The 284006-nt window shown below is 43.4% G+C and overlaps 7 protein-coding genes and 1 long non-coding RNA gene across 15 annotated transcripts; 5 read left to right on the top strand and 3 right to left on the bottom strand.

The window, feature by feature from the left end:
* The first annotated feature begins 40158 nt into the window (after nucleotides 1-40158).
* WFDC1 (WAP four-disulfide core domain 1) lies at nucleotides 40159-52820 on the top strand. The gene is made up of 7 exons (XM_048958987.1): nucleotides 40159-40666; nucleotides 46103-46298; nucleotides 46763-46846; nucleotides 48646-48786; nucleotides 49170-49211; nucleotides 49662-49736; nucleotides 50663-52820. The coding sequence occupies exons 1-6, from the start codon at nucleotides 40520-40522 to the stop codon at nucleotides 49718-49720; spliced, it is 669 nt and encodes a 222-aa protein (XP_048814944.1). The 5' UTR covers nucleotides 40159-40519; the 3' UTR covers nucleotides 49721-49736; nucleotides 50663-52820.
* A 3257-nt stretch (nucleotides 52821-56077) lies between these two features.
* Nucleotides 56078-78392, top strand: ATP2C2 (ATPase secretory pathway Ca2+ transporting 2). Of its 4 annotated transcripts, none has more exons than XM_048958974.1 (27): nucleotides 56079-56888; nucleotides 60086-60193; nucleotides 60681-60797; nucleotides 62441-62530; nucleotides 62606-62641; nucleotides 62723-62784; nucleotides 63329-63437; nucleotides 63516-63665; nucleotides 63768-63836; nucleotides 64263-64338; nucleotides 64564-64630; nucleotides 65857-65981; nucleotides 68137-68234; nucleotides 68860-68961; nucleotides 69802-69891; nucleotides 70850-70951; nucleotides 71536-71692; nucleotides 73047-73217; nucleotides 73751-73848; nucleotides 73933-73983; nucleotides 74312-74478; nucleotides 75151-75219; nucleotides 75292-75408; nucleotides 75961-76108; nucleotides 76699-76794; nucleotides 77100-77241; nucleotides 77921-78392. In XM_048958974.1, exons 1-27 carry the CDS (start codon nucleotides 56790-56792, stop codon nucleotides 78031-78033), a joined length of 2829 nt encoding a protein of 942 aa, XP_048814931.1. In that variant the 5' UTR covers nucleotides 56079-56789; the 3' UTR covers nucleotides 78034-78392. The 4 variants fall into 4 exon arrangements, with proteins under 4 accessions (XP_048814934.1, XP_048814931.1, XP_048814933.1 ...); XM_048958975.1 differs by lacking the exon at nucleotides 56079-56888 and adding an exon at nucleotides 56905-59713; XM_048958977.1 differs by lacking the exon at nucleotides 75292-75408 and having other exon boundaries at nucleotides 56078-56888.
* MEAK7 (MTOR associated protein, eak-7 homolog) lies at nucleotides 78370-90097 on the bottom strand. 2 transcript variants are annotated; one of them, XM_048958985.1, is made up of 8 exons: nucleotides 89668-90097; nucleotides 88286-88462; nucleotides 85739-85969; nucleotides 84983-85127; nucleotides 83946-84383; nucleotides 83356-83474; nucleotides 82032-82211; nucleotides 78370-80793 (listed from the first exon to the last, which is right to left on the bottom strand). In XM_048958985.1, the coding sequence occupies exons 2-8, from the start codon at nucleotides 88451-88453 to the stop codon at nucleotides 80668-80670; spliced, it is 1407 nt and encodes a 468-aa protein (XP_048814942.1). In that variant the 5' UTR covers nucleotides 88454-88462; nucleotides 89668-90097; the 3' UTR covers nucleotides 78370-80667. The 2 variants fall into 2 exon arrangements, with proteins under 2 accessions (XP_048814942.1, XP_048814943.1); XM_048958986.1 differs by lacking the exon at nucleotides 89668-90097 and adding an exon at nucleotides 89502-89582 and having other exon boundaries at nucleotides 78371-80793.
* Nucleotides 90098-132087: 41990 nt separating this feature from the next.
* Nucleotides 132088-150239, bottom strand: COTL1 (coactosin like F-actin binding protein 1). The gene is made up of 4 exons (XM_048958988.1): nucleotides 150130-150239; nucleotides 149868-149950; nucleotides 141008-141165; nucleotides 132088-133447 (listed from the first exon to the last, which is right to left on the bottom strand). Exons 1-4 carry the CDS (start codon nucleotides 150204-150206, stop codon nucleotides 133337-133339), a joined length of 429 nt encoding a protein of 142 aa, XP_048814945.1. The 5' UTR covers nucleotides 150207-150239; the 3' UTR covers nucleotides 132088-133336.
* Nucleotides 150240-150437: 198 nt separating this feature from the next.
* On the top strand, nucleotides 150438-167870 carry KLHL36 (kelch like family member 36). 4 transcript variants are annotated; one of them, XM_048958982.1, is made up of 5 exons: nucleotides 150438-150667; nucleotides 152971-153049; nucleotides 157167-158240; nucleotides 159061-159218; nucleotides 164222-167864. In XM_048958982.1, exons 1-5 carry the CDS (start codon nucleotides 150438-150440, stop codon nucleotides 164775-164777), a joined length of 2097 nt encoding a protein of 698 aa, XP_048814939.1. In that variant the 3' UTR covers nucleotides 164778-167864. The 4 variants fall into 4 exon arrangements, with proteins under 4 accessions (XP_048814939.1, XP_048814937.1, XP_048814936.1 ...); XM_048958980.1 differs by having other exon boundaries at nucleotides 152968-153049; XM_048958979.1 differs by lacking the exon at nucleotides 150438-150667 and adding an exon at nucleotides 150674-152506 and having other exon boundaries at nucleotides 164222-167870.
* Nucleotides 165829-172064, bottom strand: LOC125699449 (uncharacterized). The gene is made up of 4 exons (XR_007379563.1): nucleotides 171022-172064; nucleotides 169175-169307; nucleotides 168697-168790; nucleotides 165829-165939 (listed from the first exon to the last, which is right to left on the bottom strand). It is a non-coding gene; the product is annotated as an uncharacterized LOC125699449 (long non-coding RNA).
* Nucleotides 172065-172130: 66 nt separating this feature from the next.
* Nucleotides 172131-216802, top strand: USP10 (ubiquitin specific peptidase 10). The gene is made up of 14 exons (XM_048958978.1): nucleotides 172131-172270; nucleotides 188478-188546; nucleotides 191090-191135; nucleotides 195092-196117; nucleotides 200373-200464; nucleotides 200828-200937; nucleotides 201371-201426; nucleotides 202833-202936; nucleotides 203637-203736; nucleotides 204728-204908; nucleotides 208819-208984; nucleotides 212119-212263; nucleotides 213218-213283; nucleotides 215656-216802. The coding sequence occupies exons 1-14, from the start codon at nucleotides 172250-172252 to the stop codon at nucleotides 215841-215843; spliced, it is 2370 nt and encodes a 789-aa protein (XP_048814935.1). The 5' UTR covers nucleotides 172131-172249; the 3' UTR covers nucleotides 215844-216802.
* Nucleotides 216803-221463: 4661 nt separating this feature from the next.
* CRISPLD2 (cysteine rich secretory protein LCCL domain containing 2) lies at nucleotides 221464-249917 on the top strand. Its single transcript, XM_048958984.1, has 15 exons — nucleotides 221464-221896; nucleotides 225868-226190; nucleotides 231243-231361; nucleotides 233059-233191; nucleotides 233300-233415; nucleotides 234956-235056; nucleotides 236202-236360; nucleotides 237292-237352; nucleotides 237956-238022; nucleotides 238916-239046; nucleotides 239189-239232; nucleotides 239899-239971; nucleotides 240357-240432; nucleotides 244342-244475; nucleotides 246557-249917. The coding sequence occupies exons 2-15, from the start codon at nucleotides 225948-225950 to the stop codon at nucleotides 246609-246611; spliced, it is 1512 nt and encodes a 503-aa protein (XP_048814941.1). The 5' UTR covers nucleotides 221464-221896; nucleotides 225868-225947; the 3' UTR covers nucleotides 246612-249917.
* Nucleotides 249918-284006: the final 34089 nt, after the last annotated feature.

The following is a 284006-nucleotide window of genomic DNA, read 5'->3' as shown; positions in this document are numbered from 1 at the left end:
ATTTGCTAATGGTTTTACATTTTAACTTCATCCTTTAATAATAAATTTCACTGACAATTCTTTGCTGTTCTGAGGCTTTGTCCTATTAAATTCACAACATGGCTCTCTCCTAGGGTGTCCTCACAGTTCAAGCAGCTGTAGCTATGCAGTCAGAAGCTACTCTCCTTAATAGCAGATTCCAAAGTTTTCAGAATATTTTATTAACATTTTCATCTCATGAGATTTCTAATTCTAATGGTAAGTTATGCACAAAATTGGTTGTATAAGTGTTTTGATGTCATATGCCTGATACGTGGAAGTTGGAGTGGATTTGCTGTAAAAGGAGAACTTCCAGCTGGAGATGCATTATGGAGATAGGGATATTCCCATATCCCCGTATTCCCATTACATTCAGGTTCTTAAAAATCAATTTTTAATTATTGATCCCAGGCATGCACACAATACAGACTGCTGGTTTACTAATGGCTGGTTTAGAGTTATTTTCAGCATAGTGAAGCAACTGTGACCATCTCACCCAACCTCAGCACTCTGCCTGCTGCTGAATTCGAGGCTGTCCTTCACCATGCCCTTCACAAGGCAAGGCCCTGGGGGACATGTTACAATGCCAGCAGATGTTTTCCTTCTTTTCTCCAGGTGCTCTTGGCTGCACTGAAGTTTGTTTAGTCTGTCTTGAAGACAAAAATAGAATCTATTCATCATTCGTATTTTATTAAGAGTTGTATTATTATGAATGAGGACTCTGAAAGTACTATCTCATTACTGTCTCATTTAAGATACTGTATTCATGGAAAAAACCTCAACATTCCAACTGTCTTATTATTTTCAAGACATTAGTCATTAAAAATCCCAAAGTAGGTTACTGTTATTATTATGTTTCATTCTTTGTATATGTATAGAGCTGCATGACAGATGGACAGTTTTGTGTTGGCAAGTCTTGGTTTTGCTTGCTTACTGGAATGGTTTTCCTTTGACACTAAATGCAGGAAAATCTCTCTTCCCAAAGGCTGTTTTTCCTCCTTTTAGTATACAGTCCTGCTCGTGTCACATGTCTTATTAATGGTGTAATCAAACAGCAGTGGTTTGACTGAGCTAATTTCTCTCATAAGCAGTGAAAGTTCATCATTAAAACTAGTGACTAAGTCAAGGAGATAACTGTTACAGGAGAAGGAGGTTACGGCTGTCATCAGAGAGCCCATCTCTTCTTTGGTATCATGTTTGGTTTGAAATCAGCCTGATAGATGTGGTTTGCCAACAGCTACCTTGCCCTCCTGCCTTGGATCCCTGCTGCCCGTCCTTGCCTGCTAAGAACACCGAAACCCGAGGCTGGGCTTCCTTACGCCTTGTCAGCACCACATCAAAAGGTGTCGGTCACATCCATTTGGTTTGCAGGACAGTAGCACTGTTTTTTGGTTGCAGTCACAAAATATATCCAAAGAAAACATGTGAAGAAGCAATTAGTTAAGAAGAAAAGTGTTTTTCCTGAATTGGCAAGGACACACCTTCAGTGAAGCGCTTGAAGTTCCGTACAAAATTATACCTGAACTTGACTAATTTAAACACACCATGGCTTGCTGTGCTAATATTAATTTCTCATTCAGTAATTATCTTATGAAACAGGCAGATTAAGCAGTCATATGGCCACACAGATGCTGAGCACTGTCGTGTGGGTGACATTGGCAGATTGTGCTCATATTAAACATTTTGTCTTAGGGAAGGTGAGGAAAGAGAGTGGTGTAATAAGGTTTCTCACCCCATATGTTTTCCTGTGTTAAGTATCTGCAGGGCAGAGTATAGAAAGGTTTTGGAAACTGTTTAGAAAGCTCTGTGTAAGCTTTCTAAACTGGCTGTGTAAAAGCAGATTATCTCTGATAGCAAAGGAAGGAAAGATAGGTTGCTGTCTAGGAATGATATTTTTCCAACCTCAAGTGCTTGGTCATGGGTTCAAGACCAGAATTACAGTCCTAAAAACCCACACTGAGTTTCCATCCCCATTTGGAAGTAGCTGCTTTCTGTGGTTACTTGAACTCTTAAAGCTTCTGGGGAGTCCAGTGAGTCTCTGCACATTTTATATCTTTCGTAATGTTGTACAAATTTTTACACCAAACATTTCATAAAATACATGATTAAAAAAAAAAAAGTAAATATTTATATTTAAAAGCTTGACATGAAAATTTGAAGAACTTCAAATTCTGAAAATGAAATTATGTCTGAAATTTCACAGCTCGGGGCATTTTACTCCCTCTGAGTTCCAGTTCTGAGAATATTTCAAAATGATTCTAGAAAATGTTGAACTCTTGACTCTTCCCTAAGAACTCTGCATTCCTGATGCTGATCACTGTGTAATGCATAATAATACATTTTGGTACTGCAGTAAAGTGAGTTGTTGCAGCTGTTCCAACGTGAACAAAACCCTGAAGATCTAAAGAACTAGAAGTACCTCACGTGTGCCAGGATTACAGAATAGAAAGTAGGAGAAAGAACTAGAGAACAAAATATTATAATCAAAGGCCAAGTGTTGGAGCAAGGCCTTTCAAACTACGTAGTAATTCAGCATCATTCACACATATGGAAATGAAAGAAATGCTTCATTCAGGCTGCCAAGGTTAAACTTGTTTGGCTTTTTTGTTGGCTTCTGTCTTTGTGTGTTTAGAGTTGGATAAATGGGATCAGTCTCACTTTAGTCATATATCTGGAAGGTGTTTCCTCGTGGGTTTTTTTCATACTCAACATATGTATGTCAACTTTTTTTCATTGATTTGTGAGCTATTCTGGTTTTTTGGAAATCATAAAGGCTACCCAGTAAAAATCATGTGTGAGACGAGATCTGGGTGCCTCAGTTAGTGAGTATCTAACGAGAGGAGATCGTTTGGGTCTCAATCAAGATTCCAAAAGAACCTTCCCATGCCTGGTGGGAGAGGAGCAGCTCCTTTTGCAGAGCTTCTCACCGGTTGGAACCCTGCAAGTACTATGAAGCCTGCTCTGCAGCCTGCTATGGGGACACGTCAGCTACAAGTGCTTGACTTAAAAACTGCCATCACGGAGAGCTTACTATAGCTGGGTTCTCCAGTATTATCTGCTTTTGCCTTATACTTCTGTCTCCCATTTCCACTTTCCATGAATAAGATGTTTAAAGAAAAGGGAAAGTGGTCTGACTTGAGGATCTGTGGCTTTATATTTCCATTATATCTGCCCTGCAGTAACACTGAAATGTGACTGTGAGTTTTACTAATGCCTTCCACCCCCAGCTTGGTTATTCCAAGAAAGAAAAGCATGTGCTGCTGATGAAGTGTGGCAGCCCTGTGGCAAATGGCTTTGAAGCATGAAGAGCTCTAGAATCAAACTGGGTCTAGAATTTATATCTAACCCTCAAGGTCTGTAAAATGAGCTGACCCTGACCTGCAGTTCTCTGTGAGCCACTTCACAGTGAGAAAGTCATTTATCATTGCTATGCCTTTGTAATATATTCATCTCTGTTTCATATGGAATGTTTTATCACCGTTGTTATTCCTTGAAAACTCACCCTTGTTTTCTGAATGCACAGGTGTTTTTGTTTAGCTTTTTACATACATTACAACTCTTTTTTTGTCCTTTTTTTTTTTTTTTTTTGTGAATGTGGAAGTATCCAGGCCAGCAGGGTGGAAGAATTTAAATATTTAGTATCATGAATATTTATTATCTTCAGGATTATATTTGAGTCTGAAAAGAATGAGAAGGAACATGTTCTTCTGCCCATCTCTCAGGCTGTCATGAGCCTGAGTCCAACAGCTACAGCAAAATGATCACAATATTTTAGTGATTTTATTATTAGGTGGTATTTGCAGGGAATTCTAACCAGTGTCTAACTTTATGTGACAGTGTACAAGTCCCATAGGTCAGATTGTTAAGAAAATGTTATTTTTAAAGCATAATCTCAGTAAAGCCAATGAGAAACTTTGACTGCAGGACCTCTTAGAAACTGCAGAGGACAAGAAGAAACCTTGAGTGCACCAGCAGGTCCCTACAGCTGCTCTGGCACAGCCGGTCTCTGCAGGGCACTAAGCTGTATTCAGGTTACTTGCTCAAGTGACCCACGCTGGTTGTGGAGCTGATCTCTGGATTGGGTTTCTGGATACCTGGCACTGGCAGCATAGTGCTCATTAAGTAAAAAGAACCTAATACTTGCCTTTCAGTGTGTCTGATGTTCTTCTCCCAGTTCTCTGCCATAATTAAATATAAAAGCATTTGTTTCAGTGACCAGGAATAATGAAGGTGCTGGGCATTCATTTGCCATTCAATATTTTAACAGGCAGTGCTTTTCCTGCACTGCATACTCATGTGAGTATGGCTTTCTCTAAGAAGCCTAATTGCATCTGATACACGATGACTCCACTCTTGGCTACCCGAGGCACGCAGTCCTTTCAGTGTGGGTTTGCTCAGTGGTCAGCTTTCCCACCACAACAATTCTCCCACTGCAACCTGTTCTATCTATTAATGCACTAAGAGTAAATAATGACATTGTAAATAAAAAAGAAGCAGGTAGATCAAGAGTACATTATGTGCTCTAGTGATGGGCTCCAAATTAATATATATAAAAGGTTTCATTTTTTAAATCCCTTTTTGGATATCCTTGTAAAATACGTGATACAATAGAGCAAAATGAAATGTCTGGATTATAATTTCAGCATAATGTGAGCAGCTCAGAGAGAACAAGGGGATACATTCTGAAACACCAGCAGTCTGACAAGTACCCACTTCCAGCTCCATGCTGGTAAAATGCACACCTGCTGCACAAAAATGTGCACGTACATCATTTCAGGAATCGTCCAGCTGTACTTAACACAGAGCAATAACATACAGGGTGGGAAAGAACTTCTAGGGGTCACATAATCCTGATCCCCAAGCAGGCATAATGACTTCTGTGCCATTTCTAACAGATATCTTCCTAAGCCGATCTCCTTGACATCCACCTCTCTCCTTTGCCATAGTGGCAAACTCAGACCTTCCCTGCTGATCCACTCCAATGCAATAGGGCAGTTGTTGGCTTTTTTCTTATTTTCAAACTCCCTCTGCATTTCAAGCCCATTCTTTCTTGTCTATCACCAGTGGATATGCAAAGAGGAAAGCAGTCAGCAAAATCATCTCCTGTAGTTTAAGGCTGCTATAACTTCTTTCAGTGTCTGGACTACGCATTCCCAGATCCTGTCTTTCCTTGTAAGTGATGTTTTCCAGACCTTCTGACAGCTTTATTGCCCTCCTCTTATGTCAGGAGATAGGCCATAATATTCTTCACAGCCCCAGGCTACAGTGTTTGTGTTTTTGTTTTTCAAAGGTAGCAGAATATCTCAGGCTGTAAAGATGGGAACCTGTGCTGTTGTGTGGGCCGTAACCAGCAGAGCTGAGCTTTATCCTGCACTTCTGGAAAAAGATAGAAATTTTGTTACCAGCTTAGGAAAGGATCGAACCCTTGAGGATGTTTGCATAGTGTTTGCAGTGATTCATACAACACAGCAACATGCTGTCTGCAAAGCAGAGGCTGGCTTGCATCATGCATTACTGCAGATAGCAATAGGTGAAATGATCTTTGTACGTGGAATTCTGGCAAGAAAACACTTGGACTATGTATGATCTCTATAACAATAACAAGTCTTGTAATGAATGTATCTGATAGCACTCAAAGGGGAACTCTTACTTCTCACTTTCCTGACCTTGGATGCATTAACCTGCATATTGTTGTCCAGCATAACATACAGAAGGCAGCATAAAGCACCATTCATTCATTTCATATGTCACCACAACATCAGTGTGGGCAGTGGAGCGAGATTTAGAGTCAAACTTTCTGGAAATATAGCAGAGAAACCTAACTTCTAACTAAAGCTTTTGGTTTGACGTGTCCATTTAAGTGAATATGGATTAAAACCAGCAGAAGACTTCAGAAATTCAAAACCAGATTTCATGTAAATAATTGTGCATCAGTGCACTTTAACACACATTTTAGTCCTGTCGGATTGTTAAAGGAAGTTGACCTAACAGCAAACTACATTCACTACATTGGTTGTTTTGTCATGGAGCAGAATATGTCCACTCACTCGTGTTGTTAAGAATGCCCTTCAATATTAAGTTAAAAATATGTCTGTTTTATAATCTATCTAGACTTTCATCCTTCTGTTGTCTGCTGCGTCGTGACAGTTTTCACTTCTTGCTGAGATTTCATCTCCAATTTAGGTATGAGCATACGTGGAAACCAGAAATAGCCCAAATGTCTTCCAGCAAATTGTCAGTCACCTGATAAAGCTAATAAAAAGCCCCAAACCTCCCTTCTCCTGTGTTGCAGTTTCCATCTCAAACGTCAGAAGAATGTACATCCAAGGCAGCAGGATTGGCCATCTGTTCTGCTTCACGGTGCTAGTACTTGGGAGTACTGAATTACTCAGATGCTCTAATTATTAGAGACATCTGGGGCTGGTGGTCATCTATTCAACAAAAAATGCAAATGAACTGAAAAAAATAAAAAAGAAGCTGTGCTGACTGCCCTTATCATGGGATTGTGAGGAACTGTGGGAGCAGTGTTTGCTGTTATCGTCTGCCTGCCTGCTGATGCGATAAACGGAGCAGCCACTGTGCTATTCTTTGGTATAAAGAACGATGTCTCCTTTGTTACAAAGGAGAACAAATGCAGTTCAGTAGATCAGTTTTGGCCTGTAGTCTGCCTCAAGGCGCCTTCTGATCATTTCAAAAAATTAAACATGAAATTTGATTTTAGGGCAGAGAAGCAGGGGACGACATTGAGATGAGCAGGTCTTACTTGTTTGTTTTCTTAACAAGGCCACGAAGCACACAGTGAAGCAGCAGAAGGCCATCGAAAGACATATGAGTGCACAAAGTTAGTGAAATCAAACTGGATGTTCTAAGTCCTACGCAGGGAAATGGGTCACATTGTCAAGGCCTTCATAATGAGAATACTGTAAGTATAGCTTAGCATTGTAGAATTTGAGATGATGTTCTGGCACTGGACAACACTTGATTTTGAAAGTAGAACAAACATTACCAATGTAAGGAACAAGTACATTTCTTCAGTATTGAAACCATTGAAAGTTGTTGCCAGTTCCCTCTTCAGTGCTTGAAACAGTGATCAAAATCATATGCAGTTAATTTTCCTTTTAATGCAGAACTTCTTTCACTGTGATTATAGGCAAGTAGAAAGGGAATTCTGCTGGAGAAATTTGGAGATCTTAAAATTCAATCTTGCTGGGGAATATCCCTCTGACAGCTCTGGTATAGGAGTGTGGTTGTTCATGTGCTGCAATTTAAGTCAGCTATTCAAACCAATCAGCCGGATTTCATATGATTGGAGCAGCTACTTTGCACAGCATTGCCATCAAATCACAAATTAAGCCTCCTAAATTATTACTGCTTCACAATAAATAAATAAATAAATAAATAAAATAAAAGAAGAAGAAGAAATTTAACTTGTACCTCCTGTTTGGTTCTGAAAAGCATACTTAGGCTACTCTTAAAATCTTTCCATTGCAACCACAAAGTTTTCATGTTGATTTTTTATTTTTCTTTTTAATTTCTATATAATCTAAAGCTCTTGGAACCACCAGCTTCCTGGACATGGAACTTCATGATAGACAGGAAAGCACCAAAAAGTATAAAATAAAGTTGCAGAGACTCATTTGATCTTCTGAGTTGGTGCTGTGAAACCTTGAAGCATAGATTCTGTACAGTGCTGTTGCAGTGAAAATGCTGCTTGCAGTTCACACCCATGGAGCTGTCGATTTTTGGCTTCTTTATATAGCAGCAATGGCTTTAGCTGAAACGTTTTCCCACAAAGCTGCCTCGTGTGGAAAGAATTTGAACACCTAGGCAGTAACCTGGAAGTCCTCAAGATGTTGGATTTTATGTTTCTTCAATTATATTTCTGCTTACAGTGCAACTTGTGAACCTCAGACACATGACATCAGCCTTTATGAAAAGCATGGCTGGTGGGGTCGGCTGAAATAATTCGCACCCAATCTTTTTTCTGAATATTATTGCTCCAGGTTTAAATATTAAATTCTGTCAAGTAATATGGGCTGTCTGTATCTGCAGGAGAAATACTGCTTTTATTCCTAATAGTGCACTCTTGAAGTGACTCATCACTTGCTTTATTTAAGGTCTGTGCTTGTTCCTATATATACTAAACATTCAGTAGTGTTTTCTGGGCTTATTGAAGCAAAGTTGTTAAATATGGGCTTACTGTTCACTGTGTGAGTTGTTCCTTGGGCTTCATATGTACTGCATGTCCTTAATATCATCACTTGCTCCCACACTTTGCTGGATGCAGGCTGAGGCTGTCTGTGCCTCTGTGGATGGAACCCTGAGTGAGCAAGCCTCAGATGGCAATTTATGCCAAAATACATGGGTTTATTATTCAACATCTCAGCTGGCTACTTAATTTGTAACCACTTTTGGCTGGAAAACTCACTGTTAATGCAATCAGCCGCCTGCTTTCTGTCAGGCCTGAGGCATTTATTTTCATTACTGGGTTGACTCAAACAAACGAGAGGACAGGTGTTGGATTTGACATCCTTGGAGATCTGTATGTCCATTTGGTGTGTCAGCTGGAATAAATCATTTCTCCTTTGTGGAAATGGAGCTTGATACCTTCTTCAGGAGGTGTATGAGCAGGATACTCAATAGGTGCAAATTGCTGGTCCAAAGACCACCAGATACAAGTTGAAAAGATCTAAAGGAGCAAGGAGTGTGGGTGACACTGAAATTAATTGGAAGTATACAGACCATATAGAGGGCAGAAAATGAAAGGAATCTGAGGAAGTAAGTGCAAGAGAAGGAGAAAATCACACATGTAAGAGAAAAACGAAAGTAAAGAACAATTAACATTAAATATATCAGAGCAAAGCAGCAACCTTTCTGCTACATCTCCATAGGAAGAACATCATCTCCATTCTATCAAGTAAGGTAGTGCTGATCAAGAAATGGAAAACAAGACAAGGAGACAAAACCTGGTGAAATACTTGTGATTTCTTGGTTGAAAAAAAGCAATTCTGAGCCAATATGTTAAATAACCCAATTTAAAATCATTTTAAAAATTAGCTTGGATAGAAACAAGGCAGAATTTTGAAACATATAAATCATTGTTGTCTTGCTTTCTATGTTAGTAAGACAAAGTAGAGCGGAGCAGAACAGCAGAGTCCTGTCCTCATGGCTTCCTCAGCACAAAGGGAGACGAGGTTTGGTACCAGTGTGCTGGCCTTGCCTATCCTATGGATGTGCTAATTCACGTGCTGTAACATATGTAATCAGACCTTGTTTTAGAAGAATCAGCCTCCAGAAAAAAAACTAGCAAGAAAAATGCCCTCCTTCCTCAACTGATCCCATTTAGCTACCAAAGAAATATGTTAGGAGAGAGAAAACACAGATGAAACACTTCTCTGTTGCACACAAAATCTTTCTGCAAGACCAGTGCCAATGTTGCATTTCCTTTTTCTCTCAGCACAAATACTGAAGAAGATTAGACCCGAGTTGGACAAGGCAGGCATTGTATAAGTACAGGGATCAAGCCATTCTGTGCCACAGTTCACTGCGTTATTGCTATTTGTTGACATGTTCTGTGTAATTTAAGAAGCCAACGTGGTTTTTCTGGCAGTAAAGTCAAGCGGGTGTCTGGGCTTTTCTGTCCTGCACTTGATTATTTCTTCTCTCTCCTCACTAAGAGTCCAGTCTGCCACTGGGTTATGTAAATTTTGTTAGCAGAGAGATTTTAAGACTGGAACAGCCATGTGCACTGACTGAGAAGTGTCTGCTGATAATATGTTCTGCACAACACAGCCAACTCGCTCATTCCTTTCTCTCTTTTCCAATTACACATTTTTTTTGTTTTTAAGCTGTATTGATAAAACCTTCTTAGTAGACAATTTGCCAAGCAGTCTTTTCGGTTTTCATTGTTTTTTTATAGGCTAATAACTACAATTACTGTCTGAGGTCTCTCACTGGCAAAAGTTCTTGGGCAGTGGGAATGCTGGGATCCAGAACCGAATATCGGAGGTTGGACTTGGTTGGCTGGGGCAGAGGCTGTTTTATAAGCCCACAAGTGACCTGCAGTGCTGCTTGCTGCTCTCACCCATGAGTTTCACTGGGGTTGGAGGACAACTGGGGGAGTCGGGAAATATTGTTTATTCTCTGAATCCACAATATTTATAAAAGCACAGCTGGAAGCAACCAGGAAAGCTGCTGATGAATCTCCTGTAGTTTATTTTGTTTCACAGTAGAAAAAAAATCGGAGATGACATGAATGTACCCATATGTGCAATCACCGGGCTTGCTTTTACTTTTGTCTCATTGTACACATTCACAGTCAGACTTCTATCCCCCTCTCAGCTTCCCCCAGATGCCAGCCATATAGCCATGACCCTCTGGAGGAGGGGGTGAGCAAACAGCACATTTGCTTGTGGGATGACTCCACAGCCAGAGCTTCTCCAAGCACATTCATGTATTTGTGTGGGGCGCATGGGTGCTTTGATCTACCTTTGGTGTGACATCTTCCTCTGAGCTCTGACCTCAGTCATGCTCTGCTCCAGTGTCATTCTAAAGGTTTTGTTCTTCTTGGAGGTTGTTAGTAAAGGCTGGATGGAAGGGATGGGGACTTCAGCAACGTGGTGCTTCTCCAATGCAATATACCCAGAAGTTTAGCAAAGCCAACCATGAAGCAACAGATGTGTATGGCTATCTCTCCTTTTAAATCAGATTACAATGATGTAGTGTTTGAATCCATTAGGGATGGAGAGACAACCAAGAACAAAGCACACAGAGCAATCTGATTGCATTCAGCTGCGTAACTGATTTGTGGAACTGGTACAAACACGCCATGATTTGAAGTGCTCTGTAATCACTGAAACATAATAATGACAAATCTGAACTTCCAGCTAGGACAACAGATGGTACGAAAAATGTCTCAGTTATCTATGGAAGGGATGAAGCACTGGTCTCAAAGATCAAAGATGGAAGGTCAGTCTCCAGTTCTGCCAGTAACCTCTGTATTATCTCTGCACAAATCCTATAGTTCTATAGTCCTATATATAAAATATATATATATATAGTCCTATATATAAAAAACTATGGGAGTTTTTTACTACTCAGAGTCAAAATGAAAAATAAAATAAAATTAGTTGGAACCAAATGAAATATGGAAGAGGTATTTGAATCACTTAATGAAGTATTGTTGTGAAGAGATGTTACATTTAGAGGATTTTCAGGTTTCCTAGGAAACATATATTTGCAATCACCCATCCTGCCCATGTCCCCCTGTGGGCTGACTGAGCCCCTGCCTGAGCTGCTCACATTGCACTGCAGCTCTGGCTGGGAAGGGCACACATCAAACATCTGCAGGCTGTGTTAGGGGCTGCCATCAGAAACGTGCAGGTCATGACAGAAACACTTGGTAGGACAGAATGGGAGGGAAGGGAAGTTGTGAGGGAAAGGTGCTGTGTTCAAGAAATCACACATTTTTGTTTTCTGTTACAAACATTCAACCCAGATCCGTGCATTTCAGGAAGGCTTTCGCTTGCAAAACCCTCTGATTTCTGGACATTTGGCTGTCTAGTGAATGGGTGTTTGAAATAAATATTTCCTTTCATATAAGCAGTAAGGAAAAGCCCTCCTCCCCCCCTTTATTTTTTAAGATTGAGATTATAGGGGGGAAAAAAAGAAAATCCAAAGTACAGTCAAAGTGGGGACAGTTTTTGTAAGTTTTCACAAATTAAAATACCATCACATTATTTTCCTTGATTAATCAATGAGGAAATATTTAATATTTGTAAGATTTCTGGGTAGAAACATGTGTGTACTCCATCAAATGGGTAACATGGCCATCTGCCCCCACTGCTCACACATGGCCATGGCATGGGGTCCTCCCTGCTTTGTGCTTGAGGGGATTGTTTTAATTGGAGCACCATAAGACATTCAGGTAACTGAGCCCTACAGAATCATTCATTCTGAAAGGACTGGTAACCCTGACCAAGAAATCTGATTTCTCTTCCCTGCAGATTTCCCAAGGGTGGTTGGATTGTCCTGGCACACAACAGGAAACCTTTCCAAAATCTCACAGTTCTTCAGATAACAGGAAACATCTTCCCACCCACTTCTTGTCACAACAGAGGTATTTCATGTGGCACTTGAAAAACATTGACAGATTTCTTCCCCCAGTTGAAGGAAAGCAGTGTGAGTTCCTATAAATCAAAGAAAACTGATATTCTGGCAGGTGACATTAATCTCCATGTGTGTGTATCTTTCAAAATGCAGCTGTCATCGGATGCAATGCACTGCACGTCGTAACCCTAAGAGTTACAGAGGGTGTAGGCTGGGATTATTTTTAGGGCTTTTCTTTTTTTCAAAGAAAAATTGATTCTAGTGATAAGTGAGACGTGTTACTATTTGAGATTTAATTGCAACAATTACTGAAGCACAGAAGGCTTTAAATGAGAAGCCTAGTTATCTGAGTCCAGCATGTTTGCTGTGTGCATAAATGGATAAACATCAGTGTACAGCTCTTGTGGCCTGAATTTAGAAAACACTCGATTGTGGTGATAAATCAGAAAGGTCCCCTTGGTTATGTAAGAGCAAGAGGGAAGCATCTCACTGAATAATCCTGACGGATTATACGGTCCCAGTGAAAGTCCAGTATTAGCCAGCAGCCAATAGCTTCACATCTGGAGTCAGGAGCTGAAAGTCAGACAGTGGGTGGTACTCATTAAAAAATAGATCTGCTGAACAGTTAAGACGATTATTGGTCCTGATTTGCAGGATTAGACACAGGGAGCAGTCTGTCAGGCTGTTTCTTCACTTGGCTGCACAAAAGGCTTCTCTGGGGCTCGGGCAGCAAACGATTCTCTGAGCAGATTGCTCCCTAAGGAGGCAAGGGGAGATGCCTTCCCTCTGCTCGTCTGCCTTTGTGCTGCCTTGTGCTGTTTGAAGCTAGCGCTGAGCACATAATCGCTCCTGCAGAGATTTACGGGGCTTAAACACTGTAGATGTAACTTATTAACGTGATCTCCCTGCCTGATGCTGTGAAATCTTTGCAGCTGGGATTTCTAATGGGTTTATTGGAACTGCAGGTGTGACAGGAGATTTACAGGTTTGATTCTTTGGCTGCGAGGGTAACCAAGTGAGAGAACAGTCTGTGCACGTGGCACGGCCGAGAGTAGTCAGCAGGAGAGCCCAAAGTAGTGGCTAAAATGCCACAGTCTGGATGGGGATCTCTTGTTTACATGATCCTGTTCCTTCTTTCCACACAGTTGCACAAGTGCTCGATTTTACAAGAAGATGCTTGGCAAATGTTGTTAGGGGAAGAATCTGTTTCCACTCAGGAACAGAAAATTACGCAAATGATGCATTTTATGTGTCTAAATACACAGGTTGAATAACCACAGGTGTTTATCTCTTGACAGTCTATCTTCATTTGTTAGAACAAATGATTTACCATAATAAGCACATTCAGAAAAACTACAGCATACTCTCTCTACACCATTCATCCAAGAAGTTATTTCAGGTCGTTTGTCCAGATCTTCCTCACCTCAAGTAGGCAGAAGGAAATACCTGACTCCTGCTGTACGTGTTAATTGAAAGCAAACAAATTAATACGCCATTGACTCAACCTGAAGCCTTTACAGGCAGCAGCCCTTCCTAAGCCTAATGGCTGCATTTGGAGACCATCTCACTCTGTGCTTCCCTTGTAAATAAGAAGATACAATGGATCTGTGGGAATTAAGTTCTTAGGAGGCAGTGATGTCATCTTTGCAGATTCAGGGCACTATTCTCTTGCTTTCTGGAATCATTTTATAGTTATGTAATATTCCTCAATCCACATTCTGGATCAGCTTTGTTCCATCAGGCTTTTCCCATTACTCTAATAACTTCTGTCTGCAGCTTCACAAGTTTATTTGAAATATGCACATGGATTTAAAAAAAAAAAAAACAAAAAGCCAGGCAAGTGGAATCTTCTAAACCATGATCATTGCTCACATGGATATAAATAATAGGGTCTGTTTAACTGAGGGCAGCTTATTTCTTATCTGCAGAAATGTTAATGCCCTGCCTGTTATCTAATTCAACATAATGTAAAGGGATTTAGTGGAGATTAAGAGAGAAAGTGGAAGAAGGTTTTCTATTCTTCTGGGCCATGTTTGTGCTCCCAGGAGTTTTGCCATCAGGAGAGCGGAGAGGTCCCAAAACGTCCCATTGCTATCTAGAAATTCCAAGTGTTTGAGGAAGCTTGTGTACCATAATGCCCATTTCTACTTAGAGCATGAAATTCTGGTACAGCGATTGCTCAGCTGCTCATCAGAACGCAAAGCCTCACCTTGTTTTCTGAAAGTTGCATATTTCCAGGAGCATTTTGGAGGAGTGAAGCGAGTCCCTTCATTGCAAAATTGATAGGTACTTCCCAGGCAGAGGAAGGGTTATGCAAGGGTAACAGCTCTTCTGTGGTTTTAATCAGATTTCAGGTGATGCCAATAACAGGCTCATGTAAATTGTATGGGAGCCTGATTGCATTAAATAGCCTACACAGCAATCGAAGTTCCTTCAGCATCTCTGACAGTATCTCATGTTGCATGGATAATGCAAGATCTATTTTTTTTCCAGTGGGTGTGACATTGGTAGTTATGCACAAGCTGTACCTTGACAAGGATGAAATTATGATACCTCCAGGGCAGAATGAGGGCCTACGCTTTGCACTGGGCTACTGATAACACCTGATCTTACAGTTACGCTGAGTATCGTCGCTCCTTTTGTTGTTAAGTGACCAAGAGCAGGTTAGAAACTCGATATTTCTTCTGAGCTGCATAATGAAACAATGCCACCTTTCCACACTCCCACAGAAGCAGCAAAGGCCATTTGAAGAGCAGTCTGTGCATATCCCTGTTCACTGCAGGTGAGTTGGACTAGATGACCTTTAATGGTCCTTTCCAACTCTAAGGATTCTATGATTCAGGTGTGGGTTGCATCCGAGGAAGGCCCTTCTGTGTCCTTTGGATGTGTGTCTGTCCTTCCCATGGCTGCAGCACACTTCTGGCCATAGTCTCCTGTCTCTATGATTTGTGCCCTGGGACAGCAAACATTTGCTGCTGGGAAACAGGTTGTGGCTAAAGCCATGCAGATCACCAGATTTTACAGCCCACTTTTTAATTGCTTATTATTCTGTGTGAATGAAGTAATCCTCGGGGAAGGGAGATAAAAAATGGTTGTGGATAACTACACTGTGCATTTGTTTGCGTCCATAAATGGAAACTATTGTATTTTGTGAAAGTGAAGGTTGAAGCCATTCTCTGGTCAGCTTAATCCAGACAGTGATCCCATAATCCATGTTAAATTTACTGGCTTCCCCTTCTAATCAGGTTGGAGTCGGCGTGATTTCTTCCAAAAGGTAATGAAAGCCACTGAGCCTTTACTCAGGAAAGCAAATGGAAATGAAATCCACATTTCCAGCCACTATTGCAGCTAGTGCCTGACTTTGGTTTATGTTGCAGAATTATGCTGAGCTCAGCTTCCAGTCTTTAGTTTCATTCTGACCTGGAATGTTGAAGGAATAAGAACAAGTAAATGCTTGCTTAGGAAATCAAACAAAAAGCTTCCTATGGAATGCCAAAATATAAAACCTCCTGTTTTGCTTTCAAGAAATATGAAATTACATTCCTGATTTCTTCCTCTGGTCAGCAGCCCATTTTCCCTACTCTCTGAACAAGGGCAACTTTCTTCTTGTGCATCTTCCATCATCATCTTTGGTACCAGCAGTGTCACCCTGTTGTAGTGTATTCCTCCCCATGTGTGGACGTCACTGCATGGATTGCAAAGCCATTGGGTGGATTCTTCCCAGAACCCATTTTCTGGAACAAGCACTGCTGGTCGCTCCGATACAACGTCCAGTTCTGGGTGTTTGTACTTTCTTACTGCTGCTCAGTGTCATAAAATAAATGAAATGCTCTCCTCTATTCAGTTCCTAATTCCTGGATGTTTTCAGGGAGAGATCTGTCAGACTCAGTCATTCGGATGGGAATTAAATGTTGTAGTAGTTGAATGTAGAGCTTAACCAGGCTCACTATTAGGCATGATCAGGACTAAGGCAGCAAGGCATCATGGTGGGGCATGGCATTGCAAGGCTTGTGTCACCACGTGGGCTTCTGCAGATCCTGCAGCAGAACCAAAGCCCCTTCACTTCTGGCATGCTGAAGGGCGCTCATTTCCCAGGAGCACAGCCTTGAGCTGAGGACACTGGCAAGAAAAATGCCTGTGTTCTTTAACCTGATGGAGGAAAAAGGGTGTTTTTTCCTCTAACTGCCTCTTCACTTTCTTTTCCATCTGAAGGCATCTCCTGGCATGACTTGTTGTTAATATGTAATTTGTAAAGCACCATAAGTAAAGTAATCAGAATTTCATCAAAACTGAAAGGAGAACCCTCAGTCAGGCCTCCACCTCCGCAGTCTGCAGCAGGTTTCTGCAGCACCCCCATCCTTTGGTCATTCCTGACTGGATTATGCATGGAGACGCTGAGTTTAATTGTGTTATTCCTGGCAAAGAAGGGGAAAAAAAGCAGAGGAAAACTAGTTCTAACAATCCAATTTGTGAATTATAGCTGTACACTCTAATCACGGTTCTCTTTCACCAGATGTGGAGGATTTTAAAAGTACCTCATTACTGACCTCTAATTAAATCTAATGTGAAAGAAATGTTGGATGAAAAGCTGCCAGCATTGAGCTTTCTGGCAAAACTCCCACTGACTTCAGTGGAACTCTGATTTTGCCTTTGGCGTTTGGGACTCTTCGGGGTACAATCAATATAATTATTTATTATCTGATAGCTCTGGGGATCTGAGGTTATTTGTACGTGGTGCTGACACTGCGGGCTGAGCCCCTTGGGATGAAACAGCCAGGTGAGGTGAAGAAGCAGGGAGTAGGAGCAGAGCTGGGGACTGACAGAGTGAGTCACAATAGGGAGTAGTTAATTAGAAAACACAACACAGTGCTTTCCTTTGCCTGTGGGCAGTTGGGCTGTTCCTGGGGAGAGCCTGCCCTCTTTGAAGACAGAGGTTTTTAGGAATATGTGCTTGTGTTTAGTGAGAAGAAGGGATGTGTTGCAACTTCTGTTGCTTAGGGGAGGGAAAAGCTGATGGGACAAAGTCCCTTCACAGGGAGATGGGGAGACCCAAGTTTTAGAGGATTTCTTTCTCAGGCTTCAATGCATGTTGTAAGGGCTTTACACCACATGAGCTGGCTGCCTTGGACATGGCTTCCCAGGCCTTGCACTGGAGTTGTCCATGTAGGTGTTATCTGTGTGTGCAGATGCTACACCAGGAGTGAGGGCTCACACAAGAGTGATCTGCAGTGACATCCTTAACATACAAGAAAGGAGTAAAGGATGTGGAGCCAGGCTTGGGGCCATGCCTGTATGAATTGATGCAGGCAATATATGCCAAAATCTATGATCAGTGATATTTACAACGGTATCCTGACTTGACTGCAACTTTGCTAATCTCTTCCTATGACTCATTTAAATTCTTCACCATATTGTTTTCCTCTTCCTGCAGCACTCCTTGATCTATGTAGTTCAATTAGAAGGCAGCATGAGGGCAGTATCTGCAAGAAGTTGTTTATTTCCACACTCCATTGCGGAGCTCTCTGAACACTCAGCATATGAAAAAACTCATCATTTTCTTCTTTTTATTTCTCTCTCCACTAAGCTGCTAAAACTTCTCTTCAAAAGTGCACTGTGGATCAAAGATGTGTGCCTCAATAAATGCCTGCCTGCTACAAAAGGAGTTTTCCGTGAGTGACGTGTCAGGCTAACATGGCAGATACAGGTGTTGGATTTGGTTTGTTTCTTTTCCACTTTGCTCATTGTAGCTCTGCAGCAATGGAGATTTTTCTAGCTGTGTTTTGCCTTTCACTCCATCAGCACTTCTGGACTAGACTTCTTGTTTTGTCTGTGAGGTTAATTGAAGATGAACAAAGGTTATAATCAGGTGCTTTTCGTAGCACCGCAGTGTGATTGGCGTTTGTGTTTGTTTTGGTTTGGTTTTTATGTGTTGCTTTTATTTTTTGTATAAAGGTTTGAACATATCCCTACCAGCTGTTCCCACGTTGTGTTTGGAGGACAGGTCTCCTAGCTAGCTGTGTAGAGCAGTGAGGGAGCCTGGGGAAACCAAAGAGGAGGTGTCTGCAAAGCAGATTTGCTGGGCTAGGATGAACTTTAAGAATATTCTTGGGAAGCCCCCACCATTTCCAGCAAGCTTGTAAGAGGGTATTTCCTTGGTGATGGTGGAGGTCTCACAGTAGTAGGTCTGCCTGAGACTCAGCAAATATTTTGTTCCATATGAGATCTGCTGAAATGCTTCCCCTGTGCTTAGTGTACTTTTTTTCTTTGAAGTCATGATTTTAATATAGCTGAGTGCTTTTTCACATCATCATGTAAAGGGATATGTGTGCCCTTATCCTGTAGAGCTTCGTATGGCTAATGACAAACATGTTCAGTAACTTTCTTCCATTTTTGCCTACTGTTTTCATCTAGGAAGAAAGATTGCCTTACATGACAGTGTCTGAAGTGCTCAACTGTGGAACATCTCTGCATGAACATCAGAGGAACAGTTCCCTCATTTCAGCTGCAGTCTGGCAGCTTTGAGGACAGGTAATGGCTGCTGTGGAAATTTATCCTAAGAACTTTTTCATGATATTGTGTTAATGCAGTAGCAGCATCTGCTACAGCTGTACTGTTTCTAGCTGTCAATGAAACATGGATAGAGTTTCTTTTAAGGTAGGAGAGGCCATACAAGTTTCTGGGAGAAAGTCCTTCATCTTAAGCAGTTCAGCCAATGTTAAGAGGCCTTTTAGTATCTGTGTAGTGTCTTCTATTCTCAGATGGATATTTAGTAGAGAAAAAAGGCAGTACATCAGTGTCAGGTTATCCATGTAGAAGAATAAATGTGGGATAAAGATTTTAAAGTCCCACAGCCTTTATTCTATGCCATTTTCTTGTGTAGAACGTGTGGTTTATGCCTCTGGAGACAAATCTGAATCAGAAATTGTCAATGGAATGTGAAAGTGAGTGGAAAGTCTTTATCTCACATTAATCAATGCTGTAAAAGGTAGAAAAATAGGTGGTATCCCAGGCAACTCATAATACCTACACTAGCAAGTAGTATAGCAAACCAGGAACCAGCTAGACACCCAGATGCTGCTGAGGTCCCAGTCTCCATTTTGTGGGAGGTTCTGTATCAATCATCACTTGCCCTCCTGAACCTCAGCCTGCATATGCAGATGTTTTCATGAATCATTACATGGGCAGCAAAGTCTAGGCATCTTCTTCCTGCTGTTAAGAAAGCATTATATGCATGAACACTGCAGTGTCTTCATTTTAGAAAAAGAAAACAACTCTTCTTTTTTTTTAATCTGAACAATTGGATTCTTAAGAAATTACTAAAACATTCTTAATTATGTAGCCCAAAGCATCTCCCAGTGATACTGTAACATGGCTCCAAATCCCCAAGCTAATCTCAGTTTGCTGCACCAAGCTACGCTTTTAAAAGGTGGAGGATCCTTGTATTCTAGAGCAAGGCTGTTTCTATTGTGACATCTTCTGTGCAATAAAAACACTCATCCTTTCAAGTTAGATCAACAGTTGTAGCAAAATGGCTAAAAGAATTGCAGTCAGATTCTCAATTGGCTTTTAAAGAAGAGAAAATGGTATGACATTTGAAGATGACAATAGCATCACTAAAATAAATTAAATGAATCTTATCTATTTTTCTGAGTGGCTTTTAGAGTTTTTAGAATGCTTTTTGGATTGTTACTGCTGAGTACTATTAACAAAGTATTTCTGTGTAACTCTTCTTTCACAATATTTGATATGACTGAAGTAATGGAAGAATCAATTGTATCTGGAAATGGAAGAAATGAAGCATCAGAAAAGGCAAGATGCTATCAGATAGGAAAGTAAACATCTTCCTGAAATTAGAAAATGTGTGTCTGCAGTTTTCAATATCAAACAAGCAGTAATGCTGTTCGGGTTTACAGCAGGTTTATCCGTAGCTGCTAAGCTGCAAAGAGCTTATGCAAATAGATTTAATTTCCAAACACAATCAGACCTCACTCAGAAATAGTGCTTGTCTCTATATTCATCCCAAGTGGCAGATATCTCCAGAAAGTTTCAGCTCTGACTTCTCAATCGCCACTGCAGAAGTTTCCACACAACGTGCCATGCAGAGTTAAAGACCTGCAAGCCAGGGGCAGTGCAGAAACAGCGGGCTGTTCTGGGGCAGAGCCTGGCCCCACTGTGATGCTGCCATCCAATGCAGTGTGTCTCACCATGTAGTAAAGTGCGTGGATCTGTCACTTGGGAAGCCTGGAGCAGTAATCAGTAATGTAAGAGAAACATCTAAATATTTAAATCCTGATGTCTTCTAAGATTAAGATGCCATGGGCCTGGCTGGAGGCTTGGTTCAAATGGCTGCCACTAGAAGAAAAAGGCATGAAACTAAAACATTGTCCATTTGAAAGATATAGTAAGTTTGTATTCCTCCCCCCCCTACCCCCCCTTCCTTATATCTTGCTAAGTAATTGCAAAACCTGTCAGCACAGATGATGTTTACAGAGCAGCTAGAAGCAGAGACTGTGGCCAGCTGTACATACTTGCACTAGCATAGGGGTGAATTAAGTGTCCCAGAAAAGCACATCTATGAGAACTGTCCTACAAACCTACATCACAGTGTTTGTGGCATGAGGTCACCTCCCTCCGTTTTCCCTGAATGAAGTCCTACTGAAGGACAAATTCCAGCCCTTATGGCCAAGGCACAAGAGCCCCAAAGAGAGCCTGTCTGTGGAATGGCTGCATTTCCCTGAGCTCAGTTTGATCCTTCCATGAGGAATTACAGGACCTTATTGGCTGCATCTGTCAAAATAATTACACCTCTCAGTGATTTTTATCTCTTTATTCCCTGTTCTAAGTACATTCATTAATTAAATGGCTATGTTTATTTCAACATGGCCCTGAACTGATATGAGCAGTACATCATACTTGTTATCCTCTGACCATATCGCTCTGAACTCACACAAATTAAAAGGCTTTCTGTGTGCTCGTCCTCTATCCTTGTGCCTTTTTTATTTCTTTCCTTGTTATGGAGAAAATCTGTCTGAAAGGTCAGATGTTGCCTGTTGAGCTGTAGGTGACAGGAAAGCAGATGCCCACCAGAGTTTTGCATGGCTTCAGTTTCCCTTTTTAATCCAAGGGGCTCTGATTCCTGTTCCTTCTCTTCTTGGCTAGTACTGACCACAGGTGAGGCACCAAAAGCAGTGGTAGGATTGGTTGGTGGATGGGTCAGCAATGATTTGGGTGGCGTGCCAGTTTCCAGTTTTCCTTCCCAAACTGTGGTGGTGGAACCACGAAACCAGGAGCCCTGTTGATCTGGTCAGAGCTTTGCTTGCACTGTGTGCATGCACACCCTGCCTATGGGAATAGGCAGATTAATAAAACTGAAATCATGTGCGAAGAAGCACTAATTGAAGGATATTTCAGTGCAGTGGTTTTAATGGTTTCCCATTTCCTGCTTGGGAAATGTGTAACTAATTAAGTCTGTTACGTTCATTTAACTCAAACAATAAAAAGTGCTTCATGTCATCAGAGCTATTTACTAAACACATGTTTTCCTGGTAGAGGGAGTGGAGAGTCTGTAAAGGAAACATCCACAATGTCTTAAATGAGGGTTCAACACAAAATTACAGCAACAAAACCTCTGCAAATCTCAGCATAAGCCGTCTCAGTTGGTACTCTGAAAATTACAGCGGATTTGAGGATGAAATGGGGATTGTCCTATTAAACACTCGGAGCAGAAAGGTCTTACACAGCTCTGTAAAGCAGCCTTGGCTGTGGGTGCATCACCCCTCCCTGAGATAAGCACTGCTTTGAAGCCCTTCTGCGGTCAGAACAGATCTCAGAATAAATCTTAGCTGTGCCAGAGAGCATCCAAGTCTTAGATCTCATTTTGTTTTGCACAAACAAATGCTTCTGTGCCCCTTGTTGCCTTTTAGTACCACAGATAATGCCAGTATCTCACTGCCATGAGGAAACTGTTGTGACTTCGCAGAAAGAGGCAGCTGTTTTCCTTGGAGTCAGCGGAAAGCCAGCATTTGCCCTTAAGACAGCCCCTGCCTTTGTACTACACTGAGGAATTTGCCTGTTGTCTCCTCGCATTGCACAGCAAGTGTGCCGAGGGTTTGACACCTGCATTGCTCTGCTGGCCCACATCACATACCTCCCAGCAAATCTTGTCATGGCTAGTCATGCAAAGCAGGGCGACCCGAGCACGGGCTGTGCTCAGCCTGCCCATTCAGCTTCGGTGCTGATTTCTGTCTGGTTTCCCAGCACAATCTGTTGTGTCTAATTGGAGATTATTCCAAGTGTCACAACAGAGACCAAATCTGACAGTTCAGCTGAGCACCGAAGTAATGAGTTAAATAATGCACCTTGGAAAAGTTAATCCTTAGCAGTAGATTAGACATCTCTTGTTTTCCAGGTCAAAGCAGAGCTACATGTAAACTTTTAGAGGTTTTCAAGAATTTGGGGGGTAGGGACAGGCAGCGGACAGAGCAGTTATTTGTTGAAGTGATGCAACCTCGTGGCATATGATAGATTTGCTCCTACTGTGGAAGATGCAACAAAAATTGGATTTTATTTCCCTTCTCCCAGGTCTTGTCCCAGTAGATGACAGCCAGACAGAGAAATAAAACAAAGTACCGTATTGAAGGGATATTAAATCCTGCTGCCAACAGTTCACTTCATTTTTCTCGTTATTGATTGCTGTCAGGGACCTGTCTGGGGAAGAATACAGATTCCTGGTTTATGACAGCTCACAAAAAATACCAAATCCTCAGATTCTTGCTCTGAGCACATTTCTGTCCTGCCACTTACATTCTCCCGCAGACGCTATTACTTTATTTCCCAGACCCAGCAATCCAGGCAGGCACAAGGCTGTCTCCTGTCTCCTCTGGGACAAGCGGGCAGGCTGATGGAAGGGTCTGGCTGATGGAGCTGTGCTGTCCCAGTTTACACTACTGAGAGGACACCACTGGGACTCCTTCATGCAAGGGGCCATGCAGTATGCCACATGCCTACATGCAGAGATAATCCAAACAAACCACAAGCTTCAAAGCCAGCTCTTTTCCTTACTCTTTGATTTCAGCAGTGACCTCAGAGAGCTATACAACTTGTCACCTAGTTCCCTAAGCAAATGCCATATGTGCCATACAGATGATATGAAGACAAAAGCCACCCTCTTCCATCTGGAATCACTTCTTCATAATCACTTCTCCCAGGAGGCTGAAGGAATCCATTTTTCCAAGGAGGTTAAAGAAGTAGGCAGCAAATGCTCATGGCAGGAGTTACAGCAGCTCTCTGTGGGCCGTGTGAGGCAATCACAAGACAGCAACAAAATTCCTGCGCTCCCCACTCTTGCTGCTAGCCAGCAGCCAAGCCTCTCTACAAAATGTAGGCAATCTTGTGGAGATTGAGATCCCGATCCTTGTTTTGTTGCATTTGTTCCATTTTTCCCCTGTTTCACATGTGGAAGTACACGCTAGCCCAGTGTATATAACTCTTTCTTTGATCTGTGCACCAGAAAATCTGTATCAAGTCAGCCGCACATTTCTAAGGAGATTAAATTGGCCCTTGTGTTCATCTGAAGCCTGGCAGATTTCCTTTCTGTGTTTTGTGGTCCAGGATCTCAAACCAGGAGCACCCTACAGTCCTGTAATTTTAAGCACATGGGCAATTTTTAGTGGCAGCCCTCTTTCCGTGAGATTTACCCACTTGAAGTTAAGTGTGTGCCTGAAGCCTTCTGCAAACACTGCTCTGCTTTTACACATGTAAGCAAACGTCACCTGAAGATTGCTGAAACACTCAGTGCACATAGTTTGATTTTTTCCTTTGGGCTGCTCTCAAAATGTGGGAAATATGTGTAGCACTTCACAGGAACAGGTGGTGGCCCTGTGGTGTTCGTGTGTGATGGAGATGCAAGGACCTAAGACAGGATGTTGGTTCAAAAGGCAAAGAAAGAACAGAGCTAAGAGGTCTTGAGAATGTTGTAACACTTACTTTGTGGCATAGTATTTGCCCGTGTAGCAAGGAAAAGGACTGCTGAGACCACATCACATTATTGTCCAGTGGTCAGCACGTAAGAATGTGATAGTTCAAAGTTTTTCATGACTGCAGAACAAATCTGCCATGCCAGGTTAAACTGATGCCTTGATAGTTTTGTGAAAACTCTGGGTTGCTATATTTAGGCAAATATGTGCTGCAAACCCTGCTCAAGTGTCATTCACAGCTGGTGTCGGTAGCCAGACACAGAAGGGAAGAAAGGTATTCTTCTGGATTGTGCCTGTCCTCTCTCATTGGTGGAAATGTGCCCATTTGGGTGCAGATGGTAAATGTCAAGGTAGGATAGGAGAATGGAGTAGATAGAATTATGAAAGGAGTGGCAACAAGAGGAACCTGTCAACTTTTCCCCTCCTTTTAGTCTGCTTTATGGCTTTTAGGGGACATGAAACATGTTTTCAATATGTATTTCTGTCAATAGCTTGTGTAGTTATTTATGGTTTCTGATGAGAATCTAAGTCACTGATAGCTTTGATTTGCATATGTATTAATTTTTTGAAGGAAAAAAAGAGGGTAATTTCTTGTGTGAATCTGAAATCTATTGCAAGTGCCCCAGTTCTGGAGTCGGAGGTGTTTGGTGGAAGATTTTATCTGAAAATATGAATTATTCCTTCTAGTGTTTTTAACCTGGCAGAAAGGGGAGGGGAAGGGGCAAAATGAAATGAAAAGCAACAACTGTCTGCATTCGAATAGGACTGAGGAAAATCAAAACTGATGGGGAAGAGTGGCTGATTGGTGTCTGGGGGATCTGCAGCCTGGGAAATCAGAGGGTGAACCTGAAGGGGGCATCTTCAATTGTGTCCCAAGACTGAGGGGATATAGGAATCTCTTTACTAACATAAAGTGAGGAATGAGCAGGAATTTTATATCATTTTGATGATACTGATAAAGCCATTTTGACTTCTTGCACCAGTGGCTTTAATTGCTAAATTCAGCCCAGAGGGCCTAAATAATCCAGTGCCTTCAGCATCGATCTCCAAAACCCAGGTCTCACCTCCCCTTCATCTCCTGTGTCTGCCCTTCCGTATTTATTCACTGCATAGAAGCAAACAGCACTGTGGAGCTGAGGAATTCAGGAGATTTGTGCTTGCTGCCGTCAAGACTGCCTTTGGTATTTAATCTTCAGCCCATAAAAGTTGCAAACTATGCTGCTAAAATATGCTCACAGAAGCTGAACTGATTGAGCCATTGCTGCTGTGCCGAGCTGGGAAGGAAGAGAGGCAAGTTACCATGGCTTGTTAGCCCTTCCTCACCACCAGCCTTTGCTTTGATGTTTCAGATGGCCTTACCATAGATCAACAGTTACAGCCCTCAGTCGTTTATTCAGTGAGCTGATGTTTGTAAATAAAGAGGAGATTTTAATCCACCCTAGCAAACGGCCAGTTTGAAAAGAAGGAATTGATTTACACTTGATCCTGCCTCTGTTCTTGCACATTTGGGCAGCTCTTGGGCTGCCCTGCTCAGCAAATCGGCGTTCTGACTTTGCTGTCCAAGAGGAACGACGCCAGTGCTGGCTGCTGAGCCCATATTAAAAAAATAACCATCATTTTAAGCAGTGGTTATTCCATTACTGCAGTAAAAGAGATTGTGGCCACTTAAAGGCCCATGATAGAGTCTGTAATATAACTAGATGATCCTGAAAAAGCAATTCTGGAATTCAATCACTCGGAGCAATGCACACGCGCTTCCTGAAGGCAATCCATCCCTGTGTCATGGGAAGCCCATTGTTCTCCAGCCCCCAGGGTCTCTTCTCCTGCAGCCTACAAAGGGCTCTGTTGTCAGGACCAACAAATCCATTTCCCCGGTTTAGCTGAAGATACAAAAACAATGCCTGGGCTGTCCAAACAATTTGTCCTTTCTGATGCGCTTTGCTTTTCTCTTTCTAGGTTTCCTTGTTTCCCTATTTTGGAGGTGGCTGACATACAGCTGATAGCATTTTGTGGTTAGGCTCTGCTGGCCTTTAACCTGTGTAAAGCTGTAGGTCAGGCACAGTCATTGTGTGCTGGGAAAGGGAAACTGAAGGGCAGTGCTCAGATCCTTTGCTCCATGTCTCATATAGCATTGATAAAAAGCTTTAAAAACATGTCAGCCAGCATCCAAGACCTGCCTTCGGTGGCCCTAATGTAGAATTTGGCACTTTGTTGCCCTGTGTGTTACAGAATACTGTACACATATGTATGCCATGAGATTTGGTTTGTAAACACTGGTCCAGGAGTCAGCACTCATTCCTTATTTCTACCAAGGATGTCCTGTTTTGTAACCAGAAAATTAAATTACCACCTCTGCTTAGCTTTAGTACTTTCCACCTTCTGGCTGGGAAATTTAATTATCCAGGTTGGTTTTCTTTTTCTACTGTGTGATAATACACAAGTAATCTGTGTTAAAATATAGATGCTGTCTTTCCACCACATAAAATTCCACCTGATTCTTGCCTGTCTGACCCTATGGAGTTACCAAAAGTGAACTGAAGCCAATATCTGTCTTCAGGGGAAAGGCTCCAGGGCTCAGACAACCTGAGGGAAGCAAAATGAAGCATCTGACTCAAAGAAGCTGCTGTTACCTAATGATTCTCGAGTGCTTCGATGCACTCTTTCTGAAGGAAAAGCTTTCCTTGGGAATTGCACCTCCCTGCAGCAGTGCAGACCCCAGCAGGTGCCCTCCACCAACATGCACGGCCGCAGCGGTCAGGAGAGATTAACAGCATTTCCCCACAGCTGCCCAGTGGAATCAATGCTTGCTAATCTGTAGAAAATTACACTAACAAGCTCCAGGCCTGAGCTGCAGGAGCTCGGCGCACCAGTCTCTGAAATCACACACAGGCCATTAATGCATCAAGGCTTTAATGAACCAGAAAATCTCTCCTAAGCAGAGGCCAGAAGGATGTTTTAAGGTTCCTGCCTCTCCTGAGCCGGCTTTAGGACACAAGGTCAAATAAAAAGGCAAAAATGGTACTCCTGGGACTGATCTCGTCTGGGAAGCAGCCCCTGGTCCTGAGGTGTTCCAGCTTTGACGTGTTCAAGGAGATGCTCAGCAGCTCTTCAGAAGTGCTGAACTAGAAACCCTCATTTGGCTGCTCAGGGGCAGCTGCTGATGGCTGTGCAGTGGGCGCTGGGTGTAAATCTCTGTTCTTTCAAACCACCAGGCAAAACTAGAATCACAGAATCATAGAATGGCCTGGGTGGAAAGGACCTCAGAGCTCGTCTAGTTTCAACTCCCCTGCCATGGGCAGGGTTGCCAACCACCAGACCAGGCTGCCAAGAGCCACGTCCAGCCTTGAAGGTGTAGCTGGCCAGAAAAAAAAATACTGGAGGCTAGAAGTTTTGAAAATAAGTGAAATCCGGCTATAGTCTATGATTAATTAAACAACAACAACAAAAAACAAAAACAAAAAAAAGAACAAAACTTTATATATTTTGTTCCTAAAAGTCATAAAATCTACTTATTTCCTGAGCAATGTTCTAATGTGCTTTATGCTAAGATATGCTAAGATACATTGCCTGTTTTCCTATTAGGCAGTCTGCAAGATTCCCTAATCTCTAAAAGGAACAAATATCTGTTTCTTATGTGGTCTGTGTCTGATTTAAGGTAATTATATCCCTATTATACTCCTACACAACTTATCTGAGAGAAAATAACACCGATTTCTTTTTTTCTCGGAAGATATTTTAACTTGTATCCAAGAGGAATGCACACTGGCTCTTTCTTTAAATGGAACAGCCTGTGAATGCTTGTCCCCGACCTGGAGAAGAGCTGGAGGAGCTCTTTGCAGCAGACCAGGTGCCAACATCTCTGCAGGATCAGCACCAAGGGGCTCCTGCCTTTGGAGCTCCATCCATCTGCACCTGCCAGCAATCAGAGCAGTGCAGGGCTGTGAAGGTAGAAGTAAGGAAGCTGTTTTCTCTAGGGAGAGGAGAGAAGAATGCAGAGACACAGTCTTGAATATAATGGCATCACCCTTTAGAGGCAGGGGAGGTGTTTTCTCTCACTCCCACATGTTTCCAAACACTTTTTTTCCAGTCCTCAGCATCTGTTGGCACTGACACTGAGTGTCCTGTCAGATTTTTGCAGAGCATCAGTAGGCAGATTACTGTGTTTCCTCATCGAGAAAGCCACGAGAATCTGCGTCTTTATTTGTCGTCCTTACATCTGCAATGATTTGAAATAATAATATCAGATCTCCCAGTTTGGTTGCTGTTGTTGTTGTTGTTTGAGTGACATATTTGACTTTGGGATCCCGAGGGAGCAGCTCCTCCCACCAAAAGACAGGCAGAATCTCCACTGCCCAGGGAGGGAATCTCAGTTCTCTTTCTCTTCTCAGATGTAGGGCTTTTCTTCATATCTGTCAGCAGCCATTGTTTCCATTCTGTGAACCCCATCACTAAAAGGGCTCAAACAAAGCAACTTTCCAAATCAGACATGAACCAGACGTGCATCCTCAGGATTCCTGTTTTCCAGAGCTTCTTAACCTCTGACCTCACCTCTCTGAATTTAATAAGGAACCCTTTGCCATTTTTATTTCATATTGCTGGTACTGACATGAGGAAAGAGTAAGTCTTAACTGAAATCTGCTGCAGAACCAGCATTTTTTTTTAATGAAGCCTTTGAGCTATTGGAATGTTTCCTTGCATAAAAACCTCAATGAAGACTGTGTCTGAAGCCAATATTTGCTCCCCTGCAGAGTGTGAAACCCACAGATTTCAGCACAGATGCTGGAAACTCCAAGCCATGAAAATCAATAGCAGTTTCATTTGTGGTGGGAACAAAATACGTCCTAAAATACAGTGGTACCAGAGCAGTTTGCCCAGCTGAGGATCTGCCACTAATTGGGAAAATTAAATCAGAAAGGACATAACTTGAAACCTTGACACTTGAAAAAATGAATTAGAAACAGTTTTAGATTTTTCTCTCATTGTTGTCAGTTTTCTAACTTCACTCTCCCCCATTCCTATTTTACAGGGCTGGGGTTTCTCTCCTATTTGCTGTTTTCTGTAGCATGTATCCAGGCAGCAGGGAAAGTTGATCATAAATGAGAATCAATCCCAAAATATTCCCCGTGCACGAAGTTGAAGGCCAAGCACAGAGAGCTGAATGTGGAGCCCTCAGATAATCTTTGGAGTCTGTGAACTAGAATTTGATTCCTATTGCACTGCAAACCCTTATTCCTATCCTGGGTGGGAAGGGAGTGGGATTGTATTACATTTCAGTGCCCTGAACCAAAGAAGCCCTAAGAGTCTGTAAACAAAACCTTTTGCTCATCCCTACATCTTGGAAACACTCATCTGCTGTCAACACTGGTCTCCTGTCAACCATCACTGCTCCTCTAGGCTTCCAGTGTTTCCTTTCTACCAGCCCTGCTTCCCAAAGGGGGTCAAAACTTACAGCCTGGGGAACAGAGATTCCAAGATTAATTCCAAGCTTTTGGGTGGGGACCGTCCTTGTGCTGATTCAATACAGTAGCTGGAGGAAAAAAGCCTTGCTCTGCAGTGAGACCTCCCAGTATTACCCTCCTACTTGCAATGTCAGCGGGTGAAACTTTCTCAAACAAACAAGTTTTGGGGTGCACCTTGGCACTGCCATCCAGCAGTTCTCCAGGGACAGGCTGACTATAACTCAAAGACCATCTGCTTTGGTTTGAACTGCTTACATGGGTGTTTTTCTTTGCCTCTTTCTGGACCTAGTCATAAAACCCTCTCAGTTTCTCTCCTTAAATAGGAGTTCTGTCCCTTGCAAGGAATTGCTGCAGACTCCAGGGTTTGCCCTCATCTCCTGACCTCGGGCTCCTTCTGAGTCCCTGCACAGTGGGAGGGAGGCAGTGAGCACCATAGAAGGGCAAACAACAGCAACCCTGGGGCCAATCTCTCCCCACTTCACCCATGGAGAGGCTCCAGCTGGCTCCAGTGGGAGCTGGATCCATCCCATAGCGGGCAGGGTAACGGTCTAGCCATTTAGCCTGGCATTTGTTAGACCAGAGTAACGGCAGAAGTGCAGACATTACTCATGCCCCAAGATATGCAGGGCTATGGCCAAGATTTCTTATGGATCTGCAGCTCGGTGAGGCTTGCTGGAACCCTTTCCTTGTCTCATTGGTTTTGCCAGTAACCCCTCAGCTTCAGGGCTCTGCCTCGGGTCTGAGCAGCAAGTCCTGCTTTGCATGGTGCCCACAGGCAGCTAGTTTTCAGAGCCATGATTCAAAAATACACTGCTCATGTTTCAAAGAATCCAGAATTTATTTTATACTTCTTTCTATACTACTTTATACTCTCCACTGAGCATGGAAATTTAAACTACTTGAGGCTAATATTTAACAAAGAGAAGGTGAAACTGTCTCTTGAAACTGGTCAGCAAACTCAACCTCTCAATGGCAGTAGGGCTGGAATTCAATAATCTTTATGGTCCTTTCCAACCTAAGCCATTCTATGATTCTGCAATTCTGTGATTATTTGAAATTCCCAGTCCAAGTGAAGAGAACTGGAATTGACAGGATTCTTTTTATTATTTTTTTATTTTTCCTGAAAACTAGAAAACTGATGAAATATGTTGGCATTCAGGTCTGTGATGTGCAGAGTGAGGATTGCTATCTAAAGTACACATTTTCAGGTGGCCAATTTGTAAGGAGTGACAACTCTGTGATTCTGTGAACTTAAAACAATTACTTTCCTTTTTTGGAGTGGTAAAGCTATTATCTATTCCTGTGTTGAACATGCTTTCTCCATGTTTCCAGAGGCTGCTTTCTTTAATGAATCATTGCTCCAATGGATGCATTGTGCCTAATGTGTTTACTTACGCATTCCTGAGACTTTGCATTTGTCCCAGCAGCCAGCTTGGAAATTGCTGGCTGAGACTCTCACCAATCTTGCAAAAATTCACTTGAAGGAAGTTGTTTGTATTCCCAGTTAGTATCTGTTGTAATCTCTTAGGAGATAATCGCTTTCAGATCAATCAGGATAACAGCGTGTTACACGTAACCATAAACCTATGCATAGAGGAAGGAGAGCAGCATGTTTTCTTCCAAACAGGGGAAGACTGAAGGAGCTTGGCTGCTGTGCCAGGTCATGTGTGACCTGTGTGGAAGTTATGGCATTTCTGACCCAAATTCCAATGTTTTCTCATGAGTGTAATGGTGCCACTCTATAGCATAGACTGCAGGAGTGGATAATTAGTCTTCACTCTCTCTTAATTTGAATAACTTCCTTCTATTGATTCAAAGTTTCAATCTGTTTTCATTAATAGACCTTTGAAGACGGTGAGTGCTTTGTAATAATTCACAGTTATTGTATATGAGCTGATTATTGAGGTATTTAGGTTAATAACAGCAGTATAAAAAACTGCCTGTATGGGAATTCAAGACCACAGCTCCAAATGAGACCTATTCTCAAGCAACAAATCCTAGGCTGCTAGTTGGGAAGATCCAGCTCGAGGCACATTTTAGAGTTTGCTTTGTCAGTGTTTACGCAGAGAATCATGACTGCAGAGAAGGGAAGATGATATTTAAGGTCCCTTCCAACCCAAACCATTATGTGATTCTGTGTTTTAGAGAGTCAGAGACCTTCTGTGGAGTTTGTAGGAGCAGGACTAACCACTCATCCAGCTGGTAACTGTCCAATAAAGAGCCATGCAGAGGATGCAAATTGCTTCACAGAATAATAGAGTGTCCTAAATTGGAAGAGACCCGTGAGGATCCTTGGGTCCATCCCATGGACTCCACCCTTGGAGCCTTATGTTCAAATGCTTCAATTTGCAAAGGCTGCTTTGGACTCTGACCCCAGCCAGGAAAAGAGCTAAAGGAATGAGAACCTAGATGAAGCTAGACAGGATTTCTACAAAGCTAATTTGGTAACTGCAATTTCATCCCTCGAGACAAAGAGAGGAGGCTTCAAATTTGAGGGAGACGTATCCGGAGATGAGGAGACACAACCAACACTTCCGCTATTACATTTCAATAAAGAGTCTGGAAAAGTTCAACTGTAAATGCCATCACTTTTCAGTCACAGTCTGAAACAGCTGGTTAAGTCTGCACAGAACAGTAAATCTGCCCTGCTGCAAACAGCATGTCCTGGCTTTCTTTGGCAGAAGCACTGAGTTAATTGAGACAGAAAGTTTGTAATAACTGTAGGTTCTGCTGAACTGAGGCCCCAGATGAAACACACTGTACAGCATTTATCTCCATTACCTGTCATGAGAAGGATCTTTGCTCTACATACACATGCATACACATGAAACTTGAATATGGGGCTTGCAAGATTCATTGCTCCCCAAAATCTCTGGGCAACTCATTGCTCCAGCACTGACTTTTGACAGTGCTGTGCATCCTCCTTGCAAAGTATCTATAGCTGCTCCTGGAGCTATGGGAGGTGGCCTTCAGCCATCAGCTGAAGACCGAAGGACTTTGTGGGATAAGGAAAGCTTTAAATTTTCTTCTCCAAGCTACTGAGTCTTTACCTACTCTCAATGCATAAACTTCAGTTTGCATCACTCCTTTGACATAAAGAGGAAAAAACAGTACGGTGGAAGCGGCTTTCACTCTAGGTAGGAAAGATGAAGTTCAGAGCACCAGGATGTATGTGGACAGTAAAGGAGTTGGGATTTAACCACGCTAGAAGTGATGATTAAATTAATCCGGCATTCTCCTTTTCTCAGCTCTTTAAGGGATTTATATCAGGAAAGTAACAAAGGAATGCCACAGTCTGCCAATAATGTAATTAAGGAGGCAAGTCTCATCTGAGCTTTCTCATGCCAAAGAACTTGTTGAATGTAAGTTGGGAAAAAAGCTCAAGTCTTCAAAGAAAAGATAGGGATACTGTGAAAAAGTTATTGAATTTTTAACTGCTTGCTTCCTCCATTCTCCATAACACTCTCAGACCAAAGAAAATGCAAATGATAAAATAATTCAGCTTGTTTGAGAAGACTGAGCAAAACAAAAAGTGATTTAATGGGGCTGGATACACTCAAGAACAGCTTAATGGCTTTGGAAGACAGGTAGACTTGGAAGCGGATCTGGGCTCATTTCCAGTCAACTGCAAATATTTGTCCCATGCTTTGGAAAGGTGCTAAAAGAATGGTCCAGATAAACCAGATGTTCTTCTTTGGTTTGTGCCCTTCTGGAGTTGTCCTGATAATTATTTGGAGAGTCTTGTCTTTTCCTCTCTTTTGCCTGAGGTACAGCATTTTCCCTTGCTCCCTGTTTCAAGGCCTGACACTGGAAACTTCAGCTAAAAAGAGAGATCAGTGAGAAACCTTGACCTTTGTAATGCCTGAACGGTGCTGGGGCTCCAGTGACCCCAAGTGAAGACAAGTCTGACAGCCTAATGCAGGGGCAGCCCCTCACTTTGACACCTGTGTCACACCATTCAGTGTAGACTGGTAAAACATTTGTGATTCCACAGACAAAATCCACCAAAGTCACAAAGTCACCAAAGCACAAAGTCCACCAAAGCACTTCTGTGCTTAATGGTCTCTAAGATACCTGGAGCACATTCTTCTTCTCCTCCTAATTAGATACCTATTCACAGAGGGCTTAAGCTGCCATGTCTGGAGCTAGCCTGGATAAAAAATATGAGGACTTGCTTGGTAGAAATTATTTCCATTGGAACACGTCCAGAACTGCTGCAGATTGGAAATCTCTGAAAAATGAACCCTAAGGAAGCCAAAACTGTGCCGAGGGGGAAAAACATGAGTTTAAATCTAAACTCAAACTCTGGCAAGCTGCGTACCTGCTTTGCAAATATGAAGTAGCCTGCAGCAGAAGGATCTATCATGTACCAAGAGACTGTAGATAAATAGATGTGATGATGTTGCTGCATTACTTTGGGGGAGTGGAGGAGAGCAGGCTGGGAGTTATGAGCAAACCAAAAACATGTTGGAGATGGAATTCTATTTTTAAATTTATGTATAATTCCATTATTATATAGCACATGTAATTATATAACATATAACATCTAACTAGAACATTGAATGAAAACTGAACAAAACATTTCCAGCGTATTGAATTCACGTGGTGGATGGCTACAGCAGCTGCCTTATATAAGAGAGCTGGGAGTGAACTCTCATGGGAGTTAGAGATGTGGCCATCCTCACGCCTTCCAAGTAATGACAGAACCCAGGTCTCTACAGTCAGGTTGTTAGCACTGCTTCTATTCTCTGCCTGGTGCTAATTGGGTGTTTAGAGTTTTTTGCTTTGTGCTTAGCTAACAATTTCCAGATTGTTTTGCTACAGAAATAGAGACACCCACTGCCAAAGTATCCGTGCAATATTCAAAACATTGACTTTGTAAGCGAGATGTCACCATTTCTCATGCTGCTGCTCTCCTTAGTATAAACACCACTCATCCTTCTCTGCTCTCTGTCTCTGCCCTGCCCAAATAGTTTACTGCAGCTGCACTAGAGCAGAGCCTGGAAGCACAGTGAGAGCACAGCACCGGCTGACTGCAGCCGAGGCACAGTGTATCTGAAGTACCTTCATGTTCCCCCTTTATGTCAGGAATGGGAAACACCATAATAGGCAACATCTGTGGAAAATGCAAGTTGCTGTCATCCTAAAAATGAGCGGCTCACTGGAGGACAATGACTTTCTCATTAAAGAGATTCTATTCAGATGAAAAGTTTTGTGCTGAGATAAAAGATGGAAAATCTTGTATCTCTCCCCATCTGCTGAGCTATTCGGAAGGAATTCAGCTGGAATACTAAACCTTTCTGTTCAGGTCCATCACTCAGAGACCTCACACAGAGACCAGAGGGGAAGAAGCCCCTTCTATTATACTTCTTCCCACACCTTCAAAAAATTAAGCTATCTGACTGCTAAAAAAGTGCCTTGCTTTGCAAGGAAATGATATAAGCCAAGATGCAAGCTATGAGATACCTCCTGTTAATTAGAGGCATGTAGATCAAAACAAGGACACTCTCTGATGTTTCCTGGGTTTTTCCTGCCACACCAAAGCTTGTAGGAGCTTCCTGACTGCCCAGAAGGCTTTTGGAGAAGGCTGATCCCCAGGCATTTGAGGGCATGTGTGGGTGGCAGAGAGCAGTTCGTGGAACTTTCTCACAGGAAGGTTTTGCTTTGCAGTGCTAGTTTTTTGTCACTCGATTTCTGACTTTGGGATGGCACCTAATTTTATTCACAGCCCAAGCCAAGAGGGGATTCAAAACATTGCCTAGGGAGAGCACAGGGATGGGATGCAGAGTCTGATCTCTGTGCAGGCATCAGGAGCTGGTAGTGAATGAGATCCAGCCCACTTAGCACAGCTGTTGGACAGGAGAAAGCCTGCAAGTGCCCTCAGACCAGGTGGATGATGGAAACATGTGTGCTGCATTCCAGGCAATCTGCTGAAGGACATGAAAGGGAATGCTCCCAGATAAGTTCAGTCTGCAGTGGTTCAAAACACAGTTGTTCATCTTCAGCCAGCTTTAGATAAGGCCTTTATCAGGAGGTCAAAGGCAAGTGGGATTTTCTATAACTTATTTAACCCTTCTCCTTGGAAGAGAAGATAAGAAAAACTGTCTGCCTTCTCATAGCAAACTCCTTAAGAGCAATGGAATAATACATCAAATGTGACTCTCAGACTCCCAGATCCTTGGATCTCATGTAAGAAATTTGAAAGCAATGTTACCAGCTTCAAGTCTTAGTGTCCCTGTATGGCTGTAGAGCTGCAGCAATGCTCCCTGAGCACAGAGGTTGTGTGGTGATGGAAGCACAGCCTGAGGTGCACGCCACCATTAGCTATTCTGGAGAGATTTGGTGCACCCCCAGAGCTGACATAATGAGACAGAGCTTTTTCAGAGCTCTCGAGTCACTTGCATTGTGGTTGTTCATGGAAAATCATTTGCTGCCTTTGCCAAAGTGCTCATTGCCTCTGAGCAGCTACAGTGGGGTACAAGGGAGTTCACCTATGATGGTGTGTGGGAAGCTGAGGTTAAAGATTTCCTCTGCAAGCACCACGATGGTGTATAAATGACATCTGCCTGGTTCAGTGTTTGCAGGTGCCACTGACAGGCACGCTGTGTATTAAGTTGCTATTTCTGGATGTAGGCAGGGCACTTTTGTAATGGGAAACTATCTATCTCAGGGTTACAGGCAGGCGAATTTCAGACTTGCAGAGATGCAGCCCCCAAACCAAACTGGCCTGAGCAAGCCATCAGGGGTCAGTGCAGGGAATCAGACACCTCCAGCCATCAAATAACCCCTGCTTCAGTGTCTCGTGTAAGATCCCTATTTTCCCAATGGTGCATGTCTCTTAGCTGGGTTTATGTGTGCTCCCCACAATTGCATGGTCCCTGGCTCTGACTTACGCCTTACCGTGGTCCAAGCAAGATATCATGTCCCCCATGGTCTTCCTGATTTGAATCCCTAGAGTGCAGATCTGATGTTTTAAGCAGCCAGGGTTCAGCCTTTCTGCTCCTCGGGACCCCAGCCTAGCTGCTACACAGAGCACAGCACAGGGCTGTGAATTCGTTGTCAAATCCCTCCGAACCCACAGAGAGACATTAACGCTCCACATCTTTCATTTCAGGATGCAATCTGTCCTCCTGGAGCATTTTGCTGAGATTTCCAGTCCGTGACTCAGCTGCTGTGGACTAGAACTATGGTTCAGAGTTCTACCCAGGGGGAACTCTTCGGACTCAGCAGAGCTTTCCCCTGGCACACAGCACTGCAGAGGCTGGCAGCCTTCTCCCAGCAAGGTACCTTTCCCCTTCATAATGAATGCCATGTTTGGATTATATGTTTTAAGACTTCCTGCTAATTTAGTTAGTGGGACGTAGTATTCAGGAGAGTGCTTCTCTAATAACATTCATCTGCTTAATTTATGTCTCATACGCAATAAAACTAGTTAAAAGCAGAAACACTTTTTATTGTTCCTTATAGGCCTTTCCAAATGGACTGAGGCCACATAACATTGACCTTTTTGTGAGGACTTTAGGCAAGATGCTTAAGGAGAATCACCTGCCTGTGTTCTGTATTGCTTTGATCTTGTATTTCATCCTGTGAATTCCTGTGGGACCTCACTGGTAGCACACATCTGGCACAGACACAATGGCCAGCTCTTCCTGCTCACAGAAGGAGCAAACCCACACTGAAAACCCAGATTTGGTGTTTTCCTGTAGAGCTGGCCCTAAAATAACCCTCTGGGTGAGGGGCAGCAGCATCTCCAGTGTTACCTCTCAGGGACATTGTAATCTTCTCACGGCTATGCCCATCCAAACACTTGGGTGTGCACCTGCAGGGGTCTGCAGTCTGGTTTTGAAGGGCATGGGGAGAGGCAGAGCATGCTGAGCTTCCCTTTGCACGGGACCTGTTAATATCAACAGCCTCGAGCCTGATTAACCGCTAGGAGAGCATTGCCCTGTGCTTTTGGCAGCAGGACTGGTGCAAGGATGGTGAGGAAGCAGCAGGCCTGTAAAATCCACAGATAAAGAACTGCAGCAGCGCCTGGCATGAAGGTATGGTGATTGTGTCATGCTGAAATGAGTCACCCTGTGCTGCCGGAGCTGTGTGCTTTGAGGAAACTCTCTTTGACATAATTGTTCCTTAAAAGTCAGATCTTTCTTCTGGGAAAGGGGAAGTCTCAGCTTGGGCTGACCTGCCTTGCTTTTTGGCTGGACAAAGGCATTTTTCCTGGCTGTACAAACACCCCGTGACTTTTCAGAACCTCCCAGAGAACATTTTTAAAAACCATTATTAATTCATTCCAATCAGGCAGCAGAAGTGATTCCAGAAGAGCCTTTATTCTCCCAGCTGGATAAAACACCAGCCCTTCAACACGCATTCATCTCCCTCAGCTCCTCCTTGCTGTAACATATGATGCTGAAGGTTTCTCAGGTCCTGGGGAGACGCTCAAGTCTCAGCCATGTTCCCACATCATCATCTGACTGCAGTTCATGTGACTGCAGAATCTTCCCCATTGAAGCCTTTTGTGGAATGGAGATTTGCACAGATCCGTACGTGGAAGATGACCCTTTTCTTAGTGATGAATGAGGCTATCTCATTTAACATCCTTGGAGACAGCGGGAATTCTGTGTGAGGAACTACACCACAAATCTTGAAGCAGAGATAACTTGGCAATGTATGTGTGTTCCCTGGACAGGTATAAGAATAAATGGTTTTATGATAAATAGCACAGCTGGGCACTCTGGAAACTTGCACTAGTACAAAATGTGCTTTCCGCTGGGCTCCCACCAAGTTTGCACCTTGTCAGTCAGGCTGGTGGGGAGCATAGATTTTCATTTTAACACCTTCACTGAGCTAATTGCTCAGCACTAATACACTACCAAAGCACTGATATACTACCCTATTCACCTTTATACTTATCTCTTTTATTCCAGCTGACAGGACTTGGGAAGAATGCCTTGCCAGGGACCACCAAGGAGAAAAATTTCCAAAAGCCAAGAAATATATTCTGTCCAACTTTTCCAGCTAAAGCAGTTTTTCTTAATGCTATAAAAAAATGAAATCTCTTGCCCATTTTCCAAGACAGGATTGGGGTAGAAATGTGTGAGGAGTGGAAATGGGTGGTGTGAAGAATTCTCTATCAGATGTGAGGGTTGAACATTGAAGCACAAGGCTTCAGCTCAGCCTGCACTGTTTGTAACCCTTGGGATTCTGGCCACAAAGATAGGAAGTTTATTTTCAGCCAATCCTTTACCTATGCCTCAGTTTCCCCAGCTGGTAGTTGGAATAATCCAATCCAGGCATTGTGTGTGGTGCCTTGGGAGGTAAAGATGAAAAGTGTAATGTGTGGGAGACATACATACCACAACACTAGCTTTGATTTCATATGAAGATCATGACTATCTGCTGGAATATGTTCTTTCAAGGAGAATCCACACTTCTTCAGCATACATACATACTGTAACTGATAGACAGTACTTTCTCCTGCCTAAATGGCAAAACTTCATATCAGCCAAAATTAGGGCCAGTAAATGTTGTCTGTAGTAGCTATTAATCTTTGGAATTAGTTGTTCCAAGTCCAGATTGCAAGTCTATGAAATGAACAACAATGAAATTAGGGAGATTTATTGTGAGCAGCTATTTCACACTGGTTTAGGTTTCAGCAAGAGATCAGACAAGTGAAATAGCACAAAGACTAAAATTAAGTAGCAATACTGTAAGAAAAAGCCTTGTTTATTCTTCTGACCTAGCTATGTCATTTGTCTCTTTACAACTCGGCAGTCAGAATGCTGGTGGGAGCTCCTGGTTGTGCTCGAAAGGTGCTTTGTCAAGCTGCAGATATTAACATTGCAGGGAACAAGGGAGATTTGTTTTTAAGAAGAATTGGTGGCATCCTGTTGCATGAGACAAAGCCCTCTGAGCGATAACAAATAAAGCCACAAATAGAAGACTGATGGTACCGATATATTCCTCTGTGGATATACTGAGCGTGCCTTTCAGTAACTCAGCACAACTCCTGATTTCAGCTGACGTTTATGTATGTGCTTCTATCTATGCACCAGGTACCCTGCTCTCCTGCTCTTTGGCACCTACCTTTGTCCCTGCCCCGTGCGTGATGCATTCAGCCTGATCCCTTAGGGTTATCCCTTTGGACACCCAGGCACCTCAGTGTCCATATACGTGTCTCACACCACACAACCAGGCTGGCTGTCCCTCCCATGGTCAGGCATGGGCTGACTCATGGCCCCTTCCTCACTTTCCATGCGGTCATTTCTGAAGCGCCTTCCTTCCCAGTTCCCCACCCGTGCACATGGATTTATTTTTACCCATTGACCGCATCTTCCTCTTCTTCAAAATCATTTGCAGAAAGCTAACGTCAACTTGGTTTAATTAAAGCCTCTGCATGTTTATCATGTCTTTAAGTCATTTCCTTCAAGCAGTCTTCATACGAAGTTCTCACTTTGTCAAAACACGATCCAAAACCACAGCTTGGGGCACAGTGGGAAGCGCACAAAGGGAGAGCTGAGTAGTGGGGAAGTTTGGGTGAGCTGTTTGCTGTGAGCCCACCCCTCCAAGACCTTTATTTCCCCCTGCGGCAGCTGTCATCTGATCCCACGCTTTGGCTTTGAATGGGACTCTCTGAGGATGCCAGATGTTGGGAACAAAGGTCTAAAAATAATCTTTCCAAGTAATCTTCCCATCTATCATTCAAGGAGAGCGTGTGCTTTGTGTGAACATGTGAGCCGAGAACCTGATCTAACTTTGTGGAAAGAAGTTCAACAGCAGCTCCTGGCTTCTGCTTGCAGGCTCCTTTTTTTCCCCCCTTTCCCTTCCCAGAAGCCGTGCAGCACAGAGCTCTCCAGCCAGCAGCCCTCACGCTCCCTCCCTCTCTCTCCCTCCCTCCTTGCCAGCACTGAATCGCCCGGATCCTGGGAAGCCAAGCTCCCTGCTTGATCTCTCATTGGGAAAATGGATTCCAGGATGCTGTCAGACCTGCATTTCTGCAAAAAGATCTTCGCTGTGGCTTTGTGTGTCTTAGTTCTGCTGGCAGACTCAGGCTGTGCAAGGAATCTCTGGAAACGAGCTCTGCATCTGAAAATGACAGAGAAATACGATGTGAGTAGGCTGCGGTGGGGCGGTTTGGGGGGCTGGGTGTGCTCACCGTGAGATGGAATTTTGCTTTACGTATGTGTTTTAGAATAAGGAGAGTTTGAATCCACACCCCAACTCTTTTATAAAAGGGCTGCATGAAGTTTCCCAAGCTGTACGAAACTTTTGCCACCTAGCTGCTGTGATAGGAAACTTGTGCAGCGTGCCGAAAACACATCGGTGCTGCAGTCATTGCTGCTTTTCCTAGAAACATCATAGGGCAGCAAGGGAAGGAATGGGGAATGCAAAATCGATGTATTTGGGAACAGATTTAGTGCAAAAAGAATAATGTCATTATCTCCAGAAGGGTTCCCTGCCCTGTTCTTCCACTGCTTTTTGGGTTAACTTTGGGGAAATATCTTCAACTGGAGCACTTCAGTGACTGCCCAGTATGTCAGAGGAGAGCAAGAGCCCTGTGTTATTCACCAGTAGGGGACTGAGCACAACCACCTCTTCCAAATCTGCCATGGAGTGATAGCACTGGAATTGAAACTGGAGCAGCAACAAGTTACTGAGAATAGAGGAGAAAAGTGTGCTGAGTGTCACTGTGCTGTGACTGGGCCAAACGACTGCGAGAGATGGCCGTGGAGGAAAGGAGAAAAGAAATAAGATGACTTGCTATCTGACTTTCAGGACCTGTTGCTTAAAAAGAAAAAAAAAAAAGAAAAGAAAAAGTAATTTGAAAATCCAACTTACTCCCTTAAGAGCCAACGCTGACCCAAAGCTCCTGCTACTCAAATGGCATGGGGACATGTCTCAGGCTGTCTGTGTTCTCTCAGTTAATTGCATTTTACAGCCATTGCATGTGCATAAACGGCTCCTTGTGTCACGGGAGGTTCCTCCACCTGCCTTCTGCAGCCACGCACAGCAGCTTTGCGTTTTGAGTGGATGTTTTTTGGCCCATTTCATCTGGAGCGATATATCTGGGAATAAGTACCGTTAGTCTGTGTGACTGCTGCCTCAGAAGTGTGACGTACATCATCTGCCCACGTTGGGTGACATGAAATATGGCCCTTTCCTCAAAACTTTACAGGAAAATTGTGCTAATGTTTTAAAAGGTACCCCATTATTTTCCAGCCAGAACTTTGTTTCGCTGCAGCCTCCCTTGGGTTGGAGTGTCTGCTCTGCAGTTTATTCGGAAAATGATGAAGTGAAAAGCTGTGTTTCATCCATAATTGCTCATTGGAAAGCATATTTATTAGTATGTTCCTCTGTCGTATTTCAACGTGAAGCTCAAATTCAGTAGGATCACAATGTCAGTGACCCAGAGAAACAGGACAGGAGCAGAACACGTATTTACATGTTGATCTTCAGATAATGTGCTGTGCAGAGGCACACAGTCCGCTCCCCTGAGGATATATCCTCCTCTTTCAATCCGTGCTTCTTCAAAGGGCTGTTTTTTCTGGCAGCCATGAATCCAGGTGCTACTGATCTGGCAAGCTTGCTAGAATGGCTCGTATTGACAAAAACGTTTTATCTAGGGAAAACAGCAAATGCCTTTCTGTTTCCTTCTCCTCTTTTGTAAGGAGGAAGGCTGTCCTCCCTCCATCCTTCTCTTCGCGAGAGCCTTTTTTGGCAGCCCCCGTGCATCAGAGAGGCTTTCTTTTCTACCAAATGCTCTCTGTTCCCTACAGTTAGGACAGCAGAGGCTGCGGGTGAAACAGCTGATGGTGAGTCAGTGTAGGGGGATAACAAATGGAGACACCCAGAGGGAGATGGGCAAGGGCTGAAAGGGAGAAAGGGGGAGGTGAGAGGAAGTGGTGTTTGAATCCACATGGTTTAGAGGGCATGGTGGTGATGGGTTTGTAGTTGAGCTTGATGACCTTAGTTGTTTTTTCCAACCTTAATAATTCTGATTCCATGAAAACATCCAAGTCCACAGCAGAAGGAATGTGTTCACTGAACCAGTGGCTGCAGAACAACGAGCAGGTGTTGTGGTCAGGAACTGCCTTGGAGTTGTTTGTTATGGGCTCTGAGGAAGGGTTTACTTGGTGACAAGGAGTTGGGTGGGAATGGAGACAGGGAAAAGAGAGGGAATGCAGTGAGAAGGAAAAATGGCAGTCAGAGTGCGATGGAGGAGTTGGGCTTCCAGCTTTTAGCAAACTTGTCTATTTTACAGCCAGAGAGACCTCACTAAGCACAGTGATTTGCAGCTGGGGTTCTGCAACTCCCTGCACAGTCGGGGGAATGCTCCTGGAAGGCAGAGAAGGGAACTAGCTGGGAATGGGCTTTACTTTGTTATCAAGACACCCACATGTCTATTGAGAAAACCTGGGACAGTCTTGAATTTATTCCAGTGTCAGCTACATCAAACATTTTAGGAAAAAATCCCCCTTTGCAAGCCTTCTTGTACAGATTTCCAGTAATGAAAGATTCCTTGCAGCTGCTGTAACGTTCCTCCAACAATTTACTTACCCTCCAGCTAGCCATCATACATCTGCATGGAGATAGGCTCTTTGTCTACCAGCTTAGCTTACTTATCCTGTGCCTAGGAGTAATGTGTGAGCAGAGAACTTGGCTTTGACACAAGCCCAGCACCGAGTTTCAGGTGCACATAACAGAAGAGATGCGGGATTTTTTGGAGGCAGGCTGCATCTCACAGTCACTATTAAAAATACAGGTTGAAAGTGAGTGGTTGCATTCAGATTTTTCCTGATCGTGTATGCTGACTTCCAGCATTCTTAGCTGAACCCTGAACTTTCCTCCTTACCTTCTGTCTGTACAGCTCTAATGCAGATCTTCCCATAAAAATGATTTAATGGGAAGCATTAATGGGGAACACCATAGGAAACAATTTGCCTCCTGAATGGAAAAATATTCCTTAAGGGAGAAATTCTGACAGTTGTCACAATCTGTAAAAATGATAAATCCAAGCTGTGCTCCAAGCAAACCCAAGGTCTTAGGAGAGCTTTTAAAGGAGACCTTGCAGCCCCTACCTGGAGCCGTGTGCAGCCAGCTGTTTTGTGAATGAGGGAGTCCTGTTTCCCACTGAGAGTTCAGCAGGCATAAACTGATGGCAATAGTTTCATTAGACCAAGTCCACGAAAATAATTTATTGGCCATGAGTTTTAGAAAGAGGGGGATTAAGAGCAGTAGCACATCAGAGGAAATGGGCAACAAGGTCAGAAGTGCAGAGGAATTTGGCTGAAACTTTTGCATTGTTCCCCAATGGAAATCTCATTCATTAAGCTGACTATTCATTGTGATTTTGGCTTCTTGGTTTCTGAATCATCTGTAAAGCCACTGCCGTAATGCTGGGTTTTTTCCTTCCATGTATCCATTATTTCCCAGTTTTATTTCGATAGCTGCCTCTGAGCCTGCAGCTGACATTTCAGTAATAAAGTGGTAAGCTGTGACCTTTTGGGATGCATGCTCCCTCAGACAAGGAGATCTATGAAATGTTTGGAACTGCATAGATTTACTGTTAAATGCTATCTTAATATCCTTCGGGGGCAATTTCATGTTCACTGTGTGTAAGCAATGAAGGCAAAAACAGAAGGAAAAAAATGTATTGGCAATGGGAGCTGGCTGATAGTGGGCACAGGGCAGGAGGCTGTGGTTTATGGAAACATAAATAGCAGTTCTGTCTCTCACATGCAGACTCACACACATAACCAGGTATAGATGTAACCAGGATATGGATTTTCCTTCTGTACACCTTCTTCCATAAATTAAAACTTTTCTTTGTCCTGACTGCTCTGTACTCATGCATTTCCTGACTCACTCACTGCAAAGCAGGCAGCTGAGAAATGTGCTGCTCTCCATTTCTCCCTAGCTGTCACTCAAAGAAATGGGATCAGCTCTGATGGAAAAGCAACCACGTTAGTGATGCCATTATGTCCTACATACGATACGTGGCAGAGCACGGCAGTAAAACTTCTCCCACTGTTAGCAGAAATAATATGCGTTGTTATGTCTTTTGGTGCTCAGCTGGGCCAGCAGTCTGTCCCTGGGGCAGTGGCCCCCTTTAGAGATCCATCAGGGAATGCAGAAGTTTTGCAAGCAATCCTATGAGATGCAGTGACAGTCGATGTTTGTTCCTCCGAGCTCTACACCATACTGGATGTATTCAACCTACCAAGGGAGTGTTCAGCCTGTGGATGTGGGATGAGTGCAGGCTGCCTCCTGGGGCCTCTCCCAGGACATATTTTTGGGCAGTACATGTGGTGACATGCTGTTTTGCAGAGACACACATGCTCCACAGAAGCCGTGTGGAGCTTTTGGCAGTTGGAATGCAGAACAGCTAAAGGAAGATATTAGTCTCATCAGATGTATCCACAGCCTGGTGTTGAAATTTTCTGGAGACTCCCTCGAGGACAGTTGCACCACATTGTTTCTTGGAATAACAGCCCCAATGGTTTGTCACTGATTTTGAAACACAAGGGTGGTGGGGCCCAGTACTTACAGAGCTCTTCACCCAGTGAGCAGGTGGCAGCTCTGTGTTCTTCCTTTTGCTCTGTTAAAAGGGCAAATCCAGAACTTGTCTTTTGATTTGACTAGAGCTTGTTAATGTGTGTTAATAGATCTGATTTTTGCCCTTTATGAGCGCTGTGTGATGCTCTGGAGAGCTAAGCTCAAGCTTAGCAGTTTAACCAAGGGTGAGAAAGGAACAGGCTTGGCTGATTCAGCTCTGAAAGGGGAGCTGGCTTCTTGCTGAATGCCACCGGCACGGATAATATCTGAATGCTGCCTCTTACAAATGTTCCTGGTAAAATCCTGTGCCTGTTAATCCTCTTTACATCTCCCTGTCTTTTCTGTGTGCAGTGAGCAGTGGGGCTCCTCTCTGCTGTAGCTCAGCACAGCCTCATTTGCTTTGTGATGAACTGCCATCGCCCCCACAGATCTCACCCACATCACCTCTGGTTTTAAGAATGGTTTCCAATTTAACAACTCGAGACCCCACAGAGGACAGGCCTGAAAGGCTTTGTACCTCTCCCTTCCATGTTCTGGTCCGGAAGGATGGGATCAGGGGAAAAGGAGCCTATCTGGGAGACAGGCACTACCTGACCATTAGCTCCAGGTCACTCTGGGGATGTAATCTCATAACAAGGCATAACAATGTCATCATTTCAACTGCTTTACCAGAGGAGCATTTTGGGATGCTTGTCACGATGATGCCCACTTTTAAGGATTTTTACCTCCTCGTTGCCATTGCAGTCACCTTAATTACTAATGAACTCCACACAGCAGTCTGATGGCTTGGTGTTTCCAAAGAAATGTGCTAATGTGGTCACATATCTCTGTCTCCAGCACACTGAAGTCAGGGCTGGGGAAACAGAACAGTTACTTTTCCTGCCTAGAAAGTACCTGAGACCAACACTGAAAATCCTTCTGTTTCAACTGATGGGATGTTTGGTATCCGCCTTATGCCAAACCTTTGTTTCCTTTTCTTTTCTTTGCAAGGATTATGAGTACCCTCTTCATTCTCACAGTGCCCACTACCAGAAGAACGACCGCTGCCCACCTCCTCCCCAGACCTTGCCAGACAGAGCCTGCGAGGTGCCCAGCTGCCGCTCCGACTCCGAGTGTGAGAGGCACAAGCGCTGCTGCTACAACGGCTGCATCTACGCCTGCCTGGAGTCTGTGCAGCCCCCACCAGGTACTGCCAGCCAGGTGTGGTAGAGAGAAACGTGTACAAATTCTGGTGGGCATCCCCAAGCGTCACAGGTTGCCAGTTTGAAGCATCCTTTGAGTGGGAGTCAAGGATATAACTTCGGTTCCACACTTCTGATTCCTCGGAGGTGAATTTGGGGTGACTGTTGAATCCAGAATGAGCTAAGATCAACCAGCTGATGCTGCACAATGTCCACCAGTGCAAATGAAGCCGGTTATTTTCCTGGGATTATATATTCAAAAATTTTAAAGTACAATCTCAGTCTGAGTTAGTGCTCACAGGAGCCAGGCAACCACCTCGTCTGTTCCACACAGTGGGGATGGAGGATCCATTCAGATCTGTCCTTCAGGATACCAGCAGCTTCATCACTGCCAGTTGAAGAATATATGTGATTTTTTTCCATAGCAGTGTGCCTGCCTCGACATTGTGGTTTCTTGTTTCTTTTACAGTTTTGGACTGGTTGGTTCAGCCCAAACCTCGCTGGCTGGGAGGAAACGGGTGGCTTTTGGATGGCCCAGAGGAAGTCTTACAAGGTATAGTACATTTCACTGTCTTCTCCATGAGATGAGTGATTATGCAAAAGGCAGTAAATAATATATTTGTCATACAGCTTGCCAGTGTTTTTGACATGCTGGAGCTGCTGGTGTCTGTCTAGGGTTTCTGTTCATATAACACTGTGTTGTGCAGGGAAATAGTTTCTTGTGCAGTAAATCAGTTGCTTTTTATGGGTTTGGCCGGAAATCCTGTGCTAGGAGAGCCTGATCAGATCTGCCCTTCCAAAACCAAGTGCAGCACACAGGGGAAACCTTGGAGGCAGCAGAGCACTAGGTGTACTCCTGGGAATGGGATTTTTATCCATTCTTGAAATAAGTAGAATTATATATATATATTTTTTTTTTTAGAAAAAACTTTTTTGGTATACACAGTATTTTCTACCAGCTGCCTGATGAACCGTGGGCAGACATAAATTAGGAGATGCCATAGCCTGCAGTGGCCTCCTCACACTGCTGCCCTGGGATGGGTGCTCAACCCCAGCTCTTGTGTCAAGGGAATGCATTAAATAAGAGCCTTGGCAAAGTGCTGCAGAGCTGAGTGAGGCTGACATTGCTGGGAGCATCAGTGCTTGGGGACTGCTAATGAGATTGGACTTCTCAGTTCCATAGAGAAAGGACTTCTTTTAATTACGCTTTTCAAATATGAAACATATTTCAAAAGGAAGCAATGAGACAGTAGGGAGGCAGGAAATTTTCTTCTGTGAGGCATCTTGAAATGTATTGGATGCCTGAAGTTCTCAATTTCATGATGGAAAGTCTGTTCCAGCTTTTGATCAGCTTTAGTCAGACTCGGGTAGTGCCAGTAAATTACCCTCTTTGGTCCTACACAGATGCTATCAGACTCACTGAACCTTGATTCTCATCCATTATGGAAACACCCAGTTCTTCAAGAGAAAGTTCTGCCTCCAGCTGGTTGGAGTTGCACTTCTAGAAATAAGATTAAATGGGTCCCTCCTCATCCATCCCTGTCACGCTTGCATTATTTATTCTTATTTTGTCACCTTATCTCAGCTCGAGGGAGTAATTGGTGAAGTAATGCCATCAGTCATGGCATGGGAATTACAGCAGAGGTTCTTAAAATTAAAACTCTTGTCAAATGAAAGGGTGGAGTGTCCTGGCATAGCCTGTACACTTCATGTATGCAGATACAGCCTGTGAGACCTGCTTTACTTTCTTATTCTGCTCCACACTTGCTGGATATCCAGAGTCAAGGTGCTGGAGGCCTCTGTAGGCAACAAGGGGTGGTGCTGCTGTACTCTACAATGAGTCACATCTGAGGTTCAGATTCTTCAGTACCATACTGGGTGTGGAGCAAAGAACAAAGCAGCAAACTGCCAGCTTCCTGCTCGTATTTCCCCAAATTCCTCACCCAGACCAAAACAATGGAACAGAGGTATGGCTGCTTGGAGGCAAGAGCAGCATGGTGAGAGCACCCACGAGAGACCACCAGTAGTGGTTTATTTCCACTGCTGTCCAGCACAGAGCCCACACAACAGGCTGTGCATAGGGTGGTGTTACCATCAGTTGGGCTGGTCTGCACTCCCCATGTTGAGTTGGACACATCAAGTTTTGTGTAAGGTGTGAACTTGATCTTCCACTGTGCCAGATGTCTTTGGAGGTGTTAGCTCTGTGGTAGCCTTGCTTGGGAAGTAGTCTGAAGCAGTCTGGGGAAGCATCCTGTCTGGGAGGAGGCACAGAAGAAAGTGGCTGTGCTGTCCAATTTTGTTTACCTGTGGGTGATAAAGCCACAGTTTATGACCTTCAGGCTTCTTTTGCAGCTGAGGCCTGCAGCACCACTGAGGATGGCGATGAGCCTCTGCATTGCCCCACGGGGTATGAGTGCCATATCATCAACCCTGGCAACACAGCTGAAGGAATCCCTAACAGGGGCCAGTGCATCAAGCTCCGTGGAAATCCAGGTCAGTTGACTGGAAACCTTCCTTCCTTTCTTCTTCTGTCAAGCAGACACCAGTAAGATGTGGGGTTTGGGCTTTGGTTTTATTATTTCATATCTTTTCCTTTATTAACCTCCCTAATATAATATATAGCTGTGCGGTTCTTAAACATTGGCTACTTCTAGGAGATTAAATAACAATATAAATGGTAAACAAAGAAAAGTCATCTGGAACTTGAACTTTGTAGATCACTAATAGCCAGTTTGAAATTTAAGCAGATTTCCTTTTATTTGTGGAAAGCTGTGATTCCTTGACTCATAGCTGCTGAAAAGGACAGAACGTTACAGTAGCCCACTCAGAGGATGAAGGCTGGCTGGTGTGTTGTCATTATGTACTTTCTTTTTCAGATGGACGCAACCTGAGGCATAAGTATTACAAGGAGTATTTTGGTAAGCAATTGGCATGAAAGCCTCATAGTTATTGCATTGTTTATGGTGAATTTGCTGCTTGTGAAATGAAGGTCTGCAAATAGCAAAAAGATATTCTTTAATCTCAAGGCTCCGTGCCTTGGTCAAGAAGGTTTTGTTTTCAGATCTGCATTGCCTTGACTGTGGGACTCTTGGGAACCAGTATTGCCAGCTGTGACACACTGTGGAATAATACAGCCTTCTGCTAGGGGTTCCCACCTAAGGGCTGAGAAACACCCAACCCTACAACCTTTTGTTATCTGAAAGTATATTTTTGGAGCTTTGGTCATGGCTCTGGATTCATTGCAGATAGATACAGAACTCAGTCAAAAACAGTCTTTTTTCCCAAGCAGGTTAGCTTTTTATTTTTAATCTGTATTTTTTTGCTGCAGACTAATCTGCAATCTGACCTTACAGAGTTTTGTTTTACAGGCAGCAATTCCAACAATGTGGTCGGCTATGTGAAAAACCAGCAGAAGCATTTGGGTTAATCAAAAGTATGCCTGGGTAAGTGTGTGTGAGAAAAGGGAGAGCTGGGTGGAAATCGTTGGTGCTTAGTAAGCACTTATTTAAAGAAAAAGTTGCCTGAGGCTGAAATTACCTTTCATCAAAACACCACTGTAAGGACAGCACCTTCATCCTTTGCACAGATGCATACCTCAGGCTCTAAGAACAGAGCTCAAACACTTCTGCAGACAAACAGATGGTGCTGTAGAATTATCCCGAGAACCTGAGGCATTGTGGGGAGAGCTCTGCAAAATGTTCGTGGAGAAGTTGATGTCTTTCCCAACTTCTACTCTCCTCCTCTCACTTTTTCTTCTAATTTCACAAGGTGAACCTGATTTTCTTGAGAACCCCTTGCTGTCAAGGCATTTAGAGGATGGGCTGATCTTCAGGGTGAAGAGTGCTGCAAAAATTTGTGAGGTTTAAGACTTCAAACTTTTTATTTAGAGGCTTCTTTTAACATAGGTATGAGTGATACTGCAAGTAAAAGCTTTATTCCAGGTGGATTGTAAGTAAGAGTAAGTCTTGCTTATGCAGGTGGATGACTTAAAGGAGTAACTTCATGTGCATGAACAGTTGTCCTCAACAGTGTGACCAGTTCAGGCAAATGAACTCGTGTCTGAACAGACCAAAGCCGGCTGAAAGTGCTCCATTGCGTTTTATCAGCCTTTGAATTGGGCAAGACTGAAAATATTTATTATAGCAAAGATTCTGTTCCAGGTTGCTATTCTTAACACTGTTAGCTTCACTTTAAAACTAAGTTAAGTTTAATGGCAGTTATGAAAACAAAGCAGCTAATTGTGTCTTTCTTGTACCTACGTCAGGATGACTATTAAGATTCCTTGGCTACGTAAGGACAAGTTCTATACAAACACCCTCATAAGGATAAATATTTTAATTCCTTTATTGTTGTTTGAATTTTCACCCAGCTGGACCACTCTATTAAGCAGCTTTCAAGGAATGATTTACTCAACAGTTACGTTTTGGAAGAATTCTAGTCCCAAATCTCCATGAGGCCATCTCCAGCATTACCCTGATCCCCACCCATCAACGATAAAGACTTTGAATTTTCAAGAAACAGGATGAGTCCAGATTTTAAGCCTGTCAGCATGGGGAGGAATGTGATCCCTGAAAGAAACCACACCGTTTATGAGCTGCCTTTCCACTGAAGAAATGTAAATACCACAGAGGGAACACCTGCAAACCACAGTGCCCTTGTCAGGCTGCTGGCACACAGCCTGCTCTCTATGTGTGTCTTAGGTGACCAATTCGGATTTCACTGTCAACACAGCTGAATAGCATAAAAATATTAAGTAACATGACAAAGTCAAGATGAAGACTAAAGGAGCTCTCTACATCAGGTCCAATCCCTGCCTATCTCAGACAGCTACTTTACGTGAGTCTTCTCACAAGCATCAGGAAACCAGATTTCCTCTTAAATCTTAAGGATGTGGGGAGGCAGGAGAAAAACAGGTTTTTAAAATATTTTTTTTAACTGACTTTCCTTAAGCTTCTCAGTCTGGTGAATTGTAGGCTGTGAGCTAATGAATAGATTTCTTTCTGCAATATCTAAGCTGTTAGAGACACGTGCCAACCTTTTGAAGTTGTTTTAGCCACCTGAGTTAATACTCCCAAATAATGTGTCTGTCCTTTTGTACCTGCAAAACCTCAGCAGTGGGGCTGAAGTCTGGATTATTTGTGCACATCTTAGAAAAGCAAAATCAGGATAAATACGTGCATTCAGAAGGATTGTCTGGCAGATGGGCTGCTGCTCTCTGGATGTCCTGTACCTTTATGTCAAATCCATGAGTCCTTAGGGTCATGTTATTTGTGTTTTGGCCTTACAGCTTTTTATAGCTGTTTAGCACTGTGAAATGGAAAACACATTTTCTGTGAACGTTTTCCATTTCTACGGATGCTCCTAAAGGGATCATAGCATTTAATTCTGACAAATCAGTCAAAATTGCTAGGCAAAGGAAGGTATTTTGGCTCCCTTGCTTAGCACACGTCCCCATCTGCACGCATAAAATTAGCATTTGGGTATGCAGAATAGTAGCAGTGTTTATAAATACCCAATTCACAAATACAAAGTGCTTGCTTCCTCCCACAAACTGTGAGATTTTTTCCATTCACAGAATGGCTTAAGCTAAAGCTCAGATGCTCATAAAACACTTGGTACTCTGCATATGACATTTGCAGCTGGAGAGATGAAAGTTTCCAAACTGCTCTCCGTTTCCTTTTGTAAACAGACGTGTTCCTCAGTGCTTTATGGAGCAAAAGAACAGATGAAAGGCTCCACACTTTCCTAAATCTTTTCATTTGTTGAATTGCTTTCCACTCTCCATTCCTTTGCTCCAAGCTCTAGCTATTAAATGCAACACCACATTGAGACAGATCTACTTCTATAATTTTATCCAAGAATACACTTGATTTTAGTGGATGCATTCAGTGCAATGGCTGTTATTTTGTAGCAGGAGAAAGCAGATACCTGACAACTTTTCTGGATGAGCTGGTAAAGATATTTTTCCAATTGCAAAGAGTTCCTGATGAATTTCTGTTTACTGGATGTTATCAAAGACGTCTCCCTTCCTCGTGGTGCTATTGTGTTTGCTTCTTCAAGTTAATTCTTTTTAAGTTATCAGCTGTCAGACCTGGCAACAGAAGCTCCAGAAGCAGCTTGTATAAATGTTGTGTTTTCGACAGCGCTGTCCATCGAGTTGGAAGGGAAGCACACACCAAATGATTGTCTTCATCTACTCTTCTCTCCAAAGACAAATGGCTTAGCAGCAGTTTCACGAAGCTCAGTAGGAAATAGCGAATGTAGGTTGTTTTCCTTGTCCCCATGTACACCTTGAAGCATGTTTGGTGCTATGATCAACTTCACAAGTATCACTGCAGGCAATGCCTGCAGTCCGTTGGATCCTGACGCATCACTGCTGCCATTGCTGGAGCTGCTCTGCCCCGTGGGAGCTGAGGACCAGCAGCAGAGCCGGGTGGGCCCTTCCCCATGCATGCATCCTATGCTTGATGGGTGCAGGTTCTGCCACTTTGGTGCTCAATAAAAACGTGACCAGGATATTTTCCAGCTCTGCCTAGTTTTGGTTGTGTGTTCTTGACAGGTGCTTTGCTTTAAATTCTGAAAAGAAAGAACAAAGTTTAAGGAAGCTGAGGAAACACAGGAAGACAGTTTTCTCCAAGGGAAGGGATGTGTCAGATCCAAAAATACATCCACCACCACCAGTGTCCTCTTCTGGAGGGACCACCTCTGTGGGGCAGAAGTTCCTAGAAACTTCTTCTGCTCAGGCTGGTGGAAAGTGCTATGAGGAGAGCAGGGCTGATGTGAAGAAGTCTATAAGGTTGAGACAACGTACGGAAGAGTCTTTGGAGCCTTGGCACACATAGCAGGACTTGCTCATGGGGGTTGTTTGCTCTACCATTTCACACTGTGTACTCAAGCTGGACTTTTCTCTGGAGGTGGTGTCAGGTGAGCATCGATTGCCTCTGGCAAACTGTGCAAGAACGAAAGAGGTCGAATACGCCTGCCTTTCATTTCCCTAATGGCAGAGAGTCCTGACAATATGGTTGTGAAGCACTTTGTGTTTTAAAAGTTACTCCTTTTTTTTCTGATCACAGAGGAGAGCTCTTTGCTGGACTCACAGGGTACAGCAGGGAAAACCTAAAAGGATTTCAGCATTGTTTAAAGCCCGTTTAAAGACACCTTCTCTTGATGAGTCTACAGAGGTTGAGCCCTATTTCTTCCCATCATTTTCTCCTTGTCGTTAGCTTGTGCAGACAGAGTATCAAGAACCTTATGGGAAAAGCTGTGCAGCAGGAACAAGGCCTTTTGGCATTTTCCGTGCTGGAGGCAGGAATGATGGGGCTCATTGCACCTGGCCAGGGCCACCCCACCAGACAGGTCTCCCAGCTTAAGCAGCAGAGGCTGTGCGAGCAGAAACCAAGAGATTTTAGAAAAATTCCCCTTTCCAGTGACAAAACGAGGGGCAGATCTTGAGTATTAATGAAGCCAGGTTATTATCTGCCCTGTGTCAACAGCATTGGAAAACATGGAAAGGAACCATTGCCTATATCTTAATTTCTTGCTGTTATAACAGGTTGCGAGCTTTCAAGTCAAAAACCCCTCTTCTCTGCCACCCCTCGCTGTGCACAATAGGCTGCACAACACACTGCTCTCTTTTTCTCATCAAAAGAGATTTTTCATTTGAAGGATGTGCCAAGAAGGACCCATGTGGGCAGGTCGTTGTTCCCACAGGCAGCAGTTGTTATTCTGCACAGGGGCATGGGAAAAACTCGACCTGAAAGCAGAATATTTGGACACCTGAGCAGCAGCAAACTCCATCATCCCATGCAGCAGAGTTTCTTTCCCTCAAGGTGGCAGAAGAGGAGCAAAAGTGTGACCAGCCCAGAATATGGAGAGGGAAGCAGGTGAAGGAGGCTGAGCCACCCTCATGCTGCAGAGATCCTGCACCCATCCGTAGGGCCTCTGTGAAGGAAGCAGCCCTCTGTGGTACTTAGCCAGCTTTCTGCCTATGCTGCTTTGCTGGCAAATCTTCCTCTGGATCAAGCCTCCATGCTGCCAGGCTGGGGTGGGATATTGATTTGTTCCCCACAGAGGGGCTCACAAGGGGACTGTGCTTGTCTCACACAAGCCAGAGCCCAAAATGCTCCGTTTTGGACAGAAAGCAGCACCCAGAGGTAACTTTTCAAGCTCGCACATAGAATCATAGAATCATAGAATGGCTTGGGTTGGAAGGGATCATACAGTTTCCATGGGCAAAGGTTGCCATCAGGTTGTCCAGGGCCCCACCTCCAGGGATGGGGCATCCACAGCTTCTCTAGTAACCTGTGCCTGTGCCTCCCCACCCTCTGAGAGAAACATTTCCTCCTCACAGTACTAAGAAATAATAGGAAAATAGGAAATAATAGAAAAAACTGTAATTGCTATGGTGTTTTTTTTTTCTGTAGTGTGAAAAATGTGTTAGTCCAGAATGAAGAAAAACAGCTTGTATCAGTATTGCTTTCTTTACATTATAGCCTTGATTCAGTTTAGTCCTGGCCAGCAGTTGGACTCCATGATCCTTGGGGTCCCCTCCAGCATGGGATATTCTACAATCCTGTGTCACCTGTCTGCCTGACTTCGGTGCTTAGCACCCAGTGGGTGCCCCAGTGTTCACTGGGCTGAGGCATGTTGGCCTCTGTACCCTACATACACTCAGGATTTTGTTCTTCTCTGGGTTGTTTATTCAGTACGGAGCTATGTGTGTCTCCACAAGCAGCAGCTCTGTGCCAAGAGGAGGAAGTTATAGGAGGAAACCAGCAACAAGAGCCTGTTGCTCAATTAGCTGCGTTGTCAGCAGCGCTTGGCTTACAAGAGCCGCACTTGGGATTGTACAACCCACACACATTGCACAAAGCTGGCCTCGGGACGAGCTGAGGTTTTGCCTATTGGTTGCTCCTCTGCTATGTGCTGGCTGTATAGGTGGTGGGAGAGGTCTGGGGGTCAGAAAAGCAAGGACAAGCTCAGGCAAATCTTTCCTCCAAGCACAGACAGGGAGGAAATGTTTTTCACGTTTTTTCTATCAGGACATGAGGGATGATTCAACAGGACCCCAAGGCTGTGCCCGTGACAAACGTGCTCAGATGAGCAGAGGGATGCATTTTCTTGTGAGGTAGTGCCTTCTCTTTTTATCAGGACCATGGTAGAGCTAGCTGGATGCACTTCTGCTCTTTGCAAAAGCTGCACAAGGATAGAAAATAGTCAAATGCATGTGGAATGCTGGGATAATTTGCCACCTCATTCCTATAGATTTTGCTAAGTTTTGAACCTTCCCAGTGCCTCTGAGAGCCCTGGCTGCCTTCAAGCCCGGACTAAGACCCTGAAGACCTGGATGTGAACTGCCTGAAAACCAGTGCCCAGCATGATCCTGGCTGTTTTCCCATGGGAAGGAACATTGTTGCAGTGATGCAGGAACTTCCTTCATCTGCCTGACGCATCCGCTTTGGGTCATTAAGAAAGCATTTCTCAATCGGGAGCTGAGAGAAGTAGGAAGTCCCAGCCTTGTTTTACAAGAGACTGGCTGTTTGCAGTGTTTCCCAATCATTTTGCTCTTCCCTCAGCCTTTGGAAAGGAATCCTCAATCCAGGCTGCTGCAGTGGAGCATGGCGTGTTGGAAACAAGTGTTCCCTGCATCTTACAGCATCATGTGGGGTGTCCCTAGGGCTCCTCCATTTTTGCTGGAGCTGGGACCTGGAAGATGCAACTAAGGCTGCACTGAAAGGCTCAGTGGTTGGAAGTTGGCCAGGCTTTGGGCACCACAGGTAGATTGGGGTGCTGGCAGAAAACAGTTCTTCTGCAGATAATGGCACCATTTCTTTTCCTTTAATTGGGAATGACGTTTGTTCCCTAACCACAGCTTTCCCTGGAGAGGTAGGATTTAATCCCACAGTTTGCCTACCCCAGAGGGACAGTTTAAGCCTCATGAGCCCTGCAGTCACACTGCCTGGGGGAGTGTGTAGGTTTCCTGGTGCAGACCCAAGCATGATGCTCCCTGACAGGCAGCTGTAAATCTCCCAAAGTACGCAGCTGGTTAACCTCATCCATATGTTGAGATCCACCAAGAAAACACTCCCCTCTGGCAGATGAACGACCGCGCTATTTAATAAATCAGCATCGCAAACTCACAGTGGGTTCACCTGAGCAGGGTGGGGGCTCACCTTACACACACGCCATGCATCGGTGCCCAAGCAGAAGAAAATCCAAGCTGCTAAGCTCTCAGTGTGATCTCCAGGTGCACACACACACCACGCTCTCGTATCGCCACAACCTCTCTTAAACATAGACAGGCTTCCTCTGGCTTTGTGGGCGAAGGGTGTGCAGCCTCCCTCCGGCACCTGCAGCCGAAGGCGTGACTTGGCAGCAGGTGACACTGCCTCTCCCTGCCTGTAACCACAGCCCTGCCTGTAACCACTGCTTGGATTGCTTGCAGGGCAATCCAAGCAGTGCCCGTGGCACTGGGTGCTCCCACCGCCCCGGCAAAGATGGTGGAAGGAGTGCTCGCCAAACTCTTCCCCAAACGGCCATCTGCTCGCTTCGTGCAGAAATATCAGCCCCTTGGGAGCACCGAGCCAGAAGAGGAGGTGAGGATTTCCCAAAGCCCTTGCTGGGACCTGCCGAAATACTTTTTGTGCTTGGGGTTCAGTCTGTCGCCTCTGCCTGCCGATCTGCTCTGTGCCGTGGGAGTGTGTGATGTGGCTGTGGCTGTGAGCTGGGATGGGGGTAACGATGTCTGCCAGGCAGCAGGGTGAGGAGGGGGCTTGTTTCTGTGGGCTGCATGCAGTGCACACCGCTCAGGGTCTGCGGGTTGCTGGGCAGTGCACACACCGTGGGTTCCCTGTGCTGCTCCTGGGCATTGCTGCACTGAGCTGGGCTGCAGGGCTCAGCTTGAGGAGCCTGCTTCACAATGCTTGCTTTTCCTGAAAGATGCTGATGTACGAATGCTGTTTTTTACTACCTCTTATCACTACTGCCTATGGGTCAAAGCACAGTGGTTCAGATGTCATATTTGTTGCTACTGTTGGTTTTTCTCCACTAAAAGTTGCAGGCTGGGATTCTTTTGTTGCCACACTTGCTCAGCACAGGGATTTCCATTGCTCAAGACACACTTTTCTCCCACACATCAGAGCGATGCGGTGCTCTCCCACATGAACCCGATCCTCAGCATGCAGGGTTCGCCCTTAGTCCATTCTCAACAAAACCATCCACACGTTTCCAGATCCTCAGGTTCTTTCCTGCGATCATCTGACTGAGGCCTGTTCTCAGATATCACTTCTGCTAATCCTCTGAGCCTTTCAGAGCCTTGTCTTTCCAGCAGAGGGGCTGATCAGCGTGACAGAGAGAAGAACGCAAGGCATTGAGCTTTTCCTCATAGCAGCACGGTGTGTGGTGCTGCTCCATGCTCCTCAAGCACAGCCCCAGACCCCAAGGAGAGGGCGATGCGGCTGAGGCTGCGAGTGTCTGCAGTCTTGTTTCGATGGGAGGCTGAGGTTTCTAACACTGTGCAGTCACAGTGCCTCCAGCAATTAGGCTGGCTTGTTCTGCTGCTGTGCCAAAATAAACAGTGATACATATTTACTGTGAGATGTACGCCCTGCTTGAATTATAGCTCTGGTCCTGCAGAGTGTGACACGCTCATAGCATGGTAGGATGACCAGTTTCTGCTGTGAGCATGGCAAGTAGGCAGAGATGTGAAAGCCCAGTGGCTTCAGGCAGGTCCTTGGTGGTGAACACAAGGCAGCTGTTGCAGCACAGCTCTGCAGGGGCTGGAGGATGTCAGGAGGGATCTCATTCCAGAGCCTTCATAGATGTTATTTAGGGGCACACCAGGAAAGCTTCTAATAATGCTGTCACAAATAGAAACCGCTTCAAGGTCTGTGGGGTCACTGCTGGTCTGTGGGGTGGAGTAATGAATAGCACAGTTATTACACCCTCAAAAAGAAAATTTCCAAGCTGTTCTATTTAAGTTCACCCAACAATTCTTTGTATTTTGTAAGCATCCCAGTAACCGCCATGGCTTGAACAACTTGGTGTATCAGGAGCATATTCCCAGGCTGTGATTTAGCCTGGTAAATGACTCCCATTTCCCTGACACCCCATGCACATTGCCTCTGCAGAACCCTTTCTGTCCTTTCCCTTGTGGCACTGAATCCAGCTGAGTCTCAGGAGCCAAAGCCTTGAGCACAGACACTACCCAGCCCTGTCCTCCATTCAGGGTTGAGGTGGGCTTATTTCATTCCATAAGCATGAAGAATACACAAGAAGGCTTCTGCTTAAGGCTTTAAAGGACCTCTTGTTAGACTAGACAACTTAGCCCACTTATGACCAGATTACAACATACAGACTGGTCCAGGAGCCCCATGCTTTTCCCCTTGCTGCATAACAATTGATGGCTTGTTTTGGGGTCAGGGATGGAGGTGACAGGGCAGGCAGCTGCAAAGCTCTGCCACAGGTTTTGTTGTGTCTTGTTGCCCAGCTGTATGATGTCACTCTGTTGTGCTTCAGTTACATATAAGGGATAAAGGGCTGAAAATGTGAATTGTTAATATTGATAGCCCACATCTGGTTTAAAACATAGATAGAAAACGATGCAAAACATACTCCCAACTTGTACATCACTGGAGCTGTCCTGGAAGTAAAAGCCACGCCACGCTGATAGGCAGTCATGGCCAGGCACAGGCTGATCAGTATGGATTAGCTCACAGCAGTAAAAGCACTCATTCACAGCAGCCATGGTGCTCAGACATCATGCATGTGCTTCTGTCATTCCTCTTCTCCACACCTTCCTGAAGGTAAATACCAGTGACAGAGCTGGCAGACCTGGCTGCTCCACCAGCAGTGTAAAACTGTAGGCACATTGCCTCGTGCCTGTGCCGCTTCCCATCCTCCATCACCTCTCATCAGTCCATAAGATCCGTAAGATGAGGCTGATTTCTCCCACTTGGAGGCAATGGAGGCAGGGTCTGCTTCCTCCTGTTGGGGCAGAGATCGTCCTAGCTCACCATTACCATTCTTTTTTCCCTCTGACAGGTTGGTTTTGTTTTTAATAAGGAGAACCAGGCTTTCCTTTCTCTGAGCACAGAACACAGAGGGAAACACTGGTAACTCTGGCATGTCAAAATGCTTATCTTGGGCGGGATCCCTGCAAACAACAGGGCCCCTCATGCTTTCCTACCCACAGCACTGCCACATTTGTCTTTTGGCAATTCAGCTCCTAATCGTGTTGCTTTCTGCCAGCCGATAACAGCCCTAAAGAAGGTTCAGACAGCCTTTCAACCCAGGCAGCACCTCAGTCATTGTGAGAGTTTGATAGAAAACCACTCAGCTGGTCCCAGTCCCTGCCTGCCCCTCTCTGCCAAGCAGCTGGAGGGGATTGCAATGATGAGCTGACCATTGGATGTACACAGGGGTGAGCAAATTTAGCCTAATAACCAAACAGAATTGAGTGTAATAATGTTGTTGGTCATTCTGACAGCACAGCAAATGTCCTGCTCTCCCACCCCCACAGGAAGGATCTCCTGCCTGCAGGGACAGAGCCAGCATTCCTAGCAACCTTGGGGTGAACGCTGGGGCTGTAGAGCAATGGGGTGCACCTGACTTTGGGGCTGAGGATTAATTAGGGAGTGTTACAAAGTGCTGCAGTGGGGATGTGGTTTTGTTACCTATGGGACCACAGGGCTGATAGGATAAGAGAATGGAGTTGAGGAAGGAGTAGAGAAATACTAAATGGTTTCTGCTGATGGGGCCCTCATCTAACAAGTGCTTTATCTCCTTTCTGCAGAGCCAGGAGTGTGAGCTGAAAGTCATTGAACAGGAGAAGGAAGTGACAGTTCTGCTACCAAAAGATGCTTGTAAATGCCATAAAGAAGACTTGGCTAAAGCCTTAAACGTAAGGGATTGTAGCTACATTCAGAAACATAACACTGTAGGCTGTGCAGCTATTGACCCAAATCACCAGCAGCTCCTTAAAAATCATCATGCGAGTGCACACAAAATATTTCAAACTTGCTTTTTAGAGCAAGTTTAATTTCAGAGACAAAATTCCTGGTTTTATCACTCTCAGCCGACTTCACAGCCTGGCCTCGTGCTCCAGCTCTGCCCCATCCCCTGCTCACAGCATTGCTGCTGCTGAATGGGGTTGCTGGTCCCCAGCAGGGATGTTGACCCTGGCAGGGCTGGGTGCAATGCCTGGCATTGTGACTGCTGCTTATGGCCAGTGAGATGGATGGAGAGGTACTGAGGCACAAGAGGGAGGTTCTCAGTCTCTCTTGCTTTGCTCCTGGGCAAAGTGAGAGTCTGATGTTTAGACTTGCATTTGTAGTTTTCTGTGAGGATCCTACACCACGTAATGTTGTTTTACTTTGATGTCCTGCTAGGTTGATTTACAGACTGGGCTCTCCGAGTTTTCTGTGCTGCAGCGAAGGTTAAAACATGGCTGGAATGAATTTTCAGTAGATGCCACAGAGCCTATATGGAAGAAATACCTGGACCAGGTAAGTATTTTTGGCATGGATTCCTGGTTCCTGCTGACAGCCCCTAACTGGGGTGGCTTGGGCAAGTCTCTATATTGAAACATTCCATGAATTCAGCCCTGGGACAGGATGTGCCCCAGATCCAGAAACTGTTCCCACAGTAAAGCCATTGTGAGGTGCAGATGCGGCTTCATTTAACCTGGAGATAACATCTTAAAATAAAAATAAACCTTTTAATCTCCATGCAGCCCACAAATCAAAAGTTATAGCTCAGTGAACTGGTTTCTGAGCACATCTGCTCTCTTTAAGGTAACCGATAAAATCTGGGAAGGTTTGGAAAAGCCAGCTGTACCCAAGGAATCAGGCAGAAGGTGGATTTGCTGTCTTTGTTTTCCCCAGCCAGCTTATCTTGAATGTTCTTAAATACTCTCATATACATTGAAAGCATCTTTCACCTCTCCAAGGAATTTTTGTTAATTTTTGTTCTCTGAAAGATCACTTCCTCTGCCCAGGGACTGGTGGAGTCACCATCCCTGGAGGTGGCCAAGAAAGGTTTAGGAGTGGTACTAAGGGACGTGGTGTAGCGGGGCAGTGTTGGCAGTAGATGGATGTCAGGCTGGATGATCTTGGAGACCTTTTTCAACCTTGGTGATTCTGTGATTCTTTGAGGTTTTTAACCAAATAGGAAGAGTGGTTTTATTTACCTGTTTGTTTTCAGCTAGCAATTTGACTGTTTGGCTATTTTTTAATTTTTATTATTGTTACTTTGCTCCTTTTGGTGTTGCCTTAGCTGGGTAATGAAGATTCTCTTTGTTTTGGAAGGCTTGCTTTTTATTTCATGGATTACCCTTTTTTTTCCTGTGTGATCAATGCACTTTTACTGCTTTGATGTAAGCATCACTCAATCTCTTCAAGGATTCTTTTATTTTCAATTAAAAAATGAGATGCTGGGTTGTTTGGTTTGATTGTTTGGTTTTTGTTTTGTTTTGTTTTTTGACTCTTCCTTGGCTGCCTTAACAAATTATTTCTCCTGTGAGGACATGAAACAAATTATTCAGTGCCATTTAGTTCTACCAGTTCCTATGCTAGCTAAATGGAGTGGTGATTTTTGCATGTGGGAGCAGGGCCCTTAAAATCCTTGCCCCAATTGAAGGAGAAAGTGACAGTACTCTCCCATCATGCGTGGCTTCCCCATTCTGCTGCTGATTTTGGTGATGTTTCCCATTCTGGGGGGGTGAGGGTTGCAACACCTGACAGTGCTGGCTCCTGTGACCAGGGCAGAGCTTGGCAGATTAATGAGGAGAAAAGGGGAGGGTGGGGGGAAAAAAGATAGGAGTTCTAGTATCGAATTCTAAAAGACAATAAAAGGCTTTGTCTGTGCCTGTCATGCCTCTAAGGAGATTGGAGATTTCAGTGCTAGCCCTGCCCTAGGTATCTGAAAAGGCAAACCTTGCCTGTGTAGGGTGGGGGAAAGTGGGGACATCGGTTTGTGTTGGTGTGAGCCTCAGTGCTGTCCTTGCGGACCCCAGTCTGACTACAAACACTGCACCCACTCCATACAGGAAGGTTCTTGCAGCCAGACAGCATCTCCAGCCCTTTCTGAACAGCTCTGAGACCAGCTCAGACCGTGTTTATGTTCTGATTCGTTTTGTTTCCTTTTCCAGTTTAAAAATCCCCTCATTCTCTTGTTGCTGGCTTCTGCTTTGGTAAGCGTCATCACTAAGGAGTACGAGGATGCTGCGAGCATCACCATGGTAGGTGCACATCTTCTGTTCCCCAGCCCTTTGCTTCCCAAAGCCCAAGTGCCTGTAACACCTCTCTGTCCTCAGGCTGTGCTCATCGTGGTCACCGTGGCCTTCATCCAGGTACGTGAAGCAGGGCTCAGCCCCACTGCTCCCAGCAGGTTGCTCACCTAACTTGGTTTCTTTTCCTTTCTGATTTAAAAGGAGTATCGTTCTGAAAAGTCTCTGGAAGAACTGAACAAGTTGGTTCCTCCTGAGTGCAACTGGTGAGGCGCAGCTGGCTGGTAGGGTGTGAGTCCTATGGGTTATGGGGCAGGACTGGCTGGCAAGGAGTATGATTGCAGGTCGTTGCTGGTGTAATGAGAAAGCAGTGTCTGGAAGATGAAGATGGGCTGAGAGTGCTGGGGTTGTTCAGCCTGGAGAAGAGAAAGCTCTGGGGAGACAGCACTGCAGCGTAACTAATTGGGACCTCATGTCATTTATTGGTGACATGTAAATGTTCTGTGATGTACCCTTCTGTTTCTGTACCCTACTAATTTAAACTGAGCAAGAGGGAAGGAACTCTCTCTTCTCATGGTCTAATGGGAGGTGTCCTTGCCCATACAGGGGGGTTGGAAAAAGATGATTTCTAAGGTCTCTTCCAACACAAAGCATTCTATGATTTTATGTTTAGTGCAGATTTTGTTATTTACACCCCAAGATCCTTGGGGCAGAGCTCTTGCTTTCCTGCCTGTCATTCCTGAGCCTGCAGAAAGAATAATGAGCTCACAGCCTGATTTCTTTTCTTCTTTTTCCATTTGTCTAATCTAGCCTGAGGGAAGGAAAACTGCAGCATCTTCTAGCAAGAGAGCTTGTGCCTGGAGATATCATATATCTTTCTGTTGGTGATAGGGTACCTGCAGACCTCAGGCTAATAGAGGTAAATGCAGCTCCGTGGAGAAGGGCCAGCTTTGAAAGGGTGTGTTACCAGTGCAAGAAATTGCATGTTTTTATTTAGGTTACAGATCTGCTGGTGGATGAATCCAGTTTTACAGGAGAAGCTGAGCCTTGCAACAAGACTGATGGTGTGTTACTAGAAGCTGGAGACATAACCACTCTGAGCAATGTTGTTTTCATGGGGACCCTGGTGCGATATGGGAAGGGAAAAGTGAGTCCTCTCACCCCCAGTCTTTTCCCTGATATTAGTCACAGAATCTTATCTAAAAGATTTTTCATCTGTTTTTCTTTTTTCTTTTTTTCCTCTTTTCAGGGTGTAGTTATCGGGACAGGTGAAAATTCACAGTTTGGAGAGGTGTTCAAAATGATGCAAGCTGAAGAGGTAAAGTCTCTGGGTCACTCTGGAAATGGTGAATCATGAGGGGGAGCACTGCTGGGGGTTAATGCATTAGATCTGTCTCTGCTGTTGAATGCCTGCATGACTGAGAGATGCCTGAACCACGTGACTTCTTGGTTGGTTGGTTTTCTTTCTTTATTTGCCTCCACTTCCTCTAGTATATCAATTTTTAGTTGTGCACATGCCATGCTTTCACTGGCTGCATCTCTGAACCAAACACAGATGAGGTGTTAGAAACTAATCAACTGTTGATCTCAGGTTTGGAGTGGGTAAGCACTGGGCAGCATGGGGCAGTTGTAAGGACCGCAGTAATAATGAGTAGGTCTGTGTGGGGCTGTCATTCTGCCCTACCTTCATCTTCTCATCTTTCATAATGCACAAAGAAAAACAGCTGTTCTCTCATGTTTCCAGACTCCCAAAACACCTCTCCAAAAAAGCATGGACAGACTGGGGAAGCAACTCACCCTTTTCTCCTTTGGCATAATTGGTGAGTTGAACACAATGCTCACAGCTGTGTGTGGAGCTGGGAGAGCCTTCTGTGATCCAGGGCTGCTGCTTTTAAAAGTACTTGGTGGGAATTTCTGAGATTTTGGGAGGTGGAAGCAGAGATCTGGGGGCTTCGCTGCATAATTCGTTCTTCAACAGCAGCTAAAGCAGATTGGAGAGGTATACTTTTCTCAGTGTTTTTAATTTGATGTTTTTCCCCCGCCAGGTTTAATAATGCTCATTGGCTGGTTACAAGGAAAGCATCTTCTCAGCATGTTCACCATTGGAGTTAGGTAAGGATTTGAAAGCTCCTTTTCTCTTTGATTTGTACTGAAATACATTCCAGGGAGTTTTCTGTTCAAAACAATGGGCACTTCACAGAAGAGAGCTTGCATAAGATCCTTCTGAAGTACATGCTGATCTTGCACCCGCTGTGATTAACGTTGGCTTTATAATTGAGTTTAACAGAAAAAGAAGCATGGATGTCTTTGGAAATCAATTACATTCAAATATATTCTTCCTTATTTTCTCTGAACCAAGTATTTTGAAAATCTTCACTGGCACTTCCCAGCTCACCTTGCCATGAGTGTCCTTTCCTGTCTGTACTATGAATTCAGTGGGAGTGTAACAGCAAATATTAACCTTTGCTGTACTTTCTAAATTTACACATAATGACAGGAATGTGTATTTTATGGACCTGAAATGCATGTGCAAGCTCTTAATCAAACATAATAAACCATGTGTTTCTAGTAGCGCCCATAAAATCTATTGTTTGATGTTGTCATGACTCTCAAATGAGTCCTTTAGAAAAGCTTTCCATGGAAATAAATAAATATAAACTATACTACAGATGGGGGGACAACAGAGCAACAGGGAATGAGGTGTGGTGGCAAAGAAAAGCAGTTAAGTCTGAATGTAGGGGAGCAGCCCGTGGCTGAAAGTCCTCCTTGGTTACACTTTGGAGACATGTGGAAGTGCTCGGTTACCCAAGGAAATGAGTGAAGGAGGGATATGGCCAGCGTCTGAGTTTTCCTAGCATGCCAGCTGTTGTGGGCTTTAATGTTGGCCCCCTTCAGTGTGCACAGCATAGAGATACCTGGGCAGCTCATGCTCTCCTGATGTAGTTTGTACCCACATGTAGGAGATGTGGGGCTGTGTATGGATGGGAGTCAGTAGCTGTCAGATGAGATGTGATGTCAGGGAGAGTTTACGTTCCATCCAAGTGAATGAAATCTAGCCTCTAAATCCCTGCTGAACCAGAAGTTAATGCTCTTCAACCATGTGAAAAAGAAAAGTGAACGCTTTGTCAAAATTACCCAGGAAAATGTTGAAGGGCTGGATAGGTATCTTGCTTTTTATTTTTTTTCTCAGCAGTCCCAGTGGTTAGCAATGCCCACTTCCACTCAGATGTGCCCATGTAGGCAGGAAGACTCACCCCACAGATGTCCCTTTGCAATGGTTGGCCAGCACTTGCAGTCTAACCAGTACATTGAAACCATTTTCTCTCTGTTGCCCCCAGCCTGGCAGTGGCTGCCATCCCAGAGGGCCTTCCCATCGTGGTCACTGTGACACTGGTGCTGGGTGTTCTTCGTATGGCCAAGAAAAGAGTGATTGTGAAGAAGCTGCCCATCGTAGAAACCTTAGGTGAGTTTGCAGAGGAGCCAGAGGATTTGGTCATTCATACAAACTCGACTGAGGTCAAGTGAGCCTCAGTTTGATTTTTATTCTATCATTTTATTACTTTATTTAATTGCATTATTACTTATTTATTATTTTAATATGAAAATATGTATATTCTATCTTGGAATATGCTTACTGGGCCTGAGCAACCCCCTCAAACTTAAATGCTACTTCATGTTCCTCACCTTTTTCCCTTACTTTAGTGACAGTAATGTGATCAGGTGCTGTCATCTTTTAGGAGTGATGCAGAGAGAAATCAATTGTGACATCTTCCTCCTGCTGCAACCCATCCCACAGCAGTGGCCCATGGGGAGCAGTACTCCTCTGCAGCCTTGCCTGTTCTGTTTGAGTTGAAAGGCTGGGTTTCTCCTTTTCCCCCATTCCATGGGACCATCCTGCAGGTCCCTGCCATCCACTTCTCTGCTGTCTGGCTAAAAAGCCTCGCAGCCCCTCAAGTTGAGCCTGATGGCATAGACAAAACTATCTGGTTTCCTGTAGTCTGTGTAGCCATCTCCCTCGTGTTCAAAGAGCTGTGGGAAGTAGGGATAAGAGAGGATGCTGAGAAGGCATCCAGCTCACTCTCGCAGCACGTGGCAGAATAAACTCTTTTGAAAGTATTCCTTATCTTCAAACTGGCCCTCATCCCCAGGTCACTGTATTCCAGGCTTTGCTATTCTGACCTTGGTCACTGTGGCAATTATATGAAGGGGCAAACATGTTGTGCATTTAGGACCACTCATAAAATGTGCACCAAGTGCCAAGCCTGGCCCAGGTAGTTCAAGATATCTGCTGTGCAGCTGGATCTTCAGCTAAGATTTGTCTGCCTTTGAAATGCTGCTATTGTTTGAACTGCCCTTGTTTGTTCTGCAGTTAAGGAATCTTATCACCCTGATTTTATTGTACCTGCCCTGACCCAGACATCTGAGACTGCCTTATCTCCTTAAGAATTTTGTTCTGGAAGGGTTGTGCCCAAATAGACATACTGTAAGATGTCAGGTACTCTGCCAGGTGACCTAGAAGTGGAAAAAACTGTACTCTCCATACATAAATTGTACAGCGTCTGGTAAACTTCTCAAAGGGAGAAAAATAATCATAGGATCACCAAGGTTGGAAAAGACCTCCAAGATCATCCAGTCCAACCATCCACCTACCACCAATATTTCCATACTAGATCATGTTCCTCAATACGACATCTAAATGTTCCTCGAGCACCTGCAGTGGTGATTCCACCACTCCCTGGGCAGTCCATTCCAGTGCCTGATCACTCTTTCAGAGAATAAATTTTTCCTAGTGTCCAACCTGAATCTCCCCTAGTGCAACTTGAGGCCATGATCCTCCAGCTTTACTTGGTTTAGAGGTGATAGCACAGAAAAGCTAGTCAAGTCAAAACTGCAGTTAATTTACTCACAGCCCAATCTATTTTATTCTCTCCAGGCTCTTACCTAGAAATCATCATATTGGTGAGTCTTTGCTAAACTGTACAATCATCTCCGGAGCTAGGGAAGATATTCAGACTTCAAACAGAGCTGAAGTCTGATTCTCTTTTGTGCTAAAGTCATCTTTTTTCCCTTTCTGAGAATGGAAAATAGAATGGTGTTAACTATTCTCATTCCCTTGTTCGCTGTATTCTGCTGTAAATGGGCCCTGGCATAAACATGCTTTATTGTCACAAAGCAAAGCATGAGTGGGGCAGCTCCCACTCATAGCTGGATTTTAAAGTGCTTTTTGCAGCAGTTTTCAACACTTCTAGCATCACAACCCTCTGGGAAGTTGGGAAAGTGCTTATCCTGACTTAGAGATAGGGAAGCAAAGGTTAATTAAACGGCCCATCTGAGGAAGCATGTGGTGGAGTGAGAATTTGATACTTCTTGGAACATAGCAATAATAGCCATTCTGTTGGCATGCAGTGCCTGGATATGCTGGTCACCTTCTGGAGATGATGGTCTTCTTTGGCTGCTCGTGACCTGATGCTCGGACAATGCAGACATCTTCAGATGTCTCCTACTGCATCTCACAACCAAATTACTTGCACAATACCATGAAGCATAATCAAATTCTTTTCCTGTCATCCTTTCCTTATAACTTAATGAGTTCTGATTTAAAAACTTCCTTGCATCAGGCTGCTGCAATGTCATCTGCTCAGACAAGACGGGCACTCTGACTGCCAATGAGATGACAGTGACTCGACTTGTGACCTCAGATGGCTTCCAGGCAGAGGTATGGAGGTGGTGATGTGATATGGGCTTTTCTATTCAAGCTCAGTGGGGCTGACTTGCTTTTAGTTCTGTGAAGCCCAAATACGGAGCGTTGAGTCAGTCCCAAAAAAGCATTTCATTGCTGGTTTGTCCAAAGAGAAGGGACTTCTGCAGTGCTGGAGAGGCCCAGCTCTGCCTGTACAAAAGCCACTCAGATAACATAAACAAATTGACTTCATCTGCTGTTCTCTGCAATTGTAAACACTGAAATCTGCTGTTGAGCCTTGTGGATCTATCTGTTATAGGAATATTTATTATGAGTGCGTTAATATTTGGCTCATTTACCTGCTTGCAGAGTTGATAAATGCAGGCATGATCAGGGCTTTAACAGTACCAGTGAACCCACTGCAACCAAAGAACAAGATCTCTTGATTGAGCTGCACGGCACTTCCACAGAACTTGAGTTCAGAAGACGAGCTGATTCTTTTTGTCCTTATGTTTTCTTAATATGCATTCGTTACCAGCCGCGTTGCATTGAGCTAGAAAGAAAAATCCCTTCAAAATCAGAAATTTTCTGAAGTGTGTGGAGACGTGGTGCAGTGCTGTCTGGCACTGAGAAAGTTGTTCTCCCTCCCTCCTTTCCTCAGGTCAGTGGGGTGGGATACAATGGAGAGGGAAATGTTTTTCTTCTGCCATCAAAGGAAATACTTAAAGAATTTTCCAACGTCTCGGTTGGGAAACTAGTGGAGGTGAGTATAAGTTATGAATCAGCTTGTCCTATTTGCATTCAGTTTTAATTAGCATAGATTGTTTTGGGTGAAGAGTGTGAAACTATCTCTTTTGTAACTTAAGCTGCCTGGTGAGTGCAGTCAGGGAGAAATTCTCCAAGTACTCATGATGTGAAATGTGAAGCTAATTGGTGAAAGGCAGCAATCAAGATGTGCAGGGAAAGGCCAGAGTCATCAAGTTGAGTGTCACTGATGTTATGGAACAAACTAGGATTCTGGCAGAGGACAGGGCAATTAATATTACCATGTTCAGGTTTTTAATGTAGACAGACTCTAGACTTGAGCCAGCTGTGCAATCAATATGTAAATGCACTGCCACAGCCTCTGGATTTCATGTTGGCATTAAATATAATCTTGGGCATTTGAGTGTAGGCTGAGGTGGAGTGTTTGAACAGTGAAACGATCTGAGCTGGAGCCTCAAATGGAGGTTAGGCTTTACTGTACCCATACTGCACATTAGCAGCAATGGTAGGAAGGTCTGAGTTTTCATGACTTCTGAAGTTAGTTTGATATATATATATCTATATATATAAAAATACATATATATATAGCATTTTGCTTCAGGTTAATTTGTCCAAAATGTAGAATTTACCCAAAAATAAGGTACATTCTGTGGATTAAGCAGGTTTAGAAAGCACAAGAACTTATCTCAGGAGGTGCAGTTATAGGGAGTAGTACATCTTTTGGGATGTGGTTGCTTTCATTCTGCAATCTCTCTCTCTATTTCATTGAAAGAGATGGAAAAAGCTATTAATTTAGTGCTAGAAGAAATGAGCCATGTGAGTACTTCCCTTTTTCTAGGCTGGCTGCGTGGTCAATAATGCCATTATCAGGAAAAACAGTGTGATAGGACAGCCCACAGAAGGAGCTCTTCTTGCTCTCGCAATGAAGGTAAGATTGCTGAGATTGAAAATATTCCAGAATTCAAAAAATAATAATAAAAAAAGACAAGCTGGACCTGTAAAGTCTGACAGCAGTGATCAGACTTCTTTAAAGCCTGCAGACTGCTTTTATCCTTTCTTTCCTTTTCTCTTCTCCCAGGGTTGTAGATGTACACCTCTCCCATGTAAGTCTCTTGTCATGGACAAACACCTTCCCCGAGCTTCTGTGCCAACAGCAGTAATTGTTTTGCTTGGTTAATTAGTGCAGCTATTCTGCATAGATTTCTTCTGAGCTCAAACCAAAATGGCTGTTTACATTTCCTCTGGATGCAAGTTAAGAGTTCAGGAGGAAGATGAGTGTGAAAAACAAGCAAGAACTGGCCATGCTGGAAAGCATAGCATAGGGCCACCCTGGGTTTGGATCATTTGATAGCTGTTTACATTGTTCTGAACATGATTATGTAAAATAAGAATTTTGAATGGATGTTGTACTCATACTCAGAGACAGAAGGCCATAAGCACCCCAAGGAATCATCAGATCAACCCTGCAGAACTTGTGGCCCTCTGAGCTCAGGTGGGCTGTAAGTCACAGCAGGTGGCTGATGAAGCAATGCAGACATCTGGTTTAGCTCCTCATGTTAAGCCTGTAACTCTAACAAAGTTGATCCAAAGCCCCACTGAGGGCCTGGACAGCAGTGTAGCTCCATGGTTAGTGCTCTCACAGAGCCCAGTGCTTCTTGCAAAAGCTTCAAACTATGGGTTGGTTTATCCCATATCAGGCACCAAGGGGAAAGATCTTTTTGAAGTAGAGATTCTACTCTTCCCAATGCTTTCTCTTGTGCTCTATAAAATACAACTGCCTTTGAAGTACATGGTCAGTTCCTGACATATGCTGTGCCATAAAAAGTAAAGACAAGCTTTGGCATTGTTCAGCATTACAGTGCTCTTCTTATTTTACTGTACTTCAGATGGAATTAGCTGACATAAAAGATATTTATGCAAGAAAGAAGGAAATTCCATTTAGCTCCGAACAAAAGTGGATGGCTGTGAAATGCACACTGAAAAATCAGGTAAAGCAAGCAGTCCTGTGGGCTGGTTTCGTGTTTCTAATTGTGCACTTCAACAATGGGCATGAAATGGTATCTCTTCAGCAAACAGTGCTTTCAGAAGTTAAGTGTATCAGGAGGAGAAACTGAGCAAACCTCAGAATTCCTGACTTGGGTGTAATTTTAGTTGGTAGTGCTGTGCTCGAATAGGAGAATTCTTTTTGTGGAGTGGTTTGATCAGGAAAACAGAAGCTGTTGGTGAAAACTGGCAGGAGAAGGGAGATGTGATGTTTGGAAGAAAATGTTGGCTGTTCTTCCCTCCCTGCTTAATAAGGAGCTTGTTTTAGCTGATGATATTCTCTGGGTGAACAACTCATACCCTTTCATCAGGCTGTGTCTGCAGTGGCTGAGCATGAAAAATGGCCCAAGCAAAGCCATTGCATCCTATAAATAACACTTGCAGGTGGGCATGTTATGAAACAGGCAAAAGAGCAAGGAAAGGACTTTGTCTGTATCAGATGAAAAGCTTTATGCATTGCCAGTATTTTTTAATGTCCCCTTTCTTTTTTTTTTCCTTTGATAAAATACATTATCTTCTCCCTCTAAAGGATCAGGAAGATATTTACTTCATGAAAGGAGCATTTGAAGAAGTGATTCGACATTGCACTATGTATAACAGCAGTGGCATCTCATTAATGCTCACACCTCAGCAGAAAGCCTCCTACCAGCAGGAAGAGAAAAGAATGGGCTCCTCAGGTCTACGAGGTCAGTCCTTGCTGCCTGTGTCCCTTGTTGTGCCCCAATACCTTCCTGCTCAGTTTTGGTTAGGGTGGGCAGAGGCTTAACCCTTAGCATCACTTGCACGATCTCTCCATAGTACGTGTCAGAGTCTAGCAAGGGTTTTAGTCTGCTGGATGTTGGTTACCATTAATCTTTTTTTTCTCCCTATTTTTTTTCCTTCCTGCTGGATTTAACTTAGTGAGCTTGAAAGGAGCTGAAAATAAGCACTGGTACCAGTGAATGTTTCTCTTCCCTGAAGCGCTGTGATCATCTGAGTTACAGAGTGAAAGTTGCATTGAGAGCTTCACCTGATCCAGTCAGTGCTCTGCCAAGTTTTGCTTTGAAGAGCTGTTTTAAGAGCAACAAAAAGCAACTGTGAAGGGGGATCAGAGCATGGATTTGGGCCCTGACATTTTCATTTGATGTTTATTTCAATTCTTTATTAGGACCAAACGTAACGATTTCCTTTTGATCCTGACTTCATGTCAGTGCACAAAGTGGAGAATTTGTTACAAATGTGGCATTTCCTTCATTGCTGAAAGATCACATCAGAAACATCTTAGACTTTCACACAGTAACAGAGACATTTCATCTCCTTCACGTGTTCTCAGGATGTAAGTAAATGAGAACATGTCTTGGCAGCGAGGTCTGGAAGATGTAGTTAATGTATGTGTTCTCCAGTCCTGCATCTTCTGGTTAGTAACTGGTGTACGGAGCTTGCTTGGCAATATCTAAATCTGGCTTGTGAATGGCAAATCACCTTCCAAAAGAAAAGCAATTAGCTGAGGCAGCTGCTGTGAGCTTGTGATTCAGTCATCAGAGCAACGCTGCCCTGAACACCTGGCAAAATATCCCAGAGTTATTCAGGACCAATTGGACAAAATGGGTTGGGCAGTGAGAACAGAAGCAGGGTGCTCAGAGCCTTGCTTCACATGATGAAAGTTTCACTAGTTTAACCAGATTGATTTCTCAAATTGTAGATTAAAATAAAACCTCAAACACTTCTGTTTTCACAGGGGCACTATTGTTTTACACAGCACTTAAATAGTGTCTGCTCTAATGTTGCACTGTCTCAATCTGCCTGCTTTTAGGGAAGACTTAGTAGGTATTTAAATTGGATAGGAATAAATTGTAAGGGAAATGTAGGAAACAGAAATGCTGTTCAAGCAGAGCAATTTTTTGAGCCTCCTATATAAAAAGATCTGAATATGTGGCTTGAATGACTTTTTCAGTTGGAAAACTGAAAAGTTAAGATCTCCCCTAAGTGTTCATTTTAATGTACGGAAATGAATTATAAGTAATTTTGCTTTGTCTTTTTTTTCCCCTCCTCTGTTTCCAGTACTCGCTTTGGCTTCAGGTTCAGAACTTGGCAAACTGACCTTTTTGGGCCTGGTTGGAATAATTGATCCCCCCAGGGCTGGAGTGAAAGAAGCTGTGCAGGTCCTTGTTGAGTCTGGTGTCTCAGTAAAGATGATAACTGGAGATGCCCTGGAAACTGCTGTGGCTATAGGTAATGAACCTGGTTTCCTTCCTACTCTGTCAGATCAGTCCAGTGTTGTGTTACATTACCTATCAATGATTATCTGTATCGTTCTTTGTGTAATAGAGGCTCTAAATATCACTGACTTCCTGCCTTTTCCACTGAAACAAATATTAAATGCAGTAATAAAACAGCTGTGCACTATGGGCCAAATTCCTGTAGATTTGTGCTATTTTAGAGCAAGAAATGGCAAAATCTCAGCCTTAATGTCCTTAAATGAGATAAATGGCCTTGCTGGGATTATGGACTCTGCTAATGTTCCAAGTGTGAGCATCTGTGCTTCCCATTTTTGCCTTCTGCCTTTAGAAGTACGCTGTGCAAGCAGCAGAGAGGAGAGGGCTGGACACAGTACCAGCTCCAGTCCTGAGTGTTGCATTGCTTCCACGCTGCCAGGGTGACTGCCTTCATCAGCTCTTAAATTGCTGCCCCTGCTCCTCAAGTCAGGAAATGTTGCCTTTTTCCAGAGCTGATGAGCAGATCTTATTCTGGGTTTCTCTTTGCAGGGCAGAATATTGGTCTCTGCAATGGAAAACTGAAAGCCATGTCCGGGGAAGAGCTGGATCAAGTGGCAGAGTCAGAACTCTCATCAACTGTCAAAAATGTAATGGTTTTGAACACAGTATCAAGGCCTTGTTCCATCTCCACTAGCATCCATCTCATACCATCATGTGTTTTTGTTTTTCAGATTTCCATCTTCTTTAGAACAAGTCCAAAGCACAAGCTAAAAATCATAAAGGTACTGAAAGTTTCTCAAATCCATTGTAAACCTGGCAAAAATAAGGCACAGGGTGGGCCTCAGGAGTTCTGTCAATGACCTGGTCTCTCAGGACAAGATCAGCTCAAACTTAGATGACCAGAATACCAAAGCTAAAGCATTGGCACTACTTACAACAATATCGTTAGTGCACACCTCTCCTGGGTCATTTGGGAGATGCAAGTAATGCTTGGTATTAACAAGCAGTCTGCATTCAACACTGTGCAGCAGTTCAGTTCAGTGCCCTGCGATTGCCAACAGGACTTCTCTTCTCCTGGCTTCAGAGTCCCTCCTCTCTTCTCCCCCACAGGCTCTGCAGAGAGCTGGTGCCGTTGTGTCAATGACAGGGGATGGTGTTAACGATGCTGTGGCTCTGAAATCTGCAGATATTGGGATTGCCATGGGGCAGGCGGGTACAGATGTCAGCAAAGAGGCTGCCAACATGATCCTTGTGGACGATGACTTCTCAACAGTAATGTAGGTTCAGAGACTTCCTTAGTACCTGACCCTTTCTTACTTCAGGTGCTTTCTGGCTATCCATTGCAATGAGGCTGTTATGTGACTATCCCTGGGAAAATCACAAGAGGCAGGACGTGTAAGTGGAGATGAATTCCTCAGCGGGGCCTGGCTCACTTTCAGTTGCATGTACTGCAATAACTTTTTTGTTTCAGGTGGTGGTGACAAACCTAGCTTTTACTTGAAAGCCCTGGCTTCTTGTTGCTGTAGCTATAGAGATTCCTCAGTTACTGTAGCTACCTGGAGATTTATAAGTGCCTACAGGTCTGGGTAATCTTAACTTGTTCCCTCTGCCTTGTGCAAGAAGTTCAGAGGAAAGATGCATAATTTGCAACACTCCGTTGGTTTGTAACAACAAGCACAGAAGGTAGAGTAGAGTGAGGATATAATAGGTCACGTGTTTGCTTTATGAACCAAGACCTGGCCACGTGAACCACAGTTTTCAGATCGATTAGTCCTGATAAAATCATTCTGACTGAGAAGATACATTGTTCTCCTCTTTCTAAGCTGAGGCCTTTATTTCAGCTGAGATAAGAGCTGGAGAAGGTAACTTGTCTTCAAGTGTCATAGGAAGAGCTCTGTGTGAAACACTGTTAATGTTAGTTATTAAATGCATTCTCCCTTCCCTTCCAGGAATGCAATAGAAGAGGGAAAAGGAATATTTTACAACATAAAAAACTTTGTCCGGTTCCAGCTGAGCACGTAAGTTCTTGTTTGCTTTAACTGCAGTGGAAGCAAGGCCATGCAGACTAAACCTCCTTTTGTGCTTTGCAGGAGCATTTCAGCTTTGAGCTTAATTACTCTGTCAACAGTGCTCAACCTACCTAATCCACTCAATGCCATGCAGATCTTATGGATCAACATCATCATGGATGGGCCCCCAGCCCAAAGGTATAAAAGAGACAAATGAGCAACGTAACAGCTTTGTGTTGGCTTAGGAGCACAAGCTGTTATGATTTCTTATCGGTGTGCCAATCACTTGATGGCTAAATAAGACAAGCTGTCCTTGTATTCCCTTCTGGTCCCTCCTGAAGCTATTTACTTGCTTCTTACTTGAGGCTTGACATCTTCCTGTTTTGGGGTGGAACCAAAATCACAAGATACAAGAACCTCATTGAACTGCTAATTACAGCATCTTCATTATGGGAGGGATGTTGGCTGAAATCTTACCCCTAGCTTTCTCTCTATGATGATGTATGGGTACGATGCACTATGATAGCTTAATATTATGTCATTGTAGCAGTTTGCTTTGCAAAACAAAAAAGGGCTTTTATCTTGCTCTCACAGATAATACAGCCTTATGTAACATTGCCAGAACACTGGCATCTCTCATGCTTTATTTAAAAGAATTTAATCTTCCAGATCCATCTTCTCTTACCAGCAGTATCATCTCAGGACAACCTGTGTTAACTAAATGCAGCATTCCTCTTCTATTTGAGGCAGCTTGGGAGTTGAACCTGTTGATAAGGATACAATCAAACAGCCACCCCGATGTATTACGGACACTATACTCAGCAAATCACTGATCCTGAAAATCTTCATGTCAGCTCTAATTATCATTAGTGGAACCCTCTTTGTCTTCTGGAAGGAGGTGAGGAAAATCTGCAATCGTATCTTGTTTTCATCAGGGTGCAGAACGAAGTGAAGGGCAATTGCTGAAAGCAGTACACGTTGACTCCCTGAAATACATCCAGTGGGAAAGGATTAGTAAGGGCAGAGTGTTAGGAAGCCAGAGACCTTGCTCTGTTTCTGCCTTCCTGTTTTGTCTCTTATTTGACCCTTCCTATCTAGAATGAGAAAACTATGACTTGAAACGATTCCAACACTCCAAGGTAGCTTTTGCCTCTAGAGTTCTGTAGATGTAGAGAATATCAAGCATGTAAGTACTACACATTTTGGTTAGTTAAAATTATTAGTGCTGTAACGGTGTAGATAACGCAGTTTAGAATATGCTTCATTCAAAATCTGCATCAGTTATAAATAGGGTTGATAAGATCATAAACCCAGCAATTAGCAGGGAGAAATCAATGCTGCCTGTACAAACTAGAAGTAGATTTATTCCTTTACTCGACTGTACTTTGAACTGCCTGGGACCGTTACAGGGAATATTTAGTTCACCTATTGCATGGACTTACTGTTGCAAGGCTTAACTAACCCCTGGAATTGTGTGTGTGCCTTCAGAATCCTAAAGGTGGCATAACCCCCCGGACCACAACCATGACTTTCACGTGTTTCGTGTTTTTTGACCTCTTCAATGCTCTGACGTGTCGTTCTCAGGTGAGATCGTTGTATCAGCAACAATTTCTGGTCTGAAGAAAACCCACTAGAATGCAAACGTTTTGCATGAGAAGGCTTTTTTTAACAGTCCTTCAGAGCAGTGTGATTTTTATCATCTTTGCTACCCATTGTTGTTCAACTGTGATGCTTTCAGCTGTCCAGCTCTTGCCCGAGTTAGCATTCATGTAAATTCAGTACTCCCAATAGTGGCAGAGTTTATGTGCAAAGACACGGCCTGACGTTCAAATACCGACAGGAGATTGGGAAATGCTGTGTTTCCTTTTATTTTTTTCCCTCTTTTCTAGACAAAGCTGATACTGGAAATAGGCTTTTTTCGAAACCGCATGTTCTTGTATTCTGTGCTCGGGTCATTTCTGGGACAGCTGGCTGTTATATACGTCCCTCCATTACAGAAGATCTTCCAGACAGAGAACTTAGGAGTGCTAGGTAAGTTACAAAATACATATCTGTCTTCTTCTCAGCTACTTCAGAAAGCAGGTGGAATTGCAGAGTTGCTACGTGACAGCTCCCGTGAGATTGCTGGTGGGAGCAATCAGGCAGTGGCACGTATACCTAAATACAGAGAAGCAGTTACACAAAAATGCTTGTAGTTAATGATATTCCAGGTTTTCAATTTTGATTTACTGTACATAAATGCAGGCAGATTGAGATTTTCCATGAGCTCTGTCTGATGATTTTTCATTAAATGAATCTATCCAGGATCATTATGCAGTGGCTTCATTTTGCAAAAAGCTCGGTAAATGTTGCTGAGTTGAAATGCAGTGCATATTTTACCATCTGAATCAGACTGAGCAAACTGTACCGTGTTAAATTATATCATATTTACATTAGGAACTTTGTAGGAAGTGGGGTTCAGTGATTCTAAATGATCAATGATGTTCAGCCATCACGTAGGCTGTACCAGCTGTGACTGCGTGTCTACTGTGGACAAGAATAGACAAGACAGTAGACAAGTCTATTCCAATTCAGCAACTACCATGAGCATAGCTAGGCTGTACCTCTGTGCTGATGCACCAGAACAGGTATGTACTGAAGGATGACCCTCAGCCCAACACGAAATCCAGCTGCCCACTGTGTTTGCCCATGCTCTGTTTCCTCTCTACAGACTTGCTCTTTCTTACTGGACTGGCTTCCTCAGTTTTCATCGTGTCTGAGTTGGTCAAACTCTGTGAAAAACACTGCTGCCACCAGAAGCACACCAAGGAATGCAGTAACTGATGCCCAGAGCAGAGCTGTGATGCTGGGGAACTCAATGCATTGGTCTAACAATAGCATCTTTTCCGAAGACACCCCAGTGAATCTGTACCAAACATTTCTTCCCACTCCAGTCTGTTCCTTTTGTGCACTGTACATAAGCTACGGGAGCTGTCTACAGACATCTCTGGAATGACTCCTGTTTTAAAGCAAGATCGGGTATATTTTTATAACATTGATCTTTGTGTTGAGAATGCTGGTAGCCCCCAAACAGAGTAACGCAGTTTCACACCTGTACAGAAAAATCTATTGTGCATAAATTGAAGTTTTATTTATTGAAATCACAGTGATTTTTATTAATAAAATTCTATGTTTCAAAATGATGCACAGAAATATCTGAAGAAGATTCTTGATTTAGACCCATCTTTTTATTTTAAATTAGCTGAAAAGAACTGCCTTTGTGAGCACTTCTATCACCAATCCATAGCGTTTCCAGATCCTGTGATCCCTAGCTTTGATCCAACAAGACTCCAAAGGAATCTGGGGTGAGTTTTCAAACAGAGAGTTGAAAGTTAAAGTGCAGCACTCCTGTCAGCCTCTGCTGAACACTGCAGTGGTTCTTTTGTCCCTGTGTAACTAGAAGGAGCAAAGTGGTTGGCTGAGCTGGTGAGCAGTGGTGGATGGATTCAATGGGGAAGAGGCTTACTCTCACAAGAGCACAGGATGTTGAGCTTTGAAGTTGGGTCAACAACTGCATGGAAGTGAGAGATGTTTAGATCAAGCCTGCTGCTGAGAACAGGCACATTTTCTGGATGTTTACTGATGTGTTAAACACAGATTGCTCAATCCAAAAAAAGAAAGTTGAGGTTATTCCATGCCCATCTTGAACAATCCCAACTGCTTGGGTTGGGTAAGTAGTGTTTCACTGACATCTGCTGCAAGTGCCGTGGTATCAGTCTTCTCCACTTAAAACTATAAAGTGAACATAAGAGTCTCAGGCTTAAACTTGTCATAAAACAGAATTTTGGAGCTCAAAATGCTATGCCAATCTCCACAAGCTGATACTTAACCAGGATTACACCTTCAATTCATAGCCTAGACAGAACCAGCTCAACTGACACCGTTTAATTTGAAGAAAACTCAGCAATTGTAATAATTTTTGGTGAAGAACAGCTTTGTGCAACTCACCCTCCCTGCTTGCTGTTTTGAAAATATCCTTACAAGTGGTTTTTGTCTTCAAAAAAAAGTCTCTGCTTCACTATGGGGGGGGGGAAAGGTAAGTTGAGTGTTTACTTACTGTGTAACTCCAGAAATTCAGCTGTGTCTGCATGCTCTCTGCTTCGGCAGTATTTAGTAAGTGCAGATGGGGCCTGAGCAAAGAATACTTCTGAGCTGTTTGGTGGGAGTTTGACAATAAAACAGAAGTCAGCACTGCCACGCTTACAGAAAGCATCATGTAATGAGCTGCTGTCTGCACAGCATTTTCTATTGTACACCACTTAAAAGTGGCACTGAATGCACAGCTGAATTGCAGGATATATGGCTGGAGTGATTTCTTGTGCTGTCCTCTCAAGGACAAATGCATATATACCTTAATTAAAAGAAGTGGGATCTACATTAAGACACAATTGCAGATTACCTGGAATTTCAAATCTGGTTCTCTATAAAAAGCATCAGAAGGAGGAAAAGACCACATAGAAGAGAACGAATGAATGCCCCACGATCAGAATCCCAACCTGCAAGTGACGTTTCGTGCTTTTGTCATCTATTTTGTGATACAGAAATGCTGATTAAGTATGTGGAAATAAAATGTGTGGCAGTCTTCTTTACAGGAGTTAAAGGCATAAGCCTGACTTCCATTCATTTATTTATCTACAGCTATGTGCAGCTATTATTCACAATTACCTGTGGATGTTTCTTGCTTAATCCATTTCACAGTCCCATCTTTTACACCACTTGAGGCCACTGCAGAAGGCACCTTCCTCCCTAGGGAATTTCTGCTGAGGTATGTTTGTTCCAGGAGCCCAGGGTTTGCTCATTCTTAGCATAAATATGACTGACTGACTCATTGGCTTCATTTTACTATGTTTAAAAACAACAGGTTTCTGCAGAATCATATTTAGTGAAATTCATCCAAGTATTACCATCAAAGTGGATTCTGTATTCTTAAGAGTTCTGCCCCTCTTACAGCCCCTAGAGTCACTTGATTTAACTGGAGCAAATTAATAACATTCTTCATATGGAATCATGAGACTTTTCTGTGCTTACCAACATAAGCTATAATAAAATTTGCACTAATTTGATTGCATACAAATAAATACATGTAGATGAGGTATAAGTGCCTTAATCAATGTCTTGTCTACACTTTTTCATGTAACTACACATCAGTTCTTCCCCAAGTCAGTATGCAGTACTGTCAGTAACTTTTGTTTTTAAATTCAGATCTACTAGGAATGCTCTTCATAGTCAGCTGGCACTTAATTATAGGTATCTCTGAAGTATGTAGTTAATTTTGTCCTCCTCAGGTAAAACCCTTCAGGCAGAAATATTGCACTGAACCCTAAATGTGTAAGTGTGAGGCTTAAGGGTAGCTCTAGATATTTAAGGAAGTATAAGGGGGAAAAAAAGAGGAATATTAACATGGAGGAGCAAATCCTTTCAGTTATCATCATCTTCATCTTCGAGGGGTTCTCGTAAACCTTCGCTGTGCCGACTTTTCCCAGTCATTTCTAGTAAGGCCTGAGCCTCAGGGTCTACATCCAGGATACTCTTCTTACCTTTAGTCTGTAAAGCAAAATAAAATAAAGTCAGTTTACATTGTCACTGAGAGTTAATCAGCATTCAGCTACAGAAAGAGACACACTCAAAAGTCCACAAGAAATGTGGTTTGCAAGTTTGTCACAATGAAGCAAGCATTCTTTTCAAGTAAGGCATCTAAGATTCACTGGGATACATCAAATGACTAAATGGTAAGAACAAATAGACAAAATAGTAAGAACAAAATGTCTGATAGGACGTTGGACTGTTTCAGGTTCATTCAAGCTATGAGCCTGACCTCAATTTCCAGCACGGATGTGAATTCTTTTTTAAGGAATAGATTCAAGTACAATTCAACAGTTGTTGTAAACAATTTGTTCCGTTTCTATTCAGAAATTCTTTGTGTCCAGTGAGCGGACAGGATACATTAATTTAGTATGAAAAGAAATATAAAATTAAAACAAAAACAGCCATAAAAAAAAAAAAACAAAACCCAAGCAACTGTGCAGAACAGGCAGTTTAATAACAGAATGAACTGCAGGGACAGAGGAGACAGGAAAGAGGTCTCATACTAATTGCCAGGGATAAGCCAGGTGCAGAAAGACTGACATAAATCTAATCACAAACTATTTAAGCAACAAAGCTCTCTCTTTGTATCCCCGCTGAAAGCAGGTTTCCTAGGCACTTCAAATATCACTGCTCTATACAGAGTATCAGCTGTTTAAATGCAGCTCCTGCTGCTTTTTTATTAGTCTCTGTTAGATAAGGAAGTGCTGAGATTGGAGCTGCAAGGATTATAAATGGCTAATCTACTGCAAAACAACAGTAAGTTGCAACTCACTGATAAAGAAACGTTTTGCTTCTTTCAGTTCTCTTCCTGAGCTCTAGCTGAGACTTCTTTTTGCACTTCTAGGTCTTTGTTTCTGTTTTACAAACACTGGGTTTCACTCAACCCCTCCAAGGAGGTTCCTCCCTTGAAGCCACTCCTCAGTATCAGAAAGGCCTCTAGAAATTCTGAATCGAGTATTGTTCTTCTATCACCTCACAGCTCCTGATTCTTTTTCTTACTAGAACTCCCACCCGTTTCACTGTTTTGCAATTTTCTTGGAACAGAATGTTAACTCTTTAACAGAGTTAAAGAAAACATTCTTCATTACAGTAGGGAGCCACTGTTAATGAGAAAACCGAAACTGCACATTTTTCATTCGCATCTCCTCCCATTCCAATTCGACACCATTTCACAGCTGTCAGCCCTGTTCACCAACCTCTGCACTTTCAGGCATGTCTCCCACTGCCCAGACTTCCAAGGCATCCAGTGTGAAATCCTCTTTAGCTGACAGCTGAGGACTGTTGTAGGTGGTGCATCGAGGTTTTGCTTTACTGTGTCCCTTCCCATAATCACTGTCCACCCAGAGTCCAAAGTAACCGTGCTGCCCTCCCATGCCCTGTAAACCAAAGCAGCACGTTGAGCATTTTGCTACACGTGTAAAACAGAGCAGACAAGTTATGAAAGCAAGACTTTGGTACACTGCCAAGTTCTGTATTTATGCCATGCCCAGTGGGTAGCTGGAAACATATTCTAAGTGAACCTGATCTGTGCACGGATCCAGCATTCCTGAAGACAAATAAGAACTCACCCGCGTGATGCTGCCCTCCCTGTGTGCTTTACAGAATATCAGGATTTACAAGGACTTCAGCTCTGCCTTGTGCCAGAAATGCAGCTCACTGGCTTTTGTTTATTGATTGACAGCTCCATTTTAAACAGATTGGAAGCATTGGGTTTAGCTGCATCTCTTCCATCCAGAAAAGTAACTACAGAAATGGGTAACGCAATTTGATGCTGTTTGTTTTCTGTGTTGCAAATTTATCTCGGTCTCCTGCAATTCCCAAAGTTAGGGCACATAACACAACGGATCTGTAAAACACTGTTCCAAATAGAAATCGTTCTGTGGTTCTGCAGAAACTCCTCTGCATCTGAGGAGCTCATTCATGGATTTGAGGAATGGGAGTTTCTGCTGCAGGACCCACACAGCAGCAGCCTACAGAAAACTCTTGTGCTCTAATTCCATCACTTAAAAAACAATCACTGTGGCAATGAGAACAGCCATACAAAGCTCTTCCGTTCCACAGCTCAGCCAGCTCCTGCTTTTTCAATAATGTGGACAGATGCTGCCAGTTCTCCCAAAAAACTTGGGGAAAAAAAACCCAACACACATCGTTGCCATAATCGCCAGAACCCAAACCTGCACCAAGCCCGCCTGCTTGGGCCAGACATGAACAAAGCCTATCCTAGTTATGTGGTACTTCAGTATACGTGCCAACTATAAAGAAAAGTAAGAACTCTATTAGTATTGCAGACAGTTCTTCACTGGTATCCACAGTTCATGCCTTATACTGATGATTTCAGGCAGCAAATAATAATAGTCCTCCTAGTAACTGTGAGACAAATAGCATAGAAAAGAATGGAAACATCCTCACAGAAAAAAGAAGTGAAACAAATCAGCTCAAAGTAACAGAAGCAAAAAACAAAACACTTCCAAAACTCAGCCATGAATCCAACTTTCTGAACTGTTATTTCTCAGTACTTACGAGTCCATTTGGCATTGTCTGTTGGCCGTGGTTCAAATACATGTAGTGGTCATTGTATCCTGTGTATGTATACACAGCAAGAGAGGGAAAAACAGAAAACAGAAAGCATCTATTGTCACCTGCAAAGAGAAAAACATCTGAGGTCAGACCGGCTCAGCAGCTCTGAAATGAAAGACTGCCATCTGCTGGACGCGTTGTTTAAACGCTGCTTCAACATTTACGCTGCGTTGCTTCCCCTCTCACCTATGAGCTACAGGAGTTGACAGATTTCACTGACAAGGAGAGCATGATCAATACGTCCTGCAGCGTTAAAAGTCTTATCAAATGACAGACAAACGATAAGCATTCATCAGCAATATGCCTGGCCAGGCACAAGAGCAAGAACTTGGTATGTAGTTTAACACACTTCCAAAATGAATGTTATTTTTGACACGGGAAAATACACTTGAGCTATAAGAAATGCTATCTGTTATGAAAATAAAATGACAATATCCATTAAGCAGACTGGATCCTTGTACCTGTGCAGAATAAGCAATGTTTTCCTGAACTGTGAGATATTAACAGGGAGAAAAAAAAAAAGTGAGTTTTACCTTGAAACTGTGGTTTCACCTCCCAGGAGTGAGATGCAAAGCCACCAAAGATACAGCCATCTACATCCTTTAGGATCAAAATGCAGGGACCTTTGTTCACTATGTGTGCACACAGCTGGGAGAAGCTTTCTCCATGCAGTTTAGAAGAAAATAAAAGCCTCCACTTATGCTGCAGCTCTGCAGGCAAATGGGAGTTGATGTACATGACAGATGGGATGTCAAAGAGGCTGACAATTCTTCCTTTGATGCCTTTACAGCCTGGAACCAAGTTGACTATGTCTTTGGTTTGGTCTGGGAGAGAATGCAGGACATGGAGGCCCTGCCTGATAACAACGCTGAGGAAAGCTGAGATTTGTGGAACTCGGTACACCCAGTCCTCAATGACACTTCTATCAAAGCTCATCTCCATCAGCTGAGGACTCACAGCTTTTGTCCCATCTAAATAATAAGACACGGAAACAGTAGTAAGCTGCACTGTACCTTCCTTTAGAAAAACAATCAGTTCATTTTTAAGTGTAAAAAAGATATTCGTTTATTTAGACATAAAATCATGTACAAAAAGGCAGAGACTCGTGTAGCTGTCAACTACATCGAGCAGATGCATGCACAGAACTGAGAAACATCAGCCTGTGACGTTGGTTGGGTTGTAATAATTAAAATACGTGGGCTCACAGTATAACAACAAATGAGATGTTCTTTGGAAAACAGCAAAATCTATTACTACAACAGTGCAAAGGTAAGTCTGGGCTTTGCAAAATGACATACAATCAGAAAACATCTGCAGATGCATCAAAATGTCACCTGCAGGTCAGATACTTGTAAAACAGGTTTGCATGTCTGCTTAAACTGTGACTTCAATCCTGAATTTTTGGAGAAAGCTAGAATAATCAAAGGTTCCCAAGTTATTCTCAAAGCACTAGGTTTAGAAAAACAGGTCTTGTCATTTGAATTATGGCACAAAGAGCAAATTTCTTTTGAGATTAGAGATTATGCCAGCTCTGTGATGTTTTGGGATGTACTACATCAGTGTTGCTTACCTGCAAGTTTCAATTCTGATAGAAGCTGAGAAGACAGAGCCTTTATTCCACCTGCAGAATCCCTGGTATTCTCTAAATTCCAACCTTTCAGCTCCTTCCTGTAGCTCAGTACATGGACTACAGACTTGATCAGGTCCTCTGTGAACTTAAAAGGTTAAAACATCACCATGCCATCATTTCTTAAATAACGTTGCACAGTGCTCCAAAGACTTTCTAAGGGCAAAGCCAAGCAGTACTGATGCTGTAATCCCAATGACAGAAGCATCTCCTCTCATGAAGTCAGAAATAACCTACCCAAGGGACCTGCTTTGGCAGGGGGGTTGGACTTGATGATCCCCAGTGGTCCTTTCCAACCTCTATAATTCTGTGATTCTGTAATTACTTTATCAGTGTCATAAGGCTTAAATATCACCTCCCAAATTGTCCCTGTAAAATAGAATGCAGAAGATGGGTAGGGGTTGAAGGTTTGCAGGGTAGAAGCCACTGATGAATTCTACTTTGCAAAAGATATTTACTTGAACTACCCTGTGGCTAATGCTACATTTAGCTCAGTTCCCAGAAGCACCAGCCATACCTCACTCTTTGCTGACTCCAGCCAATGCCGTCTATCCAATATCAGCAGGTCAGCAGCAGAGTGAAAAACAGCCATGAATCTGTTCTGAATCATCTTGCGTCCTAAGGGTTACCTTCAGATTACCTACCAAAGTCTGTGCTCTCTTACTGCCCCCCAAAACATGCATTTCGCTTTTGGTGTACCTCTTGGATTTCCTTGCCCTTCACAGGTCCTTCCGTGGTGGAGATCATTCTCATTATTATGGTAATCTTCTCATCTGCATTTCCTTTTAAGAGGTTGGACATGAAAATTACAAACTGCTCCTTAGCAATGTGGTCACTGGGTGCAGACGATTTTCCAGTCAGGTCAATACTTCTCATTCCATTGTACAGCCTAACAGTCATTTGCTCTGGCAGTGGTTCCCTCATATATGCCTACAAGGAGAAAAATAGCAAAAAATATATATTTTTAAACTAATAACACATACTTTTGAAATGAAGAACACAGCTAACGTGCACTGAGATATACTGCTATGAGCAAAGGTTTTTTTACTAACAGATGAGTAGAAATCACAAGCAGAAGAAAGGTTTTTTTATGCATCTTCAGACTGGGTCTCATGACAGTGCAGGCAGTGGGCAATGTTTTTCACTCAATGCATGTGGAACAGAACGGAGGTCATCAGAGTTTCATAAGGCATCCTTAATGCTAAGACAGTTGAACTCAGGGATTGGTCACCTAAGTTGTGTGACTGGCCCACTGAATTCAGTTAGACTTCAATTCGTGTGCACACATTACAACACCACAAAGAGATCTGAATCCATGTTCAAGAAGTACTCACAGTGTTCCAGTTAATGACAGGGCTTAAAAATAAGTCATCTAAAACACATCTCTATGCTAGGATATTATTACAGTGTCTTCATTGTGTGAGGCACAGTGCAGAACATGCTGAATACATGACCTGAGGCATGGCCCAGTGGGGACTACACTAAAATCAGCAGAGCCCCACCTCCATAAAAGCACTGCTGATCAATTCAGCAGAGCTGCTATTACCCATCTATTGCTGGCTCAATACCACCCCTATCAAAGCCACCAGGGATGTTCCTATTTGATGTTAATGGCTGTTGCTGTGCCTATAGGGTGAGATGTAACGTGCTGAGCTCTACCCTCCTTCTGCTGACGTCAGTGGTACAACTCCCATTGATTTCAGCAGAAGCAGAATTAGTAAAGCCACAGTCACACACAATAGAAAGCTTCGTGTAGAGGGAGGGACAGTCACAGGGGGTACAGCTGCCTTCAAGAGGCTTTCTAGCAGCACTGCATGAGCCTGAAGTAACACAGGCAGCAGGAAACAACATTAAAAACATGACACTGGACACACTGCAGTATTACCCTCCCACTCCACATCCTTTCCACCCACCACTTAGCTGCACTATTTTGTTATGCTTACAGTTATTCCAAGAGCAGACTCAAGGGGAACAGGGCAGGTGAAGAGAAGTAGAACAGTAGAAAGGGAAGGTTTAGAAAACATCTAACAAACACACATCTCTGACACCTTAGAATTCCTGTTGTAAAGGGCTTCAAGTAATTATCTAGAGATACCTACGTTTTCTGCTTTCCAACTGTGCAGTGCAGCCTGCTCTGGCCCAGAAGCCACGCAGCTTCTTTGTACTAAAGCTGAATTCACCAGAGTTTGTAAGTGGGGCCCAGCCAATGTCATCAGACTTGCTAGATCAAATATGCCGTGTATCAGTCAATCTCAGGAGCCTACAATGCAGGCACACCACTGCAATCACCCCTGTAATGAGGAATTAGGCACCTCCACGCAGTCTGTCCAAAGATTTAAGTTGGCAAGCAAAAGGGAAAGCAAAGGGAATAGGCAAAGGTTCATCAAACATCCCATTGAGAGAAGGGCAAAGCTAGAAAAAGAACTTCCTCCAGGTCACCAAGGACCAGATTCATGGAAGGAGGTATTAGAACTGAAAGACTGGGCAGCAGCAACACTACTTCAAACTGGTGAGAGCTGACAAACAGCCAGGCTGGAAGGAAGTTGAAGCTGGTCTGTATGCAGATGCATTGTTAAATACCTTAAAATATCCTGCCTCTCTGACGTGGTTCTAATTTAAGTCCATTAATTGGGTAGCATATGTACCAATGCACTTTAATACTACATTCATTTGGCCACTTGATTCCTATCTAACTGAAGTTATGAAATATTACAATGAATCATTTTCTACTTCTTTCTTGATTAGAAAATGAATGCGAAGGTAATCAGAGAGCATAACATATACTAATTAGATAAAATAGGGAGCTACAGCTTAATCAAGCAAAATTGAATTCTCTCCTGATGCAAGTGAGAACATTAGATAGCGATGCAATTGAGGGAGAAAGATACAGTCAAAAACAGAGATGTGACAGCTTGAGAAAATCCATAAATAAATTACACGTACAGATTCCTGGGGGAAAAGCATTCCTCCCACTTTTCTAGATTCTGTAAAAGTATTTTCATACCTCCCAGCATATCTCAGGATCAGGAAAGCTGGAAATTGATGCAACAGGAAGACTCAGGAGAGAAATACCAACTTGGAAGTCATTTCTCAGCTTAAACTGTAAGAAAATATTAACTACGTGTCCTACCCCAAAATATTATTAAATTAAGACTTAAAAAGAATTATTGCCATGTCTTTAATTCCTTTCTAGAACTGCATTCAATACACTGTTCCAGATGTATCAAGAATAATTTATTTCCTTGCCTTCAGTGCTTCCAGAGTGACAGTTTTCTTCATAGCTTTTCCATTTTTGGCTGCTGCTGAGCTGCTTGATCCCACTAAGGTATCAAATACGCCATCAACATCAGACTGCTCCTCAGGAAGAAACCTGGAAAGGTGGTTCCGATAGGCATTGCTTTCTGCATTTCCCATCTTTTCAACCTGAAGCAAAGGGAAAGGAAAATAAACGCAAACACAGCACGGTATCACAACAGTCCCAAGAGACACACAGAGCAACCTGACATACCAGTGCAAGTTCTACAAGAGGAGCAATTGAATGAGTTTGATGAGAAACTACTGTTAACTGTGTAGCAGTAACTGTGACAAAAAAAGACAGTCAGCTCTCTGCTTAGACCACCCTGTCTACCAACTCAAACGTCATCGAGGCCTTATCAAATGGAAAAACTAGTATGATTTAATGATTAAATCAGCTGGCACAAAGTGACCGTGAGTCTGTCAGCTGGAATACATCAGTAAGGCGAAGGTAACAGCCTACTTATGGATTGTTTATGCCAGATGATGCTGCATCTTCCTGCTGCATTAACAGACTGAAGCTGCGCCTGCCAATATTACACAGCACTGCAGCACCATCACTCTGAAGATCGCACGAGGAGTTTTTCTTCATGAGTTGACTCAGAAATGCGTGAGGAAACAAGGGGGGCGAACAGAGTTAGGGTACGACTGGAGACACGCCACCACCACATGGCTTCACATGACTGCGGGACCAGTTGGCAGCTGCCACCCACAGCATCAAGGCGCTGGGTTCCTTCGTGTGTTTTGTTTAAACGTCTGACGCTACGCTTATAACCTCTCTCAGTGTCTCAGGCTTCACCCGCATTACAGCGACTAACTGAACGGCTGGGGGTTTGCCTGGGCCAAACGCACGAGGTTTCAGAGCAGCACAGACCCAGCAGCGTGCCCGGCATCCCGAGCTGCACTACGGCAGCACAGCCTTTCACGTCCCCGTCTTATGGGCACAGCCGCACACGGAAGACAAACTGCACCATCCGCCCTTTTTTGCGGTTTGCTTTCCATTTCCACACCACTTCCGGCACTTCGCTTTCGGTTCAGGGCTGCTACTTCCACCCTGATCTTGTTTCATAGCGAAAAAAGCATTACGCCGAGTCCGTCCTCCTACCCAACCCACAGCAGCCCCGCGGCGTCCCCTCACACCCCGCTCGCCGCCCGCCGCGCCCCGCACCTTTGCGCACAGCCCCGCTCAGCGACGGGCGCCCGCCGAGCAACGCGTTGCGGCGGCGCGCGGGAATGGCGCCGAGCGGGGCCGCCCCTCAGCACGCGGCTCCGCCCCTGCGGCCACAGCAGGTGCCGCCTCGCAGCCGCGCGGTGGCGGTGTGCGCTAAAGCTACCTGCAGCTCGCTCCGAGCCTTTCAGCACGGCCGAGGATGCGTCCTCGCGATGATTGACTGCACGTATGTAGAAACAAAAGCTCTGGTCGTAAATTCTTTTAATCTCTTTGCCCGTCCTCCTCGCTCGCGGTGCGTCTCTCAAGCTGGGTCTGCTGTGGTGCTCCGGTTCGTATCAGCGTTAATGAGTTGATGCCTAAAGAGACGGTATTTCTGTGAACAGTCTCAGATGCGATTGCATTGTCTCTTGTTCTTCAGGTTGCACTCCATACCGTAGCTCTATGTGGCATTGCCTCGCTCTAGAAATACAGGGTTAGAGATTCTGCTTCTGCTGACCTTGCACCAGTTCAGCAGTCAGCACCGTGTTGTCTGCACAAACACGGTGATTTCACGGCCTCTCTTGTGGCTCCTAAAGGACGTCTGGCCTTCCTCACTCCAAGCAGCTGCTTTTTACAACCACATTTTGCCCTTTTTATTCAGGCCTTGCCCATGTGTAACAGAGGTGACTCGGTTTATTTGCCCTGTCAGTCAGCAAAGATCTTCCTGCAGCTGCTAGATGGCGTTTGGTCACTTGCCTGGTAATACTGGGCTCCTCCACAGTGCACATGTATTCTTACAGCCACAAGACACTAGCAGTAAATCACACGCATTGTGCTCCTATAGTGGGAGAGCTGGCAGGTCACAGATTGACACCTTTTCACAACCTTTTTGCACCAAGAGTGTATGAAATCAAGCTAGAAACCTGGTTTATGAGTGCAATCGTTTGCAACGCTCTGTGAATGACTAATCACTTCCTCAAGTGTGTTTTTAGATGCTGAACTCTTACAAGTCACCTTGTTTCCACCAGTAAGAAAGAGAGAATACACCATAAGGCCTTTTAAGGACATTCAGGAATTTACTGCTGTGTTGAAAAGTGGAGGAAAGGGGACAAAACAGAGCTCTGTAAATCTCTGCGGCCAGTTTGTGAACTAGCAACTGGTGTGAGTTTGGTTATAGAATGCAAAAAGCACACTCTCAAAGTCCCAAACTCTTGTATTTAATGATTTCTAACCGTTTTTATTTTAGACTGGTATGAAATTGAGTTGTTTTGGTTTTACTTGATTGCCAAGATTGTGGCAAACCTAGATAGCTTTAATTCCCAGCAATTCTAATAATCCCACTTCTTGTTTAGGGACAGCACTACAAGATCACAACCTGAAATGTAGACAAATATTGACTATATTTCCCAAAAAAACACTGGGTTTCAAAACTGTTTTCCAGTCCCCCTACTCTAATTTCTAACTGCTTTTTAAGTAGCATGAAGGAAACGCGTTCCATTCATTGAACTTTCCAATTATTCCTCAGCATTTTAAGCACTGTATATTGCAGGACCTTACATTGCTTTTGGCACTGAACTGAAAAAACAGTGAAGTGAGATTGCAAAAACATTGTTCGTGTTTTAGGGTCTGCTGAACACAAACATAGTTGTACTTCTTGTTGACTCTATTAGACCCTGTGTAGGCTGTTTTAATAGCAAACTTGCTTTTTATTTTTTGCAAACGACGCGCATTAACTGTATGTGAAATCCTGCAGAAGTGTTAACACTTGATCAAACTGGCTGTAGGCTTAGCCCACTTCATCCTATAGCACAAAACTGACTGCAAAAGGTATCATCTTAAACCTACACGCCGCTGCCCTTTTACACATATATTATTCAGCTCTACATTTAATTGGCTCCTGTCACACCCCTTGCCTTACAGTTGCTTACCTGGTTTGCCTTCTGTTTTTAGTGAGATTGCCATATATGGCTAAAAGAAAGAGCCTGACTAGTCAGAACTGCACCCTTAGGCAGTCACAAAGGAAGTTCTGTGTTTTGCAAGTCTCCCTACTTCCCTTTACAAAACCTCTGCCTGTAGTCACCAACTGCCTTCTATAAAAGGCAAAAAAAAAAATCAACAGAATGATGCAGTGAAGAGTTTGATCTGATCATGAGTAAAAGATAATGATATGCAGCATCCTAAAAAATGTACTTTCAGGTGGGATAAAAGCTTTCTGCACAGCTCATTAACTAACGTCACCAAGAAACAGCCTCTGTGTCTACAGGAAGACTGCAGTGCTCCAGCCTACTTCTGTTGTGTGCTGAGTTCAGCCAGTCTCTGTTGCTCAGCGTCGTGTTATCCTTTTGCTGCTGCTGTGAGAAGGAAATGCTTATTACAAACAATTTTTCATTTTAATTTTTTACCTGTTGTTGAAGATTTAAGTAACGGGGGAAAAATGAGGAAAAATGATGAGCGCTGGCTGTGCAGAGAAGCTCCCTTTGAACCCTGTTTCCATTATACTGACCATGGATGCTTTTCTATTTTAGGATAGAATTGTATAGTTGTTTTTGTTCTTTTATTTATGTGAGGCATTTGAAGTTTCTATCACAGTTGTATCATATGAGATAGGCTGTTCTTCATTATCCTGGGGTAAATCTAACTTATATCAGTGGACAACACTTCCTGTGTCTTGTAGTAATTAGATATAATGTAAAAAGTAAATAGCAGTAGAGGTGATTGCATGTAGCTTCCTTTGCCTTAAACACAAAAGCAAGTGCCTTCACATTTCCTGGGTCCATCTCCAGAACAAGCTGTCCTGAACTCTGCCACTTTCTAGTATTGGAATGCTAACACTGGCCATTTTAACTGCTTTTAACGTAGTTTGCTATGTGGTACTTAGAACTTTTTTTCATAGCAGGCCTTATGGCCCCAGTTAGATGAGATCTTTTTCTCTAAGAAGCCATCTGCTGTAATCTTCATACAAATTCATATAGTTTAACAAGGCAAATCCCTTTGACAAGGGAACCTTCTCCAAGAAATATGCAATCTGTGCATTTGTTCACAGGGTTTGTTCTAATAAGGAAGCTTTTCGGAAATTTGGCTGTTTCTGTACTGCAGGATGAAAAGCAGAGGATCTCGGGTCTCAGCTCCTCAGAGCACAGTCTGCATGTCATCTGTTGCATTTGGAATGTGGGCAGTGTTTTTCATACTAGTAACACCGTAGCCCAGATTTTTGGAGCCGTGTATGAGTTTAGATGGTCTCACAGCATGCTGTCACCATTGTGTTCCTGTGGTCAGACTGTTTGGTCTGCTGAACCAAAAGCCTGGAAGCGTTAACACCAGCAGGGACAATAAGGTGGAAATGAAGTGAAGAAATCAAACAAATGTAGAGCATTGTATTTGGGAAACAAGTGTTTGAGTAGGAGCTGGGAAAATCTCTGTAACATTCCTGAACCCATTCTCACCCTTGTTCACCTCTGTTAAGACACACAGACTCTTTTTCTCCAAGCAGTGGGAGAAAAATCCTTACAAACATCTTGGTTTTGTAGTTACTGGTGAAGGAAGTCTTTTTCAGCAGGACAGCTGTGTTTCTTGGCACTGTGCAGTATTTACACCCACCGTGCAACCAGAAACCAGTGTTTTGTCATCTGCTGCATGGTGAACTCTGAGGTTTTGAAAAGAAGTGATGCAGACATGATCAGGGCTCGTGTGATTTTAAAAGCTATGAACTAATCTAATAAACTTGCAGTTTTAGGGTGTTTGTGCAGCTAGTATTTCACTGCTCTAGTTGTTACATGTCACTTGTTTTCCCACGTCACTAGCTTCATCCCTACCAGATGGGCTGAATTTAACCTATTATTTTTCTTTTTGTGCAGTATAGTTTACTTTTTGATGTAGAGGAATTTTTTGATTGCTTTCCATATTTCTGTCCAGGTTATGTGAGTGTGGCTGGCAGTTCCAAGTCCTTGGCTTACTCTGCCCTGAGCAAAGAAATACCATTGATCGTATGGATGATTGTTGCCCACTGCAATTCTTGCCCAGGCAGTTCTTGCTGGATCAGTTTCCTATGTAGTCCAGCTGTCCCGGCTACCAGTGCCACAGGGAGGGATGTAGGGCAATAAGTTGCTTCATCTTCTGTCTTTATTCCCTGTGTGGTTAGTCCAGTAATCCCACAAAATGTGTGTGGCTGATCTGTCTCTCACAGATGCTTTCCAGAACTTACCAGCTGTTTCTACGTTCCGTTTTCCAGTTGTCCTGCCCTGCTCTATTAGGGTGAAACTGTCATTAACAACAAATGGACTTAAACCATAAATCCTGCCATTCTCCACAGTACAGTGAGCAGTCTTGAAGATCAGATTGGCTTTTCACAGCTTGGGCCCTATTATGCATTACACACCCGAGAGCATAACATGCACTTATACTGAGTAAGGTACCATATCAAGAGATCAAGATCATAACAGAGAGCTGTGATAGCTTTGAAGGCTGCTGTGTAAGTCACCTGCCTGCTGGAACTGGCTGGCAGTGTGTGTGTCCCCTGATGGGGCTCAAGTTGCAGTTTAAAGCAGTGATTCCCAACACTTAACAAGAGGTTTGTCACAGATCAGAGCACAAACCAACAAGCTTTGCCAGAGATGCTGGCATCTGACGTGGGCAAGAGGAGATTCAGGAGGATGGGGGTAGGGAAGAAGGTGAGCCACTGGATGTGTTTGGGAGCAGCTAATGGATGGCCACCGCAGCCACCTGGCTGGCAATTGTGAGGGCATCACCAGAACCAAGTTACAAACACCTTATGCCACCTAGGAAGAGTAAACTGCTTCTATGGCTACTGCTGTCTCCGCCTCTCTGTCAAACATGGGTACCACTGGTTCTAAAGCCATTGTGTTCATTTAGAGAAAGTAATCACTCACTTCTTTACGCTGTAGCTTTTGTTGAGTTTGTTGTTGGCCTGACTTGCTGTAATTAAAGACATTTCCCACTGAAGGTATTGTTATAAATGGGTGGGATTTTCTTCATCTCTGATTTATAAATGCATCCAGTTTGGCCTCCCAAATCCTTGTTCTGGTTTCCATGACAACAAGGCTGATTTTTGAGGCTATTTCTTTCCCTTCCTTCATCTTGGGTGGGAAAGAGTTGCTGTCCCTTTCCAGTAACAATGTGATGGGCAAGCAAAATGGGGGTCTTGAAGGCAAATCTACAAAGAAGAAGTACACGAATACCTCCAGCTCTGGGCAGTGGGTGGTAGACACCTCCAAGTGTGCAGATGAAATGTTTGTCTTTTGCTTACAATACAGTTCCTAATGTATGCTGGTGTTGGAGAATGAAAGATGCTGTGAATCAGTATAGAAAAGCATCATTGTATTATGGCATAACAATATCAGATTAAGCTGGCAGCAGCGTGAGAGACCACCAAGCTGTTCCTTTAACTAGTGCAGGGATGCTCCAAGTGTTCAATCTGACAGCTGGAGTTTCCAGCCCATCTTTCTGAGTGGAAAATCAAAATGTAGGTTAACTGTTCTCTATGAAGACAGAATGCAGGAATACCTCCGGTAAGCACACTTCATCTGTACTGTCCTAAAGAGATCTATCTGTTAGAGGCTAATCTTTGAATCCTAAAATAAGCACACAATCCTAAATAAAGCACTCTTAGGGCCTGACTATGAAATGCTTCATGTGCCTCGTGTTAGGATGAGAGTGCCATAAGCATTATTGAAAGCCAAGCGCTGTTAATAGCAAATCAATATCATGCCACAATACTAAAAGTGGTTGAGTGATTGCCTTAAGTAGCCACGCACAGGTTTTCCCTTTTGTCATGACTAAAACATGATGATCAGCCTGCTGTAACAGCAAGTCCCTTGGTGAGGATGAAGTCACAGCAGTACAATTTCTAGCTGCACAGCCAACCAGAAGCAATATAAACGCACGTGTTTTCTGTGCCCTACGCACAGGGGATTAAAAAAGTGAGTCATTTGCTGAAAAATGTACTGATTCTGTGGCACTTGGATGACTCCTAAGAAAGCTCTTGCAGGCTGTAAAGGCTGACTCGGAGAATGGGGAACAAGTCATTTTTGCTTTGACTGAAGTAGGGACACAGAAAGCAGACACAACTGGAATAAAAGCAAAAAAGTACACAATTTATCTTTCCAAACACCAACTTTTCCTTCTCTGATTTGCTTATCACACAATGGGCACTTCCATGCTTTTCACATCCCCGGGCACGTTATTCTTTATTCTTTATTTACAGAAGACATGACTGTTGCATGTTTGGGTTTGTCTTTGTTTCTTGTGGTACAGCTGCACGTGACATGGGGTGGCTGCACAGAAATTGTTCAATCTCTGGATTTTGTTTGTGGCACTGCATGAAGCTTCCCCCAGATGGTCACTGATTCTGCTCTTCACGTAGCCCAGGGTGAGTTTAGAGGAAAGAAATGTAACACGAGCTAGTCCTCCCTAAATAATCTTTAAGCACAGAGTCTACATTAACAGGAGGCTGCTAACAAGCTCTGCAGTGCTATCTCTGGGAAAGCTTTTCTCATGACTTGGAAGAAAATTATGAGCTGTAGTGTATTTTTTTTTTATTTGCTTTTTCTGAGTGGAAGAATTTGCTGTCTGATTGCTCAAGAATCAATTATTCGTTTACAATTGCATACAACTCTCTTAGGCTCACACATATAGAAGCAAACATAATCTGAAACACGACAAAAATTAATAAGATAGCAGCTCTGGCATCACAGCTGTGATAGGTGTGTTTTTGTGAGTGTACTACAGAGCAATTCTTTTGCTAGAAAAAGAGGAATGGAAGCAAAGAACGGGGTGAAAAAGAAGCAGCAGATTTGCTCTAACCCTGTAATTTTTTAATTCCTGCAGGCGTCTGCTGTCAGACCATCTGCAGCTGTTGTTGGTCAACCAGTGATCTGACCTCTGAGAGGCAGAAAGCCATGCTATTCCCTTGCTGATCATTCAGGGCTTTTTATTCTAGCATTTAAATTGGATTTTATTCAATTTTGTTTAAACCCATTGTATCAACACTTAATGAACACAAGCCCTCCCACTCTGCTCTGTGGCTCTGTGGTTTCCCATTGTGTACCAGCATCTCATTCTTTTTTATGCCCTATACATATTCATTTCCTTTAATCTTTCATTCTATTTCTCTTTCCCATTCTGTTTCTCTTCCTGATTATTATTAAATGCCTGAATGGTACTTAAATATCAAGAAAGTCCTGAGAAATGTCACACACTGAAGGAAAGTGTGCTATTTTATGTGTAAGAAGCCCTGAGCGTGGCAATATCTGCTTTTTAGGCTGAGGGGCAGTTCTGGCCACCTCTCAGACCAAACTGATCTCTTGAGATAAATAGATTTACGTTGCTGATGGTGTTTTGCTTTTGAACTTCCATACTGAAATTGGAGGTTCAGAAATGAATCCTCTCTTCTCTCTGGCTCATCTCTGCCCTCACAGGAGAATAGGTCACTTGGAACCATCAGCTGGTTTCATTAATTATTAATGCTAACACATGGCAAAAGCAATTTGGAGATCAGTGAATACATGTGGGTCTGTTGATGGAAGCTTAAGGAGGGGGTGGGGAGCGGGACATGGCTCTCCATCTGAAACTAAATGAGTGGCAAGCTCTGAAGGGAGGGAAGTCAGCAGAAGGTTGAGGTGTAGCTGTGAGAATAAGATGCTTTACTTTTTAGTCAGATGCACATCTTAAATTGCATTAAACTGAAAATTGTTAAAGCGGAGCATGCAGTTCACATGAGTATTAGGTTACTGAGCTAAGCTGTGGTCTGTCCAAATATGCATTTATAAGCTTTTACAAGAATTCTGATACTTGCTGAGTGTGCGGAAAAAGCAGAAAGCTATTCATTGTTAGGGAACTGTATACCTAGGCCAACAGCAAGAATGCAACTCTTGTCTTTGTGTTCTAGTAGCCTGCTTGTGTACTTACAGAGAGTGGAGAAGATGGAAGTCTTGAGAACATAGTATATAGCAGGTATATGACACGTGCTATTTGAAAGTGATCTGCTATCCACCCCAACCTAGGTGGTCTGAGGAACAACAATACTTACCCCTACAGTAGAAAGAGAACCATGTAAACTTGTTTGTGAACACAAACATTGTATTTGAATGTCTTACAGAACAGTTCCTGAGAGAGCAGCGTGCCAAATACCCCTGCTCCAGTTGGCCATGTGCTGCCAAGGGCTGTTGGCTGGGTTCAGCATCCAGGAGAGCTTCCCTCCCGTTGGAGCACAGCCACCTGTAATGCAGCTCCAGGTATGTCAGCCCAGCTTTAATCTAACCTCAGCAGCACTGGAGGGGAATGCTGCAGACGTTAACATCATCCCCTGCTCCCGAATTGCTAAGGAGTGTTGGCACAGGGGGAATAAAGCACAAAGCTGCCTTCCTGTTCTTAGGCTGCAGCAGCTCGTGCAGTGCCACAGATTAATGAAATTCCAGATTGTCTGATGGAGTTTTTCCCACAGAGCAAAATATTAACTGAGTCAATTGATTGCATTTTCATTTCTTGAGGGAGCGTTCAGCCCACACGTCCTATTGTGTGTCTGATCACAAAGGAACGTGTGCTGTAGCAATATTGTGTTATCTCGCTGGTGCTTTGTGGTACATCTTGAGTTGTTGTCTCTGATGTCAAAAGGAAATGGAAATTCTTGCACAGAAGATGAACCTGAGAAAGAAATGTATTCCTGTAAGTGCAGTGTCTGAGATGTAGGAAATGGCAGTAGCTGCTGGTGAAAAATACTGTGATAAATCCCCATCCATCTGGAATGTTCCCATAATCCACTACAGATTGGCAATTAATTGCACACTTAGTTCTATGTTATAAGGCCAGATAATAGGCTGTATTAGCTTAAGTCCCCCAGAGGCAGCAGAAATACATCACAATATTCTGAAATAGCATATTTTTATTAAAGCAATGCCTACAAGCTCCTGTCTGGTACTAGAAAGCTAGAAACTGCGCCTGTAATGAAAGGGCAGATCTACAGCACATGCTCCTATTTAGTGAAGCACTTAATTGCTTACTTTGAGTACCATTTTAAATAAATTGATCTCATCTATTTTCTAATTAAACACAGGAAACATTTTTTATCATGTGGCTGGTTGGGACACATAGTGTTTAAATACCCTTCTCATGCATTGGGAACTGTAAATGTCCTAGGCCATTTAGATTAAAATGAGAAATACACCTTTGAACAGCAGTGTGTGAAGTACTGAGGATTCTGGATGCACATTTAAATAAGTTTTTGCTAATTTATGGAGAACCTTTTGTGGCCAGCTTGAATTTGGACTAAAATTGCTAGTCATTAAACCAGTTATGTATTGGGAAGATAAGAAACACATATGTGTTAAAAAACACATATGTTTGGGTTTTGTTTTTAATTATTCAAGTTTTTCCAGTTCTGCTGAATATAACAATTGATGGCATGGGAAAATCAGCGGTGTAGCAGCAGAGAGAGCTGCATTGGTGCAGAGAATTGAGTTTAACTTGGAATGCTTTGGTAGGCTTCCCCTGGCACGGCTCTGCTCTGGTAACATGTCCAGAACACAAGCTGGTTTCTGATTTCCAAGCATGTAGCTCCTGTGTTTAAGTGAAAAGTCTGGCGCTCCCTAGAAGAACCGATTCTCCTTGCTGTTTCCTTCCTTCACTTGAGGTTGCCATCTGACTGGTGATGTAAAAGCTCTGTCAGGAAGAAAAGCCAGATTGAGCCCAGACCTTCCTGCCCCTCATGTATTATACATCTGAAAGTCATGGTAATTTCATAGGAATTCATTCTCTAAAAATAGTCTCTTTGTGACCTAGGGCCTCTGGATCTTCCTAGTAGCAGCACCACGTAAATTAAGCATTCAGCTTCACCTTCACTTTTGTGCTATAGTCTCAGCTTTGCTTAATTCCCAGGAGTGCCAAGCCTGCATTTGCCAGTTACAACAGTGGATATTTCATTTATTACCCCTGGAAGTGTGAAGCAGTTGTGTCTATTGGGAGTGTCATCTTCTGTTTAGCCTACCACAAAGCCAAAGGGAAGAGATTCTTATTTTAGCCGAATTCAGCTTTTCTGTGTTTATAGAGAACAGTCACTATAACAGATGACAACTACATGGGTGGGTTTTCTCTTTACCAAATTACAATTTTTGGTTTGTAGCTGTTCTCAGATGTTTTCTGTATTATAATATATGAGAATCTTATCAGTAGAATAGGATAAAAAAGAAGCCAGTAGAAAGAGTGCTGGTTACTAATCAGATACAGAACTCCACCATTGCTTTTCAGTCCTGATGAGACCCTTTCCTTTTAGCTGTCCCACCAGTCTGGGAAGCATCTGTGCTGCTTTTAGGCGCAGGCCTGCCCTCATAGGATGCTGTGGAGGTGCTGGTTAGAACCCCTTGATCTGGAATGGTATTAAAATGCCTGGAAGAAATCCCATGGCACAAGGTACAAATACTGATTCCTACATTTCAGGAGGTTGCTTTGATTTAAGACCTGTGTTCTTCCAGCTGTGCAAGCTTCTGTTTGTTTTTTCATGTGAGTTCACTGAAACACATTGTTGTGAAGTAACTTTTCTGATGCTACAAGAGAGTGATAACAGAAACTGACAGATCTTTTTTGCATGTGTAGCTCTGCTCTAGATTTAACAATGGGTATTTTTCCCCCACCTCCACAACTTTAGTAAGCCTGAATCACAGGACATCAGGACATCTCAAACGGTTTCATCTTACTGTAATTACCAAATCATGTGAGGAATAGCTAAACAATTGTCTGCACAACAATAGAGATGAAATAAAGATAGCCTGTAATTAATTCCTTCTAAGTTATAATTAATTTTGACTGAGTTGCTCAGGACAATATCCCTAAGTCTCACAGGCTGGGAGAGAGGACTGATTGCCAGCTGCTGCTCTTTGATTTTTTTTTTTAGAGCAGATGGGGCCATTTCCAGCTATTGCTTAAGAGGAAGCGGTGAAGATGAAGGTACAGAGTGATTGATTGGCTTTGAATGGGCTCTGGGGTAGAGCTGCTAGGAGGAATGCTCTGAAGGCAAACCAGTCCCTGACAAGCACTTTAAAATAGACTTCAGAGACGTTTTGTTGCAATTGCCCTTTAAATTTATAAGGATTCCTTTTGTTGTTTTTGCACTAGAAGCAGTAAAAATACATGATGGAGTGTTGTGTCAGCAGCTATTTTATTGTATGTTGAATCTGCTTTAGGTCCTATTGGTGGTAAAGGTAGAGAAGGATGATGCACGTGGAGGTTTCTATCCTTTTATCTTGTAGAAACAAACAATGGGAAAATATCTGTTAGATCATTATTCTACTTCTGTCTGTCAAGGTAGAATTGTTCTCTGCTTCCCCGTACAGCAAACTCTGGTGAATAATTCATTAAAACTAATTTATCTGAGAAATTTGGCCTCTTCCTTTGTTTGATGACAAATTGTGAATTTCTCAGATGGATTTGTTGTTAGAAATTATTCATAAACTATTGGAATAAGTAAGTGCTAAAAAGCTGTGCGCATTGAAAGTAAGTGATCTATGAAATGACAGTTTCTCTAAGGCAGTATTTAGGTTTGTGAATTGAGTAGTTTCTAGAGCTAATAGCTGGCTGTGTTCTTAGTCTTGCATTTAAATGCAAAAAGTGAGAATCAAGGTTGGGAGATTTTCTTTGTGGTGCTCAGTTTGTGTTTTCCTGTTCTGAATTTCTCACTTATCACAGAATCACAGAACGGCCTGGGTTGCAAAGGAGCACAGTGCTCATCCAGCTCCAACCCCTGCTGTGTGCAGGGTCACCAACCAGCAGCCCAGGCTGCCCAGAGCCACATCCAGCCTGGCCTTGAATGCCTGCAGGGATGGGGCATCCACAGCCTCCTTGGGCAACCTGTAACAGTGCCTCACCACCCTCTGGGTGAAAAAGATCATGCTCTTTTTCCCTTCCCTTCCCTTCCCTTCCCTTCCCTTCCCTTCCCTTCCCTTCCCTTCCCTTCCCTTCCCTTCCCTTCCCTTCCCTTCCCTTCCCTTCCCTTTTTTTTTGTCACCTTTTCCTTACTGTACTGCATGCAGCATCCTCATAGCACCTATACACCTAGTCCAGTGTGCTTTGGAAGGCAAAATTCCCACTGAAAGCAATGTTTAAAAGTTTCTCTGAAAGATCTGTTAATAGATGTGAAAAGAAAGGCAGCAAAATTAGATGAGCAATCTAAGCCTTACGCAGAGGGGTTGCAAGCGGCATAAAGTGCATTCATCAGCTTAATCTTTCTACTGAGGCAATAGGCAGCTCACATTCACATGTGTCCTTGTGCACTGGTTAGTCTGAGGCAGAGAACTTGCAGTCCTGCCTTTAGGAAGCCACCAGCACAGTGTGTGGAGGCACAGCCTGCACCACATCTGTTTGCTTTGCCTTGAACATCGTCATTCTGATAAATCTGTTTACTGCTGGTTTTTCTTCAGAAGTCTATTTTCTTGTGTGCCCCACTGCACATTAATTCTTGAAGTGAGTAAACTGATTATAATGCTCTAAACTGCATAGTGCAGGATGGAGGCCACAAAGTTTCCCCAGTGGTTTTTGCTCTGAGACCCAAAATCATGCCTGGATTGTGAATTCCCTCTTTTCCCCCCCTTAACATGGGCGTCCTTAAACTTTCAGGTCTTCCCAATTAGATGGTTTATGTTATTGGTGGCAGTCGTGCCTGTGTTGTACAGAGCTCATACAATATTCCTCGTTTATTGATGTATTTAACCGCTGTCATGCTGAGAAAGGATGGCTGCTCAGTAGCTCTCTTGAGTGAGGATTTATCAAGCACAAGTCTTCTGAGGCCAAGGGTGCAAGCAGCTTTCCACAACTCTCTGTCAGCAGTATTAATATCTAATTCTGTCTGGGGCACAGTAATGTGATTTCTGTAAGGATTCTATGACCAGAATGACTTTACTCGTGGTGATGCCAGATTACTGTGTACCTGCCCCTTTTATTTTCCCTTCCTTTTTCTCTTGTTCCTGCTTTTGTACTTCCCTTTTGGTTTTGCCAAAGGAATTTGTTGTACTGCAAAGTGGATCAGGGAACTGATTCAGCTTAAAAACCACCTGATGTTAAAGCCACACAGATCAGTCTCCTGACAGGTTCATGCTGTGGGAACCTGCAAGGAAGAGATGAGCGACATTACCATGAGCTGGTGGCAGTACATGAAGTCTTTAATCACATAACTGTGGTCTGAGGGACTTGTTTGTGATGTTGGCTGGGCTCTCTGTAATCAACAGGGAAAAACTACTGCAACTCTTCCAAAAGCACACAAAAGAAAGCACAACACTGAGACCTACTGAAGAAGGCCTGTTTGGTAGGAAGGTGCAGCCCAATCTGGGAAGCAATTTCTGTTTTGTGAAGGGAGTGCACGAGAAATCAGCACATGTAAAATCTGTCCACCCACCTTATTTTCTTCTGGCTCCCTGCTCTTTTGGTCTGTGACCCTATTTGTAATGATGCCAAGCACCCATGATGCTGGGAGTGGGGTTTGGGAGCATCTCTTTTTGGAAGGATTGTGTGACTTTAATGTGCCTTGGCTTCTGCTTTGACTTTGGCAAGGAACTCTCTTTGAACCATTTCACTGGGGTTTGTTTGTTTGTTTGATGGGAAAATGAGGCATATGAAGCAAACAAGCTTGCCTGAAAACCAGGCTAATAGTGTGGTAGAAACAGCTCTCCAAATATTTTGCTTAATTCGGTCAACCCTCTTTTGTTTGTGCACTCTTGATTAGGTTTAGTAAGACAATGGTCTGGCTTCCCCAGCTGCCTTTTGATACTCTATGTAATTTGCAGACCTGTAGTGCTTCATGCAGCAAGCACTCCCATTTTCTGTTCTCTGTCCTCACTTTTGAACTGTAACTCAGAAATAACTACAACTGAAGTAACTGAAGTGGGTGTCTACAGAAATTCTTCATTTTTAAGCTCTCTAACAAATACTAAGCCATGGAAATAGCCTGATCACAGACAATACTTCTGTAGCCAAGATCTTGTCCAACTTGTAAGTTTACTCCCCTTTGCTGATGTATCCCTGAGATAGGGAAAAGATGAAAATCTAAATCTATTCTGCATGTCAACATGTCAATCCTTTTTTTTTGTTTGTTTTTGGTTGTTGGTTTTTATTTGCAAAGCTTCCAGTTAGTCTTGAAAAGGAACTTAGTCTGATCTTGAGAAAGAAACGTGGAAAGGAGAACTGAGATGTTCACAAACATCTCCACATTCATGCTTACTCTGCTCTTTGCAGTCGGTGTTTCAGTGTCGGTAAGTTCCCTCTTGGGCACCAGCAGTGACACCAGGATGATATTTCCATTTACAGCCACTGGAACTTAAGGCCTTTTTATGGTGTCTTAGTTGTGCCTCTCTGTGTCTGCTTGAAACAGGTTTCTTGACTGTAAGAAGCTTACTTAACCCAAGGTTTAAAGCTATTTTTATCCAGCATTAAATGTGCATAGAGAGAAAAGGCATTGAGAGATAGGACAGCACTGTTTTTCCTCAAGGTCTCCTTCATGCTTCAGAGAAGTGAAATGCTATTTTCCAAAAGAATTCAGAGAAGATGCAGATATACTGCACATCCACACTGCCTGAGTCAACTGGGAGTGATAGAGGCTGATTCACCTGCAGAAGCCCACTGGTGTTGTCTGAGATCTTACTGAGTTCTATCAGCCTCGTGGAAACTTCTTCCCAGACCACTGCTCCTGCACTGTAACATTAAATGTGAGCCCTCCCACGGTCACCTGAGGGATGACGTGCCAGAATTGACAATATTTTAGTAAAATATTGAAGCATATGTGCTTCTTAATACACAGACCCTTTGTACAACTTGGAGTTTATCAGAGCCCTTTATGCTTTGGTTCCCCAATAGTAATTAGAGGTGCTTATGGAGGTGCCAAGCTGCTGGGCTTTGTTTTGCAGAATTTTAAGCGTTGAGGTAAAGATGACTGAGCCAATTTGGCAGGCTGTATGGAGCAGCAATAATGCTCCTAACAGACAGTTTCACTCCACCTTAAGTGAAGCAGCATGTCTGTTGCCATTGTGAGCTTTTAATCATTCCAATTACAGTGCTTTTCTCATCCTGACAGCTGGCGTGCAGTGGAGTCCCTTGTTAAGGCTTGCATGTATGGTAGGGTTTTTATTTTATTTTTAAGTCAAGTGAATGACCACAAGGCCAAACACAGACCCAACACCACCCAGCAATTTGCTCAGCTGGAGAGTTTGGTGATTTCATACAGCAGATGTTTAATGCAATATCCACTGTAATGTGTGTAATAACTGCTCTTGTGGGCTGCAGCAACACAAAGCATGCTGAGTCCAGGGGGTTATTAGAAAGCCACCATTTTGGGTTAACAGGGGCTTCATTAAAAAAGCTGTTTCTTGTAGCTGGGTGTTTAGCAACACAGGCTGTTTGGCCTTAGAGTCAGAATTGGGAAAATCAATGGTAACAGTAAAAATGTATATGAATCTATAGAAAACAATGGTCTGCATCCTGATAAAGGGATGATGTCTCAAGTGTTACTCAGCCTCACTCCAGCATCTCCTGAAAGCCACACTGTGCTGACTTCTCAAGTGAGGCAAATGCACAGGTTTTGGCTAATGGAGGAGAACTCTTTCCCCTTCCTAGGTCTGATATTTTCACTGAAAATGTTACTTCCTCAGAAGCTTTATGAACAAAGGGGCAAAATCCATTTCTGCTTACGATGAAGATTCCTCTAGGAATCATAATTTGCCTCTTCCAGCCATGTACCAGGAGTAGATTCTGTTGCTTTTCTGTAGATTCAGCGCCAAAGCCTGAATGAGGGCTGTGGGTTTCACTCTCCACCAGGCCTTTCATCACTTGTGATGGGTCAAAGATTGAGTAGCATCCAAAGGCCAGAGAGGAAGTTCAGCATGTGTTTTTCTCTTAACAGCAATGCCAACTCATGCAACTCCCTGGTTGACCATCCAGTGACCTGAACTGGGAACTGGTTAGCCTAAAAACTATTTTTTTTTTCTTCTTTTTTTCTTTTTCTTTTGATCCCAGCACGGTCTGTTTTTTTCCTTTAGCTTGGGTTAACCAAATGGCCAGTAGATGCTTCTTCTGGCACAACAAGAGGTTGGTCCAGATTGCACTAAGTCATTTCCTACAGCCACGTTACCCAGTATCTTACTCCAGTGTCACTCAATTCCCAGGAGCTCCTCAGAATGTCTTTAGAACTGTATTCTCCAAACAGTCCTGAGTTGAGAACCTCCACTTAAAGTGCACTAAATCTGATGCACAAAGCCTATTTGAGGAGAAGCGAGTCATTGTGTTTGCCATCCTGCCCCATTAACACAACCTGACTTATGCACCAAAATCAGCTGTATGGCACAGTCCCCTGAAGGCTGGGGAACCTGCTGAAGAGTAAGTCTATACCAGCTTCTCTGAGAGTCTTTCCTTTTAATCCCAGCAGGCCTCACAGCTCTGTGGAGCTGGCTGCTTTGACCTTTTTTATGTTGAAGCTATAGCTTCTCTTTGGTGCTGAGCTGGAACCGTAGCTGCTGGTGTCTTCTCTAGCAATCAGAGACTTTCAAGTTTTGGCTTCACCTCCACACAAACAATGATGAAGGAGACAAGAAATGTGAGGAAAACACAAACACCCTGGAGAGAGATGTGCCATGGCTGTGGTTTTACACCTGCCTCCTGTGCTCTCCTCCTCCCCAATGTAAATTTCTATTTGAAAGTTGCACAAAAGGAGTTGCTATGAGATCTTTCTCCTCTTCTAACAGTGCAGAGCTGCAGGCTTTCTTTTTCATAGGACCCCATAGAAAGTGCCTGCAGGACAAGGTGATCACCTTCTGTGTATCCTGGGAGCTAATGGCTCCTTTTGAGGTGTTGCATGTATTCCAGCAAGCCGACGACTGCTGGTTGCTGTAAGCAGAACTTTGCAGAACCAATCTGGCACTTCTAGAAGTGAAGCACTGCTTTCTTTTTTACCTCAATCCAGGATTCAGCCTTGCTTGAAGACGGCTTAAATTCCCAATGAATTCACCATACACGACACTGGATCTCAGGTTTGCTTTGCTCCAGCAAGACCACAGAAAGACCTTGAAAACCTGCTCAAAAGGGCAGCTTTGCTGGGTGCTGAGCAACCTCTGCTTGTATTCTCTGAGTTCCCTGCCCCTTTCCAAAGAAGGTGGCTTAGCAAGCACAGGGAGAAGGGGCTTCAAAAGAAGAATTTGTGTTTAAAAGGCACTTCTGTGTTGCTTCAGATCTACATCTATTCAAAAAGGCTCGGGATTGCTATAGCAACCCCAATCACAAACTGTGAAGGGTTCATACTGAATCCCAAAAAGGTTCAAGCTTTAAGGGCTCTTCTCTCTTCCTCTTCTTTCCCATTTTCCCCATCACAGAAATCACTTCAGAGCAGATGGGCCTATAGCAGTGTTATCACGGCCTCTTTGTGCACTGGCAGCCCTTTGTTCCTTGGCTTCACAAGGCTGAGCAAATGCAGCTGCTCCTGGAGTCGGTGGGAATATCAGGTGTTTGCTTTCCAATTACTTAAATCAGCAGGATCCTTGCAATGAAATCACCCAGCTGGATGGCTCTGCTCGCTTCCAGATTGCCTTGCTGGGCTCAGGTCTATAGCTGCCAGTCTTGCCTTACCCTGTTTGGAAAGGCACTCTCACAACAGCAAGAAATCTCTGTGGCAAAATTCTAGGGCTCTGAGAGATGAGCTCTGTTAAATCTTTCAGGAGGCAGTGATTTAAAAGAACTTTGTCTCGCTTACATTACCCAGAGTAGTTGTGGATGCTCCATCCTTGGAGGTGTTCAAAGCTGGCTTGGATGGGAGTCTGGGCAATGTGATCTGATGCCTGATTTAGTGGTTGGCAACCCTGCCCACAGCAGAGGGTTGGAACTTGATAATCTTTGATGACCATTGCAACCCAAGCTATTTCATGTTTCTGTTCCTTACGGCCTGCTTCCAAAGGTTACTGACCTGACTGCAGAAACAACTCATTGGCTCCATGCTCATGTCTTGACACAGGCTGCAGGAGTACTGTGAGCTTCTGTGGGTGGGAACTTATTTGACTCCTCCTTGGGTTGGGATGGTTTTGGCCATCTGGCTGCTTGCTTGGTCCCACTGTGGATATCTTTTCATGGTGGCATAATTGGACTTGTAATTTTTTATCCTTGTCCCGCTTATGCAGATAGGGTGTTCACACAAAGCTCTGTCCATCTGATGATCTTTGTGGTGAGCAGGAGATTCAGGGAATTCCTTTGCTTGCCCTCAGTGTAGAGGAATATCTCCTGGTGATCTCTCATCGTGTTGCGCTTCAGAACCATGTTCCTCTAGACTAAAGTGCAAAGAGCAATTTTCTTCAACTCACTGGCCTTCATGTCCCTGATGGACAGGATGAGTTCCTACACAGATAACATTTTCTGTGCCATGAGGGAGAATATCTCCTGTATTTGCGGTGAGTCAAACTCGGTGCTATCAGGGACTCTATGGCTGCTCAGTTCACCTTTCTGCTACCAGAATTTACCATGAGATGATCAACTGACCGAAAGCGGAGCTTTCTTTATTGCTATGCTCCAGATTTTTCCTGATTTATCTCAGCTGACTTTGTCCGTTTGTTGAAACAAATCCCTCTAAGTCTGTCCTTTACATAAATGGGTGTGGTGTGCACGTTTTATGGAACGACACATTTGCACTTACATCCTTTGGCTGAAAGGGTAGCCAGCTGGATGGGTGGGGGGATTTCCTGCCTCACAGCAGCTCAAACAGGAAATAGGCACTATTCAGCCAGAAAGACTTTTTCAATTCACTAGAAAACATGCCGCGTGAGCTTCCAGGCATATCTGGCTTTGATTATCTTGTACTTGTTGGATCAGATGGAAAGAGATTTTAATTCTTTTAGTTTTGAACAGAAGTAGCAGTCCAGGCCAAAAGCAAATGGGGACAATCTGAGGAATTACCAGCAGAAAGAAAATTAAGATGGTGTGAGGTATTTCATTGTTATTGCCTGATTGAGCTTTAAAGAACAGAATGTACAGTACTTAGTCATGCCCTTGGATGATTGTTAAATCAAGAGGTTGGTTCAGCAGCGCCTTCAGTGCCTGCTGTGGGAAGATCTTTTGTGCGGATGCTGGGTTTGAGCAGCTCTCACATCGTATTTCTAGCAATGAACATTGCAGAGTATGAACGAAGACCCTTCCACCTCAAACACACAACGTGTTTGCAGGGCGGAACAGTCCTGCAAAAATTCTAGTGTCAGTCCTATTAACTTTGCATTAAAATGAACAAGGAACTACATTTTCTGGGCATAAATCCAAGGTAGGATGTTTTAACCACATCAAAGTGTTTCGTGTTCTGGTGACTCTTTCACACGCTAACATGTGAAAACCAAGGACAGCACTAACTGTCCTTTCCAGTGGCACCACAAATTGGCACTGAGTTTTGACACGTTTTCTCTGAAAGATCTGTAAAGGCTTTTAATGTGCAAGACCCAGGAGCTTGTGCAAATCAGGGGCCAAAAGTCTAATTTGCATGTTTGCCATGACTATAAGGGCTCAGTTAAACTGAATAGGTGTTTGGGGATTAGTAATACTCTGGGGCTAGCGGAACAGAAGTGTGAGGGGGTGGGAGGTGGTTCTAATTTTGTGATTCCTGCCACTGTGAACCCTGGCTGACATATAATTAACTTTCTTGATTAGCACCACTGAATAAAAGCATGAATGAACTGTGCTGGGTTGCAGGGTGGGCAGTGAAGCCTTGCAGATAGAACAGTTGGTAATGAACTTTTGCTAGCCAAAGGCTTGGCATGACTTCCTTTTCCCCTGCTTATGCTTAAGCTTATGCTTAAGTCAGTGCCTCCTTCCTGAGCTGGAGGCGCAGTCTCACCAGGAGTCAAGGTAGCGGTGCCGTCCTGCTCATACTGCCTTTTTTCTGTCTGCAGGCAAAACAAGCAAGGCAATCCATCTCTTCCCCAGAAAACAGGAGTAAGTAGCTGTAGAATCCTACAGGGCAGATGGCTGATTAAAAAAAAATAATAGAATCCATTCAGTTTAGCTCTCCCTCGTCAAAAATAAAGGAATATAAGAGCTCATTATTACAGAGCCCCATGCAGGAGCTTAGCAGATAGCAGCAGCAACAGCTCAGATTATTGGTGTATTTATAATAAAGTCTTTTAAGTCTGCTACTGGAAAGATTTGTGAGTCAGCAAACACAGCAGATAGATCTGCAAGAGACAGGCAGCACAGAGAGGGAAATTGACAGGGATTATTCAACACTGAGCATGCCTGAGTCTGTTTCAGTTTCCTTTAGCTATAAATATTGTTCTGGGAATGAGAGGTCCACTATTTTTAATTTCTTTGAAAGCTCAGTGCGTAGAAGACAAAGAGAAGTGTTGGTTTGTGACAGATTATAATAGAGCAGGTCAGGCTGACCAAATAGGCTGGAATGCAGAGAACTATGCGCTGGGATATTCTACCAAATCACCCATTTATCCTTTTCACCTATGTTTGGAAATATATTGTATTTTACAGATGCATATTGCAGTGGGTTTGAGGAAACTGGTTGACTTTGTGATAGGTTTACAGCTGGAGATATCAATTTAGAGCTTGTAAGAGTGAGGGCCCTTAATCCTGTTCAGTCTGGAAGTTCCTTGCAAGACTGAGACCACAGAGGGCCCAAAAACAAAGGGCAAAAAGAAATGTCTAGCTGACAGTTATTTAGCAGCTAATAGCATTTTTCTTCACTCAGGAAAACCTCTACGATATATAATCTTTTGCATTTAAACCTTAGGCAAAAACTGAATTACATTTACTGCTGTAACCAGAAAGTAGCTGCTGAATGCTACAGCCTAAAATGGAGATTTTAATGAAACAGATGCCTGGCTCGTACCAAAAGTTGGTTGAAATGGGATGCTTAATTCACATTAGTATCTTTAAAAGCTTTTTCTAAACACAGATTCTAATCACTTCTGCTCACTGATGGTCCCTTCCTGCTTTCTTTAGCAGCAGTAATCCAAGTAACCTGGACAAACTCCAGCGTGGGTAATTATGTTCTCCTGGCCTAATTTCTTCTTGTTGTTTCAAATGGATGCTATTTTTGGTCTGATATCCTAAAGGAGCAATTGCTGCTATGTGCACTCTTCAAGACTTTGTGTTTCATTTGAGTTAGCTGTGGCTGGAGATGCAGCATATCTTGAGTACATTGTGGCATGTTTATAAACTTAGCAATCCCTTTCGTAGGGATAAAGTGGGAAGGCAGCTAGTAAATCTAGCCCACATTTTACAGCATCTACTTCAATTATTTTTGGTTGACATTTATCAGATATGTATTAGATATAATCTGGCTGCTTAGCATAGATGCATACTCTGTGATGTGCTCACAGCACTTCAGCACTTCTTGGCATTCACCACTGACTTTGGAGAGTGCTGGTAGTTCTGCCAAGTACTGGGTAATGAACACTGCAGCTGAGCATTTACAGCTCGTTCCTGGTTCCAGCTGGTCAGCCTGTACCTGCAGCACACCAGTGGGTCCTGGAACTGTGTGTCCTCCAGTAGGACTCAGCACAGACAGACCAGCACACCCAGCATGAAGCAAAACGTGAGATTAACCCTGCTTGATTTGTTACGACGATCCCCAGACGAGGCAGAGGCCTGAGGAGATTGCAGAGGGATGGAGCAGATCTGGTGGATCAGCCTGGGGTTATCAGCTGAATCAAACATTAGCTAAATTAACCAGGCCTCCTTCCACATCTTGATGTCTGCTCTGAGTGCGTTGCTGTGTTACCCACTTATTTTACTAAATCTCATCCTTCACATGGTACTTACCTGCCCTTTTTCACACATTGCTGGCTCATTCTATGACCTGTGCTCCTGGCAGGCTCCCTGCACCAGGCAGGCAAGCACAGGAAAAGAGCAAGGTGGGACCAACATTCCAGGGATAAGTACAGGAAACAAAGAAATGGATGTGGGAAAGGGTCAGAAGGGAAATGGATGTCAAAACTCATGATTTGAAGAAGGATGGGGTGGGAAGTGGGAGGGTGACTAGAGAGGAAGAGAAAAGCTGCTGCAGGCAAAAAATATAGCAGTAGAGTATGCCAAAGCTCTATGGGAGGAGAGTGGAAAAGTGAGTGAGTGTGTGTGTAAAAGAAAAAATGCAATCTCATCAGTGCTCCAGCCGTGCTGACATTCCTTCTCTTCTTTCCTTATAGTGCCCAAAGTAGAGCTGCAATCATTGACAGTAAAAACTTCTTGTTTTGTGTCAGATCGCAGGCACTCAGACATTGTGCTTTCATTAGTGTAGTAAAAAGCCACCATGAATTGTATATGTTTGGCTACACAGGTCTTGTTCTTTGCTCAGACACAGGTGCAATTGCTGTTTTAAACAGTCAAACTCAGAGAAATGATGCACAAAATGGGACAGCTCATTCCCTGATGCTTTGGTTGTGGACAAACTTGACCCAACATCTTTTAAAATCACATACCTTTTTCCTTGTTGCTAGCAAAAGTGTGAGTTGTGAATGCCAAGTAAGGTCACTAATTCCTTGAAATAAGAACATAATATAATTAAAACTACTTGCAATCTGTGCAAGAATCATTGTAGTCTATGGTTTAATATCTTGAACAAAGCACTCCTGTGATTCTGAGAAGGACTCATCAAGCATCTATCCCACCCCAAGCAGAGCCCACTGTGGTGTTTTCCAGAGACAGTTATGATTACGAGAACTGAGGAGAGGTTGTGCAGTCACTTTCAGTTGGCTTCCAGAATGCCTTTGTTACTGATTTCATGAGTAATCTAAGTAGGTTGTTTTTTATTTCCTCTGTACTTCAGTGGATAGAGAAGTGGAAAACCCCCTTGCAAATTAATCTGCCTTGAACTCTGCCTATTCTTGGCATTATCATTTTTGCTTTTGTTTCGGTGCACTGGGTTCATGCTTCAGCCCTGAGAAACTAAGGAGCTATCAAAGACCTTTGGTCTCCCAGGTCCAAATGTTCAGTAAAGCCATTTCTTTATGTAAGCACTGACTTGAAATAACACATCCATATCTTCTGAAAGGGACTGAGAAAGAAGAAACACTGCAAGAAGACTTTCTTCAATGGGAAATGCATGTAAGAGAAACACGATTAAAAGTTCACAGCATTGCTGCCACTACTGAGTGTTCAACAGGAGGAAAGTGTTACGGAGGCATTTTCAGATCTGCATCATCATTAAACAGTTGATGATGATAACCATGGTGATGTTGTCTTTCTCCAGCCTTTTATCTTTGATGAATGAAAGCATGTCACTCATGTTCAGTGTTAAATTTATCATGCTGCCTAGGAGTCAATATCAGTGCAGGGCGTGTGGTTTATGGAACTGGAATCATTCAGTGTTTACCTGGATTCACCTCACAGCATCATTCTGGAGGAGAAAAAAAACCAAACCATTTAAAATACCATTCTTATCTGGTGAGACTTTACTTACACTGGGGTGGCCTCAGCCAATTTTCTCACATTCATAGAGTAAGAAAACATCAGAATTTCAGACTGAAGAGGCTTTTCTGGAGCTATCCCAGGTCATACGTTTTGTCCCCAAAGGTTAGACACAACCAAAGAGGCTCTCATCATCTTGAGCCATTTCCTTCCTTTCATCCTTGTAGGCATCTAGTTTGATTTCATTTTCATCTTTTCCTTCCATCTCTCTTACTGAAATGATGCAAAATACCACATTTGTATCAGGAAAATGAGCTGTAGAGCTGATATATGTCTGCACACTGAAACTTCTCCTTTAGGGCCAAGTGTGGAAGTCGAGATGAGTCCCATGACAAAAATCCAGTGACAGCTCCAAGAGGAACGCCTTCCAAGGCCATCCCATCCACTGCCTGGATGCTTTGTTTCATGGTGTGATCCATGCACGACAGATCCAGCAAAAGGCACTCTGCCTTCCAGTACTGTTGGGAATAAGTCAGGTTTTGGAGAAACAATATCTGTGCTTTGTTCTTATATCTGCACATGGAGCAGAGTTGGTACAGGTAAGAGGGAGTAGGCGCAGCTCTAGCACAGAACAAAAGGCCAGAAGAGCTCCTCTGTCACTGGAGGGAGTATTTTCCTCCCACTCACTGCTTTTCTGCTGACAAAAAAAAACAGTCAGTGAAAACAGATTTTTTTTCTTTGGTCTGTTTAGCTCCAAAACTGACATCTGAAATTAGAATATTTGTTTCCATTTCTTCCACGTTTTCTTGGCTTTTGTGTGATTACACAGTAAACTCAACGTATGGTGGAGTTCATGTAGAAAGTACTTGTAATGCCTAAAGCAGTGAGCAGTGCAGAGAGTGCCCTCTCAGTTACCCTAGAGATGGGAAATTAAAATAACAGTGTTCCTTATTCCTTATCACTGTTCTAGACTTGAAACCAACATCTTTTCAACTTTTATTGGCTCCTTTTTTATGTGCCACAAGGAAGGAGCTGAATTTCTGTTCCTATCCTTACGTTTAGGAGCTACAAACAACCTGTTTCATACATATTCCCCCAACCTGCTGAAAAACAGGAACACGTACTCAGCCTCTCCATTTCTGGGGTTGAGCAGAGGTCAGATCTCAGAGCTCTGCGATACGTTCTTTGACTTGTGCTCACACAATTTCCTGTGTAGATGCAGGAAGGGGACTGAAGAGATGTTGGTGTTTCTTGTTCCAGGCTCAGTGCTGTTGTTCCTTGCACAGCAGCAGCTGGCTGTCTGGGTATTTCTCTGATAAGCACTTGAGCTAATTTTTCATTCTTATCAGTTCAGATGGCTCATTTGTAAGAGGTTTCAAAACCTAATTTCAAATGGGTAAAAAATAATCCTATCAAAAGGTTCTCAGGATTATAAAAGCATTGGTTGAGCAGACCTGGTTTTTTGTCAGAGAAGCACGGAGTGCTCCAGGTGCAGTTAATACTCTGGAAAAGCTCTTTATAAAGAAGGTGCAAGACCCCTGAATCAAAGTTCTGCGTATATTGCTGTTCCTACTCTCTGAGCTCCTCTGGGGTTTAGAAAAACACAGCTTAAAGTCATGTTGTTAAGCTGAGTTCAGAGGTGAAGCGATGCACTGTGGGTGCTGTCATGTTGTGATTTGGGGAGGCACTGTGCACTCAGTTGTACACACACAGCCCAGATGCACCCTCACTGCACAGTGCTGCAGAGCTGCAGCTGGGGCCCTTGGCTTGCTGATTTCTTGCTGTTTGGGAAGATTGAAGTGTCACAGTGACCGGTGTTAATGGATTCAGTAAAAGGTCAGCAAGGCATATAAGCAATGAAAAACAATTCTAATTGAGGCTGCTCTGCTGTTCTGGTTGGTTTGACTGAAATCTTTCCAAAAGGACAAGTGTCACAGAAGTGACTCGGGATGTTCCGCAGGAAGAGAGAAAACAGGACCCAAGTTACAACATTTTTACTAAATTTAGTCACAATCATGAGACCCATCCTCAGGGTCTGCAGCTCTGGGCAGAGCAGGGTGACCCATTCCTAGCTGCCAGGCACAGCTGTTAATTTGGTCTTTGTGGGGCTGGTTACAGAGCAATTAGCACTTTCCTCCTAAGAGCCAAAAGGGAGGCCTCCAAGGAGCAAACAAGTTTTAAAACCTGTAAGGAAAGCAGCGTAGTTCAGGTTCAGTCCCAGAAGCCCTCAACAGCTTCATAGTGAAGGTAAGACTCCTGTTTCACAGTACATTCCTTCCCCAAATTGGATTATGTCCATGAGATAAAAGAAGATAAACAAGTGCCATTGTGGTACACCATTTTCTCACCTTCAGTATCCCCTCCCCAGCTGTGACATCTGACCTGAATGTATTTTCTGCTCTATATTGCGTTGTCACTAAGTGCACAACAATTCTTCAATTACTGGAGAACAGGGAAATCTGTCAGATGTTCCGTGTCCTTATGATTCATTAAGGTTGGAAAAGAGCTGTAAGATCATCTAGTCCAACCCCATCCAGTCCTACCATGCCTACTAACCGTGTCTCTCAGTGCCCCATCTCTGTGAACACCTCCAGGGATGGTGAGGTGACTCCACCATCACCTGCCTGGTGTTGTCTGGGTGTTTTAGTGTTTGTGTACTTCAACTTTATAAGTCTGTTTCTTTTCAGATCATAGTAATAATCAGTTTCACATCTTCAAAGTGCTGTACAGGTAGTATCCCACTTAGTCTAGGAAGGGAAAACAAGGAAATGATCAGTAACATAACTAAATGATTTAATTTTTTGAAAGAGCTCAAGGCTTAAGGGGAATTATAGACTCTGTGGTGAGCTAAAAAGTGAGGGAAATAAGCTGGGTCCTGAATCTACCCAAGCTTTCTAGCAGACAGAATGAATTGTGCCACTCTTCATATATAGTCCAGAATGCTTTTGCCAGATAAAAGGGAAGAAACTGCACAAATTGCTGAACTGAGATCATGGGAAACAGAGCTCACCTTTCATTACCAGCAGGGTGATGGGGCTGTGATTGCTGGTGCAGGAAAACCACCCTCCCCAAAGCCTCTGACCATCACCATGTGAGGCCTTCCACGGGACTGGGGAGCTCTGGATGTTCTGCCCCAGCCTTACCTCGCCAGGATCCTGCTCTCCCTGGTAACCACCCAGCCTTCCCTGGTGCAGCCCTTTGTGACTGCTAGTGCTGCTATGCTGGGAATAAACGTCACATGAGGGAATAAATCAGAGCTGGGAGCATTTGAAGCCCAGAAAAATGCCCAGTTTACCAGTTAACACAGTACCCCTCACAAAGATCTTGGCTTGTTTTGTTACATGGGATGCCAGTTGGATGAAAATATTTCTTTTTGGATGGTAGTAATAGAAGAGTAGGAGGACATGAGGTCATAGAAAGCTAAAATCTTTGCGAGAGCCAAGAGCTGGTGTGAATGCAGCCCTTTCTTTCAAGATCTTCAGCCATTCTCTGCATGCTTAGAAACACTTTCTCAAGAACTGGTTTTGAAGTGCTTCAGCACAAGAAAACCATTCCTCCTTCTGTCTGCTGAATACTGATTTACTGCTGGCAGGTTAGGGATTGAAAACACTCCTCGTGGTCTCCTTTCACTGGGGTGTTTTTTCTTGTCCTTCCTCAGCTCTACTCCAGCTTTGATCCTATACAAGACTTGCCCTTTCCTTGGTGCTGCTCAGGCAGAAGAATGTCCCAAAGGCATTCTGTACACTGTTAATTAAGCAGTGTTAAGCAATGACAAGTGTATGTAAACATGGTCAGCATTATATTTGCTGCAGTATCCCACATAGCGATGTCAACACTGGCACCAGTCACAGCATGGATGGCTTTATATCCAGCTGGCTTGGGCAACAAAGCCATGTACCAGAGTGGCTTTGAAACCCCAATTTCCAAAGTGGGATGAAGCTCTTGGACAAAGTTTTCCATCCCTTGGTAAAGTTTTAGTAGGTCAGCTCTCGAATGTCAGGGTGCTGTTCAACTGAGAGGCCTGCTTTAAGCTAGTGCCCATATATGCTGGGTATTTTGCTCTTGCTCAAAACTCCTTTGCAATTAACTGTATCTTGAGAAGAAAAATATTTTTTTCTTCCACTGCTCCTTGAGGTTTATCTGTCTAAAAGCTCTCCCTATTGCTCTGGGACACATCAGGATCATTTTAGGATCAGTTCCACACAGAGTGGCCTATCCTTCATCGAGGAAATCTCCACGTGTTGCCTCAAGCCTGTACCCATTTATCACCTTTGCCAATACAGATGTAAGGGAAGTCTAGACTCAGATGCAAACTGGCAATAATTTCTGAGCCAAGCTATGTTTTATGTTGAAATGATGGCTCGTTAGGTTAAATTGCACCTTTAATGACATCTTTCAATCTATTTTATTGTTTGCAGAGAATTAATTATGGAGACATTCCTGGTTTCTGGCATCATCTGATCTTGTCCATTGCTTGAATTATGGGATTATAGATGAACCTCTTGCATCCATAAAGAAATTAGTTTTCTGTGGTTCTCTTAGAGGTGAGCATTACAGAGCACAGGACTTCCCCAGTGCATACACTGCATGCAGCTTGGAAAGGTTTGGAAAATGTTGTGTCTGTGTAATAACTAGGCCATAAAGCATTTAGTGATTCACTCTAAAACAAAGTCTGCTTTGCTCCTGGACCCCCATAAATCTCTGGATACGTACATGAACAGCTTTGTTTTTACTTATGATCGGAGTGGTGGTTTAGAATAGGGCAGGCTGAGAGGCAGAGAATTTGAGAATGCCCAGATCTGCTGTACAGACAATAAAAGTGATGTACTGTGAGATGCAGGGACTTAAATCTGTTTTTATGTGAGATGCTGAAATGGTTCTAAAAAGCTGTCATTACCAGTTTGTCTGACCTAGAACTAAAGGCGTGTTCAAAAATGAATCAAACCATCCTGAGCTTTGAGGGAATAGCAGATGAAGTGTTGCGCGGTTCATATGCTATTTTTTTCCCAGATATTGAATAAATGAAGGGTTGAAAGAGGAACAAATAATAAAAGAAAGCACAGGCACCCATCTAGCACATAATATCCAATGCTTTTGATAGCATCATTATAACTGTAATGTTATAGTTTTCTATCCTGATGTTTGTTGTATTGATATGAATTCATACGTGAGTTTTTCAGATACCACAGCATTTTTTTAGACCTTTTATACATGAGATTAAACAGAATGACCCCCACAACGATTGCAGTCTTTGTAAGCATGCACTGCACACACAGCTATGGGAAAGGTGTCACATAATCTTTATTTTTTCTTTCTCTGAGTGAATTCCCTTGGTTATACAAAGTTTTTGGACCCGAGAAGTGAAGTCTGGGAGCACTTTCCAGTTCTGAGTGGTCCCATACTGGAACAAACGTTACCATCTGCAGCAAGGTTCTCCAGAAGTCTTGTCAAAGAGGCTGCTGCCATCCCAACACAGGGCCAGGAGCTCACATTGAGGATTTCATCGGGGTCTCTCCCTCACCTTTGGCATGACACGCTTTTATACCCATAGGCACGTGTAATTGATGTAATTAATTGAACCCATGGTAAATATACTTCCATAATTAATATCTGCATGTGTAATCTGGAAGGGATCAACACAAAGGCAGAATTATACCCACTAGTGTTTAAAGCTCTTTTTGGCAGTTATACGTTCTGCATGTAGATATTCAAAGTTGAAAGCAAGGCTCAGCCTGGTCTGCTCAGGCTTTGATTTTTCCTTGCTCCCAAACACAATTACAAGAGCATCTGTGGTAACTGCATAGAATTTGTTTTGATTCAGAACTTCCTCTTCTTGGCATAAGTTAGAGCCCTGCTCTGACTTAATGACTGCAACCACAGCAGAAGCTCCTTAAGCCAGCAGAGTACTGGACAGAACACAATTCAGTTCTGTCCTCCCTCCTTGCATCTGTCACTGTTACCACAGCCTCCCCTGGAGTCTTTGGAACACTGTAGAAAAAAATACCCTTTCTCCTTTAGACTTTCCGTTTTGGCTAATATATTTTTTTTTCTATTTCTCCCAATTTCCTCTCAGTCTTGTTTCCTCTTTTCCTTCCTCATTTCATTTAAAGTCCATCTTATGTTGAGTAAGGAACCAACCTCTGTACCAGGCAATTTAGTTTTAAAAGAGATAACACCTATTCTTTTTCTTCTAGTAGCAGTCTCTTTCATGGAGGCAAAGATTTTCTGTATTGTATTCCGTAATTAACTTGTCTCTGAGTCAACCAGTGCACTCTACTAATGCAAATCATTTCCTAGCTAAGATCATTTATTGTTTGAAAGAAAATTCAATTGTAATCAAAGTAAGATTAAAAAGTAACTTAGCTGGTTTAGTGGTTCACAAAATTTGGCAATGGAGAATTTGCTAAGAATGGCAACATTCATTTTCTTATAATCTGAACTTGCTTGAAATTCAAAATGAAAATTGTACTTGCTTGAATCTGCAGCACAAAGTAGAAAAGAAAGTCCTATTAGAATAAATCAGGGTGGAGTGTGTGGAAAGTTCCACTCCTGCAGAGTGGCCCCAACCACAAAGCGCTGTGCAGGGCTTCAGGTCCCAGACGTTACCCGTGGGCATTTAGAAGCAGAAATTGGTGTGTAAACCAAATGAAAGATTTCACTGCATCTCAGAGGGGTGCTTTGCACTTCCTGTAGTTATATAGCAGTTATATATAGCAGTTACATATGTGAATTGTAGTTACAAGCCACATTATATTCTCTCTTCCAAAATCTTTTCTTTCTACAGCGGAATAGATTTTGGGACTTTCAGTCTGTATAGAAAAGGAATGTGAGGGAGAGGCAGGTAGGAATGGCTTTGACCCAGCTCAGGCTGCTTCTCCACTATCTGGAAGGACACCTGTGCTACATCACGTTAGTGTTTCCTATCTAATGCCTGAACACTGCAAATGCAGGAGCCGTAAATTACAGTAGGTGGGCATAAATGCTGCTGTGGCTCTATCAGAAGAAAGGCTGGCTGGGAACATGTTTATGCCCAGGATCCCCATGAGTCTGCTCCCACCCCTTTCCTACATCAGAGTGAAATGGGCTCTTCATCACTCCAGGAGTGAGTATTCTTCTCCTTGACTATTCAGAACAGAAATTTAAGCCTCACTGAACCCAGCCCACATATTCCTACAGGAAGTTCATGTTTCAGAAATCAAGTGTTTTCTTCCAAGAAAGAGTATTGACTTCAGTGGGGCCAAGATTCCACTTCTAAGTTGCCTTTAAATCTTTGGCACTTGGCTGTGGCTCATTTCCCTTGCAAATCCCTGAGGTCAGGATTCAGCAGTACGATAAATCCAGCTTAAGGGCTCCTTGTCTCAGATCAGAAGAGTCATGCCATACAGCACTGATGCAAAGTAAGCAAACCTGCCTGTTTAGAAGTATTAAAAAGTAATTTTTACACTGGACCAGAAGCCTCACTTGTAGGTGAACCATCTCCTGCTACTGCTGCTCTAGCTCCTTCACTCCATCAGAAATTGTCCTTTTAGGCTATGGGAAAGTAGCATTCTGCACTCCAGCTAATTCAACAGAAATACAGTCACGTGCCAATGCCTGATCCATATCAAATGTGTAATCCTGGCAGATCAGCAGTGCAGAGCTCTGGTATTAACAATCACAGAAGCAGGACGTCGGGCCAGAAGCATGGGAAGATGCTTGAGAAAGGAACCAGTGCTTTCTGGGAGGATGTCCAGGTAGTTAATTCTGCAGGTCCTTTCAGCAGGGAACTGAGCAAAGCTGCTCAGGCAAATCCCTGTAAGGAATTCTTCTTTAAATTCTGGAAAGATTGAGGGCTCTAAGGAGATACTGCCAAACAAGAAAGCAGCTGTGAACCATCAGCTTAGTAGCTGTAATGGAGAACTATTCATCTTCACTCCATCACGTGAAGATATTTCCTAAGATGGCCCCATCCCAACATTTGCTGGTAGCATAAAAATCTACACAAATGGCTGAAGCAGCCAGGGCTGGAATAGTTCAAGTGCTTTCTCACAGCAAGAAGATTAGCAAATTGAAGTGGTTGATGTAATGAACTCATTCCTTTGAATAATAGCATCTGATTTTAAGGAAATTAATTATATTTCCATGTAAAGCACATAGCTGTTCCAAACTGGTTTCCTAATGAAAACAAGAGTGTACGCCTGATTGCAAATTTTCCTGATTTTTTCTGGATATTTTTGTGGCCCAAAACAGTCCGTGCTTTTTGTTTCCAGTAGTTGAGCAAGAAAGCTTTTCTCTGAGACATGTTTTATAAGTTTTATTGCCCATTTCACTGTGTGACACAGGTGCCTCACTAACCAGGGACATTTCTCTGTGGGCCTCAGACTGTGCTGCTAAATCCTCGTGATGATAGAAATAATAATAACCATGAATCTCACATCACATCCGCAATAGCCAGGACGATTTTGCAGCTCGCTCATGGAATCACTGGAAACAAGGGAGAGGTTTCCCAGGGAAAGTAATTTCAGAGGGAGCCCAGGGCTGTACGGGCAGTTTGTTCTAGTGCTCCTGCAGATGGAGAGTTAACATGGGCATTTGTGGGGCTTGCAAAGCTGGAGGGAGGCAGAAGAAAGATTGCTCAGAAGAAAAATATGCTCAGGTGTGTACAGTGATCACAGTTAAGATTTGTTTCTTTGTTATGGAAATGACTGCTGTGTATAGGCAATATGACTGGGTGGAACTATTCATAGAATCATTGAATGGCCTGGGGTGAAAAGGACCTCAAAGATCATCTAGTTTTGATCCCTGTGCTGTGGTCAGAGTCAGTAACCACCAGACCAGGCTGCCCAGAGCCATATGAAATGTTCTGCTGGTGAAGGTTCTAAGCAGAAGTGAAGCTCTGTTGTGCTCAGCCTTGGGTAAATACATAATGGGATGCAGCCCCTCTTCTGAAGAAATTCCATTATAAAAACACAGGACTTAGGGAGGATGGGGAGCAGCAGAGGCAAGGAGAGGAAAAGCAGCGTGCCCCAGGTTAGGCAATAGTTGAACATCAGAAACAAGAATAAAACTGGAGCCTGCTTCTTCCCACACTGCTGTGATGGGATCTCACTCCCTCTTTGACTCGTTGTGAAATAAATCATTGCTTGCAAAAGTGAGTCCTGCTACTCACATACATAGCTGCAAACCAATCCCATGGCAAAGGTTCTCGGTCATTTCTGAGCTGTGGTTTTTCTATTAGAAGCGTGGTCCCTGAATAGTGAATTTAAGCCCACAGTTGCTTTTCTTATTAGTGCATCATGGATCCCTTAGAAGTAGTCCATGGAATCCTCATTGTCTGCAAATTACGGTGTGAAAGCCTGTGTCTTATAAGGCTCTTTATTCAGTCTTGGTCTTCAGTAATTGTTGGCTATTTACTCTAAATACTAACAGCTGCAGAAATTCTGAGCCACCCCATTTCTTGTCATCGTCTTTTAACTACATTAAATGGAATAATTGTAATTTTAATGGTGAGTGAAAACTGTGAAAGTGAATTAAAATGGACTATGCAGGGTTCCTACAACAGCTCGGGAATGTAGAATCAGAACTGCATCCAAGTTGGTTTTAATTCCTTTGAAACCCAACGCCACATAGATACACCATTATCAACAGATTTGGGGATTTCCAGACAAGTCTCTGTTCAATAGGAAAAACGTTTACAATTGCACCCAGGAATCAATATTTTAGAAATCTCCATGGAGATAATTGCCATGGCAATCCAACAATGCCTAGCATGTGAAACACATTCATATTAGTACCATTAATATGTCCCAAATGCCTTTTTCTCCATTGTTCTAGAAAAAGAAAAAATATCGTATGTTGGATTAAATTTCCAATTACAAGCAGAGTGTTCAGATGTTGACAGATGTTTTTTTCCTGTCAGAGAGAAATATAATCCAGAATAGAAAAGCTGAACTGATAAAAATTGAGGCATTTTCAAGAATAGAATGCAGCGTGAGTGGATGAATTTTCCTATGGGATATAAGTTCCCTGGAACATGCTGATTCTACAAAACCAATCCCCCACCACCCTGCATTGTGTCAATTCCACTTAGCATTGAAGAAAACAAAACAAAGAATAAGTGGAATGGTTTGCATTTATTTGATTTCTTATTTATTTCTTGAAGAAATAACAATAATAGAAATGTCAGTGGAAAGACACAATTTTACATCTTGTTATACGTGTACTCTTTTGGGATCCAGCACTGTGGGACATCGTTTAGTGGGCATGGTGGTGATGGGTTGATGGTTGGACTGGACCTTGGTGGTCTTCTCCTTATGGTCTCTATGATTCTGTGAACAACCTGAACTCTTGAATCAGATGGGCAGGTTGTATTACAGTCAAACCCAGTCAAGGGATAATTATTTCTGGACTGATTGAGAATAGATGAGCAGAGGGGATTTTTTGTTAAACTAGTGCAGACAAAGCAGGTTCTTCTGTTACCTTCAAGGAATGCAGGAAAGCAGATGTAATAGCTGAAGCTTAAGCCCCAGTTCTTTTTGTGGCCCTTTAGCAGACAAAATACGTTGAAACTACCCACATGGTGGGGTCAGTAGCAAGGATGTGGAACAGAATAATGAAAGTCAGGCTCCCCAGATGAGTCTCAGTGATTGCCATCATCATATATCACACACCACAGCTGCACCTTTGTCGGTTGTGTTTTGGGCAGACAGTCTGGAGCCCTACATCCTTCAGTAAAGAGAAAGGGACTGTGATGATCAGAAGAGGTTTTTTGAACTTCTCTGATGCTGTTTCTTTTGGAAAGGACCATGGAATATTGCTTTATTTCCATGTTTGTAGAAATATTTTATCTTAAAGAGACTCTTATGAAATGGCCTCCTACTGGGATTCATTGTCAGAGTTGGGCTATCTGAGCACTCCAGAGTGCTGAAAATAGAAGAAAAAGCTTCAATGAGGGAGAAAATGCATGCCTGTTAATAAATGTTAATATTAATTTTCCTTGAGTGTTGGACACACTGACAATTGTGACTGGTGAATTAGTTTTCTCATTAGCAATCTTCTCATTAACTCTAAGTAGTCTCCCCATGCATCTGTTTCTCAGGGCGTTCTGGACATTTTCTCTGTGATACCAGCCCTCCTGCCATCATCTACACGATCACCTGTGGTGATGTCTTTTGGGGTCAGTTATTTTTTCTGAGCACTGTCATTCCTTTGTCAGGCTGGCTCACATTGCTGTGCCTTCTACTGAAAATACCTGTCATTGTGGAGCATCATGGACCCATAGAAAAGTAGTTCTCCCACCAAGGAATCTGTGATCCGGTCCACATCTAGCAGCTCGACCCTTGCTCTGCTCTATCTGCCCTAATCTGAACCGTGTAATCTAAGATGGAAAATGAGATGAGAGATAAGGAGGTTCAGGAATTCTGTATTCTTCTCCTTTATCACTGAATAGCAAAGAAGTATGGAGAACCTGGTCAGGGGCAACCCTGCCCGTAGAAGAGGGGTTGGATCTCAGTGATCTTTATGGTCTCTTCCAACTTAAGCCATTCTATGATTCTGTGATACTGGTCTCCTTTAAAGCCTTTCTCAAAGGCATTGCAAAGATCTATGAAGGAAGAAAATAATCATTTAATCACTTGTATATTCCTAAGTTAGCCTAAAAAACCCTGCCTCTGTGTGTGGGATACTTTTCAAAGAGCAGCATCAAGCAGTTGGTTACAGCTGCTGAGGAAATCACATCAGTGGGGACAGATCACTGCTGGCATTAAGCTGCTCCTTGAGTCAGTGTGAAGCCATAGCACTGCAAGGAAAGTCCAACGTGCAGCCACATGGCAGCTATGAAGCTGTCAAACTCAGAGCGTGGCAATCCATCCCTTTTGGTGATTGTTTCTTCCTGAGCTCATCAAGTAAGAGCATCTTGACTTGCTGATCGTGCTGAGAAACACCATTTAAATTTAATAGACACCCAGCGTGATGCCCAACCTCCAACCCTCTCTTTGTAGCACTCTCTGCTTGAAAACTAGTTCAGGACACCTGGCCCCGTGCTCTAGATTCATCTGCTCTTGTTTTTAGCTGGCATAGAAAGGAAGCTCTGAGCATCACAAATGTGTGCTTAATGCACTGAGTGGTTGATTTATAATGGCAAAAGCAAATGTACCTTCTGGTGTGAGCCCAGGTAGAGGAGAGGTAACATTACTTCTGAATCAAATTATCCTTCCTTTTCATACTTAATTAAGAACACAGTCTTGCTAGAGGCTGAAAAGCATTGGCTTCATTTACAGACACACTGTGTCTGCCTGCCCATTACAGAGAGCTCTCGTGTCTGATCATATAAATATTGATGGTAAAAAGCCTATGGATTGCAGCTGAGCTGGAGCCAGTAGGTGCAGATCTTACTTGGGCAGTGTTCTTTAACAGATGCAGTTCAGTAATAATTCACATCGTTGAATCTAACATAAAACTCTGAATGCACAATAAAAAAAAATCACAGCTCTGAGTCCATTTTGCTCTTTTCCACTTAATCCAAAGGAACAGAAAGTAGGACCAGGTGACCTGTAACAAAAGGTTTTTTTTGTTTCTTCTCTACTCCATTGCTGAAATGAAAAACATTATCTTTAGCTCTGAAAGGGTAAGAAGTAGCACAGAAACCTGATCACTATTTGTAAGACGTTTTCTTTGGTGATGCTCTTATAGCACATATAAATGATAATATATTTGTAACTGTTGGAACATTGTCTGGATCGGAAATCCTGGTGAAGTGGAAAAGCTTCTTGTTCTGTCAAAGAGAATAGCAAGGCACCATCTCAGTGCTGGGGTAACAAACAGAGCTTGTATCTATCAGATGACAGAGGGATAGGAGGCACTGTATGAAGAAATTGTGGAAATGTGTTAGATTCTGCTTGCAATAACCTAACGATGTCTGGCCCCAAGGAGGCTGCAGTAAGTGACAGGTCTCCACTGCTCGCTACTTCTGTTCTTGGAACATCTGAGAGCTCCCTGGGTGGATCTGAGTGCCCTCAGCTCTCCCAGGTCTTTCCAGGTCTTCCTGAGCCCATTTCATACACCACTTCACAGCCAAGCTGCTGAATCTGGAGCTCTCAGGTTCTTTCTGAACTGGTCAGTGGCCTCTGAATGGCTCAGAATGTAAACTGCAGATGTGTCCTTACTCATGTCTTGAAATAGAGTGGGAAGTCAAGTCTAGCTGTGGATTCAAATATCAAACTTCAGGCTGTGATGTATACTCTCTGTCATGCTTATAACATGAAAAGTACTCTGTTTAATAAGAAAATGGACTCTGTTCCCATTCCATATCCCTGATTGAACCTAAGCAACATTTCCCTCACAAAGAACCTTTCAAAAGGAAAGAATTTCAAAAATGACTGTTATGAATGGTCCAAGAACCTACATTGTAGAGAAGTGCCCAAATCATCTACCATCATTGCACATTTGTTTGTTAGCTTGGATTTCTTGGTCCAGTGATGGGTCAACTTTCACACACACACAAAAAGATCTTTTGTTGTCCTAAGTATGTGTGAGTCTTATGGAATCCTTTCAGAAAAGAAATGGCTTTAGTTTCAAAGTGTAAGATGCCAGGATCGGTTGCTTTGAAAACATCCTTGCCTCTGACATGTTTTTCATTAGGAAGATGCGTTCCCAACCTAAAATTAGTGCCAGTTTTCAGGAAGAACTGAAGTGTGTTCTTGCCTTGACATCTGTTGGTATAAATAATGTCGTAAAATGTGAATTTGGGAGAATATTGGTGAATATCTGAGAAGATGACTCATTACTGCGTAGTAATTTTGTCAACCTTCTTATAAATGCAGAGCTGTACTCAGTTCAAATACCAGTACTCTTCACATGGGAACGTTGCTGGATCACAGCTGCAGGTCAGTTTTACAAGTTGCAAACAGATATAAGAGAGAAATTGCAGACTGGCATGGAAGTGTGTCAGCAGGGAGCAACCTTGGGACTGGTTAAGCTTGGAAAGGAGTTCAAAGTCAGAGCTGTTTTGTTGTTGTGGTTTATATGACCAGTAAAGCTAAATTCTGGGAGAACTTTGGCCTGTGTGGGGTGTTTGTGAGCTGGCGAATGCAGAACGTGGACTTTCTTCACTCACCAGATTTTAAAGCTCACCAGAAAAATACCCTTGCAGAACGGAAGGTTGTAAGCTGAGCATCAATAGGGTATCAGGGACAGCTGCATTAATGGAACATCAGTTGATTGGCAATTGCCCTAACTGGACTCTTCAAACTTTAAGTTCTAATCACTGTCATTTCTCACAGTGCTCTGCAAGCTGATTCGGGGCAGCTCTTGGCAGTGCTTCTCATGCCTTGTTTTAATCTGCCCTGGTGTTTCTATTGGAGCTTTTCACCAGCACATCATTCAGACTCTTACATTTTGGTCCAACATGCACCAAAACCAAACTTTCCAAACCATTGTTTCTTGTCTGGTTTGGATTTAAGAAGATGAACTCGTGCTGGTTTAATTCCACTTCATCTCTTATATTCTTTTCCCACTGGGACACATCAGCTTTTCTGGCTGTTCTGAAAGTAGCATTTGGCAAAAGTCATAAACCCTTCTTCAGACAACTTAATCTATTAAAATGGCACTGAAAGGGAAAAAGAGCACTGTTGCTAACAAAGGCTAGTGTATCTTTATCTGATCCCAGGAAAGCATCTTTTCTCTCCACCCCCCAGCACCAGGAAGCGTGGACCACACTTCCATAGTTTGCTGCCCCATCACAGTGGGTTTTGTTAACTGGACAAAACTGTTAGCTGAATCTCCTCCGTGTCCCATTTTCATGGTTCTTTTGGAATACACAATCTCACTGGTCCCAATGAAATCACCAGCTGGGGCAAAAATGTGCTCAATTTATGACTCACTCCTCTGTGCACTCGTGTAATAATCCTCAGATAAACTGATCAAGAGATTGTGCTGCTTAAAGACAGTGTTTATCTTTCCAAGCACTTAAGGCATTAAGTATCAGTACGAGAGGAAAATGAAATGTTGGCTGAGAGCGTTCAGAAACAAACACGAGCTGGAGCCTTAAGAGGTTTGGGGCAGGAGAGGCCAGCTAGCAGATTTATTGTTTCATCTGACAGGTTGCCACTTGTAAAAAAGCAAGATGAGGGTAATGCATTTTCTTGTGCTTTGAATGTAAGATGTGCTACTCTATACAGTCACGATTGAGATTCTCTATCAGGTCACTCCACACCTGCATCCATTTTATCCCAGCAGCAATGCGATTCCGGAGGCGTAAGGATTCTCCATTAGGTTTGCCTAAGTGTCTCAGAGAGATGGCACAGCTAGATGCAAGATGCTTCCTGCCAAACAGAGAGCTGAAAGGAAAAGGAAGTGCTTACTTGTGGCTTCGTGTGTTTTTTTTGTGACTATTTGGGAAGTTTTCCATCAGCCACGTGATTCCATCGAAACTGTAAAAATGTCACAGTGCTGTAGAAAAGTCAAAACAGTTCCACATAAAATATGATATCTGACGACACCCAGCACAAGGCCATTGGAAACAGCAGCTCTGGGGGGTACTGCAGGGAATGATGATGCATCATCCAAAAAATCTGAAGCCATTCCATTACAAATCACTTTTAATGTGCAAAAGAGTACAATGCTTCTCTCAGTCTCTACCTTTGCTGCAGACACCCCTGAGACCTGCTGGATTTCTGACATCTTCCCATGGAAAGCAACGTCAGAATTAACTTCAGTGGGATGAGTTCCAACCCTTATTGTTTTTAAAGCACGCTGCTAATATACTGACTGGAGCCTTGCCCTGGCTGCAATAAAACCTTGCTGAAATTGCCGAAGGGTTCAGCTGCTGCTTCAGACAGCTGCCTGGCTGTAATTTGCCAATAGGATGTATCACATCCTGATTACAGTTTCTGCTGAGTGATAAGCCAAAATTACAAGGCAGAAATGTGGCTAATCACGATAGAGGAGATCAGTCTATTCATCCACTGCCCGCATTTAATATTTGCAGAACAGATGCTGTTTGTTCCCCTTCAGCTGTATTTACATGGAAACACGGTTTCGTTCTGGAGATGTCTTAAGGTTAATGAAAAACCTTATTGGACATTTTGATGGTGGAGGGAGGAAAGATGAAATATCTGGGAAGATTTCTCTTCGTTTCCCAGCACGGACAGACTCACACAAATCCGTTGGTCCTCGTGAGCAAAGTGAGCTACTCCAGACCAGAAACAGATGTGGGGAAAGCTGGAAAGGTTCTGTTTTTAGCATATGGATTGCCAGCAGAGGTGCAAATCACACTAGCAAAGACCATACCCTATAGGGACTAAGGCCCCCATGAGTTGTGAATGGTCTTTTATTGCATTTATTCCTACCAAGTTCATCGTGCTGCAATTAAAATACCTCTTTCTGTATTTTTCCTCACTTGCCCATAGCCTTAGTTTAGGACTGTGTTAGCACCTTGCCCCCATCGTATGCCAGCAAGTTCCCCAAAGTGTGACATTTTGGGGTGGAGGGGATGTAATTTAGTAGCTCAATAGAGAGCAGTTATATTGCTCTTCCACAAGCCCATGGCTGCAACCTGGGGAAATCAGGGAGATCTCCTGGCTGCTCCCAGCTCTGTGCTCAAGGACAATGGTGTGCCAGCAGCAAGCAGAACCACAGCCACCCTGTCACACCTGGAGCACAGCTCCTGGACTGACAGCCACTGAACGATGTGGCCCTCTGTGCTGTGTGTTGTAACACACAGAACATCTCACAGTTCCTCTTCACCTGTCTGCAGCCCCTCCAGGGATGCTAAAGAACCATGAGGGCTCAAACCGGGGAGATTAGCTCACCCGAGGAGGCCGTAGAGCAGAGCCTGATTATCATCAGCCAGTAATCTGGCATAATGCTCTCTTTGGGACAGCACTATAAAAACCAAGGCAGAGCACGCCAGCCATTTCCACAAGCCAGTTTCCATGGGGTTGCCTGATTCTGCTGTTCCCTGTCCCAACCCCCCTACTCCTCAGGGGCAGAATTTGCCCTCCAGTGTGCTGCAGCCACTCTGATTGACAGCAGCCCTGCTTGTCCCCCATGCTCAAACCACAATATTGCCCTTTTTTCTATCCATTGGCCTCCACAGCCCCCTAACCCCCTCTGGGGGCCAATCATTGAGCCCCATCCCCTCCCATTATCTGCCCATACTGCATAAAAACCTCCCACCAGGACCTGCTGAAATAGTTATCTACTTCTGTGATCATCAAGAAGATGCTGGAGGATATTGTGCTCAGCTCACTGCTAAAAGTGGGTGCTGCCTGGCATCCATTACCTGGGGGGAGGAATAGAAAATCCTTTGGCGAGGCCAAATCTGAAGCAGCCTGTGCTGTCTCTGGCTGCTCCCCTCCAGGCACAGCCCCAGCTGCTGCCAGAGGCACCCCTGGCCCCAAGCCCTGGCATATGGCACATATGGCACTGCAGGCTTCTGGAACGTGTCCCCGAAGCCTTTGTGCAGCAGAGGGTCTTTAAAACCCAATGGAGAGGCTGCTAAGGCAAAAACAGGTTGCAAATGCTAACCACAGGCAAAGCAGGGCACTTCACCTTAAAAATGAAAAGGCAAATCCATGTCTCATAACTTCCAGGATGCAGTGTTATCAGCACAGTTCTGATAAGGGCTGTGAATTCTTTCTTGCATTCTTAATTATTAACAGGGAAGGATGATGCGTGCAGGCACTGTGGGGAAGGTGCTTTTGTAGCCAAGAAGAGCAGAGCCCAGAGGTTGGTGTCAGCCTGCAGAGGAGGCTGTGAGTTCCCCAGGCCCATCACCCTGTGCTCGCTGAGCTGCTCCCATTGCAGGCTTGGGAAGGGTTTGACTTCCTACCAATAATCACTCTCTTGAGGAAAATAAAAGTTTTTTTAGTATTGGCAAAGTATCAGCAGCATTTTATAAGCAAAGCCATTTAATTTCTGTAGTTTAGATTGCTCTTAGAGAAATCACTCACACAGAGGGAGGGGAATAGCAGATTCTTGAATGAGATTTTGTCCCAGGTACTGCAAAGCAGCCACCTGGGGGGCATGCTCATGTGCTCTGAGCAGAGCTGGGGCTGGCCATGAGCCCACAGCATTCTTAGTGACACAGCTAATGTTGCACTTGATTGCAGGTTCGACAAGTGTGGCCGTGATTCTCTTGGCTGCCACTGTGCTACTGTTCTTCAGAGCATTTGCAGGATGGTGTGGTTGGGGACCCACCTGAGAAGACGAAATTGAGGCTGAAAACAACAGTAAAATCACTACTTGTTTGTTATCAGTGTCACTCACTGGGCTTGTTTTTTCCATAAGGATTTGTCCTGGTGTCCTACCACAGATGAGTAGCTCCTTGTCTCCCTCATTTTTCTCCGAAGTATCCAATATTCCTTATGCAATTGCTGAGCTCACAGTGTGATCTCCATCTTCCTGTGGTCACAATGTGACCATGTGCATGAGAACACCCCAGAGACAATCCAGAGAGCAATGTGGGATTTGTGAGCTTGACTGACTGAGGTAAATGGGATGGTTATCATGCAGGAATGCTCTGAACACCCACTGCAAAGTGAGGAGAAAACCCAAGGCAGGGGCAACTGGAGTGCCTCCCCTCCCAGCTCTATCAGCATTGGGCTGTCAGCCCTGGGCAAGAATGGCTCCAACAGAGAAAACAAATCTTTGATAATCTGTAGAAATTCTCAGTTGTTCCCCACAATCTGGCACGTAAAAGTTTATTGTGGCCACTGAAGCAGTGAGGCAAAGCCCCAGAGTGTCTCAGGCTCTCTGCAAAGCTCTTTCCCTTTCGTTATGCTTCTCTTTGCTGTCAGCCCTGTTAAAATAACCATTATTTCCCTCCTTTCAGTGCAAAGCTCAGTAAGGTTGGTCCCAGAATGGTAATGCTCCATGGAAGTCTGTGCAGGAAACTTCCCAACTTCACTCCAAGTGTCATTCTTACTCCCAAATCTTCTCCCAAGCTCTCTATGGTTATTTTACATGGGTGTGAAATTCTCTTTGACCTAATTACAGTTTCCACTTGGCATTTTGGTGCTGGAAATGTAGGCACAGAGCTGCTGAACAGAAGTGTGTCAGATGTGCCATGGTCACCTCTTTGCTTTCAGAGCAGGCAAGGGCTGTAGGCACCAGAATTGTTTTACATTTAAGCCAGTGTTTAATTCTCCCAATAGCACTGAGGTTGCAAGAGCTCAGAGCCCTACACCGAGGATTAAGAGAGCTCCTAAATACAGGGTTGTTGTTGCAGGGAAGACAGAATAACAACAGAGCCTCTGAGAACTGTTCTTGAAAAACATTTATTTCCATAATGGGTTTATAGCGCTGACTTCCAAGCCTCAGTACAACAGTTTTCCCCTACACATGATTCTGGGGACCATTACCTTTGATGGAATAAAAGAAAGCCATACAGAGAAGCCCCCAAACTGACAGTTTGGTACCAAACAAACTGCGCCCAGGTCATCTCTGAGCCCGAGCTGTTGGGTGTCTCAGCCTGGCTGGGACGGAACTCCATGCTGCATCCCTCGGTCACAGTGCAGGAGGCACTGCCTGCAGCCCCACATCGCTCAGGCTGTTGGGTTGAGCTGCAAAGATGGGCTCACGGGCAGAGGAGGCTGCGAGGATTCAGCGGCTGCCATTTATGCAGATGTTCAAAAGGAAATCTACACGTTTCGGCTTCACCTCCTGAGCCCCAGCGTTTGGAAAGTCAAATACAAACCCAGAGACCAAAGTACACAAAATAGTGAACAAATGTTCAGACATTTCTAAGCCCCCCCGGTTTACTGTGCCATGATACCTTCAGAAAAGAACAAAACCCCCACATTCGGATCGCGTTGGATCTTATTTTTAAGAGGGAGGGGTAGAGATGTAGCACGTAGCATAGCAACTGTCAAGCAGTGTTTAAGGCAAATTTATTCCCATTTATTAAGAGATGAAGGTTTGCTGTTTGTTCGCTTTGTTCTTTAAGCTGCTAGATCAGTTCTGAGCTGGATGCTGAAGCTTAGACAGTTTAATCGAAGTTGGAGTGCACTCAACTCGTGTTGACCTGAGCCTAGATCAGACAAAAATATCATTCCCAAAAGTATCAGTGAGAACCAATTAGAAAAAAAAAAACAAAGAAAAGAATCCATGATCACAACTCCCCCAGAACTTTCTCCCTTCAGAGGTTGAGCCCAACTAAATAATACATACACACACGCATGCAGACAAAGAAGGACAGGATGGCAAGCTGCTACAAACACAGTGCTGAATATGGACCAAAGCAGAGCAAAACTTAAATTCCACAGATGCGAGAACATGGAAAGAGTTATGAGTTAAAAAAAAAAGGGGGGGGGGTGGGTGGAACAGAACCCCAAAGAGGAATGTTTGATGAGATGGAATGGAGAATAGAAGTCCGCTGTTCAAAGAAAGGGAGTTCTGAGGAGTGCACACAGAAAGCTGGGGGCTCAGCTGCCTCATCTCTCAGCTGTGTTAGTTTGCTGTGCTTCCCCTCCCTTGGAGATCCGGGTGTTGGTGCCAGGAGGTTCCTGTGGTTACTCAGTCTGTGCATCATAATTTGCCCCCCCGGCCTTCTTCAGCTCGTTCTTGATGTAGTCCTCATCCAGCTCTTTGTGGTCGCTGATCACAAATTCTTTGGCAAAGTTCTGCAAGAGGTAAAGAAAAAGCCTGTTCAATAGAGGATGCTTGTCCAGTCTTGTGTAAAGATGCCCCATGCCTGGAGGTGCTGGAGGACGGGCTGCATGGGGCCTGGGCAGCCAGCCCACAGCAGGGGCTTGGAGCTCAACGATCTGTAAGGTCCCTTCCAACCTAAGCCATTCTACAATTCTATGACTCAACACAGAGCAATTTTATGTGTCTGCTTCTACAGGCACCGGCTGCAAGAGCTAATCCTGCCCTGTGCAGTAGCTTGTCCTAGCAAGAAGTGCACAGCAAGGTTAGGTCAAGTTCCCTAAGTAGTGTGGAAACTAAGGAGCTACAGCTGCCACAAACCTTCAGCGTGGCCTTGGCCATGTCAGCAGTCCTGTTGGTGTCCCAGTGCTTTTTGGGAGCCCTTCTCCTAAAAAGAAAGCCAGCTCTACAGCACACTGAAGAGCCATACCCCCAGATGGAGGAAGGATGCTTTGATAAAGGCAGAGCAGCATGCAGATGCTACCAAGAGCATATAAGTCTACTTTGGTAGATTTACTGACCTCTCCTTTGAACTATCTAATTCACATCATGGCCAAAACCAAGATATTGTCCTAGAAAGGCTTTGTTAATAGGCTCCAGAGTGCTCTGTGGTCTAATGATCCCAGGTGACCTTTAAGGACATGCTCTGTTAACGCACTGTGTACTGCAGGGCAGCTCGAAGGCTCTTTGTAGCAGCGTGAGCCAGGCAAGCCCTAGGCAGCCTGCTGCTACGTGAGGCTGGGAACAGAGAAAACCTTTCTCAGGATGGATCTCTGAGACCAGGACTGCACAGTGCCTATAGCAGAGAGAGTTTCTAATTGGTTTCAGGCTCTCAGCCATGAGAGAGCTCTTTATTTGGTATCGTCTCGAGGGTCTCTGTTTGGGATTGCAGTTGGGTAAAGGAGGGGGTGGAGAAGGATGCAGCTTGAAAGAGCCCCAGCACTTCTTTCATGCGGTGGAAGAATGGAAGGGAGAGCAGAACAGCTCCCTCCCCATTAGACCCCATGCTGCTCTGATCCTGTTTCACACTGTAGGAAATCCTCACTGCTGGAGGGTTGATTAGGGAAAAAAAAAGGCTTATAGTAGCTAGGAGGAGCCTTGTCTGCTCTGCTTCAACCTATGTTCAGCTTTTCTGGTGTGAGGATGGACAGATGCTACAGGCACTCATCCATGTCTTAGCAGAGTTCAGGGGAAATGGGAAATGAAGTGTTTATTTAGGAAAAAAAATCATGTATGCGATTACATGGCTTCAGTGCTAGCTTGACTGCAGTGACAACTGAGTCAGGCCCATAACCTTTCTGAGAAAGGTTCCATGAAAAACATATTTTATATAGCAGGGAGGCTTTCCTTTAATGCCCTGTCTGCAGAATTAAGCTGTATCTGAAATTAGGCTGCAAGTCCACTCATGTATGGCCAGAGGGAAGCTATGTTCCAGGCACCAGCAATTATAATTACTCAAACACTGGACACTTCTCAAGTGGACACTTACCCAGACGATTCCTGGGTGATGCCCTATGGGGGTCAGTCACTATTTCATGTCAGAGCCACCGGGACACCAGATTGGAATAGTTTCCCCCCAGCAGTTGGCCAGATGGGTTATGTTCCCAGCCACTCTTCAATATCCTCTTAGCTGACGGGGCCACCTCTTGTGCCAGATTTGTGCCCTCACAGAGCAATCTGGGTCACTGCTATAAATAACAGAAGTTTATTCCTTTCTCTTTGCAGGTGCTGTAGGGACTCCTTTGGTTCTTCACACTGGCTCTCCCCCACCACGGCGTCCCATCAAGCCTGGCCCCAAGGGAGAAGGTGCTTGGGGTGAGTTTACTGCCTAGCATTCCTGATTCTGGGATCGTGCTTGACCTTTCTCCAGCCACTCAGTGCTCTGAACTGTCTGAGTTCTCTGGGGCTGAGCTTTGTGAAGGTTTGTTCAGGGCACAAATCATAAGATGAAGGGAAGCATGGAAGTGTTCTAAGATTGTTAAAAGCATCTGATGACTCCTGTGCCATCAGGGCAAGAAGGCTGTGGCTCCCAGATTGGAGACCAACACTTAGGGTCAACAGCAGCACTTTTCAGCCAAGGGCCATGTTACCCAGAGTTCACTCTTTTTTTTTTGATCCTGCTGAAAATGCCAGAATAAAAAACAACTCCCGGCTGATTTAATCAGGTCTGATGTTAGCTGAACCAAGCAATGGTCCCTATTTGTTGTGACTGTCATCTGCAGTTATAAATAACTGATCACAGCAGACTGGCTCAGACAAAGCTCAAGAAAAGATTGGAGCTTTGAGTAGCTAGCAGCAATGCCAGCATTGACTCAGTCAGCTTTCTGCTCTGCCACCAGATTTTCCTTAAGAGCTTCTTTCTCTTAGGGGTGGGGAAAGTCCATGGTGTTTCTTCCCTCACAAATGCCATTCTCTAATGTCTCTCAAGTGAATTGCAGAGTACTTGTAGCTGCCTAAGGCATGATGCATAACTCTGATGCTTGAGCCCTCGCTATGCTGACAAGCATCTTCATTTCACCCCCCCTACTTCCTTTTCTTCATCCCCTACCCCCAAGCTTTTTACAACCACAGCAAGCCCTGCAGAATCCCAGCCTTTGTATTCGCACCAGTCACCAGCAGCCTGCAGATAACTGAAACAATGACACCATTTATCACTCACACAACATGCCAGTAACCACAGTGCTATGCTTTGCCTCTTAAATCACTGAACACGACACAGAAAGTGCAATTTACACATGGCTCGTCAATATACCAACCTAGCACTTGCTTCCCTTTGTGCCTGAGTAGCCGAGGGTTACAGCTAAGCAATGCAGTCTGCTGTAACATGTGCCACTATGGAGAGAAGGGGCTCTGACCATGCAGGCCAGGTCACAAAAGCAGAGCCTGCATCCCTCCCTGGGAGGTGTGAAATTTGTGCAGCAAGGTCGGTCCAGACTTTCTCTTCCAGACAACTTTAAGGAGGAAAACAAAAAGGTGGAGTAGATTTTCTGCCTAATCCAGGCTCTGAATGTTTAGCATCTGGGGTCATAAAATTTCCCTGAGCTGGCCAAGGGAAAATCTGCCTGGTGCAGATACTGTACCAAAAAGATCTGCGGAGGCCATTATAAATCCCAGCATGGGTAGGCCTGCAGCCAGGAGGAAAATCCTTGTATCGTCTACAGACACAGGGGTTCTTAGCAGTGAGTGATGGTGCCAGGTAGTCAAGCAGCTACCTGCTGTTTTTATTTACATTGGGCCTTGCTGTGGCCTCCATTGATGCTCAAAATCCTCAGATCCACCCTGCTTAATGTCACTGCTTCCATCCATTGGACATCTTGTTTTCCATGCATAAGGTACTGCTTCAGAGGAGCTGACAAAGTCCATAGTCCAAGTTTCTTTCCCAGCATGGTGTGAGTCCTAGACCTGAGGTCATGTAGGAAGATGAGAAATGTGCTATGGCTGCAGCAAAGGGATGTTCTAGCAGGGCTTCCCTCAGAGCAAGGAGAGCCACAAGGTTACACGCACTGCAATACAGCACCACTGCCCTCCACTCTGGCTGCACCCAACCTGGTGCTGCAATCAGATGAGGGAGTCCAAGCCATCAGCAAAACTCCTCTCTTCCATTTCATACCTTGCCAACTTTTCCACACATCATTTCCAGCCACTGGGAGAAGCCAGCTCTAACCTCTGGCAAACACATCTCACAGCAGTGGAAACTGCATTTCAGCTGATCTGCAAATTCTTCCTACCCGTTCTGCATCCCACTGGGGAAGTCACAGGGCTGTGTTTCAGATGTGGGGTGATGGGAGGCTGCTTAAAGAAGTTACTTCTGTTACTTATAAAGTCATCACCTTCTCTAAACCAGGAGTAGGAGTTCATGTGCATCCATATCCACTTGGTATGGTCATCACAATAAACCAGAAAAGAACTGTCAAAAAGTGCAATTCTGTTTCCCTTCCCAGCAGTACCACATATGAATTTGATTTTCTGATAATAAAAAACAGAAAACTATTAAATCATTTTCTGTTTAAGTTACCATACTCACATAAGAAACCCAGTGCACATACATGGATAGACCATTAGATACGGTCTATTTGCCCTTAGTGAAAGACAATAACCCTGTAAGTGGTCCTACATCATGACAGCAGCATCAGTGCAGTGAGGAGCCCAGGAGGAAAGAGAAACAGGCAAGGAAGATGAAGATCTGACCATGAGCTCCAGAGCAAGAATTTGGCAAACTTGTTGACATCACTGAAGTCGGGTGAATTCCTCACCAAAAATAAGAATGAATCAAATGCCATGAATATTTGCTCACAGAAATGGAACTGTTTCACTTTGAATATGATTTATGCACATAATAGAGCACATGATTTTGTGGGGGCAGGAGTGCTGGAGAAAACAGAGAGGAGTGAAAAGTTATGGAAGGCAAACTGACAAAGGTTGGTCAGTCCCTTGCTCAAACAGCTCTTCAGGGGAAGTCAGTCCCATTGGGAAAAAGAGCTCCACACTGCCTAATGAAGGGTTAAAATCACCTGGTAGGAAGTGCAGTCATGAAGGGAAACAAGTTTGTGGAGAGGAAGCAACATTCAGAGAAACAAAGTCTTGATTTCAGTTCTTCAGCCTTTCCATCCCAACCCTTCCATGGCAGCACTGCCACTCCCAGCCCTGCAACCATGGGGTCTGAGCTTGTCCTTACTCAAAAGAAAGCATGTAATCTCATCCTTCTGCCTCTCCCCAGAGCGAATGAGGCCATTTACTGGGAGGCCTGACTCTCCTGTACTTAAACCCACCGTTGCCAGGTTGGACTTTGCAGGAATTTTTATGGCTGAATTGCACCTCATGCTAGCAGGCGTTGATAACCACACTGAGCAGCTCACAACAGCTTTGAATTCTGGGCTCAGGCCAGAATTCTGTGTCTCCTGAGCTTCTGGGATAAAGGAGGTTAGAAAACAGCTGGAGCAGAGGGAGTCTGCTGTGCTAATGCTGAGTGGGCCATGGCTTGTGCCATGCTGGGAAGAAGGGAAAGAAGGGAAAAGGCAGAGATGTCTTTGTTGCCAGGAACATAAAAGGTGAGTTTAAGACCAGTTTTGGATGGAATCCTTTGTAGCCAAGCAGAAAATATTCCCAGAGTCCTTCTGCTCAGCTGGTATCTGCTGGCATCTGTATGCAGCCTTGGCATGACAGCTAGTGGCTCTGTGTACTCAAACAAATGAAGCCCTTTAGCTGGAGTCACTGTGGGATTACTGTTTTGTCAAACAAGTTCCTTAGCTGGAAGTTTTGCTCCTGGTCCTGCCCTTACTTCTAACCTTCTTGCAGCTGAACTGCTTGGACCAAGTCACAGGCTGCATCTGAGAAAATAAACGGCTGTGAAAAGTGCTACTCAGTGTTCCTTAAATGAGAAATGCATTTTTTTCTGCACTTCAAAAGAAATGCACAGCCTTCTTTCCAACAACGTCAAAGAGTCAATAAGGACATTTCCAAATAAGTAAGATCTGATTCTCAGCTAGTACTGTTCAGAGGAAATACAGTTATTTGTACCTGATGAGATCCATCCCTATAATTTTATAGCTATTACAGCTAAAAATCAATTGTCCTTGCTTCCTGAGAGATCTCCTGGCAGCCTCCTCCACTGACCAGCAGCACCACTCCCCAGCCACCTCCCACAGCCTTCCCAGCACCTGCTCCCCCATCCAAGGGAGGAATACAAAAGCAAGGGCAAGAGCCCAGTTGCTCTCCTTGCTTTGTAGCATTGCATCCTTTTGCTCAGGAGCCCCTAATCTACTCTTCAATGGTTAATATCCCTCTGGTTTTCCTTATGGCAGGTGCTTCTGGGATAATAACCACCATGTGTGAACTCTCCTCGTCCTACAGATGCAGCTCTGTGGGTTCTGCTTGCTGGGAGGTACTGAAGCTGACTCTCTCCCTTTGAGCCTCTTGGTGGAAGAACAATGTTTGCTGGCTTTTGTTCAGCTTTGAGCAGAGCTCAGCCACAGCTCATCAGTGCATCTACAACATATCAGAGAGTATAAAGCAGGCTCCTCTCACAGTGGTGCTTTGGTCGTGGATAAAAAGCTCCAGTTAGCTTTTGCAAATATTACGAGATGGCAAATGCCCTTGAAGTTTCACTTCTCAAACTGGAGATGTGTTGTTCTGTAAGCCCAGCCAGTCTCTCCCATAGATCACAGAACTGGAAGCTTTTATCTGCTGTACAAAGAAGTCTCCTCACGAGCAGCCAGGGATGGCTCATGTTGCACTGGATTCTTAACTCACACAAGTTACTAATCAAATATGAAACATGTGGAATTGCAAATCATACATAGCAGACCTAAGGGACAGATCTTAGAACAGAATTTGGGAATGCTACTCAGCCCAACAGAAATAAATTGTCTAAACATCTTTTAAAAATCTTCGTCTTAGTGATTCTAATATGAATCATTCATTAGTTACTCTATGATTTCCTCCACGGTTGCAATAACGCAGTTTCAGCTGCTTCACATAAGCAGAGATTTGCTGTCCTGTCTCACAGGTATCAGTATGGAAGTTTCTTTTCAAAAGGAGCCCCTCTGCATAGTTGTTCTTTCAGAACATTTTGTTATATTGTTCATGCTTCCTATCTAAACATCCTCTGTTATCACACAAAATACCAATGAACTGAGGGGGCTTTGTTCTCATCCTCCATATGGTCCTACTGGAAGATATCTTTACGTCATCAAGAGCAAAATAATTAAGGGAAATTATTGCAATATTCAGCTTGTTCTCGTGGTGCAGCAAGAATGACCAGTTTATAAGGAATTGAGCAGCTGGCCTTAGGTCTCATTGAAAGAGCTAATCTTATTTTAAATGCTTCTTCAGAATACATGTGCTGAACACGAGCGTCGTCTCTGCCTTTCCAGCAGCAGCCTTCCACCCTTCACTTCTCTCTGGTAGGTGTTTGCTTTTCCTCACTTTGACAGAGCTTGGGCACATTGCTGGGGCATCCAATTCAAGCACAGTCCTTCCAAGGTGTGCACCAAGCACATTTCTCTTCTCTGATATGCCCACAGTCAAACACAAGACTATTCAAACCTAGTTAGCTATTAAAAGCTGACGGTTAATTGGTACTGCTAGGGACCTTAGACTCCATTTGATTGTGTCCATGAATTCACTGTACAGAGACAAAAGGCCTCAAGGGAAAAGTTTAAAAACAGACACAGATCTTTCTGTTTAGACTTATTTGCTTAACTTAATAATGCTTTGTTCTCTACCACTTGATAGTATTGTCATTTTCTTATCAAGGAAAGAGATAAGAAACTTCTTAATGGCAACACAGGGGGAAGCATGTGTTCTCTTGTCTGGTAATAATTAAGATGTGTTTAAGTTCAAAGGTGCTTCTTTATGCCTGAGTTCTCGAAGGGCAGATGTCAAGTCTTCTTAGTAAGAAGTCAGGCAATAAGAAAAGGTCTTCTTTTTAAAGGATTAATCAATAAGATGAAGCATGACTCAATGCTTCCCCCTCTCTCACCTCCTGCTAATGCTGGCAGAGCTAAAAGCAATGAGAGCTGGCTGAGAAGGGTTACCTGTACTACTTCTTTGACCAGAGTCTTGTCGGTCCCGGTTTTGGCTCTCTGCAGGCCACTGACATCCTCTCCAATCCAGGTGATGAGGGCAAACTTGACTCGCTTGCTCATGGCATCACCGGTGGTGAATCGGACAAAGCCAAACAATCGAACATCATCTGGAGGGACAAAGCAACAGAAACAAGGTGATTAAAACCAGAAACATCCTCCCCTCACTGCTTTCTGCAGTAAGACTATTGCTCACAGATTAAAGACCAAAGAGCACTGATACTGCACTATGACAGCGTTGTGCTGGACTAACAGGGCAACACAGGAGCTCTGTTCATGTGTCCTTTGCTGGCAAAGCAGGACTGGGAAGAATCTGGTTTTGCCCATGCTTCACTAGTGCACTGCTAATGAGTTTGGAAATGGCTAACACACAATCAACAGGCAGTCTGAGAGCACAGAGCTCAGCCTGGTTACACATTCAGCCCAGAGCTAACCCAAGTTACACATTCAGACTGATCATTCATCTCTAGGTCACTGCTCAAGAAGAGAACAAAGTGATTTCCCAGCCCGTCTGTTAGAGGATAGCCAGATCAAGATCACCTTTTATAAAATACACCCAGAAACTGGCCACTGTGCAGATCTGATCCTTTTCCTGCTTTCCCTTCAGCAACATTTCTGGCTCACTTGGAGTATGAGTTTGCAAGAAAAAGAGGAGGGTAGAAGAAGTATCTAAAGCAAATCTGAAGCTGCTTCCCCAGATGTGCTTTTCTACTCTTTCCCAAGCCCTGTAGACAAAGGCCTTGGATTTAAAAAATGTTCTGATCTTTGCTTTCCAGCCAGTTTCTGCCATATCAGACCAGACAAGAGTTATTTAGTTCGGCTCTATGTGTAAAAACCTTGAACACTCTTTGGAAGAGTTTGTACCTTCATTGCATAGCAGCTCATCCACTGAGACTGCTGGACTCCTGCATGATAACAGACACTTGATAAGCATGTGACACCTTCCATCCTGTCCCAGCCTCAGTGGCACACAGGATGCTGGAGCCTTACCCAGGACTGTGCAGGGAAGCAGAGCAGATGGACAGTTGTGCAATCGTGGAATATATCTAATCATAGCTACTGCATCTGTTACAGGGCGCTCAAGACCTTTTTAATGAAGGGAGATGACTCAAAATAGAAGAACAGGCTTGCTGTTTGAGAAGAATCGTGTTCATTCTGGTTACACTTGTTGTGACCAGTTCAATGTGCTTTGTAGGTACTTGCTGTCTCGACTGCTGCCAGGTGAGAACACGGACTCCAGGTGCAGTGACACGAGCCAAAATTCCATCCCTTAGGTCAGCACGCTCCAGGAAGGGTCACAAGAGCCCCGGCAGCTCCAGGGAATGGGGAAAAGGAGCTGGGAATTGCTCATCCCCAGAAAATATGCTGCTAGGAAAAAAAAAAAAGGGAATATTCTCTGAAAGCTGACATCTCAGATTCTTAAACGCCGTGTTTTGCCAAAGTGTCAGTAAAGACAACTTCCATTTAATGAATGTCGTCAAGTTTTAAAGTCCAAAAGGACCCAAACACCTGTGTTCTCCTGTTTTGTTCTCTCTGTTTTTTGCCACTGACAGAGGAGTACTGGGGAAAGCTGGAAAATGTATGTAGGGGTGTGTGAGCCTGCTGGAGCGTTTCAAACAAACTCTTCTGAAGATCTCAGATTTGAAATGAAGAAAAAGAGAGCTCTTACTCAGATGGATCTTCTGGCAGACCAGAAGAGCCAAGTGCACAGATAGAGCAGGCAAACAAAACTTCCCTCTCAGAAGCCCAATGACTGGCAAGTGCACCAAACCTACGGTGAGACTCCTGCTCCTGACAGTAAATCCTCTTGCCAAGATTGATTAGAGCCGTAAATGAACAGACAGCCAGGAAATACCCAAGGTGAAGAGAGACAGCAAATCCCCAAACGTTACTATTAACAGTTCTACGGAAAAAAGACTTTGCTTTCCCAGATCTGACGGGAAAGGAGGCCACGCTCTGCTAAGAATTGTACTGGGGTTCCTATGGGAACTCAGTGCTGGAAGGCACTTTAATGACACCAAGTCCTGTCCCCTACAGCTCTGTAACTGTGTCACAGCCCTTCTCGTGGATAATCACTTTCCATTCTGAGTGTGGAGGTTTTTGATCCCTGTTCTTTTACTAAAGGCTGTTACAGAGCCTGAAGCCTGCTTTGGAATCTACTCCTTTAAAATAAAGCTAATGCAAAAGTAGAATGAATGAGAACAATCCAAACTAGGGATCTGTCAGTATGAACCCAGGGATCGCTGGAAGCAGCAGGATTTGCTTCTCGATGGAGTTTCCCATTCTGTCTGAAAGCAGCTCGATCAGTGGCAGCACCCAGAGCCAAACCCAGCAGTTCCATGTGGGCTATCAGAACAGCTGCACTGGGTGGCTGAACAACTACCTCATGGTGTTAGGTCCCAGTAAGTTTAATGAGCAACTGCAGGTTAGATGTGGGCTCTGAGTCACTGCCCTGCCTGAGGCAGGTTTCCAATGTATTCAGTGCAGATTTCCAAGGCACCATGCTTTAACTTAGCGTGCCGGTCTGTGACTGCAGTGGCTGAGGAGCTCTTCAGCAGATGCAGATGAAGCCAAGAGGGAAAGTGAATCAGAGCCCTTAGCAATCAGCCTGTCTCCTTTCCCAACAGGACAACAGGACAGATGCGGGCTATCTTAGCACTGGCTCAGCCTGGTTATGTGACCCTCCTGATGAAAATCCCTGAGCAGAAGCAGTTGAGTTTCACAATGAGTCCGAAGCTTGTTCTGAGCGATAACGGGATCAAAGCAGGACTTCTTTTATGCTCCTAGATTTTTCTCTTTCACAGTTAATGGGCTCTGCCCTGCCAGATCACCTCGCTGCGCTGGGAGCCATCGGTGCCATCAGTGCTGGCTCTGCTCAGAACCTCAAGGCGTTAATAATCCTCCTTCCCACCCCCTCCTCCCCCCACCCCCCCCCCCCAAAAAAAGGAATTTTGCTGCATGTGGAGGGAATCCAACAAATCACAGACAGAAGGTTTCCTCTGCAAGAGGAAATCCTGCCTAGCTCTACACAGCCACCTTCCTCATCGCTCAGCCACGAATTTCAGGGCGTAGAGAAGCAATTAAAAGATATTATTAATAGTTCTGGGTGGAATGGAAATAGCAGCTTTATTGGAGAAGATCTCACAAGTTACACACAGCAGAAATTAACCTTAATTCCTACTGATATCACTATTCCCTTAAGTGCAGTTGCACAGCAAGGCAAGAGGGCTATACAAACAATTAGAAGTACAACAAATGCCTTAATGAACTTCAGTTATTGTTTCTCTCCAAGCCCCTTACGATGCAGGATTTCCCAGATACACTGATTAAACTGCCTTTGGCTGTAAACAAAGCTTGATGTGGAGCTGCAGAGATTTCCTTGATGGCATTCTCCTCTTTTTCATCCGCTCAAACCCTTTGTTTCAGCTCTACACAAAAATTCCCATTGGGTTAGAATGCACTGACTCATCAGTTAAAGCTATCAGCTGCAAGAAAGAAATCCACTCTCACATCATCATACAATCAAAGAAGGGCCTGGGTTGAAAAGAACCACAATGACCATCTAGTTTCAACCCCCTGCTATGTGCAGGGTCACCAACCACCAGTCCACGCTGCCCAGAGCCACATCCAGCCTGGCCTTGAATGCCTCCTGTGGTGGCACTGAATGGCCACACTCTTGGCTTCACCTGCCTGCTCCATCAGGGTGACACAGCACGCAGCCCACGGGAAGAACTGCTTGTGTGTGCTCTCCCCACAGTGAGTTACTGGCAGTGCCCACAGGCTGTGCGAAGGACTTTTTCGTTGGGTTTATGTGAGATCAGCCTGTCAGTTTTCCACCTCTCTGGCCACCCTTTCAGCCATGTGGCTGACAGAACCCATCCCAACCTCTCAGCACGCTGTTTTTGTCCCTGTACTGAAGCCTGTGCATCTCTGTTGCAATACTGTCTTGCACCACGCAAGCATGTTCATTAAGCCATCCAAGACAAACACATCAGGTTTGACTGCAGAACTACAGCTGGGACACCAACCATGGCTGAGCGGGGCACTCAGACACACGTGCGTGAAGAAGAAGCTCCTCCTGCTCCCTCAGCTGTGCAGCATCCTGGTAGATAAGCCACAGCTGCCCTGGGGACAATGCCAGCCCTTCTCTGCCCTGCTGCCATGTGGAGGCAGGATGCTGGCAATGGCTTGCACTAAGTTTGTCTCCATCCCTGAAGGAAGGAAGGTGTGCATTGATTCGTCACCCCTTGTGCATTTTTACAGCTCTTAACTCCATCCTGAGGTGTCAATGCAATCTTGGTGATCTCTCTCTCAGATCTTAACTCCTAAATTTTATATACAGGCCAGTGTTTATAGGGCAACTGTCATAAGCCCACATTTGTACCAGAAGCAAGTCCCATTACTATTTTCTTCCTAATTCTCTGTGTCAACCAGGAACGATTTTATAGGGTATTTATTTCAGCCCAAAGATTTCCAGTTCTTCCTCGCACTGAATGCACAGTGTGTTTTTGGTCTGATCTTTTCAGACACATGAATAACGATCCCATTCCATGCTGTCATCGCAATTATTTATCTGCGCTGGGGCTTTCCAAAGAAAAGGCTCATTATTTCTTTTGTCAGAGATGCATTGAGAAACAAGTGCTCACATGTGGCACGGAGGAAACAGTCTTCCCATCTCTCTACTACTTAATGACAGGATGAAAAAAAAGACATTAAAATAAACTACAGACAGAGGCCATGCAATGCTCTGCTGCTCTGTGGTATGGGAAGTGAACCCAGCTGTCCGTGCAGTCAGGTATCACTGATGCACCCCAACGTTGAAGCGGATGTTTCTGCCTGGTGGTTTACGTTGGTATCTCAGTTTTAAGTCATCCTGCTGTTCTCAGCAACAGCAACACCAGCCCAGTGATGAAACTTAAGGAACAACAAAACCCAGAAGCCTTAACATCCTTCTGTACAATAACCTTCAACTCTTATCTGGCTTTCTGGCTTCCAGTTCACCAGCTCAGCGTTTTGCCTAAGTGAACTCATGTCCATGTACCACTGAACACCAAATGAAAGCTATGCCTGGACCCAAGCCATCTGCAAAGGGAAAAGCTGCAACTGTGAAGTCAAATGGATCGAAAGCCCTGAATTAAGTCCTTGTTCAGTGCCGAGGTAATCTGTGCTGCTAAACCCAACCAAAACAGCTCTCAGCCAGAAGACACAGGGGGTGTCTACACTGCGTTTAATGACCCTGACGCAATTAATGCCCTTAACTTATGGTCTCCAGACTCTCTGGGTCACCCAAAGGCCAGTGCAGTCACGTAGGCTGGTCATTACACAGGACTGCAAGAGGACATGCCATCAGCAGCCACCTCTAATCTCCTCATAAGAACTTGACTGTGTCAGTGGTTTAAACCAGCCTGATGGCTTTAGTTCAGAAAAGGCTGGACAGGTGTTCACACCTCTTGGGCTGCCTTTGGAGGACAGAGAAGACTAAAGCAGTGCCTACAGCCTCACAGCCCAAGTGTCTCTGTCATCCTGTGGCCTCATACGGACCTTGCCAACAACAGCATGGCAGTGACTGATAGGCAAAGGTTCAAGGATGAGGCTGTGCATGCAGCACAGGTGTCACACTGGGATCTTGAACAGAAGAGGACTGAAAATGCTTCAAGTATGAAAATATGTTAAGTACACGGTACTTTAAAGTTTTCTGCCAGTACAAAAAGCTTAGGAAGATACAGCCCCCACCCCAGGACATGTAGCACGGTTCCCATGTGCAACACATATCTGAGAGTAGAGGAAGAGCCCCGTGGCTGATCAACTCCATCTGCACCGCCTTCCTTCAGCAGCAAAACACGGTGCTCTGCAGGGCTGGCTCCTAACGTGGTCATTTTCAGCTGCTGCTCTATTTAAAAGAAGTGATTTCAAACAAATTCTTACTTTTTCCTTTGTCCTCAGCCTCTCTCATTCGCTGAGGAGGTTTACAGACTCAGTCATGGGCCGCGTGAAAAGAAAAGTGAGCAGAAGCCCTGCTACCAACAAACCCCTCCGGCACCTCCCAGGTTCTGCCACACACAAGGCAGACTTCCACCATGGACAGACGTCCTCCAAACCGGTACAAAAGGCCACCCTGGTCTCAGTGCCACATGAATTAGTGCTCTTGGTGACATTTTGCACACTGAGTGTTTCCAGCTCGCGCTCTCACCTTCAACCACCAAATTATGCTCAGCTTCTACCCAAGGCAGCTGCAGCACTTTGTGGCTTTGGGGGCAGTGTTCTTCACAAAACAGGAATTTGAAACAAGGAAGGAAGTTCATTCTAATGTCAGGGTTTTTTTAATCCTTTCATCATGTTTTCTGAAGCTGTTTGCATCAGTGGCAGCTCCTCTCTCCTCCAGAAAACATAGAAGGAGCTGAGGTAGCACATGCAGCAATAGGAGGGAATCATATCTAGCAGCTCTTCCCAGCCCTTCCTACTCTTTCTTAGCGACTTTGTTCCAGTAAAAGTATTCCAACCAGCTCTTCTTCATAGTAATATTTGGCACCTTTCTTCCAGATGAGAAGGAAACGACAACTGCCCATGAGCCCTGTTCTCAATCCAGTGGTCCAGACAAAGGGTGGCTGCACAGATGGAGGCACCAAAACCTGGTCTCACCCTCTGCAAGCGCTGCACTTGACTTGTGAGTGGAGGAAGATCCTTTTGGGTGCTCAGCCAGGAGCCTGGGACCTGAGCCTGCCTGCTTCTCCTGGCCTGCAGCGATTGTGCTCCAGAGAAGGTTGGGGAATAACCAATAACCCCTGGCCCCTCATCTGCCAAGCAGCAGCCCTGCATGAGAAAAGAGCGAAAGGAAGGGAACCCAGCTGCTGTAAGGGCTGAGCTGCACATCAAAGTCTAATGGGCCACCTCAACCCCACTGATGCCTTTCACTCAGCTCTTCCCATGACCATGCTTATGCCTAAAACGTGTGCAAATTCCTTTTTGTAAAAACACTCCAGCAGTGGGGCCAGCTTCCCACTTTGCAGATATAAATCAGTTTCCGTAAACTCTGTCTATTTTAATACCTTGTTTTTTAAAGGTTTGTCACATGCAAGCAATGGCAAGAAAACAAAACTGGCCATGTTCCAAAGTGTAATGCATGCCTCCATTAGTTGTTCTTCGCATCCAACCCAACCCGGCCAGCGACTGCTCCCTGCCAAAGCCCCTCCTCCTGCTTATCCACTCGATGTAAAGTATTCCCATGCTATGGCACAGACAATGAGAACCATTCCTATAGAGGGTACCAGTCCAGACAAAACATCAAAAGTCAGTCCAGGCAAAATAAAGATATGAGCCCCTGAAAAACGAGGGGAAATAAATGGGGAAGGTCCCTCTGCAAGCCTCAAATGTCCAGGGACTTGGAGACACTCGGTTATCTCAGCCACAGGAGGAGACATAGAACACAGCACTGATGCTGGTGCTGTTGACCTTCCAGGAAAACAATGCTGAGATAACATTGGGCTGAACTTCAGAAGCACTGAGCCCTGGGTCCCCCCGCATGCTGGCTGCTCTTTTTTATCCTAATATTGCACATGAAGAGCTAGGTGGGAAGGAGTTTTTGCCACATACGTCATCAGCTCTTCTGACATCATCTAAAGGATGATTTTTGGCTTTGAGAATCTTCCCTGCAGAGCTCCCAAGAACAGCTGGAATTGAGTAGCTGTAATAATCCTGGTGAGAACCCGCTGCAAACGTCAGAGCAGAGCATTCTGAACCCTTCTGATCACCAACTGCAGTGCAAAGGCTACAACATATTTTCTCCTTTGATATTTTTTAACTGACCAAACCCTGCCCACATTTAAGTCGCTGGAAATCCTTCTCTCTGACCCAGTGAATGCAGCCAAGCCAGAAGAAGACCCATGGAATAGGCAGTGGCATTTCTATGGACGTGGGGCTTTGCCTTCAGTGCCACAGGCACACCTGGAGGAGGGAGAGATTGTTCAGCACCCAACTCCTCTGCAGTACAAATATAACATAAAAACACAGACCTAACACTTGCTCTGTAACTAGAGGAGGGAGGAAGCTTTGCCGGCAGCAGAGCAGCATTATCTACAGTTCATTACAAATGCTTCATACCAGTGTTGTTAAACAGCAGCCACGCCGGGGGAGAAGCTGTCCCACATCCCACATCCCCCAGAAGTTATTTGGAGCAAAGTCAAAGCTTTGTAAAAGGCGTCGAAAGTTGCGATCAGGTGAAGTTAAATATCTGTTTATCTTTGGCTTTCCCTGGGCTTTGTTGATAATCCACATCCGACAGTGGAACAATCAGCTGCCACGTCTCAACCCGGAGCCCCACGGGTGGGTCGTGCTGTGCCACAGCCGCCTGTTCCCAGCGCATTGTTTGGGGCAGAACCGCAGCTCAGATTTCACCTTCTGAAAAAATCTGAGCAAGCCTTCTACACGAGGTTACATTAGCACCATTTATTGCAAAACAAGCTGTCTGAGTTCATTTTTAGGCACCAAAAACGGAACGCTTCTTTGCTCGTCGGCAAGAGGTCACGCTTTGAAAACGCGGCGCCGAACAATGGGACTCCTGCTAATCGAACCTTTTGTCTCGGTGATGGTGGAGAAGCAATGAGAAATTGTGCAAAAGGGTGGGAAAAGCCCCAAGGATCTTAAGTCCGGGGGTGAAACAAAGGAGTGGTTGGACTATGGACTGCAGGGAGTTGTGCTTCATGGCAGCAGGAAACCCAACCGTGCAGGACAGGGGAAGCAGCACCAATTGCAATTCCCCCAAGTTTTCTCCCATCTCTCCCCCTGTATGCGCCAAAGGCATCGGGAAGGAGCTTACCTGTGCACTTCCTCTTAAAGGTTTCATAGTCTACCCCTTGGTCTCCGGGGACGATCGTAGAGCCGTTGTATTTAAACGTCACCCTTTGGGAAGGGGAAAAGAGAAGGGAGACGGGATTTAAAAGTCAGCCTTATGGAAGGCAAAGGAGAAGAAGGGGAGGAACGCATTCCAAAAAACATCCCGGGGAAAGGGGGAAGAGGAGCCGGGAAACAGAGGAGCATCGGTGCCTGTCCAGGAGATGCCGGCACCGCGGTGCACCTACCAGTTCACCTCGGTGGCATCGTCCCTGACGAGGTTGTACGCCTCCCTGCACGCCTCCTTGTCGATTTTGGTGGCCATGGGGACGTTCGGGGGAGCGGGCCGGCGGCCGCGGAGCGGCGCGGAGATGAGGACCTCCGCCGCTGCTGCAGCCGCACCGCACCGCGCAGCGCCGAGCCGAGCCGAGCCGAGCCGAACCCGCTGCCGCCACCGGCCCGCCCCCGCCGCGCCGCCGCTGCCAATGGCCCGCGCTGAGCCGGCCCTCGCCCGCCCCTCCTGGGGCCCGGGGGTGATGCAAGAGCCGGGGGGGGGATGCGGGGCTGGGCGGGCGGAGGGCAGGGGGGCTCTCGGGCCCGCCGCGGTGATGCGAGGAGCGGCCGCCGGTGTCCGCGTAGCCCCTGCGGGAGGGAGGAGGAGGAGGAGGAGGAGGAGGAGGAAGGAAGGAGGAGCGCCGCGCAAGATGGAGCAGCGGCGGGGCCCCGAGCCGGGGCGGGCGCACGGCAGGTAGCCGAGCGGGAGGCACGGAGCGGCGCGGTGCGCAGGTAGGAGAGGGGCTGCCCGCCCGTGCCGGGGGATGCCGGCGGTGCCGCCGCGCTGTGCGGGATGCCGCAGCCGCCCCGGTGCGCTCCGGACCGCTCGGCACCGCGGTGAACGGGAGCCGGGCTATGCTCGCTGCCGGCCGCTCGGGGGGACGGGGCCGCAGCGCTTCAGGTGCGGGCGGCGGGGCGGCTGCGAGCGGCTCGGCCCCATTCGGATGCGGAGATCTCCCCCTGCCGGGCTCCGCTTCCAGTGCTGGAAAGAAACCCGTGAGTCAGTCCGCTAAAGGGAGACGGCGATTTTGGGGCGCAGTGGTGAGGACTGACTGCACTGTGCACGCACAGACGGGTCCTTGGCGCAGCGCTCCTCGGCTTGGAATAGATCGCACCAGATGTTGAGGACCAGAGTCTTAAAAACCACTCCTTGCACATCTCAGTGAGAATCCACCAAACCCGGGACGTTGGATTTTGCAATTTTAATAATAAAAGAGACCATTCCATGATAAAAGCAGCCCATCTCTTTCAAACTGATTACAATTTTTTTTTTACAGTTTTGGGGGATTATTTTTCTATTCGACGTATTGTCTGTATAGTCTGTAAATGGAAAGCCTGAACCGTTTAGAAACCTCATTGCCACTCAGCATTTCCAGAGTCCTCAGGGAGGATCACCTGTGTTACCTGTGGGATACATCATTGAATGCCACACAGTGTGAAGCCCCAATCCTGCCAGCAGTCTCCTCCATGCTCTTGAATGACGTGAGCTTTGCTGTGGAGTCAGAGCCCCAAACGTGAGCTTATTGCTGCAGTGCATTGCTGTGATGAAGGTGATGTCATTGGGGACAGAGGAATCTTTGGGAAGGCAGCACAGGTGTAGCACACAGCATGTGGGTGCGTGGCACTCCATACTGTAGGCTCTGGATGATGCTATCACCACACATTAATAGGTCTGAATTTCTATTGATTTCCTTTTGGAACACATTTTCTGTACATATATATTTTTAAAGTCTTTGTGCTGAGCATGAGCTGCTCATAAAAAATAGGCTTTTTTCTTAGTCTGCATTCATCATCCATTGGCACTACTGCTATTTATACACGTTCCAGCTGACTGTCCTTGTCTCATCCTCAGCTCCCCGCGTTTCCTGGGGGACGGTGGGTGACCAAAATGGCATTTCCCATAGAAGGAGAAAAGCTCCATCTCTATCAGCTCTGCTATGGCCCAGGAGCTGGAATGTTCCAATTGCATTCACTGGGTTGTATTCAACCCCTCGTATTCAATGCTTCCTCATAGGACCGACCCTTTCCCTTTGCTTCTTTGCCTTTAGCACATTTTCACGGATTATTTTTTTTTTTCCTTTTAACGCACTGAGGGGAAAATACCCGCATTTCTGGCTTCAGCGAGCCCTGATACTGGAGTTTGGAGACTTCCACCTTCTGCACATGGCTCTTTTCCAGCTGGGCAGGAAGCCGTTGGTTGGACTGGATATCATTTCCAACCCTAACGATGCGGGCAACGGCGCCGGCATTCCGAACATCCGCGTGTCCCGTGCGCCCGGCAGCACCGCCGGCATCCCGCACCGCCGGCACCGGGGCCGCGCTGACGCCTCCGCGGCCGGGCTGGATCCCGCCCCTGCAGCACCCCGCCGCCATTTGCTCGCAGCGCGGTCTCCCCGCCCGCTCCGGGGTTGGAGCAGCCGAAGCTCTGCCTCCTGCCCGTCCCACTCCCGGCCCCGGCCTGCCCGGAGTGCCCAGCACGGCGCCCGCGTTTGCTGGGCGAGCCATGGCCGCGCGGGGCGGCTGCGCGGCGGCCGGCGGAGCGGGTTTTCCCCGCGGGAGCGCCGAGCTCTGGTAATGACCTCCTTCCTCCTCCCCTTCCCCTCGGCCCGGCGAGCCCAGCTGGCCCCGCTGCTCTCCTCCCCTCTGCGGGCCGTGGGAGCGGGGAGGCGCGGCCGCTCCTCCCTGGGGCTCGTCCTGCCGCCGGTCCTTCGCGGTTCCTCGGGTCGGGGTCGGCGCTGCTGGGGCTGCCCCACCTGTGGGCGTCGGGGTCCGGAGCCCGGCCGTGTTCCCCAGGAAGGAGCGGTCCTTACCCCGGGCAGCTGTAGCGGGGACGGGCGGTGCGGGTAAGCGCTGTGTCATCAGTATTTCGTGCACCGCTCTTCGGTTGTGCCCTATGGCGCCCAACTTGTTGACGCGATGAGCGTTGACGAGAAAGGAAAGAACACCCACCGCGAATGGATCATATCGGTGTATAACGTTGTTACGGCGCTTTGAGGTGCGCTGCTGACCGCTTCTTTCTGCCTTTGTTCCAGAAGCTCCGCGGCTCAGCCCGCCATGGAGAGCACCAGGCAGACCAGGATTTGCCGCCCGCACAAAATCAGCGAGTCCTCGAAGGTTGGTTTGTGTTCTGTGCCAATAAGTGAGGGGAATCTCCTTTCCATGCGCTGCTGGGATGGAAAGCGAATGTTCTGAGCTGTTAGGAGGACGTGTGAGAGCAGCGGTGTGCCTGCACACCAGTCTTTGATTTCAGAAGCAAGTTGCTCTCTAATGGCTTTGTTTTTAAAAGAAAAAAAGCAGCAGCAGCGAATGAAGAGCTGCTCATCGTGACTCATAACTTAAAAAAGAAACCCACACCATCACAGCAGTGTTTGCTCTGCACCAAAGCTTCACTCATTAATTAGATTTATTTTGGGAATTTTACGTATTGATCCATCTCACCAAATCAAAGCTAGGATTACTTTTCAGATGTCACCTTCATTCTGTAGATGAGAGCCTTGATCCCACAGGCAGCTATTCTGAGGAGCTCAGGGTTTCCTTAGGTTTGCAAAGGTAATTGTTTTGGTATGAGATCTCAGTCTGAAATAATCCATTGGCCCCAGTTGGAAATCTGCAGAAGGCCCTTTCAGGTGAGCTGAAGATGATGACCTTGGCTTTGCAAGCTGTTAACACAGCACTAATTACTGCGTTCACTTTGTTTCGTACCAGTGACATTTGGTTCTGGTGTGAGCACTGGGTGCTGCAGGCAATGAACCTTTCACTGCCAGCAATTGCTACAATTTCCAGTGCCCAGATCTGTGTTACCAAACTGGAATGAGACAGATCTCATGTCCTTCTGCATCCCTCAAGAGTCCTGGTGCTGCTTTAACAGTCTGGAGGACATTAATTACATCTTTGAATCCAAAAAGTTAACATTCTAAAAGCTATAATAACAAAAGATAAGGGATAAACAGAACAGATCTGTAAATGCATCCCTAGCAATGTCATCTTCTCCTGGGTGCTGGACCTGCCTGCCATTTTCGTGGTTTATTCTGAACGTACCAATGATTCATCTTATTAAAAATCAATTAACTTGACAGCACTGTTTTGTTTTCTTGTTTAGACAGCAGCCGTCACTCTGTTAAACTTGGTGGTATGGATGATGCTGAAGCTGTCCTGGGGGGTATAAATAGCTTGCAAGCTGCTTGTATTTATCATAAAATTTGTCTTGCTTTAGAAAAGTGCAGCTATCAGCTTCTGTCATTTGCTCACTGTATGCATGGAAGTGTGAAGCAGCTGCAGTGTGGTAATACATTCCGAGTCCCTCCAGAGCCACACAGAATTTTTATGCTTGCTTTCTGAAGTAGCAGCAGTTCCACACAGCAGCACAGGTTTGAGCAGTACAAGTTGTGATGTGTGTTTGTGGTCAGGATTATTGCTGCTGACTGCACAGCTGGTTAAGTCAATAGGAATCTCTGGCGACTCCTGCAGCCTGGTGTAATCTCGTTATGCACAATGGTGCCATTAGGGAATATCAGAGAAATGATCAGCCACTTACAAAGACTTATAAAAACATACAACTATGCTTTGGGTTTAATCCGATAACTTTATCCTGTGAGTCAGAGTCAGAGCAGGGCGATGTTTATTGTCTCTTGTCCTCTGTCCTTCACCATAGCTGCTGCAAATGTATGGTCTGTCCTTTACTGCTTTTATTCTTCCCACCTCCTCCACTCCCTGAGCATCTTCATTTCTCAAGATAAGAAACACGAAGATAAAACTTTCTAAAGCTTAAAACCTGTGTATTGTCTTCTGGTGCCGCTCTCGGGCAGTGTTACTGTTCCCTCAAAGTTACCATCTTAAGTTCAGAGAATATGATGAGGCAGAGTGTGAGAAAACTGAAGAGTTTAGGCCCAGAAAACAGAGTTATTGAAGCCCCATCACTTGGGTTGGTTTAACTCTGTGTGTTTGTGTGTAGAAAGTTACTCCAACAGAAGCTCTGTGGGAGCTTAGCCACCATTATTTAGACAAGAACATAAGCAAAACCCAAGGGAGACCACTTGGCTGTCACTGAGACATCTGGTAAAAGTTCCCTGTAGTCAAAGTCTAAATAGAGAAGCAGACAGAGGTCTGGATGTACTGCACTTCCCTCTGCCCCGAGTGTCAACAATGACAGTGTGATTATGGAGAAACCCTCAAGTTTTGACATTTGGTGGGGATGTGAAAAGCAAATTCTTATATAAAAGTTAAATACTGTGGGTTGGTTTGTTTGGATCAGCTTCGAGGCGAGAAAGTTGAAGCTCTCAGGGAGCAATCGTGGCCCTCGCAGGTTCTTGCTGAGGCTGCCAGGTGTATGTGGAGGGCTGTTCCATACACTGGACCTGAATTTGAAAGTAAATGACCAGGGTCAGTTTTACCACAGATGCCTGCTTCTGGGTATGTCATGTTAGGGAAGCAAGCTTGCTGTTTAGCTTGGAAATGCTGCTGCATAGCTGAACAATCCCTATTGCAACACATTTGGTTATTAATTTGGGTTTAATCTTTGGCAGCCTGCCTGCTGCTGTACCACAGCTGCTAAAAGGCAGACGTAGGAGGTCAGGCTCCCAAAATTGGCATTAACTTTGGACGATTGGCTGCCATCGTGTCTGGACAGTGGTGAGCCATGCATGTTAATCCTGGTTATCGTGTAATTTGGTAATCATCCTTTTGTACATACAAGACTGAGTATCTAGAGTAAGGTTTGAGCACAGGGGAAAGAACTTGGCCCTAGGGCTTGAACTTTTCTCATCCAGGTGGGTAGAGAAGTTGTTTCATTGCAATTGTCCCACATTAATGGCTTAGCCTAATGGAAATAATCATGTGATTTCTGCTTAGGATCAGGGAATGCCAAGGATATTTAGGATTTGCAGAGCAGAAAGTGAGAATCCGTAGCCTAGGAATGGAAAGGCTGAATGCCTGGGCAGCTTGAAGAGACCTCAGTCCATGTGTGACCACTTCCAATGTAGATAAAGGCTGAGGCACCTTCTCAAGGTGTCATTTCTATGGATGCAGGCTGAAGAACTGGGCAAGATCCAGCTTTACAGCCAGTGCTGTTTAGAACTCATGTAGGTACAGTGTAAAGATGTGTTTCCTTTCTACCTCCTTTCATTTATTTCACATGTTCTCACAACCATCCGTTTTGGAATTGGTAATTAAAGTTGTGAATTTGCTTTTAATTTAACCTGGCTTTTATTAAGAGAGCTCATAAGGTAACTGACTGTACCATAAGGCATTCTGCTCCTTCGCTAGAAAGAGCCCCAGAGTGGTGTCACTCCATACAGCTCTTTCTGTAGCTGTTAGGCAGGGCATGCAAGGGGTGACGAAATAACTCTGATTTGGTTCTTCTTAAGACTGGTGAGATGTGAGAAGGAAGGGAATGCAGGTTGCCTCCAAAGCTCTGTGGCAGGTACAGAGCAGTGGGAAGAATGCCTGGGGGCAGAACATTCCCAGATGGGCACTTAACAGATGTGTTCTGAGGGCGTTTTCCACTTTCTTTAAAAGAGAAATATTTAGCCTTGTTCATTACAACAAAAGCTACCTGGCTTCTGGAAGCATGTAATAGTCTTATGGGAGTAAGTTATTCATGTGTGCATCTTTGCACATAAATAAGCAGCTATTCAAAAATGCAGCGTGTGTGTTTGGGATAATAAGGAAAGAGAGGAATTTTACCCTAACAATCCTACCAGTGCACAGTGCTGACAAGGCTTGGGAGGGGGCAGCTGTCAAGCAAGCATTAACCCAAACAGTGCAGGGGTTGAGTGAAAATTTGGCATACTGCTGTATGCGTGTTGTCTTTAGGCAGTAGCTTAGTTGTGAAGAGCTCTGTAAGAAGTCATTTGGGGGACAGGAAAGAAAGGAAATGTCAGCATCGTATCTTGAAGACAATGAGTGGAAGAGTTTCAGAAAATTGTGCCCGTGTAAATCATCAGGGAGGCTGTTCGGATGCAGCACTGTGGAGGAAGTAGGAGTAAATTATAACTGAAATGGATAGGAGGAAGCGGGCAGAGCCTGCATGGGCCATTCCAAGTGAGGAGAGGCACCTGGGCTTATCGTGTGCTGGGTGCCAACAGTTTCAAACCAGAATTTGCTATCAATGTACAACAGAAGTCACTTTTTCTTATGTGTGAATACATCTAATGGGAAAATGCTTGGTGAATGCTGAAATTCTTCTTGCTGAGGATAACACACCTGATACTATGTGTAGTTTTTTTGATTCCAGGTGTACAGATGGGATGACCACTCTAGTCTGGTTCTTCAGAGTCTGAACGAACAGAGGCACCGAGGGCTCTTCTGTGATATTGTCCTCGTTGTGGATGAGCAGAGAGTCCCTGCCCATCGGAACCTCCTGGCTGTTTGCAGCGACTACTTCAACTCTATGTTCACCATTGGTATGAGAGAAGCTCATCAAAAAGAAGTTGAACTTTTTGGAGCCTCTTACATTGGTCTCAAGGCTGTGGTGGACTTTCTTTACGGAAGTGAGCTGTCCTTGGATGGAGGCAATATTGATTACGTGCTCGAAACAGCTCACCTGCTGCAGATCTGGAAGGTTGTGGACTTCTGTTGTGAGTATCTCGAGAACGAAGTCAGCGAGGAGAACTATTTGTACCTGCAGGAGCTGGCCTCTATCTACAACCTGAAGCGCCTCGACTCCTACATTGATTCTTTCATCCTGCAGAACTTTGGCACGCTGTCTTTCACTCCAGACTTCCTGCAGAACGTTTCCTTGCAGAAGCTGTGCCAGTATCTGGACAGCAGCAATGTGCAGCAGGAGTGCGAGCATGATTTGCTGCAGGCTGCCTTGCAGTGGCTTACCCAGTACCCAGAAAGGGAGAACGAGGCTTACCAGGTTCTGGATAACATTCACTTTCCCTTGATACCTAAAAGCGATCTCCTCCATCGAGTCAAGCCTGCTGTGTGCTCCCTTCTCCCCAAAGAAGCAAACTGTGAGGGCTTCATAGAAGAAGCAGTGAACTACCATAACAACGTCACTGCTCAGCCAGTGCTGCAAAACAAGCGGACAGCCCTGCGGACCTGCGAGGAAAGGCTCCTCTTTGTTGGGGGGGAGGTTTCCGAACGGTGCCTGGAACTGAGTGATGATACTTGTTTCTTGGATGTCAGAAAGGGGCAGTGGGTAGCAGAGACCCCTCTGCCAGCCAGACGAAGTCACCACTGTGTTGCAGTGCTGGGAGGTTTCATCTTCATAGCCGGAGGCAGCTTTTCAAGAGACAACGGAGGGGATGCGGCTTCAAATCTCCTATATAGGTATGATCCCCGCTGTAACCAGTGGATAAAGGTGAGGCTTAAGCTGTATTATTTCTCTGTATGAAGTTCTTAATGTTCAGAGTGTTTTCATCTTTTTGGTGGAAGGAAAGGACGTGTTAAAATAGCTAATGTGCCAACCCTTGGAAATGGAAAAAGAATGAGTTATTTTAGTGGAATTTTGGTGGGAATGTTTAAATTCTGCCCTGAACTCTTGAGCTGCATGCATATTTTCAACTTCACTTGGGATCTGGGTATCTAAGCAGTAGAATTCCTGGACAGTATCCACCTGCAACTCTTTAGGTAACCTGTGGGAACAACGCTAAAGTAGACTTAGAGGAGACTGCACAGCTGATCTGAGCAGTAGCACATGTAACTAAACAAGAGATGGGTCTGATGCAAAGGGAAAACATCTCTGATATTTGCCAAACATTTCTGTGCTGCTTTGGAGTGACTTATTCACTTACAGTCCTGCCATAAAACCCTGAAACCAGTGCAGTATCTGTAAAACGTGATATTGTTCCTACGTTTTGAAGCAATCATCCTGTGAGGTTCAGTTGGGTTTTTTGGAGTGCTTCCAATGTACACTGCTTGCAGAGTTTGGGCAGGTCATCCATGTAAAACTGAAACGTTCACAGAGTGAGCTCAGGTGCCTCCTGCTGTCTCCTGTTTTGTGAATAAGTGCAATGTACCGTGCTCCTGCAGGAAGAACCACAAGTGTTTTATGAATGTAATGGATAAAAAGTAGTAGCTTCTCAAATAAAAGGGAAGAAGCAATTATCCTCAGGCAGGAATGTACACTGTCAGCTTGCTTACCAGGTGTTTGAAGATGTCAACATGTTATTTCTTGGCAGGTTGCCTCCATGAGACAACGTCGTGTGGATTTCTACCTGGGAGCTATAACTGACATGCTGGTAGCTGTTGGTGGCAGGAACGAAAATGGGGCTCTTTCTTCAGTGGAGACCTATAGTCCTCAGAAGGATTCGTGGTCCTATATAGCAGGCTTGCCAAGGTAACGGAGATATTTGGAAGGCTGTCCTGTGTTTGAAGGATAGAGGGAGCTTACATGATGAATGGCTATCCTTAGAAGGGAAGCAAGGGGCAATATGACCAGCATGTTATTGCAAGTAACAAACTCTATCAGCATGTGTTATTTGAGCAACCATCTCTTCCAAGCAATGTGTGCTTTCAGTTTCTGTCCTGCGGAACATCTGAAGGACAGAAGAGATCTTGTAATTTTGCTCTAGTGTTCTTGAAACGTTTTTCCCAAGGTCTCTTGGAGTTGAGTTTCAGAAGGCACTGATTAGATGTTGACTGAAGCCTTTCATAGTTTATTTGGCCTTGCTTTGTCACTTTGGAGTGGTGGTTGTCCTGTCAGATGTTTCCCTCTGGCTGCTTAGATTGGCTGTTGCAAATGAACCACATTTACCTATATTTCAAATACCAGATAACTCTGGCAGATGTGACCCTTCCCCCATGTGTGCAGAGTTACAAACTTAGCTGGTTTGCTTTTGGAAGGCTTTAGTAGTGCAACTCTTACTGTAAGTAACACCAGTTCAGGATATTGAATTGTTTGTGTGATAGAATAGTGTTTCATTTGCAAACAGCTACTGAGGTTTTGTAGTATTTCAGTCATCAAAGTTATAGGGGTGTTGGCTGTATGGATGGCATTTTTGTGATGTCTGCAACCTGCAGTACCTGCTTTCTTAGAATCACTTAGAATCATTTGAATTTGGAGTTCATTTTTTTCCCCTATTCCCCTTGTTGCAGAGCCATTGGCAGCCACTGGAGGCACAGAAGCCTGCTGCCCAGTTCTGTTTCGGGCAGGTGCTGCAAAGCAAGTCTGATCCAAGCTAACAGTTGGGCTTGAGTGCTTTTAGGAAGCAGGATGCTTTCTCTGTTTCCTTCTGCTCACACAGGCAGATCTAGCAGTTGAGACTGAGCACCACAGCCTTTCCTGAGAGGCTTCACATGAGAAAAGCCTTCTAGTAATTGGGATGACCTGTGAGATCTCAGTAACATCTCATAGAAATTGTAGCACAGCTTTTTTTGTAACATTTTCGATGAAATGTGGACATGACCGGAATGCATTTTATGTTGCTGGAGAAACACTTTGTAACAGACCTGGGTATGTTTTTCCCAGCATTTAGATGGTCTGAGGGAAGCTTGCATGGCTGGTTTAAGGCAAGCAGGCTGTCTGAAAAGAGGCAGTCTACGTGTTCCTACCAGTACCTCTGTGTTGGCTTTGAGAATTTTGCAGCTGCAGCATTTAAAAGTGAACTTTGGTTTGGGGAGGTTTTCTTGGTTTTGGTGTTGTTGTTTTTTATTAGATTGCCTAAGCAAAAGTTCCCCTCATGGGAGACATCCCACTTATGTTGATTTAGCTGGTTGATAAACTGCTGTAGTACTGCAAATATTTTAAGTTATTGCTGCATCCCAAAGTTGTTCTGTGTTTTCTCCTGCCTGCTCTGTCCTGTTCCTTCATGCAGGTTGCAGAAAGGAAAGTCAGGATAGAAGTGAACAACATTTCTTAAGGGAGGGACAAAAATATTGCTGGAGCTCGAGGAGAGGTGTCACTGGCAGTAGACTGGCTGCAGGAAGGGTTCTGGGCAGTCCTTTGCTGATGTGCTTCAGATGTGTTTGCTGACAGCGCTGGAGGGATGAAAGACTTGTCTCTGCACAGCCTTTTGTTCCCTGTGTTCTTCTGTCATCTTCTCTTTGAAGAAAAAATCTGCAGGTTTTTGTCCTCTTAGGCACATGGCCAGCAGAAGCAGGCGCCCTGCCCATGGCTCTGGTGTTGTCTCTGTCTGCTCTCAGAAGAGGAATTGTCTTCCAGGCAGCTGCTGGAGGGAAGTGTTAAATCGTTCTAGGGTATTGGCTTACATAGTTTGCTTTGAGCTGTGTGACGTTGGACTCTCATAAGATATATTTGTCAAAGGTTCTACTCTGAACATAATAAAATGTAGGGGTTTTGTTTGTCTTTGTGATTACTTTTTTCTTCTTGGAAGGGTCATAGCATGGCAGAATCCATGAAACATGGAAATCCAGAAACCATGGCAGAGGTTGCATCCTTGGTACACAAGTCTCCATTTCCAAGTTCTACGTCCACATTACTGTGTGCAGGAACTGCAATGCTTCTCTAAGGAAGACCTTTCCAGGCTCTTTTTTGCTTCATATTCCTCCCCAGCCCCCTTCCCATCCCAACATGGTCAAAATGTTGTTTTCCCTCACCACGTCCTTGGAAGGAGCAAAGTTGTTTTGACTGAAGTAGTGCTGTCTTCTGGAGAAGAAAGCACAGCATCTTGAGGCAGATGCTTGACATAGGAAGCATTAGCCATGCTAAATGATGGACCTTGTCCAAGTCTGCTACGAGTGAGACCTAAGTCTGATCCAAGTGAACGTGGCCTGAATCTCATCAGGGTCTTGAGCTTTCCCATTCTTAGGAGAGGTCTCTATCTTTTTATGCACTTTCCCAAGCTCTTTGGAAGCAGTTGCTGACATAGTTTCTAGCCCACGAGGGAACGGCAGTGACTGACGAGTTTGGCAGAGCAGAGGTTTGTGCAACGTGTTCTCATTTTGAGTAGACTTTGAAAAAGTCTGCTGTAGACATCAGTGTAATTAATTGAGTGGCTCCAGGTTAAACTTTGGCAGAACAACTGAAAGCAGTTGTGTGAGGAAATGTGTTGGAACAGGTTAATAAATGATGGTGTCTGTTCTACTAGTCGTGTCGTGAATAATCTTGCATGGTTGCAACAGGTGGACATCAAGATTCTGAGCAACCACAGCTCGCCAGGGCTTTGCTTGGAGTAGGGGATTCCCAAAGCTGTATCAACTTAGGCCAAGTGCGTGGGGTTTCTTCTGCCTAAGAACATGAATTGTAGATAGTGCTCCCCAAATGGTGTTACTGTGACAGAAGCTGTAATTTTTGCAGTGTTATGTCTGGGAAAGATTCAAAATTGGCAGTTGGCTCTAATAGATGTTCTGAATTGAAACTTCTTTCTCCTTAATGCCTTTATCTTTTTTCTGGCCACTCTTATAGGTGTTGCTGCCAAAACACTCACTGCTTTCTGTCAGGGGATGTCTGGACCCATGGCATTGAAGTGTCCTGTTGTGCTGCACGCTTAGAAATACTGCTGTTGAAACCACATGGCTTTTAGAAAGGATTCTTACTGATTGTTCTCAATTTGTGCATTAGGTTTCATGCAGTTTCTATTAATGTGAAGCTGTGTATGTACAACTTTGAACGATCTTTTCATACGTCAGGCGAAGTGAAAACACCTCTAAGCTATTTCAACAGTACTATTTCCCTGTACTGGAAAATAACAAGTTGATGGCCAATTTTATGATTCAGATATGTTAGCCTTTTTCAAATTACTCTTGTAGCTATTGCAGTTCACTGGACGTTGCCTGATGGAGGCAAAAAGGAAAGCAGAAGTGCTTTTTTTGTAGCTGTCTATGCTAGACTGCCTTCATGCGCTTGAGAGTGGAGTGTGCCTGTTTCTTATTTGCATAGAATTCCTCTTACTTGGTACAGTAGGAGAATATTCATCCTACTTCTCTAAATATCACTGGTTATTTTCTTTACTTCTGTTTTTTTTCCCAAACATTGTCCATCCTTACTTCCTAGATACTCTACCTTTTAAGACCCATCCATGTGTATATAGAGAAGCATCTGCAGCAACCTGATTCAGTGCTACTGGAGGCTTATGCTGACAGTTCTTGTCCCTAACAGACCACACACAAGATGCATCTAATCTACCTTACACCTGCCACAGCATTTCTGGCAGGTGCAAAAGCAGGAATGTGTGTGCGCAGGGAATTTTGTGTCAAATAGACATACCAAGCATGAGTGCTGTTCTCCCAGAGTTGGGCAGATCGTGAGCTGTGGCATTTTTGAGTTGTCTTTTTGCATAACACCTTAGTCCTGTCCTTTTTTTCTGGGTGGTTAAGAGGCAGTATCATTCTGAAGTATCAGCCCTTGTTAGCTGTGGCATCTGTCCTGGCCACTCAGCATTCTTAGGTCAAGCATGTCAACGATTGTTCTGTTTCTTGAAGTAGGAGCTTACTAATATGTCTGATTCAGACACTGGTCAGGGATCAGAAGTTTTGGTAGAATAATAAGCTTCTTGTAGCTGTTCTCCAAAGTATCATGCTTTCAGGGTAAATGTGGGCTTTCTTTCTATTCCACCTATTCACCTGGCATAACAGCACTTGGCATTTATATGTGGAAGAAGTTAGTGTAGCTGAGACAAACTCTTACATTACAAAATAAAAACACCTTCAGGTTCTATCCACGCTGAATTTTAAGCGTGTTGAGGCACAGTTCAAAAGCATTCCTGGCTAAAGTAATGCTAACATAAGTTTGTCTGCCATAGAGGTTGAGTTGTTGAGACCATGACTACAAAGGATGGTAGCAGAGGCTCATGAGTGCAGGGTGAAGTATATATTGCAGCCTTGGGTCTGTGAAATTGTTTGGGCTCTTCTTATCAATTTTGCCGTGGCTGGTACTGCAGCTACTTCTTTTAGAAAGAAAAGAGAGAAAAAAGGCACATGCAGGAAGGGTATATTCAAGGAAGCCAAGGCTTCCCTCACTTAGCATTCCTCTTCTAAGAGCTCGAAAGGGTTTGGTTAGAAATATCTGAGTGTGAAGTTAAGAAAAGCCTCAAGAATTGATTTTGTAGCAGCTTTATTACAGCTGATCAAAGAGGTTTTCTCTGTGCCCTGTGGAAACAGCATGTCTGAAGTTGGTTTCTGTCATCTTGTTTCGTCTTACTTGAAAGGTGGTCTGTGATTGAAGCTTGTTGCCTCGTGTTGGGGCGACCAAAGAAGTTATCACCTGCTTAGCAGAAGTGGTAGAGCAGCAGGTAGACAGCTCGTGTATCATGCCCATAAATAAAAGGAATTCTGTCTTTAGTTACTGCCTGTTTTCTTCAGCGCTGCTTCTCATTGAATGCTTGTGCATTTTGCTAAAATCCTTAAGTTCTAAGTTGGGTTGTTTCTGTTTGCCTGTCCTAGGTTTACTTATGGCCATGCTGGAACAGTCTACAAGGAATTTGTGTACATTTCAGGTGGCCACGATTACCAAATTGGCCCGTACCGAAAAAACCTGCTGTGCTACGACTACCGCACAGATGTCTGGGAGGAGAAGAGACCAATGATCACTGCCAGGGGGTGGCACAGCATGTGCACCTTACAGGACAATATCTATTCTATTGGTGGCAGCGATGACAACATAGAAACCATGGCTCGTTTTGACATTCTGAGCGTGGAGTCGTACAGCCCTCAATGTAACCAGTGGACCAGAGTTGCTCCTCTGCTGCAAGCTAACAGTGAGTCAGGGGTGGCTGTCTGGGAAGGCAAAATTTATATACTTGGAGGCTACAGCTGGGAAGAAACGGTCTTCTCCAAAACAGTCCAAGTTTATGATAAGGAGAAAAATAAGTGGTACAAAGGAACTGATTTACCCAAAGCGATTGCTGGTGTGTCTGCATGCGTCTGTGCACTGAAACCCAAAACAGAGGACAAAAAGAAAAAGACAAAAACAAAAAAACATCAGGATCGGGGAAGATGACTGCTTCTGGATAACCACCCTTTAATGGTGGGCTCCCAAGGACCCTTGTATTTATCATTTCTTTCTAACCTTGATTCTTTATTTTTCTTTTTAAATAGGGGGAAAAGGTATCTTCTGAAGCCTCACAAACGTACAGTGAATGTGTTTTTTGGATTAAGCTCACATTTAAGGTCAAAAACAAGAAAAAAAAAAACCCCAAAAATCTCTTTTAAGGGGTGATATGGCAAGAGAGGTTATGCTAATCTCCTGAATGTTGAGGATTAATTTTTGTCACCTGTGGTTTTTGGCATTCTCACACATATTCTGTTATGCTGACATTTGAAAAATAAGGTTGAATCTTTGGCTGGGATTATAATGACAAAGGTGAGAGGCGGAGTAGAAAGTGATGAGCTTGAAGTTACAGAGCAATTCAAAGGAGCTCAGAAGCTAAGAAGAAAATGAAATGGGTCTTCAATGTTGTAAATCTTGGGGTTTTTTTATTATTTCTTTCAGTAACAGATTCCATTTACAGTACATTTTTGAGTTTTCAGTATCAGATTTCTGGAACACTCGAGCATTCAAAGAAAGTATTTCTTTAGGTGAATGCAGGTCAGATCAGCTTGAACAGCAACTAACTCCACTGTAGTCTTTAGATTAAGAAGGCCTTATTGTGTGGCCAAAGAATAGATGGGAGCTGACTGGGGCTTGGATTGATAGCGTTGTGAACTTTGAAATCTGGGGAAGGTGATACGAATTTTGCACGCCTTGTTGCAACATTTTCCCTATTTAGATATGAGAGCTTGTTTTTCTTAGGCTTTAAAACATGCCCTGCAGTGAGGAAAAAAAAACTATTAAAGTAGTAGAAAAAATATTTGAGGATTTGGATGGAAACTGCTGTGTTTTTACTGAGCTTTAAAGCAGTTGGGATTGGAAGAGTTCACCATGAGTTTGGGGATTCTTGAGTAGCGTTCCAAGGAGTGGGGAAATGACAGAAGGATTCTGTAGGCGAGCACAGAGCAGGAGTGTGTCCTTCCCCAGCCCTGCCAGCCTGTATGAGCTGGGATTTGCTTCCTTTGAATGGAGCTGGCAGTGGTCATGGCCAGTAGCCAGTGTGAGCAGGGGCCAGATTTGCCTTCTGACAAACAGCAGACCAACCAGGATGATGAATTGGGGTTTGGTAATCCTGTGGAAGAGAAACTTGATTATTTTTTTTTTACCTTAGCTGTCAGCTCATGCTTTCCTTGTCTTTCAAATTCAAACTGGCTTTTCCTGAGAATTGCCTTTTCTGTTAGGCTTTGTCAGGATTCCAAGCCACATTTCATCAAGCTTGCAGAAGAACACCTTCCCCAGCGAGGAAGGTCCCATAGGAAGAAACCTAAAATGCTCTCAGGACTGCATTTGGGATCTGGACAGTAGGACCAAACTGAAAATTGTCTGTTAGATCCTCTGTCTCACGCTGTTCTCTGCCTACCAAGTGAAGAGATTTCTGACCCAAGTGTTAGTTCACCCTCTACAAACACAGCTGATTGTGCTGTAGATAATAAAATTCCCCGACTGTCTGGCCGGCTTTCAGGCATTCACCCTGGGGCATTTTACAAACGCACCTCTGATTTGCAAGGAGTTGATCACCAGCAATCTGATACAACCACTTCAGTTATTGTTATAATGCCAGGCCACAGATTAACATTTCTCCTTCCCAAAAGAGTAAGTTTTTAGAAACTTTTTAAAAACTTTTATACTTTTTATAACGCATTTTGCTAACTCAGTCTTGTTTGCCATGTAATATATGAGTAGGGGAACTACTGCTCTGTAATTGTGGCTGCCGTCGAGAGCTCATAATTGGACGGCTCCTTTAGTCTTTGTGTAGCTGGTTGGGATGTGATGCAGCTGTCAGAGCAGCATTTACATTCCCAGCATTGTCAGGCAGTCAGCTATAATTGTAACCATTGTGTGGCCACTCCACTGATAGTCCAGCTCACCAGACATGTTAATAAACACATTTTCTTTTCAGCCATTGGGGATCTGCTGAGTGGTTTGGTTTAAAATTCTGCTGGGGAAGTATTGATTCTAGTTTTTGTTTGGTTGGTTTTTTCCTCCTCACTTCCCCTTTCACATCATTCCCGTGCACCATAACCACGTATTTCGGATTTGCCTTTTTCTTTCCATACAGTGTACATAGAGGTGATACCCTGCTAATATCCTGCTTAACTCCCTGGTTTTTGTTCATGGGATTTCTGTTGGTTGCTTTTGTTGGTTGCTTTTGGTTAGTTGCTTGGGCTTTGGGTTGTTTTGGTGTTTTTTTTAGCAACTATTTACCTCATTAATTGGAAAACACTAAGAAAACATTTTTGCACTTCATGTCATTTGAAGCTCTTGTAATTTAGAGAGCTCTTAGTTATATTACAAGAACTTCTTTGCATTGAAAGATGTACTTCTGAATGAACTTCTGGAGTGCAAGGAAGTGACCGGTGTCTTCTTAGGTGCTCAAAAATGATTGAGGAAAACTAGCTTAAATGACTTCTTGGAAACTCCTTGAGGTTTTGTTTTTCTTATTTGCTTAAAAGAAAAAAACCTGAAGTAGTTAATCTCATTTGCATTAATGAATTTGTTCTAAAGCCTTTGTACACTGCATGAGGTAATCATTTTTTGAAATTCTAAAACTAATTAAAATTTGGTTATGACAAACATTAATGAGTTGTGAGGCTTTTTTTTTATATATATCTGAGATCCTAGCTATGTTGACTGAGAGCTATTTAACTTTAGGGGACATTTTCATGTGTAAGTACAGAAGAAATGTCAAGGCCTTGCTTTGTTTTTGTTAATGGGTTGCCTATTCCTATATTTCCTCTGCCCTCCCACCCATTTAATTGTGTTTGTGTAATACATTAATGTCTGGAAAAAAAAAATAAACCCAGCTTAGAATATTGTATTCATAACTGTCTGACCTGTGGATTGTTTTAACTGTTCTTTTCCTTATTGACAACTTGGAAACAAGTGAATTTGTAAATATTTGAGCAATTATTTTAGGTGGCATTGGTAATGATGGAAACATTTCAGCAGGCAGGAGCTAAATATAACAGTTGGAAGTAGAAATGTAAATTCCTTGGCTAATCCACCTTTTCTGCATCACGCTCCGAACCAGGCAGTCAGAAATTACTTTTTGCATCTTTTGCAATGCTTACAAAAACCCAATCCATTTTATGGTGCTTTCGAAGATTAGTGTTCAATGGGGATTAGGTCAACACATTTAGGACTTCATAACACAACGCTTAATTGCATAGGCAGAATCCAACCTCGGTTCTCATCAAAGTAAGCTTTACTTTTCCTGGTCCATTTATCCTCTTTTCAAAATAAACAAAGGCTATAAATGAGTGTATCTGATACTACCAGAGGTCACTGGGGTATCCTACCTGTTGTTGCTGTAAATTTCATCACCGTTTGCACCTGCCAGACCCAGGGCAGTCTGCAGTGCTAAAAGCAGAGCCTGGCAGGGTGCCCCTTCGCTGTGGACGCTGTGTGCCTGGACTTGGCTCAGCATCACTGGGGAAGTGGTAGGAGCCTGTTAACTAAGAGCACATCATGCTTTACAGTAACTTCTGGTCCTGAGTGCTGATCTGCATTGTGAAATCGGTGCGCTGCAGTTTTGCACAAATGAAATGGAGAATATGGATGAATGAATGAACGTCTGCTTTGATGCTCACAGTCCAAGCAGCCCTCTGTGCATACGTAGGATGGGCAAAGCAGAGGCAGTATCCTACTGCTCTTACAGAATCAGCCTGACTCTGGCACCTGAACATTCCACAGCCTTCATCCATAAGCTCTGTACAATGTTTCTGGTCAGGAAGCACAGCTTTCTTCCTGCTCTGGGGGATAAAATTGCTGCTTTACCTCATTTTAAAGAAGGCTCCCGTTGCCAAATTCTGATGAAAACACATTTTACCTGACACAGAACATCAACCAAAACCCTCCGTTTCTCTCTTCCCACACTTCCACCACGCGTGCATCTCGGCATCAGCACGTCAGGGAGCTGCTGCCTGTTAGAAAACAATGCTAACGGTAGATAACAAAAATCTCTTGGGATACCCTGAGGAAAAATGATGTGAGATGCAGTTGTTTTGAAAGCTTGAGTAAGAAGTATGAAATATTTTTGTTTTCAGGCTGAAATCTTACATCGAGAAAAACGTGCCTAAGTGTGTCTTTCCTCTGTAAGAGATCACACTGCTTGTTTTTTCAAGTACTGGTGTATTTTACTTGCTGTTTGGGAATCAGTATTATTGAGTGGCAGCAAAAAAGGTCTCACTTCTAGAGAATGTAGAGGAAGAATTGAACACTTAGCGTTCTTTCACAGAAATGATCTACCTTGCAGAATAAAAGCTCAACTTTGTAGATTCTAATTGTGATTATTATCATGAACTTACAGCTTTGGTTTGTCTCCAAAGTCAGGGCAGACACAGGCCTTGTCCAGGTGATGATGCTGTCTCTGCAGTGCAGGTTTGTGCATAAACCAACTTCAGCTCCTTTCTGAAGGTTTCCTTTCTGGCAACTCCACTCCTGATGAGAGAGGCACAGTCCAGTGTCAGGTTTGTTGATGCCACGTGCATTTTTTTACCATCACATGGGCTTTTTCTGGATCTCCAGCTTTGGAGTAAACATTTCTTTGTTTTTATTTTGGTGAGTTCAGTGACAAGTGTTGAACAGAATTTGAAAGGCAGGTAAGACAGAGAAGTGCAGGTCCTTTGGAGATTGCAGCCCTGAAGTCGACTATTGCATGAGAGGGCAGAAAGCTTGTATTTAAGACGAGGTTGGACAAGACACAAATAATGCAGCCAAAGGGTCTGCATAGGTAACTGAAACACAAATATATTGAGTCAAGCATCTACATGATCTGTCAAAGACTTGCCCAGGCTTGAAAATTGTTTCAGGCTAAATTGAACTAGTTTATGCTTAAGTTCCTTCCATCAACAAATGAAGTGCATTTGTAGCAGTTTTCTATATTCATGGGAATATGGATTTCGGAAGCCACATTTTGTTACTGTTTTTTTCAGAATAAAACATCCAGTTTTGTTCTGAACTTTATTCAGTAAACTGGTAGTTTACTCTACCAGTAACCATTCCTGCTCTGCTGCTATCTTGATTTCCTTTGGTAAACCCTGGGTGCCTGGTGCTGGCCCGTGCAGTTTAGGTCATGGAAAGTTCAAAAGTCATAATCATTCAGCTAGCATGTTTCAGAACTCGTGATATTCTGAAGCGTGATGCTTTGGGAAAAGCCTCAGGAGTGACTGCCCAGTAGAATACCATCCAGTGCACGAGCTGCTGCCCAAAAAAAGATGCTTGCCAACAAGGACCTAAGCAAGTTCTACAAGGGAAGAAGAAGAGCTTTCTCAGGTCTGTCGGAATGTTTTATTATCACCATTAGCAGCAAAAAGAATCTGGTTTGGCAGAGACTTCTGTTTCTTCTTCATGAAGCACTCTATCATGTAATTAATTTTGTGCCCCCATGACCACTGTGAAAACAGATGGATTTACCTCTGGCAAAGTTCATGAGGTCTCTGTGGACCTTATTCTGTCTGGGGAAGGTCTGTCACAGCTGCATTTCACAGGCCATACCACTGACATCTCTGGATACTGACCTAGGGTAAGCTGATTTTCTATTGAAAACTTAAAGCACAAGGAGCCAATGGACCCAGAAGCAGATGAGAAGAGGTCCAATGAAAGTGCTTTATGCTACACAACTGGATGGATGGAACTGAAAGAGCTTCCTTCCCAACACTGTGCCAATTAGAGGCATGAGGCTGCTACCAGTATGAAACCTCACTCCTGGCATTTTAAGTAATGTTTCTAATTTTTAAAAACAAAGCAGACAATCCTTTCTGATTACCATAGCCATAATCTTCATTTGTGATAAAAAAAATAAAAATAATAATAAAAAAAACCAAAATACTGTGATAAAATTTTAACAGACTTTACACCAAGCCTGTACTAAGATAAAACTGAGGGTGTTTTAGGTGCTACTGAACTGTCAGACAGTGACATCCTTTCTGCCCACGTCTCAGCGTTCACTGTCAGCAATGGCTTTCAGCAGTGATGGTATTTGAAATAAGCAGTTTCCAGGTGGGAGGCTCTGTGCTCATTTGTATTTTCAGCCGTTGGAAGGGGCAATCTCTCCAGCAAAAACCATCCGTTTACTCAGGCAGCATTGTGGGAAGAAGGGGAATTTTGCCTTCAACCAGATAAGCTCCTTCAGGATTTTCACTCCATTATTTACCTTGTAAATTAGACTCCTGGGAGGGTTACAGATGTTGGAAATGCTGCATGCAAAAAACCGTGCATGTTTGTATGTTCGTCTCCCTTTCTTGTTTCTCCCTTTTAATATTAAACAGCCATTTTCACTGCTGGTTCTCTGCCTTAGGACAGAAAAGCAACACTTGCTAGAAACAAAAGAAAGGGAGTGGTAGCAGGGCGTGTCAAGAAAAAGGACAGAAACCGATACAGAAAATCATTGAGCGTGGTTCCTTCCCATTCCTGTCTCAAGCACACTTAGCGCCGTGCTTCACAAAACGAGAGACAAATTTGTCCTTATTGAATAAAGAGGGGGTGATGTTTCCTTTGCATTTCTGGTCAACCTCAGCCAAAGCCACAGTTTTACCCCCTCCAGCTTTCAGCCCCGTTAAGCTTTTTCCAACACTGCAGTGGACTTTTGCAGGACTCCAGGAGAAAAGTTAGTAAATTAGCGATAAATTTTGACAGATTCTTGCCTGGGGGGGAACCCAGCATTCACTTATGACTCAGCCTTGTCAAAATCACGCGATTAGCTTAGTCACTTGGTGATTTTTTCCCAAACAACCGCTGCCCTCATTCCCTGTGGCGATTTGGGATGAAGCTTTTGCTGCTCACACCTCTGGGGCGACGCCAGGCACGCGGCCTGCAGCCAAACGCAATCTGACGTGAACCCAAGCGCTTAGCTATCGAATTTAGTCCTCGGGGCAAGCCGGCTGCTTTAGTAGCTGTATTTTTCCAACGCCGCTCCCCGTAGCAGAAGACTATTCAGCTGTAACCGCTCCTTCCCACACGGACAGGACCGAGCGCCGCCCGCAGCGCTCAAGCCACGAGGCGCTACGCTCCCCCCTCAGTTCCAGCCCGCCTGCCCCCGAACGACGCCGGAGGACTGAAGGCAGAGCTTCGTCTTCACCTCGCTCTCACAGCGCCCATAGACTCCGCTTCCCGCCGCCCGCACCCCTTCCTCGCGGCCACCCCGCGCCCTGCTCAGCATCCACCGCGCATGCGTGCTCACAACCCGCCACCACCGCCCGCCGAACACGCGTGCGCACAAGCCGCCCCGCCTCGCCCCTCCCCTCCCATCCGGAGCTGTGCGCAGGCGCAGTGCGCGCCGCCTGCCCGCCCGGCTGGTGCGTGCGAGAGAGAAGATGGCGGCGGCGGGGGCAGCAGCGTGAGGCGCACGGGAGACGCTGAGCTCCCTAAGGAAGCGGGCCGTCATGGCCGTGAACGGCGCTCAGGTACCGGCAGGCACCTTCTTTCCGGTTCTGGGAGCCTCGGGGCATCCTAGGCGGCTCTATAGGGCGGCTGGGCCCCGCGGCGCGGCTCGCCGAGGGGGGGAGCGTGGTGGCCGGGAGTAGGCCCAGGGTGATTCTGCAGCTTCATTGAATCTCCTCGGCGCGGCAGGGGGCTCTGCTGGCGGCCGGGCCACGGCGCTCACACCGCACTACCGAGCGGCCCCGCGTGCTGGGGGCGGCCCCGGGGGGGGAGGGGGGGGCGGCAGTGCTCGGGGAGGGGAAGAAGCGGGGCGGGGAGCGGGAGGCGGCCCGGCGGAGCTCTGGGCGGGATGGAGTCGGTGCCGATCCCCACCTTCGGCCACGGCGGGGAGGGGGGTGGGGGGGGGGGGACAGGGGGTGGGGGGGGGGGGACAGGGGGTGGGGGGGGGGGGACAGGCGGTGGGGAAGCCTCCGTAGATCGGGCTTTTTTTCGGAGGGGGGCAAAGAGGAGGACGGCAGCCTAGAAGCCATTCTATAATGGGAAGGGAATAAGAAGATTTGTAAAGTAATCCTTCCCCCTCCCCCCTTCCCTTCCCCCCCGCCCGAACACGCCGCGCTTTGGGGTGCAAAGGGCCGGGAAGGGGGGTGGGGCCGCTTTCCGCCCCCCCCCCCCCTTGCACCCATTGAGCTGCGCTGCCGGCCGGGGCTCTGCGAGCTGCTGGGTGTGCGGCCAGCATGGCACGCAGCGACCGGGTGCGTTTCCTATTGCCTTTGTAACGCTTTTTTTTTTTTTTTTTCCCCCCTTTTTTTTTTTTTTTCTCCACGCAACCAGAGGCAGCGTCTGGTGCGCTGCGGTGCGCTTACGGTGAACTTGCAGCGTGTTTGGTTTTGGTGAATGGTAAAGTTTAGGGAACTTGGCGTGTAAAATGAATCCTGCTGTTAAAGCACGTGCTTTCCGGTGGGGAATTCTTCTGTGGAATCGGAGCGTTTGAAACACATCGATGCATCATCTGGTATTCTGTGTTTTAACCCGGGGTGACTGCAGTATGCACACAGTGGATAGCAGCAGTGTGTTAGCAGCAATGCCTGAGCTTTTTCCTCAAAAGAAAAACGTGTAATTGGTGAAAATTGTATTCGTGGTATTTCTTGTCCAGCTTCCTTCATGCTTGAGCAAGGAAGAAGGACCTGGGTCTGGTAGGTGGCTGTTTTCAGGGCAGCTGCGTGTCTAGTTTCTTTCAAACACCGTGTGATGGCCTGGAATTGCAACATTTCGTGTCCTTTAGCTTTTCTTTCAACCTGGAGGAAGCACGGTGCCGTACATTATCTGCCCTAATTAATGATAATTAGAATGCAGCGTCTATCAAAAAGATTGAGTGTCCCAACCAGAGGCTCTCTTGCTCACTGCCTTCTCTCCCTTCAGCTCAGGCAGCAGTGCCTGTATCGCTTCGATAAGACTGACATCTTTGTTGCAGATTTTTCTCAATTTAGAAGAATAAATGAAATTTTGGTGTCTGTACTTAATTAAGTTGCTGTACCTTGGATTGATAGAGGAGAGCTGAGCTGATGATTTGGTTTAGTGTGAAGCACTGCATAGGCGCAATTAAAAGTAGACGGTATGTTCATCTTCAGTAGCAACTTGCTGTGTGCTGTTTTAAATCGAAGTACTTTCTAGGTAAAAAGAGATATTTTGGTCTTGTGAGGATTGCAGTTTAAGTTTATAAATAATTCAGGAAGTGAATCTGCCAGTTATCTTACAGTTAATATTTTGTGTCATTATTTTTCTTTTTTCCCCTCTAATTTAAACAGCTTATTTAAGTGGTGCAAGAGGGGTTCAAATGGATATCTATACTAGAGCAATACACTGCTATTCTACTGAAGGAAGGTAGTAATGTTCTGGTCTCTGGGATGGAGAATCTGAACATAAATTTAGCAATTTTACATGTTTCCTTTTATTTTAGGATGGTAGTATTGAAGACCGGTAGAAAAAATGAAGTTGTTTTGCTGATGTGCTATATTGTAAGCACAAGACCACATAGTTTTTTCTCTCACAGGGTGGTGAGGCACTGAAACAGGTTGCCCAAGGAGGTTATGGATGCCCCATCCCTGGAGGCATTTCAAGGCCAGGCTGGATGTGGCTCTGGGCAGCCTGGTGGTTGGTGATCCTGCACACAGCAGGAGGTTGGAACTAGATGGTCATTTTCAAGCCAGGTCATTCTATGATTCTATAATTTAGTTGTTATGTTCGTGTCACAATGCTGCATTCTGGGCCAGAGTTTTCCCGTGTGATTCATTGGAGCACACCGTTGTTGAGACGTTTGCTCTGCCACGTGAGTGAAAAGTCTCTCTAAATAGTTAAAATGCACTGTAGGGTTTCTGCCAATGGATGGGTTCGTGTAACAGTATGCAGAAGCACTCGTCGGTCGCTTTGCACATTCTAAGAGATGATTCATGGAACATGACCCTATAGTGTATTTTCAAAGGAGGGATTAAATGTGGACGGCCAGCTAGTCTGCAGGCACATCAGAGTGAGGTAACACAGTTCAGATAATGCCGGTCGCTCGTACCTCTGTATTCCATGCCATTATTTCATAATCATTTAATGAGATATTTAAGTGTTGCTGTTGGTTTTCTGGGCGTATTCTGAGCGTATTCAAAATTCTGGAGGCAAGCAAGACACAAACCAGTTGTGTCACTACAGGTTCTGCGTGGTGCTGCAGAGGGGGAGCTGATTAACGCTGAGCGTAGTGGAAACCATTTCTCATGAAGGACATTTAAGAGAAAAACTGAAATGTTTCCCTGTTTGGAACAGTAATACAGAAGAGTTGTTTTAGCCTCTCTCCTATCGTTTTGATAGAGTGCATTAATGCAGACACTTCATTTGCAAATCTTGTGAAAACAAGGTAAGCAGAAGAAAGGATACCGTAGCAGAATGAATCATTTATGCTTGTTTTGCTCTGTCACTGTTCGGGTGGTGTCAGATTAACTCGGTGTCATTTGAAATGCCCCATGTTGCCCCCAGAACCAGCACCAGTAAAAACCAGTAGGACTTGTGTTCAGAGGGAGCCGAACGAGCTTGAGAGCTGCTCATGCTCACCCGGGCCTGGCAACCAGAATAACTGGAACCTGGCTCCTGAGTGCAGCCAGCTCTGCACATGGTGCTGTGGGATGCCTGAGGCTGGATCTCGCTCTGGAGGGGTGAAAAAGTCTGCAGGCATGTATCATCTCTGCAGTGTATGGCCTGAGGTTTGTGAGTGGTGTTGATTGGGAAATCAGCATCCTTTCCCCCCTCCCCCCCAAAAAAAAACCCTGTCTGTTCTACAGCTGGAGGAGTTCCTTGTGCTGTCCTTGTGTCTCTGCAGATGTGTCTTGTGCCGTGTGTCCTTGCAGGCAGAAAGATTGGAAGAGAGGGCAGTGCGCATCCTGTCAGTTGAGTTCCTAAAATGGATGGAAAGCTGTGGCTTGGGTGGGGGCACTCGGAACACTGTGTTGCAGGAGGGGCATTGCCTTCTGCTGTCACAGCTCAGCTGAGTTTTGGTGTTCTGAAGGTCTGATGATGAAGTTGGATTGGTGGCTCCTTTTTTCTGTTCTAGGAGCCCCTCTTCCATGACACAGGACTGGTTGGGAAGGTCCTGCTGCCAGAGCTGTTGCTGATGGAACCATCCTGGGCTTCCATGCTCCCCAGAGCTCAGGCTGCAGACGGAGCTGAGTTAGGTAGCCAGGAGGTATCAGTTGTCTCTCTGAAATGTGAATGGTGAATCCCCATAGTACGGCGTGGGAGAGTGGGCTGGTTGGCTTTAAAAAGGATGTCTGGGAAACCTGACATAGAGCTTAAATTTGGAAGTGCGTGGCGGGTGTGTGGCAGCATGCAAATAATAGCAAGAAATCCACGCTTTTTGTGAATCACTCCTATACATTCGGTGAGATTTCACTTACAGCACTGATAGTGAGACATTTTAGAATGGAACCTAGTACTTGCTTATTAATAAACTTTTGTTAGCAGTCGTGCAGTCAGGCTACTTTCTCCATTTGTATAGCTGGTAAAATAGCTGTGAACTTAAGTGGGGTTTTGCTTATGGGTAAACTATGCTGTCTGATTGTTGCTCAGTGCTATATGCACAACGTGCTGTGTAGTACAAAACGGGCTAAGCTGTTGTAATAGAACTTGCTGGCCTTGGGCCACTGGATTATAGTCATTTGTCACTCTAATGCCATTTCAGCAATGTAGATGTTCATTTCCAAAGAATTAAACATGCTGGAACTGCAGTTTTCCATGGAGGTGGTTTATGTGTGATCATGAAACATGCAACTTGGGATTATGGAACAAAGAGTTATGCTTCATGGTGAAAAAAGTGTGTGTGTGTACATACATATGCACAAACGTTCCATAATGAAGAAGTTAATAATTTCAAATAGGATTTATAAGCTTTGATTTATGAAATTGTGATTTATAGGTTTAACTCTGTATTTTAAGCATTATTGCCAATAATGGTGCCATGTGGATTGTTTTTAAAACACTTAAAGGATTTTGCCAGACCAGTGCTCGTGGTGATATTAGGTCTCTCACAGTAAAACATTGAAGTACATGAGTCCTTTTCATTCTTTATTTGACTCCCTAACGCTTAATTTAATTGCAGATGTTCGTGACATTTTAAATACATTTAAGAACCTTTTTCTCCTTGTTTGACAGCGTAAGATCTGGGGGCCTCAGGACAAGAAAGATGCAGAGCTCTTGGAGTGAGTCCAGAGGAGGGCCACTAAGATGAGCAGAGGGCTGGAACACCTCTCCTGTGAGGAAAGGTTGAGGGAACTGGGCTTGTTTGGCTTGGAGATCAGAAGGCTCTGGGGAGACCTCATTGTGTCCTTCCAGTACTTGAAGGGAGCGTATAAACAAGGGGGAACGGCTGTTTATGAGGGTGGATGGTGACAGGACAAGGGGGAATGGTTTTACAGTGAGACGGGGAATGGTTTAGGTCAGATATTAGGAGGAAGTTTTTCACACACAGGGTTGTGAGGCACTGGAACAGGCTGCCCAAGGAGGCTGTGGATGCCCCATCCCTGCAGGCATTCAAGGCCAAGCTGGATGTGGCTCTGGGCAGCCTGGGCTGCTGGTTGGTGACCTGCACACAGCAGGGGGTTGGAACTGGATGAGCACTGTGGTCCTCTTCAACCCAGGCTGTTCTGTGATCTATTAATCCTCAGCACACATCACAAAGTCAGGTTCTTTCACCTATAGCTGGGCAATAGGTGGCTTAAATCACAGCAGTGCTGACCAAGTGATTGTGTGAGGCTCACTGTCAGCAAACACCTAATGGGAAAGCATAACAAAGGTTGACACAAACTGAAGAAAAGCATTCTTAGGTTTTCACGATGGTCACAGAAGTTAGCATGGTATAAACTGAAATTTACTAAGGTGCTTTTGGGAATTTGGCTGTTTGCAGTATTGTTTTTGAATTAATGCATGGTAGTTTTAAGGAAGCGCTGTGTGTTGTTTGTCTTGGGATTTGGTTTGGGAAGAAAGGCACGTGGGTCAACTTTGCTGAATATAAGGTTAGCATCAAGTAGAAAATCACTTAAGGGTTGGATAACAGTTTGATACAGTGATTGGGGTTTGGCTTGGAGATGGAAGAGGAGGATGTCCTGTCTGTGAAGAGCTAGATAGAGGAACATCTCTGAAGGCTCTGAGAGAAGATGCATTTTAAAAAGTCTTTTTTCAAAGAATTCTGCATATGGAGGACTTTTTTTCCCCTCTTTGTTTGAACTGAACTGAGCATAGCAGCAGAAATAGCAGTGCTGCATTCCCTCAGTGCAGCAGGCATGTTTTTTTTGTACATTCAGAGCCTGCTGCAGTGATTCACGGGCTGCCTGCATCGCTTCTCCCTACCAAATTTGCAGGCTGGCGGGCTTACAAGTGTAATTTAAAACCCAGAAATCATATATCCTTCGTGCAAAGAGGCAGAGGCTTTTGTCATGAAAATGTTTTGTCTTGTTGGAGTCGGGATTCCTTTATAGGTAGTGTAGCAACATGTTTCCCAGTGGTCTTACAGCGTCAAGGTAATGTTAGCAGTGTTGTGGGTGCTCAGTAGCTTTGCCATATGCACACAGCTATCTCAGTGGGGACCTCTATATAGTTTGCTCTTTAGACTGTTGCAAAAACACACGTGTTTGAGGTTGGCTTAAAACCAGCTGATATTAGCAGCAAAGAGCCCTGAGATGCAGAGTGGATCCCTGCTGTCACGTGGCAGGAGCGAGCCGTTTGCTCACACTGACCTCTGTGCAAAGGCAGTGCTCAGCGCTGTGGTGCCAAATGTGGGATCCTCTCTCCTGGTTTTCTGCTGAAGTTCCTGCAGCACCTGCTGCGTGGTTGGTCAGGATCACATGAGTTTTAAAGGGGGAAATGAATTCAGTGCTAACTCTCTTGACAGAGTGGGAGTAGGGGAACTGCTGGCAGGAACAAAGGGGAGGTGGAGGTGAGATACAGACCTTGTATCTTGCTGCAAGAATTGGGATGGGTGAAGAGGCAGATGGAAAACACTGCATGGCTTAAGGGTAGCAGTAGACAATTAGTTTGATTATACTCAATGTTTTTGGACCATGGTGTGATAAAAGGAGAGGGGAAATAGAGCAGAGAGGGAGAAAGAGTCATGGTCAGCACAAGCTAATGGCTGAATTGTAAGAGCAATCTATTTCTCTTGAATTCAGTCAACCTTGGTCTACCCATTGAATCATATGGTCTCTAATAATAGCTGGTTGTTACTAAAGAAAGAACTGCTGTAACTGTCCATAAAACATGGAAAACCTCAATTGCTGTTCTTTTGCTGCCTTCAGGATACAAAACCAAAGCTGCCACTGTTCAGAAGGTTCTATGGAATGCAGTAGTTAATGGTTATAAAAAACAAAGTCAACGGCAACTTATTTAGGCAATTCTCTGTGTTCATTTTCTTGGCTATAAGCTGTGATCACAGGCTGTGGTCCCTTCACAGGTTAAGCTTCTGTGAATTGCAGATAGTGAAAGGTCCTCATGAAAATGAGACAAGAAGGCGTTTGTAAAACTGTTTGCACTGTTAATATACTTCAATAGTGAGATACATAAAGTTATCATCCTGCATTTGCAACTGGCAAAGAATGTTGGCACGGCAGAATCCTAAAAAGGGTGAAAGAGGAATTGTCAGCTTTCAGAGCAGAAATAAAGCTGTTGGCTTTGCCCATGTTGACAAGTTGGCATTGTCAGGCTTTTGAATTTTACCCATGTCCCAAGCATCACACTGCATTGAGGTAGTCACTCTTGTTGCTGTGTGTCAAAAGGGACTGCAAAGGGCAGAGCTGGTGTTTCAACCGTGGTCTTAAATGGGGTGGATGAGGGTGATGGGTGTGTATTACACTTAGAGCTAACGATTGTCATCTAAAGGCCATTATTTGCCATAATTGCATCCTTAAAATAGAGATCTCTCAGACTTTTCATCGGCACTGACTCCTGGAATGAGGAGGGCAGTTGTGCATGATGTTTTTAGTGTGCTTTGTGGTGCTGCTGGTAATGGCTGGTACTGTGCTTGGACGCTGTGCTGGGCTGGGGAGATCCCACTGCTGCCCTAAGCAGCTTGTGGCTGTTTGCTGGGCTGCCTTCAGTGTGGGCATGGATTCCCATGACAGCATGACTTTAGTTAGTCTGAATTCTGAGTTTTGTAGCTTGAAATCTTCAGGCTTAGCTGAGAGCTGAGGTGTTTAATAGCAGTTTGCTTTGCGTGCCAATTTTTTTTTTATTACTGTTTGTGCTTCAAATTCATTTTATGACGGCCCTTAAAAAATGCCTGTGATTAGCGTACAAAAGCTTATTATGTTATCTTTGAAGGCTGCCTTCAAGTTTCAGAAATCAACACACTGATCTGCTCACTGAGAAGCCAAATTGCAATATTTGATAATGGTAGCCCAGTAATTTGAAACTTGGTTTGTATTTTCTGTCTGTATTTACGAAACAGCCCATTCAGACAGTAGCTGAGTGCCTGGTTGTATTTACTGAATGCTTTTATGATTTCCAAGCATTGTTTTTACTGCATTTGGCACTGAGGAAGTCAGTGTATACTCACGTTAGTGCATTCTTTCTAAAACTGCTTAAATTGATGCTGTTGGGAAGCAGAAAGTACAATAAATGCACAGTGTGCAAGTTGCAGTGTGAGGGTTGGGCTTCAGCGTGCTGCTGGGCTGCTCCAGCACTGCTGATCAGGTGGCACCCGCTGCTCTTCTTGTGGGGTTCCTGAAAGTGTTTCACCTCCTTTGGAGTGCTGGGGAGAGGATGGAGATGCTGAGGTTGCAGAGGTGAGGGCCTGAGCAGGGCTGTGGGGGTGCTGGGTCGGTGTTCTGCTCATTTGTGCAAAAGGGAAGCTGGGCACACTACCAGGAGACCTCATGTAAGGGAAGATGTGATGGCTGCATCACTGCCAGTGATGTTCTTTTGATACAAGCTACCTAAAAATGGTTTTAATATCAACAGTGTTATTATCACTCAGTAAAACTGCTGCCATAGTCGTACACACTGGATAAAAAAAAAAATCCAGTTTTTAAGGCTGCCATTTAAAAATAAGGATGTTTCACATCCCTATAATCCGTGATTTAGTTGTAGCGTTACATTAGTCTTTGAATTTGTTTTAACAACTGTCTTGTATATAAAATTGTGCTGCAAGTACTTAAGCAGTTAAACCGTCCCTGAAGGAGGTGGCACACTCATGGTGTCCCAGTTTTCTTTTTAACTTCGGTACCCCTGCAGAATAGAAGTTGCTGCCATGGGCAGTGCTGCATTCTCTCAGGTTTCTGCCTGCCACTGCTCGCATGTCAGGATGGGAGAGGAGATGGATGGCTGCATGTGCACTGAGAATCAAAACAATAGTAGTGTCTTCAGTTTCTGTCTGCCAGCAGCACATTTGTCACCTGATGAGCTGATGGAAGGGACCTGGGCTCCTGCAGAGAGACAACAGAGTAAGAACCTCTCTGCTCAATTACTGTCTAATGTCAACAGTTAGAGAGCTTAAAAACACTGGAGAGGTAACATTTTTAATGTGGTTAGGCATGTTTTACTTTAATAAACACCTTGTGTCATTTACTGATTATTATTATTATTATTATTATTTTTTCCCTCCACATTGCTGTTTCATTTTCAGCTGTTTCCCTGTAAGGTTACAACCTGTTCTTGGCATTGTGCAGCTGCAGAGGGCAAAAATGTCACTCCTTGCTCCCAACCTCTTGGGTCTTCTACTTTGTACAGGCTCCTCACCTCTGATCCCGATCCCCAGTACGAAGAAACAGCCTGGATAGCTTTCTCTGGCTGAGGAGAATCATCTTGCTGATCTGTTCAGTGTGTGCCAGGGCTGGCTCAGGAGAAAAGGTTGGATTGGGATTGTGGCAAATGGAAGAGGAGAGCAAAAGCTGTGCCTATGGAGAATGCAGTGTAGCAGATGGTACTTGGTTTTGATGGTCAGGCAGTGCTTTCTCTTACTGCCACTGTTAAACGCGTGGTGCCTTGCCAGGTAGTTACCCCTATGTAGGCTCAGTATCATTAGCTTCTGCGTTGTCTACTGTCTTATTTTTGGTGGCCAGTGTGGTTTTGGTTGGACTTTGCATGGCGTGTGTAGGTTCATATTAAACTTCCCAGGTGAAGTCTCACAGAACCACAGTTGCAAGTGCTCAGCATCACAGCCTGCATCACTGAATGCTATGTCAGGCCTTTAGAGGAGTCCCAGCAGCCCTGCTGGGTGGGCTCAGTTCCCTTCTGAAATGCTAATCTGTGTTGCTTGTCAGGTTAGAGTCCAGACAGCTAATTTTTACCTTGCCTAATCTTAGCCACCTTAAATCCTACCTTGAGTAATTGCTTGTGAAAAGCGTTGTGTGGGTGACTTGTTCAGTTCTGCTGCTGTTGAGGATAGGTTGTAGTTTTCCACCACAGCAGTTATGAAGAAGCTGTCCATTCTTTTCCCACACTTCTTTATTTCCCTGTGTGTTTTTTAGCTTGCTTGACAAATTGGAAGAGCAGTGCCTGGTGTAACATCATCCCCTGGGATGAGTCTGTATCGATCCTGTGAAGTATTATTCCTTTGAGAAGACGTGAACGGTAGAAATGAGCAAAGAATGTATTGAATGCACACAAATGAATAGGACTCAAGATACAACCTGTCTTCGCTTTTATGCAGCTTTGCATTTGAGCACTCTATTTGAGAAGTGTAACCTTTTGGTGTAATTTCCTTACCTTAAATAATAGTGTGCCACTGGAGTCCTACTGGTAGTGTTCACAAGGTTAGCACCTGTAACTGCATTGTAAAGGGCATCGGCTGTTTGAGCTCATAGAGCAATTCACAAGAGAAGGAAGCACGAGCTGAGATGCAGGCTGCTGTGGTTGGGTTACAGGCACTTCTGACAGTCATGCATTTGTGCAGTTCCAGAGTTTTGGGTGATACTTCAGCTTTTGGAGAGGAGAATTTCTGACAGGCACAGATGAGTTCTTTCTATTCTTCTTCTGTGCTGTCCCCACTGGTAACTTCTGATCCTGTGATCCATTTAACACTTGTTTCCTCCTCCTTGGCCTCATCAAGCCAATTGTAATCTCCTTAAACCACTTCAAAATGTGCTTATATTCAAACACGTTTAATTTCATAAAACTGGGGAGATTTTCCTCCCATATCTCTACCTTCTTTTAAAATTCTTTAGTAACCTTAACAACCTTGCCCAAGTTTAGAGGTATCGAGTGTTTGGTTTTTTTCTTCTTATTTCAAATTGCAAGTTTGAAGGATAAGAGTTGCCTACGAGGTAAGAGCAGGTACAGTAAGCACAGAAGAAGAAAAACTTTCTGCTGCCTGGGTGCTGTCAAGCACCTTTGCTGGCTGGCTGGCTAGCAGCCCTTCCAGGGTAGCCTGCCTTTGTTCTGGTAGCCACGGGCATCCTGCCTTGCCTGGCTTGGAATGTGCTGCTTCCTCCATGCTACAAACTTAAGCTGGTAGGAGGGAGAGCACATGTGCTGCTTGTTCTTCCACAAGTGGAAAGAAGCTTGCTGGAAATGATCCTTCCAAAAATCTCAGTTGCTAAAATACCTGCTGAATAAAGCTTTTGTAAACTTCAGGGAAATACCAATTTATATCGTATGTCTGGAATTTGGGTGGGCTTGTGTGAGCTGTTCAAAGACAGTTTGCTATTTAATGTGGCCAAAACATCATTCTCCAGATGTAAAACCAATTTTACTGTGCGCTCAGAGCTTCGTTCTGCTGTAGGTATCTTGCACAAAGGTTACAGCCTTAATGATTACAGTCTGGCAGAGAAGAACAAGGGCTAACACTGAGGCATTTCTGCTGGGAAATATTAGATAAAATTAGTAAGAGATTGTTTTGACTGTCTCACAAGAAAATAGTAGTTAGGCTGGCTGTGTTCTAGAACAACTTCATGTTCCAGCTTCACTTTGCAGTGCTTGTTGTGCTGTAGTAAATCAGATTATTTTTTGTTTTCGTTATTGGAAAAGTTCAGAATTTGCATGCTCGTGCAGTAACATGTTTAGTGCAAGCAGAGCATTGGACTCAGTGTCTGCTAATTGCTGGCAACCAGCTTGGAGCTGGTGTTAGCAAAGGAAGAGCTCTGTGAAGCTATAGCTCTCCTGTCACTGGGTGATTGCTTTGGGTTCCCAAGTAAATGATAAAAGCGCATTGCTCTCATTAAAAACAAAATCTTCACCTCTGTTCTAGCATTACTTAAAAAGTAAAGTAATGGCTGTTGGTTTGGAGCCACCTCCTTTTTTGCAGAAGGAAAATCTCCAGAGGGAAAAGCTGTGAATGAGAAATATGGAGGTGGCATTGCTGAAACTGCCCTGCTTTGGAGGATGGAAGATAATGAGTCTTCCCATGGGTGTGGAGGGTATGCTGCTCTCATAAAGTAAATGATGTCTGTGTAAGGTGATGGGATGATTTTTATTCTACTCCACCTTTTCCTCCCTAACTATAGCCAGCTTCTTCAAGCTAGTTACTCTTTGTGGCAGCTGCTGTTTGTTTGAAATGGAAGAATTCCAGTAAATACCTTATTTTTGGTAACAAAAAGAGGAGAGTACATAACAGAATTGGTTTTGGTATAAGGTGACAGAGTTTTGGCAGATATCTTTATGATTATTGATCAGTGCACTGTTCTCATTTAAAATGGTACATCGTTGATGAAAGCTAGTGGTAATGGAAGGGCACAGCCTGCTCTGCTTTTGTGCATATTTGAAATAGAGTCTTCATGATAAATTAGTCTGCTTGTGTTCATACTAGGCAGAGGTGTGTGAAAAATGCCATACTTCCTTTAGCTGTAGGGGTTCTGTAATAAGGTCCAAGAAATCCTAACTGACAAAAAAGGGAGAGCAGAGTCATGCAGTGTTGGCATTCTTATTTATTTATTTTGTTAAGCCTGTGATTGCTTAAATGGAAGGAAGGCAGAGTTGCACTGACTCATGGTCTGTGCTGACCTGCATTTACCTAGCTCAGATCTGTCTCCAGGCACTGCCTGCATTTGTTCATGTTCTAGTTCCAAGCTCCAGGCTAGTGATAAAGGTCTCAAAGCTGGGCTAAGTTTGCTCACAATTCATTGGGTTTTCAACTGTTAAAAGCATTTATGTGCTTCCCCCCCCCCCCCCCCCCCCAAATCAACCTTATTTCTGTAGTTCTTTTTTACAAAAATGGACAATTTAATATTTAGTAGTTTGGAGTTTTTTTTTATTCAGTCTTTCTAGAGGATAGCATAGCATTTTTCTTTCCAGAAACTTATCTGCCTAAAATACTGCTGTTTTGGCTGTGATACAGCCGTGAAGACAGCCAGTGGTCGATCTCAGCTCCTGGATATGGGAGCTTGCCCATTTTGTGTTGTGCTTTTTAAGCACCTTAGCAATATGTTTCATGGGGTTTGAAAGATCAGAAGGCTTCGTGTCAAGCAAGCGATGGTCCATGTGCTAAGGTAAGACTTAATGGATTTCAGCCTCAAAAGGAAGGAAAGCTGAAGAAAGGTTGTCTTTCCCTTTTCAAGAAAACTTAACCAAGTGTGAAGTAAAGGGTGTGAGAGAAGCACTTTATGTACTGCTGGGATGGCTTTAAGATTTAAGAGTATTTTCTCTACTGATGACACCCAGGTGTGCTCATACACACAGCTTTCTGTTGCCAGCACTGTCTGCAGGGGTCAGTTCCTTCCTCTACTCCAGCTTATCCTGAGAACTTCCACAAAACAGACTTAGACTTAAAGACATCTTCGTGAGCAAATTGTGTAGTTTGTGGTATATGTGAAATAGCTGAATAGTTTATGTATATGTGAACTAGTCTTTACTCGTTATGCCTTCTGCTTAGATAGAGTTGAATTATTTCTTGCCACCAGCAAGTAAAAACTGCATTTATTATTATTTTTTTTTTACTCCAGTGGAGAAGCAGTTGAAGTGGGAGCGTTTGCAATTGGAAAACTAATTTGACTGCAAGATCTGAAGCTGTTGGTTATCAGATGAAAGCCAATTCAGTGCTGCTTGAAAGCAAGAGTTGACACTTCATTTTCCTAGCTTTCTTATTGCACAGGTGATGCCAAGATAATGATGCATGAGCAGTGCTATTTCTACCCGCTTTTCTAGGACAAGAGCTGTGTAATGTGTTCCTCTGGAGAGGGTTCATGTGGCTGCACTGGAACAGCAGCAGAGATTGCATTCCAGGCAGGGGGTAACATTTTGGAAGTGCTTAAGGGAGAGCACAGCAAAAATACCCAACAGACCACATGGAAAGAGCTTGCAGGTCAGGCACTGTGATCCTTTGGGGTCCTCCAAGAGTATTTTTCCCCTTGTTGCAATGAGTTGTGTTTCTGCTGCTTTTGTTTGCTTAGTTAAGATGTTGACTAGTTATGGTAGAGCTGGAAAAGTGCTTCTGCTTTTATTACTGTGCTATGGAAAACAAATTTTTTTGGTGAGGATTTATTTGGTTAATTGTCATTCTGTAATTTGTGGTACAAACACAGGCAGTTAGCATTGAGGATTTAAAGATGATGTCATTGATGGAACTCTTTGTTCAAAATGGCATAAAATTTGCTGGAATGCAGACATATTTCACACTATTGTAATCAAATTGTAGGGATTAATTTAAAAGGGCATTTCAGTTTTATTGTCGATTTTATTGGTGTTTCAAATGACTGTTAAGAAATCCTGGGGGTGTTGCTGCGAAAGAGGTGTTTGACAGAACTTTGGGAGGCATGTACTTGACACAGGGGAATTCAATCCCTGCCAGCTTCAGTGGGCTCATCCAGTACTCTCAGCTTGTAGGAAAGAAAAAAGTACACTGGGAAAGTGGTAGACACTGCTTTTGAAAGAAACTGCATCTGCAGTGTGTTTGTATAATGTTCTAATGTGTCACAATTATAGTTAAGAGGGAGGCAAAGGGAAGGGTCTCTTTATATTGTGATAACAGGAGCTCAGAACTCCAGTTGTATCTGATTCTGGTGTGTAGCAGCTTTTTTATATTACATAAGGATGTTTTGAGTTTAGTTCTGGACCTTTAATTACAACATTTGAATAGGTTTAATAACGTATTATATGTGTCTGGCATATGGTCAGATTTGGTTGCAGTTGTGAATTGCAAAATGGAACGGATCATCAGTACTCCCCAGGTATACTGCCTTGTTTTTCCATTCTAGGCAGAGGTCTGGAAGCAGTGGAAAGGTGATAGAGGTGGATTTGTTTCTCCCAAGAGTTCCCCAAAGTCTCCTCTTCTTCAGCCCCCTGCAGGAGAGCCTGTTGTTTTCCACCTGCTTTTCTATTATTAGCTACAGGTGGAAGATAGTTGAAATTCATGATTTGAGAGTATTTTCACACTGTTGTTTATCTGTGGCAGAAATGGAGCTCACCGCCAGGCTTTCGAGTTATTTGAAGGATCCTTGAGTGCTCTTAATGCCAAGTTGATGGTTGTTCTTTAAAGGTGGATAATCTGGAGAGCAGCAGGAGAAATGCAATGCGAAATACGTACTGCTGGAAAGAGAGAGGATTGCTTCTTGGGAGCTGGAGCAGGAAGCTTGTGCGTAGGTTGCAGGGTAGTTGGAAGGTAGATCAGATTTAACTCTGAATTAAGCCTCTTGGGGATTATGTATCTTCAAATGTAGGTCTAGGGCCAACATTACAATAGGAAATTTTCACAACTCTGTGATGTCATGACAGAGCTTTCTTCCCAAATCCGGTGTTTGTAGAAGACCAGGCTCTCCTCCAAGCATTATTCCTGCTCTACCTTGTGAGTTGCCATTGACATCGTTTATTGCTGCCTGGCATGCTCTGCAAGCTGATGCCCATGTTTGTCAGGGGGTGTAGATTTATTGATTTCTGAAAAACACAAGTGCTTAACTGTAACTGGCTGTAATTTTTAGGTTGGATGTCAGGGGGAAGTTCTTTACTATGAGTGTGGTGAGGTGTTGGAATAGGCTGCCCAGAGAGGCTGTGGATGCCTCATCCCTAGTGGTGGTCAAGACCAGGTTGGACGGGGCCCTGGGCAGCCTGGTCTGGTATGAAATGTGGAGGTTGGTGGTCCTGCCTGTGTCTGGGGGGTTGGAGCTTCGTGATCCTTGAGGTCCCTTCCAACCCGGGCCGTTCTGTGATTCTATGTGAATTCTGCTTGGAAGCAAGCTTAATTTTTGTCTTAAAAAGAAATTTTGTGAATTTCTTGGAGTAATGAAGTTTAGCTTTTCACTACTGTAATCTTGTAATTTTGGGAGTATTTTTACATTGCCATGCGTATTTTGGTTTATGTAGTATCCATAGTAATATATGTGGATAAGAAAGCAAGATCCCGTCTCATCTCCACGTGACTCTTTCATCAAAACTTCTCTCAGTAGTAGTATTGCTCAGGGAAGTGATGTGTAGTTATCTGTGCTGTTCTAGAAGGTAAAACTGATGGTGTGTGGGGCTTATGTGAGCTGACACCACTCCAGTGTCTCACTTGTTTACTGGTTTAGAATTGGTCACGGGTTGCGCTGGAGCTCATGCTGTGGCTGCCTCTCTTGTCTGAAGGAAAATGCAGTGTGTAGAGTTTTGGTGGCTGAAATAGTTTGCTAAAGACTTAGGGAGAGTGAGGGCTGGGATGCAAACAGGTACGTTTCTGGCTTTCAACATATGAGCCATTCTGTTTGCCTGTATCTTAAAATACAGGGTACTTTACTATGAAGGTATGAATTGCACAGAATGTAAGTCCTTCTTTAACAAAAATCTTTTTTTCTCTTTCATTTGTAGTATATTTTTGGGGAGTTCAGCCCTGATGAGTTTAATCAGTTCTTTGTGACTCCACGTTGCTCTGTTGAGGTAAGATCTACTTTTCCTTACCAACGTTTTAAAGCTGCACCTCTTAGCATATATTTGAAATATAACTATGCAATTTTTGTCATTCTCTTAGCTTGCTAATTTACAAACTGAAGGTATCGAACAGAAGTCTTCATGTATGAGGATGTTAAGTCAATTTTTAGAAATAAGAAATGGATTATTCTGCCTTCTTCCTGTCATCTTTCAGAGCTGCAATAGCTGACGTAGCGATAAGATGTGGAAAATGAGTTATTCATCCCTACCATCCCTATTACCTGCATTTAATTGCCTTTTTCTTTCCTATTTCTTAAGAGGTGAATGTAGATAACTTTCAGCAGTGTTCTTAGTTGTGAGTAAGGTGAGCTTCTAAATCTTTTGAGCCTTTTGAAGCTGTTTTTTGTGTGCTTTAAGTATTTTCAAAAGAAACTCTAATTATCAAACCTACTCTAAAAACAAAAGGGCTGTGCATGAGATCTGAGAAATGAGAATGTGTAACTGGTGTAGTGTACCTCTATCAGCAGTAGAGATGCTTAGAGACTGTAGGCAGTGGGTCAGAAATTGAAAGATAACTTCTACTTGCCTTTAGGGATAGTTTTGTATCTTCTATGGGAGATGGGAAGCAGTGTAGAATGGATTTTCAGGTAAAATGTTTCTTCTGGTTTTTATTATGTTTCCTCACCATTAAATACAGTAAAAGCAGCATGATGCTTGTGTCACGCAGCAGGTATCCTAACGTGAAAGTGTTGGATTTCAGCTTCTTTAAAGCTGCTCTCACAAAGCATGTTGAGGAAGCATGAACCTTCAGTGTAAAACGAAGCAGGACTGCTTCAAATACCTGTCTCAAGAGCGAGCACTGCCTGCTGGTTAGCTGTCAAAAACAAAAACTGATGAACAATGTTCCTTAAATTTGTCCTTGATCTGGTTCACTTCAACGTTTTAATTATCTGCATGATGGAAAAGAAGAGCTAGATTATAAAACTGAGGTGGTATTTGACATAAATTCTGTTTGAGGACAGTGCCAGCCCTGGGAGTCCCAGCGCCTGTTGGTGCTGGTGTCCTTCTGAAGTCCCTTACTTACCTATTGTCGGAGACAAGAGACTAATTAAAGCTAAAAGTTGTCTGTAATTCTCTTCTGAGGTAACTTTTTGAACATATGTTCTCTCAGATACCAGCTGGTTGAATTTATTCAGATGACCTGGTTGCATGAAACAAGTAAACTCAGAAATCTCTTCTGTACACGTAGTGGTGATTAACCAGGTGTATATATTGACCAGGAGGTGGGCTATTGTTTTTTTTTTTAGTCTTTTTTTCCCACTTGCTATTTTAGTAAGCCATTGGAATCAGAAAAAGGAATGGATTACAAGTTTCATTGTGGACTGAGGAGTGTAGATTTAAATGGTAGTTTTTTTTTCTTAACTGTAAAAATACATATAATCTCTGTTCAGTGCTAATTTAGATAATAGATTCTTAACAGCTTGGAGCCTCTCTTCCATTTTGATTTTTGATGTGGAAATTTGATGTACTGATAAGATGTTCTGTTGTTTACAGGTGGATTTTACAATATACGTCCTTGTTAAGTGCATTGCTAATAATGTAGTTATATAAGTATTTTCTAGCTAGCTCTGATAAATCATTGTCCACAGTGCTTTAAATAGGTAGCATTTAAGGATTTTTAGTTCTGTGGAAGCAAAGACTTCACTGGATGCCCTTGAAACTTGTTGTGCTGTTAGATCAATATTATAGCTCCATCAAACTGCCTGATGTCTCCCACTGGAGAAGGGGTTCAGCTGTTCTCCAGGCAGCTGTGGGGCTGCTATGTAGCAGTGGCAACCAGTGTGTGGCAGGCACAAGAGAAGAGGCATTCACCTGCTAGGGAAGACTAGGGAGAGGCAGTGGAGGAATTAGAAATTGCCCACCTCTGATTATACAATAGAAAAGGTTCTATCAATCTTTAAGTCCCTAAAATGGTGCCAGTGTTTTATACTGGAGTAGTTTACAATCCAGATGGTTTCTGTGTGCTGGGATTATGTTCTGCTTAGATTGATCATCAGAAGTACTTGTTTTTGTTAAATGTAATTACTTCAATGTTAGGTAGAATGTTACCCTTGAAGCATTTCAGCTAGTAGCTGAACCAGGTCAAGAGTCAGAAGATATTCACACCTAAACCTTTTGTATAAAGCTCTGATTTTATTCTTTCTTGAGTAACATGGTCTATCTTTGCTTCAGCTTTTACTTGAAAGGAAGATTTTTTTCTTGTTTTCAAAACTGCAGTGAGTTGACGAAGGAGGATCTTGATACTGCGAGGTGAAGTGGTTTAGAAGTTGATGAGCCTATGGTGTGTAACCAAGATAATCTTTATCTTTCAGTAATGGTGGTAATCTGCAAGGACACTTGAAGCTACAGTAAAGGATTTTCTAAATATAGAACCATGAGTTCAAGGCACACTCTCAGAAAATTAGACCTTAACAGCGGGGTTATTCTTGAAGTATCCAGATGTTTCAAATGGAACTGTTATTAATGAGAATTTATTTCATTTCTTTATACAGCTTCCCCCTTACAATGAAACAGTTCCATGCGGCATTAAGTCCACAGGTAAGTGTTTCATCGTGGTGAGAATTCAGCATCCACTTCTGAAAATGTAGTTTTGAAACTTTCCCTAAAACTATACAGGTTCTCTTTAGTTTTAGAACTCAGCAGTGTATCATCAGGTTGCTTTTTTTTTAAGCCCATATGTTGTAAGGGACTGTTTGAAGATGTCGTGTTAAACATCAGCTGATCAGCGTGGATGTACTTCTCAGTTGTGCTGCCACAATCTTAACATCTTGCTCAAATAGTGTAGAATGTAACTGTAAAACTGTGAAGTGCTGGTCTTGCTGGCGAACTTGTACAGAAGGAACTACTGGAGTTTCTTTTGTGAACCTTAGGGAACATAAAGGAAGCTGGGATTTACCCAGACATAATGAGAATGACACAAATGTCATCTAGATCTTCTTCCATTTAATCCAGATGTTTAACTGGACATTTCTCAGAAGTACTTACAAAGACCCAAATGCACATATTTAAGAATGAGGTATTATGCTTAGCAACTTTGGCCTTGCATTTAAGAGCAAATAAGATAGTTATAAAAGGGACAACAGGCCCTGCTTGAAAGCACTATTGGAAATCAGGCAGCTTTATATGTAGTGTAAGACTAGTTTTAGGATCCCAAGTAATTTTAAACAGGAGTTTGACAAGTTCATTAAAAGGGCTTTATGGTGGTCCAAACTGGTACTGGTGGCAGGGGTGCCCAGTTCTTTTCCCCTGCTTTGTCTAACTATGGATTTAAACCATAGATTTTGATGTTAACAAGCTGTACAGAAAGTTGGTTTGTACAAATGTTTTTCAGATCATTCCTAGATCCTGAGAGAGTCCCTCCCAACCTTGAGATTAGGTAATGACAGTGAATTAGGTTTTGCTTGAGAAGTGTCTTTAATGGGCTTGCACTGTACTGTGCATGCATGTTATTGCTTTGGTGGCTGCAGAAGAAACTGTGGCAACTAAAATGGAATGCTGTGCTTATGCAGAATATTTGTAATTACATTGAGATGACACGTACTGACCACGTTGTCACTCCATAGCCTAATTTTTTCTACTTATCTCAGCATTTAATTTTATTACATAATTAGAAGACTTGTTAATACTTACTAGGAATAATCGAATCACAGCTGAAGCTCTAATATTCAGACTAATTAGTACTAAGTGTTCACAGCTTTGGTTATTGTACGTAGACTTTGTCCTGGAAGCGTTTGCTGATACTTGTTTCAATATGCTGTCATGTTGTTCCTGACAGATGCATCTGTTTCAGTCCATTCACCCATTGTACTGTGAACTAGATTGAAACAAAATTGCCCAGAAGCCAAGTGGAAAATCAAAACAAATAGAAAAAAATCACCTCATTTTTCAGAGGAGTTTCACACAATCTTTTGGCAGATGAGCTTCTGCCAGGCAGCCTGTAGACTAACTGTAGGGTAGCTATTGCTGCTTATTATTTAATTCCTGCTGTAAGGTGTGAAGTTAAATTCCTTGCTTGCAATCTCCTAATTTGTATTTAATGCTGGAATATCAGTTGTGCTCTTGGCTAGATTTTGTCCAATGGAGTTCATGTTGTGCCTTCAGCTAAATTAACCTTCTGCTCAGTGATAAGCCATATTTTGTTTTCTGCTCTCTTCTTGCCCTGGGTTGGCTCTTGTGATTGTCTAGTCCATGGTATTAGTCCACCAGAACAGAAGAAAATACTCTCTTGGACTATTTTTCACCAGGTTAGTTTTGGGCAGCGCAGGTATGGAAGCTTACAGGAGGAGCTGGCGAGGAGGAAATACCTGAGACCTCTCACTTTGGGCTGTGGTAGAGTTAACTCACAAAAGGAAACCCCTGTCTTTCTTTCAAAGCAAATTATTGTTATTTTTTTTAAACCGAGATTTTGAAGAAGAAACAAATCCAAGATCATTTGAAATTGGTAGGAATTTGAAATGTGCAGCCATTCGTTTTTACCATCATTGAATATTACACGTCACCAGTGGTAGAGAACTAGCTCTCAGTTTATATGTGAGCTAACAAGTTACTACAGAAGCAGATGAACTAATCTGCAATAGTGTCCCTTAAAACCTATGCCCTGCATTTGCAAGCAGACAAAGCAGTGACTGGTTGTGAGCAGAGTCACCCTGTGCACAACCCTGGTGAGCCAGTTAATGCTGCTGCTGAGCAGAGTGAGGTGATGCCCGAGATCTCCCAGCCCTTCCCTCTTAGGTGGATATCAGCAGCATCTTTCCACCTCCCTGCCTCTGAGCCGCTGATTTTAGAGAGAATTGAGCCCTCTCTTCTGGTGACAGGCAGTGACTGCAGAATTAATTGGTGAAAGGTGGCTTGACAGGCGTGGTATTGGAAAATGCATTCACTCAGGTGTGTGGGGAGGGCTGAGCAGGTCTGAAGTTCAGGCTCTTGTTAGCACCCTGAAGGAAAGTAATCAAACCATTATGAGGAGACTTTTCTCTCTCTTTTCAAGTTTCCTTCAGTCTAACTGGCAGCAAGATTGAGACATCAGATGTGTTTACTTCTCATTTGGTTAAATAAAGCACTGAGAGAAAAGCAATTAACATCCGTATTTACGTTTTTATATTGGCATGAAATTATATTTGGAAATTGTGTGAGATATTGATCATGTAAAATGTTTATTATTACTTGATTTTTTTTTTATTTGTTTGTTTATTTGTTTGTTTTAATTGTAGTATTGTTATTGCATGTATCAGACCTCAGCACACGTTGAATGTGTGTTAGTCTTCATTTGGTGTTATATAAAGCTGTGCATTTCACTTATTTTTTTTTCTCTGGTTAATATTTTTCCCAGATGATTTCTCTAGATTGCACTTGAAAGGTTTTGGAACAGTTTTGTTGACAGTTATGTATCAAAATATTCTCTAGACACTGTCCTTCCATAGGAGGATAACAGATAACAACCTTAGATAACAGTCTTAGAAGCTTGAGATGTGCCTTTTAGCTTCACATCTTTTGAGGGAACATAGGATGTAAAAATGTCCTTGAAACAGCGACCTTTGTATCATAGAAAGACCTGCAAAACTAAATGACCAGCAAGCACTACGGTGTGGACTTACCTTTAACAATTCTGAGATGCCAGAATTTCATTGATTTTATCTCTTCATGGAAGTAGTTATAAATAAGTTAGGCAGTAGCTGGAGCACATGCATTGTAAAACTGAGTTCCATGAAATTGCGATGCTTTGTGACTGACAATATGCAGTGATACTGCAGCTTGCTGTGGGAGTATTTGTCTCATTTCTTTAAAGAATAAAATGCAACCCACCAGTTTTTCAGCACTGGCTGTACATATGAGTTGAATGTTGACTTACAGTGGGGTTTATCTGTTATATGAGACTGATCTCAAGGTGAGAAATACATCACAATGTCATAGCCGTGGATTTGGCTGTCATAAAACGTGGTAAATTATTGATGAACAGAGAGTTCAGAAAGCTGCAATCACATCGTTTCCATACAATTAAAAGTGTTTTTCAATTAGTGATGGTTATAATAAACCTTTACATGCCAGGGAAAAGAAAAAATGTGAGATAGCTTTTAAAGGCTTGTGCTTTCTAGGTTTCTGTGGAAAAAGCTGGCTTTGGAAGAAATGTGGGGTTAAATATTGCACTATATTCTGTATGAACTTGTTCAGTAACTAATTCAATTCAGAATATTTCTAATGTCATTGGGTTTAAGTTGCTCTTAGTGGGTCAGTTTAACAGGTGCTCCTTGCACAAACAGGGCAGCAGTTTTGAAAATTACAAACTCTGCTTAAGAAGTGCTCCATAGATCTCAGGAAAATGATGTTTTGGAAATGGTCTTTAGGCTTGATGCAAAGAATAAGAATGGTTGTTGTTAGAGAGAGGGTTGCTTGTTTTCTGAGTTGCAGGAAAATATATATATATATTTTTTTTTGTGTGTGTGTGGTTTTTTTGATGGATGTCATTCAGTAACTCAGGTTTACTTTCTTTTATTCAGGGGAGGAATATCAGAGAATTGAATTTGGTGTTAATGAAGTTATTGAAACGGAATCTTCTGTCCTAAACAACACCGACTACAGTATTTCAAGCACTCTGAATCCTCAGGCTCCAGAATTCATTCTCAGTTGTGCACCTGCTCAGAAAACCCCTGATGACAGCCTGGGTGAAACAAACTACAACTCAATTGACTGCCAGTTCTCTGACCCAACCCTCACTCTGGATAGTGGTTCTAATGCTGAAAATGACGGCTTGTCTGGAGGCCTTGGACAGAGGGAGCGTAAAAAGAAGAAAAAAAGACCCCCTGGATACTACAGTTATTTGGAAGATGTCAGTGATGGCATGGCTCCCACAGAAGCTCTTGTAAATGGCCACGCAAATTCCTCGGGACTTAACAGTATCAGCACTGAGGATACGGAACTGACGGGGGACATCCCCTCTCTGGCCACCCCAAGGACTTGCAACAGCCCGGACAATTCTGTGGACTTCGTTCACGAAGCTGTTTCTGATGATTCTGTTTCTAGCGCACTAGACAATACCAGGACTGCAGGGCAGCCTGAGGTATGCAGGGTTACTAATTCTGAACAGTTTTGCATCCCCTCAGAGACTGGCAGAGATAGCCCTTTAAGGACAGCTGTTGTACAGCCTTATGCTGGTACTGATACTACTGAAAGTCATGGCGTTACTAATGGACAAACACTTGAATCCTCTGGTGAGGACACAGCTGCCAATGGGGTAGAATTGCACACTGTGGAAAGCACTGACTCAGACCAAGCTAAGCCTGAGGAAGCTTCACCTACTACTGAGGCAACAGCCACGGTTGCAGGATCAGTCCCTGTTAATCAGCCTGCGAAGTCGTGGGCTAGTCTTTTTCACAATTCCAAGCCCTCTGCTTCCACATCTGTGGTCTATGTTGAGACTAAGTATACCCCTCCTGCCACATCTACTCTGGTCCCTGAAAAACAGGTTGAAGTCAAAGAGGGGCCTGTTCCAGTTTCAGAGGATCCTGTAGCCATAAAGATTGCAGGTATAGTTATTACACACGAGTGGATGTTACAGTTAGAAGAGTACTATTAACTTTGCTTGTGAACAGGAGTGTACAGTATTGATAGGGAAAGTTCTTAGGGTGACTGTTAGAATGCAGCTATGGCAGGTGTAACTTTAAATGAGCTGTTTACCTTAGTAAATATTGCAAGGTGTTATCATTTGAGCCAGGTGCAGTAAAAATACTGCTGCTTTTCAAACAGTGTGTTTAAACGATATGTGATTTCTAAAAAAACAGACTAGTTGCATCCAGCTGTGTGGTATTGTAGCAGGGAGGGTGTGTTAGAAAAGCTTGTGTCATATTACCCAGTACAGATTATGTATAATGCCTTGCAGCAAAATGTGTTAATGTATTTATTCCAAAGTAGCTAAAATTCTTGATTGCTTGCAGTAGCACAAATGTGATGGCTGGCATTATTTTGAAGGTTCTGCTTCAAAAATTCCAATTCAGGAGACGGTCATTGGGTTTATTGACATGCTGTTGGAATGATCCATCTTCCAAATATTGAGGAATTGTCTTTAACCATTTGAAAGTATATTATTTTATTCAGAAACAGTGCTATCATGGTCTATTAAAAGGGTAATCATAAGAAACTGTCCAAAGGGTGCGTTTAGAAAGATTATGTGATATAAAGGCTTGGACTCTTGGTATTCTCTGTGGTTGTTATGAGAAATACTAGAACTTGAATGTGATTGTTTTCCAACTGAAACTGCAAAAATATGAAGAAAAATAGCCTGTTAATTGTGTTTTGTCACTACACAAAAAAAAACTATTTAGAAATTGTGAAATAGTCCATGTGGAAAACCTTGTGTGAAATCCCACTGATTTATGCCAGAAGTTAATTTAAAAGCACAGCAGCAGCTCACATGTGACAACATCAAGATGAAGCTCATTCTTCTACTGCAACTGGAAGCTGATGTGGAGATTTCTGTTCAGAACAGCCTGCAGCGTGTACCTGCCTCTCATCCACTTGTTCACTCAGTAGTGGTTTCACAGCTTATGACTGTCTGTTGAGGGGAAAGCTAATTCTGTGTCTCTTTCACTTGGGTGTCACAAACACAGTTGACTGTATGGTGGTTTGTAAGAACCTGAGCGTGCAGAGTACTTCATGCTTTCAGAAACTTCAGCTGTCAGATGGTGATGAATCTTAAGACTGTTTTGTGGCAACCATAACAGTAGAACTGCCTACCACAGTTGTAGGCTTGTCTGGGCTGCTGCAGCTTTAGCTTTGTAGACATTGACTGTTTCTGTACAGTTTTTTGCCACCAGGTGGGAGCAGTGCCTTTTCTTTTGTCTCTAGTATATTGACATAGCAGTATTCCCATGCAGTTTTCTTTTACACCTTCACTGTTGAAGAGGATTAATATGATTATCAATCCTTTCTCAGTGGAAAGGAATCCATCTTCTCACCGTGGTTAATTTAGGTAGGAGTTACACTCTAGATCACATGCACCTGATTTCACTATAATATGGTTCCTTGATGATCTGCGTTCCATGTATACAGTGCCTTGCTCTGTGGAAAGAGGGGAGTTTCTTCATTTTCTTTTTTAAATGTTAGAATTGCTTGGGAAGAAGTACATCAAGTGCTTTGCTTATACATAAAGAAGTACAAATCAGATATGAATTGAGTTCAACAAGCAAAAGGAGCAAGTCTTCTGCTGGAGCTCTGAGGCCCTTCTGTACAGCTTTTATTTGAGAACAGGTGCTTGAGACACAAGAACAAAAATGTCTTTTCCACAGACAGATTAATTTCACCAGTGATTACATGGGGATTAATGGTTCATAGGCACCTTGAAATTAATTTGCTGCTATTTCATTCAGTCTGCAGAAGCCTGTGGCTTCTTAATCCTCAAATGTGAATGAAAGCTCACAGGATAAAGAGGTGCGAATCAGGGCTAGTAGGTAAAATACTTCAATAGACTTCATGTTACTCTTTGTTGGGGAAAAATTACTGAACAGTTTTAGTAAGTGGCTGAGATGTGCTGTGTGTGCATCTGGCAAGGAGTCAAGGGATGGTCACTTAACTGAAAATACAGGAAAATTCAGTGAGGGAATCTAAAAAGATATTTGAAGTCCTGTTTCCTTGCAGTGCTTCTGTTGTGTAGGTGATGGAATCAACAGTGCATATAAAGTTTGTTTTGCTTCAGGCAGAATTTCTCATGAAGAACACAAACATTAAAACTTGAATAAATCTGGAGTGCTTTTAAATTAGGAGGTAAAATCCAATAAAGATAAGTGTCGAAGGATGTGTCAGAACAGAAATCAAGTGCATGCAGACAGTATGAAGGAAAAGTAGTTGGTAATAGTAGTAGGGAGTAAGAGAATCTGTAAATTCTAGGGAGTTCATACGTGTCCCTAGTAAAGTTTAAGAAGGCTAAATGATATTTCCAGTTTGTGTTAATACTAGCTCACGTAGGAGAGATTGAAGATGGCTCTTAGAACTCTGTTGTTACTGCTGGGGACTTGAAGTTGGCACATCTTCAGGCTTTAGTTCTGCAGGGAGATGCAACTGTGGTGGAGAGAAGTAACATTCAAAAACCATGTTGTTTCAGCAAGCCTGGGAAATTTGGATTTATTTGTTTCAGAAGAGACCATAGGACTGACTATGGCTCTAACGTCAAATATCTGAAAGAAATTTGTGAAGGCTGCAGTGATTCATTGCTTTCCCAAGACTGTAGCAAATAAGGCAAGAATTGCTTCATTTGTCACAAAGATTCAGTGCTACAGTAAACATGGAAACATTGTTCTAGGTTTGTTTTCAAACCAAAGCCATGTTTCATAATTACGTACCAACAAAAGGGATGTGAATTCCTTCTGGTTAGTGATGTGTGCTTTATAGTCAGTCCTGACACTTTAAGAGACTTTTCTTGTGATTGTGAGTGTATTTTGCCTTTTTATGATGCTCTTGTAAATATTACTGCCTAATTTTAGATGTGGTATGAAAATGTGGTATGGAATGTAATCATGAAAAGCAAACATCTTTGTGTTGAAAGAAAACTCACTGCAGTTGCTTTAGACGTTGTTTAGTTTTATGACCACAAGAGGATGCTAAAATCATGGTAATATTTTTATTCAGTGTGACAGGAGATGGGGAAAGATACATTTAACCTGCAAAGCTATTGGTTGATGTTAAATAAGAGTTATTTTCACTGTCTTTGTCCTTATTTTAAACAGTGATTAATTATATTAAGATTGAATGATGTGGACAAGATATTTAAAACTTTGCTGCATTAGTAGTGTATTCTGAAAAACTTAAGTTTTAATAACTTCATGGCAAATGTGTCTCACTGTGGAAGAGTTCTCATCTGTAGCTGTGCTGTGTGCCCTTTCAGGCGCCAGGTTCCATGTATAACAGAGCACTGAGATCTGTCTTCTGGTTTTAATCAGAATTACTGTCAGCGGGGACCACGGTGCGGTGTGTAGCATGATGGCTTTAGAATCACAGAATGGCCTGGGTTGAAAAGGCCCACAGTGATCATCAGCTCCAACCCCCTGCTGTGTGCAGGGTCACCAACCAGCAGCCCAGGCTGCCCAGAGCCACATCCAGCCTGGCCTTGGATGCCTGCAGGGATGGGGCATCCACAGCCTCCTTGGGCAGCCTGTTCCAGTGCCTCACAACCATGTGTGTGAAAAACTTCAGAAGCCCTTGTGTTTATTATAAAACCAAATAATCCTCCCAGTAGGGAATTGCTGTGATTTGATTTTTTGTGTGTGTGTGTGTAGTTGCACATGCTGCTTGTCCATCTTTCCCAAACTTTAAATGTGCCAAATCCAATATTTTCCTTGAACAAGTTCTATTTAAGTACCCAAACAACAGGTCAGACTTCTAGGAAAAGCTCCCCTGGTTGCTTTCCACTTCATAACTGCGACAGACTTAAACTTAGGTGCTATGATTTCTCATTTTTAAACTTGCATTGCTGATCTATTCAGAAGTGTGAAAACAGTGAGAATTATATTATCGTATAATCCTGTCGATTTTAGAAGCAGTAAATAAAGCACTGTTCAGAAAAGTGTGCTAATACCTGTCTGTGCTGTTTGCACTGAAGATATTTGTGCCATAAGCTAATGTCTACTGAAATCTGTAAGCCAATGTTTCCATATCAGCTTTACTTGCTAAAGTTTCTGGGAATCTTGTTGACTGATGTGTATTATTTTGTAATGCCTCAGCAGATGTTTGTTTTTGATTGCTAGCATGTGCATTTAATTGATGCTAAATGTACCGTTTCTTATTCTGCAGAATTACTGGAAAATGTAAAACTAGTACATAAACCAGTGTCTTTGCAACCTCGAGGGCTGATCAACAAAGGAAACTGGTGCTACATCAATGCTGTATCCTTACCTTGAGAAAATGAATATATAAATGTATAATGTGCTTAATTTTTCTAATTTTTTTCCGGGTTGGATCTGGTAAGCTTTCTAGAAAAGCCTTTGTCTTCACATACTGTGCTACTGTTCAGGTGTTTAATGTCAGCATCTGCAAAGTCCAGGGGCTTGTGGATCACTGAGCCGAGCATCCAGGGTTCCCTGCAGCTGTTGCAGTCGTCTTCACTGCGAAGTATTCCACCATCCAGTGTTTGCACTGTAGTTAATGGATTAAGAATTAAGTTTGCATATAATCTTTAATATTACTTGAATGTGATTTGGTTGATACACAGGTTGCTTTCTGAATATTTCCTTAATGCCACCGCATAGACCCTGCAAGCCTTGGTTGCTTGCCCTCCAATGTATCATTTAATGAAGTCCATTCCAATGTATTCAAAATCACAGCGGCCGTGTACGTCAACACCAATGATAGACAGTTTGTAAGTAGCTCCTTCTTTAAAACAAAATCTGTGATCTAATTAAGCTCATTAAGAATTATTTAAGAAATCATTGCTTACTGTAGTTGATGAATGCTATTATACATACAGAAGACTGTTTTTTTTTTTAATGACAGCTGGCTTTCATAATGAACTTAGTATTTTATGTTTGAGTTGTGAAGGCAGATACTTCCTGTTGCTTTAGTATAGTTTTTAATTAGTGTTCTGTGTGCAAAAGTGAGCTGTGAGAACTGGTTTCCCATCTCAGCATGTTAGCAATGGTCTGGTTAGTTTTTGTCTGAACTTTATTTGGATTTCTGTATTGGTAGTCTAGGATTTTTGGCTGTCAGTAATAAAAATAATCTAATCTTATGATTTTTCCCTTTAAGTCTTAACATGCTGCTCATGTGTAGTTGTTCCTTCCGTTCTGTTTCAGTGTTCGTTTAATGAATGAGTTCACTAATATGCCTGTACCTCCTAAAGCAAAACAAGGTGAGTGGGGGGGGGGGGGGGGGGAAAAAAAGGTCTTAAAAGCACAATTGGAAAGTTTTGGGGTAGGGATCCATGCTGTGTGGTGCACTTCAGACCTTTAAATGCTGATGCTTGATCCCCCTTGTGGGTCTTCAGCCCTTCAGGTTTTCATGCTATCTTTCAGTTTACATTTAGTTTCCTGCCAGTGGCTTGTTTTTCTTTATTGGTGCTTTGTATAAAGAAATCATGTGTGTTAGGCCTTGCATTTGGTAGACCCAGTGTGCAAGCACAGTAAGAATAGGGCTTTATTTAAGGGTTTGTTTGATTGTTAGCCTGTCTTCTGAGAACATATCCTTCCTAACAAAATTGTTTGGTATTCACTGTGTTTATTCCATTTCCTTCTTCGTGCATTTCCAGCTGTTTTGTTTAACAGCTTGCTCAATTGCGTTTTCTTAACTATTCAACACTCACATGACTTCAGAAGAAGGACCAGAGTAAATCTCTTCAGCAGTTAGGGAATGCCTGCAGTCAATGGCTTTTAATTCTTCTGCATCCTATGTGTGTACTATAGCAATATGAAAACTTTGAAAGTGTATCATTCTTGATAACATATGGTTAAGGCCAGTGACAGTTAAATAGTGAGGAATAGAGTATTTTTCAATGTAAGTACATTCTTAGAAGTTTCATTCTTTTGTCTCTAAACCAAATCTGTTACATTGCTAACTTATAGAAATAAAAATCAGTTTCAGGAATGTGTTTATGTAACATTATAAGAAAATGCCATGAGGACTTGGTTGCTCCAGTGATTTCCAAACAGTTCAGACATTTCTGTGGTTTGTTGTTTTAAAGTTTTGTTTCTGTAAAACAAATCTTACTGTCTTATGCAACTTACTTTACTTCTAGGTCATTTTAATTGTGTTTTAGTGTTCAAGTATTTTTTTCTGATGCATTTTATTGCCATTAGGTTGAACTTTTATGTCAAACGGGTCGTAGTGTTTCTTGGTTGGGTTTTTTTGTCGTTTTTTTCTTCTTGCAGGAAGGAAAAGTGAGCCATTAAATTATAAACACTTTAAAGCAAAAGAATTAAATAGAAAAAAACATGCATAGAAGGAGAACTATTTTGTGTGTGTGTGTGATGTTATAGATACTCTTGTGATCTTCATACTGTTGAATATAAAAAGAGAGTTTTGAGTTTTCCAGACCATGAGTAAGTCAGTGCAGAATGCTGCTTTCTGAAAAGTGTTGTGGATAGGAGTTGTGTCTTAAGGATCCCGAACTTGAGTTACTTGGCTGAAACTGTAATAAAACTGTTTATAAAAGATGATTTTGGGTTCCAAAATCTGTGATGTTTATTTCACACATCACTAGCAGAATGTAGTAAAGCTTCTATATGCTGCTACTTATATGTACTTCTCTTTATCTTGCAGCTTTAGGTGATAAAATTGTGAGGGACATCCGACCAGGAGCTGCCTTTGAACCTACGTATATCTATAGACTTCTGACGGTTATCAAGTCAAGTCTGTCAGAGAAGGTGTGGCTTAAGAATCTTTGACTTGTGTAGTTGCATCACAAGACAGTTGCTATCGTTAGAACAATGTAAAAGCCATACATCAGTTTCTGTGCCAAAGTATCTCTAAAATGAACCAGTTGGCAGTTCATTGTGATTATACTGGACTATCACGGGTCGTACATTGTATGAAGGTGCTTATCAGATAAGTTTCACAGTTTGGTGTATCAGAATCGTAAGAAAAGGGGAACAGGACAACCTCTATTTTTGTAGAGGAGATAACATTGGTTTTTATTTTAGCAGTGTGCAGTTGTTTGTTTCTGCTTGGCTTTCAGCATGGGGTGGTTGGAGGTCTAAGACACTGCTTAAAGTTTAGTTTCAATTTGGATGACAGATAATGACCCAAAATGTCTTTTAGTTTCGGCTTGATTGCAGCTGTTGGTGTTAATTCCAAAGGAAGTTGCACAAATATGAACTTGCTTACATTTATTAAGTATTTACTGTCCTGGTAGGTTACTAACTCATGTTGAGTTGTTTTTTGAAGTAGGAATGAACAGATATTGTAGTAAAACTTAAATGTTCTTTGACTTTCATATAATCTACTTAGGTTACAGTGTTTTAAGCTTGCAAAATGAATAGGGAAGCCAGGAGTTGAATGTCTCATCTGCTTTTACATTATATGGCATTTTCATGCTTTCAATTACTGAAGAAACATTTTATTCAGGGCAGGCAAGAGGATGCTGAAGAATACTTGGGATTTATTCTCAATGGACTACATGAAGAAATGCTGACCCTAAAGAAACTTCTCTCTCCACACAATGAAAGTTAGTTTTCTTTGTTGCAAATTTTATTTCATTCAAGTATTTGTAAAAATGTTTCCGCTATTTTTATGTTAATTATGTAATATAGAGAAGTTTTTAGAGTGGATGTTGAGGTATGGATGGAATGCCATATTTTCAAGGATTCATTTTGATATTAAAATTGTTCACTGGGGATTTGGCTCTCTCCGTGGTAGATTTGAAAATAGAAATGCGTTTTGCCTCTGTTGAAGAAGATCTCTTTTTGGAAGTAGACACTCTAGACTAATGGCTAATTCAACACAGCATAGTAAATGATTTCAAAAGCCTTACTGACAAAGATGGAGAAAAGTTTTCTTTGAAATAAGTGTTGGATTTGTATGTAGTCTAAAACACCATTTTATTTTCCAGAGGCTTTATGTTTGAGTCCCTGTTTAAAAACAAAACACAGTTAGCCTTAGCCAAGTGCAGAGTTCAGGTCACCAGTTACCAATTTCTCTTCAGCAGGGTAGAAATTTTTAATGATATAAAATGATCATTCAATATTTTGTTCTCTGGCTGTGTGCTAAACCTTCTTTAGCCTCCTGACTTTGGCACTTGGAAAGATAATATTTGCTAAGCCTTGGGTTCTCTGTAAAATATCTGTGCAGAAAAGGAGTTGTATTTAATAATGCCATAATTATGCTTCCAGAGTAACACTTCACTTTCTATTTTTCTACTCCATAAACTTATAACTAAAAATATATGAAGCTTTATTAGAAAACTGCATCTGTTTACATACAGTCATTAGTGAGCTGCATTCTGTTGATGCTTGGATATGCCCAGATGTGAGAGGGCCAGGAATATATTCATTCTTGTTTATGTTTTCAAATCTATGGCCTATGAAATCTGGGTAATCTCTGAAAACGTTTTATCTTCTGAAAATAATTAATATATATTTTCCTTTTAAGTTCTGTATCGGTTTGCATGTTTCATTTGAAAAGAAAATAAACACAAAACTATTTTTCTTCACTTTAAGAACTCTCTGTTTCCAATGGCCCTGAGGTTCAGGCTGTTCACGAGGAAGAGGAGCAAGATGAGCAAGGAGAAGGCAGTGAGGATGAATGGGAGCAAGTGGGACCTCGCAACAAATCCTCAGTCACTCGACAGGCTGACTTTGTTCAGACTCCAATAACTGATATTTTTGGTGGTCACATAAGGTAGTACTCTTATTAAAAAGTTGTTGAGACTGTAGCTTGCTTTGCCTTTGCAGATAATTTCTTCCTCTGCTTTTCTTGCTCTGTTTTTCACAATGGATGAAAACAATTTCTTCAGGCTTGACAGATGAACATTTCTACTGTGAAGCACTTGTTAGCAAGTGAATCAAAGATAGGGATAATTAGAATAATTTTAAAAAAATTGATCCAAAAGATTCTTTGAATTACTGTAGAGTCTGAATCAGTTTAGTGAACAAAACTCCTGAATTGTTTATTGAGGTGGAGTTTGAAATGTATGCTTTATATGTGGATATTAACATTTAAAGAGTTCCAAAAAATTGTACACCAATTCTTGTGACACACTCCATGGATAGTGAGATTAGCTGAGAGTTAAACCCCATCCTGAAAAGAATTTAAATAATAAGAAATAGTTACCTTGTGGTTGTTTAAACACATGTGCTTCCCAGAAGAACAGAAGTTACGTGTAATAGTTAATAAATAAAACCTTAAAGGCCAGAGAAGTTTGGAAAAATGTAAATCTCTACAAGATGGTACAGGAATGAAAAGAATGTGGGCCATTGCTTACCTTCAGGTCTGTTTCCAGAGGAAGGCAGAAAGTAGATAGTGAAAGAGTACTTTTTGAAAGGGATGCCTCATTACTTGCTTGGGGAAATGTATAATTTAATACGAAAGCAATGTAAACACATAACTAAAAGCATATTCCAAAACAAAAATGCTAGACTTGAAGAATTATTTTTAAATTGGAGGCAGACGCTTAATTGCTGGTGTTTGACTCCATGTGTTGCCAGATATTCAGTTGAGAGGTGTGAATAATGTGGGCTCATACCTTCTGACTATGAAACGCACTGAAATTTTTCCTTAGGGATTTGAGTCAGACAGCTGGCAAATAAAATGATATTTTCCGTAAAAAAAAAATTGGCAGGCAACCATTTTATGTATTGCAATTCCACATTGATGGTATCTTCATGCACCCAAGGTATTGTTAACACTCATGGTATTTTTTTTATCACGATTGGAATCTTCGTCTATGTATGATTCCATTAAACTCGGAGGATGTCGAGAATGCTGTCTTCTGCAGAAATCCAGAACAAATAATGTGGAGGTGATACTGAAAAAGGCAAAAACATGCAATGAGCAACAGAACCACATGGTCCACTGCAACATCTGTTGTCTGCTTCCACCACACCCATTTCATTTAGCCTCCAAACTAGGTCACACCATTTGCCGCACAAACAGTATCTCCTGCTGTGATGCTGGAAAGCTTCCTCTGCTGAGGCTGAGGGTGGAGATAGGAAGGGTTGAATGCAGAAATGTTGGTAGAAATCTACCAAATGAAAGCATCAGAAATTGGAAGGAACGAAATGGAAAAAGCCTGGAATGGAAAATGTGTGGATTGGCACCTTCAGCCTGGGTGACTTTAAGCACTCCTTGGGTCTTCGTTTGACTGTTAGATGCCCATCAGGGTGTAATGGTTTAAAGAATTTATTGTTTATAGCAGCGTGAGGTGTAAGTGTGATGCACAGTTCTGTCAGGATCTGATTTGTTAGTATGCACAGTCCTTTTTGCTTTTTCAGCTTGTGTGAATTTGAAGTATGTTATACAAACTAGTTCACAAACCAGTTAGAGGCCTGCTAAATATTTCCATAAATATTACTTGTAAAAGAAAAAACATATATAGTAGGAGAGCAGTGCCTGTTTTCATTAGAAAAAAATATATATATCCTGAAACAATACTGCTGACTGCAGAGCTCTTGCAGTATGTGAGATTGACAGCAATGTATTTTCCTGTGACCAATAGAAATTTCTAATTATTCTACTTAAGTAATTGATCATAGAATGGCCAGGGTTAAAAAGGAGCACAGTGCTCATCCAGTTCCAACCCCCTGCTATGTGCAGGGTCACCAACCAGCAGAGCTGGCTGCCCAGAGCCGCGTCCAGCCTGGCCTTGAATGCCTGCAGGGATGGGGCATCCACAGTGGAAAACCAAAGTGCAATAAAGATTTTGCTGTCAAATCCATTTCTGTATAACATTTTTGAAGAAACTGCCATTTCAGTCCTGGTAACTAAAAAGAAAAAAGAGCTTTTCCTCAGTATTGTCTTTTCAGAATATCATCCATATTAGTAATTGAATCTTTAATACATGGATTTGGTAGCAGTTTTCTAGTGATCATTGCACTAAATAATGGTTAGCTTAAAAAGGAGCTGGGGAACGTATCCAAAAGCAGCAGGACTTACACAGTGCAGGGTTTGTTTATTGAAACACTGCTCTTGCCATGTTGAAGGTTTTGTCCTTAAATATAGCCAAGGAGGAAGCGTTAAGTGAAATAAACATGGTGCTGTTTTTCATATGCTGTCTTTCCTCTGAAGGATATGTATTTGCCAGTCTAAAGATGCATCGACTGTGTGTTGCTGCTTTGGGGTTTGGCCTGAATTGCAGGGGCTCTTTGGATAGGAGTTGGCAGTAATCACACCTGTATGTTAGCATTTCATACATGATTGAGAGAAATTTCAGCGTGCCTGCAGGAATATGGCTGTGTTAATTATCTTATTGCTTTCAAGCTTTGTGAGGCACTATCTTTAAGAATAAGCTTAAGAATATAATAAGCAGTTTATTTCTTCAGCTGTATAAAATCACATTTTTTAACAGCTGGGACTTTTCAGTGCAAAGTGCTGCTTTCAAAAGAAAATTAAATTCTTGAGTCATGCTTGATAGTTTTCAGGGAAAACAGGAAGAGTGCACTTAGTGCAGCGATGTGGTTGAAGAGTGAGCTATCTCACTGCACAAAACAATCTTCACCAAGCCACACTGCTGAAAGGCTGCAGCTGAGTGCCCTAGAAAAAATTATCTCATGCCCTGTGTTGTTAATATTATGGTTTTTCCAAAAGTCTCCCATTTCTGTACAGAGGAGTGCATGGACAAAGTCTGGACATTGAAAATGTTGGAAGGAGAAGGAAGTGTTGATCCTCAACAGAGGATAGTTTGTATTTCATGTGGCCAGATCTAACCAAACAATTCAAAGTGACTATGAAACTGGACACAGTCAAGTGACTGAAATCGTCATGTGTTTTAATTGCACAATCTGGACTTGGTTGTAATTTTTTACAGCAAAACATAAATTGGAGATGGATCAGTACTTTGCATTTCTGATCATGTGTTCCTAAAGCATAATTTCAGTAATTTGCTGTGAGCTGAGATGATTTTAAAGTCTCCCTGCAATAAGAGCTGGCTTTCTTAACATACTTGCCAGAAGTATCTGTTTCATAGAGCAGAGGTGTTCTTGTGCTTAGCAGTAGAGAAGCAAAAGATGGAGGCCTGGGTAGGAATGCAGTTAGGTATAGTTTCAACTTGATTTTAAAGCTTTGTTTTTACAAAATGTATATATGTAAACTGTTCCCAATTTTTGAGACTTCTTAAAATAAATCTATTTTAACTGTGCTGTGAAATACATAATTGTTTTTTTTTTTTCCAGTTCAGAATAAAAAGTTAAAACCTTCTGAAAGCTCAGGTGGAATTCAGTAAAGTTGATCGTAATATGTTTTAATGTGTCCCAAGTTGAAGGCTTTTAAAGGCATGGCCAAAAACTTCTTTGCTTGAAGCTTTAAGTGACTGATGCTTATCCAGAATTGTTTAAATCCTTGCATAAATAAAATAATCAAAATATAATTCCATTCAGTGTGCTCTAAGGAGTTATGAAACTATAAATGCATTAAAGCAGATTCAAGCTGCTGGATCAAGTGGATGCTAGCTATTGAAGCTAGTATTTGTATGTTTTGTTCAGGTTTAACTGTCAACTGAGTTAGCAAGGTGGGCAGTGATTTCTTCTTACTTGAAGATTCTGTACTGTAGAAAAATACTTTCCTTTTTTACATTCAGTTTTTTCTCTCTCCACAGATCTGTTGTTTACCAGCAGAGTTCTAAAGAATCTGCAACGCTGCAACCCTTCTTCACCCTGCAACTGGACATCCAGTCTGACAAGATACGCACCGTCCAGGATGCATTGGAAAGCTTGGTGGCAAGAGAGTCTGTCCAGGGTTATACCACAAAAACCAAGCAAGAGGTGTGTTCTGTTGACCCCTTTTTACAGTCAAATATTAAAACTTCTTCTTTCAAGGGTTTTTACTCAGCTCTTGGTTTACAAATAGCTTCTTGAACTCTTGCTCCTTGTGTTAATAAAAAAGATGCTAACCTTTTTGGTGTCTTGCAGCAGTAAAACATAATGCATCTGAATACATACAGTGAAAGGCATTCAAGGAAGAGAACCAACTCTAAAGAAAACTCTGCCTGTGAATTATGTTTTCTGAAGATTTTACTTGAGTATATTATTAATTTAACAGAGTAAACTGTGATAATAATATGTACTATTATAAGTAAAATGCCTTCAGCTAATCTTAACATACTGATTCCTGGGGATTGCCAGGAATCTTACTAAAATGAGCAGCTCTTCAGAGCATTGCTTGAAAGCACGCTGTAGCCTTGGAATAAGAATCTTGCAGCAGTTCTGCACCCCTGTGCATCTCTGCTGATGGCTTATTATATTTTGCAAACAATATAATACAGAAAAGTAATAATTACAATAGAGAAATACTGCATGGGAAGAAAAACATACTTCTGGCGTATACCTTGAGAACTTGCAATGCAGGTTAATAAATCAAACATTATCACCCATATGAGCTGTTGTCTTGCTGCTTAGAGCATATAGTAGTAAAAAAAATCATCTGCGGTGTGCATGGATTTTAGAGGCTGCATAGAAATGCAGGCATTCACTGTGTCTTTTAGACTTTTTTCTAAAGAAGTTAAGTCAGAAGAGCTGTTCTTATGTTACAAATTGTAGTGAAAACAGTGAGTGCATTGAAAATTACTATCTGCAAAGTCCTGAAAGCCAAAACGTGTTGTGAGGAAGCATTTCATCTTCATTCTCCATATGGGGAACTCAGAAACTGTTGACAAAGCTAAAAAACAAATGAACAACCTATTATTTTATTACTCTTTATTCTTTGTTCTGATTTTTTTAAATCTGAATTGTATTCTTGTCAAGTTGTGGGCATAAGCCATAGTGTCAGCAAGAATAATCTTCCAAATGTGTGAATGAGTTCTTAGCTTATTTTTTTAATTATAAGAATTTTGTGTTAACATAAGGAGGAAATCATCAGTTTCTCCTGCAGTGTTTGAAAATAAATAGGTGTCTTATATAAGTGTTTCCTTAGGTGTTTAAAGAGGAATGACATTCTCTTGCTCTGTATGCCATTCTGATTCTTTCTGGTCTTGCAGGTCAGTTCGTCTTGAACATTTCAACACCAAATATATATAAAAACTTAATTTTTAACTTGAAGTGACTTTTTTCTTATTTGCAGACCTGTTCATATTTTGTAACAGCAGTGAAGACTTGAGTAAGAAGCTAGCCTTTTCTCGTTTACTTTTCCTTCTTACCTTCCACAAACTCCTTTGAAGGAGTCTTCACTCCTTCACATTCTCTGCAGTTCTCAGACTGCTTCTTGAGGCTTACACAAATATTTTCTCAGGAATGACTCAGTGTTCACTAAACAAATGTTTGAAGCACTTTTTGCTGGTGATGTTTCTACCAGAAATCAGGTCTCCTGGTGTTCAGGGTAGCAGGACGTGTTGGGTCCTCAGCTGCTGCTCCTCAGCCTGGCACCAGAGCACAATGCTGCTGTGATCTGCAATATAAGCTGAGATTCTAGGTGAGGCACAGCTGAAGTGCAGGCACACATTCCCAAACAGCAGCTCTGACTGAGAGAGGAGAACAGCAGCTGCTTAAACCACTGCACTGATATTCTTCTGTATCTTTCTGTCTTGGTCTGGGCTTGGACCTGTGAAGTATTTGGGGTTGGTTGGTTTGTTCTGCACAAAGTTGAATCAAATTTTGGATTTGAGAAGCCTCAATTCCAGGAAAATCTTCAAATAACGATAACTTTCTGAATCAAGAATATTTTCTCTCTGTATAAAGCCTCTCCAGATTTGCTCCATAAAAACAGCAGCTGTTCCATGCTAGAACGCATGGAATATGCAAACTCTCCTAAGTTCATAGGAGAATTGTGTGCATTTCTTGTCACATCTTCTCTTTCAGAGTCTGCCTTAGAGCTTCTTTTTCTGCGTGTTATTCCTGGAAGATGGATGGGTGGGTGCCAGCAGGCACTTATTGAGTGGAAAAGAACAGGGCCCTGTTTGGCCTGCTGGTTTAAAAAAACAACAAAAAGCACAAAAAACCCCCTCTCTTAAGACTCAGAGAAGCTGCCACTGTTGCCAGTGGTTAGATGTTTTTTGGATGCAGAAAGGCATATTTTGAACCCTTAAGATGTAGGTGAAATTTTACAGTTTGTAGAGACTATTTCTGTTTGAAATGTTAAATCATTTCTTGTAAAAAGTATCAGCTCAAATCCCTGAGGAAATGGTGCACCCTGCAAAACCTGCTTGCTTCAGTATCCTGAGAGCCTTAAGTTTTAGTATGCAAGCTTAGAAGCGTGATAATTTTTCCTGGTGATTTTCTATTCCACTCTCTGTAGTAGAATTGGGTCCTCTGTTGGAGAGGAGTATGCTGATGATTTACCATAAAAAGGATACAGGTGCTTTTTTCTGAATCTGGAAACTTAGAGGAGCCTGAAGCAGTTACTTGGAGAATTTTTTTTATTTTTTTATTTTTTACTTCAGAATTTCTAGGAAGGGGAAGCATTTTTGTTCTGCGGTTCTGAGCCCAGTTTTACATTTCCAGGCAGTAACTTTTTGGGTTACTGGGTTGTAACTATTACAAAAAAAAAAAGTCAATATTTAATAAATAAAAATGTGTAACTCTTAGTTTTCTCTCTGTATTTTCTTCAGGATCTTTACAGAATGTGGTGTATCTTAAATATATCAATCATTCATTACTGAAACCTTCCCTAACTCCTGACCATGGTGATGCTTGTCTTTAGATAGCTTATTTAACAGCTCACTTTGTTTTTCAAGGCAATTCTTGAATATCAGAGATCTCATTGATTTTAAATGATTTTTAAACAGTTACATCACTGGTCTCTTACTGTAATGTGTCATAAACAGGCTTCTAAACTATCTTGTGCTATACAGACTTCTTTCTTTGTTTGAGTGTATTTAAAGTCAAATGTTCTTCCTCTTTTAAAGTAGTATTTTTGAGCAGTCAGCAGAAATCATATTTCATTCATCTTTGTTCTGTATTTTTAGGTGGAGATCAGTCGAAGAGTGACACTAGAAGAACTCCCCCCTGTCCTTGTTTTACACCTCAAGAGGTTTGTGTATGAGAAGACTGGCGGATGTCAGAAGCTTATCAAGAACATTGAGTATCCTGTTGATCTGGAAATCAGTAAAGGTAAAGATGTCTTTTGGGAAAGGATAACATTAACTCCTTAGTGTCTTTCAGTTCTCTTCTTTACTCCCAGCTTTGTGCACAAGATTTCTTCTCCATGGAGGGTATTGCCACCTAGAAATGTAGTAATTTTGCTGAATATCTTTTGTGCTTTTTTTCCCCTCCATAAAAAGAATATATTTAGCTATCTGAGATTCAATCTTGACAAATCTCATGTTGCCTGTATATTGGTTTGGGCCGCTGCTGTGCAAAGAACGTTATGATGAAAGATCTTACAACCTTTGTCACATCCTAGACATTGAGTTGGCCACGAGAGAGCTTCCTGCAGACCTAAAGAGTAAGGATGTAGGCTGGTGAGAACAAATACTGGACAAGACCACTGAATAAAGGACGTGTCCATTCTTAGGGCTGTTGCCAAACTACTCTATGTATTTTTATGTCAGATTTCACTTGGAAATGGAAAGTCATTGTAACAAACAGTGCCTGGTGAAAGGAGATAGACATTTTATGGAAGATAGAGCCTGAAAGCAGGCTAGTGATGGATAAAGGTCTGTCTTGATATCTTAAGAGCTGCTGGTTTTATGAAGGGTGATAACTTGTGTATATCCAGCACCTGAAGTCTGCAGTGTTAAATGCATTTTCTTTTCATCTGGCAACCAGCTCAAGAAAAAAAGAAAATTAATGATTACTTACATATCAAGCAAGATATATACTTTGTCATTATGCTTACTATTTAATATTAAAATGTCTTAAAGAATGAATATTTGTAGATTCTGCCATCACTGACAACAGCAGTTGCACCATTACTTGGGACCTGAAATTGACTGTTATGTACATTTTAAATGAGCTTTCTGTTTATACTAATGTTGATTTCTGTTAGAAATAATTGATCTCTCTTGAAACTGAGTTTCTGAATTTGCTAACTGTTGCCTTTGTGACTCTTTTTTCCTCCTCCAGAGCTACTATCTCCTGGTGTGAAAAGTAAAATTTTTAAAGGCCAAAGAACCTACCGGCTCTTTGCAGGTATTTTATCTATGTGCCTCTTGTCCCTGTATTGCAAATACAAACTGTACATGTAGAGTTCTAGATTACATAATATTTTCGTATAAATTATAATTTCCTATAAATTACAAAATTATTTTAAAACTGAAATAATTTATGGGTGTCAGATTCTCTTATTTAGTGATTTTTTGTGTGTGTGTGTATGCACATATACCCATGTAATGTTGTATCTGTATTTACATGCTGACTATTCCAGCTTGAAACTCAAACAAAAGTTCTGTAGCAGATCCACCCTGAAAAATAGCAGCAGCTGAAATACAGCTGCAGTGTAACTATGCCTAAAACATAGCCCAGGTTTTCAGAATAATGTTTCATCTGTGTATTGAAATTGTTGTTTGAATGCTGGCATCGTGTCCCGTTGAGCCCTCAGGATGAGTTGCTGGCAGTCCGTGAGCAGCATGCTGTGGGTGGAGAAGTTTAGCTTGGAGGAGATGATGATATTTGTGTAAGGAAATGATGTTTTTAAGTCTGCAATGTATGTGAAATACCTTAAATTGGTAGTTAGGGTTGGAAGCTCACGTAAGTATGCAGGGGCAGGATTTTCATACTGAACAAAGCGGTCTCTGGCAGTAATGAATTTCCTGGGGTTTAACACTCCTCCACAGTTTACGATTTGCACCTGCTTCTTTGTTGACACAGGAGAACATAATAAACTGGAGAATCCAGAGATTTTAACTTCTGTGTCACCAAATCTGTGCCAGTAATGGTGGCCTTATGTGACTTGGTGATTTGGATCTACTTTCGTGACCTGAAAGCTGAATTTACAGAAGGAAAAAAAATGCACCTGGCCTCAGAACTGTTTTGGGCAGTTTCATTTTATTTTATTGGAAGTTATTTTCATGGGGCAGATTTGGAGACTGTTTAAAATGACTTCAAGAAGTTTGTTTGCACTCTTAATTATTTCTAACTCCCCCTATGGAAAAATACAATAGAGTTTTCTGGCAGCTGAGGAATTCTCATCCATAGACACTGAGCTTAGATGATCTGAACAAATAAGTTTCAGGTATTGTGAGCTATCCAGTGATTAAAATAAATTTTAGAACACGAATAATTCCAGATTTGTTTTGTAAATTTCTAAAAACTTTGTCTCTTTGATATTACTGTAAAATGTTTGGTTTTGTACAAGTGAAGAAAACTTTGGGATAGGTTTGAAGTGTCTTTTAGGACAGGAAGACTGGGTCTATTGAAGTTTGAAACTGTTTTGTAAATGCATACTTTTGCTGATAGAATATGGCAGTGCTTTGTGTGTGGGCTTGTTAAGTGTGTGGTATGGGTGCATGCTCTGAGAAAGAATTAAATGCACTTTCTTCCATGCATCCTTAGATTTACGTATGTAGAAAACCTCTTCCATTTGGGGGCACTGTCCATGCATAATGCTGAATGCTCAATGTTAGAATTGGGGTTTGGTTTTTGTATGGACTGCTGAGCCCTCTGTTCTGAAAACATTTTGGATGTGGCGGTAATCGAGGAGAGAAGACAGTTTGGTGCTCTTTTGGGAGCAGCAGCAGTTGTGTTCCATTCAAAATTTGAAGCAGATTACTGAGAACTAATAAATGGGGAATTTATAGATTGGTGCTTTAACAGAACCTGTTTTCAGAACAAAATTCTAGTTAAGAACAGAATGAAAGAATGATCGTGGGTGGACTGATTGGCTTTACAATCGCCGTGATTTGAACAGTGCCCTGTTCTGCTATGTAGCTTTAATGCCCTCTGGTTTTTATTTTCAACTATTTTGCTGGCATGTAAAAATGCTTTACAATTGTTTGCCTTATGGACTGTGCTTAGTCTTTGTTTATGGGCTTTCTTAGACTATAATCTATAGACTTTCTAGTTTTCTTTATAGACTGTTCTGTAGATTGTTTTTAATAAGTTGCTTAATGCATTATGGCACTTTTCATTCTTAATTTATTTCAGTATCCTTCAGAATCATTAGATTCGGTATGGTGGAGAGGCGTTACGTAGTACTGCCTGGTTGAATCATGAGTATGTTATGAAGAAAGCAGAATGCGACTTTAATTCGTGCTTCTATGTGGCAGTGGGTATTCATAGAATCATAGAATGGCCTGGGTTGCAAAGGAGCACAATGCTCATCCAGCTCCAACCCCCTGCTGTGTGCAGGTCACCAACCAGCAGCCCAGGCTGCCCAGAGCCACATCCAGCCTGGCCTTGAATGCCTGCAGGGATGGGGCATCCACAGCCTCCTTGGGCAACCTGTTCCAGTGCCTCACCACCCTCTGAGTGAAAAACTCCCCCTAATACCCAACCTAAACCTCCCCTGTCTCAGAATAAAACCATTCCACGTCGCGTACGATCACAAATTTCTCTTTTCACAGTTGTTTATCATCACGGAAACAGCGCAACTGGTGGCCATTACACTACGGACGTCTTCCAAATCGGGCTCAACGGCTGGTTACGCATCGATGACCAGGCAGTGAAGGTGATCAACCAGTACCAGGTGGTGAAGCCGTCTGCAGAACGCACAGCCTACCTCCTGTACTACCGCCGAGTTGACCTGCTGTGAAACTTCTCCCTCTATGCTGTGTGTGCAAGATACCTGCTTTGTAGAACGCCAACTATCACTAACTTTTTTTCCTTCTCCTGTAAATGCTCTTTTGAGTGAATCTCTTTTTTTTTTTCTTTTTTTCCCTTGCAACTATGGGATAGAGTGAAAAAGGAGGCTACCGTGGGTTTGTGCACAACGTAGTTTGTGTTGACTTTGACTTTTGCAAAGTGGAGTCGCTGGGTTGAAAGACTCGAGTCTCGTGAATGACAAAAATTAAAAAAAAAAAAATTAAAAAAAAATTTAAAAAAAAAATTTTAAAAAAAAAATCTGAATTAATGCTGAATCCTAAGATGATAAACAGGGGATTTGCATTTGATTCCCACTTTCTAATTGCGTAGTAGAAGAAAACGCTGCACCAGCAACAGAACTTGTAGATTTCTGTGAAAATGTTTTATCTTTACTTAATTAAAATAAAAAAAATAAATAAAAATAATAAAAACAAACAAAAATAAAAAAGTACTCTCTGCTCCCCCAATAGTTTTTGATAAGTGGTAAAACATGAGCCAATGTGTATGAGATGGAGATGGTCCTGCGTGCTTCGAAAATGGACAAGCGTACAAAATGCAGAGTTGCTGGTTCCTAATAGGAAGACACATTTTAATAATTGTGTGATGAGAAACTGCTTAAGTACACATTGCAGATCAAATATTTGGAGTTAAGATGTTAGTCTATATAGATGGGTGATTGTAACTTTATTGCTATTATGAAATTTCAAACTGCATTTATGCTTCTGTGTACATGAAATTTAAGAAAAAAAAAATGGGCAAAATAATTAAGATTGATATTTCTTTAAGTCTGCTTTGTTTAATTTTGCTGTCTGCTCTCCTATAATGTTGAGTTCCTAATTGTACACAGTTTAGTGATATCTAGAAGTATAAAGTTGTCGCCCATCAATAAAAGTCACAAAGTTGGTTTAAGGTGTGTGTTTGCGTGGGTTTTGTTTTTCCTCTGGTGTAAATTCTAGCCTTGAGCTCCTAAACGTTGCCTTGTGGCTCTTTTTACAGGGCACAGGTGATGTTGCTGCAATGAAGTGCAGGTGCTTTTTGTCTTTAACAGCTCCTTGGAACTTCAGGAGTTCCGTTTGTTGGCATCCAGATGTAACCAACCTCGGGGAGGAGAGGCTGCAGCCCCTGGGGAGTGAATCCTCCCTGTGTCCTACATGAAGGGCTGACAGGATGCCAGCCTGAATGGTTCCATGTAAGGTGATGTAAGGCTTTTCAAGAGAAAGGAAGCAGCTCTGTAAGTGCCTTAGGTTGCAACACTTGTCTGTTGACATGGGCTTCCCCTTTGCGTTTTCTCCCAAGCAAGAATTAGTCACCTTGCAAAAGACAGGAAGCTTATTCATGGCTGCTTCCTGAAAGAGTAAAATGATGGTGAGTCCTGGGTGCATTTAAAATGCAGGGCTGTGCTGTTACATGCATAGCTCCTGCAGCAGGAACCAATGAGCTGTTGGGGCAGGGCAAAGCCCAGCTGGCCTGTACAGGACTTTTCTATGCTGTTCTCTTGTAGGAACGACTGTGCTGCTCAGTTGTACTGCAGAACTTCTATCTTTGTGCTACCAGAAGATGGAGGCCATTGATCTGGTGTTCACCTGCATCTCCAGCAGGTTGTGAAATGGGCATTTCTGGTAACGTAGACTTGTTGTGCACCTCTTAGCATTGCAGCAGCTGCTTCAGAGACACAACAGCAGCAGCTTTGTGCAACAATTCGTCTTGCAGTGCCATGGCACCACGAAAAATGAGGGTTTCACGCATCCTTCCAGCAGAAGGGGCAGGTGATTGCTAGTTGGTAGTGGGTCCTTGCAACAAAGGGTGGTTTTGACCAGTGTCACCCAAAGCTTTGAGCTTTGAATGCTGGATGCCCTGTAGCTTTTCTGTTCAGAAAAGACCCACATAGGCCTGTTTTCTAAGTTTGAAGCCAATAGAAAGGAACTGGAGCTCCCCTTAGGTGTTAAATAAATAAATGGAATTGGAAAATATGGAAGGAACAGAGAATGCTGGAAAAAAAAAAAAAAACAATAAAAAAACCTGCCTAAGTGCAGTTTGCTCTCTCTGTGCATTTGGTTGTTACAGGCAGGTTGCAGGTGTTGTTAATTATGTGTGAGTAATGGCCAAGTGTAAAGGCAAGCATTGAAATCCTTGGTAAGGAATGGAGGTTGCTCAGATGGTATTAATTGTTGTGATTTTCGGTAAGGATATTACGAATGCTCTTATTCTGCAGTGGATTACTCAAAAGGGGAAAAAGCAGTACGAGCCACGGGGCAAGTCTGATCAACACACACCACCACAGTTTCTTTTCCTTATTAAATCCTTCCCAACTTTGCAGCCCTCTAATTATTCGCTCTGTCTGCAGTTATGTAAAAGAAGGAAAATCACCCCAAACTCCCCCCAAATGAAAATCTCATTGGCTGAGGTGCTGTTAGAAAAATCTCAGAGCATGAATCAGGGATGGTTTGATGGGCTGGGGTGAGAAAGGCTTCCGATACCTGCAGCTCTTTGGGGGCGGGAGAACTCGTGCTTTTCATTTTTTCACTTACCTGAGAGATTGTAGCTTTTAATAATGAAAGCAATTGTGTTTCTTTTTCGCTCATTGCCAAGCAGATCCCTTCCAATAGGGCTCTCCCGTGTGTACATGTATGCAGACCACTGCAGAGGGCAGTGGTGGCACACCCAGATGGTTCCATGTGTGGATGACTCCGTGCATCTGACCGTAGCTCCTGTGGCATGCTGTGAGTGTTCTCAGGGTGTTCAGGGGTTCCTGTGTTACAATCCTTGGCTTTTATGGCCCCAGGGATGTAGGGAGAGTTCTAGCAAATGCACAGAGTGGGCTTGGTGGTTGTGGTTGCAATTCACCTATGCTGGGGTAGGATCTGTGAAGGTGAGAGTTTGGTTCATGCTTCTGAGCTGGTTTGGGCTGAAGAACTTTAGTGGTTGCTTCCTTTTGAAAGGAAAAAAAAGGGGGAAAATGGAAATGAAAAGAAGGGAGTATGGGGGATAAATGGGAAAGAGAAGGAGGAAAAGTGGAGGGGAGAAAGGAGAAAAAAAAAAAAGAGGAAAGGACCCCCCGCAAAAAAGGAAAGTATAGGGAAGAAAAGGAGAGAAAAGGAGGGCAAACAGGTAACAAAAGAAAGAGAAAAGGGGGGGGGGGGGGGGGAGGGAAGGGAAAGAAAGCTGGCCCCCCACATTCAGCAATCAACTTTTTGTGGCTTTTCTGCTTGTTTCTTCATCTTGCTGACTGACGTTTTTGTTTGACCATTGGCTGTGTAGCACAGGGTTTGAAGATTCAAGTCTCGAGATGTTTTCTCTTATCACTGCTTTGCTCCAGCTGTGTTATCTCACTGCACCCTTCAGTGCTGGAGCCAGATATTGCAGGTCAGTGCCATGGCTTTGAGTCTATTCCCCATTCTTTGCTTTGCTGCAGTCCTGGTAATGCTGAGCTCATATTGGAATAAGAAATAAAGGGGGATTTAGGTTGAAAACCAAGACGTGCTGTCTGCGTGTTCAATTAGGGGCGAATAGTGAAATCTGTGTTTCTCCCTACTCATTGGATATTACATTAAAAGCATCTTCTCCTAATATATACTTATGTACAGCCTGCTTTATGTGGCTTTTACCACACATGAAACCGAGACGTTATAATCAAGGCCGTAATAATGCTGAGTGACTGAAAGTAACTTCTGATTGTTTTGGCTTTGGTTGAATGTAGGACCTGAAAGTGCTGACTTGTAACAAAATGAGATGAATGAAAGCCTCATTTAGAGCTGTGCTCATACCTGAATGCTGCAGGGCATGGGGAGACTGCATGGGTGTATGGTAGAAAATACCCCAAACACCAAATATTTGCATGGCAGCGGGGCTGATGGAAAATTGACATAGGATGGGTGAGAACTGTGAAGGCCTCAAATTGGGTTGGAAGAGGTTCGTGTTGGATATTAGGAATGATTTCTTACCCTGTAAGAGCGGTGATGCAGTGGTACAGCTGCCCAGGATGGAGTCACTGTCCGTGCACGTGGGGATGTGGCACTGAGGGACGTGGGCATGGTGGGGTGTGTTGGTGATAGCAGAGGTCTTTTCCAGCCTTCATGATTGTATGAATAATTTCCAATAGGAACGTTTGTGGAGATGACAAAAAACCGCATTCCTGAGAGAGCTGGAAATAATTTGTGTTGCTGCTATGTGAGAGGTTAAATGAGCAACTCAACTTTCTGGCAAGCACGGTGAGAAGCACCTCCAGAGGCTGTGAGTCAGCACTGCTGGAGCGGCAAGAGAGCAGCAGGAGGATGCAGAGATGTCAAAGCAAAGCCCTGTTTTGTCCTTAGAACGGCCCGCAGTTGGGACAGCATCTCAACCTTACGGGAGAGAGCTGCCCAAATGGCACCGAATCACCTGTTGGGATTGATGGAGCGTGCTGTCAGTTCATAATTTGTGCTGAAATACTCTCAGTAAATACGTTTGTGAGAGCAAGCAGCAGGGGTCTGGTGTTGTACTGAGTGGGGACACCGGGATGTGTGTGAGCGATACGGTACTGACATGGAGAGTGGGCATGGTGGGGTGTGATTGGTGACCTCAGAGATCTTTTCTATCAGTGATTCTATGACCCAGCAGCACTGGGGGTAAAAAGCCTCGACCCAGTGCTGAAGATCCCCAAGTGATGAGAATCTGCTGCTGCTTCTGCAGAAGTTCTTGGGACGGCGGTGCATGAGATGAAATCAACAGCGGTGGCGTGGATGTGGCTCCATTTTGAGGGGCATTCTGCTTTGCTCATGTGATAATGAGCAGCTTTGATAAACAACTGTGCTTAGTGCAAAATCTTGGAAGCCTGTAAACTGTACATCAGATTGGCTGCTGTTTTGCATAAAGAAATAATTTGTTGTTTAGAAGAATGGAAGGACACTCTATCCCCAAGAACCATGCAGGAAGGACTGGGTGCTGTCGTGGTAGCATCCCACCCCACTCTGCTGCACGGAGTGCTGTGATGCACTCGTGTAATTACTCAGGGTACCACTTTGCTTTTCCTGTTTGTCTGATTAAAACAAAAAGAAGAAGAAGAAGAAGAAGAAAAGAATAAGATCTTTTGCTCAGTCATTTCCTTTCTCAGAGTGTAAAACCACGTTTCAACAGTGCATGTGGGCTGACACCGCAGGGAAGGATCGTGCTGGGAGGCTGCACTGGTCTCTTGGGGTGTCCTGCAGCAGAGGTGAGCTTGCACCATGCTTTGCTTGCTCCTGCTGTTCCTGCTGACAGCTGCGTTTGTGTGCAAGGAACGTCAGTGCTGGGTGAGCTCTGGAAACGGACCTCAGAGGGATAGAAATCTGCCTTTGCTCAGCGGATGCCCAACTGGGGAAGAAAAGGAGTGATGCTGCCTGGCTGGGGCATGGCTGGGCTTTTCCCATGGAGTGCTGGGAATTGCTGAGCCAGCAGCCGAGAGGACGAAGCTGGCTTCTGTCCCATGCAAAAAAAAAACCCTAATTTGGGTGTTGTTTTTTTTTCCCCAAGCTCATCACCACTGAATACCCGTGGCAGAGAGCAGGGCTGGGCAGCAGCTCTGCCTGCAAGCTGCTTGAAGAGAGAATGAGTGTTACCCTGCTTATATGGGGCTGCTGCCTCCTCCTCCTCTTCTTGCTGGGTGTTGTGTTACAGCCTTTGGGAGGACGGTCCTAATTTTCCTCGCCCCAATGAGTGTCGTCCAACAGCGGTGCGATGCAAAGCGACACTCCTCTACTCCTGCCTCCTTTTTTTTTTCTATTTTTTTTCCCCCTTCTGTTTTACAGGCCGATTGCCAAACGGGATGATCCAGAGTTGTGTCCTCTTTGCCTGGAGAGCATAAATACCACTGGGGAGCTCTGCGAGACCGCAGTTGGTGCTCGCTGCTGAGCCGAGACCTCGCGTCCCCACACCTCCCCGGGCTCCCTGCATCCTTTCCCCCTCCTCGCTGAAATATTGCAGCTATATAATTTATTTCCCAGCAGCAAGCTTGGAGGAGCAACTGCTTCCTAAGAAGTGCTCGGCAAGGTGAGTTTGCATGCATCTGAATTGTGGTTTGGGGTGAGTGCTTGGATGCAAGGAGGGTCTGTATGCAGTCGAATTGGCACAGTGTGAGTAACTTCTCCATCAAGCCATCTGAGTGTATGATTTGCAAAGGGTGATGAAGGACTGATGTGCATTTATCTCTAATGAATGGGAAGGGTTCGTGTGGAGGGGAAACTGACCAACATAAGGGATGATGAATTAATTGGCTGCCCATAGGCACATCCATTCTGTTCCAGGGAGCTGGTGTTGGTGTGGCTCTGAAGTCCCATCTAGAAGGAATTTCACGGTGTTGTCACATGGTGTGTCTGTTTCTAGTGGGTTTTTCATGTGGTTTTGCATAGAATCTCTGCCACTGGGGCTGCATGAGAGTGGACCGCAGTGGCAGAGCCAGATGTTTCCATGTGGCCTTGAGGATGCTGAATCCAAGGATCTTGTCATCCCCCTCTTCTTTTGAAGCTGGGGTCATTCTGTAAAGCATTAAATGTGTGCATCTCAGTTCCTGCATGAAGTGCATTAGGAGCTGGATTTATGGGTCCCTTCCAACCCAGGTTATTCTATGATTCCATTGTGGCTTCCTCACTTGAATTTTTGTACAGGGATCAGTTTGACCCCAGGCAGATCCCCCACTGCTTTGCTGCTTTTGGTGCTAGCCCTTGTATTTCACTACAGCATCAGCTTGTCCCACACATCACTCCCAGCTCTCGGGATGCTTTGACTGCATGTGTTTCCCATATGGAGGAGCAGAACCCACTTGTGTGCTCCCCAGGAGGCAGCTGAAGATCAATAGCTGTGTGAGGGTGAGGCAAGGACGTAATGAAAGGCAGAAGGCAGCACTCCTGCCAGCCCCCAGCTCCTCTGTTCCCTGTGACATGCAGCTCCAGCTCTGAACTGGGGAAATAGCTTTCTATAAATACTCTTTTCCAAAGTCCAGTGCTGCTTTTTCACTTCCTCGGAGCCCAGCAGAAGCTCCTGCTGTCCCAGCTCGGATTTGCCTTGCAAAGTATTTGGGAGCTGCTTTCTGCCGACTCACCCATTTCTGAGCACTCCCAGATGTGTCCCTGGCACCAGCATCAGGAGCCTGGTGCAGTTAAAGGGAAGCATAACACTGCTCCTAAAACCTTGAAAATAACAGCAGAGCCTCGCTCAGCTGACTGTCAGCTGAACATTCTCCCCGAAAAATGTCAAATCTCATCCCAAAGGCAAAATATGCTTTTCATCTTCCCTAATGAGGAGTTCCTAGTGCAGACTGGAGGCTTTGCCCAGCGCTGGGCTGGCTGAGCTCTGACACATGGCCCAGTGTTTGGTTGCACCTGGGCATGAGGCCGTCGGAGTGGGGAGGGGGGTGTGAGCAGATGGATGTCTGAACTCAATGAAATGTGAGCATCTCTCTGCTGCTTTCAGTTAACCTTTGGCACTGCGGCTCTTTCAGGTTGGATATTAGGAAAAATTTCTTTTCCAAACGAGTGGTTGGGCATTGGCATGGGCTGCCCAGGGTGTGGTGGAGTCACAGGCTCAGGGGTGTTTCAGAACTGTGGAGATGTGGCACTGAGGGACGTGGTCAGTGGGCATGGGGGGGTGGGTTGGGATGGGACTTGGGGACCTTAGGGGTCTTTTCAAACCTTCATTATTCCATGATTCTCTTTGCTCCCATCACCTCACCCTCCCCTTGGATGTTCCCTGCTCCTCACCTGCAGCCAAAGCACGGGAATTGTCTTGATCACCCAAAGTGAATAAGGCTGCTCAAATGACCCCTTTTTGGGAAGGTGCAAAGCAAGATACAGGGAAGAACATCACCAGGAATAATGCACTGTTTGTTGCAAAGCTCCGGTCAAACCCAGCCATGTTGGCTCGGTCCTGGGGCTCTGCGATGGAGCAGCAGCTGGCTTTCCAGGCTGCCCTTTCTGTAAGTTCAGTGTTTGCCTTAGATGGGTGGTGGGTATGGGCTCCTGTTTAGCTGAGGGCACCCGGCCAAATGAAGGGGTACAGCAGCAGCATATGTTGGCTGTCTGTTCCCTCCTGCTCTACCTACAGGGCAGGCTGCAGGGAAAATCGCCGGTGCTAAATGGCTGCATTGTAAACGGTGGTGGCAGAGCATCTATTTTTAAACTCTTAGGGAAGTGCCTCAAAGTAGGAACTGTTGCTGGGATTTGGGTCAGACAGTCTAGCAAAGCGATGGCTCTGCTGCCCCGCTGTTAGAAAGTCGGGGGAAGGCAGCACTCAAGGCTGGGACAGGAATGAGTTTAAAGCTGGGGTTGCCCCCAGGCCACCAAACGTCCCAGTCTTTAGATGTGCCTGGGGACAAGGAGCATGTGTTGGGCTTGCTCTGCAGGAAATGGCAATCAGCTGTTACCTAAACTTAGTAAATATATTCCTATGTTGTTCTACCACGGCAAGGGCTTAATGCTCTGCCTGAAGGCAGGCTGATAGAAGCTGGTTTTCATTCTGCCTTATTACAGTCAAAAGCCCTGAACAGAGACTTCTGCTCTTTTGTGAAGACATCCTGCATATTTTCAGGGCTTCTGGATGGCTGTAGATTTTCTCCACCTGAGCAAAGCTGCTCTGCTTTGTGGATGCTGTTGGTTGTGGGGAGGAGGGGATTTGGGACTGTGTTCAGCCCCGTGTCACTGGGTTGAAGCTTTTCTGATAGATCCCGATGATCTGGGTACACTCTCAGCATCTTTGTAATGGCGTTATCAAAACCAAATCCTGATGTAAAGGCAGAGATAAGGAAGCTTTCTTCCAAACTTTAGCCTGAAGGAGAGGGATGCTGTGCTCACACACAGTCTGCATGGGTACTTATTGCCTCTTGTGGACAATAAGGTTTGGATATTTGGAAAAATTTATTCTCAGAGCAGTGAGGATCGGCACAGACTTCCCAGGGAAGTGGTGCACCATCATCCCTGGAGGTGTTCAGTGTGGAGATGTGGCACTAAGAGACATGGTTAGTGGGCATGGTGGGGATGGGTTGGGGTTGGATTACTTGATCTTAGAGATCTTTTCCAGACTAATGATTCCATGATTCTAACTCTGTTCTGGAGGCTCTTAGATCCCCTCCTAAAGAGGCCACAGAGCCATACAGCAGCCCATGCTCTCCTCCCTGAATTGCCTGCAATCTGAATAAAGCCAGCCGAGCTGCGCAAGCTTCATTGGACAGAATGTGGGGAAGGGAGGGAGAGGAAGGGAGGAATTATTGGGAAATGGCAGGTGGAGCCTCACAGATCCAACATCTTGCCAGAAAGTGGATGGGAATAAAACACAGCCATCAAACCGAGCAGGTCAGCCCTAGGAACGCCTAATCTGCTTGGGAGATGCTGGGTGCTCCGTCTGCTTTTCACCACACCATAGCTCACCCTCTGGCCATGCTCCCACCTGCTGTAACGCTCTACGGCAGCGTCAGTGAGCACCCCGGTGCGTCATTTGTCAGCAGGAACTGTGAGCATTCGGAGTTACGATGACATTTCACATAAACAGCCGCTTGCTCGAGGTCTGGCAGCTGCTCGGCTGCAGTCTATTGGCAGAGCAGGGCCTTCAAATAGCTCCTGCTGCTCTCTGACCTCGGCGATCCGCCTCCCTGGGAATTATACTTTCCCTTGTATTCAGATCTGTTCTCCTCTTTTACAACTGCTCTCGGGGGAAATAGCTTCAAACATCTCCTTTTTGCGTCTGCAGAGGGTCACAGATGGGCTTTGCTGGGTGCTCCCCACTGCTTTTTGTGGATGAGCGCCCAGCACCGTGCCTGAGTGCTTCCCAAGCAATGCTCCCAACCCAACACCACTGGGGAAAGAAACTTGAATTCCCGTCACCCACGTTGGTGCTCTGTTCCACTGGTCCTTGAAGAGAATGATAATACTTTATGCATCTTTTTAAAGCAAAAATCTGTGTTGTGTGGCTTCTTCAGTGGGGATCATACCAAGATCTTCTGTTCACACTGCCTGTTTCTCCCCCACGTCCAGATCCGTGCTGAGCCACTGGAGACCCTGAAAGGAAACTCTTCTGCTGCCTTCACTCTAATTCTGCCTGCTGTAGAAGAGCCATGGATCCTGCCCTGCCTTGGATCCTGCCTCTTGGATGTGTCCTGCTCCTGGCAAATGCAGCCCACTGCTTTATCTTGCCCAACTCGAGTCACCTGGAGAGCATTTTGAGCAAATATCAGGATGGGGAAGCTCACTCCAGATCCAAGAGAGCCATTTTGTTTTCAGACCGACAGGAGATACTGATGCTCCACAATAAATTAAGAGGTCAAGTGTATCCATCAGCCTCCAATATGGAATACATGGTGAGTACAGCTTCTGATGCCTGGCTTTATTTCTACCTTTTTTTTTTTTTTTTTTTTGGTCATAGTGCAAGAGGTGCAGAATTTCCTCTGAAGCTAGCTTTTCTCGAGAGGTTTCCTGGTGCTGCTTCATTCCAGAGTGAGCGATGCTTTAGATCATTGGGTTGTTTTGCTTGGAACAGGCAGCAATAGGGTCATCTCGTCCATCCGCTGCATATTTTCGGGACTGCTTCCATTATTCATAAACTAACGTCTGGCCCGGCCCTGGACACATCTCCAGTGATGGCAATTCCACAGTTTGCCTCAGCAGGTTCTTCCATTACCTTAATGTCATAAAAGCATGATTTTTTCCCTATGATTTAACCCGTGTTTTCCCTGTTAGAGCTTTCATATCGTTGTGACTGGTGTTCTGGGATGGCACGTCCATGACACTGTTGGGGATCTGCTCAGCTCTCAGGACAGCAGTGCTTAAAGGATGTCGTCTTTAGGTCCTTTCCAACCCAATCCCTCTGATCATTCATTTCAGTGATTCCTATTTGTCTCCATCTGCAGAGCTCAGTCCCTGGAAGTTGCTGGCACGGCTCTGGGGAGTTGAGAGGTGGATGGGTCAGCACTATTGGCTTTCTGTAGCTCAAGAAACCAAAATAAAAGTTTGGTCAATGGATTCTCCCACTTCAGAGGGAGAACTTAGAATTATTGGTATGAAACATGCCTTTACCGTCAACAATTCAGATGAATAGTTTTTTCTCACCTGATGCCAGAGACCCTACTTTGAGCTATTTTAGACAAGCCCTCCAAATACTGTGGGGCCAGAAAATGATGTAGGCAAATAATTTTCTTTTTTTGTGTGCGCCTTTTCCCAATGTGCAAATATAGTTATGACTGAAGCTAGCCTGACTTCAGCCATGTGCTCCTGCTGACAGATTGGATGAGTAATGATTTGTTAAGACCGCGTTTAAAAGGGTAGGAGAAATAGCACTTGTAATGTGAAGTCTCTTGCCAGCTGCGCTGAAATGAATACTGCAAATGGAAAATTCTCCCTGTAGTGACTGTAGGGAAAAGGAAAAGAGAAGAGCGAGCAGAGGGCAGTAGGGAAGGATGATTGTTCTTCAGTGGCTTCTCCTGAGCAGTTGCACCGCTGGTGCTCCATCCCATGTCAGAAATCACATGTCTTTCTAAGAACCGCTGCCTTGTGCCTCTCCTCCTCCGCAGGCGCCCATCCTCCAGCAGGCAGCCCAAAGGATGCTGCCAGAGAAGAGGTGATTTGATTAATTTCCAGAGAGTAAACACGAGGCATGAGAAAGCCAAGCGTGTTTTGGTTGGCTCGGAGGATCTGAGAGGGCTGCAGTTGCGGGCTGCACATTGGCCGACTGCTATTTACGCTCGCAGCGCGGTCGCGCTTTTATGTTTGTCTTTGCTCAGTGTGCTTTTCTAGTGGCTTCATGGCCGATTGAGGGCAAATGAAAGGGCCCTATATGCTGCGAAGAAAGAAGCTGGGTATACGGCGGTGCTCCTTGGAAAGGCTATAATCAGTCTTTCATGTCATCGTGTTTACCCAACGTTACTTGGAAATGCAGCGTGTATTCTGAATGTGAATTTCACTTTAATCCTTTGTTCTGCGTAGGACATTTCTCATTTGAACTTGTTTAAGAGGATGGTCTGTCTTTAGCACTGTATATAAACTTTTCTCTTTCCCTTTGGAGCCAGTGTGGAGCGTCACAGGAGACATGCTGCTCTAATTTGTGGATAACAAAGTAGAACTGCCTGTCAGTCTCCAAACGCTGCTTTGTGAACGTCCCAGTTCTGTATCTGATGTATTTGAGTGACAAAGGGAGCTAATATAAACCAGGAACAAGATCTATTTTTCTACTGCCGGGTGAGCTTCAGTCAGAGGAGGCTATTAGTAAGGAAGCAATGCGCAGTAACTCCCATGACTCACCCGGGGATCAAAAGAGTTACTGCATATGCAGATAGATAAAGATGGAGTGGAGAAAGAAACAGTTTTGCTGCTGGGTTTGTATAGTTAATTTAAAGCCAGCACATGTATTCAGCCTTGGTAGAAACTGAAATACAGACTTTGTCATGGGCCAGGCGTGAGCAGTGTTTATCTTCCCAGTGCAGTTGCTCAAACCCTACAGCAGCTCTATGAGCAACTCTTCCATTGTGGCTTTGGAGTATGCATGAGTGGTGTGCAGGAGCCAGGACCGTAGCAAACTCCTTGTTAATGAAACCGGAGTAGAAAGAACACAACAGTTCCTAAGACACCCTGACCTTTTCAGATGGCTTTCAGCAGTGATGAAAGGCAGAAATCTTTCCTCTTGTGGAGGCCCAAAGACAGATGGTTAAAACAAAATTGTTCTCAGTCCAGACTGCTGGAGGAAAAAGAGTTCTTTGTATACAGGGTATTCATTCTTCCTCTTAACAGTAGGGTAGAGGCTTTAAATTGCATTATAGGATTATTGCACTATAAGATATGGATGCAATGTATATATTTTACATGTATGGTGCATACCAGATTTTGAAAGTCAGCTTCAGATCTGCGGGAATAAGGACAATCCATGTACTAAATCACTTGGATCTTGTGTACCGACAGGCTCTTAGAAACCCCTGCTTGAGAAGTCAGTAATGGGCTTGGTGGGTATCTCAAAACAAGGGAGCTGCTTGTGATCAGAGTGGTCTGATAGCAGAAAGCCTAAGTGGGAAAAGGGAAGAATTTGAATGCAACCTTGTTCCCCAAAGAGTGAGAAGCTGCTTTGCCAGATTGTTGCAGAAGGGGTATAAGAAACTGAGTGTACAACACACAGTTCCTCTGGCTTTGGTGTTCTTCATAGATACTGCTTTGAATATTGGCATAAAGAATTCCTGCAAGTGTAGCTGGAAAAGTCTGAAATCTTTTTATTATTATTAGTATTATTTTTTTTAATGTTTATTAAGCTCTGAAATTATTCCAGGCTCCCGACCGCATTCACGTCTGAGAAGAAATAGGCAAATAACAGCTCTAATTTAAATGGGATGGCTTTGTAATCTGACGCCTGCAGAAATGAGCTTCCCTACTCACCAAGCACAAAGCCATGCAAAACTGTAGCTCGCTCCAGATTGCCTGTTGAGTGTCTTTTGTCTAACCTCATTTATTCTACTCATAGGCATCAAAGGAAGATGTAACATATGTTCACATCAATTTCCACTTAATAGCCTGTTGCTCATAAAGTCTCTGCGTTAAATTAGGAGACTTGGAAGCCTCCGCCTTTGTGGCTGCAGGGAATAGGGCTCTGCTAGAAAGTCTGAAGTCCCAGCAGCGTGTAACGTCTTGGGAGAGTTTCTGTGGCTTGTGTGTTGGATGGGAAGGCGGACTGTGGCCGGCCATTGCCTGTTGCACAAAGTGGGAGACCACAAAAGGCTGTGTGTCTGGGCACAATTGCAATAGTCTGCTCCGAACAGAGGTTTGGAAATGTGGATGCGGTGGGTCGGATCTCATACACCTTCAAGGAGTTGGAGGGCTGAGATGGAAAATGGTTTCATTCCCACTGTCGGAGCTGTGTCCACACAGGGTTTTGCAGAATTTGCTTGGCCACTGCTGAGTTCAAAGCCAAGCTGCTGAGCTCAGAGCAGCTCTGGATGTTGCTGGAATTCAGTTTGCTGAGGAGGCTTAATGATAAGCTCTTCTCAGAGGTGCTGTTAGCTTTGTTCAGTGAGCTCAACTTTACCTTCTGAAGATGGTGTAGACACACTGAGCTCCAGGAGACAAACTATTTCCTTTCATTCCCCATCCCAGTTGGAACTGCCTGAGACTGTGCTCGATGCTTGCTGAGTATAAACACTCAATATTTTTCAAATGTTAGAGAACCTAAATGCCTTCCCAGTGGTTTCTGATAGCTCCTTTCATATGGCTGAGATGAGAAGTTGCTTTTCTTATGCAGAAGGTGGAACTGGAAAGGATCAGCTGGTTGCAGCATCTGAAGGGGCTGTAATCTGGCCCTGGAGCTGAATGGTCTCTCTTCCTTTTGGTTTTATTTGTAGGAATGTGCAATGATATTTTAACCCCAACAAATTATCCTCCTAGGACTGCTTTGAATAGAGCAGCTGTCAGAGATCACACAACGAATTCAGAGCATTGTCTAGCAGATCCAGCAAGTCTGGCCTCTAAAACAAATGCACTCCTGGATAGTGAAGCCAAGGGAGACTGCTTTCATATTTGCTGTTGGATAGCATCTGAGCTCTCATTTGGCATGTAACTGGGTGATACTCAGTGACGTCTGAGGCCTTTTCCTCAGTGGGAGCTTCAGTGGGATTTGTCAGTTCTAACCTGATGTCAGTTTTAATGAGGGTGATCCTGGCTTAGGAGTTTGGGGATTTTGCCACCTCTGAGTTCGGCTGCATCCATCGGTTGGCTCAACAGTTACTAGGGGTGGAGGAGATAGGAGCAAGAGGTTCAGCCCCATGCTGGCACAGCAGCTATGTGCTCATCCCTTGTTTAGGGGTATGGGCTGTGTCCGTAGTGGGGAGCAGGAGCACATTCACTGTTGGAGTCCCAGGGGGTGGGAGAGCAAGGAAACGTCCCAATGTTATGGCTAACAGATGGAAAATCCTACAAACTGAGGCACTTTGTGCTGTAAATCTTGCAGATGTCAAATGTGGGTGCCATGAGGAAAACACTAGAATGTCCGATTATTTATTTCTGTATTTTTTGACTGGGTTAGAAAACCATGTGCCAAGAATGTCTCGCTGTATTTTAGGGTGGATTGTCTAGTTGAGTTCTTGAGGTCTTGCCAGAGCTATTTGTTACGTTGACTTATGCAGAGTACTTCCTAAGGAGCATGTCGTTGAGGAGGAAAAGTAAGAGGCCCTGTAGAGCCCTGTGCTTCTGTGGTAGGCAGCTGTCTTTAAAAACATGTTCTTAGGTATGAGTACATCACTGAAACGTGCTGACATCGCAAGGCTGGGCACCAGGGAGGAGCTGTACTTCAGTCTCACTTTCCCTACTCATTGCTGCTGGTTGACTCTCTCAATCTAATGCTCTTAAGAGGATGAACTGACCTGTTCTTTTCCTTCCTGTAGACTTGGGACGATGAGCTGGAAAGATCAGCCCACGCCTGGGCTCAGCAGTGCATCTGGGACCATGGGCCCAGTGCCCTCATCAGATCCATTGGTCAGAACCTGGCAGTTCACTGGGGCAGGTAAGAGCTGGGAAACTCCTCGCTAATAGCCACTGCTGCTGGTTGAGAACTCGTCTAAATCTTTCCATTTTTCTCTTGCTGTATTTTCTATAAATATTTGCTCAGCTCTTAATTTGTCTTTATTGAAACCACTTTGCACATTTATTTATTTTTTTCATCTTCCTGGGGAAGGTTTTGAATCTAGACTTGTTAATCTAGCTGGGAAAGATGAAGTTAAGACTTACAAAGGGATTTGCTTCTTCATCCTATAGCGAAATTTGCTTATTGTTACGCCCCTGTCATTAAGTCTTTATGGTCCAAGCCTACTTTGTAAAGCAAACATTTTGTATGTGCATGGAAACTTTAATGGATCAACAAGTTATGCTATTGTATATCAGGTACAACTTGGTTGAAAGTAATGGAAATTTGCTGGTGTGAAATTGGCCTGATATGAAAAATATCAGGCTCGTTTGTATTGGCAGAATTAAATAATGATTGGAAAGTTGAGTGGTTAATCCATTGGAAACAAAATCAAAAGATCAGGCTGTTCTTGGCTGTCCTACAGAAGCTCAAGATTGCTATGGGTTATTGATGGTGGTAGATCCAATCTTGCTCCCACTGCAATCACTGGGAGGAAAAAGAAATCAGTTTTATCTCAGCGCTTTCAGGAACGGGCCTTAACTTGATTGCCTCAATTTCCTCTTTTGTAAAATAGAATTCGGAAAGTATTCACTTAATGACATCACGAGATTTGTGTTTTTAAAACACTTCTAATGAATGATTTTTAATGAAGTTGGCTGGAAGAGCAAACTACAGTTGGTAATGATATCATTTGTATTGCTGGCTGCCTGCTTCATGTGAGCTGATGAAAGCAATAAAAAGTGTTTGAAATGCTCTTCTCCTTCGAGACAGAATTTGCAGATTGCTCTGCTTGCTCACTGTGTGCATAGCATACAAAATGCCAACGCATTTCTCCAGATAATTTTAACACCATTCACGTTCTCCTGAACAGCACAAGCAACATCAGTGCTGCCTCAGATTGCAAAGCATTGTGCATAGTTTGCACCAAGTACATGCAGCACACGCAGGAGCTTACTGCATGAAGAAATAGCTGCAATAAAGTGGGGAGCACGTGCAGAGCCCCAAGTGCTCTGCACTACCCTTTGGTTTGATGGGAGGGGGAAAAGCTTGCTTCCTGTCAAAGGTCTTCCAATAGGAACTGCTAATGGACATCCAGATTTAGCAAATGGCCTGGTGGTGAAGTCGGTACATGGTGGCTTTCAGGTGAAGCTGTTTGGCAAACCTTCACTTCTGTTTACTTTCAAAACACAGCTCTCTGCCAAACGAGAAGTTTTATGTAGTTGGGTGGAAAAGGCAGGAGGACATCTCAGGTCAGCGGTGTTTGAAGGACATGTCAAACCTATAAATAATACAGAAAGTCAGACTGAGCTGTGAATTTTGGGGAAGAAATCATCTTTAACATTTTCACTGAGATGTTTTTTTTTTCCCCACGTTACTGAGTTTTTTAAGCAACACCTTCTCAATGAGACAAACTTGCCTTAAGAAACCGTAGTATAAAATTCACAAAGCTTGTGTTAAAAACTGAGATGCTGCCTTGCAATAAGCCAGGAGTGCACAAGTGCTGTTGGATGACAAAGGGGCTGGTGATAACTTGAGGGGTGGGTGTTCTCAGCCATGCCTGTGCTTTGCTCCTCCAGGTATCGCTCTCCTGCTTTCCATGTCCAATCCTGGTATGATGAAGTCAAGGATTACTCGTACCCGTACCCACACGAGTGCAACCCATGGTGCCCAGATAAATGCACAGGCCCCATGTGCACGCATTACACTCAGGTAAAAGAGATGTATTTGTATCCATACTCCACATCCCCTCTGCATCCTGTGTCACTGCAACACGTGCCCGTGTCTCGCGGGTTCTCAATAAGCACGTTGTCCTTGCAGATAGTCTGGGCCACAACAAACAAGATTGGCTGTGCTGTGAACGTCTGCAAGCAGATGAATGTCTGGGGAGAGATCTGGGAGAACGCCGTCTACCTGGTCTGCAATTACTCACCCAAGTAAGGCGGATGGGCTGGGCCCTGCTGCTTTCCCAGACCCTGTGCTGGAAGGTTACTTAACTAGCCCAGGATCTGGGGAAGAGATTTCAGGCAGTCTAGACTGGTGTTTGTGGCTTTAAATTTTTACTTTAGACTGCAGCACGGAGCTGGTTCAACATTGCTGAGCATTGCCTGGAAAAGTGAAGGAGGGGCTGGGGCCAGGCTGGAGCTTTGATGTTGCTGCCATGGCAAGGAGAGCAGGAGATGGCGAGGTTGGAGAGGAGCTTGCTGCCAGGCGAGGCTCAGCAGCTGGAAGGGATGGGGCTGATTAATGCTGCTGCCCGTCCTTCCAGCAGCGGCCTCTGTGCCCCAGCTACAGAAGGAATAGTAGGGTTGCTTACAGTTTAAAACTTACCAAAAAAAAAAAAAAAAAAGAATAGGGAAATTGCTGTGTGTGGCTCAGAGCCACTGGAAGTCATAAGGCAGAATGATGCTGAGATAAAAGGTGTGTGAGATAGGGCTAGCAGCCAAAGCCAGAGCTTGCAGCACAAGCCAGGCAGTGCCCGTGGGTGTGTTGCTGAAACCTCCTCCCCACATTGGCTACCAAAGCTGCTGGGTGGTTTGGGATTCAGCAACCTGCTCCTCGCATGGAATCCCACTGTCTCCTGCAGAATTCCCATTGCAAGTTGCGATGCACTGCACGCCATCCTGCTGGATGGAAAAATACTCTCTTTCTGCCATTTTTGCTTAATCTCTTCTCTCTGGCATCTGTGTGCATTGTCCTCATCTAGCCTTATAGGTGGAGACGGCTGAAAGAGCAATAACCAAAGGGTTGAGAGGCACAGCCTGAGCTCCAGCTCCGTTAGCCTCCTCAGCCCCTAATGCTTGCAACAGTGAGTGCCAAGGAGGGCTTCTGTTACTGGGTACTTCCTTGAGAAAAAGCAGTAATCTGCTGAGCTACGTCTGCTTACTAAATCACAGTATTCACAGTGGAGTTTAAAGGTGATATTTCACACTATTCATTAGAGGAAACTCCTAAAACCATCATCTTGAAGGTGAAATGAGGAAGACCGTTTTCCTCACAAGGCTTTGCTGGGCTGTTTGGTTGCTCTTTGATCTTTTGCTCCAGACTGGGATGATGTTTCTGCAGCCTCAGAGGAAAAATTATTTGCAGGGCCGGGCAAAAAGGAAGGTGCAGTGCTGCTCTGCTTCTCAGACTCGTGCAGTTGTGCAGGGGGTGAGGTGTGGATTTCTGCACCTTGCTCTTGGGGATGGTTCCAGATGGAAAATGGAGCAGCTCCTCAATGGCAAGAGTTGTGCTCCTCCCTGGCCTGTGCTGCTGCATGGGGGCTGCAGATATTGATGGGAGATTGGTACCTTGGACGGACAGGATTGCTGAAAGCAAGTGTTGGATGGAAAAGGGGACAAGCTGTCTTTTCCACACTTGTCTATGCATGGAGAACAGAAACACCCATTTTCCCCACGCCCTTAGTGTCAGTGGCTGAAGAATGTGGGGCTTGGAGGGCTATCTGATGAGCATGCATTGCTCCTGTGCTTGCAGAGGCAACTGGATTGGAGAAGCCCCGTACAAGAACGGCCGCCCCTGCTCTGAGTGCCCCCCTAGCTACGGGGGTGGGTGCCAGAACAACCTCTGCTACAAAGGTACGTGGGGCTGGGGGTCAGGGTGCTGTGCAGGAGCCAGCTTTCACCCGGAACCATTTCATTAGGAGCAGTCGTGGCTTTTAATTACCCACCTTCAATAACTAGGCATTGTGGTGTAATGGTAGATCATCAACTGAAAGGCTCTGATTTGCCTGGATTCAGTGTGAAAATGTGAGCGACTGCAGGATGGAGGAGCTGCATGGGTTTGGCTTGGAGCTGGGGCAGGGCTTGGGGCTGGCAGGCTGCGGGCAGAAGCGCTCCCATCCTCACAGGGTTTGTTTGGGAAGGGAATGTTCCACCAGCGCTTACTGGAGGCGACGTGGGTGGGCAGGTCCTGGCCAGGGACGAGCGATTCCCTTTTCTATTTTATTTTTTTTCCCTACTTTTTTTCCTCACTTTGGTTTTCACGGCTGCAAATCAAACACAGCGATTCGTGTCTCTGGGAGGAGAGGAGGAGCTCTGTTGGAATAGTGGTCGATAGACATGGAGTGAAAAATATTATTGCTGCTGGGAAATCTCCAGTGAAGCAGCGCTGCTCTCAGAGCAAGTGGGATTTTCTGGGGTCATGCATCAGGGGCCTTTTTTTTTTTTTTTTTCCTTGCCATGTGTTTTCCTTTATGAAGAGCTGGGATTTTAGAAGCAGGCAGCTCCATGCTTGGGAGGCTTGCCCAAAGCAGAGGGTTATTTTGCTGCATTCATTTCTTTCTACCTGGGGCTGGGGGTCATTGGGGTTCAGATGGGAACTGGAGTGGGTCATGTCAGTGCTGTGTTGGGAGCCTCGTTATCTATTTCTTTGCATCATCCCCTTCCTCACTGATGAGAATGAAAACAGCATAAGGTTTTGCAGAGGAATGGCCAAGTGGAATGAATTCCTCTAGCTTCATTTCCCAAATCCTCTTGCTGGGCTGCAACAGCAGGCAGTTGGTTATGCAGTGGGAGGCTGTGAAAGATGGGGGCGCTATGGGGGGGTGAGATCTGAGAGTGATGGAGGCACCGTGGACAACTGAGCTGGGACTCATTGGGGGTCATGCAGGAGCTGTGCTTCACTGGAGGACTGGCTGAAGCTCCATTCTGATAGAGAAATCTGATTTCCCACTTGATGTGAACACTGCAATTATTTTTTATAATTTCTCCTTGCTAACAAGATTATCGTTATGAAGACCCCTACATCACCGAGACGGATGAGACCAACGAAGTGGAAACCCCACAGCTCTCAGAGCACAAGCCTGTGTGGTTCCATCCTCCAGAGAATGAGCCCAGCAAAACCATCAAGCCCAAGAAAACCACCTCCAATTCCTACATGAGTAAGGCAGTCTCTTGCTTTTGTTCTTTCAGAAGTAAGCAGCAAAACATTGAAAAGCCACCTGCACATCAAAGTGCAATACTCATCTGTTCTTGAAGGATCCCAGAACCACAGATTGGTTGGATTGGAGGGGACCTCAAAGGCCATCCAGCTCTAACCCCTGGATGTGGGCTGGGTTGCCAACCACCAAATCAGATTGCACCTCAGATAGCATATAGGCCCATCCAACCCAGCCCTGAATACCTTCAGGGATGGAGCATCTAAAGAAAGTATTGATGTCTTCATATCAGTAGTCGATTTAGGAGTTTCATTCTTCATTTAGGTTTCATTCCTCATTTACAATTTTATGTATTCAGCATTTACCCTTCTTGCAGTTTTCTGGGGATTTTAGTTGGTTTCCTTTCTATTTCTTGCTTGTAAAGACTTTTTGTGACAGGGGTTGGAACCAGATGATCTTTGAGGTGCCTTCCAACCCAAGCCATTCTATGATTTCTGAAGTGATATGCTCTGCTGGTAGCACTTAGTCGTGTTCAGTTCATCAAACCAGTCATTCTGAAAACAAGGTGAGACAAGCAAATGCATCCTTTTCAAGTTTACCCACTAGCATCTGGAGAGTCTGTAATTAAATGGAGAATGAAAAGTAGTGTCTGCAGAATTCAGGCTGTAAATCAGCCTTTGGCTGTCAAATGTTTCTTTGCTGTTAATACTCCCAAAAACACCTGTTTTAGGTAACTAGATCAAAAGGCACCAACAGCTCTAGGCTGTTAAGATTTAACCTTGCTACACCAAAGACTTCTTGGAAAGGTGCATGGTGCCCAAAGCAGGATGTGGTGGGCTCTTTCTTCTTACAACATAATGTTTTTAATTTGTACTGTGTTTTTTGTTTGTTTGTTTGTTTTTAATTTAAATTTTTGGGTTTTTTTTTTCCCCAGCACAAGTCATTACCTGTGAGACCAAGATGAGAGACAAATGCAGAGGCTCAACATGCAACAGGTAATGTTTTATTGATACCTATTGGAGCAGCGCAGGAAAAAATGGGCTAAAAATGTTGAGGTCCATGCAAACAAGACATAGCCTATACTACATTTATTTTTGTAACTAAATAGATCTCTTTGAAAAAAGCCTTAATTTTTATTTTTATTTTTAAATATAAAGCCCTCAGCCAAGCCTAGCTGCAAAGTGACTCAGTTTTTTCTGCAGCCATCATGACCCACAGTTCCAGGTGTCCAAAATCATTTAATAAATGTTGGCAGAATCTCTTCTGAACCTTTCTTGTGCGTTCCACTGCTGTCTAAGCCAGACCAATAATTCATGGCTCGTCCCCTCCCAGGCAGTCGAGAACTTCTGGTTAAGGTTTCTGCAAAGAACGGGACAGTTTATCACTTGGAGAAAAACCAAATCCACAGAATCTAAATATTGGTCGGGTTTTTTAAGGAGGGTGGAGAAACTGTTCTAAAAAGTAGTTATTTTGCAATCTTGTTTTTAAATGGAAGAGTTACGTGAAATGAATGGAATGACTATTAAATGAAATAGAATCAAAGTCTGTTTTTCTTGAATTGTTTTCTCGCCACCCTCAAAGATATATATCTTCACTAGGTATCTGTGCCCAGCTGGCTGCTTGTACAGTAAGGGAAAGATCTTTGGAACATTTTATTATGAGAGTGTAAGTACTTTTAAAAAAGCTTATAGATGTAATCTGTGGGAAGTTAGTGGTAATAACAGAAACGGGAAATGCCAATGATTTTGATGTAATTTGGCTTTTTGTATTCTCCGGTTGTGCTGCTGTAATTTGGGTGTTAATAAAGACTATCTGTATTTTCCTCATCTTAGTGATGAAAAAAGAAGCTGTCTGGAAAGGCAAAGTGATTCCAGTCTTGATTCTGTTGTAAAAGCCCTGGGAAGTGATGGATAGGGATCACTAGGAGGCTCTTCTAAGGGTCTCCTTTTTAGTGTGGTCAGTCTGAACAGAAACTTCACACTACAAACACTGAAACAGTGAAATATTCTGGGTTGATTTGCTGGATCTTGAGCTAGCACTGTTTTCCCATCAAAACTACTTTTGGAGCAAAGGAAGGTTGTGAATATAAAAGGCTATTTATGCATTTTATGGTTGCTTTCCCCATTCTCACCGTTGGGTTGTGACTACAAGTCATATTTTGGCCCTGCAACTTGTGTGATTGCAGATATCCTCCTCCTGCAAGTGGTTTTAGCAGAAATATCTTGAGTTTGAATGTTCTGTTGAGAAGTGGAAAAATTTCATACTGGTTGTGAATTTCCAGTGCTGCTTTTCTTCTAAATTATATCTAAGTGTACGGTTTTTTACTTAAAAATGTTTTGTCATCCAACCAAGCTGTGCTTAAATAATGGTAATAATAGGAATAGATGAAGGTTGTGTCAGGAGAGTAAGATTTAGCAACCTGATTCCAAAGGGTTGTATCAGGTTATTTTCTATTTGGCATTTGGTGATTTTGTTTCTTCATGCTTTGCAGAGCGGTTGGTCAGTGCTGCTCTGTGAATGAGATTTACTTCATATATTATTTGCTGTGCTCTTCTCAGTCATCAAGCATATGTCGGGCTGCAATTCACTATGGCATCTTGGACAACAAGGGAGGACTTGTTGATATTACAAGGAAGGGGAGGACGCCGGCCTTTGTGAAGTCTACCAGGAACGGTGTGGAATCTTTCAGGTTAGACCTTTGGGAACAAGTTTTTGTATTTGCTTTCAATACAAGCAAATGTTCAGTTGTCTTTGTTACTCGTATATATTCACAGTGATTCAAGTAAATTTATGTTGTGTATTTTTAATACTTTTCCCTGCTTGTTTTGCAGGAAAAATAAACCTTCCAATGCATTCATGGTTTCCAAAGTCGCAAGTAAGTGTGGAGTTTGTCAAGTTGAGAGGAAATTGTTGTTGCTGGAGTTTTATGAAGTGCTTGAGGATATCATTCATGCAGTTCTCTTTTTCATTTTAAGCGATCATGTGGAATGGCCCCATACCACAGCTAAACTCCAGAAGGGTGATGATCCATCACCCTTTATGGGCAATTCCACCATTACATATTAAAAATTTCTGTAGGGATCTAAGAGGAAGGAAGGTGCAGAAAATGGTCATAACTGGCCATTTCCAACAGCATTTTCTGGTGATGGATCATGGTCAGATCCAAACATTAGCTGCAATGTGGTGAGATATTGATAGTAATATGATAGAAGATAAGCCTTCCTCATAAGAAAGCCTGAGTCTAATATGTGAATCGTGTATAAAAACTGGGGGAAAAAAAAAAAAAAAAGTATTTAATTTAATAAGTGTAAGGAAAGGCATAATGAATCACAAAATATGTATGAAATTGGTTAGTAGGTGTGACCCATCATAATTACAAAAATTTCTTATGATGAGTACATAAACAAATACAGTAGAGTTCTACTTTTAGATGTCCCCAGGTTCTGTATATTTTTGAGTGAATCTTCTTCCTTCAAAGAATCATAATTCTGATTTGGCTACTAGGCCTAGTAATTTTACCTCTTTGTATTTATTTCCACAGCACAGACACTGGATTGCTACACCACAGTAGCTGAACTGTGCCAGTTCAAAAAGCCTGCGACCCATTGCCCAAGGTAAGTGTGTGCTGTGAGCAAGCCTGTGTCCCATTGCAACCCACCCTGCTTGGGAGAAGGAGGGGAAGGTAGGGGGAGCAGGGCTGCTGAGATCGCCAATCTGAGAGCCAATGAGAGTGGAGGTTTTTTGGCCAGATGAGTCAGGAAGGGTCTGGGAATTATAAGGACTCCACTTGGAAAATGCCATGGAAGATGAATCCCTCTTTTACTGCTCAAATGCCCTCCATTTGAAGCTTTACACTACCTACCAAAAGTCATCTGAGGGGAGCCAATAATTAGATTCACTGTTGCCACCTGCAGACCAGATGCAGGCACTTGAAATCTCCTAAGAATGCAGCTTGCTTTCCTGTTGAGCCTGAATAAATCTGAATAAATTGTTTTCTAGGATTTATTGTCCAGCCCACTGTAAAGACGAGCCATCCTACTGGGCACCGGTTTTTGGCACAAACATTTATGCAGATGTGAGTATGCTCCTTTCCTTGATGGCACTGTGTGATGCGATGTCTGAGGAGGGGTTACTCTGCAACAAAACTTGTCGTGGTTATCACAGTGTGGCCATGGGGTCAATGTGCATGAAGGAAGAAATGGCACCAGAAAAGCTTGGGGATCCCTTCCAGTGTTTGTCAATGACTCCTTCTGGGATTTGATGAGTCATTTAACCTCTCTGTGACTGGGGAGTGATGGATGTGAAATGGTGGTGGTGTTTGTCTTGTCTTGCTGAAGTGTTTAGAGACCTACAGATAAATACCATAGGGTATTATATCATATGGGCTTATATTATATACCCTACATACTCAGCCACGGTATGTTGTTGGCAAAAATAGTCCATTTTCCCCCTCCTGTCCTCTTTCTGGGAGCTGAACAGTGTTTTTGAGTAGTCAGAACACGGCACGGAGCAGTGGAAAGAAAGCATGCAAGTTGGTTTTATTGGTTTGTTTTTCTAAACTCTGATCATGGGGATGAGCAGAGACTTGATGCTAAAACTAGGCAGAGAGTCATTTTCTTGAAATCTCTTAATATTAGGCCTCTAAAAACTGGGTTTCAACATTTTTCCATCTGCGGGTGCCTCTTTTTTTTTTTTTTCCTGCTGAAGATTGCCTTTGGAAACGCCAGCTCTTCCAGGCTGGTGTCTGGCCTCAGGAGCGTGCTTTGGGGCCGATCGTGGGTCCCAGTGAGCTCCTACATTCCCTATGTGGGGTGAACATGGAGCTGTGCACATTCCTGAGAACTACTTCCTATGGAAATCATACAATAATTAGGGGAAAATGTTTTGTTTTTTTTTTATTCTACTCAAGCTGCACAAACTGTTCTGCTCACATGGAAAACCATTGTACAGTTGTTGCCCTACCCCTCCTCGCATGCTCTGGCCTGCAGGAAATGGGAAATAGTTGTCTCTCTCTTTCACTACCTCAGATTACCCCTGAACAGGGCTTGCAATGACAGGGTTTTAGGTGAGGACCAGCATCCAGGCATTTCTTCCTGATCTGTGCTGACGCAAAAGGATTAGTGGCCTTCAATGAAGCCCAAGTTCCATTTCCTACCGTCCCCTTGGGGATTCATAAACTGGGTCATGGACCATGATATGGGGATGGGTAAAAGAAAAAAAACAGCAGAGGAAGAGAAAGACTATTTGGTCACTCCTTAGAGGGCTTGGTTAACCTTTTGTTTTTTTCTGGGCTCCCGTGCTAATAGTGTGCTGTGGATATAAAGAGGAAAGGACTTTGGATTTCAGGTGAATGAGTAGAAAAATGGAAAAAATAAGCCAGTAGGAGAAAGGAGTTTGAGGGTGGTGTAAAAGGTGTATTGCAAAAGGGGGGAGGTGTGGATACTGCTAAGTGCTCAGGCTGGAAAGCTATCCAGAGAAAGAAGCAGGGGGAATTTGGGCCGAGTCTTTTGCCACTGTGTGCTGGTATAGCTGGATGCAGGATGCTCTCCAGGCAGGGATGCTGTGAGTTTACCCCAGCCCTGGCTGAGATGTAATTAAAGCAGACAGTGAGCTGGGTGGGACAAGTGCTTGTCTCCAGGGCCACAAATGTGCACATCTGGAGTGGCACCTTCATGGCCCTGGGGGAACTGTGCTCCAGTTGAGTCAAATTAAATGAGTTATCTAAAAGAAAACGATGTGTTTTGCACTGTCTCTGATCAGTGCTCTTCCAGGTGGCCTCTTAGCATCCAGTGCCTGATCCAGTGGTTGAAAACACCGCCCATGGCAGAGGGGTTGGAACTGGAAGACTTTTCAGTTCCCTTCCAAGCCACGCCATTCTATGACCATGCATGGTCAACCTCATGGTGAGGCTTCTAAGTTAGAAAAATGGGGGAGAAAGGACAGAAGTGTCTATCAGCATGAGGTTGTGCTGAAGAGCTGCCCAGTTCTAAGGAGATGCTGGGAGCTGTGTGAACACCTAGGGAGCTTTATCAGGGCTATAAAAGAGCTTTTAATTTCTGCAAGACACTGTCGCTGGTCATTTTGCCTGACTCTGGAGTGCAACATCTCCTCATCTCTGCACAGGAGCCCTATGGATCTGGGAGGGAAAACGGCTCTCTGCTCTTGAGATAAGGCCCTTTATCCACAACTCTGTGGCAATTAGCTGGATTGATGACTTACATAACAAAGGAGATGTTTATCACCCGTGCTAACCAAGCTGGGTGGCTCAACCCTCTTGAGATAGGAACTTAATGATTAAACCAGTCCCACTAATGAGGAAATTATGGGTGAAGTCACAGTCTCAGTCTCTTGCTAATGGCCCACTATAAAGAAGTATTGTCATTTTATGGTGGGTGCTTCAGAGTCCACTTCAGCGGGAAAAGCTCTCAGAGCATCCCAGGAGACCTGCATGGGTGTTGATGAAGACGTAAAGGGGACCACGCCATGGAAAGCCATCGCGTTGTCTGTGCTGTTGTCGTACTTCTGTCTTTGAGGGGAAAAACCTTTATTCTCGTAATGACTCATCTTCCAAAAGCCCTGTGTGCAATGCATCAAAGCAAAACTTGGACTGGGATGGAAAAGGACAGCGATCCAACAGAGTGATAAGAGGAGGATTTGGGAATGCAATAAAAAGCCTTCTGGTCAAAGCTTTGAGCAAGCAGCAGAACAGCAAGTCCTGGAAAAAAACAGAAGTACGTCGTTTAGGATATCTCCCAGTGGAGAGTGTTGCAAATTGATTCAGGACAGTTTAATTTTATGAGCCGATTTTAGATTTGCAGATTTCCCACTGCATACTTGGGCAAATTTGCAGCGTATCTTCTAAACAGAGTGTTCCCTTGCCCATTTATAGAAGTAAAATACCAAATGGGCACTCAAAACTCGGGGATCTGCCAGGAGATAGGCGATCCAAAGTGATAAATATATAGGGGACAAGGCAAACCTGCCATATATGGCTGCAAGAAGGAACGATCTGTATTGTACATAAGCGATGGGAAGGTTTGCCCTTGGCACTGGTTTTGTGGTAGTTTGGTTTTTAGCCATCAGAGAGTTTATGGAGTTGGGATTTTCACCTGCTGCAGTTCCCTGTGCAAAGCTGATTTTTGTTTGTCGTTGCTCCAGCTTGCTGTATGTAAATCCTTTAGAGAGTTGATAGCCAAGTTTTATACTATGCCTAAACCTCCTCTGCTTTTGCTCTGTTTCCTGGATGCTTTGGGAACTTAGTCATCTTTTGTTCATGTTTTGTATTCCTCCTACTCTTCTGACTCTGCACATTGAGGAGAACAGTGTGATGGAGGAATCTTAATCTTTTCATCAGGGGTGTGTTAACATCCCCCTGAGCTCAGTGTAGCCTTGTGGGACAATGGTTTATCCAACTAGTGGGACACTGGGACACTGGGCTACATAACTAATGGGGCTATCCAGGTACCCAAAGCCTACGTGTCTGGGGGTGCAGCCATTCTGTTTTTCCTAGAAAGAAGAACATGAATTCTCTTGGATAATTTGAGGTCATTGAGCTTAATGCAGGAAGAGTGTCTACTTTTCAAGAGACCTGGTGAACAAGCTGTGCCAAGGTGGCTGGTCAATAGGAAAGAGGTCTCACCACTGTGGTTTCTCTGGTACAGACAAAAAAGTCACTGGCTGGAAATCTGCCCTTGAGTCAGCTTTGGCCCTGGACAGTGTCCCAGGCACAGCTTTGCTGCAGGAACAGCTGTTTGTCCTCTGCAGCAGTGCTGGATCTTCTTGCAGCCATTTCACTTCTGCATTTGAGACCTGGACCCACAAGATCTGGCCCATGACCATCCCTAAGAATGACAGAATTGTTTCATAGCTTTTTGGCTCCGCTCTTTTTTTTATTCTCCTCTTACACATGATATTAATGAGGAAGGTAAATCTCCAGATGTAAAACACATATTTTTGTAAGTGAAAATGCTGGCATGTATTTCAGAGCTCCAGTATCTGCAAAAGCGCAGTGCACGCAGGAGTCATTGCAGATGAAGAAGGTGGCTTTGTGGATGTGATGCCTGTAGAAAAGAAGAAAAGTTACGTCGGATCCTTAAAGAATGGAGTCCAGTCTGAGAGGTGGGACATTTTTCTTTGCACTTTTCTCTTATTCACAGTGGTGCGTTCGATTGTACGTTCAATTTTATGTCAAAGTCAGCAGATAACAGCCAGCAAAGCTGGTGGGGTGGAAACACGGCTTAGGAGCATCACTGTGAATTTCAAGATATTTCAAGCAAATAGAGCATGTTGTCCTGCCCTCACCTTCCACAAGTGAAAGACTGCTCTCAGATCAGTGTGAAGGGTGTGAAATATTGTTAAGCAATTTTTTATTTAAGGATGCAACACTGTTGATACATCTTGCCATATCATTAAGATTCACTGCTGTAATTAGTCCAGCAGTTAGTATTGGACAATGCTTACGAGGTAAATTCTGAAGAAGAAAGTTTCCAAACCTGTTTATCTGAAAGATAAACATGGGTGTTTCTGCAGTGTTCAGCCTGGGTAGTGCTTTGATCTGCATTGAGCTCTGGTTTGTGGGACGTGTTAATTAATTTCCTAAATTCTCACCAAAAGCAGGATGACTAAATTAACACCTACAGAGATGAACAGGCAGGTTTTGAAGATGGATTTTCTACCCTTGTAATTTTTCAGAGCTTATTCTGGTCTAACCATGGTGTTTGGGTGAAAAATGTTAAATCAGTGCCTCCAAAACTCTGCACCTCCAGAGAGATCACAGCTGTCACTGTAACTCTTTCAGTCCTTTCTCATTTTCTATTTCTGGTTCATTTTGTGATGCACTTTTTCACACATTGATGTGATGGTGCTGATTTCTCTGTCTTTGTAAACATAACTTCTGCCACTGCTGTGTGTTTTGGTCACTACTGGCATGGTTCTGACTGCACTGCGTGGTTCCTCTTTTATTAATCATAAGCAATCTGAACAAGTTTGATATTTTTATTCTAACAATGAATACCACAAAGTGCTGTGTAGCATCTCAGAAAAGAAAAGCCAAAGCAGAAAAGCTGAGACAGGAAAGCATTAGGCATAAGATATGAGTTTAGCTACCAGGATCAGCATTTTGATCATCAGATCTGCAGTCTGGCAGATTTGCTTTCAGCTTGCATTTACATCACAGAAACTACAGTTACTATGAGTTTTCTTCCACCTTTATCCTTCTTTTGCTTATCTTTTACACTAACAGAGAACTTCTTGCTTGCACGAAAAGCTCTGGCAAAACTAAGAATGGACTTTCCCTTTAGCAGTGACACATCATGTGAGCACCAGCTGTGATTTGGGAGGTGAGGGAAACCAAAGATGCTCTAGCAGTAGGGATGAGTATGAAGATTTGGGAAGTGTTATTTCCAATCAGTGATAAGGAGCACCTCCATGCTGTGAAACCCACAGGATGGTGGAATCATTTCAAAGATCAAGGTGAGAACTTGGTACTTCAGGATGTAGGATATAAGATTTGGTAAAGATATGCATCCAAAAAGGTAGTGGACAGGTTTGCCTACTGGGCAAGATCTACTTTTGTACAAGGGAAGATCTTCTGAATCTTCACCCTTGTTAGTACATGCACTTTGCAGGTGATAGGACATTTTGCCTTTCTGCTGGAATTGTGCAGCACAGCAGGGACAAGAACACAAGCAAACCTTTGCTCCATCTATTGGGGGGCAACTCTGAAGATGGAAAGTGGAAATACAGATTGGTTGCCTCTCTGCTCCCACTGCTGGCACATGGAGATGGGCCAGATGAGTCCTGGGACCCTGCCAGCCTAATTGACTACTGCTTTTGGTGAAACATGTTTCTCTTTATGCACAAACCATAGGCATCGTAATGATCCCCAGATAAAAGCTAGCGTTGTAAGAGAGCTGTTTGCTTCCCAGCCCATTTTGTGGCCATTTGAATGTAGGTTTTTTTTTTTTTAAAAAAAAATTTTTTTTAATTTTGTGGAAACCATAAACCAGATGTGAACAGATAGATTTCTTTCTCACCCTTTGTCTTTCTCCTGCCTGCGGCAGTTCCTGCTGGGACTGAATCAGTGCACCTCAAAGAAATTCAGAGGTGACTGCAGGTCTTTTGCACCACACCTCCTGTAGTTACCATGCCTATGTTTGGTTCATTGCATTTTCTTTTCTTTTCTTTTTTATTTTTTCCAGCTTGAGGAGTCCTTCAGATGGAAACGCTTTCCGAATTTTTGCCGTGAAGCAGTAAATTCCTAGGGAAGGTGCAAGTTTCTTCAGGAGAGCTCTCCGTTGATCTCCAGAGACAGGAAAGCTCCTCTGATAGCATCAGCTCTGAACATACCCTCCTTGCCAATCTCTTTCAGGGAATTAGAAAAGAAAAAAAAAAAAAAAGAAAAAGACAAAAAAAAAAAAATGGACACCAGGTTCTGACTCAGCTGTTTGCATCTCATCGCACCGTTCAGCGTTGTATCTTTTTGTTTTGCATTTTTTTTTTTCCTCTAGGGGCATTCAGCAATGATAAACTGTTGTTACTTTCAATTTAAGAGAGAGGTGTGCTGCACAGAACTGCAGTGGCTCAATGTACAGCAGCCATAGGGATCTCGACCTGGCCCTGGATGCCTTTTTTGGGAGTGTGAAGCGTCTTCTCCTGTGGACAGGATGACATACGGACTCAGAAGTGAGCAACTGTCCATGCGCTGGGCCTTCTGAAATGAGAAACTGTTTTAAAAGCTGCATCTTCTGGGGAGAGGTTGGGCTGCTATTGAGTAGATTGAGATTTGTTTATGTTTGGTGATTCATGTGCAAAAGAAGAGAGCATTTGGTATTTTCCTAACGAGGTGAGATGCAACGGTGCCGCCATGTTGGCTGCTGCGGTGTTGCACTTGGCCAAGTTGTATGGAGGGGGAGAGAATGTTTCTGTCGACCAGACGTCGGGGATTTCTGGGCACTGGAGTGGGACGTGAGATGGTGGCAGAGATCCTTGCTGCAGAAAATGAGGCCACCCCATAATCGCAACAGCAGGTTTAGTGTTTGCTGGTCAAACATTTGCAGGTACTTTGCAAGTCTGGTAACTCTTGAGAAGTCAGTGAACTGGGGCTCCTGTGCTGGCACATCTCATATTATATTACATGCCATTTACAATAAAATTTCAGTTAAATGCAGCGTATTTATACAGCAGTGCTGGTTGTTTTATCTGTAGTAGTAGAGTAGAGACAATGTTAATCTTATTTTTGCTAGGAATGATTGCATCCGTAGGAAGCATGTTCACTGTACCTTTGTGAAGCTCTTTGTTGTTGTGTGTGCAGTTCTGAGACTTGGAAGATATGACGCAAGTTGGGATGGATGAGTTTTTTTACACTGTTTTTGACAATGATAGATCCCACCTTTCAGTATAAATGCTGTACCCTTGAGCATTTAACATCCACGATGCTGTTCTGCAAAACCCATAGGTATTTTCATGACATTATTTGATGTTTTGTTAGCGATGTCTGAGCACGCATCCAAATGCATTTCAGAGCCAAGAAAACAGCCTGGCCTGAGCTACTCTTTATGGCTAGAGAGTATTCTTTGCTTCACATAAGAAATTTACTTCAGGCTTGGTGTAAACACAAGGATGATTGTCTTTTGATGCACAAAATCCAGTAACCTCACTGCTCATGAGAAGGCAACATAAACTTTAGTTCTTCAGTCCTTGCAAACAGAGAGTCTCTCTGCTTGTTAACTTGATTGTAATATTGTATAACAAATTGGGAAATACTTCATGCTACTTGGCAGATGTCTCCTAGCCATTCTTAGGCTCAGGCTGTGTTCAGTTTAATCAAGGAAGATCTAAAAGCCATGTCTTCAAGCTGTTTCAAAACACAGACCAAAAATTAAGCACTTCTTAAATTGTGCAAATGCCGTGAAATCAGCAAGGAAATTACATTTATCACTCAATTTGTCTCTCCGTTGGGTTTCTCTGTGAAATCTGACCTTTTGCAAAATAAGAAGTTGTAACTGCTTTGTGTTGTCTCCAAACACAAAGGCTGCACAGCAAGCCTACCTTCGGAGAGATACAGAGAAACGACTTTCTTTCACCTTTGTTTCTACGGCGTTGCCTTCCAAGGTGTACAGCTTTAGATAGGAAGAAATAATACTTGTATTTTCTCAGTAGGTAAAATGATGTTAAAAACAGCTGGAACATATCATAGAAAAACTGCTGATTGGAAGCATTTGAGATCTTGGCAGTGAGATAAGGCTTCCCTGTTTGTGCCCACTGTGATTAATTGTGCTGTATGCAGTCTAGCTCGAGCCCGTTAAATGCTGCAGCAGGAATCTATGACCATCAAAGGCCAAATGGTAGCCACAGGGCCATTGACTGAAGTGGAAAGTGTAAGAGATGACATTAGGCATCCAGGGGCCTCCTTCCCACTGACTTCATGCAGATTGCAAGAGCACATAAAATGCCTCAAAACCAGTGTAGGATCCCACCTCTAATATGTTGTCCGTGACAATTGTGTATGCTGTAAAATAGTGGAAATAAATGTGAGGGCTCTTGAAGAAAAGCCTAGAGGATTAATGTAGAGCACATACAAATCCAAATAGCTTGGGATGTATCTACCTGATGGAAAAAGAGAAAGGTAGGAATTATCATTCCAACAGAAATATCTTAAAATGCTTAATTCAAGTTAAAGTTGCATATTTTTATCTTCAGCCAACTGGTTTGGGTTTTTAGAAACTGGTCTTAATTTAAGTCTGTCTGTTTATTTTTGTATTTGTTGTACAAAAGAGAAATTGTGACTTTACTACGCAAATATTATTTGAGGTCCTGGGTGCTATTAATTTAAACATACCTCCACCAGAATTAGGTGCGATCAGGTCCTCCAAGACAGTAATGATATATCACTTGTAATCACGTGTGCTAACTATTCACCTATAGGTGGGACAGTACCAGTTTTTAGCCAAATATTTACTGATTTTACTTCTAATACCAAAACATTTCTTAGCCTAACATATTTCTATGCAGCTTAAAGACACAGCAGGTCTTTACATCTCCAGACACATTCCTCCTTAGACCCTAGCTCAGCAGATTGGTAAGCACATGCCAACTAATGCACCTGGGTGCAGCCATGCTGAAGCATTTGGTTAAACTCATGGCAAAGCTGATGCTGTGTAGTTGTTCTAGCTAACCCAGCTGCCAGCGTGCACTCAGGCCTGCTAGCTCCATTAACTTCTTCATTTTAAGTCATCGGCAGTCATTCAGCCAACAGATGGTTGAAGAGCCTCCAATCGTGTACTTTGTCAGTTGTGCAGTCTATGTATTTAGGGCCAGTTCATAGAGTTGCTTTTTTTTTTTTTTCTATGAAAAATGATGTATTTTACTACTTCCTATGTATAAAAGTTTCTTGTAAATTTTTGTGTGCCTTTGCATGTTTTTCGAGGGGCTGTGTGTTTGTTTATAAACTATATATATTTTTTTCTAAATACAGAATTGTAAAATATCTGTTCCCTCCCTTCTCCCTTCCCCCCTTTTTCTTTTTATTTCTGAATTATTTGTGAAATAAAACCTCCCCCAAATGAATGCCACTCTTGTCATTAATGGTTGTATTGAGAAGACTGAGCCTGAGCTATTTGGGATTGCTGGGATCCTGGGAACTAGAGTTAGAATTCCAGGAGATGTTAGATTGAGAAATTTGGAGGCTGTTCTGCAGACAAACAAATAAACCTTTCTGATGCCCAGGCTTTAAAAGTCAATCTTTACCCTGTCAGGAATAAGACGTATCCTTTTTCGCATCCTAGGAGTAAAGGAAATTGCATGTCTGTCTTTTGAGTCCCTGTAATATACAAGTTGAAGTAAATGGAAGTGTTGGATAAGAGTGATTAATGAAGTTATTCTGCAAAATAAGAATGAGATGAACTCTCTTCTTCCTGATCAGGCTCTTAATAAATGAATTTTTTTTTTTAAAGGGAAAAATATATAGATTTTTAAGATCTCCTCTGGAAATTTTCTCTGAGCTCATCTGTGCCCACAGTCCCACAAATGAAACCAAGTTGTTTCATATTCATTCAATACTATCTTGGTTAAAAGAATAAGATGACAGGGAGGTTTATAACTCAGATTCCAAGCAATGAGCACCAGATGGCTTCTGACCAAAAAGGCAGGCTGAGCCACTGGAGGGAGTCCTGATTGACATGGGGGCCATGAAAACAAATACTTTCTGTTACATATGGAATAAGATCAGCATAAAATACAGCAGTGTTTGCAGTAGTCGAGGGCTGGTCTGCTACAGGTAGAGCTGAACCAACTGTCAGCACTGCTGGGCTGGTGATTTCTGCAGAAGGAAAGTTGTAGAGATAATCTACAATTACAAACTGCCCATTTGGACTTGCTCATGCTCAGTTTCTGCTTTCTTGACTGCCTCTGTGGTGAAAATCTCTTATCTGAATCTCTTATGCTGGGGAAGATTAATAGTAAGCAGAAATTGGTATTAAAACTCATGATAATGCTTGGATTGCAGAGAGCATCTTGCTGATTATGATAGTTATTCCAATTCCAATTTGCTAGTGCTACAGAAAGCCCCACAATACTTTTTTTTTTGGTCAAAATTTAGCTTCTCATTTTCCTCTGGAGCAATGTATTAAAACTGAAGGCTGATATTTTCTGTGTATTGGCACCTGACACTGTGATGCTCTTTCTGATTTTGCTAACTGTTGTCTCTTGTTTGAGCAGCATGTTTAATCCAGTGCTCATCCACCAAACAGCGGTGTGATTGGGAGTGCCATGTGGGAATGACAGTGCAGGCAGCTGTGTTCTCATTCCAAACATCAGGTGTGCAAGCCAGGTAAGTGAGCACTTGGAGCAGAAGAGGGAAAAATATATGTTTTCAGTTGGCTGTAGGGTTCAGGTCCATGGTTTAATGGAGAATTTGTAAAAGATGGAAGGCTGAATGTAAGTGATAGGAGAGGAAAAACCCTGTTGATCCAAGAGAAGGTAGAGGTCGAAAGGAGACATGGCACTCCTGGTTTCCTATGTTGTACTTCTGATTTGGGGCTAAATGCTGCCTCAAAGTTTATTCCAAGGTGCAGAGGCTCTCCTGCTCACCATTCTGGGAGAAACATCTTGTTACCTGTCTTCCTGCCTGTCCCTCATTGTGCAGAGCTCATCAGAGGCTATGTATAGCATGGGCTTGGGATGGGTGTTCTTCCAAAAGCCCAGAGACATTTATAGGATGGATGCAGGCAGTGTTTTCACAGCCATTTTGAAAATGACAGGGTTGGTTCTCATTTATACTAAGGACCTACTTTAAGGCACTTAGAAGACATTTATGCCACTTCAGGGTGTGGATAGAGCAACGTAAAGGAGCCTCAGTGTAAATAGAAACCTCCCTTATATCTTGTTGACAGTGGTTAAAATAGGGTTATGGAGTTAAATCAACAGACAAGGTCTCCCTTATGCAGCACTCTTCTCTGCAGTGTTTGCTCCTCACCATCAGTGCCATGGGAGCAGGCCAGTGCTATATGCAGCTTCCCCCTCATCCACTGTGTAGCCAAGCACTTCATAGTGCTATTAAGTGTCAGACTGAATACAAGCTATTTATAGAGAGCTAAAAGTCAGGAGGCTCAGGTGGAATATTATAGCCAAAAACTGAAGGAGATGGGGGCACAGGCTTGTAACAAAAATTCAGTGCTGAAGAATGCCTTACTCATGAGTGTTGCTTCTCAGAGGCTCGGGGCTCCTCTGGTTTAGGGGCTGTGGGTGACCCCAAGAGAGGATGTGTCAATGCACACAGCACTGACAAGTGCCTGGCAGAACCTCAGGTTTTTATTTCAGAAGCTGCTCTTTCAAGGCACATCCATCTTTTGCACATATGAAACAGAGCAAGCTACGAAAACACCTCTTCTAGCTATGCCAATGGGCAAGAGAATCAGGGGTTTTTATTTTTTTCTTTGTTTTTTCCTTATTTTTCTTTTTCTTCCCCTAAAAGCTGCCTTCCAAGGCAATTTTGAAAGTGAAACTTCTCTAAGCTGGGAGTGCCTGCCAGGAATTCCCCAGGAGCCATCCTTGAGCCCGACATGCCTCTGTGCTGAGCAAAGTAATCACTGCTCCTCGGCAACTAGGGAAAACACACACTGCAGGATGGTGCGAGCTGATCGACTCAGGCTGAGGAATGAGAGATGAGCCTATAAAAGGGAAAAACCTGGAGCGTTGGGCAGATAGCAAAGCTGTGGGCAGGTGGTGATGTGCCTGTTGCCAGAAACAAATCATAAAAGCAGCCTAATTCCCTTTTCTACCAGCTTAGCAGGCTTGCAAGTAGGACAGAAGGGATAATGTCTAACCCAGATTGACTGGATGAAGTGTACCATCTCACCTGACATGTTTGTAATCAAAATACGGTCCCGATGAATGCGAGGCAGATCCAAAAGTGCGTCAGTAATTGTATGTCTGAAGAGTAATTCTCTGTGGCTTAGAGTTTAAATCTTTTTCATTTGATCTGTTTATGTCTATGGAGAGCGATCCTCTGTGGATGTGATTTCAGCCTGATTCTGAACAGTGTTTTCATTAATAATCTTTGTAGTAGAACAGAGATGACTGTGGTTATTAGATTTCTACTGGGCTGGAAAGCATGGTGCTGAGAAGGAAAGCGTGCTGAAGGGTAAGGTTGGAAATCAGAGATCAGCCTGAGAGTTGGAGAAACAGTCTGCAGAAACTGCCTGATGTTCAGAGGATAGTAATACAAAGAATTATGAAAGATGGAGACCAAAAAGTAAGGCAGTGACTCAGCCCAACTGAGATAAATAATCACTAACAGCGTCACACTACTGCCAAAGAAGCAGTTGTTGTGTGAGATGGATATAGCCTGTAAGATGTGCGAGAATCCTTTTAGTTTAGCTTTGTTAAGTTCTCTAGTGAACTATGATATCTACTGTCAAAAAAAAATACAACAGACTGCAAGAAGTATGGGAGGATGCAAAGAAAGTGACCTGAGAGCTAAAAACAAGCCCTAAGGATGGAGGAGAGCAAAGGAAAAGTGGAAGACTCTTCACAACTGTAAAAATACTACGGGAGGGGAAGAGGGCATTTGTTTTTCATGTCCAAAGGTCTTTTAGCAGAAATAAGAGTCATTGGATCCTGAGATGTGTTCCCCAAGGGACCCCTGGGCCTCTTCCTGCCAATTCAGAGGTAAAGTATTGGTGGAAAAACCTAGAAAGACTGATTGGAAGTGCTGGCAAGTGTTAATTTAGGGCATCCATGTAAGGGTGTCACTGGGTGTACAAATAAGACCAAGTATTGGTTGTTGCAGAAGATGAACTGCTAAAATGTGGTGGAGGGATCTGGTCCTGCGCCAGACATGTAGCACTGTCTGAGGACAAGGTTTTGATGGGAAGATGAAGACCGTGGATATTTTTCCCATCTTCAGAATCATGAAACAATCCCAAGTGTCTGAGGGCATCTGGCCAGCTCAGCAGGCTGTGTTTGCCTTTCCAAATACACGAATGAAATTAAGCTGCCTTAAATCATGACAGCAAAACAGATGCACGAAGCTGTGGAGCCTACTGCTAGTCAAGAGATTCTCGGGGAACAGATTCTTTATCAGAAAAAGATGACTTTTTTGAAATCCCAAACCCTCAATCGAGGTTTGGGTGCCAACCATTTTAACAAGAGCAATAAAATTACGAAAGCACTTGAGTTTTTATAAGGTCAACCCTCCGGTCTAGACGAAGACAAGGAGTTTAAAAGTCAACTCTAGTTAATATTGTTGGCAGCTCAGGATACAGCTCCAGAAAACTCACATGCTCCTTCTTCTTCAGGATAACTGCTAGATCAGGTCACATTCTGTTCCCTTGGCAGCTAGGGGTGGCACTTGCACAGAGTGGCCTGACTATGAGTCCTTTGTACAGGGAGATCCCTGCTTCCCCCTGGCAGTCTCATGCTGATGGAGAAGGAGCTTGTGTGAGGTCTCTGCTCTCTTATATAATCCGTGAATCAGATAAAATTAATGCCAAGTATCCAAAAAAGGGATTGTGTGTGCTCTCTTGCAGCATGTTCCCGTAATCTCAACACAGCGTTCGACTGACAGTTTTGCCAGTAAAAGAGAGGTTTTGCCTTTGCCTTGAGAATCCAGATTTAAAATTAGCTGTGTCTCAGCAGAGCCATTGGTAGAGATGCTGGCAGCCTCAGTACTCAGTGTCAGAGGTTTAGGGCCATAAAAGCGCCCCATAGCCCAGTTTGAACAGCAACCAGACAAGTTTGTTCAGGGAGGGCTCCCTGGTCGTTAACAACAGGAGTCTCCATTAACTCCTACATCGAGAAAACTGGCCAAACTTTATAAAAATACTTCTTAAAGTAAATGTTAGTGAGTCACAGGTACTAAATATTAATAATTCATACACTGGGGATATTAGCAGGTATCTTGTGACACAGGCCTTTTATACATGCAGTATTACAGAACCAGGTATATGTTCCTCTTTTTTTTTTTTAATTTATTTACTTATTTTGTTTATTTATTGCTTTGTGTGAGCCAAGCTTTCACATCTGAGATTCAGCCTTGGAGTTGTTCTGGGGTCCTGGGTCAGCAAAGCAGCTTGGCTGAGTGCCGTGAGGCTCCATACTTGCAAATTGCAGATAGATGAGGTTTCTCACTGCCTTTGGGGGACAAAAAAATAAAATAATAAACACATTTCAGTGAAGTTTATGCAACTGCTCCATCCCAAAAGCACTTTGGTCACATTCAAGAAGGAAATGGAATGAGAGCAAACCCCTCCTCATTTTTTCAAGTGAGGTGGTTTTAAGAGAACAGTAGCTTTTGTTGATGAAAATGCCAAAAAAAATCAACATCTACTAATTGAAATTACAGCCCTTTCAGCCTTTTTTTTTTTTTTAATGTTTGAAAGTGTGGCTTTTTAAAAGTTTGTTGGCACTGAGAAACATTAATGGAAAATTTTAGTGGTTTTTTTTTTTTTTTTAATTAGCCATGGTACGTAGTTGGCATTTGCTGGCTCATGGTGGAGTCTGAGGTGTTGTCTGGGTGTGGAGGGAGGAATTTTTCTGCCGAAATGGAGCAATCTCAGGGCAGAGCTGTCAAAGAGAAAGAAATTTGGAGGAACAGAGTGGGAGGGCTATGATGTAGACTCAGACCAGAGTCTAAGACCTCATTTTTGTCAAATCTGAGGGCAGTTTGGTGATGGACATTGAACGCAAGCCAGTCCCCAAAAACCAGAGAGGTGAGTAGAAATCAGGATGTGAGGTGATCCCACTGCTTTGAACCACCACAAACACATTTTCCTCTTCCTCCCAGAAGTAAAGTATTTTATTCTGCTGGTTATGAAAGGCTCAGTCACTGTCTGAGCCTAGCGATGCTGGCCTAGCATGGCGGCAGGGAGCCTGCTGCTGCTTAGGTGGTCCCCAGTCCCATCTTGTTTCTTGTTCTTCAGCTTCTTTCAGCCAGCCTCCAGCTTTGTAAGGACTCATTGTGGGAACTTTTTGCTCTGAGCAGTTGGTGCACACGTAAGCTCCTCCATCTGTAGATCTTGGCTAGAGCTTCCTGGTATGGCGTAGCAATGCAGGTGGAGGTCCCTTTCTGGGATGGAGAATGGAGATTCCTCCTCAGATTTTGCTTTTGAGCCTAAATTTTTTCCAGTGTGAAGAGGAAGGGCACATTGTTTCTGTATGGTAAATATTCATTACTGAGCTAAGAGCAGCATTGGCACTGAGAAGCCAGTAAAGACCCATTGAGATGGTTTCATCTTCCCTCTTAATCTGGGGCCACTAGGGGATTAGGAAATAAATCTGTGTCTTCCAAACTTGCTCCAGACAGTTACTATTGAAAGGTATCACAGGCAAATTTCTGTTGCTGAAACTGTAAGCAAAATAATACCTCTCATCCTTTCCATGAAAGCATTTTCTCCCAGTTAACTGGCAATAGAATGAGGAGAAATGGCCTCAAGTTGCACCAAGGGAGGTTCAGGTTGGATATTAGGAAAAAATTTGTCTCTGAAAGAGTGGTGATGCACTGACATAGCATGCGCAGGGAGGTGGTGAGGTCATCATCCATGGAGGTGTTCAGGAAGAGTAGATGTCACTGAGTGACATGGTTAGTGGGAATGGTGGGGATGAGTTGGGGTTGGGCTTTGTGGCCTTCTTGGTTGTTTTTCAACCTGAATGATTCCTTGATTCTATGCTTCATGTGGATGAGTATCACCATTTGCACTGCCTCCAATTAGGAAAGCCATCTTCTGTGAGATACCACAGCTTCACCCAAATGCAAAGTAATGGGAATATCTCATGAGGTAGAGAGCCACGAGCAGCCCAGCTCTTCCTGAGCGTACATTTAGGCTTCTGGAAATTAATATGCAGCTTTCCACCTCAACGGGTGGGCAGACAACAAGGTCATTGTTTCTACTGCTTCATACTGAGGGCTTCCCACTGGGCCTTCCTCAGAGAAAATGAAGTGGAACAGCTCACTCAGCTGATCAAATAGCACCGAGACATGAACAACCTGGAAAACTGCCATGGATTACAGGCCTGGATAAAAACCCAGCTTCTGCTGTTATGTCAACGGCAGTTTCCTTAGTTTTATTCTTTATTGCTGATAGGCAAATGGTCCTCTGCCACTGCTCTGTGCCCTTGGGACTTGAATATCCTCCCTCATTTTGCACCCCTCCCTCTCTTTGTCTCCCCATGGTGGCAGGGAGGGACAGGTAGAACAGGTCTACAAGTTTTCAGGCACAAGCTGTGCTCTGGGAGTGCACCATGTTAACAGCTGGGGAAATACATTTGTGGAGAATAAGGTGGGAGTAAAGCTGCTAAAGAGGAAGTAAAAATGAATCACCATTTCCTTTTTAATGAGTCTACTGACAATTAATACAGATTTCAATATCTGTTTGGATTGGGAAAGGAAGCCAGCACTGTAACAGGTACAAATAAAAGAAAGACTCACAAAATACTGTCAGGATATCATTTATGAGACCATTTTAAGCCAGAGTCTGGGCCAGTTATTGCATTTCTGCTCCAGGTTTAGCTGCTCATCTCTGACATGTGAACACAGTGGTGAACAAGTGGACATGGGGAAACACAGGCACAAAATGTTATTATTATTTTTTTGTTTTGTTTTGTTTTGTTTTTTTTCTCTCTGCAGCCAGAAAAGTAAACACAATAAGGCTGAGCAAATTGCAGTCTTGCATTCATGATCTGAATTAGCAGCCATGTAACAGTCAAGCCTTGATTTTTCCTTTCTAGGAAAATGAAGATTTTCTGCCGCCCTGATGAGGATGTATTTACAGGACAAATGCTGTCCATCATAGAAAAAGCAGGATGAAAGATGACATCAAATCTCATGCATATAGTGGTGTGCAGCTGAAGATGGCACTGAGGAAAAGGTATGAACAGTGTCTCCTGCACCTGCAGAGCTGTGGAGAGGGATCTGTTATAGGGGCTCACCACAAGGTTCCTTAATTAAAGGGTCACAATTTGTTATGGGATATTGCACGTAAAGAAAAAGCTCATCAGGTGTCATAGGAAGTACTGGTCTGCAAACTGCACTGCCTCTGATTCACGTACACATGATGCACGTTTTCATAACATCCGCTTACTAAATTGCAACTGTGTTGGTAATCATTTCCTCATTTATTTTATTGCTTTCTGCTTTAGACTTATTGTTAAAATAACTGCAGAGTGTTGGTGGGCTGCTGTGGAGCAATGTTGGGGCACTGAGTCATTTGGTCTCTGAATGGAGTGTCTTGCACAGATGGTACCCTCAGGGCATGGAAGTACCTCTTCCTGAGCAAAGTCACTCCTTCTAGTTGGCAATGTGGTGGCTTAGATGCCAACCCTCATGCAAGTGAGTCAGAGGGTAATAGGGTGCTGTCATGCCTTATGCTGCAACCCCATCACAAAGCATGAGCTTTCAGTGCTTTATGGCAGGAATAAGAGGTACAGGTCTTGGAAAAGCATTTAGTAGTCCAAATACACAATCAAGGCCTGCAGAGAACAGGATATGAGTGTGGTGGCTATGACAGTTGGCTGCACTCAGATCTTTAGTCACTATTTTGCCCCATGCTGACTGGGACAGAAAGCTGGATTTTTGATCAGTGGATAGGAAAGCATGTAGTAGCCACTCTGTGTAGCACTAGGCAGAGAAGTACAAGTCATCAGGGAGCTTTGGTGCCCACATTAACATGGTGTGAGAATTTCCTTATTATATATTTTTTGATGGGAAAGTTGAATCTCTGTCTTTTGAACTCCATGGCATTTTAAATAAGGAATCATCTTTTTCCCTGGAAAATTTTAGTTTTCTCATGGGAATATGAGAGCACACTCAGTCTAACCACTAAAAAAACTCATGTTTTGCTTGGCAGACTTCTTCAGTTTGTCTGGGGATGGTTGTTTTTTGCCTCCAACCTGTCTTGCAGATGTACCACCTTGTCTTCTGGCATTTCATGGTATGAATTCAGGCAGTAGCAGACAATTACCAAACTGGGGTATTTCTGATCTAGGCACGTCCTTATTAGACACAGTTTCTCTTCCTTGTGATAAAACTTTCGGTCTGTTTTGATATCTTGGAAAATCTGTATAACTGGTCTCTAGTGTCTCAGAAATACGATTGGAATCCTGGTTCAACTTCTTTGCCAAATGAATGAGAATCTTTAAGGAAAGTTTCAATTAAAAAAAAAAAAAAACAACTTCATGAAAGAAAACTGGTATTCTGCTTTGGTTTTTTCTGTACTTGAGTACATGGCTCAGACTGTGTTCTTGCTCATGAGCTGTGAGATTGAAAATGTAAATGACTTGTTTGGTGTTTGAATAGTACAATCAGTTTTTCAATGCACAGTAAACCCTCTATTGCAGTATCAGTGGTGGTGTAAATTGACACAAACTCATTGGAGTTGATGTATCTACTTTCCTTTTTGGCTGCAGGTGTTTACAGACAAAGATGTATGATATTATATATACGATAAACCCAACCCCATATCTGGGACATTAAGACTAAAAACCAATCTCATCACTCTCCAAGGTCCGGAATATGACCTGGTATGGCTTGCAAGACTTAGCCATGAGTTATGCATGTTGATGGTAGTTTGCTGTTACAGTTGTACAAGAGGCAAGGATTCAGCTAGATCTGTCCTCTCCCAGGGAATTGCATGAGCTTGGAAGCAGAAATAAACTTCACGTGGTATTTCTTCTAACTGGCTGCTTGCTCCTCTGAGATATATGATGCATCAAGAGGACAGTGTCAACAAATGAATCACTCCTCACTTACTATGATGTTATTTCTAGAAGTTAGCTTGGTAACAAAGAACAGAAATCTGATAAAACGGTCAGATGAAGCACAGGATAGATTCAGCTGTTCTCCAGATGTGAAATTTACAGAAATCCACTTAGTTCTGGATTTTTTTAGAACAAATCAGCTCCTTTGCTTCACCTTGCTGTCTGTTAAGCCCCACCACAGCCTCTCCACCTCAACAGAAAGAATGAATACCCCCCATATACTGTTGGAAAGTCATCTGCAAGGGATGAGTTTGTACATGAACGTATTTTTCATAGTTCTAGACCTGAATTTCTGTGAAGAGACAGACAAACAGGTTAAAGGATTTCCTGTGTGCATTTGTCCATTGAATGGACTCTTCTCTTGGCCTTCATTTTTCTTCACTTTTCTTTGTTTTTTTTTTGCAACTGGATTGCATGCAGAAGTCTTGAGGCTGATATCGAAACCAATACCTTGTATCATGAGTATTTAAGATACACTTCAATCACACAATTGTCCTTTACCCTTTTTATCTATTGCAATCCTTCTTTATCTAGTGACATGCTTCTTGGAATAGAGTTCTTGAAACTCTGCTTTCTCTTCTGTTCTGCTCCCTACATGGTCATACACTGGAAGATATTAAAAAAAAACAGAGCAGCAAAGAGGATATGTTTCATATTATTTTGTTTATAAGAACACTCTTGCCTGGTAAATAGCTACACCCTTCATAAGTGTTCTCAGTTCTCTCTTTGAAATATGAAACAGTGATACTTTCAAAAAGCAGCCCTTCTTTGTCAAGCATTTTTTGTTTGTTTTAGGATACCCAATTGGTTTGAAACTCAAGATCTTTCCAGAAAACATGAAAGTTTGGTCAGGCTGTATTATTATTTCTTCTAAGCAAGCCATGCAAAGTTCAAGCTGTGACTATACAGAAATTATTTTTCATGATGGCAAATTGTTGTTGCTGAGTAGAGTGCTTGTCATAGAGTTTGAAGCATAAGAGCTGGAGCTGATGTTAGAACCCTCCATGGCCACAGCAGTTGCTGGAAGTTCCTATGGAGGTGAACTGACAATGACAAGATGCAGAAATTCTTGGCTCTTCTGATTTAGAATAAGTTTTTAGACTCTAGAACTCAGAACTGAATTTAGGGATTTCTGCAAGCAGAGTGTAATTTGTAAGAGCAAATAGCCAAGGACTCAGTGACCCGGGAACAGGGCCCATGTATTTGGATCTCACTACTGGAGTGATAACGAGGCATCCCCTCATTGCTTATAGGGATGCAAGATACAGTGAGATGGGCTGGGAGACAAAGGAAGTGATCTGGAGAGGATGTGTCAGAGTGGATCACAGCTCAGCCAGCACCTGGTAGAAGCATTTGGGGTCTGTGTAGCCATCCCAAATGCAGTGCCAAGAGAAAAAGCAACAAAACTCCCACTCAGTCTGTGCTGAGGATTTGATTTCAGCATCACTTTATGATGGCCCTCAGCAGAGGTTGAACTTAAAATCTCAAAGCAGTGATTTAGGCAAGGCTCAGCAATGGGCAGTAAATACAATTACAAAAATTCTATGCTTTGTGGAGGGATCCATCTTTGCTTTGTCTTCCTGTATGGGTGAGAGCTAAGAGAGTGGTCAGTCTAATTGGGCTCAGTTTTGGGGTTGTCTGAGAGGAGACATCTCACATATCCACACACACCCTCACCCTCTCCCAGCTCTGTGTTGGGCCACTTGCTCATGCTGTCTCCTGCTTCAGTGGAATGCAAGCAGAGCTCATACAATCAGTGAGAGATGATATGAGCAACTATCAGAAACGTTCACTGATGTATGTATGGCCTGTTATCATTATCTCAGCAGCTGTCCATGCTATTACAAAGGGACTTGTGTGGTTCTGCTGTTGGCCCTATAGCAGCAGAGGGAGAGGATGCCACCCTGTGCCACCTAGCCGTGGTGTGAGTAACCCAGCTTCTCTTCCAGGCTGTGTAACTGATGGAAAAGAAGAATCCAAACAAAATGTCTTTGAGGGCAATGTCTGCAAACAGCACACTGTGGTGGGACAAATGAGTCTATTCTTGTTTGCACTTTGACAGTTGGCTTTGGCAGCCTCAGTGTCATTGCAGCCCATGAGCATCAAAGAGTTCCTGTTTGGATATGGGCAGAACAGACTTTCCCAAAGGAAAAAGCAAGACCACATTATTCAAAGTAGTTGTGTGTAATTGAATAAAGAAGCTTGGCGCCTTGCAGGGGAGGTACAGCCACCATTTTGTGTCTTGCCTTTGCACATAGAAGCTACAGAAGGCTTCAGACATGGGAAAGCCTCCCAGAATAAATACTCATCAAATACAAATGTGCACTGAGACTTGAAAGTCTGGTGAGAAATAATTATATTGCACTAGCTGTGTTATTACCCACAGCCAGTGTATATCCACACAGCAGCCTCCAAAAAGCCTCAAGAAGAAGGGATGCAAGGAAGGTAGGATATTTCTATATGGCTCTGTATACAGGGCAAATGCATCCTCTAAAACCGCGTGATCTTCTAGAGAAATCTTGATTCCTCCAAAAAAACTTGAGATGCAGAAAGAAAACAGCTTTATTCTAGCTGGAAGCATAGAAGTAGTAGTGATAACACAAAATACTTCCTGTGTTCTTTATGTAGAGGAACTAAACTCTGGGTAGTTTGAGAAGTGCTTGGATGTTCTGTTCTAACGTATGACTGCGACAGCATCAACTGCAAAACAAAATACCCCAAGTCAGCAAACACTGTCATTTGCTTTGCTCAGTTTCTTCATTGAGGATTTGAAATGCTACATTGAAGTCCACTGTAATAGAATCTGAGGAGATTTAGACAAAATTTGAGTCTGTTTTCATATGCTACTGGTAAACGCTGAGTAATAATTGTGAAGAGAAATATCCTCGTCTGAGCACAGCATTTTAAAGGTTCAAATGAGCTTGTGTTTGTGGAAATTTTATGCTGTTTTTCAAAGTTTATTTTCTCAAATGACACAGAAACATCCAGAAATATCATGACTTACAGAAAACAAGTTGGAGTGGGCCAAATAAAATGATAGTCTCCCTTTGGCAGGGAGAGGAGATGATGCAATTAGCCGATCTTTGTTAAGAAATGAGTAGAAAGGTATGAATTTGATAGACAGCCTTTTTCAGTCCAGAAATGTCATGGCAAACAGAGCAGAAAAGATAAACAACCAAATACTTTGGCAAAAATGAACGAGTCTGTAGTCAGATAATGTTCAACTGTAAGACTTGAGATCTAAAACTGAATAAAACAGATCTCCTTAGTTTATTTGTCTTCTCACTTTCAGGTTTCCTTCAGATCTTCCTCTTGTTTGCAGAATTTTTCTCTGCTAGAAATCTGGTCTGGTCTTTTGAATATACAAAGCAATAGGAATACTTCTAAAAATCACAATTAATTTTCTCTTTGTTCTTTTTCCTGAAGGTATTGGAAAACACAAATGGATTGTGTAAAATCTCTGCTACTGTGGAACTGCTGAAGGCAATCGTGGCATACTGTGGAAGAACTGGGATTGATATGTAAAACTCAGAACAAATAATATAGCAAATCCCTCTAATGAGGCTTTGATAAAACCCTATGTCTCTGTATCCACTCTTGTTTTTGTTGCTTTTTTCCCCTTTCTTGTCATAATTAGGTACTGAAAGATGTGTTGTGTTTATGTCAAGTGGAAAAGGATGAAGCTTGTTCTTAAGCTTGACCAGAACATCATGAAGCTCTTCAACTAGCCTCTGCTATGTTCATTTCCATTGGCTTTTTATACATTATTATCAGGTATTTCCTCACAAAATATAAATGGTATCTAAAATGCTGCACCCATGTTTTTGTAGGCACAAAGTTTCAGACAACTGCTCAATTTCTAGGGCTTTCAGTGAACAACCAGCCTTTTAAAATATGCCTCTTAACAGCAGGAAGAGCACCATTTGGTGACTTACTTCCCCCCCTGAAGCAACTCGATAGCAGAAACATTTATCACTGAGAACCTCAGGGTGGTGTTGTAACTGGGCTTGCTATGGCTTGGTGGTTATGGCATGGATCCCTGAGTCTTAGTTGACAAATCACTGGGTGTTGCTCACCCAGAAATTTGACATCTGTCCAAATCCATATATTCATGAATGTGAGTACCTCTGTTTTTGCTGACAGTTATTTTTTGCTATCTACTTTTGGAGGTGTATCAACAAGCCTATTCTATTTTTGACCTCACAGTGTAGTTGTCATCTCTTTCATCAATCAACATTAGGCCTTGATTTAGTGACAGTTCTGTTTTGTTTTCCTCTCTTTCATTGGTGAGTTGCTGAAGTCATGTTTGCAAAATATTTGGGTTACGTGTTGCAAAGCGTGAAATGCATCTCAGGGTGAAGCAAAGCTGGCCACAGTTTGTTGCTTCAGAAGCTTTGGGAATATTGTCCCTTGAGTGACGTCTGCAAATGGAAAGAAAGTTACCTGAGGTCACATCACCAGAGGTGACCCTGAGCATTACCTTATGTTAAGAAGTAGGTTCTTCCTTTTGTTTATCTTTTGAGGTTCACCTTGGGACTATTTCTGGTAGCATTGCAATGAAACCTTCTCCAAGTAGAGATGCTTTGCAGAGCCAGACACCAGAGCAGTCTTCAGTGCTGGTGATGCTGGTGTGCGGCTGTGAAGGGCAGGAAACTTTCTGGGGGTTTGCTTGAAAGTTTTTGGCAGCCAGACTAGGCAAGCAGACACAAAGCATCACTGTCTTGAATGTTGCAGCTGGTGCATCTAACAGAGGCTGTTAGAAATAAGACCATTGTCCTGAATATATCTCCTATCTTAGAATCATAGAATAATTAACATGGGGAAAGGTCACAAAGTTCACCAAGCCCAACAGTCAACTCATCCCCACCATACCCACTAAATCATGTCACTCAGTGTGAAATCTACTCTTTTTTTGAATGCCTCCATTGACAGTAACTCCACCAGCTCTCCAGACAGCCCATGCCAATGCCTCACCACTCTTTCTGACAATAAATGTTTCTCAAACTTAGAGAAGCAATATAATTTATTTCCCATATTATTTCATGACAAAATCATAGTCTGCACAGGATCTTATAATTTCCTCGTACAGTAATGACCAAATCTTTTCAGTTATATTACATTCCTCTATCAATGCAACTGACATCCTGTTTGCCTCCTGTGCTACAGCTGCACGTGGAGCTGAAAGCTTTAGGAATATTATCTACAGTCTCCTAGATCTCTGCTATAACTTGATAGCTGCAACCTCTGTCCTCTTTTTGCAGCAGCTCCCATCTGGGTATGGGGGATAGATTGCTTCAGGGAACATTGCCCAGCACGGTTATATGTCATGTAATCAATCCTTGGTTATTTGCATCCTCTTTAAGAAAGCGGAGCCGTTGGTGTGCTGGGAGTTCGGTATGTCCCCTGAGGTTTGCCTGGCATCACAGAAGCACAGGTGTTGCAAGAATTTTGCTCCTGCAAAGCACAAGGCACAGCAGGGGACAAAATCAGCATTTTTTTGGGGTGAAATTTACAATAGTGCAGAGGAAGTTTTGCTGTTGAGACTTTGGGGGGGGAATGTAGGCTCTTCCCTCAGTGGCATAGTTTGCTGCTGTTCAGTAAATAAGGGTGCAAATGCGACCCTGATGCCACCGTGCTTCTTAAGCACAATATCAGGACACTGTATAAAGACCCACTGCTCTCCAGGTAGGGGACTTGACTCCTCCAGCCATTCCCACTGTATGCTGTAATACTGGCTTTTAGTGTTTGCTGCAGCAAACGCAGCTACTGGTCTGTTTAGTTTTGCTTTTTTTTTTTTTTAATTATAAATAATTCTTTCCAGATTGGATTGCACAATGACAACTGAAACAGCTGAAAGCCTCGAAACGTCTGCGTGTGTTAGCAAGACACTCAAAAGTAAGTTTTTACTTCTGACATTTCAGCTCCAAGTTACAGATTGAGTAGTCCTGTCTCCTCCTTTTTATAATCCACATTTAATTTCCTTTTAAAAAAGGATCTCAAAATCCTATAGAGGATCAAAACCACTTTTTAATTGAAATCTGACCACAGAGTATCTCTCAGGCGTCATGCTACTTGATGTGCTCAGCTTACACATTCCCACAACACACAATCCAGCCTTTCTGCAATGGCAGAAACCTCAAAATGTTACTCATGGCTCATTCAGGTCAATTGCTACTGCTCCCACGAGACAGGTATCCCAGTTATTATGGTCTCACAACAAAAATGTCATTGAAAGCAAACAGTGTCCTCATGAGAAAACAGACCATGCTCTACTTGTGGTTGGTTTGCCTTTGCATCTGTGCCAAAATTAAATTTTTGCAGCGTTTCTCTGGGGCAGATGACTGAACATGTTAATATATATATATTTATTGCTTCATTCAGGATGTTTGATGTAAAGGAGGGAAATAATCCTAACAGCGCATCAGTTGCACAGACTGTTTAAGCCTGGAGATGTGCTTGGGGCTCTTAACTGGAGAAATTCCAGAAAAGGGGATTTTGCTGCAGAGGGAAGCAAAATGCCATTTGCTTCTGGATCCTTGCCCAGGTCCATGACATCTTGTCCCCATCAGGTACAGCTGGGTTATGTTGGACTGTTCTGCCTTAAAGAGTGTGCTGGAGCACTGCCTGTCCCCTCCCATCTAGCTATGTGTCATCGTACTCAACCTCAGTTTTGTTCATTGGAGAGACAATTTCTTTGTGTGCCCCTCACTGGGAATGTGGAGAGCTCCTGATTCCTGTTTTCTTGATAATGGTATTTGTTATCTTAGATGCAAACACACATTTCCTATCTACTGATGCAGCTTTTCTAGCTATGGAATTCTCTTTTTTTTTCACCTGTCTCGATAAAACGGTGGTCTTACCCCAGACCTTTTCCTTGCAGTGCTGATTCTATACTTCTCAACACGTCCTTTGTTGGAGCAATAGCTCTGGTTTTATTTTATTCAAACCAAGGCTATCGTCTACTCTGTGCTTCACATAGCAAATGAACTCCTTTGCTTTTGTTAGGGGAGAGACATATGAAAAACCTTTGCAAAACAGGAAGCAATGACAAGATGTGAGTTTATTGGGTTATTAGCCCAGGGGCATGAAGTTTTCATTGTATGATATTGTCAAGGTGGTAGCATCCAAAGGTCACTGAAAGTGTCAGACCAGAGATGCACATTAGACTGATGTCTTGCAGTTTAAGTGCTGTATCATTCCATTCATTGAAAGTCTTTTGTTAGATTATTAGCATGATTTATGTTGGCCTGGACTACAGGCATTTGGTGGTAAGCGTGTTCTTGTTATGTAAGATTTATTGTGCAATTTGCTTTGGTAATGTGAGATCCCACTGCACGCCTGGGAACTGTGATGCAAAGAGATATGTTGCAGAGGTGGAACTGTAGGGGCTTTAGCTTATTTTTTCTGGGTCAGAAGAACTCTCTTTAGTCAGGCAGGAGCTGCTGAAATGTGAGATCTCATCAAGGTATTGTGCAATTTACACAGGATCAGAGCTCACAGCAAACTGTGGTTAAGCCACAGCAGTCCAGCCATGCGAAGATGTTTTTTGATCATTTTACAGGTCAGGCTCTGAGGGAAGTGGATTAATTGTCTGGTCCTCAGAGGTAGTAGATGAGTTATCTTCTATATAACACTCTAATTGGTTTTCCATTTCCTTCTAACTTGGGAATATACTCCCAGAAATAGTGAAATCTACTCAATTTGAAAGTAGGAACTTCTTGAATAAACCACAAAACCAGTGGACTCTCCATTTCTATTTCCATTTCCTAATTACATTTTGTTACATAAATGTGATTCAATTTGATAACAATGGAACCCAATGTACCGAACATTCAGGGAAAAGAAATGAGATTGGAAAGAAAACAACCTTCAACATTTAAGAGAATGTGGACTTTTTCTCTTTTAAATAAAAACATCTGTATTTATATTTTGGAAGTTTGTCTAGGCCAAATGTTGACAAACTGTACTATTTCCTAATCTGTATCCTGAATGGTGACCCTTCCATGTAGCCAGGCCTGTCCTTAGCCCACACATGTAAAATACGGCCTGAGAAGCCAAAGAAAGAAATTGTCAGAAGTATTTTTAAAAAGAAAAAGAAAGAAAAGTGAAGGGATGTATGCAGCCTTGGAAGAAATCTGTCATATATCCTTCTTGAAATCAGCTACCAGATTAGCCTCAGTGCACTGTAGAGTAATAAACAGTTATCATCCATTTGAAAAATTTCTGCTTTTTTTCCCCTTGATTTCAAGTGAAAACTGGAGATTGGAGCCTGGAATGTGCTAGGGTCCTAGGCTTGGCTCATTTCCACATCCTGAAGTATGAAGTAAGGATGAAGAAAAAGGAGAAAAGATAACATGGACTCAAAATCAGTTTAGAGTTTTGAATTCAAGCCCAGACTATAACCCTAATTACCTCTGGGCTGTTACAGCTGAAGAAACTGGGGTGCCCACACAGTGGGTTTCAATTAGCAGAGCAGCTGTAATTAGTCTCCAAATCCACTACCAGGCTGAGGAGCTTATTTCTGTGGGATATTCTGAAGGCTGAGCTATCTTTTGAAGCATAGGCCCATTAAACACATTGGTTGGGGCCTTTGACTTCAGACATTTCTAAAGATGTGGGTTTCTTAAGGCTGAAAATAGCTTGGGAATTAATCACTACCTCCCATGCTTGTATGACCCCTGAGCATCACCAGCCCTTTGATCTGACCCAATCCATATGTTCCTGTGTTCTTGTTGTCTTCTCACCTCTATTTTAACCTGAGTTAGCTCACTGGGGTTGACCAAACTGAAATAAAAACATTCTTTCTTTTCAAAATAGCTGTAACGTCAGGCATCTTTGTTCAAACAAATTTCTGTTCAAGAGACTCCAGCAATACTGAGAAAGGACGTAAGATCCGGTTTTATTTTTAACTTATTGCCTCTACGATGATTCAGATTGGCTTGGTTAAAAAAAATATCCTCTCCTCCTCATGCAATAAATCAGTGTTCTGGCTTTTATCCCAATGAAGAGACTTTTTTCTGTTGCCAGTGTTATCCCCAGTTCTTCGTCATTGTTACAGGAAATGATTATCTTCAGGGTAGACTTTGCTTTATCAATCCTTCTGACAGCTTTCAAAGGGCTGAGAAACATGACCTTTGGGTTGCAATCCATCTCCTCTCCTTTTCTTCTCTAACCAAATCCCATATATTGGCACAGACTGACAGGGAAGTGATGGAGTCACCGTCCCTGTAGTTGCTCAAGAACTGCAGAGATGCGGCACTGAGAGACGTGGCCATGGTGGGATGGGTTGGGGATGGGCTTGGTGACTTTTTCCAACCTTAAGGATTCTGTGTTAGAAGATTACAGGCTCTTCTTCTTCATCCTTTTCTTTTTCTTTTTTCTGTTTTATGTTGTTTATCTGAAGGCTTTAGAAGGAATCCAGAGGAATTTCAGAGGTTGGTGCAATAAATTAAGCAAAGAAAATGAATGGCTTTGGTAGGTTTACAGCATGAGTGTATGGACATAACACAGTGGAATCAGTTCCTCAGAGACTGTAAATTATTGTGGCTCCTGCAGAATCCATACGGCCACGCTGATAAATATAAGAGTTGGGGAACTCATACAGAAAAACGTTAGAGCCACTAAATTCATTTCCAGATTCGGCTTGGAGTTATATAAAATCTTATTTTCAAAGATTTTCTAGTTTTAATCCACTTTTCTTTGATATCAGCATCTTGCTCTCTAATACTGAATTTTAGGAATGCAGTTAAATGCATGTTTAATTATATCCAAAACAACCTGAGATGTAAGTTCCACTAAAATCACACAGAATGGTTGAGGATGGAGGGGATCTCTGCTCAAAACAAAGTCAATAACAGCAGGTTGCTCCACTTGAGTGCTTGTTTATATGAATTTCTGAATCAGGACTTCTGCTTTTCCTTCATATCTGAGGTGAGTGGGCTGCAGGAAATCTTATTTTCCTCCTTATATCTTAAATTCCAATGTCTATGGCAAATGTGGTGATGGTTCAACTGAATTGCAGACTTTATGTATTACTATCAAGACAGCAGCAATCCTGACTCTTTAATAACTTGGGAGGAGAAATTCCTGAAATACTCACTATGAATAGAGCGAACATTTTCTGTTTGTTTCTTTGAGTTTTCTTTTAAATCTGAATGATTTGAGTCCAATATTAAATGCTTCACTTGAAGTTTTTTGTCTCATTCTGCTGCTCTAGGAAGAGTGGCCAATGAAAAGTCTATGGGAACAAAACCAGCAAGATCTGATTGTGTCTGTAAGAAACAGCAACAAGAGATGGCAGCTCAGTAGATATGGTCCCAAAGAGGATGTAAAATCCCCATCTCTGGAGATTTTCAAAATTTGGCCAGACGAGGCCTGTTGGAGTTTAGAAGTTAGCACTGTTTTCTGTAGGGATTTGGTCTGACCAGAACCTACATAGCTGTATTTCTTATATCTGGTGCTTGGAGGTGCTTGCTGGCCTCATACTTCCACAGTCCAAGTTCCACATCAATGCAGAATGTCTGTTTTCTCATGAGGTTCCATTGCTTTTTGAAGCATTCCGTGTGCATTTATCTCCCTGCAGGAAGGCGGGCTGGCTGGCAGCATGCTGCAGGGATTGAGGGACCAAAGAAGTGGAATGTAAACTCCAGAATATTGTCTGGGCTGACTCAATGTGCCATCAGGTGTGAGGCTTGGATAGAGATTTGTGGAGCTTGATGCCGAGCCCAGACAGAGCTTGAGTTCACTTAAAAGCACATCCGGCTAGACACAGCCATTGTGTTGAATCCTGGAACATGAATATCCTGTGCACTTTCAATAAGAGCCACAAAAGTATTTGGTTTTACAGGTCACTTCATTTGTTTCTGGCCCCTGCCTATGATAAATAGCTTTGTCTACTGCACTCGGCTCTTGCAGAGCTGTTTGCTCATGCCTATTGGTGTTCAGGTCTACCTGAGATGGTTTTTGCCTCTTGACCTGAGAGGTCCAGCTCCCAGGTTGGAAAGCCATGCTTTGTGATCTTGACACAAGTGGTATTTATTTGCCCTCCAGGCTGCCTCTTGCTCATTAGACGAGGCCTGTGGTGGAGCAATGGCATCAAGAGGATTTATTTGGAGACAAGTTGAGATTTAGAGTGGCACTTCTGACTGTTATAAATGGAGCTGTTTTCTCTTCCCACCATTATTTATGCTGTGATAATATTGCATCAGTAAAATATACCACTCTGGCAGTGTCAGCTCATGATCCCACCTGTCTAGGGCTGTGGCCAAAGCTCCTCCATCATGCATGCTCTGTGACCTGAGCTGTCACTGCTCTGTTAAGCCACTTCTTTACTCTTGACATCACAGCACACAGAGTAGCCACTGCCTTCAGCCAGCACCATGAGCTTCAAAACTCCCAGTAGGGTTAAACTCGAGATATTGTCTGTTTCTGAAACCTGTATTATAATCTGCTAGATGGTCACCCCCACACCAGAGTTTATTTTCTGGGAGCCAGTAGCACAGAGGATGTTTCTCTTTTTTGTGCAAGTCTCCATTATTCATGCTGCAGTGACACTTTTTGGCCAATAGCCTGAACTGGAGCTACTGAGCAGACAGCCTGGGGTCACTCCAAGAGCAGTGATTGCAAAAATAAGCGTATTGCTATAGCTGTGCCAATGCAGACTGGTCCATCAATGCCACCCTGCCTTTTCTAGAAATTAGTACCATCAGCCCAGCAACTGGGATGCACCACATATCTCCTTCTTGGCAGCTTGGCTGAAGGGGTCTTTTGCTCTCCTGCCCATCACAGATCTTTCCTCATCAAGAAAGCAGGTAGGCAGAAAAATACAGCAGTTTTAAAGGCATGGAGAAGCCAGAATAATCCTACCTCAGGCTTGGCAAGACATAGCATTGCAGCACATTCCTTCATCATTGTAACTGGGCTGGGTCTTTATGGCCAGACGATGCTGGCAAGGCAACAGAAAGTTAGTTTGTGTTTTTTGGTGGGGGAATAAAGATTAATGCTACCGACTGTAAACTCAAGGTGAGGATTTTTAGGAGCGCGAAAATGTCCTGACTCTGGATTATTGTGCCAGAAATTAATATCTTTTGCACAGATTACAATGTTGTCTTTCCAGTATAGTCATGGCCTAAAAAGTACCTCTCATCTGAAAAGAATAATGTCTCTGAGGCTGCATATCCGATCAGACTTGGATGGTTTTGCTTTAGGTACAGGTGTCTTGACTCTGTTACTGAATCTGCAGGGTGGAAGGATTCCAAGGCTGAATGGTGCATCATTCCACAGCAACTCATACCAGATGTTAAAGAAATGAAAAGAAATGAAAGTCAGTATTCCCTGGGACAATGGTATCAAGGTATTTCCTAGGCTTTTCTTTCATTGCTTGAAAGCTTACACGTGTCTCAGGCTTTTAATGAGTTTTTACTTCAGTCTGAGGGGACAGGTGGACAGTTTGCACTGTAGCTGGCTGTTATTAATTAAAATGAGGGCTGACAATGTTAAAACCAGAAGGAGTGAGTCCAGTGAGAAGGATGAGGGTTAGAAGAGGGGTTGTTAATGTTGAGTTCTCTGTTGGCAGCATGTCAACAGCAGCCCATCAGTCATGGGTATATGCCTGTGCAGGCTGTGATTGTCATCTACAATGGGACAGAGCTCTTGGTTCTGCTTCACAGCTCCTTTTCACCAGCCCCATCAGGGCTCCACATAAATGCCTTAATTTTGTAAAGCCATCATGCTCTCCATGGTCTTTCTAAAATATTTTTTCCACTGTTCTTCAGCTATTCATTACCACGTTGTGATTGCTCTTTGAAAATGCTCAGAGCTGCAAAGTACCTCTGGTCCCATCAGCCCTTCAAACCAACCAAAACTGTCTGGGAGAATCTTGGGTTGAATTTGCCAAGGACTGAGATAATATGACTACCCATAGACATAATTATTGTATTTCTGAGCCAATATATTCCTGAATGCAGTATCCTACCTAGAATATGTGGAAAGAATGTATCGATGGTGAGTTAAGAACCTAAAAATGTGCTATTGAATTCTCTATTGAGATTCAGTTACCATAAACAGTAATTAAATTGTTATTGGGCTATCCACTGGCATGAGGAACATTGCATACTGTTATGTTTTCCACAGGCAAAGAGCCAGGCTTAGGCCAGAGTCAATCTTGGTGCCTTTTATTTCATGCAAAGGGAATCACAAACATGAAGCTTTCCTTCGAATCCCTGCAATGAGAACTCCCATGGCATCTCCCATCCAGAACAAGGATGCCTTCTGCCTTTCAGTGTCCTGCAGCAAGAAACAGTATATGCTACACAGTGGGGACAGCCAAGCGACAGCTCCTCTGGTCCTTGGGATATGCCATTACAAGGAGTACTTGTTCCCCAGCATGGCCCCATCTTCTGGCACATATCCCAGCTCATTCAAATGGTGGGTGGATGCCCAATTCTGCTTCAAGGAAACAGCAGCGCCCGTGGCCACATCCCAGCAAAGCAATAACTTCTGTTTACTTAAACTTTTTTCTTCCTGCTTTTCCCCTGCAAGCATCCTCCTATGCCGTCCAACTCAGGCTTGAAGTGACCTCCAGCACTTTGGGTTGAGAAAGGAAGACAAAGGTAACCTGGCTATGCAACCCCATTCTGGGATACTGAATTCATTAGTCTCTATTATGACTTTTCTGAGACGGTCATTTCCAGCTTCAAGGTTAACAACAGCTGTGCCAGCACTGAGATTCTTACCGGATGGTGTCTCTCCCCTGGGGAAGTATCATCTTCCCCTTTTTCATGCCTTTCTTTTTTAAGCAAAAGAAAAAAACAATAATAATAATAAAAGCAGCAAGAATCAGGGTTTCCAGAAACAGGGTCTACACTAACAAGCTGGAGGTTTTGCAAAGCCTAGTGCTGAGTGTGTTCAGGGACCTATGAGGGAAACTGAGGCATTGGGAGCGATGTGCAGTGGTGATAGCAGAGCAAAAGGCATGAGCCCAAATTCACTGCTTTAGCTACTGGTCTCTGCAGCTCCTCCAGTGCTTCTGGTGAATATGCCAACAAGGTTTACATGTAAAGGTGCTACTCCAGTGAGAGCAGTTGTATAAATAGATAGAGAAGTTTGCTTAAAATCAACTGTCAGGCTCTGGCAGCTAATAGTTTCCATTCCAAACAACTGTCTGAGCGTTCAGATCATATAAATCTCAGTTCTGTGTTTGCTGGTTCTCCAGCTGATGCTTCAGTAGAGATCTGTGAAAAAAAAAAAGGCAAAAAGTACAGAAAGTACAAAAAAAAAAAAAAAAAAGCAGAGAAAAAGCAGAAGATGCAGCCAAGACATCAGTGATAAAGTGAGCAGAAGAGGCAGCTGAAGCCTTGGACTGCAGAAAAGGACATTGTGTGCTGGAGTCAGGAGTGGCTCAGAGAGATCAATATTTCTTGTCCTGCCACATGCCAAAGCACTGTGTCACCAGCGGGGAGAAAATCCATCACGTAGATCTGTGGTAAGTGAGTGATACAGTGTGACATGTGGATAACAGTGGATAATGTCATAAGTCTATGAAAGAAGCTATATAGACCACATACTACTGCTTAAAATAATAAGCTATTTGGTGGATGGTTTTTCCCACCCTTGAATCTGCATTTCTGTGTGCTCCTGTGCTTTGCCTGCTGCTTCCCCTCTGTGTTTCATTCTCACTTTCTTCTAATATTTCTTGAGCTGTAAAGAAGAGCAAAACTTGTTATTACCCTGACTGACAGTGACAGTTTCTTGATAGGTTTGGCTAGGAGTCACATTTTGTACCAAGCAAAGGATTTGGGAGCCATTTGTATCATTTCCACCCAGATTTTTCCACTGCCATGAACATGCCAAGAAGAGGCACTGGGAAACTGCCTTGTTTTCTCCTATGTGTAGATGAAGAGCAGGAAATCTTTGCATGTGTATTCAGACTGAGATGCCCTGAACAAGGATAAAGGGATGAAGGCATTTGTTCCCCTTCTCCTTGTCCAGGAGAGACCTTGGGCACCAGCTGTGAGTCTTGGGGTCACACAGTCACACATTACTGCTTAGAATCATAGAATTATTAAGGTTGGAAAGACCATGTAGTCCAACCATCCACCTCTCACCAACATTGCCCACTAATCATGTCCCCGCAGTGCCACATCTTCATGTTCCTTGAACACCTCCAGGAACAGCAGCACCACCACCTCCCTGGACAGTCTGTGCTGGTACCCAACCACTCTTTTGGATAAGTTTTCCCTAATATCCAATTTGAACCTCCCCTTACTCAGGAGTTGCAGAGGACTTACTGCCTAGCTATAAATTCTGACTTTTTTCCTCTATTTGTTGGACTACTCTCTGGTCTTTTGGTCTGCCCCGTGGCAGCACTGTCCAGTTTATTCTGGAGCTACTTCAGCAGAATTCATTTCCTATGTCACATGTTCATAACAGGTCAGGCTTTGGCAGCTTTTTGGTTGTCTTACTCAAATATGGATATTTACTTTTGGCCACAGAATTAGCTTGCTCAGAGTTTTTATGATGTCTGTTGGAGGCTTCTGTATTGCACTTCGGCTTGCAAACCTGTTTTTGGCATGATGATTTGATGGCAAAAAGAATTTCTGTTTGCTTGGAAGATGCTATCATACAATGGTAAAGGGACCATAAAATGATTGCTGGGGTAACATCAGGCCATAAACTACAAATTAGCTGTCAAAATATGAAGAAGTATTCATACTCAAGCAAAATCAAACTTTGCTTGTAGTCTTTTGGGAGAAGGGGCAAAAGGAGAGTAACCCCAAAGCAAAGAAACACATGGTGAGGCAGTGCCAGGCAGTAAGAGTGAAGTAAGGTGTCTGTACTTTGGGACCTTGGACACATCAGCTGTCTCTAACACCAAATGCTGAGCCATAGCAAAACCCTGAAATTGATTTTTAAGACTGTTTAGTGTCCAGCCAAGGAACTACTTTCTGAATTTTTTTCCACTATCGCTGGCAGAAATGCATCAGATTATAACTGCGTATGAAAGATTGCACAATTGTCTTCCTCTGAGCCAAACAACACTGAAAAGCAAAGCGCATCCCAGATACAACTAACGTGTAGATGAAACTGTTCCACACCTATGTATACCTGCCATGAATATCTCTATGTGCTGGATGCAAGGGCAGAGGTTCATTTTTACATCTTTCAAAAATTACCGTGAGTGTATCAGGAAGAAGAGCTGATACTAGCAGAAAAAAATGAGTTTTTGTTTATTTTAGAAATCAGTCATAGGTAATGTTCCTTCTATGGGTGAGTGAATCATTACTGCAGTGCTTGCTGTAACCTTTTCTTGAGTAATCATTGCAGACTGAGTTGTACATGAGTGATGGGCAATTTGTTGGCTGCTTTATGGTGCCGAGAAATTTGGATGAGATAAAGCTCCGATCTCATGTAATTTGAAAGAATACTGACTAGAACTTCCTTGGTACAATATTGAAAGCAATAGAAAGATTTCTACTAGATTTTAGAGAGTAATTAAATTACTTCATTTTGATGGTGCTCACCCATATTCACCAGGCACAGCAAAATTCAGGTGGATGGTCCATAGAGAATCATAGAATCACTAAGGTTGGAAAAGACCTCTAAGATCATCTAGTCCAACCATCAACTCATCACCACCATGCCCAGTAAACCATGTCCTTTCTCAGTGTCCCTTCCCCATTCTCACGATCCAGTATTAATTTGTTCACAGAAACAACATGGCTGTCTTTTAGGAGAGCAAAAAGGGAAGCTAACACCAACAAGATAATTACAGTGGAATTACAGAGGTCAGAAAAAATTCTTTAAGGTAATAGGTAAAACAGAGATACGTATTTCTTGAGTGAATCAAATCTTTGCAGGAGAGAAAGAATTCTCTTTAAAATTAATGAGTTATCTTCTCTACCAAGGACTTGGTAGAAATGAGTGATGTGTTCTCCTAAATCTCAATTTCTATGGCAGGTTTGTGTTGTCTTTCAGATTACTTATTTTTCACTATTGTTCCCATAAATACCACATTTATAGAAAGTGGGTTTTTCTTGTTTGTTTGTTTTTTAATGTTTAGACTTGTCTCAAGTAAAGGGAAAGAGAAGAAAGGAGTTTTCTTCAAATGCTTGCAGAAATACACAGCTGGACAGCATTTGATTTGAAGTTCACACATGTAATGCTCTCCATAAGTTGCCTATCATAAATCTGAAGCTGATGTTATAGTTTTGATTGCTCATTTTTATGATGCATTTTATGACTCATTTCCAGACAGATTTATAGCTCTTACAGAATACTAGATGAGCTATTCCACGTAGATCTTCATACTTCACACTCTGACATACTTCATGTCAACAAGTTCTATTTTCTTCTCTGAAATTTCTGCTGGTTAAAATTAAGCCATATTGCGTTCAAAGTACATTTGCCTTTATAATTTCTGAATTCTTCTTTCTTCTTGGTCATCTTTGAGAATTTGATGAAAACGGCCAAGGGTTCTGACTCTGCAGATGGCAAGCAGTAAATGAGAGCTGATATCTCCATGACTTTCAACAGTGAAACCAGGTCTTTCTTTTATACGCGCATTGAATTGACCACCTGAGTTTTGAAATGATTTAAGTACAAGGTGAAGCCTATGTAACCTACAAGTGCCCTTTCCAAAAAAATCCCAGAAAGAGAAACAGAGAGGAGAGAACAATGCTGCTCTTTGCGGACTAACAGATGTGAAACTATCTACAAGTGACAGAGTAGCCAACAATAACCTAGCACAAATCATGAGCTGTTGGAAAGAAAAATATCTTTACAGTAGGCTTTGAATAAATGCTGTGGCTTGGAAACGAGTACAGATTTTGCCCAAATATTCTGGCTGATGCTTTGCCTTTGCTGGGTCCTGTAGGAAGGTCCCATCGCCATCATTGCATCATTGTCTTACCACCCAAATATCTGACATGTGCCAAGCCAGACAGAGTAAGAAAAACACCATGTTATTTATATTTACTTGTGAATAAACGTGTTTATACTCATGTCCAAAACCCTTAAGATCTTCTGAGGACTGACTGAGTCTTTTAGAGCCGGGTTACCCTTTGGCTTATTCATGAACACGGGACATGCAGGCACAGGAGACAGCTGCCCAGGATATCACATCACTTCTTGCTGCAACTACAAAGCCAGTGTGTCTTTTACATGCACTGTTGTACCTGACTCACACAGGATGTGACTTTTTTGAAGGCTTTCCTTGAACTCATAGTGTGGAAATCCACTCTACTAATCCCTACAGAGGAATAAGCATTTCCCATGTAGTGTTGCAAGGATGGTAGCTGCATCTGCAGCACGGTGAAATGAGTGGCTGAACCATAGAAAGGAAATGATGATGCCTCGGTCTTCTGAGCAGGCCATCCACTGGGGATGTGTTGCTGCCTGGTGGTGGAATAATCCATCTTTTGTTCTCCATGCAAGGGGAGAGACAGGCATATTGCTGAGACCTGCTGGGATGTCTCACCTGGAAGGTTCATCAGACATTAAGAAAATGGTGTGGAGAAGTTTATGCTAGTTCATCCTGGAGTTGTCCGTGTTTACCAAACCAGGAGCATGCTTGGAGGCAGCAGCAGAGGGACATTGCAGATGAGTTGGCAAATGCATCAAATGCCAGCAGCAGCCTAGCTCCCACAGATCTATTCACTAATCCACCTTGCTGCAGAGCCCAGGAGCAGCTGGTTTTCAGGGAGCTGCTTCAGAAGCAGAGATTTACGTTGTGTTTGACAAGATGAAAGTCCATTTCAGCAGCTCCTGTTTGCATCTGGCACTTTGCATGGAGGCTGTTCGTTTGCTTGCTTTCCAGTCTCACACACTTTGCTTTGGCTATGAGGATCAGGTGCCCAGGGACATGGCAAATAGCTGCTGTTCAAGGACAGAACGTCTTGTTAAAATTTGTTCTATAAAAACGACAGTGACTGTTTTTAAGGCTGTTGCCTGCCAGTTCACGAAGCAGAGCTAAGAACAAATTCCTCATGTGCAGCATATTTCTTTTTATGACCTAAAAGTGTACAGATTTTCTTTTGGCAGCACTGATTTATCTCGCTCCCAGCCCCTATCCCTAGAAACAAACTATCTTATGTTGTCATTTCTTTTTTTAATTAACTCTTATCTCTTGGTCTTTTCAAAGTGTTTTTTAGAGCAGCCGAGATGCTGCCTGCTCACCCTCTCACTGCTGTGCCTCAAACATGGGAGTATTACTACATTTCAGATAGGTTATTAATTTATGGTGCTTTAGTGAAGAGTTGTCAGGGACAGAGAGAAATGGGGTCAGCTTCCTCCAAAAATGACTTTGAGACCTTTGTGCCTCCATGTCGTGAGGAATGAAACATTGACCATTCCATTTCTGCTTTTTGTTATCATGTTATTATTTATCATGTTATTATTATGTTATCATACACACCACTGACCTCATAACTAACTTTTCCTGGTGTTTTCCCTCCATTCTCCATCACAGTTGTCTCCCATCAATGTCTTTGTACCTGTGCCTCCATTCTCTTTTGCAGCATCCTGCCCTCTTCTCCCTCTGTGTAAGGCTGAGTGTGGGATTTGCCAAAAACTTTCCCTTAAACCTTGTTAAAATTACTGAAAGTGCTTTTGACACAGCTTGAAAACAAAAGGTTCTTTGTTTTCAGTTCTGTGTTTTTCAACAAAGATCCAATCTTTTCCCCAGCAGCAAGAAGTGTTTTCAGTTCATTTCCCTAATACTTTGCAAGGTCTCTTTTTCCTACAAATCTCTCTAAATAACATCTCTAGTAATCTTACTTCTCATGTTTTCACCAGGAAGTGTTGCATATCTTATCTGTCTTGCCCATTTTCTTGTATTTCTTTTTCTTTTTTTTTTTAACCTAATCTAGTTTAAGCTTTAAATTCTTCAGGTTGAAGTACAGGGCTATATTTTGGCAGCCTTTGTTTGATAATATTGACTTAACATGCCTTGGATTGCCAAGAATGAAAGCAGCAGGTGGTACTCTCTGCTCAGTGGAAGTTCACATTAAGAGAAACTGTGGCTTTTTACATTTTAAAGGAGATAATGGCTTCAAGACAGAAGAACCTGGCTTTCTTCAAGCCTCAGTTCTGCAGCTATCCATCATGTTGGATGCTTCCATTCCTACATAATAATGGTCATCTACCCGCACAGGTGCCTGAACCTATTGAGACTCATAGTTTGACCGTCATCCAAGAAGTCATTCCAGAGCACCTAAGTGAGCTGAAAATGCAAATGTAGTGTTGAGCTGGTAGCATCCTGTGCTGGTTTAGATTTCCTCAGTGACTGAGCAGGTAGACAAGGATATCTTTATAAGGGATTTGTCTGTTTTTCAGTCACTTTCAATGAGGCTACCATAGATTGCTATCTGTGAGAGGAGAGGTGCTAGAATAAGAGATATGTGGAGGAAATTGTAAAAGGTATTTGCAAAATGTGTACAAGTGGAAGCAAACTTCAAGCAATGGAAATGGGCTGGTATTTATAAATTCATGCTCTCTGCCATGCCTGCTTCCTTGCAGAGATGGAATTTGGCATGTTAATATGAGTTCTGTGAGCTTTTATCAAAATCCTAGGGCTAACGTGATCCAAGATGCTGTGAATTTGTGAAAATACTTACTTCCTATTTTAAAATCTTTTTTCAGTCACTGTACTTGCAGAAGAACCATTACTCAAGTCAGAGGCATGGGCTGATGGCTGGACTAGATGATCTTGCTGGCCTTTCCAACTTTAATGATTCTGCGATTCTGAATTTGAATACTACTCCTTTCAGTGGTATTCTAGGAACAGTGGCAAAAAAAAAACCCCTGAAACAGATCTAAAGATGATCACACCTATTATTGTGTGATGAAAGTCCTATTTCTGCCTTAAAATCTCACTCATTTTTCAAGACTGATTTTCCACACAATGTGAGAAATATTTGATTATTTCCAACTGGAGAAATATATAAAATAACAAAGAATTGTTGCACTTGATAGAGCCTCATGGCTGGTGGTCTGGCAGCTGCTCAGACAATACATTTGAACACTTAGACGAAAGCATCTTGGAGGGTTTTAAAAGCCTTTCTTAGAAATGGATATACGTGTGATTTGGTTTGCCTCTTTTCCCCAGCCATGACAAATAAATGTTAGCAGTGTCAGGAGGAAGAGTCCTGGTGAAGGACGGGAAGGAAAATACCAACAGCCCTGCCCTTGGAAGAGTGGGAATGTTTTGAGAGAGGCATCAAAAGAAAACTCCATGTGTTTCCTGCCACTTGGCCAATTTTTTTTCCCATCACTGAGGAAGATGAATCCTTTTCCTCTTGGGGAAACAGTATGACCCCATAAAGGAGCAGTTCCAGACCAGATTCTGTAGTTTTTCTCTGTATGTGGGAATTTTGTCCAAGGTCAGGGTGATGAATGATGGATATAATTAATCTGATGTTATTCAAATCAGTTGATGAAAACTGAAAGTAATGACCATGTGAGTAACTGCGGAAGGAAAGATGTGCACTGTGGTGTCTGGTGCAAAGTCTAATTTTCTGGAAACAATGAATAATATGGCTTTTTAAGGGAGGATTTGATGAACATCCAGGCTGAAGAAACTGATTTCATACACTAATCTGTGCTTAGAATCAATAGAGTATAGCTATTTATTCCTATAGCTCTCCATTTTGGATTTCGGATTGGAAGGACTCAATTTGTTACCTCTTGTACCATTTGCAGCACTGTGGCTGCTGCAAAAGAATCTAGGTGAGACAACACCAAAGTTTCCTTGCTGTCAGCTCACATTCCTAAATGCAACTAAAGGGGGATTTGTATCTAATAGATCTAACTTTGCTTCAACTACTTAGCTTCAACTACTTTGCTTTTGCCTACCTAGCAGGGAGTGCTGGAGTTTTATTCACGAAGACAAAATACCAAGAGAAAAGTGGGTCAGATCTGTTCTGCCAACACCAGATGTCCGTGGGTGAAGCAGAGGAGACCAAAGTGATGGGCTATGGAAGGATGCACATGAATGACTGGAGCTACTTTTGAAAGTGCAAGTGCTAGCAAAGCCAGAGCTTTTCACCATTACTGAAGTCAATTCAAGCTTCTTCATGTTTTCCTCAGTTCTATTTTTCAGTGTGGTCTAGAAGTCTATCAAGGACTGCGGCTTAAGTTTCCAGTGATTTGTCAGGATAAAAAGATGCCATTTCCACACAGCCTGTTGTTCCCAGTGTAAATATGTTTTTAGGCACAGAGAAAAATAATTTCACAGAGCAGAGAAGCTGCAAACCCTTCTGGCAGTGTCTATGGCAGCATAAGTGCTCTGTTTCCATCACTTCTATTTATGGAAACCCAAAGACGATTTATCTCCTAGATTACCATAAGATTTGCTATAGCTTAGTCAGGAACCATGAATTACTGCTTAGTAGGAGTTATTTCAGGGAAACTGCAGAAGTTGGGGAGAGGCTGTGCCTCAGAGCACAGATAGACTCTCTATCCTGGTTCCCCAGAGGGACCCTGGACATACCTTCTCCTCTCCCTTCAGAAATGCTAAATCAGCTAGTAGTAGAAATGAGGTTCAGATTGGATATTAGTAAAACTTTCTTCTCAGAAGAGTGGTGATGCTGTGGCACAGGCTGCCCAGGGAGGTGGAGGAGTCACCATTCCTCGAGGCATCCAAGGAACGTGGAGACATGGCACTGAGGGTCGTGGTCAGTAGGCATGGAGGGATGGGTTGTGTTGGTCTTGGCAGTCTTAAAGGTCTTCCCCAAACTTAATGTTTCTACAGTTCTATGAAGTCCTTTTAATACAACTGATCTTAAGTTTTATATTGCTGATTGCTGGCTCCTAAAGAATGGCATCTCCACATAGGAGAGTGGAGAACAAGCAGAAACCCACACAGCCCTGACAGCTGCTCGGGTCTCCCTTGGTCCTGGCAGGGGTAGATGTGACTTTTTTCCCATAGACATTCTGTCACTGCAGAGGTGTTTTTTTTTTTCTTGAGAAATTCCAGACCAAAATATATATAAAAAGGGAACATCTGAATTCTCCTGGCTGGACCAAGAGAAATTCCTTGTGGTTTCAATGGTTAGACTTCAGCTATGTGCTGGCAGTTTGAGGAGAGATGGAGGGATGCACAAACGGCACCAAGACCTTCGGGAGCCTCTCGTAAAGGCTGTCTGGGTCTCCTTCAAAATATGCATGCCTCAGCTCAAGGATATACCACGCACAGCCATGCTGGCCCTTGTGCTATTCGTCTTCTGACTGATGCTGCTTGCTGTCATGAGATTTGCCCATTGCTGATGACACTTTGGCAGCCACTGAGTTTCTGTTTGATTTATGTTTACAATGTAATGAACAGGCTTCTATTTATTTCTGCTGTTAGCTCCTTGCCTTGGTTCATAGCAAGTTTCTGAGGTTCTTCGGCAAAAATAGAGGGCAAAGTGCAATCAGTTCTGGTTTTGCTTAAAAGGATAACCCACAACCCAAAAGACTTATTTATTTCCTTGTGTTCCTAGAAGATGCTAAAGGACACGTGGTGTACTCTGCAGTATCATCACAGGAAGAGCACAGGAACTGAAGAAACAGGGAATGAATGAGGTATATGAAATTCTTGCCTTCAAAAAAAAATACAATATTTTAAACAATTATTTTGGGAAAGATGAGAATGTAGAATAAATTCTCAAGCTTTTCAAGAAGACATCGTATTTTAAAAGTTAAGAATAATAGGAAAGTGGCTTCTCTTGCAGAGTTTTAAAAGTGGGGAGTAAAAAGAAGCTCCTGATCTATTTCTTGTGGAAGATTTTACTCTACTCAGTGTCTCAACAGATGTTTAAAATTACATTACTTTGAAAATCTGGTATTTTACTAGTTCTGAGGTTTTCTGTCCAGAAGGATTGTCCCATCACCCTGGAGTTTCCCTATGTAAGCACTGAGTTTGCAAGGAAGGGTGTCTGGGACTTTTCCTGTTGCTATGATTGCCAGTCCCAAGTGTAAGCTTTACTGATGTCTTAAATAAATTGGACTGTCAGATTCATCTTGTTTTATCTGATTTCTAAACCCAGTAATTCAGAGAATTAATACAGCTTTGGGAAAATCCAAAATCTATGTGATATTTCTTTTGCATAAACTCACTTAACAAAGAATGAAGTCATTTGGATCAATTCATTCTTTTCCAGGCACTTTTGGACCCAGAGGAAACCTGCCACTAGGAATGGTATGCCCATGGCAGGCTAGCTGGTATTTGACTGGTTGGGTATTGAGTCGTGTGTGATTATTCATGTAAATGTACAGATGTTGACTATTTGCTAGGCAAATCATATAGGTAAGTAGAGTATCTACTGCATCCCTCAGGACCTTGCTGTTTTAGAGGTGTTTGTAACTGAGAGTAGAAAAAGCAGAGTCTATCTTTGGCATCTGTCACAGTGACAGGTAGAAATT

Source organism: Lagopus muta, chromosome 12, assembly GCF_023343835.1.
Source record: "Lagopus muta isolate bLagMut1 chromosome 12, bLagMut1 primary, whole genome shotgun sequence".
Classification (NCBI taxonomy): Eukaryota; Metazoa; Chordata; class Aves; order Galliformes; family Phasianidae; genus Lagopus; species Lagopus muta.
This window is presented reverse-complemented; position numbering and strand designations above follow the sequence as displayed.

Bases quoted from the DNA above. Each gene is read 5' to 3' on its own strand.
- COTL1 (XM_048958988.1), bottom strand. From the start codon at position 150,206: ATGGCCACCAAAATCGACAAGGAGGCGTGCAGGGAGGCGTACAACCTC. The intron at 149,951-150,129 runs GTAGGTGCACCG...CCCTTCCCAAAG, and splicing joins GATGCCACCGAGGTGAACTG to GGTGACGTTTAAATACAACG. The intron at 133,448-141,007 runs GTAACCCTTCTC...TACCTCTTGCAG, and splicing joins TGGTCAAAGAAGTAGTACAG to AACTTTGCCAAAGAATTTGT.
- USP10 (XM_048958978.1), top strand. From the start codon at position 172,250: ATGGCCGTGAACGGCGCTCAG. The intron at 200,465-200,827 runs GTATCCTTACCT...GCCACCGCATAG, and splicing joins ACTGGTGCTACATCAATGCT to ACCCTGCAAGCCTTGGTTGC. The intron at 202,937-203,636 runs GTGTGGCTTAAG...CATTTTATTCAG, and splicing joins AGTCAAGTCTGTCAGAGAAG to GGCAGGCAAGAGGATGCTGA.
- KLHL36 (XM_048958979.1), top strand. From the start codon at position 152,163: ATGCGGGCAACGGCGCCGGCATTCCGAACATCCGCGTGTCCCGTGCGC. The intron at 158,241-159,060 runs GTGAGGCTTAAG...ATTTCTTGGCAG, and splicing joins GCTGTAACCAGTGGATAAAG to GTTGCCTCCATGAGACAACG. The intron at 159,219-164,221 runs GTAACGGAGATA...TGCCTGTCCTAG, and splicing joins TATATAGCAGGCTTGCCAAG to GTTTACTTATGGCCATGCTG.
- ATP2C2 (XM_048958974.1), top strand. From the start codon at position 56,790: ATGGTGGAAGGAGTGCTCGCCAAACTCTTCCCCAAACGGCCATCTGCT. The intron at 64,631-65,856 runs GTAAGGATTTGA...TGTTGCCCCCAG, and splicing joins ATGTTCACCATTGGAGTTAG to CCTGGCAGTGGCTGCCATCC. The intron at 68,235-68,859 runs GTATGGAGGTGG...TCCTTTCCTCAG, and splicing joins CAGATGGCTTCCAGGCAGAG to GTCAGTGGGGTGGGATACAA.
- CRISPLD2 (XM_048958984.1), top strand. From the start codon at position 225,948: ATGGATCCTGCCCTGCCTTGGATCCTGCCTCTTGGATGTGTCCTGCTC. The intron at 237,353-237,955 runs GTAATGTTTTAT...TATCTTCACTAG, and splicing joins AGAGGCTCAACATGCAACAG to GTATCTGTGCCCAGCTGGCT. The intron at 239,972-240,356 runs GTAAGTGTGTGC...ATTGTTTTCTAG, and splicing joins CCTGCGACCCATTGCCCAAG to GATTTATTGTCCAGCCCACT.
- WFDC1 (XM_048958987.1), top strand. From the start codon at position 40,520: ATGGATTCCAGGATGCTGTCAGACCTGCATTTCTGCAAAAAGATCTTC. The intron at 40,667-46,102 runs GTGAGTAGGCTG...TTTCTTTGCAAG, and splicing joins AAATGACAGAGAAATACGAT to GATTATGAGTACCCTCTTCA. The intron at 46,299-46,762 runs GTACTGCCAGCC...TTTCTTTTACAG, and splicing joins GTCTGTGCAGCCCCCACCAG to TTTTGGACTGGTTGGTTCAG.
- MEAK7 (XM_048958985.1), bottom strand. From the start codon at position 88,453: ATGGGAAATGCAGAAAGCAATGCCTATCGGAACCACCTTTCCAGGTTT. The intron at 85,970-88,285 runs GCAAGGAAATAA...TTCTCCTTGTAG, and splicing joins TCACTCTGGAAGCACTGAAG to GCATATATGAGGGAACCACT. The intron at 82,212-83,355 runs GTAAGTACTGAG...TTTGGTTTACAG, and splicing joins AGACAATGCCAAATGGACTC to GGCATGGGAGGGCAGCACGG.